The following is a 288,358-nucleotide window of genomic DNA, read 5'->3' on the forward strand; positions in this document are numbered from 1 at the left end:
TAACCTATGTCGGATGAAAACCAGCTGATAACATAGTAGGCGTTACATGCTTGGAATACAATGGTACCAACCTACACCGAGTAAAACAAAAAGATCTGCACTATTCTGTAATACGATTTAATGTAGAAAGTTGAACACCCTTCGAACATGATTAGCGATAAATTAAATATATGTAAATTGTTTACTACATGCGGTAATTTTGTAAATAAATATCTGATCAGTGTTTCCATTGAAAAATGTCTTTTGTTAACTACGTGGTTTTTGTCATATCGCATAGAAACGGGAACGAGGGACCAAAAAATATATAGGCCAATATGATGTAATATACATTACGTCATGCTGCACCTCTTAACAGTTATTTGACCAACAAAAATACCAAAACTTTCGTACATTATCAGTTTATTTTATTTGTGAATCATTAGCCCCAAAAATAATTTCTACTTTGTATTTTGTTTAGCTATTAAATACAAACATATGTTCCTTTTACTAGGCGCATTAGATATCACTCCGCCAACACAAATAGTCAGATTACTTATTTCTATATTCGAATTAGCCCAAATGTAGGCCTATATGATGGGGTATATATTTTAGTTATATAAACAATACGACCGGATAGTTAAAGATAATAACGACTAGATGATATTTTTATTAGTTGGTATTATTTTCTTTGGCAAAATTAGCGGAGAAGCTTGTAGCAAATTAATGGTGTCCCCGACTCCAGCTGCATTATATTTTTCACTAAAATTAGTAACTTTGATGCTGCAATGAATGTATTGAAAACATCTCTTTTCACTGTAGTATAACAACAAACCGTATCATTCCAAATTTTACTTGCGTTTATCGTTGGATTAAAGTTTATAATTTACTCCAAATAAACAACAGGCAATGGTTTAGCGATATTAACGTTCCTAGTTTTATTGTTAAATACTTAATTATTTATGCAACAACCTCTTGTTAACATCTGCAAACAATATGAAAGCAATAGCTTATACCATACATTTAAAACTTAGAGACAAACTCATTTAATGGAAGTTGTCCTAAAGTGGTCACCCTAGTATGGCGAGTACATAGTTCACCTCACAATTTAACTGTGTTTTACGATCCTCGCTGGATAATTTAATTGTTTATCAAGAAGGCCTATTCTTCTTCCACAAACATCATTGTTAGGATATTAGATTTTTCAGTTATTGTTCACCTTTAGGTTTAGGTTTTTTAGGTTTTGTTCACCTTTAGATTCCTCACAACTCCAAAACCACGTTGTTCAACCAAGTTCTACACAATTAGCAAGTTTTATCGACTAAATCGCAATTCGATGTAAGTTTGGCTCTAGCATTCTATTGTTGGCAACCCTGATTTTATTTTTACTGCTGCATGTTGGCAGAACTGCTTGTATTTTTAATGCAGCCACTATTAATTGTCAGACAATGGATTCATTAGTGCGCGAATCATTTGAAGATACAAACGACTTTAAAAACAATTGTGTATTTTCCTTGAGTATATAATCTTTGTAAATTATGTATTAATGCAATGGTGAAACAGCCCATTATGTAGATACATAACTTAACCGATTATAAGGAGTAATATATTGTACCATATCAAATACAATTTATTTTATGGCAAATAATGAATATGAATAATGAAGATTCGTGGAGAACCACGAAAGAGTTAGTTCTATTTACTTGAGAAAGAGTTCTACTAATTGAGCGGAGCGAGCGAAGCGAGCGAAGCTCTTATACGTCGACTTTTATGCATTTCGTAATACGCAAACTCCTCCTAGACGGGTGAATCAATCGTTTTCAAATTTCGCATGGTGATAAAGACCATACCGGTGAGTGCCAACATCTATATGGCGTTAAAAAAGTCTCTCGGGAATCCGCCCCACTGGGTCTCAAAGTTTCAATGTAATCCTTATGGAAGCAGTATTTGACACATAAACAAAGAAATATGATCAGCTGATGACTTTTGAATGCAGTAGATAAATAAATAGCTGATGGCATTATTCCACAGATATTAGAACATAAACGGTGGTATGGATCAAAAATATAATCAAATGACGACACTAGCTTGAGGTCCGTGACGTAGGAAGTGGTAAAGGAAGTAGTAAAGGTGAGCAGTCTGGAGTGTGGAAACTGTTTAAGACGATTAGATTTAGGTAGGTATCTGCATTCCTAAAATTCTATGAAAAGGGAGGAAAACGGGTCCGTGACGTAGGAAGTGGTGAAGGAAGTAGTCAAGGCGAGCTGTCCGGAGTGTGGGAACTGTTTATGACAATAAGATTAAGGTATCTGCAATCCTAAAATGCTATTGGAAGGGAAGGAAACAGGTCAGCGACGTACTGTTTATGACGATTAGATAAAGGTATCTGCATTCCTTAAATTCTATAGGAAGGGAGGAAAATGGGTCCGCGACATAGGAAGTGGTGAAGGAAGTAGTCAAGGTGAGCTGTCCGGAGTGTGGAAACTGTTTATGACGATTAGATTTAGGTATCTGCATTCCTAAAATTCTATGGGAAGGGAGGAAAACGGGTCCGAGACGTAGGAAGTGGTGAAGGAAGTAGTCAAGGCAAGCTGTCCGTAGTGTGGGAACTGTTTATGACAATTAGGTTAAGGTATATGCAATCCTAAAATGCTATTTGAAGGGAAGGAAACGGATCCGCGACGTAGGAAGTGATGAAGGAAGTAGTAAAGGCGAGGTTCGGGGTATGGGATCTGTTTATGACCATTAGATTAAGGTATTTGCAATCCTAAAATGCTATGGGAAGGGAGGAAAACAGGTCCGCGACGTAGGAAGTGGTGAAGGAAGTAGTCAAGGCGAGTTGTCCGGAGTGTGGGAACTGTTTATGACAATTAGATTAAGGTATCTGCAATCCTAAAATGCTATTGGAAGGGAAGGAAACAGGTCTACGACGTGCTGTTTATGACGATTAGATTAAGGTATCTGCATTCCTTAAATTCTATGGGAAGGGAGGAAAACGGGTCCGCGACGTAGGAAGTGGTGAAGGAAGTAGTCAAGGTGAGCTCTCCGGAGTGTGGAAACTTTTTATGACGATTAGATTTAGGTATCTGCATTCCTAAAATTCTATGGGAAGGGAGGAAAACGGGTCCGCGACGTAGGAAGTGGTGAAGGAAGTAGTCAAGGCGAGCTGTCCGTAGTGTGGGAACTATTTATGACAATTAGATTAAGGTATCTGCAATCCTAAAATGCTATTGGAAGGGAAGGAAACGGGTCCGCGACGTAGGTAGTGGTGAAGGAAGTAGTAAAGGTGAGATGTTTGGGATATGGGATCTGTTTATGACCATTAGATTAAGGTATTTGCAATCCTAAAATGCTATGGGAAGGGAGGAAAACAGGTCCGCGACGTAGGAAGTGGTGAAGGAAATAGTCAAGGTGAGCTGTCCGGAGTGTGGAAACTGTTTATGACTATTAGATTAAGGTATCTACAATCCTAAAATGCTATGGAAAGGGAGGAAAACAGGTCCGCGATGTACGAAGTGGCGAAGGACGTAGTAAACGCGTTATGTTCGGGAAATGGGATCTGTTTATGACCATTAGATTAAGGTATTTGCAATCCTAAAATGCTATGGGAAGGGAGGTAAACAGGTCCGTGACGTAGGAAGTGATGAAGGAATCAGTAAAGGCGAGTTTTTCGGAGTGTGGGAACTGTTTATGACGATTAGATTAAGGTATCTGCAATCCTAAAATGCTATGGAAAGGGAGGGAAACAGGTCCGTGACGTAGGCAGTGGTGAAGGAATCAGTAAAGGCGAGTTTTTCGGAGTGTGGGAACTGTTTATGACGATTAGATTAAGGTATCTGCAACCCTAAAATGCTATGGAAAGGGAGGGAAACAGGTCCGCACTGCTAACCTTTACTACTTCTTTCACCATTTTCTATTTTGTGGGCATGCTTCCATCCCTTCTCATAGCAATTCAGCATTGCAGATACATTAATCTAACTGCTACAAACGGTTTCCAGTTCCCAAACTCCACACTGCTCACCTTACTACTTCCTTCACCTCTTCTTACGTCGCAGACCTGTTTTCCACTCTTCCCATACAATTTTAAGATTGTAGATACCTTAATCTAATCGTCATAAACAGTTCCCACACTCCGAAAAACTCGCCTTTACTTTCCTTCATCTCTTCCTACGTCACGGACCTGTTTACCTGTGAAGGAAGTAGTAAAGGTGGGCAGTGTTGAGTGTGGGGATGGATTAATGTATCTGCAATGCTAAAATGCTATGGTAATAGACTGGTTAAAATGATTATGAAGCACGAATCGTTACATATTTCGATACGTATTCAATCGTTTAAAATATAAATTTACAACTGAGTTGACAACAGCTGAGTTTTACTCCATAGAGGGTAACAACTAATTTTATTTCCTAAAGAGTAAAAATGCTACTTTAGACCCGGAACGCATGCATCAATGACGACTGTTTTTACTGCAGTATGACAACAATAATATAATATGAACCCTTGATGACTCCGCTCAATTTTGTGGATGCATCTGCGAACGCCACCTAGTTAAATTAACCTATGTACCACCAAATAACGATAAAATAAAAGTTGGAAATTTTTGGTGATTCGTGGGGTTTGTACACGCAACTTCAAGACTGAACTCCCGCGCAATAACCACTATAGACTGAACCCCACCAAGAATAGCATAGCTAGTGCAAACCGTTACTATCTTGTAAACCTAATGTTGTATAGCTCATCAAGAGTGTAATTATTGTAATAGATAGTGGTAAAGTTTAGTATCACAGTCAGAATGCATTAGTTAATGTTGACGTTGGAGATATTTGACATATATTTTATACTAGCAGAGTACCCGTCCTATGTACGGGGTTGGCGTTTAAGAATAAAATGCTTATTGCAGTTATACTCGTGCAATGGGAGAGGACACGTTTAAGGAAATATGGTTCTTTTAATTTACGGAGCACATCTACCATAGCCATAATGTTCTACCACTGCACTTAAACAATAAAAAAGTGAAATTCTAATTTTCACAGCTTTTTGTTGCTAGTTGGTTCAAATTAGATGTTGTCAAATGCAAAAGAAAATATAATAGTGCTGCACCCTGTCGGCAAACCTTATAACTTTTTCATACTATTTAATATCACAGATATAACTCAGATCATAAGGTTAACATTGGAAACTCCAGAGTCACTGGGGCGGAGCCCGAAAGGATTTTTGAGATAAGAATGCGTCTATAGGTTAATCGGGAATGTGAGCTATCATCATACAAAATTTCAGCCCAACCAGTATTTTTCGCGTTTACTTGTCACAAACATCCATCCATACATCCACACTTTCTTACTTATAATATTCGTAGGATAATTAAAGGGTTATTATTGGCAATTAATTTATCACAAGTGTTCTCAAAATGTAGGATGAAAATGTAGTTAGTGCAATATGAAATTAAACAGTTTGCAACTGGCCTAATTGTTTGAAGTAATACTTTTAGTGTGATGAATGGAATTTTATATGAACTAAATTTAAAAACAATTAAATTTATCCTAATGTGAAACCATATCTTCAAATAGTTTATAAAAGGTTTTACTTTAGATTAAATTAAACTCGGCTCTTTCTGTATTATGGTTTTATTCTTTGTCCATAATATTAGAATTTAAATATTAATGTATTTTAATGGTATGGTAAAACAACATATCGCCGTAAATAAGAAAATAAGCTATGGTATATGTTTACAATAGTACTTTATATAAATTCAACAATTTTCTGGAATTACATTAATCAATTACAAAGATTCATTTGGCTTTAACATTCAAACAACACGTGTGTATTAACAATCTGATTGTGTCATGTCATTATTCTTCAATCAGCTGTTTTATGTTCGCCTGTAACAATGCAGCTGCAACTCGCCGTACAAAATGTGTCTCTATATTGCATTCAGCTAAATGTAGGCGAAGTCTGAACTTGAACTGCAGAATTCTTAACAGGAAATTCATTAAAAGTGGCCAAATGTGTTAACAATCTTTTTAAGCAATCATACATCATTTTTTACCTTTAAATTGAAATAAGATTTTAATTTTTAAGAGTAGAATAAACATATTCTTTTTAAGGCAGACAATTCTGTGGACCAACTAAAGACAACCTTAAAGTAATTTCTTCAGATTTAAGCACAGTAAGTTTTTATGTATATTTATTTCTTCCTAAAAAAACGTGTATACCTAACTACTAATCTTCGTTAGAGTATTAAATCAATTCTCCTAGCCAAACCTAAAAACATTAGGCACTTCAATTTTCAAAGAACTCATAAAGTTGTGTCCCGGCCTTTCGAATTCTTAGAAAATTTCCTATACATAATTTTCAGAAGTTGCCAAATACGTAAACCAACGCCCACGTAAACCATTTCGTACTACAAAACTCGTCCAAAAATTTGATTGTATGTGTCCTTCCCGTTGTCTAGGGTTAGGGTGAGTTCAGTCATGGTTCGGTGGTGTATATTAGTAACAAAAATAGTGTTATAAGAAAATAAAATAGTTACGAAAATACAGTGTTTAATGCAAGGTTTAAAATTCAACCACAGAAAATAACTTGTGTATTAAGAGCGCAATGACTAATTGTGCTTGATTTTCTTATCGACACGCAATTTTCTTACCACCATAATTAACTTGAAATAACACACAGATAACTTTTGTGGATAAAATGTCATTTAGGCTATTTTTTAAGCTTATGTTATTTGCTTAACAGTTGTTAAACCCTTTCGTGCCCAATGATAACTTTTTTATTCGTGACATTTGTACTGGAGTCTGGGAAATTTGTCATGGAGTTGGGAATTTCAACTTCCTTCACTATACCCTGTGATGTTTTCAAATGGTATTGGCAGCACTGGAATTCCTGATCAACTGTCTGGTTTAACTAAAAGTCTGTTTGTTTTGTGCCATACTCTGTTCTTCCTGCTTTCTTCAGAAGCTCAACTTTGGATATATTTTTAGGTAAGTTCCTTAATTTTTACTGAAATAAAAAAATATGTTTTATGTTAAATATTTCATAGATACGGTATTAGTTTAATGTAATTTACCACGAGTTATAAATTTTTATAAAAATGTTATGATGTAAAAATCCCATGAGTAAAATTTTACTCATAGGGCAGTTGATGCTCAGGTCTAATGCAGATGTCTTATATTTTGATATTTTCACTTCCAGCAATATAAAAAATATAATATTGTATTAAAACCTATATTTTTATAACGTGCTAAATTTAGTGTATTATATTTATGTTTTAGATCGTAAATATGGATAAACAATACCATACACACTCTGAAATAGAAGAATTGCTGCAAGGGGATTTGTCTGATATCGAGGAATTAGAAGATTTGGAGGGTTAAGAATTTTACAAATAATATTCTTTTGATTAGATTAGTAAACAATCTGGACAGTGTACAGTTGTATTTTTACATACTTTTACTTGAACATGTGAAGTAAATATTATAAAGTGTATTTAAAAAAATCCCCTTGTGGACAAAAAATGTTCTTTTGCAATTTAAAATGTGTGTATTAACATTAGCAAGCATTTGTATTATTATTTGCTATATAATTTTTGGTATGAATATCGCTCTCTATATTTTAATATAACAAATACAATTTTAATAAAAAACGCAATTCTTGTCGATTTAATTTGCTTATTTTAAGACCTTTACTGCTGTTTAATGAGTATTATTTTCCTCATGATTATTTTTTTAAACTAAACCTCAAAACTGTTAAAACTTATATTTTTCTAATATGTTAGCCTCTGTGTAGTTATTAACAATAAAAATTTTTCTTATCTACATCTATGTTTGGGCATCAAAGGGAAGATGATCTGTGGCTGTGGTTGGTGTAGAAACAACTGTGAAATCAGGTGATTATTGACACTAAATATTATACGAGATGCTATAGGCCTACCCGTGCTTTGCAAAGGGAAGAGGAAGCGGAAGAAAATAATGTGTTTTATATATTTGCTTAATCAATTAAAACAAATTTTTTGTGCGAAGGAGCGCGAATATACTAGAGAGTTCCTGCAAGGGGTGAATAGGCAAAATGGATGCAGTACTCATTTTGCCTACCCAGCGCCGTGCAGTGCAGAACATATACTACTCGGTACCGGTCGTTTAAAATATTATACGAGCTGCTACACCCGTGCTTCGTAACGGGAAGAGTGCATGGAAGAAAATAATGGATGTTTTCTTAGTTCTCTTGTATTTATTTATTTTGTTCTTGTTGGATATATTTAAATCATCGATAATGTTCATTTGAAAGATATTTGTTTGTACATTATGTACTGTTATTTATTCGAATATTGTTATTTATTGCTACTTATACACTATGCATGTCAAATAACTTTTTATAGCGTATCAATGCTACCTTGTAATTGGGTGTAAACATGTTTTGTTGTATTGTAATAAAATAAATATACAAATCAAAAACTTACCCGATTTCGAGATAGTCTAGGATTGCTCATAATAAATTTAACAAAATGTATAAATACATTTAAGTTTAATTATTATTGTTTATTTACTGATCAAATAAACTTTGTTTATAAACTTGGTTTATGCTGCGATTAACGTACATTATGATTATTGTGATTTATTATCAAATAGCCTAGTATATCATGTTTTAAACTGCTTAATTCATGTATGCTTTTTGTCACATGTTTTTTAGAAGATTACCCTTGATTCGAGTACCTTTAGAAAAGAATTAGCATTACAAGGAACATAACAAGGAAAAATATTTCTAGTTATTAGTATGTGTCAAGGTATGCGTAGGCAATAGATTAGATCATTGGTGTAGTTTAAAAATAGGAACGAATGTAAATTAGTTTAAATTTTATTTTTAGCTTTTAAGTGAGTTTAAGCTTTTATGTTTGTCATTTTTATACGAGTGCAGTATTGATTGTAATTATGTAGTGGAAGTGGACTTTACCAACCAGACAGATGGTCAAATCACTATTGTCTTTTGTGCATAAAAAATAGAATTTGTACATTTGTAAACCATTCAACAAAATAAAGCACTGTTATCTATCCATCTATCTATCAAAGTACATTAAATCAGCTCTAAGTGTACCAGCAGGCTTGCTGCAACAAGGGTATTTCAAACAACGATGAACATGTGAAGACATTGTGGGTCGCAGCTCCCACTCGAGTCTTGAAAAGATCTTTTGTTTCACCGAGACAATGCCGCGCTAAATACCGCCGCCATCTTGGATATTAGGCATGTTTAACTGTCAATGATCATTGAAAATTGTCAAAAATATTCCCTCCACAGAGGGTAGTGGTGTGTAAAAACTGTGTGTTTGTTTTATTGCGTTTAGCCGGTTTGTAAGGTTGATAAATAATATATTTTGAAATTTCTTATTTCTGAGTTTATGCAATTAATAGTTCCACATACGAATTGCATAGATTTAACATATGCCGTACCCATTTAGATGTATCATCCATATGGAACAGCTGAGCATGGCCATGGTGATACGAGGCCGCGGCGAGACAAAAGTGGCAACGTCGCAGTAACGTCCTGTAGAAACAGCTGTTGCACAAATTCACAATAGAGAGCGTCTATGCAATGTTTATGTATAAACTTTGCTTTTACCGGCAATAGGCCGGTGCGACGTTGCCACATCAACCTTGTGGCTTTGTTTTAGAGGAGGCTATGGATGAAGGAATTTCAATGCTAGTTCTGTCCAGTTCATACAAAGTCTATGTTTTGGTTCACAATTTATTTCTTCTTATCTCATTTATTTATTATAAAATAAAATGGATCTAATTAAATTCAACAACTCGTTCTCCGGCAATTTAACCAATTAATGAAGTACAAATAATGATATTAACACTAAATAAGAGAAAAAAGATCGTAAAAAATCCCATCTGTTTAACGTCACTAACATTGAACACATAAAAACTAAATTCAGATTTTACAAAATTGTGAGAAGTCTTCTACATGTCCTGTTCAGTTCAACATCGTAAAGTAGCATATCCCTAAGGAATTTTAAGATAGAGAATACGACAACAATCTTCTCAGGTATATTTAGAACGATTTCCAAAGGTTTGAGGTGTTTAACTAAAATTACTTAATTAAAAACCTATCTATATTATAATCAGGAAGGCAATCTAATTGGTTTAAACATTATCTTATTATAAGATTGATAATTGCATTTATAAGCAACTAATTGAAGAAGTAACTTTTACTTCTGAAATAACACTCACCATTGAAAGGCTGGAGTTTAGTTACCAAGGCCGAAACCTTTGCAAATATTGGCTTTACTCTGAATTTTTGCTCACTTTTATTAAGGTAGATCTATTTATTATACGCACCGTTTAAAACACTTAATTTGCTGTGTTTTGTTGTTAAAATCTCAAAAATAATCTTTAACAAGATTTTTATAAACTTTTTAGAAAATTAAACCAAACCCGTATATAGACTGCGACCTTTATGATGAACACGTTGTTTTATTCTCTGAGAATATTGTAACAATAATTATTGTCATATCTCGATTTATTCTATGAGTCATGCCAAAATTAACCTTGAAATACATCATCGAATTTAAATTTGTTTTTATGATAAAATTATCGAAAAGCAGTTTAAATTTAAAAAAAAAACTATAATGGTAGTTACTTTGAAATTAGACCTGTAAGATTTTTAACTTTTATTTAATTTTATGATGTCCGGTACAGTGGAAAGTCCCACCTAAAGACGCCTAATGAAAATCTCCCGGTGTTAATGAATAGTTAACTAAGTCTATTTTAATCTTATATCAATTGATTTTATTATTTTATCGATCCATTAATTTGTGAAAAACTAAAATGGCCAATATGCCTACTACTATAGTTTACCGACTTGAACTGTGGATAGACATCAAAACGTATTATTCACTATCAAAGAAAAGCTCTTTTATCAATTACCCATCTATATTTCCAATCGGCTTTCAAATATTTGGTAAGCGGCTGGTATAAGCGTTACACGTATTTGGGCAAACTGGGCCAACCCAGAATTACGAGGGCTTACGAGCAATACGCTAGAAGCCGCATACTGTACATTGCCGCAAGGACGGAGCCCTTATAAATACATGTTACAACGCGCCTACACCACCTTACACACCTACAACACATGTAAAAACTTACATGAACGAAACAACTTTCCCTAGCCTTGCTATTATTTTGGTAATAGGCCATAATTTCAAAAAATCATCTTATATATTACACAAATTTGGTTTTTCTTTTCCAAGTTCGTTTGGCTGTTACCCGACCGATTTTCATGATTGAAGTCTCAAAATTGAAGGTATGCACGCACATATTTCACATCAAGCATCGACATATATATTTAACTACTGTATTACTCGACCAAAACACATAAATTTGATTTATTTTTGAGTTCGTACTTCAATTAAGGATGTATTTCACCCGTTATAATCATATAATCTTATATATTTTGGTCTAATAACCTTTATTTAATACCGGCTTTCATTTAACCTGTTATTCAAATCGGACGAGTTACAAGCAAACGCAGGGTGAACAACCGACCTAAAAATTATTTTTTGTAAGGGTTTTCTATTATAAACCAATAGCTTATATGGTTTATGTTTTTTATATGTTTTAGACTCAAAATAATCAGTAAATTATAGGCTTTAATTTGATCTATTGATCGTTTGAATCTGTTAAGTTCAATGTACTGTATTACTCAATCAAAAATCATAATTTTGATTATTTCTGGGATATTATATTTATTTGAACGCTGCGGAACAGCATGGGTCCTCTAGTTAAACATTAATAATAAACAATATCAGTAAGCTGACTCATACTTTCTCCCCTTAGCTTGTCAAAAACTTGTATAGGCTAATGGGTAGGGGGTGGGAGAAATGATGATATTTTATGGGGATGGATCACAAAAGAATGCAATAACTTTCTATTTGTAATGTTTACTGGAAGGTTGTGCCATTTTGTTTAACGTTAAAAAGACCACAACATACTAAATTTTAACCTAAATCGTTTACCCATTTTGTGAAGATTTGATTTGTTATTTTATGAGTTTTTATGGGGAAATCACAATTTGAAATCAAAATTTCTCCTCGCCTAAAAAGTATTTTTACTTGAACGAAGAACCAAAAGTTAAAACGGATTCCGAACCATATTGATACGGATAAATCACAATGGTGATTGGCTTGATTTGAACCCTGGGACTCCAAAACTTAAGTCCTGCGCACTGATTTAATTGATCCTAATCATAAACAGGAGTCAAATTTGTAATTTATTCATCCTTTTCATAACCAAAAATTGAAATTTACCTTCAGTTACAAGGAATACCATAGAGTTTTCAAATTTTACACTGTATGAAATACACGATGTACAGAAGGGTGGTGATATATATTTAGCTTGAGTTTGGCTAAGACAAAGGACAAGTCAAGTGCAAGGTAAGGACTCCCGAGGTTGTTAGCGTTGAGATACAACATCTGCAAGGTACAACACCTTTGTGTCAACCCAATAAGCTATGCTCGGAGTGAAGATATTATTTAATCAATGAGGTTGTTGTAATTGTTATGTATATCTTGTTTCAAAAGTAATAATATTATATGAAATGCCATGGAGGTTAATTAATATATTCTTTCAAATGCTTAACCTCAAATCCTTGAATGTACAATTAATACAAACAGTACAATAAAAATTCCCTCGTAAAAAAAAACTGTTATAATTTGCTTGTTTATGGATAGAAGTTTATCAAAATAATTTAGCAAATTAAAAAAAACTCCCTTTCTCTTCCCCGTAGCAGCAAACATACTTGTTAAATGTAATGTTAGTTAAATGGTGAATAAATATGAATTGTTTACGGAAACACTTGAAATCCAATCAGAATATAATACGTAGATTTGAAAATCCTCTTTTCAGGACTCTGGGAAACAAAACTAGAAACATATAATGGCTATAGGGAAAATAAACAGAAAATAAACCTATTAGTCTAAACAGCTAAATGTCATATTTATAGATTTGAAAATCTATAAAGGTAAAATTGATGAATACTACATTATTGTATCATTACTACTTAAGGTTAACGTTTTGAACTTGATTTTAGGTTTACTGTAAAAAACTAATTAGTAGTACACTTTTTAGTAAAAACTAACCTTGTTCAAAATACCCTTACTAATAGTTCATAGTAACAAAATCTACAGTATACTATAATAAATTAAAAAACAACAAAGAAAAATCTGTTTAGAATGCAAACTCAATTGCAAAACCACAAGCTAGCGAGAAAACAATAACGTCTGATAACTCCAGTAAACTAATATTATCATAGAATTAATCGATCAACGCCCACTTGTGTAACAAAGAGTTTAATTTAACTTTCCTGGAGCCTTTGGCAAACATTTGCGGCTGTGGCAAAACTCCCGTCGCTTCAAAACCCGGTAAAGTTCCCGCCAATTGTGGAAGCGAATTAAATAAAAGTTTAAACTATGTTGGTCAACTTTTATAACTAAAGATAGTGGAATTTGTGGCAAGAATACATTTTTGGGGCCAAAATTGAGGTTAGGATAGGTAAGTGGTTTTATTAAACACGCTCCATCTCTGTTTAGTTGATCATATTCAGAGAGTAATTTGGGCTGAATGCCACTTTTATTTGACACAGATCTCACTCTTTTATTGATGACATTAAATCGTAAAATTATATATACATTACCAAATATAGACTGTCAAAGAAAGGTGCCACGATGTGCCGCTAGAGCGTGCTCGGTGTTCTATTCGCTGCCGTCGTCGGCTATATACCAGCAGACGCTTGCACCGGTGTGCGCCGTAACTACACGGCACTCCTAGCGGTGGACGCCAGAACATATGCTAGACGCAGCACTGCTACCTGTCAGTCTATATTTAATTATTTTTGACTATGATATTACGGTATTTATTTTTTCTTCATATCCATTATTTGCGGGGGGCTGGTTCCCCCTGTTATATTCACTCCTGAGTAGAATAAGTTTATATAAATTTGGGTTATTTTATACAACTGTGCATCTTAATTTTTACCTTGCAGGAGAACTAAGTTGGTAAAACTTTGACAAAATTCATATTTTCAACGATATATTAGTAAAGGTAGTGGAAGTAGATACGGGTACTTTTAAGGAAAAAATGATTATTTTGATACGTCTGTTTTTCGTATGTTTGACCATGCAGAAGGACTAGAGTAAAAAAATCACAAATTAACGATATAAGAACAGGTCTAATAGGTTTAAAACGGTTAGAAAAGTTGTTCAGTATACTCTTAGCCCTTATAGCTTACTTCGAAAAAGGTAAGGAATCATTTTCAAACTCGGACCTGCCAAAAACGTTAAAGAAGATGGTTCATTTTTACGTGATTGAAAGGAAACCCGTCAGATACCTAATATTCAAAAACATAAATTTTATGCCAATAAAACTGATGTTTATATTCTAATTGCATGTTTACGCCCAACTTGGAGAAATATAGTCTCCGCTTGAGACACGCAATATTTTCTCAAGTCCAAGCTCGACTTTAATTACATCAGACAGATTCAATTAGTTTAGCTTAGTTAAGAATATTGGTCCGTAAAGAACTAATTACGTGTTGCTTTGACTTCAATTAAAATCAATCGTGCTTTGATTAATTTTTAATTATTGATTTATTTCGTAAACTAGTTGACGAACTAGTTGACTAGTTGATCCGCAGGGGGCTCACGCTTGCGTGGGTACGTGGCCTAGCGACCACGCGGACCCTAGCTCTTGGGGCTCTTGCCACAGAGGGGAGGTAATTGCCCGGTGTTTGAACTGGGCAAGCCAGCCTCTTTGGGTTTCCCCAAAGTGAGAGTCCCCAGTGACATTCCCCCATCCAGGTTGTGGGGGGTGTTCAGCTCTGCAAGAGGTGGAAGTGCGCCACCAATATATCACCTGACTGTAGCTATGATCCTTTGGGCTTTGGCTTGCTTGTTGATGTGCGACTGGCATTCAGTGTGGCAAATCCTCGACTTTGGAAGTAGCCTTCCTGGAGGTGAAATCGGGCGAGTACCCGTTAGCTCACGGGGACAATCTAGGGGAACGTAATTTTCCGCAGTGTGAGGGCAACGGCTGGGCGCACTCCATCAGCCAATCCCTGTTTCTGAGACCGGAAGGTATGGGGGTGTCGCCACCTTCGGTGGATAGGTTCATCCGGGTGGGACCCACTTCTATTCCTGCCTCCTTTTGGGAAACCCTGATGGCCTGGCAGTGATGTTGGGCTTGACGGGCAAACGAAGTAGCGGGTGCTGGGTTCAAGCCCGCTGGAGGTGTTCAGGGATCTATCGCCTTGGACACCTCTGGTTTCCCAGCAACTGGGTAAGGCCTCGATCGGGTAGTGGTGTAAATAGGTGGTTGGGGTTCCCCCATCAGCTTGCTGGTGGTCCCCTTCTTCCTGGCTTTGATGGCGGGTTCTGCCTGTTAGGGATTGGATAGGTCCCGAGTGTTGCTTGCACTAAATGCGTCAGGGCATTCCACTATAATGGTCCTTCTCGGTTTCGTACCTGGGGGAACCCAGGTGGAGTGACGCTTAAACAAGTAGCCGGTATCCCTGGTTAGGATTGAGGGGCAACCCTCTCTCCGAAGGGTTGCTTCGGCAGCCGGTGAGCCTGATGACCTTTAAGTCATCCACCCATGGTGTGCCAATGGTCGGTGCGTATGCTTCGGCCTACATCATGGGGCCCGGGTATGTTTAATTATAGGTACCGGGTTTGCAGTCAGGGAGCTTCTGGCTCTTATGACAAAACGAAATGGAAAATGGAATATGCTTTATTCATCTTAGTGAATTAAGTCCACTACAGGAGTTTTAATAATAAATTGAAAAATATAACAATATAACGTCTATACTGGCAATGATTATATTTCTAGCTTGCAGGCTTTTACAATATTTTAAATTATTATTTAGCTTTCTAGCTATATTAAAAGGTGGAAGGGGTTTTTCGCACATTCTGAATCAACCACTTGATGGAGTTCGTGATATTTCTGTTGGAAGAAAGATAATTTTGAGAGGAAAGGGAATGCCAAAGCTTTTAGGGCTCATTTGTAGGACTTCGCCTTGGAAAGCTTACGAGATTCGGGAACTTCTTTAAAAGATTCTAAAGGAGGTATTTTTGAATCACCAATCGAAACACTTGTTAATCGGTTACTACATATCCCTTTACAAATTGGGTTTTTAAGGAGATTTCAGCCAAATCTTTGATCGTCTTGTAAGCATCATTAAACATAAATACCGGTGTACAAATAAGGAGAAATAAATAGGTTTCAAAACTTTCATCTATAAAAAATGGTTGCAAAGTAAAACTTTTATAATTGTGATTTTTTTTTCATTTGATCCTCACTCAGCCTTATAAACTCTGTAGGACCTCCCCCCCCCCCCCCCACTTTCAAAGAACAATCTTATACTGAGCCATTTAATACATTGTTACATTATATCCATTGAAATAACAACAAAACTATAACAACTTTCAGTTCCGTCAAATCATAATCGATAAATAGTTTAAGCTCAATTTACCCCTGAAAACCGGAACACAATCATATGATTGTCCAGGTCAGTAAACATACAACAAAGGAAATCCTGGCTCAGCTGTATACATCGACCTTAAACTTGGACACCAAAGGTCAAAGGTGACGCGGAGTCCAATCGATAACTAGTGCCACCCCCGCGTGGCCTGGCCAAACCGTGCATATACCTCGCTATAGTCTGTGTGATAAAACCTGTATCCTGACCCTGTGTCTACCAAGGACTGACCTGGGCCTTCATTGGCCAGACTTAAGGTAGACGAATAACAGGTACACAGTTCCGTCTCCTACCCTACATACTAGGATTGGGAGACAGGTTCCATCATACAGACTATAATAGACCTTATATAATAGTGTAGACAACGGACATACAGACTATAGAGAGTTTTGCTATATATGATGGGGAGGTATTCAGTGTCGGTATCGAAACCTTCTAAAACCCGAGGAAACCCAATTATAAACACTTTTCCCTCTTATTTGAACAACTTTGTGGAAGTAGACTTTACATACAAGTTGCCAATGGGAACAAATTGGAATTTGATGGAAACCAAAAAAAGAACCCAAGAAACACATTGAAGCACTAGAAGGGCGTAGCCCCCGGTCGATGACATTCTGATTGTTAATCTTAGTTTCGAGGATCTATCTTCAAATGAGAAGAACATCCTGATAAAATCTTAGGATTATAGTCTGTATGCTAGAATCTGTATCCCGACCCTGCGTCTACCTGAAACTGTCCCGGACCTTAAACTATTGACCAGTCTTCAGGTAGACAGAGGGTCAAGGGACAGTTTCCATTATACAGACTATAGAGGTCTCAAAACAGCACAGGAACAGTAAATCAAAAGGAAATATAGAAAACAAAGATTTCAAAACCGTTCGGATTTATAATTACTACCAAGCATCTAAGGACCCTATTCAAAACTACTTCTAGATACTATTCAAAAGATGAATTTCTTTATGTCCCACCTTCACATCGTAGGACTCGAGTTCTAGCCCGAAACAGTTTTACACATAACTCCAGGCTAGTCCTAAAGGGTCGCGGCATTACCACATGGATAAAATACATAGGTGATTGGCGGGATTTAACCCAGGACCTGAGGCTCTGAAGTCCCGAGCGACCCGAGCTATCCCACTAGACCAGATCATCCCCTTTTAAAGTGCTTCAAAAGATGCATTAGTCGATATCCATACGAAAATATCCTGTAACTAAAAATATGAGATTTAATATAGAGAAACAAAAGTGTGAATTCTCGCCGTTAAACAAGTGAGTTGAATCAATGACTCTTGATTGTACGAATCCCACGCACCTCCTCTGCACCTCTCACCCTCTAACCCTCTCTACCCCCCCTTCCCCTCCCACATACACCCACTCTGCAACATAAACTCCCCCCCCCCAGCCTCATTCATGTCAATAACGCTTCTGACTACGAGCATGTTAAACATTTACTACAGGCCTGGAAGTAACGGCACCCTCGGTTGTACCCAATGTTTATGGGGATGTGTAAATATCCGGTCAGTCTGATCAGCGAAATGAAACGTTTATGTGATAGATAAATGTGTAAAGAAATTGCTACAGCTTATTGGGTAGATAAATACTAATATTTTCGAAACCATAACATCAGGTTATGACAGAAAAGATTCTGTCACGAATTATCCCAGCTTTGTGAAAGATTTTTGCATGTTATAAACTATGGACCTTTCTGAGGCCATGGAAATATTTCTCGATGCAAAACAGCTACCTCAGGTTTTATTGATCTTCCCCTGATACGAAGGGCCTAGTTATGGGATTACCAGCTCTTCCCTAAACTGAGTACCTAACTGAGTATTTAACGACCCCTCCCTACAACTGAGTACCGTACCTAGTTGTATGTGTAAACTATTCTTCCCTAAGGGGCTAAGTCCCCGTCGTTTAACTCCCGCCCTGTGGCTGATCACATGGTTGTAGTTAAGCTACAACTATGTGATCAGTTGTGGTTTTAACGATTCTTCCCTGTCATTGAGCACATAGATGTGGCTTTAAAGTTCCTTCCCTGTGCTTGAGCACCAAGTTGAAGCTTTAACGATTCTTCCCTGTAGTTGAGCACCTAGTTGTAGCTTTAACGATTCTTCCCTGTAGTTGAGCACCTAGTTGTAGCTTTAACGATTCTTCCCTGTGGCTGAACACCTGGATGTGGCTTTAACGATTCTTCCCTGTGGCTGAGCACCTAGTTGTAGCTTTAACTATTCTACCCTGTGGCTGAGCACCTAGTTGTGGCTTTAACTATTCTACCCTGTGGCTGAGCACCTAGTTGTAGCTTTAACTATTCTACCCTGTGGCTGAGCACCTAGTTGTGGCTTTAACTATTCTACCCTGTGGCTGAGCACCTAGTTGCAGCTTTAACGATTCTTCCCTGTGGCTGAGCACCTAGATGTATCTTTAATAATTCTTCCCTGTGCTTGAGCACCTGTAGCTTTAACGATTCTTCCCTGTGGCTGAGCACCTGGATGTAGCTTTAACGATTCTTCCCTGTGGCTGAGCACCTAGTTGTAGCTTTAACTATTCTACCCTGTGGCTGAGCACCTAGTTGTAGCTTTAACTATTCTACCCTGTGGCTGAGCACCTAGTTGTGGCTTTAACTATTCTTCCCTGTGGCTGAGCACCTAGTTGAGCACCTAGTTGTAGCTTTAACGATTATTCCCTGTGGTTGAGCACCTAGTTGTAGCTTTAACGATTCTTCCCTGTGGTTGAGCACCTAGTGGTGGCTTTAACTATTCTTCCCTGTGGCTGAGCACCTAGTTGAGCACCTAGTTGTAGCTTTAACGATTATTCCCTGTGGTTGAGCACCTAGTTGTAGCTTTAACGATTCTTCCCTGTGGTTGAGCACCTAGTGGTGGCTTTAACTATTCTTCCCTGTGGCTGAGCACCTAGTTGAGCACCTAGTTGTAGCTTTAACGATTCTACCCTGTGGCTGAGCACCTAGTTGTGGCTTTAACTATTCTTCCCTGTGGCTGAGCACCTAGTTGAGCACCTAGTTGTAGCTTTAACGATTATTCCCTGTGGTTGAGCACCTAGTTGTAGCTTTAACGATTCTTCCCTGTGGTTGAGCACCTAGTGGTGGCTTAACCATTCTTTCCTGTGGTTGAGCACCTAGTTGAGCACCTAGTTGTAGCTTTAACGATTCTTCCCTGTGGCTGAGCACCTAGATGTATCTTTAATAATTCTTCCCTGTGCTTGAGCACCTGTAGCTTTAACGATTCTTCCCTGTGGCTGAGCACCTGGATGTAGCTTTAACGATTCTTCCCTGTGGCTGAGCACCTAGTTGTAGCTTTAACTATTCTACCCTGTGGCTGAGCACCTAGTTGTAGCTTTAACTATTCTACCCTGTGGCTGAGCACCTAGTTGTGGCTTTAACTATTCTTCCCTGTGGCTGAGCACCTAGTTGTGGCTTTAACGATTTATCTTTATGGCTGAGCACCTAGTTGTGGCTTTAACTATTCTTCCCTGTGGCTGAGCACCTAGTTGTGGCTTTAACGATTTATCTTTATGGCTGAGCACCTAGTTGTGGCTTTAATGATCCTTCCCTGAGGTTGAGTACCGAGAGATGTTTTTAATTATCCATTATGTTGTAATTACAGGTGCATAGCTGTGTTTTTTACGATTTTTCCTTGTACCTAAAAGTTATTCGTGGTTGTAGAGATCTTTTCTCATAATAAATGTATTTATTCTCGTAGAAGAATATCGATCGTAGATCATAAAAAACTGTATCACTGTCGCTTGATGGCTTTGTTTAAGGTGAAACACATAACCTATACCCAGGCAGAACAAATGTCACTAGACATCAATAATGTAATTACTCATTGCATTGCTTTCCAACAACGCAATTTCTATTAAAGTAAAGTAATTAATAGTAATGGCTATTTATACAAATGGATCTCTAGTTATTACTATTTGTCAAATTGATTTGTACCATCTCTCTATTATTCGATTATCCTACAAATAAACATTTTGATACAAAAGTTATCTGTCCATTATTGAACTATTCCGTTAGAATATCTCCCTAACATTCTTCCTGATGTAAGCTTCATTAATGTTTGCATTTTGGAAAAAATGCACTATTAAAATACGTTATATGGTTAAATACTCGTCATAAGCAAGAATATCAAAGTGTGTAACATGTTGTATAATGTTGTTAATGTTTTTTTTTTATTAATTGGCACATTTCAAAACTTTAAATCCCTTTTACATATAGATAATTGTCTTGCAATTTGAGTGGTTATAATGCTCGCCTTCGAATCTGAAGGTAGTTGTAGTTTTGATTCTAAGCAAAATCAACAGTTTTTTTGGGGCTATAAATTAATAATGGTGTTAAACACAAGGTCGACGTTAGATAATAAACACATTATTGCCCAGGGTTGGACCGTTCCCTTGCAAACTAAAGTGTTGATGACATAGAAAAACGCAAATAAAGATAAATTTAAGAAAATGTCCATTTTGGCACTACTATAGATTAGGCCTACTCGTCTTCGTCTAACCAGCTGATGTGTTGAGGCGGGTATATTATCTAGTTGAGGCTAGTATATTTCTAGTTGAGTCTGGTATATTTCTAGTTGAAGCTGGTATATTTCTAGTTGATGTACGTATATTTCTAGTTGAGGCAGGTATATTTCTAGTTGAGGCTGGTATATTTCTAGTTGATGTACGTATATTTCTAGTTGAGGCAGGTGTATTTCTATTTGAGGCAAGTACATTTCTAGTTGAGCCAGTTATATTTTTAGTTGAGGCAGGTAAATTTATATTTATTGCAGGTATATTTCTAGTTAATGCAGATATATTTTCTAGTTGAGGCATGTATATTTCTAGTTTAAGCGAGTATAATTTTAGTTGAGGTGTGTATATTTCTAAGAAGGGCTACACTGTTACTTTCAAGACGTAACTTGACGTCACACGAAACTGAGCCACTTCTTCCCCTACACTTATCGGTCCCCTTACCGAGTCCTCATTAAAACGTAGTACTACCTACGCCTCGCGCCCTTACGCATTTCAAAGGATTCAGAATTTACAACTTTCGTTCTCATTGATGATACAACTGATTCCAGACATGGCATTCATGCATCATAATCTGTTCACTAAACATTAGAAACTGTTACAGAAACTTCTTATTTTTATTTTGCGCAACTGCTTTCATTGAGAGATTTTAATGATTTAGGATACATGTTTGTATGACACAACCAATTACATAAATGTTTCTATGAATCTAACTCTAAAAAAAATTTTGGGTTGGTAAAAAATATACAACTAATCAATGTTCCCATTGAAAAAAAAAATTAAACAAAATGTAAGAGCAATCGAAACGCATAAAACCCAATAAAAAATTCCTACACAAATATCCGTATACGACATTGCTTGTGATTTTAGTAATTTGCAAAACTATTTAATAGGTACTGATGTTTATCTGTATGGGTAAAGTCTACTTATAAATTCTTATTTTCCAACCATTACTACAAACCTTATTCATTATCCGGAAGGTAGGTCCTATCCCAGACCACCTTCGTTATTTGAACAAACTATAGTATACAAAGTCAATGTCTAAACGTATTGTTGGCAACAATACATACTCATACCTTTTCTAAAAAAAAAACGTTAAAATAAACAACTCAGTCCTGTAATATTTTTACAACGTCTACCTACATAAATTTCTAAGAAATTAGGTCACGCAATTCTTATCCCCACCTAGGGGTGGTTCCTACCCTAGCAGGTCAGGCACGGGTATATAGGGGTAGGCCGGGCGGGCCTCAAGGCCGAATATATTGACGTCACAACAAGTGGCTACCCACCCACTCCTAGTAGGAGAGGGGGTAGTAACCCCCACGCCCACACTCTGCAGCCCTGGATGTTTACCTCTATAGTAAGCTGGAAAATTACGGGTTTTATAATATGATGGAACCTGTCTATTGACCGGGTCTACACCCAATGGTTTAGGGCCCGAGCTAGTTACAGGTAGACGAAGGGCTAGGAGACATGTTCAATCATACAGACTATATGTGCGAATATATAGACAATAGACAAAGATAATTTAATTCGCTACCACATTGTTGATAGCTGAACTTTAAACTATTATGAATATTGAAAAATGCAACTGTAATTGATTTCTTGTTGGAGATGTACGAAAATACGTCGAGGAAGCCTAATTTATGTCAGTTGTTAAAATCGACGATGTAGGTGTTTAATACTTGTACGTTTAACACTATTTGTTTCAGAAAATGTTAATGTATTTTCCTTTTACATTTTTGGTGAAATACAATAAGGTTATTCAAAATACGATTTTGATCATCCTTATTACATAGCCATTATACTGTATAAATTATCTGGGTAGTAGTGTGGTTGTGGTGGTCGCCTTAAAATCTGAAGGTTTCTTGTTTAGTGGTTTGATCCAAACTTAAATCCAAACGATATCGTGTTTGAACTCAGATGTCTAGCATTCATTGGGCTATGAATTGAAGATTCGATCTAACAATTAGATTACATGGCTGTGGACCGTGGACCAGGGTTTGGACCGTTTCCATACAAGAATACGTAAAAATTGTAAATTGCGTAGGCCTACTAAAACCGGAAAATAATCAGTCATTTTTAAGTCAGATTTCATGCAAATTGATATATATAGAAAATAATTTAAAAAGGGAGTAGGAGAATTTTCACAAATAAATTTCATACACATACGAGGAAAGTTACAAAGATGTGCATTTCCAACAATTTTCAAAAGCCTATACCTATAGAACATCACGCTTTGCAATCATTATTGCAGAACTTGATGTGTATTAAATAATCTTTTTTAGACAAACAATGCATTTAATATATTCGCAAAACTATATTTATATTTCGTAAAAATGCAGTATGCATTTGACATACAAGTTATGATGTCCAATTCATAAATATTTGGAAGTAGCCAAATAAGAGTTTTATAATAATCTATTTAGAAAATATATCCTCTAGATGTTAACATGAACGATTCCGCAGTAAAAAACATATTCAGGTATAAAACATATGTGTACCTATTCAATATTAAAAAAGTAAAAAATGTAACAATTACCCTGACTTGTATACTACCAGTTTACAGATGGCAATATACAGGTCTGTATCGGAGCTATGGCAGATTGCCAGGATGTAGGGATCATTGCAACTTTAACTATTGTAGGGGTGAGTGACGTCATTTAGATACCCTCCCCCCTCCTACCTCCCCCCCATCACACCTACACATAACTAAAACTCACACATACGACTGCTGCTATTTGCGTTCAAGTTTCAAAACAACTCATATTTCTGCTGTCTCTTTGGGTTTTAATAAAAATGTGATACAATATAATTTGATGACGGTATTGTGTTGTGAGTGGGTCATTGTTGGTTTTGTTTTGAAATTGATTACAATATTATTACATTTTTTTTTGTTAAAACTGTTCTTATTTAAGTTTTTTGGTTATTGTCACGAACAAAAATAGTTCATCATTATGAATCTGATTTAGATTCATTATTTCAATTTATTGAAATTTGTTGCCTTTAATATATTTTGGAAAAATCGTAATTAATCCGGAAACCAATTATACCGACCCGACTTTGATTTTAAAAGGCTAGGTTAGGTATATGCATTAACCTAAGCTAACCCAACCTTAGTGAGGTCATTATGAAGAAAAGTGTCATAATTTGAATCCACAACTCATTTTTTACAAATTCAATCGAATATTGTAATCACCTGTGTTAATTTTATTAATTTTCAAAACTATTTAATATAACAAGAGTCAAATAAACTTGTTACTTCATGGAAACACAGGTAAGCTGTGGGAGTAACTATGATGTTTTATGGGCAAAATCACTACAAATATCGTATATTTTTACAGCAATGGTGGTTGTAACGTTTTGTTTGGAGTTAAAAAGGGCCATAAGAGTAAATTTTAGTAAAAGTTGCTCAAGTGGTATGTAATAAATCCAATTTACCGTTATTTTATGGTTTTTTGGGGAAAAGACAATTAAAAATAATTTAAAATGAAAAACCCCCTGGAGATACTACAAATTATAGTACCCAACACAAGTACCAAGTTTCTCTGTACACATTCACACACACCCACATCACTTTGAAACAGGCTCAGGGGAACCCAAAACGGATATTTTCACCCAATACTCGAACCCGGAAATTTTGACAAAAACTATACTTTGACCTCATATAATTGGGGGAAAAGTTAAAACAAATATGGGTTTTCAGAAATCACCAAAATCAAAATGACAGCCCAAAGTAGGGCATGCACAGCATTATTGATTTGACCCATAGCACCCACGTGCTAGTAGAGGGGGGGGGGGTAAGTACTAAGTGACCTAGGCCTAGTGGGCCTAACTGAGCTCACCCCAACTACTCCCCCTACTGGGGTTATCAGCTGATCATTGTAGAACTTGGGATCTGCAAAAACTATCATCATCCACTCCACTTATTGAATCGTTGGTTTATAACAGTTTAAGATTATTTTGTAATGGTTTTACTTCATTTATACAGATTGAAAAGTTAATTTGGTCCATAACTGTCATTTAAAATTATGCCAGGGGTTTACGTTTGAAATGTCATTTTTTAAGAAGACAGTATTAATTCTAAAAATGTGTGTTAAAATTATTGTAGTAAATTGATAATGATAAAAAAGTTTAATCTTCAATATCAAAATAAGTCAATATGACAATAATGAGGCATCTTAAGTTCTAATACCAAAGTTTAAAAACAACTTCCAATGTTCAAAATTAGTCTTAAATTTAGAACTTACATGTAGGTTTAGAAGTTTAGAATAACTGATAGCTTATTGTCACCAAATTTTACAAACCTCCATAAATATGTTAGTTTATGTCTACATTGAACTAAACTAGGTAATAATAACTTGAGTAATTTTTGTCCGATTTTGATGAAATTTTGTTTAAAGGTGTAAGGCGGCATAAACTTGAATGAGTTCGCGAACCAGCATGATTGGACCATGGGAACGGGGTTTTATGGGGTAAAAATGGTTTTTCTCATTGTTGACCCTCAAAAAACAAAAAAAATCTTAATTTCCCTCTAGACCATTTTAAAGAGCTTAAAAAATGATTATTTAGTTTATAAACGTTTTATTGTATAGTTATTAGTAACGGAGAAAATTAAAAAAAAATTATATATTACTTTGTTATTCTTATGGAGAATATTGTAAAATGTTGTAGTTTGCTTGTTTATGGATATATTTTTATCAAACTTGGCAAATTTATTTGTTATATACTAAGCTATTAATATTTTACTAAAAAATACACTTTATTAGTTTCCTTGTTGCAGCAAAGGTATTAGGGGGTACTCATTTACCCTAATGTTATTTAAATAGATTTAATTGAAAATCAATTCAGACAAATGGAAATTTGCTTTAGTCGCTGGTTTGCTGTGGTGGGGGTATTATACAATATATTTAACTTGTGAGTTTACATTATAAGTGTAAATATATGTTTTAAGTGTTATTAGACGTATCTTTTATTTACTTTTCAGTGAAATTGAATAAGCTAATGCATTGAATTTAGAAATGAGAAATAATCATGCAAAAAACCACCACTGAGGGATGAGCCATTACAGTATAAACAGATGGTAATGCAGTGTCTATGACAATGTCAATGTGACAGTAATGCCAAGTGCCAACCTAGATATGTCAGTGTTCAGTACTACCAACCACTGAACATTAACCCCCAACATTCATCTACAGTACAAAAGCGCACATTATCATAAATACAATACATCAGTTGGTGCAACTGCCTGTTCTAATAACTGCCTTGCTTAAACATTCTATCTTTTATATAACAATAGATAAAATTAGGTTTTAGCCTCTTAAATTTGTTTGGTTGTTAAATTACTAGGGGCCAACAACATTTCTCAGTTACATCCCTTTTTCAGTAACTTTAATTCACCGATTTTTCCGATTGTGGTATCATTTTAAAGCTTATGATACAGCAGAGTGACAGATGGTAACTAGAAAATAAAATGTAAGACATAAGAATCAATTTATGCACTGTAATTTTGTAGTTAATTCACCTAATAACTATCTCCATGAAAACATAGTATTTGAAAGGCAAAGTCTATTGCATTGGATTAGATTTGTCTTGGAAATAAGTATTGAACCCTATTAAATAGCGCAGTTTGCACATGGGTGACATCTTATTACTTATACTCACACTCTAAACACAAACATACCTGTGTATTTCAAATTGCCTGCCTCAGGTAACTTGACTTGAAATACACTGAGGCAAGTAACCTATCTGAATACCTCACGTAAACGGAAACTCGGCTTTAGGTCTTAGTTAGTCCTATAAAACTTAGTGGTATTTTAGAACGCAACGTAGTTGTACATTTTCTAATGAAGGAACTCATTTAGGTCGAAAAAACATTAGAATATACGAGGTCATTTAGAAAAATAACAATATTTTTTTAATTTGCAGAATAGGAGAGTCTGATGGTCAAACTTATTTATTATGTTGCTGTACATCCCTCAAATGTGAAAAAACTTTCGGCTGTTTTTATTCAATTCAATTATTTGGATCAATCAACAATTCAATTCAATTGTTTTCATTATTGTTGAATAATTTGTCTGTAACCGCCACTAAGGTTAGACGTGTTTTTATGAGCTCGCCTATTTTTGGTCGTTAAAGGAGGGGTTTGCATAAAAAAGGAATTAAGTGAAAAAAAATGTATATGTGAAATTTTAACAAAGGTCTATGGTAAGTTTGCTATGAGTAAAGAGTATACGAGTGGTAAAAGCGTATCCAGGATAGCCCTGGAGACGTTTAAGAAGATGAACGCCCCAGCACATCAAGAAACGAAACCTTAGAAAAAACTACAAGCAATGGTTATGAAACAAATCACAATTAGAGAGGTTGCTGATGATGTTGGCATAGCGATATTATCATGTCATGACATTTTGTCCAATGCTTGGGTTTTGAATCACAGCAAATGCAAAAAACAAACAGCGGCGAATGGTAGTTGCTTAGGAGTAACTAAAATAAGTCAATGACGAGGAACGCAGAATTACTTAAACATTATAACAGGTGACAAAACATGGGTTTACGGATGTGACATCAAAACTAAGGCTCAATCATCAGTGGGTTGTAGTTTTACAGCCGCAGAAGACAATCAAAAGCGCATAGCTGAAAGCACTTTTGTCTATCTCAAAGATTAAGTTAAGAGTTTAGGAATTGGAAGAAGCACTGGTACATGTGCATAATCTCTAACGGAGACGAATTTGAAGGAAACATCAATGTAGAGAAATAAATGATTTTTTTTTTAAAGAAAAGGAAAATTCTCGTTATATCTTTTAAACATACATTGTATAAAAACTCCTATTTTTAAAAATCACAGAGGAAATTCTCCTGTAGACCTTACTATTGTTCCAATGGTGGTAAATTAACACATAATACAATTACATAACAATTAATACATACAAAATGCATACAAACAAAAGTATACATTATTACATCAAGCCACAAAACACAACACAAAACACAACTTAGCAATTAATGACTTTTTGTGACTTTAAAAACATTTAAAAATAGGGAAAATATGTCTAATGTTTTAGTTTGAATAAATATTTTGGGGTTATTCAAAATTCTTCACCAATGGTGATGAATATTTTTTAATCATCACTATATCAGAATTTGAGACAGATATTTAAAAGTACTTCCCAACACGGCATTACAAAAAATACTCAAATTGATTGCACTGCTAATCGAGCACAGTTCATTTTCCCAATAATTAAGCCCAAGTCACTAAGTTTACATCACAGCTTTCCGTTCCGATGAAAAGTAAGAACTGCAAAATAAACTATACGTGAGGTGTCATGTCATGTCAGTGATTTAATGGCTTCATGGTAACGTAATAGAAAAAAACTAGGCTGCATAGCAAATTAAAGACATTGCTGATCACTATATCAAACAGGCAGATAATGAAAACTCAGCGAAACTGTCAAGGATGTACATAATCATGCAGATTTTAAAATCTCGCAGGAAGAAAAAAAACATAGAAAACTGTAGTACAGAGACACAATTATCTGTTCTCTGCCAAAGCCCAGAAGTGGTACAAAACAATACAAAACGGAAATTCCCAAAAGACCCCGGAAAATAACTCTACCTAACAGCAACCCTCAGCTAAAAAAATGACAACATTTTCAAGGAAATTAACAATTATATGAGAGTAGATAAGAAAACTTCCAAAAACCAATTGTTACGTTTATGCTGTTTATTTTTGGAATCATTCATCCGAGGCCATATCCCGTTTTCTGGGTTAGGTAAGCCTGAACCGGTCCCCGGTGAAAACGATAGGTACAGTACCTTCTTTCCCTTTCCTCAAATCCCAGGAACTTTTGATGTCTTATAATTGTGGAAAAAACTGACATATTGTGTGTTTTAAATCTAACAAAACTTAAATTTTACCCGAACGATGATCTCTTGAAATTTATAAACAACAAATCTAACAACTGACATACTGGAAGCAAGCACATTTTGTGTACTTCGAAACTACAGTACATGGATTATTAAAAGCCTACCCATCGGCTTAGAAAAAGAGTAAAAAACATAGTCAGCTGATCAGCTCAGCACAGCAGTCAGCTGCAGCAACAGCTCCATCTGTTTCTGTTTGTTTATCGAGAAGATGTTTATGTTTTAAGCCAGTTCACTTATTTTCTTTTACTTAATCAGCTTACTTAAATTCTGAGTGTGACTTTTATTGTTTTTAAAAGTGCAAATAGTAAAAAGAAATCAGTATAAAGTTGTATCGTGATGTGTGTTAAGAACTTTCCCGTTTTGTAGCAAGTAGAACTGACCTAAACTTTGGCTGGATATTCTCTATACACAACATTCACTGATGAAATTGTATGCTCCTGCCTCTGATTAACTCCTATTGTGCTTATTAGCTATTAATAGAATGGATTACAAAATAAGAAAAGAAGTAATTCATGCTGGAAAAGAATTCAAGCCAATTGGTAATGGCTCAAAGGTAGGTAGGCCTAGGCCTAGGCCTAATCTAACTTATTTAATAAATAATTGCATTATTATTTTGTGTTTAAAATGTGGCTGAGAAACCTTTTCTAGGGTTGCCATATCACTGTCTAAAGAGGAGATTTTAGGTGGCGGCCCCCACTAACTTAGTGAATAATATGTAACTTACAAATTAACGGAGAAGCCAAATTGGGATATATAGCCTAGGCCCTATATAACTTAGCCTAACTTTGCAAGAAGGGTAGACTTTCATAAGTTATATGTTGTCAAAAACAACCGAATTAAAATAACTTATCGATCGATATTTTTTATACGATTGCTTATTTCAATCGATATATTGTTTGGTTAAGTTATGTTAGCCTAACCTAACTAACCAAACGATATATCAAATGAAATAATCGATATACTATCAATCGATATTTTCATTCTGTTGTTTTTGACAACAGATATGAAAGTCTACCCCTCAAGAATATTAGAACAAAAACAGTATATAAGTTAGATCATTAACATAAACAAAATAATTATGTTAGGCTACTGGCCCAAAAGTAAACATGTTTTTAAACAATATTCGGGCCAGTTACCTACGTAATTTGTTTACGTTTATAATCAATAAAGGTAGGTACCGTTTCTGTTTAAATAATATTCGTGCTACATACCCTAGTCAATAACTTAGGCCCTAAGTTATTCAAATATCGTACGCAAAAACATACTGTATGTTGCATCTTGCAACTCAAAAACAAGAGCCTAATACAAATAACCAACGTAAACAAAACGTTCTCTGTCTGCTTGACTCGGTTCATAGTGATCACCTATGATAAGCTTCATACTAACTTAGTGACCACTCCAATACCTTCGGGCTGGCCTGCAGACGTGCAATTGAAGAACTGAGAACAATGGTGGAAAAACTCAGGATGTTGCTAGCCAAAGTGAAACCAAGGAATAAGTCAGTAGAAAAAGCAAGTGTTGAGTTATTTCATGATGGGTTAGCCTCTGGATCAAGGTAATGCAAATATAAAAGGTTTAATTTACCTGTTGCGTCAATTGATCCTTAAGTTATGAAATAACTACGGCCGTTTCGTACTGCTAAACGAGTACATCTTCAGGTCATGAACGTTAAAATACGGCCTTCTCATCCATGGGTGGAGTCGTCTGAGGAGTCAGTCATGACTCATCATCTAACGCTACCGGTTACGCAACTCTCGTGTTCGGACTACTTGGCCAAGTTTTTTAATTGTAAATATTTTAATGTTTCGTATGTGTTCGTGTTATGTGTCCTAAATGTGCTGACGACTCCACCCATGGATGAGAAGGCCGTATTTTAACGTTCATGACCTGAAGATGTACTCGTTTAGCAGTACGAAACGGCCGTAGTTATTTCATAACTTAAGGATCAATTGACGCAACAGGTAAATTAAACCTTTTATATTTGAGTTATTTCAGTCATTAACTTAAATAATAATATTTGCAAACGTAAACATTTAAGTTACTGTTACTTTAATTGTAAAAGTGCCTTTACGTAGGCTAATGTATTCTAGTGAATAATAATAAAAGATGAGCTAAATTTATAAACTTAAAACCTAGTAATCTCTGGTGAAATCCAGTAAAATGGCAACCCTAACCTTTTCCAACTCAATTTAATTCATTTAAAAAAAACTTAATGGATTTATCGAGATAGGTAATCTTGGACAATTAACCAACCTGAGAGCTCTGAAATTACCTGCCGGTATTTCTTAATATATTTTGATGACTTAACAGAGTTTTGACATAGCCTAAACATATGTGGGATCGTTTCAACATTGATAAGTTAGTCTAGCTGCCACTTTCTTAGCCAGTACCGGGCGTCTTTCCCACTGATCAGCACAGCAGCCATCATCACAATTTTATGGTTTATTATGGTCTCAAATAATTCAATGCTAATTGCAACTTCTTTCATTTCTAGGTTTACTTTCATTTTCAAACCAAACTATGTGATCAAGATGAAACCCTGATAGATGACAGTCACAAGTTGGGAAAACCAATGGAGTTGGTTTTAGGTAAAAAATTCAAATTGGAGGTTTGGGAAACGATTGTTCAAGCCATGGCAGTTGGAGAAATAGCAAAGTTCTCCGTTGACAAGAGTGTAAGTTACTGTAGGCCTAAATATTTCTGTAGTAGGTAGATTAAAAAAAAAAAAATGGACTGATGTGGCAGTCAGCCGTAGCCTACTGACTTTAAAACAATCTTAATTTCCAAGAGTGTGTCAAAAGCTGTAACTTACAGAGCTTTGAGGAGTAGTGGAGACGAAAAATAACATTTTAAACCATGAATGTTGTCGGTTTGACTACTGAGGCTTGACCCTTGACTAAACCCTTGAGGTAAAGAAATCGGGGGTAGTATTTCAAAGTGGAGAGGCAAGCGTGTTGGTGCGGGTGTACTCTGTTCCACTATGCTTTTATGCACCTATGTACTAGATGTCGATGTCGAGGCCGATGCCGAAGCATCGAACGCGCCAACTGACTGTCTACGTCCACGGAATGAACCCAAACTGGAGCCGGAGCGGGTTAACGCACTGGACCGAGGACAACCTGAAGTTGATAGATTCGAACCGAATGAAGCTGGATCTGGAATAGTGTCTGGAATGGGAATGGTGGTAGTACGAACTGAAAATGAAATTGACGTGGATGCTATTATTGGTGTCAACGACAACACTGCTCGTCCCCCTGCAGAAGCAGAAGACAAAATTCTAACCTCAGAAGACTTAACCCCAAACAAAAAACCAACATATGCAAAAGCGTTGGGGAGTAAAAAACCTAAAGGAAAAGTGGTGGAAAGTGCTAAGTCAAGCGTGTTCAACAGACCGGAAGTCATTATAGGGACTTGTGGGGAGCAAACGAGTCTTAAACCTGCCGGAAATCAAGCCTTGTTCTTTGTATCAAGATTGTCACCTAATACGACTAAAGATGGACTAGCCCAATTTCTGGGTGATAAGGGTGTAACTGACTGTGAGTGCTTTGAACTTGGATCAAGGTTCAAAACATATAAATCCTTCAAGATAGCACTGCCTGAAAACCTAGCTGACGTGATTCTCAACCCCAAGTTCTGGCCTAAGGGAATTCTGGTAAGAAACTTCATTCCCAAAAAACGTAGTTCTACACCATCCCATTCTTTTTTAGGGAGGACAGTTTACAGGTCAGTGGTAAAATAGCAAACCTTGTGTTACCAATCCTTCCTAGGCTAGAGACTGATTGCTGTCGTCCCCTCGATTCAGACCCACAGACTTGTAATAGCAATAGGCCTAGTGAAAACAACATTGTGTTGAATACAGATTCTAACAGTAGCCTAGTGACAGATCTCAATAAATTAGATAAATTGTCCCATTCTACTAATTTTAAAGTAGCTGCGTTAAATGTTCAGTGTCTAAGGAACAAAAGTGAAACACTGTCAATATTTTTACAGGAAGTTAAGTCTGACTTTCTTTGTTTAACTGAGCATTGGTTAACTTGCGATGAGAGTGACTTTTATACAAATCTGCTTGACTTGAAACTTGTGAACATTTACTGTCGCAAAATTCATAGAAATGGAGGTACTGCTATATTTGCCAAGTCAAATTATGAATGCAGGGAAATCAACCTGGATACCTTTTGTCTAGAACTTGACTTTGAAGTAGCTGCTATTTTAATTGACAATATTGGTACCATATTGTTGTCTGTCTACAGATCCCCTAACGGGAATTTCAATAGCTTTATCGACCAGCTGGACCAATGTCTGACTCATGTCTCGGGCCTCAATCCTAGGAACCTGATATTGTGTGGTGATTTTAATATTCATCTTGAGCGTCCGTCTACTGAAGAGTCTATCTTTGTTAACCTACTCAGATCCTATGGACTGTATGTGGCATCCCGGCAACCAACAAGAGGGACTGCATGTCTCGATTCTGTGGCGTCAAACTTCGACTCTTGGAGGGTGAAAGCTGAGGTCGTTCCTTCACTTGTAGCCGACCATGATGGTGCTGTGATCCTGAGTGTGAATTGCTCTGAGGTAAGCCGTAATTCTAACCCTTCTTGGCTTAAGGACTACTCTATCATTAAGCGACCCATCTGTATGGAAAATTTGCCTTTGTTTAGGTATGAGATCTCAAATATAGATTGGAATATACTGAACACAGTGACTGAACCAAAACTTGCTTTCGATCTTTTCTCAGGGTTGTTCTTTGATAAATTTGATAATGTTTTTCCAGCAAAATTATGTAACCCCAAGCGTAATGTCTGTCCTGACGGCCCTGGTTCAAGGCCTAACGAATCAGCAAATTGTTGGTACACAACTGAACTGAGGAGGATCAGAAATTACATGTCTTTTGTTTATGACCTGTATAAGGGTTCTAATGATATGTGTAGGAAAGGGCAGCTCTATTCTCTTTATTTGCAGATCAAGAGGAATTATAGGGTTAGAGTAAATGTGGCCAAGAAATTGTTCAATGCTGAATTCATCCTTAGTGCCCCTAACCCATGTAAAGCTGCGTGGGACATAATCAATAAGGAAAGAGCCCCAGGTCCAGGGCCTAAAATCCAAGCATCCCCTGATGAGTTTAATGAGTATATTTTACGAGTGTGGCTGGAAGCATCATCTCTGATCTACCTGTGTTGCAGACGAACCCTCTGGATTCTATGCCGGACTTCTCCTCCGTCCATTCATTTACCTGCTGGAATACTGTGAGTGTAAGAGAGATCTCTCAAACTATTAAGAATTTTAAAGACTCTAAGAGCCAAGATGTCTATGGCCTTTCTGCACATGTTCTCAGGGCTGTTGCAGATCTTGTGGCCGTTCCTCTCACGCACCTGGTAAACTTGTGCCTGGCTCATGGATCTTTTCCGGACTCTTTAAAAAAGGCCCGGACTGTGCCCATCTTCAAGAAAGGGGACCCTGCACTCATGGAAAATTTCCGCCCCATCTCTATCCTCCCTATCTTTTCTAAGGTGATGGAGACGGTGATGAAGAAGCAACTCCTCTCATATTTTGAAAAGAATGGCCTACTGGTGGACTCACAACATGGTTTTCGTAGCGGTCGATCTACCACCTCTGCACTCCTAAGCCTGGTCGACACCATATCCCAGGCCTTCGAGGAAAATTAATCGGTCCACCTCAGCCTTTGTGACCTCAGCAAGGCTTTTGACGTTGTGTCACATGACATCCTTCTGGCCAAGCTGAGAAAATACGGAATTGGCGGTGCAGTTTTCAGCTCTCTTGTGGACTACCTTGGCAACCGCAAACAAATAGTGACAATCATGGGAGCTTCATCTACTATGGGCTCTCTTCCCCATGGAGTTCCGCAGGGATCGGTTCTGGGCCCTCTCCTTTTCACAATCATGATCAATGACCTTGCTACTACCAGTCATGCCCTCCTGTTTGCAGATGATACCACCTTAGTCACAAAGGGTAAGAACATCAACCCGCTGCTGGAGGAGGCAAACAACTCCCTGAGGTTGGCCAAGGACTGGTTTATAGCCAACAAACTCAAGATCAACGAGGAGAAGACTCAGACCCTTATGTGTTCCTTAAAGATCGGACTTGAGGACAACAGCGTGAAGCTGCTTGGGTTCTGGTTGGATTCTAGGCTAAGTTGGCACCACCATATAGAAAAGGTATGTGTAAAGCTCTCAAGAGTTCTTCACCTTTTAAGGAAGCTTAGGACCACCATTACCAGACCATATTTGCTAGCGGTGTATCACACACTGTTCCACAGTCATCTCACGTATGGCCTGGTTCTGTGGGGTCATTCTCCATCGACACAGGAAGTACTAGTGGAATCATTTTATGAGAAAATTTGACCTAACCCCAACAAAATTGCAACACAAGCAATTTTTTTTTTTAATGATAGCTATGAGTGTCTTTAATAACCCCTCAAAAATCGCCATCAATCGTACCTTGGCAACAAGCCCAAAAATTCAAAATGGCCGCCAAGAGGGCTGCCAAAATATATATTTTGGCATATATCTCGAGAACGGTTAGTTTTATCAAAAACGTTATTTTAGCAAATATGTAGCTCTTTTAATGCCGATCAGTTTTTATATATGCATTTTGTCTGTCAGACGTATGGTATGGCCGCAATTTGAAGAGCCGTACTTCATTAAAATCTGAATTTTTTCACAAAAATTCAAAATTTTCATTTTTTGATGACTTAATGTTAGAAAACACAAATTGTACGTGAAAACATTATAATTAAAAGTTGTTTGCCGTGTGGTTTCCTACTTATTTTCAGTTTTACTTGGGATTTTATGATCATGAAAGTTTGTTGCATGATTAAAATAATTTCCCATTTTAAAAGATAAGTAAGAAGCCAGAATATGGATATGTAATAAAAAATATATGCTATTTAAATCATACAATTTTATTCAATACTACAAAATAAAAAGATCCCTATATACAATATGTACAACATGAACATATACACGTAGTTTTACCACAGTGTTAACATAATTTGGCCAAATGATTTAAAAGTTTAGTCAACATTTTCAAAAATACTATTCTCATCGTCTTTTTCTTTGTCCAATGAAAACTGGAGACTGTTTTCACAATTGTTTTCTAAACAATGACCACAGGAAATAGTGAAGTTGAATCCATTTTTTTTACACACACATCTCATTGAATTACAAGGAGTCTTGCAATTGCATCTAATCATTTTTAACAATGTCTCTGGTGCTGCTGCCAAATCCATCGTTTGGGGCACATACATGTTGTCCTGCAAAGTCCATCCCCAGTCTGTAGTTATCATACTATCTTCTGCCCTTTTCCATATTTGAATTTGTAAATAGGCATGCAGACTATGAAACTTTACTGCTGACTCTGTTGGAGGAAGTTGCTGAGGCTTTACAAAGCTTTTAGCATTTTTTAATTTTGACAAAATACGTTTGTATCTACATGTGTTCATTGATTCGTTCTTATTCCAATTGAACAGACTAACCATTAGTTTCAGTCCGATTTCTTCAACTTGATCTGGACTCAGATTTGGTGAGCTGAAAGATGACAGCAGACCCTGAAAATACTCGTCTTCTAATGTTCTGTTGAATACAGATAGTTTTACGATGTGAAAAATCCTCGAAGTTGTGCACCCTGTATATGCGTGCAGAGCTAATAGAGATTTAGCTAAGTCTTCTCCAAGTGAGGATCTAATTTTTTTAATGTTATAAACATGATCTGAAAGTCGTTTGTCACTTCTGAATAGCAAGTTGTAATTTGTTGTACACCAATAGATAAGTAAAATAAGAAGATCTGTGTAACTAAAGGAAAGAAAGCGACTGTGTAAAAAAAAAAATAAGTAGAAAACCACATGGCAAACAACTTTTAAATTATTTTGACGTACAATTTGTATTTTCTAACATTAAGTCATCAAAAAATTAAAATTTTGAATTTTTGTGAAAAAGACATATTATAATGAAGTACGGATCTTCAAATTGCAGCCATACCATACGTCTGACAGACAAAATGCATGTATAAAAACTGATCGGCATTAAAAGAGCTACATATTTGCTAAAATAACGTTTTTGATAAAACTAACCGTTCTCGAGATATATGCCAAAATATATATTTTGGCAGCCATCTTGGCGGCCATTTTGAATTTTAGGGCATGTTGCCAAGGTACGATTCATGGCGATTTTTGAGGGCTTATTAAGGGCACTCTTAGCTATCATTAAGAAAAAAAATGCTCGTGTTGCAATTTTGTTGGGGTTTAACACTATAATGATTCCACTATACTCCTACTACAAAAGAGGGCGATGAGAATAATAACATCTTCTGGCTACAAAGCACACTGTCGGCCTATCTTCCTGGAGTTGGGTGTGTTGACTGTCTACAGCCAGTATGTCCTTAACATCTTGACCCTGCTGAAGATGAATATTCACCATTTTGTAGTCAGAGACAATGTACATAGCCATCATACCCGCCAAGCTTGCGATGTTGATTTGCCGAGATGCCGTTTAGCCCGCTCACTGAAGAGTTATCCTCGGTCGGCGATAAGGCTGTTTAATTCCTTGCCGGTTCATGTGCGCAATCTGGACTTTGATGATTTTAAGACGGCCCTGCGTGACAAGCTGGTTAATAGGCCTCTTTACAGCCTCGAAGAGCTAGGCAACGAGCCACTTTTTAGCCATTGCCACAGTGTAAATAGTATTGTGTAAATAGTATTTTAGTATTTAAGTAATATGACGCAGTCATGCCGATTTCATCGGTCAACGACTTAGACTCCAAGTAAGTACTAGTTTACCCGCTCAACTACCGGTCCTCTCCGCTATGCTCTAGCTTCGTTTTTCCACTATGTTTTCACTCTTAACACTTGTGTTCAAGATTTTAATTTCTTTTTGTCGTCTATAAAATGTCTGTGATTATACTGTTAATTATTTGGATCGAGTCTTAGTGATAGGTACTACTTAGCTACTATTATTGATTTACATTAACACTTTTGATTTTGTACAGTTAGTGGGATCGTACCCGTTTGTATCAAAGACCTTGAGAGATGCGGGCAAACCCAACTCTCAAAGAGTCCACTGCTGTGGGACGACTCTTCAGAATCAGGGCATCGGACATGAAGATCTCAATCAGCTGATCAAAGAGCCACAAGATCTTCAGTTTGTTATTGGTGAGCAAGTCTGAGTGTTTAGCTACAGTAGGCTTTCTCCTATTGATATACTTTGGGTCATACTAGTTATAAATGAGAACAAATCATTATAAGTTAGCACTAAATGGATATCCTTATATATAATACGTGAAGGCAATTTCTACGAAACACTACCCCTCCGTTAATAATGGACGGATTTTTACAAACCATGTGTCAAAATTAAGCATTTTTTTTTGTAGACGCCCCCTTTCACCAATTCCTGTAATAAAAGTCCTCGGGCTTTGCCCCACAGGCTATCAAAATCCCAATGTATTTTTTATGGAGAAAATATTTTGTTTACTAAACATACGAACAATTTGTATTAATTACAGCTGTTCATAATAAACACATGATACATACAAGAAGGTTCGTTTTCAGAATGAGTTCGTTATCAATTTCGATATCCTAACTGGAGTGGTGTGATTGATTACATTATCTTTGAGTTGACTCTTTTAAGTCATCGGAAATTTTTACTGTTATTTGTTTTGAAATAACGCCTGTAATACTTTGCAATTGCTCAAATTCGAGCAACAGGTGCACTAGTGTTTAATATTGTCTGACTGAGCTGCTAGGTGATGTATCAAGGTAACTGGTAAAACCTGGTAGTCTTTAACACATCGATCGGCAGGCGTTTCCGCAACTTGAATCACTGTCTTGGTTGAGTCTTATAGGCTACGGCCTCCTGTGAACTACCTTAGCACTATTGCACATCTTTTGTACATCTAAACAAACATTATAATTTACATATTCAGCTACTATGACGATACTAGTCGTAATGGGTGGAAACTAGCTAGAATTTTATAGCATGAAGTAAAGAACAAAACACTAGTGTCAGTTTTAAACTAACTTACTCAATCACAAATGAGGTTGATGAATAACTTAATTTACTCTTGTAACAATAACATCAGTACCTACGTACCAAATAGCACAAATAGAGACAATTATTGTGTGTAGGTGAAAACGTGAGTCTTTCTCATATGATTAACAGAACCATTCAAAGTCATTCTTGAGCTCTGTTGCATTGTCTATAGCAATGTAATGTTGATAAATGACACTAAATAGCTTCTAATATTTCCTCGTTTTCTAACACACCAAAGAACTCACATGTCCAACAGAAAAATTAATCCTTAAATTTAGAAAGATTTAGGCTCTAAAACTTATTATGATTACCTTGCTTTTTAGAACTTCTGAAAGTGGAAAACGCAGGAGAATATGAGAGGGAAAGTTGGCAATTGTCGGAGGATGAGAAGTTGGCAGCAGTGCCACGACTACGAGAACAGGGTAACCTACTGTACCAACAGAAACAATATCAAGCTGCCGCTGACAAGTACGCTGAGGCCATCGGCTACATAGAACAACTGTTGCTAAAGTAAGTAAAGTTCTCTACTCTACATTGAAGAAAAACAGAGGACAGATCGGTGTGCATTTTACTTCATTATCGAACACTATTAAGTTTCTTAACTTATATCTTCTTATTATGTTTCTTGATGTGTATTTATTGGTTTGGTAAACTTACATATTGTTCTCTTGCTAGAGAGAAACCTCGAGATGTGGAGTGGAATGATTTAAATGCCAAGAAGCTGCCTCTCCTGCTAAACTACGCACAGTGCAAGCTCCTACTGAAGGACTATTATCCAGTGATCGAACACTGTTCGACTGTTCTAGAGTTTGAACCAGGTTAGAGAATAATCGTACTAACTTAGGAACTAAGGCTTCCTCAGTTAACGCTACAAACTTGGTCTTCAAAGTCCAATAAAGGTCATCTTGCGCTACTGTTAGCGCTAGTAGTTAGTCCCGCGGTTTGCATGGGCTCGAGAGACAATTCCGCCCGTCTCCCCTCTTGCATGCGGGGGAATTTTTCTCTTCCTTGTGCCCCCAAACCTCTTAAAAATTCTTGGGCCCCTGGGACCATTTACTAAACCAGCCAGATATTGCTGTACAATTAAATTGCTCTAATTGTTTAATTAGGTAAGCAATTCTCAAATAGTGTTCTTTTTAACAAAACTATTCTTAGTAACTATGCTCTAGAGGTTTGAAAGAGAGGGGAAAATACGTTGTACTCTGGAAAAATAAATTAAATTAAAAGTAAAACATACATTTTGTCCTAAATACGTAACGGAGGTTTTTGGATAAAGTTCTATACGTTGAAAATGGCTTCAGAAAGTCACCAAACGGCTTTAAAAATAACCAACAGAGGATCCCCAGACCTCCTCATTTTTGGGGTGTGTCCCATACCCCTAATTTCCCCCTCCCCCTTGCCGAGTTCCTAGAACTGCCACTTCACATCAGGCCGTCCAAACCAAACTGGTCCGAACAAAGGGAATGTCTCATATTTCACCATGTTTGTCTTAAATATGCTAACTATCTTTCTTCGTACTAGAAAACGTCAAGGCTCTGTTCAGACGAGGCAAGGCTCACGGAGCTGTGTGGAATATGAAGGAAGCAAAAGAAGATCTTGAACGAGCTGCAGAACTGGATCCATCCCTTGGCTCGACTGTTCGCGCGACGCTGTCTTCAATAAGCACCACGGTGAAACAGCGAGATGCCGCGGTCAAGGAACAGCTGGCTGGAAAAATGTTCTAGCGTAGCCGTTGCGATATATTTTACTGTCTGAGGGATCAATTTCTAACCGACTGATCTTAAAATTTATTTATACTAAACCTTAACTTTTTATGAGACTGCGACGTCCTTAAACTAGCTTTTTATAATAAGTATTTTGATGTATATTGTGTGTTTACAAACTGGTAATGTACTGGCTGTCAGTGCTCAAAATATATGTTAGACTAGTAGTAGAAAGTTTAAATAATTTGCCCAGTTTGTTAAAACAATCTTGTAAAAGATTTATTATTCCTGAAATTAGTGTGTTCAATGTTTTACTACTCATATAACTTAATGTGTTATTACTAAAGTTATCTCACTTCCAATTAGTTTTACAGTCTAACCTTGATATAACGAACCTTGATATAACAAATTCCTTGATATAACGAATTTTTTTTAATCCCCTAGAACTCTCCATAAGACACAATGTATATTTTACCTCTACATAACGAACAAACCATAACAACCACCTTGATTTAACGAATTTTTCGTGATTTCGGCTAAAATAAGACACCTCAATATAACGAATTTATCATTGTCAGAACCTCTACATAGCGAATTTAACCTCTGCATAACGAATTGCCTACATCTTTCCCTCGATATAACAAATCCCCCACCCAATTATTGTTTTGGGAAAAACTGTTTCTTTATCAAATGAAATGGAAAGGTCACGTCATCGCTTGCGCTAACATTCGTCTGCTCCACACATCTCTGTCTACTGTCGCTGCGCGCGCTATGTTGCAACTTGCAACTGAGAACTGATTTCATTCACTGAGGTGAGGACTGATGACGAGGACGACGTAATGTTCAGTAAGCTGTGATTGGGCGATAAGTAACTATGGGGAATTGTACAATTTTTGGATAAAGAGAAACCTAAGAAAGAATATAAAAACAAAACCAAAGAGAAAGAATAGCAACATCATTATTTTAACATTCCTTTTACGAGCGTTTTTATTATCCTTAAGTTGGCTATGATTATACACTTTTATAATGACTTATCTAATAATTAAATTGTTTTCAATACGATTTGTTTCAACTAGCAACACCAATGCTGATTATTATTGACATTCCTCTGTTGTGATTAATCAGTACTGTACTGTAAGTAGCCTACCGGCCTATCGCGAGCAGTAGCTTACAAAACTTTCTGCTGTTTTGTTTTGTTCTTTGTTCTTTACATGGTTTATGACTACACAATACAGTGTTTGGATAGGTTTTAGGAGGGTTAGAACAAGCTGTGATTTTAAACTTACAGTTTTTAACCTGTACCAAGGTCAAGCCAAAAAAAAAAAACAACTCAAACAATACTTGATTAAACGACCATATTATAAATTAACTAGCTGACCCGGCGAACTTCGTATCGCCTAAGTTATAGGTTTCCCCTAAGACAGACCGATGGAAAGAAAGTACCGTTACGTTTAATTTTCAAGATGATCTCGTTCGCATCGCTCAATCACGTCCTGGTTGAAGTTCGTTCGCTACGCTCACTCACCTTTGGGTTGGAGCTCGTTCGCTACGCTCACTCACCTTTAGGTTGGAGCTCGTTCGCTGCGCTCACTTGCCTTCAGGTTAGCTCGTTCGCTACGCTCACTCGCCTCCAGGTTGAAGTTCGTTCGCTACGCTCACTCACCTTTTGGTTGCAAATTAGCTGTTGTCGTAAATGTAAAAGAAATAATAGTGCTGCACCCTGTTGGTAATCCTTGTAACTTTAATGCTATTGAACATCATAGAACAGAACCAACTTGTTTAATTGAAACAGCTGTTAAGATTCATTAATTCCATTTCTCATAAGGTTAACATGGGAAACTCCAGAGCCACTGGGGCGGAGCCCTTTTAAGAATTTCGAAACGGGAAATAGTTTACGTCCGATTCGCATACCTACAGAATTTACACACCAAATTTCATAACGATCGGTGAAGTCGTTCCGGAGGAGTTTGCAGACAAACACTGTGACACGAGAATTTTATATATTAGAAGATTGACTTTATAAATTAACACAAATATCACCTAAACAACAAATAGGAGAGCAATGCTCAAACTCACACACACGCATACACATAAACAAGAAATTGACGATTCCCCTGTCTACGAGGACGGCGGAGAAGACATCGATGGTAAATGGTAAATTGTCATGATTGCGCAATATTCAAGATCCATCCCCTTTATTATGCCGGATAATTTAGGTTCTACAGTACAATGTAAACACTGTACTGTAAAGTATTGTAGCCTATGCTACTTTAATTGTACTGTATTTTAATGAGGTCAAATCCCGACCTATATTGACCGACGCTGGTTCTGAACCTCGACTTAGCGAAATTCCTGCAAACCTAACCTCTATATAACGAACCTCGTTTTAACGAAATCCTTGATATAACGAATATTCAGTTCGGTCCCTTCAGATTCGTTATACTGAGGTTGGACTGTATTTTACCAATGAAACAAGTGGTGTTTTTATCATTCTTGCATCCATCTGATGTTTTTGAATTACTAATGGAGTATTTTAACTTTAAATGTGAATAGAAGCAAATCAACTTTAATATTTTTTGTTATATTAATTATGTTATCAACAGTTTATGTTGTTTATTTAAAATTTATTTATAAGTATTTGTTTATACTCAGATAATTATATCGTTGTTTTAAAAAAAATTATGCTTTTTATTCACTCCCCATATTTTTATAAAGTTGGTTGTGTAAACAATTAACTGAGCCTTAGAGCAGTTAGAATTCTTAATTTCTTTTATATCATAAATCTATGCACTTCTTATCCAATTTGATCCAGCCCAAATTCGTATCATCTCTATAAGGCTTAAGCAAGCGCAGTTAGTGTTCTAGTTTCTAGCGGTAGAAACTTTCTATTTAATATTCTAATACCTAAACCAGGGACGTCAGTTATTTTTGCTGGCATTGTGTTTTTGTGTTGTGTTGTGTTGTTTGTTGTGTTATCTAAATTGTGTCATATAGGGTTTTTATACCCCGTCCTCCAAAGAACGAATAACTCTCCATAAGTTAGCTACTTTTCAAGAGGTTACTTCATAATTTTCATTTTTTTATTTCCCATCACAAAAATTAAATTCCCCTCTTCAATAAATAAAAAATAAGGGGAGCCGAAAGGTGACCAATTCTGGTAGGCGTCTGAAATTACTTATTAAGGCCTAAAGCAAACAATTTTTCCCAAAATGACAAAACCATTGTAGTCCAAAAATATGTAAATGAAAAATATGAGACAAAACTTATTACTGTACAGCATTACCAATCACTAACCGCCTATATTGTTTTAAAATGTTTACACACAACTTCAAATAAACAAATAATACAAACAATACAACAAATAAATACAATTGGTTAATAAAGCAACAACCAATTAACTGTAGGTATATAAAATTATATACCTGTATTATATAAAATCCATTAAAAATTTCAATGCTCTTGATAGCTCGACAACCCCCAAACTCGACAACCTTTGGGTCTGTTTTCTGCTTTTATGGTAACCAGCATGGTCTTTTTTCAAAGAGCTATATAGGCTTAATACAAACCAATGTATGCAAGAATACCCTTCACTTAAATTGAATTTTTTGCTTCGGGTTTGCAGGGGCCTTATCACCGCCACTGTTTTAAGTCCACTATCGTTTTATGGATTTTCTGTTTAAACTGGTTTCTAGATAAATTGAGAATAGCACATACAATAAAAATTCCATGTGCGATTTGTGAACATTGATTAGCTATCAAAGAAATCTTTGCCTTCCTTGCCATTGAATATTTCTAAAAAGAATATAGATCAGTATGTTGGAATTTGTAATACCTTATTGTTCTTTCAGATTAATTTTTAACAGACAATCAAGAATATTGTTAAACATTTGTGCAAAAGAAAGATATTTTTATTTTTTAAATTACAAAAGGTTGGTAAGGTAATGTAAAACCTTTGACTATTAATACAACAACGTTAAATGTTGCATCAATATTTAATTAACTTTTTTTTTAGTTATGCAAACAAAATTAGCATCTCTACGCCCAGATACTACTGATACTGATTGTTGGAATTTTACCTACTTCTGCCAATACCTCAACAACTGTTCTTGGTGCTGCTCCCATGAACTTGAAAGTTATTGCCAAGGATGTGCAGTTCATGTCTTCCAAAAACAGTAAATATGTAGCCAAAGATGAGGCAATGAGCAAAAGTGGGTCTGCCAAACTGCCTTACAAACAGCTGTATTACCTACTTTATTTATACTTTAGCTGTACCTACCAAAACTGCTCTGGTCCTGTGTAGTACAGTGACAGTGTACTATACTCCAACATGGCGGTAAGACACTTAGGAGTAAAATTATTTCTGAACAGAACTGTCAAGGTTTTTGATATAAGTATTAATATATGTTTAATGCTATTTTTAAATCATTACACTACTGAATTTTAATTAAATCGAGCGGAAACCATAAAATTAGTACTGTAGAATTATTATGAACATGTGCAATTGTGCAATCAATTGTAGTGTAATTACACATGTTTTGTATACTATTTTATAATGAGTATTTTTGTCATACATATATGAAAATTGCATCGTATGGAAAGTAAATACTTTGTATTTAGCGCTAGGTAAAATACCACATCTCAAAATAAAATTTAATCAACAATTTATTTGCTGAAGAAAGAAAACGCAAAATAATCCTATAAAAACATTGAGCTTAAACTTTTTAACGGAAATTGAATATTTTATGATGAATGAACTTGAATACATTTTTAGATGGGCTTACAAGCATTAAGAATCGTTAATTTTTTATTTTTTGTATAATAAATGCTCTTATTTACCTAAAAATAGAATCCAGACCTGTTTTCAAACTCTGCTCATGAACTATTATGTACACATCCCCTCTGATTTATAATAACGTGATTTTCCATTGTTTGTTCTGTATTTTATTGCTATAAAAAGTAAAATTTTCACAATATATTAAACAATACATAATTTCTTTCTATAGGACTAGCCATAGTGAATGCTTTCCTAGAACTAAGGAATCTTGTGTTTATTTATTTGGTCTAATCATAAAAACAAAGTGAATTATTTACCGAAAAACAAACTATTATAGGTATACCAATAATCAAAATTAAAACACAAACATTTTAGGTTTTATTATAAATATTGGAAAAATGTGATTCATACAAAAAATTCTAAAATTTATATGTAAATTTCAAAGTTATGTCTTTGAAAAATTATAGTTTATTTAATAGTATTTGTTTTATTATTAAATCAATAAAAAAAAAAAAAAACATAATATAAATTTCAATATAAAACAATTATTGATTTTTTATTAAAAGCTATGATGTTGATAACACTCATCCTAGAACCACATTTTGAGGAATGTTTGTTTTTTAATAAGTCAAAGTTGAAAATCCTTTATTCTTTCAGGATGAAGATGAAATTTTAACTGAAGAGCAAATTGCAAGTGAGTAATCATAATAGCTTTTGTACCGAAACTTTGTATATAACCTGTTCAAAACAATGATAGGGTCAGATTATCAGATTATAATTAGAAAAATCTTTGCTGCATGTGGTTATTCTAGGATATAGTAATTACTGTATATATATAATCCTTATTTTAAGTATTGCTTTTATTAATTTTTAAGAATCAGTTGTAGTTATTTTATTTAATTTTTTTCCACGATTTCTAGGAGTGATGTGTGTAACGTATGTTGTATATATTATCCTAAGAGCTGAAAACTCAACTGTGGGATGTATTTTTAGATATTAATAATATGTATAATTTAGGTTAGGTCTGACTCTATTCTTTGTAAACAATTTACATGTGACAGAATAAAGAAGTTTTGAATTGAATTGAATTATATAATAATTATCACAGGAGTAATCTATGTTATTAAAATAATTTGTTGGATTTTTGTGTGCAGAAATCGACCCCTAAATATTTATTTTTATAGGCATATTGGGTATCAATTTAAAGCTCTTATCCTCTAGATGTGCCTTTTGCGGGTTTGGATGATATCCCGTGAAAACACTTCGTCCTACAGGCTTTTGAAAATTTCATAGTTTGTGCTGAATTCTGTTGTCAATCATCTGAACTTTTTCAAGTTTACATTTGTTTACATCAAAACAGATGGACATGATAGAAAATTGTTTACATTCATTAAAAAATGGGGTTATTTGTAGTTTGGTGAGTTTTCTGTGAATTCAAACATAGATAAAAAGAATTAAATATAGACTGTCAGTCGTGCTGTGGTTACCATAGGTTCCGGCGCACGCTGCTGGGAGCACCGTGTAATTACATAGCGTGTATGCCGTAACTACATGGCGCTCCCAGGGGTGTGCGCCAGAATCTATGGTAACCACAGCACAGCTGACGGTCTATATTTAATTTTTTTTGTCTATGATTCAACTAAAATGTTGTAATGTTATTTGTATAAAATGTAGAGAAGAAAATTACTTACGTTCGATTTTGTGTTGTGATAGGATTTTGTGTTTTCATAGCATGTTTTATTGATTTTTTGGATAATTCAAGTAAAATAATGTAATGTTATTTGTTTAAAATGTACAGAAGAAAATGACTTACGTTAGACTTTGTGTTTTCAGTGTACATTTCATTAGTATTTGTAATTCTAAGATACCTCGAAGAGATCACGCACACAATGAAAATAATATAGGGCTCGCAATGCAAATAATAGGAATGTGATGAGAAATAATCGTTTTTGAACTTATCAACTATATATAAAATATATCACAGATTTTAAAGTGACGAAGTGATGCAGGTAATAATTATTAAAAATCGTTGTCTTAGAAGAATATATATAAGTTTAGCACTTTCTACACATGTTGATTTTTTTTAGGATACAAAGCCTTCCAAATCCAACCATGTTTTCCTTCAAGAGTCTTCTGAATTCAAAAGGATGTCTTTGAATAATATATCTTCTTATTTAAACTCGTCTTTGAATGATGACGGGACCTTTTAAATTCATGCTTGGCTTGTCTTATTAGTAACTTTTGATTTTCAGTATTGAAGAGTGCCTTCAATGCCTTTGATCAGGAAGGCACGGGGAGCATCAGCATGGAGATGGTGGGGACCATCTTGGAGCTGATGGGATGGTCCATGACTCCAGCGGAACTTAAAGAAGTCGTGGACGAGGTGGATGCCGACGGTAAATATTTGAAATTGTAAATTAGAAAAAGAATCATATGTGAAAGCATTGACTATTGGATACTGAAGAAGACTTCCCATCTATATGGACCAGCTGTAGCCATTTTTTTTATTAAAAAAGAATGTAGTTGTGTGAGCCAGTCACAGAATACGCTAACCTCTAAAATTCTATTTTATACCTTATTTTTTGTTGCTGACCAGGTTGATGATGGGTCATAAAATTCGCTATAACTCATCATAAGGCATTCCCTAAGTTTGACTTGGTTAAAAAGATTGTGTATTCTGCAGAATTTAGTAATTTAGATCAGCGCAATTTGTAGGTGGCTCACATCAACTACGACGATTTTGACAAAAAAGCTGGCTACAAATTTAACATGGGGATGGAATGTCTATAGTCAAAGGTGAAAGTTTGGGAATTGGTTATCACAGAGATGTTATTGTCATACAGTTATGGTTCCCAGTTTGCAGCACTAAAGTAGTAAGTAGAGGTGGTTGAGACGGGTTTTTGTCTTTGCCGGAGTATGGCCGTGTTTTTTGGCAATAACTCTTCACAAAACAAAAGAGTCAGGTACACCCACACAGAGAAGATAAGTACAGATGGTGTCTAGCACTAGCTGCCAGAATAATACAGACACTAAAACACTCTCACAACATTCACAATTCTGTAGCTGTACTTAACTTAAATATAGCAATGACACGGAAATGAGTGATTATTTTATCAGATTGTACACATATTTAGTACAAGGTGCATGGAAAGGATTAGGTATTACTAGCTGTACCCGCGGGCTTTGCCCCGTTTAACTTCATAAGTATTCGCATGGCTCATTCACGTCCTGGTTGAAGTTCGTTCGCTACGCTCACTCACCTTTAGGTTGGAGCTCGTTCGCTACGCTCACTCACCTTTTGGTTGGAAATTAGCTGTTGTCATAAATTAAAAAACAAATAATAGTTCTGCACCCTGTTGGTAATCCTTGTAACTTTGATGCTATTGAACATCATAGAACAGAACCAACTTGTTTAATTGAAACAGCTGTTAAGATTCATTAATTCCTTTTAAATATGAATACTCATAAGGTTAACATGGGGAACTACAGAGCCACTGGAATGGAGCCCGAAAGGATTTTTGAGATAAGAATATGCTTTAATGTTAATCGGGAATGTGAGCTATCATCATGCCAAATTTCAGCCCAATCCGTCCAGTAGTTTATGTGTGATTGAGCAACACACACACACAAAAACACACACACAAACTTACAAACTTTCAGATTTATAATATTAGTAAGATAGACAGGTTTTAGAGAGTTTTCCAAGTTTAAAGAACTACGATGATCTGGACTCGTGCCCAAATTGCATATTTTTATAGTGTTTGATTCCGAGGCAAAACAAATAATGTAATACCCTTTTACTTTTCAAAGATTATATTTTTTGAGACAGATGTTAGGTGAATACGACTACTAATTTAAAAAAATTAAATTTGCCGCTTTTAGATCTTAAACATGAGTGAATTACTGACCTCTATCAGGTTACAGTTATAAGAATATTTCAAATCCATTTTCATAAACTGTGTTCATTGTTTACAATCTGACTGTGGTTAAAACTTCAACTGAATGATCATCTGTTCACGTTCAAACCGTTATAAAGAAAGTTGGTCAGCATTACTGAAACTTTGAAAGCAAACTCTAAAAAATTCAAACTCTGGGAGGAGGCAAAGCCCTAAAGAAAATTACCTTTGCCATCCATCACTCTGCTAGATCATAAGCTTTACAATAATACCTCAATCGTAAAAATCGGTTGAGTAGAACGGGTGAAAAAGGGATGTAACAGGGCAAACCCTAATTGTACCTATTACTTATTACCTAAAGGCAAATACCACTCACTCACTGATCACTATATCTCAAAAACTACAATCAATAATAAGAACCATATTACAACATAAAACATAACCATCAACCAATAAGAATTGGGTTGGAGGCTCCAATTAAGCTCTAGGTGTGCAATAAAAAGCGTTTTCAAAAAACACCATCAGGGATCTGTCCCAGTGGCGTTTAAAGATCCCATGATATCCTTATAGAGGAAAGATTTGTTAACATTTGAACAGATGAATAATATTGAATTTTGGACTATTAACTAGGGAAACTGCTGGTTGTATTTATTTGGTTGAAATTTAAATATTTGCATTGAAAATATTGGTGTAATTGTTAAGTATAAAGATGGATGAAAAAGTATTTCTGAAATAAGATAAAAGAAAGCAAAAGCCAAATTCGTAAATTCACAACGCTGTTAGTTACTGTGGCATTGCTAAGATGCCAAGTTGGATTGACCTTTCCACAAAAACCTCTCCTCAATAATGGATTGCTACTATTTCAATTGAACACAATTTGGCATTGCTTGGATTAGGTTTTTAATCCCAAAAAGATGTTGGGCATTGGCAGCAATTAATGGAATATTTCTGTTTAGAGAAGAAAAATTGAAAATGGCTCATTACTAACTGTCCTCATCACACCAAATCCCGAGTTTAAATATAGGTAGCTAAATATATTAAGTTGACTACTTTCAATTCAATTAAATTAGTTTGTATCATAAACATAAACCATATAGTTCACAATCATAGTTTACAATTGCAACTTAAATTATCAAGAGTATTTTTGAAACTGACAGGTTCATTACAAAACAGAACAAAAACATTGCAATTATAAGGTTCATCACTTAGAAATACACGAATACAAAAATGCAATAGTCAAAAATACAAAAATATAAATATTAGTCTCTAGTCAGAGCTCAAAGGGGTGGTTCTCCACCATCCTTCCCATTTCCTTCTTCTCCCATGGGGAATTATTGTATTGGTATTATTAACACAAAAAGTATCTAGTAATAGTAGTTTTCGCAACCATTTTGTGTAAAGATAGTGTTAATGTCACAAATAGAAAATTCGATGGTTGTTGTTAACACTATTTACGCGAGTTGCGTACACTAACTTACTTTACCTACGACAGTGTTTAATCTCTCATTGCCACTCACAGTGATTTAAAGAAACATTTTACCAAACACTAATTGCACCACTCGACAATTAAATTGGCCCGAACAGCTGATTAGTTTAAGTTTGAATCTTTACAATTTTACTTCTTCAATCCTTGAACCTCATTGGTCCGTTACCCGTGTTGTTATGTAAAACTATGCTGTTATGAAACTATGCAATGCTGTTATGAGAAACGTTTAATTTCTAAGAACTGAACTGAAATGGCTACTTTAAAAAACGGTTGTAGGTAAAATAATAAACGCTAGAGCAGTGTCATCAGGTATTTTAGAGGTCCTAGACCGATGTGCCACTTTTTCCTTATCTTTATTAGTGTTCCTCAACAGGATCTGGTTGGCTGGAGTTCGAGGAGTTTTGTCAACTGGCCTCCAAGTTCGTGATGGAAGACGAGGACGGTGGCAATATAGAAGAGGAGTTGAGAGAAGCGTTCAGAATGTACGACAAGGAAGGTGAGGCTATTATTATTTATGTTTTTATTATTAAATTCAAGTAGATTTTATTACATGGTCACCCGGAGTGTATATTGTAAGAGGAACTTCCTCCTGAACAAAAAGTAGTTTTTAAATTTTAAGTGATGTCTGTGTGTGCGTGTGAATGTGTACAGAGCTACAGAATACACAATCCGATTTTGTATGTGGGTACTAACATAGACTAACCAACACAAGTAGACTTATCATCCCATTGTAAACTTTGAAGCACGTTTTTCATGTTTAGTTCATGTCTAGTGACACTGGGCACTAGTGTTAACAAAATGTTGTTTCTATAATTTTAGGATTAGTTTCTTGATTTGTGCTTTAATGTTTGGTTATATTGTTATAGGTGACGAGTTATTGTTCATGATGAGATCGTATTATTTGGTAAACAAGGTTTTAAATTATAACTGAAATAACAAGAAACAAATTGTAAACGAAACACAACCTCTGCAGTACACCGTACACAACTAACATTTAAATTGTCTTCAGCTGTTCGATAAGGATGAGAAATCTACTAAGGGAGTATGTTTTATCTATGGTACTATCTACTAATCCATGGTATCTGCAGGCGTTTTTTATTATTTTTCAGATTTTTTAAATGGTGATTTTCCAATAAATCCCATGAAATAACGGAAAGATATGGTTTTAAAAAAGAATTACGGTACTTAAATGATTTTGATTACAATTTAGAATTTTATAGTGCTTTTATCTTGGAATTAAGTCCCCTAATGTTGTTAAAATTATAGTTCAAAAGTTATTACCATTATTGTGATTTCCCCCACAAAATCCCATAGTTAGTTAATCCCTGTGGTTAGCCATTATATAATTGTTAGGACTTTTGTTTAAGTAGTAGGATGTTCAATGTTATTGGGGAAATATTCAATATTATGTAATGGGGGAAAGTGTGTGTGTTAGTTTGCTGATACCATATATTTATCGTGATACTTTAGTTAGGTACCAACATATACAAAATACAATTAAATATTGACCGTCAGCAGTGCTGCGGTTATCATTAGTTCTGACATCCACCGTTGGGAGCGCCGTAGGAGATACGTAACTACACGGCGCTCGCAGTGGTGGACGCCAGAACTTAAGCTATCCGCAGCACTGATGGCGGTCTATATTTGATTCTATTTCTATTCTATGCAAACGCAATGGTGTTTGAAAAGTACTGTATCTGTTCATTTGTTTACTAAATTCTGTTGGCTTAGAAGTTTCTTAGTTCAGACTAGGGTCTCAACTGAAGTTTCTGAACGAGATGAGTAAACCAGAGTAAAATCTGCACTTTCAATAGCAGAAATACTTTATTGTGTTGTGAAATTTTATTTCCACTTATGATTTTACTAAAAATGCTATTTAATTACCAGGTGAAGGCTACATTACGACAGACGTGTTGAAAGAAATCTTCCGAGAATTGGACAGAACTATCACTGAGGAAGACTTGAACAGCATGATTGAGGAGATTGACTCTGACGGCTCCGGTACTGTGGATTATGAGGGTAGGCCAGTAGGCAGCACAGCAACAGCACCCCAACAACAACAACAACAGCACACAACAACAGCAACAAGCAACAGCAGAGCAGTACAGTAGTACTGCTCTTCCAAAATATGAAATCTCACCTATAATACTCCGGCTGCAGCAAAACTGCAGACTAATTGAATTTCAATTATTCTGAATGGATTTTTACTGAAATATTTACTTCAATTTGTCACATTTAAGATTTATTCCCTATTTAAATAGCAATAGATTTCATGAGTACATAGGTTTGCTGCTACAGGGAAGGAAAAAAAGTGTTTTTGGTAACATGTTAACCCTTTCGATGCTAGAATTTTGTTGCAAGTTTCTGAAAAATGCTACTATAGAGTTATTTACTAATTTCGTCCGAAAAGTGCTAGGCTTGCAACGTGGATGAAGTCTAGTGTGCGAGAAAATCTAAAATTTTTCATCTCAAAGGTGTTAAGGAACGATGTATCGAGCCTCGATCGTATGACGAATTGCAAGAAACCATCGCTGTTTCGAAACATTAACTGAGTAACCGATATGCCCATTTCAACTCACACGATTGAAAATCGCGCCGGCCTGATTTATCGTCGCTTAGCACTATTCGAATGAAACGCGAACAATAATATCGTTCCATAGCACTTTTCGGGAAAAAGATACACAACAATATATATTCACATAGCACTGAAAGGGTTAAGCTTATACTATGAAATAAATAAATTTGCCAAGTTTGATCATGAAATGTCCATTAACACGCAAATTATAATAGTTAACTTTTCCTCCCAAAGAATAACACGGCAATTTTAAATGCAGTTTTTTTTTTCTCTCTCTGACTTTTAATCCTTCAACAACGCTTTAATGTACACAATTATTTTATTTTAAGCTCCACGATGGATTCAATGAAAGTTGGGCATTTTTACGTTTTAATGGTCAATAATTTTAAAATCCCACAACACCTTATTCCCATGACTCTATCTACAGAGACTTAGACGGCAAGAAGGATCCATACAATCAGATTCTTGCGTGAGATCTTTGACGGAAAGTAAATAAAAGAAACGTCTTATAACACTATTATATACACTTATATTCACGCTTATACTGTTACTCACAAGACGGTAAATATATAAAAAAGATGGTAAGTGGTGATCGATTTCGATTGGACACTCCAATCATCATCAGACCCAATAGGCGAATGTCTCTTGACATTCAAAGAATGAGATGCGAGATATAAGTAGGGAAGTCTTTATTTTACTTTTAGTTTGACTCTACGAGTACTATGCACAGACCACTGACTATTTCCTATAGTATTTCAAGTATACACACAGACCACTGAAGTCTATGTATACTAAGTTCCGTTAGATTAATTAGTACTAGCCAAAGCAATATATTTCAATTAGTATTCAACATTCTAATTTTTAAATTACTTATCTACATTTAATTTAACCTTCTAGACTACTATCATTATATTTTTTATTGTTTGTTTATATACTTAATGTGGAAATAAATCTGATTTTGTTTGACTTAATCAAATCCCTTTAATGTTTCAGAGTTCATGGAAGTCATGACGGGAGAGTAAATAAAAAGAAAAATGAAACAACAGTGACCACAAATTACATGCTATACTGCACATGAACTATAAATGCTATTAGATTTGTTAAATGTTACTAGACGTAAGCAACATACGAGGCTAGTCCAGAAAGTAAGTTCCGTTTTGGAAAAAACATACGGATAATTTTATTTAAAAAAATAAAAATATTTCTACAAGAAAGAAAATATCTCAAACTATTTTTCTACATAGTTTCCACCATTGTTTAGACATTTGTCGTTGCGAGGAACCAACTTTTCTATATGTACCCACTTCATAGAAAGATGCCGTCATTGAAGAGAGCCATTGCCGAACACCGACTTGAGCGTCGTCATCGCTGTCAAAGCCGCGCTGTCCGAAATCCCGCTTTAATTGCAAAAACAAGTGGAAATCAGGTGTCAGATCCGGGCTGTATGGCGGATGGTCAAACTGCTCCCAACCAAATCAAGGTTTTGAGTGGCATCAGCAGAATGGGGTCTCACAAAAGATGGCTGCGAGCATCGTCATAAACATTGGTTCTCCCATCATTGAATTGCCGAATCCATTCTTACCATTCCATCACTGATAACTTTTTCTCCATAAACTTCTGTAAGTCGGCGATGAATTTCAGCAGACTTCATGTTCCTTGTGTTTAAAAAACGTATTACAGTCCGCGGGATGAAAAACTGTTTCAAACATTTTGAGTGTACACTAATTAATGTAACACAACACAATTTTGCCTTAATTGCGTCAGCTGTTCAACAATGAACCAAGGAGACTAGTGTGCATGCCCATAACATCGTTGTTAGCGCTGTGCCAGCAGTAGAACGAAACGGTACTTACTTTCTGGACAAGCCTTGTAGTAATTGTCTATTCAGTCAATGTTATAAATCAAGAACTGTCTTTTCTTTTACATTTTTGTTAAGTTAATTACTCTTAAGATCCAAATACAGACCATTTTGAGAATATTGCAAATTTATTAATAACCTCTTCAGAATGAACCACATATAAAGTGATTACAAGTTTAATTTTGATAAACGTGTTTGCTTTGTTGACCTGACCCCATAAGGTAGAAACCAAAATCAAATTATACTGTACCATAACTATGACAGTAGCACTGTAATGTTAAGAATTTCAGGCACTGACGAAGGAATCTGAAGACTTATATCACTTGGTCGAATCTGGTCTATTCATAAGGAGGTCATCTGTCTGCGGCAGAGGTTGACAAAACAGCTAAATAAATATTGGACGGCTCGGCTGAAAGATGAGGGAATGGGTGGATTTTTGTAAATTACACCTCCAATTAGGCATTCTACTACCTACACCTCTTATATACATACTACTGTGTGTATCTGTCCACCAAATCTTGTTTTATAAGAATTGGGATTTTATGTCCATAAGAGAGAAGTACAATAAAAGGACATATTGGAAAGAAATGAATAAATTACTTGCTTTGACTATTAGTCAATGATTACTCGTTTACAAAAGGTCGAACTTTGAAGTATTGTTACATATTATATGGTTGTATACGAACAGGCAGATAAGGCATTAGCACTCATGGCAAGTTGGACGAGTCTGGGCGGTGCTTATCTTTGGTAATGGTAGAAGGGGGAGGGCTTTATCGGGAAAGTACGCGTATTTCTCGGAAGTACTTATACCGGCCTCGTGTTTCGGATGCAGTGATTCCAACGTTTGAAAACCGAATTTCCCCGTTTGCTTACATTGTCTGCGATTCATCATGAATAATCTAGTTTGTAGAAGTGGGAAAGTAAATATAGTTATTGTTAGAATTTGTAATTTATACAACTAATCAAGGAGGTAGCTGTGTACATATAAATTTCTGTGTAATCGTGTGTCTTAATATTTACTAAACTTGTAAAAAGAATTATTTTATAATTAACTTATGCCGTTGTAAATCAGTGTATTTACACTGTTTGACTTTTGGTCTTATGTGACCGTTGGCAGTAAATGACAGTTTATTAATAAACTAATTGTCAATGTAGTGCTTGTATAGAGATGTCATTATACAACCGTATGTATTCCTGTCCTTCTTCGCGTCATTGTTCATTAGTCTAGTGGTCTAGCCGAATAAAGATCCAGCGAAAGTTTGCTTCCTCGTGATTTATTGCCGGGCGTCTATCGCTCCTAAACCTGGCCCCTGTACTATATATCACTTCCTGTATAGCTTGTCCACATAATGAAGATTCTTGCCTATAACTCGTCCCATAAAAGATGGATTTTTGTGTTTGTAAAGAAAATGCAGTTGTTTTGAACTTATGCAAATGTATACTCTTAAAAATATACCTAAATAATTTGAACTTTGGATTTACTCTTGGTATTAAACAATTTTCCTTTGGGAAAAGTGCAGTTAATGTGTTACAAATCTTGTGATTCTAATATATCTTTTAACATTCTTACTGGTTTGTTTGGTGACTTTATGACTGAGGTTTTCTGGGTTATTACTACTAATTGTGCTAGGGGCACAGAAAGAATCAAGGTTGTATTAAGGATTATATAATATGATATAAAATATAAAGAAATAGTGCGAGAAATTAACATTTTTTAAATGTTTAAAACTTACCGTTACATCCGTGATTTGAAACGGGGTCAGGGTGCGGAGGAAACCGGTTTTGTTCGTTGAAAACGCCGTAAAAATGGTTTTACATCTACCTTTTAATTTAGAAAAGAAATTTAACCGTTACATTTAACCTCACATGATTGATTATAACTGAAAGAGATAAGAACAAAATATTTAGAACAATATTAAGGCTACAGTAACAGAAATTAAACCTTGGTTTTACACTAGGGACAGCTCAAGTGGCATTAATTTGGGGCTATAATCATTCAACTAGGCGGAACTACTAATCGTTTTACATTACACATACGTTCTTCGAACAGTGAAAATAATTTGGCATACTGGCAACACTGAATTAAGATTTTTTATGCCACTTATTTTAACATCATGCGATATAATTATATCCAATACAATTATTTTTATACTATAAACACGACGGTGAAGTATGAAACTGTTGACGTTGATGGTTTCATTTAAAAATATAATGGGAATATTGATACAACGAGTTATTCGAGAAAACAACCAATTTGTAAAATTTCATACTTTACACTCAATAATATTTTACTTAATTATGTCTGTAAGCCTAATTCTTAAAAAATACTATTTTGTTATGTCAAAATCATAGCGACACATAATTGATTATTACGTTTCACAATTACAATTAATCACAGTTAATTTTATAACGTGGGATATTTCGCGACGGTCCAGTAAGTGGCACAACTGCTTCCGTGGGATGTAACAATGTCACGTGATGGGGGGCTTTACGGGGAATAACATTCATGCCCTTATCTGATTGGTCTGCAGCTGCCATTGGCTGTCGTAAAAACTCATGCAACCGAGCATTCCGCCGCATATCTTTACGTAAAGCTGGTGGGCCCCCATATTATATATGTAAGCAATCCTGTGGTGGTAGAAAACACTAAGCTTGATATATATATATATTTTAAGTTCTTTAGTGCCACCTTTATTTTTATTCATGGATGTAGCTTTACAAATTTATATTTTTACTACTCTATAATCAGAGATATTTTAAAAAGAATAATAAAAATTACTGAAGTCAATTATTATTTAGTTGAGGTTAAGACTAGGTTTTAGATCTAATGCATTCTTCTCAAAATAAGCAAGCAATTTATGAAGTTCAGAGGTAATTCAATAAACTCGTTCTATAGACAAAAGCTCATTAAATAATCAGATACTACAATTTTTAGAATAATATTAGTAAACCTGTGATACAAATAAATTTCAATCTATCCTAACTGCTTTGTGTATTTATTACTTGAGGGAAAACATGATAGAAATTGGAATAACCCCTAGGATTAAAGTGTTAAACTCAGTTAGAAATTGTTATGTTACCCCTAAGTGAAACACAAACAGGTTTTGAAACTAGTAGCAGCTCACAGTTTTCTAGTTTGTTGGTACATGTTAAAACCAATTCAACAAATGCTATTTAATCACAAAGAAACACATTCTTTTATCGAGCCAATTCCTTGGAAGGTCAGAGCAAAAGAAAACACTACATATTATATAAATGCAACCGTACTCTTTTTAATATCGAATATAAATTCTTAATATTATAAAATTACAAGACAACTTCCATTCTGGAATGTTCTAACTACAAGTCTACATCAACAAATTAAAAATAACAACTATAAAGCCAAATAAATAAAATAATACAAGTAGTAAGCCGTTGGGCACTAATATCGGATCTCGACCCGGACTACCTAGGCGATCTTCATAGACGCTTATAAAAATAACAATTAATTAACACTAGGTATAAAACGATTTTAACACGTCACTCCTCGCAGTCACACAATAAATACGTCACTCGTCCTCTCGTCCGAGGCTCCATCAGTTCAGTTATGTTTACTAGTAAAAAGCGTAAGTATGGAAAGCCGATTCCACATAGACAATGCCTTTTGAAAGACGATAACAAGAAACCAGAGAGGCTCTACGAGTGTCAGTGCTGGCTTTCTTGCGTCGATGGGTTGGGTTTCCTCGGCTTGTCGGTGGCGGGATTGTCCCAAGGCTGCCGCACACCCGAGGCAAAGATGAGGTAGACGGAACTGCAGAGGAAGTAGACACCCGCGGAGATAAAGAACACTTCCCGCCATGCTTCTTGCGTCGGCTGCAACATACAAGATTGTTAGACCTTTATAATGTCAACTACATCTATATCACTAAACTAAAGTTTATTATTATTTTGAACTTCAAGTCAACTTCAATTTCAACTTTGTGAGATGACAATAGACAATAGACAAACCAGATGTTGGTCGCCTTAGTACTAGGGGATAAAATACAGTACATTGTACTACTTAATACATTTGAACTTGAGGATTGTGGGTTTGGCTTTATATAATACATAACGCCGTGAGCCAATGAGCTGTTTCCCCTAGTTGGTTGTAATGTAACAAAATTACAACTTCTCAATATTCTAGCAGGGTTTCCATGTAAGTGCTACCTCTAGTTGTATTTCTAGCTCAGTGCCTCTCACTAGTACTAACATTTTCAGTTGCCTCACGTAACAACAATGTATAAACAATGTTATACAATTGTATAAACAATGTTACGTAAATATAGCCTAACATTTACTGATATCAACAAGAAACTTATGTTGTGTGTGTTGCTACTCTAGTGGTTGTCTCATGAGTTCAACCCTCTTCTAAATTAACTTAATCACAGAGAAGTAAGGTATAGAGGAAACATGCTTATGGGACAATCATGCGCTTTCAGCTCTGGTAATGTTGGAGTGGAAATGAATGGCGAACACTGTGGGGAAATTTCTATTACACAGGCTCACGGTCATCCTCCCCCATAGAAGTACATGAGGACGAGGGGGGCGTAAGGAACTTTGTGGTAGGCACCAGCACTAGTGCCAGACGTCACCTAAGTGTACTATGAAGTGTATCCAAATGAAATAAAAGATAAAAAAAAGGATAAAAAAAGTTTAGACAAAAACTTAAAGAATTTTTGATAGAAAAACCCATCTACTCAATAGATGAACTTTTTATGAATGTATACAGCTATAGATAGTTTTATTTTCTGTATTTTTTGTTTAGGTTAAGTATTTGTACATAGTAATTATAAGCTTGACACTATTTATTGTACGTTTTGTACATACTATAAATAAAGATAATTTGAATTTGAATATCCTTTGTTCCCTACTCCTTTGTGGCTCAACTTAAATTACCACTTTTGAAACTAAACTTACTCTTCCTTGGATGATGTAGCCAGCGATTATCGGCGCCAGTAGACCAGCTAGGTTGGCCATACAGTTGGTGAAGGACATGAGGATCCCGGCAAACCTCGGACTGATGTCCAGATGGTTGACCTTGAACCCAGAGTAGATCCCTCCGTTGAGTCCGACGCCCAACGTCAGAATGGCTACGGTCAGGTACGGGTTACATCCGGTGTAGGAGGCGGCGACTAGAGCGATACCCGGACCATACTGACCTGGAGACATTGAACTGATTAAAACATGTTCAACAAGTCCATAAGCTAAGAGTAAAATCTTTGAATTTGCATTAATTTTAGACATCACTTTCCTGGGGCTGGAATAGTGGTAGTTTATTACACATTATTCTTTTAAGACCATGTTTGATGGACTAGGCAAGAAAAAATCATATGATGTTTTATGAAACAGTCATTTGCTTGTGCACTTACCCTACTATACCTTTATCAACATATATCTTACATGAATTTATCAATTGTTTAATCAATTGATCAAACATTGAGGTAGAGACACCCTATGTGGCGTATTTTAACCCAAATATGAGTAAAGGATGTGTATACAAGTGTGAGATAATCTGTCTAGCTTTGTAACTGACTAAGATCAGCTGTTTCATTAGCTATGACCATTTATTTAAAGTCAAATGATCAGGAATAGCTGGGTCCAGTTTCGAACTAACAAAAAGCTACTTACTTTTCTCAGGATCGAACCGGCGACCTTTTGATTGTTAGGCGAGCATTATTGTTAGGTGTTACACTGGTCTCGTGAAACGTAGTAGGTAATGTTTTAAGGTAGCCACATACTTAAATATATTTAATGTGAAAATATTCTAAAAGGTTTAATTGCGTATAAAAGTTGCTCTGGTAAAAATATGTAACAGCGTTTAACCTGTTTTTAAAAGCAAATAATTACAACAAATTACCATTCTAAATTACCTTTTTGTTAACTGGTCACAAAAAATCTCATAAAAAATGTATTCCAATCAATTTTAACTATGAACAGAATTACTATGGACATAGTAACATTACTACTGTATAGTATTATGTAATTTATAATAGATTTTATTTTTTATTTTGCAATAAATATGGTACTGTTGGTGTAAAATATTTACCATACTATTCTCAATTAGCTATACAGAAGTGAACAATGAACTTGCTTAATTTTGTTTGCTGCAGTTGATCAAACAATCAACAATCCTAGCCTGTGGTTGGAGATGTCACGATGAAATTTGAGTTTTAAAAATATTTTTTACTAGTACTACAAAGTTGTCGTATGAAACATGTTAAAAGGTACTAAAATTTATGACCTCGATAATAATAAGTTCATAGAAATTATAAGTTTCAGTGAATACTGTGCTATTTTATTTAAGAATAGTTATAATATGTGCAGCATTTTATCAACTTACCGATGCCGTTGGCGATTTTCCGCACGACGGTGTGGGAGAACCAACCTTTCTGGATCATTGAATCCGCACAAAAACTTATCAAAATTGACAACATCCACATTGCAAGGTACGGCAACGACGACATGATTCCATTCTGGAAAATTATAAAAGTTTCTGATTATTGTTTTTGTAACAACCAGCAATGATCATAGGAAAAGTAATAATTTAAATTTATATAACATAGAGTAAATGAGCCTTAATTATAAAATCTTTCATGAGAATGATTTCCCAGATGGGAAAGAGCTTTCTCTGGCACAAGAAGAAATACAAAACTTTGGTTTTACAAAACGTTTAAGTTGGAGGGAGGGATGTCTTCATGTCCAATGATGGGCAAGACAATTGAATTAAATATACCTCTCTCCAACGCAAATCTTCTTTCGGAGCAACAAAAGACAATGAGGTTTGGATGGATTAGACATACTTGGCACAAGCAGTAGTGTGAATCTCAGGGGAGTAAGAAAAGAAGAAGGTCATGGGAGACTTGGAAGAGGACAGTGAAGAGAGATAATGGAAGCAGAATATACCCCGCAGGGGGCCCACACTTGCGTGGGTACGTGGCCTAGCGACCACGCGGACCCTAGCTCTCCCAGAGGGGAGGTAATTGCCCGGTGTTTGAACCGGCACTTCAGGTAGGCCACAGTTATGGACGACTGGTAAGCGCCAGCCCCTTAGGGGGAGCCTCCAGTGACACTCCCTTCATTCAGGGTGGTGGGGTGTTTAGCTCTCAGTGATGCCGCTTTTGCCGCCTCTCCTCAACTACCTGTAACTGTGGTTGTGACTGGAGTTCTTCAGGCTCGTCCTACCTGTTGTGTTCGACTGACATTTTGCGAGGCATATCCTCGGCTCTGGAAGTAGCCTCGTCCTGGGAGGTGAAAAACCTAGCCCCCAAAGGGGAGGTAACTGCTCAGTGTTGGTATCGGCTTCTCAAGTAGGCCATAGTCATTATGCCGTAGTAGGCCGTAGTCAGTTATGGACGTCTGGTAAGCGCCAGCCCCTTAGGGGGAGCCTCCAGTGACATTCCTCCATCCAGGTTGGTCGGGTGTTTAGCTCTCGGAGAGGTGGAAGTGCGCCATCAATCTCCCATCTACCTGTGACTATGGTTCTTTGGGCTTCGGCCTGCTTGCTCTGTGCGACCAGCATTCTGTGTGGCATATCCTCGACTTTGGAAGTAGCCTTTCCTGGAGGTGAAATCAGGCAAGTACCCGTCAGCTCACGGGGACACTCTAGGGGAGCGTAACTTTCCACAGTGTGAGGGCAACGGCTGGTCGCACTCCATCAGCCAATCCCTGTCTCTGAGACCGGAAGGTATGGTTATCTAGAGTGTGGGGAGTTCTCCCTGGAACTTCAATGGAGCAAAGGGTGTCGCCACCTGTGGTGGATAGGTTCATCCGGGTGGGACCCACTTCTATTCCTGGCTCCTTTTGGGAAACCCTGTTGGCCTGGCAGTGATGTTGGGCTTGACGGGCAAACGAAGTAGATCAGGTGCTGGGTTCAAAGCCCGCTGGGGGTGTTCAGGGATCTATCGCCTTGGTTACCTCTGGTTTCCCAGCAACTGGGTAAGGCCTCAATCGGGTAGTAGTGTAAATAGGCCCATCAGCTTGCTGGTGGTCCCCTTCTTCCTGGCTTTGATGGCGGGTTCTGCCTGTCAGGGATTGGATAGGTCCCGAGTGTTGCTTGCACTAAATGCGTCAGAGCATTCCACTATGGTCCTTCTGGGTTTCGTACCTGGGGGAACCCAGGTAGAGTGACGCTTAAACAAGTAGCCGGTATCCCTGGTTAGGATAGGATTGAGGGGAAACCCTCTCTCCGAAGGGTTGCTTCGGCAGCCGGTGAGCCTGATGACCTTAAGTCATCCTCCCATGATGTGCCAAAGGTTGGTGCATTAGCTTCGGCCTACATCATGGGGCCCGGGTATGTTTAATTGTAGGTACCGGGTTTGCAGTCAGGGAGCTTCTTGCTCTTATGACAAAACAAAATGGAAATGGAAAAAAAAATGGAAGCAGAATATGACACAGGACAATCCCTCTCATGATATTAAAGGAAAAAGTCAAGCACGTTGATTCACTTGGATGGTTTTTAGTATGCAAAAGAATCTAAATCTATCTTCATAAAGTAAATTGCAACACAACATACCTCTTTGATGTTGAAGTGCAGTATTTGGTTCATGAAGGTTGGCAGCTCCGTCATTAATGTCTCGTAGCCGTAGTTCTGTCCCATGTGAGAGATCAAGATGGCCCAGAATGGAAGAGACTTGACAATGGACATCCACGGCACTGGAGGCGACTGTATGACAAAATTCAACATTGGTTAGAACTACAATGTAGGCGTATTTAAAAATTTTGTTCATAACAAAACTGTAGATAACAACTAAATCGCCTGATAACTGAGAGAGGAATATTGTGATGCTCAAAAATATTTGTTTCAGGTAAATAAAGCTCTACGAACAACTCAATCTAATAGTCAACGGGGTACCGGTCCCTCTTTTTCGGAAAGATAAAAATATTGGCATAAATAGGTACAAATCACATTAAATAGAGGTTACAGCCCTGGCACCCAATTATTTACTAATCGAGCACTGTATTTCAATACTACTGTGTACTGTGTACTCACTGTGTTGTATACTTCAGTATACAGTACAACCCACTACTCCATCACCAGGACCTTGGTCTAATGGTCTGAACAGTGAAAACGTTGGATAATCTGAAGAGCAACATGTTCAGGATTTTGCTGCAATCGTGGGAGAAGATTATGAAGTTTCCGTTACCGGAGGTGACATTAAAGATTTTCTGTGATAACAGGAGACAACAATAATGTTCTTGAGAGTACAGGAGATGTTTAATATTTAGCCGCGATCACCAAAGACGATGATGATTTTGTCCATGACCACGGATTCGTCTAGGATTTAACCGCAAAAAAGAAAGATGCTGTTTCTGTGCTGCAGGAGGTGTTCAATATTTTTCCACGATTAGGCAAGACTATGATAATGTTTTTGTTACCACAGATGATTCCCTAGATTGGCCGTGATCGCGGGGGTGACGCTGATGTTTCCAGGATCACAGAAGACGCTGATGATATTTTTGTAACAGCGAGGGATAAACAAGATTTTTTCCTATGATTGCAGGAGACAGTAACGATCTCTACAATATTGCCGGTAAAATAGAAACGATATTACGGCACATTGTTGCCGATTGGCAATGGCACGGTCTGATTAAGCTAGGAGTCTGACTAGCCAAGGTTGGATTAGTGGGGTTCTACTGTGGTTTGATAAGATTATTACATAAGATTATACATCTAGGTAGTCAGAGGTCCTCAAATTTCTTTTTAAAATGTAAAGATTGTGACTTGGGTTCTATTGACATCAATAACTACAACAATAATTTACAAAATTTATGTTAAAATCCATAAAAGCCTGGGCAAACATAATTAGTAAGCCTCTATGATACTTCCATAGGATTTAAGGGATAAAGGGAACTCCTCTGAAATAAATAAACACCGTTAACAGGATATGTGGGGGAAAAACTAACTACTGTATGATGTATCTACTCCGCTAGCACGTACCGATATCCCTGCAGAGCCCCAAACACTGCTAATTATATACTTCCTCTCGTCTTCCTTGATCTTAGTGCTAGTCTCGGGGTCTTCATCCACCATGAAGAGGAACGCAAGAGACCAGATGGCTCCAACCAGGCCGAAGCAGTAGAAGATGGAGGGCCAGCCTCCGTCAAACCCGTGCTCCGCCAAGTAACCACTCACCGGCATCGAGATCACAGTGCCGAACTGAGCTCCTACGAAATACACAGAGAGTTGAAGTTGACCGCCAAAAACAAGTCTAATACAGTTGAATAGTGAAGTCTCATAAACTTGAAACTTGGGACTTCTTGGTACAAATCAGCTGCTTTGTAATCTAACGCAAATGAACAATAGTATATTACATCACTCAGGCGTAAAGTGACTCTTTTCGACCCGAGCTCAAGTTTAATGACTGAGGCAAAGCAAGGGTCGGAAAACGAGCTAGGGTTGAAACTAGACTTTTTGCCCTTGTGATGAACTATATTTTTTGTCATATTGCAATATTATTAAATAAACTAAGCTAGAATACAAAACTACTTTTCATAAAAAAACATAACAACGTTTAACTGTTTTTAAATTTTGCTAATTTTGCAAATAAGCAGATAGTAAGTAAAGTGATTCAATCATTTTGACTATTGCAATTATGTTAGTATACATTATACTTTCGATATGTCAAACTAGTAACAAGAAGGCAACATAAGCTACGACTGAATGAAACAATTGATACATATTTTTGATACATGTGATTACTTGAGAACCGAGTTAAGAGTTTACAACAGCTGATTTTTATTCCCTAGGGAGAAAAAGAGCTAGGTACTTTAAACCTGCAACACATGTATTAAAAACATCTGTTTTCTGCAGTATGAAAAAAAAAAAAAATTAAACTAGGGCACACAATAAGATGCTGAGAAATCACCTGTTTAGAAAAACAGTACACGGTAACAGCTGTTTAGCTTCCACTTTTTAGGCAACAATGGAAAAATTATATTACCTGCATAAACAAAAGCTCCCATCCTGCTCCTTTCATTCGGAGGGACCCACTTGGCCAGCATAGCATGTGTGCAAGGTACGATCGGTCCCTGAGACATGAACAAAATGTGTTACAGCATTGATTTAGTTATAGCTTGGTTATTGTTTATTTCAAAATAAGTCATTAACAAAAACAAAAAATACCATAGACAAAGACAGCCTCGTAGAGTTATTGTATGTTCATATTATTGCATAGGTTGATATCAAAAAAGGTTTTAGTATTTTTGAAAGTTTGAATTTGTAATCTGTTAGCAAAGACTTTTGGTTTTGGTTAGAGGATCTTGGCTATGGAATCAGCCAGTCAAAGCTTAATTATGACCCGTATCAAGCCTGTGTTTTGATGATACTTGGTTGTGAGCATACTTAAGCTTCATTACTGGTTGAATCAAAAAATTTGAGGTTAAATAAGTGTTTCAGTTGGTAATATCAGTTTTGTTTTTTATTCACAGACACTGGATCTAAAATATATAAAATAGTAAGTCCCAAAAGACAATTTCAATTAATAATTATACTGAACCAAATACAAAATCCAGATTTCAACGTACTGTATAATGTAAAATCTCTATTTCAACAGAAATTATTTTACAACCATCTAGATTGCTGCAAATTGTTTAAATTCACCCACATGGATAATTGATCTACAATCAATAGTGCGTTATTATATGTGATGTAAGACTGTTTTATACTGAAGATTTTGAAACCCACATTATTCTCTTCTGCGTCTTCACCTCATTGTGAAGCACGGGTAGTTAAAAAAAGTTAAAACTTATAAAACTCTCACCTCGCCCAATCCTTGGATGAACCGTACGAGGATGAGCCATTTATAGTCGTGCCTCGCTGCGACAGGGACGAGAAACCCGAACACAGAGTTCACTAACATGCCGACACCGAGAAACATCCGGGCGCCGTACTTCTTGGACAAGATTCCGAACGGGATCTGCGTAAGAACGTAGCCATAGAAGAAGGAGCTGAGGATGTATCCTTGTAGCGTGGTGTCCCAAACAAATTCTCCATCTTGCATAGTCTAGAAAATTTAGTAATTTTATCATTTCTTGAAGACAGAAACAACAATGAATTGAATGACTTTCTGTGTAATGATACACATGAGGACGAGATCAGGGGTTGGAAAATTCCCGTGTGAATGTAAAAAAATGTTAAATAGAAAAATAAGGAGGAACTTTTGGTTGAAAAGCTTAAATGTCAAGAGTAAAGTGAAATATAAATAGAATACACAAAATGTTATGTGGCTGAAATTAGGATGCAAAGAAAATTGTAATGCTGTATTTTTCAAATTGGATGAACTACAAAAAAAAGTTTAGTTAGTAAGTTTAGTTTGGCAGATTATGTTCCAGTGCTTACCGCATGATGTGTGCCATTGTTCAACGTTGGGCCAGACCCGCACTCATCCACCACTACTGCCGGATGCTTGGGCAGCGCTGTGTGGTTCACCATAGCCACAATGGCCACGCTCATGTTGGTCCTCATAACATAGGCGTTGGCCATCCCTAGGAACAGCATAGCCGTCACCACGTGCCTCAAACCTACGCATCCTGCAACAAAGGGCCATCATTGTAACAACAGACAACACTGAAGAATAGGTTGATAGCCGAGCAGATTGTCCTATCGCAAACAGACTTGGTCCTAAAGAAGTTAAAGAGATGAATGTTGGATGAGGTTATGAATCAAGACTAGACGATTCTTTAGCAGGATGATTTATTGAAATCTTTATTGAAGACAGCTGGGCCAGTGATCAAGTTGACCTTCTAAACTTGCTAAAAAATAAATTAAAAAATTCATTACATAAGCTTTGAGACTTCTGTGCAATCACAATGATGACATATAAGTGAACAATAACTCTGTAGGTAATCTATTGAGTCTTCCGTTTCTTGTATCCAGTCCATCTAAGGCCTCCTCTGAAATTCCTAGATGAAATTATTGTGATATAAATTGTAAGATTTCATCAGTTTGCATTCCTTGCAGGTTCTTTTCATGTCCAGCTGAACAATCCTATTTTGCAGAATCAAAGGCAAAAGATTTTTGATCCGAAAGAGTTGTAGTACTTGTGATTTATTAACAGGTGTCCGTCCGATTCCTACTGATAACTAAAGCCCTGTAAAAAGTGAAGGTCTAAAGCTAAATAGGATATTTAAACATCCATCAGGACATAATTTGCCTGAGGGTAGAATATGTGATTCAGTACTAAAAATCATAGTTTTCATCGGTTATAATACTTTTTGGACAACCTTTGTTAAAAACTTGTTCTGTAAAAGAACGACAAGTTAAAAATAGATCCCTCAACGTTCTAAAAACCAACTGACTAAATCTCACATTATGACAATTTCTCTCCTAAATAACTCAGCCACGCAATGAAATCCCCTAGAACAAGAGAATTTAATCCTCATTAGACATCAAGGAAACATAGAATGACTGAATAATATGGCGCAAAGAACGCTGTATAATAATCGGAATTGCATCTTGATCCTATGAAAAGTTTGAAGCGCTTTTGGAAGGTTCAAAACTGGACCCAGCTGTCCTTGTGCATTTGGCTTTTGATAGAAGACCTTGAATGAAGAATCAGCTAATATTTTACCAATCCAATCCAACACTCCTGTTTATTCTTACAGGTCTAAATTTGCAAAACCTGTATCACCATTTCAAGTAGCGTAAAAGAACCAAAATACTGTTAGAGCCCATTTTTATTATCGACCTCCCATATGGAGGATGAAATAAAATAAAAATAATTATCATCTGCTATTAAATCGAATATTTGTTCGTCTGGGTTTTTTGGAATACCACTTAAACATACATTCTTAAAATCAGGTTAAATTGCCAATTTTGATCTCAAGACAAATCTCTGCACAGTTTTTTACAAGAGCTTCTCAAAATTTAAGATGCCTGAAATTCTGGATTTTTGGTTGCTCCTAAACAAAGGAAAGCTACTGTGATAGGGTAATATATTTTTACTTTTCATACAGATCAAATTCAATGCTGTGAAATCACAATTTCCTAAAAGTACTCACTAATTTTAAAGTCTTTCTGAAATAAAGTGTTAAAAAATCAAGCAATAATTGTATTTACCTAAACAGAGAATAATAAGATCCTACGTGATTACCGAACCAACTTTTAAAGTTAATGCCTCAATAAGGAAAAATAAATTAAGTGCTGCTAAGGTGTTGTAAGATCTCTTTATTCTCTTAAAAAAAAACAACCCCCCTTCCATTCCTTTTGTACAAAATATTTACTTATGTTTTAAATTGCTTTTAGGTATATTGTATTTTTTTAATGGTGTAATATTTACATGTTCCTTAAATGTGTTGCTTCTGGAGGATGAGCTTTTGTAAATGTTTAATAAAATTTATTGTTGGCATTTAATATGATGGAATATTAATTAACATTTGTAGTTTTAGTATTATCCGTGTATGAAATGCACTTTTATCATGAACTACTGTTAGTTGTTGGGTAATTTAAGATATTATTAAATAAGTAATAGATTATTTAAAATATGCTCGTCTCTTATATTTCATATGGAGGGATTTTTTTATTAATTTTTGAGAGAAAACCTATACTAATTTGCTTATTATTATCTCACTGGTACTTCACTATATAGCCTACTCGTTAAAGACTTATAAAAATACCCATGCCACAGCAAACCTGCACACTTATTCGATTTACATTTATCTGATAGGATTTAGACTAAAATATTCTCTTTAACCTGCCAGATTTATTCCCTATTATCATTGGATGTAATGAGTACCTAGGTTCGTTGCCACAGGAAAGGAACCCGTGTTTTGTTGTCAAATGTTAAAATTATCCTGTGGTATGAAATAATTAAAATTTCCAGATTTTATCTAAACAATAATCCATAAACAAGCAAACTACGACAGTTTATTTATATTCCATAAAAATAACAAAATTTACAGTTTTTTTTTATTTTCTCCATAATAAATAGAGGTACAACAACGCTTCAATATACTAAATTATTTGCTTTAAAGATCTACAAAATTATCTAGAAAAAAATTCCAAAATAGCTGCTGCTTGGCAATCAAAAAATTGACTGTAATGCTTGGAAAAGAAAATAAAAATAACTATTGCCTGCATTCAAATTAAACCAATGTAATAGGCTCTACAAAATTAATACAAATTATTTCAGGTTCCAAAGAAGGATAATGAAAGAAGCTTTTTACTTGATAAAAATTCATTACACTTTGAATTTTGGCTAAACTAAAATCTAAATGCAATTATGAGATAGTTTAACATGCGATTTCAAACAAGATGGCGGTGAAGCTGGTCCGAAGTACTTACACGATCAAACTATCTCCTTTGCGTAATGTTGTCCACAAGAACGGCCCTAGGAAAATAAAAAGGAATTCATGAGATACAAATGAATAGCTAACGATTTCAAAATTGTGAAAAGTATAGCTAAGTATTGTCGTAAAACAATGGGCAAAGGTTTGTTCCTCATAGATAGTAATATTTAGGAACTTTCTAATTTGTTTATATTATCATAGGTAATAGCAACTTGTTATTATTTTCAATGGTTTGAATAAATAGTTAAATTGATTTTTATTGTGCTCCATTTGTAAAATCTGTTGAAAATTAATTTCTAATCCAAAATATTACCGTAACTTAGTAAAACTAGTTTACAATGTACAAAGTGGTTGGAACCGGAAAAACATGTGGTTCTACCATTTGTAAGAACTGCCTGTATTTGCTGTGGAAGTACACAACAAAACTCATTTGAAATTACTTTATCAATTTAAAAATAATGTGAGCAAACATTTATTTCCACTTTTGTATGAATCGAAGTTGCTTGGCTAGAAATGAAATCTGAATACTTCCAGAATTATGATTTCTTACCCTATGATGTTTAGAAGTTTGAATTGAATGTGTGTTTGCATTTCCTGTGATGAATTTTCTCAAACAAATTAGCTAGCCTAAATTCTAAAGCTCAATTCAAAATGTATCAAGTCCTAAACTATACATTACACAGGGCCTACAAATGAAAGATTCCAAAGCACCTGTAAATAAATAAATGAAAATTTCAATGCTGAAACCAATCAAGAAATGGTAATCCATATTTTGCCATAATTAACCATTTAATTGCTTCTCAAACTCTTTAAACCTTTGTCTCACATACCTAATTAGTTCATATATTTAGACACATACACAATCTAGGCCTAAACAGATTTAGATAACAGAATCAAATTAGTTGAAGGTTATAAACCTCTTAAATCCATTTTAGATAAAGGTACTACAGTACAGTACTTGAATATGGAATATGTGGGCAAACCAAAATAAGGGTTTCACTTTTAAAACTTAAAAAGTTTTTTGTTTTAATTAGATGTGCAAAAATTAGGGATTTTATATACAATGTAAAAAGTATTTAAACTTCCACAAAGCATCATTATTTGTTTTAATATTTGTATAAAAAAAAATTAAAAAACATACAGTATTTATTACAAGTCCCAATTTTTTTCTTGATATTAAAGCAGAAAAGGGACATTTTTAAATTACCTGGTTTGTGCAAATATTAAAATTACATCATAAAAGTAGGATAGATTAAATTTTTAACTGTTAATCAATACAAAAAAAAATCTGTATTCTAACAGTTATAATTCAAAAATTAATTCAGATTGGAAAAATAATTTATTCTACCTACTTTATTATTGCAACATCATCATATTTTACTATTTTCTAACATTGAAAAAGCGAAAACAGCAAAATCACATCCGAATAAGCATTGATTTACATTGTGAGCACAAATGTCAACATTTGGCCAATCTAACCTCAAAAACAGCACAATCACATCGGAAAAAGCATTGATTAACATTATGAAAACGCTAATGTTTTCACAAACCTAACTTTGAAAACAGCAAAATCATGTTCTAAAATGAATTACGGTAGTTTATTTGTTATAATGAACTGAGCAACAGTCTCGTGTTTTCGCAATTCTAACCTCGAAAACAGCAAATTCGCACTCGCGCCGCTTGTCAAGTATGAAGAGCGACCGCCGGAAGTGCGAATCTACCGCAGAGCGACTTCCGGCTCCACTACACAGAGTAATGTCGGAAAATTGGTCAATTAATCACCTGATTTACATATCCACCATCTCTAATGTCAGTTAAAAAACATCCATTAAACCAAATGGAGGTTGGTAGTAGTTGATCTACCTACAATTTATTAGCAATATGTCTGTAGGCCTATCAGTTTACAAGTTTTAAGAACAAATATAAGCCTACCTAAAACAAAAGATTATCATGACTACTTCGTCCAACAACAAACCAACACTTGCAATTGTTTTGAAAGTATAACGATTTTGTTTGTCACATTTAAAAGATTTGTCATTGATTTAAGTTTTTTGTTTGTTTTCGCTAACCTATTGGTTTTGCAGTGAATGCTTGTTATTGATTTTGTTTTGTAAATAAAACACTTTTTATCAATGTTATTCAGGAAGTAATCAAACAGTCTTGACAACTCTATGAGATTTAGAAACAAAGAATCCTTTATAAAACATGTTGGACCTCAAAACCGCCTCTTACGGTTATCAACAGTTATCTCAAATGCTCACATTAACCATTTACCGATATCGGGGAACACTCGAAAAGTTCCACTCGAATTCGTCCACGTATATCACAGCTGATTTGGAAAAAAAGTTCTTTGGCGTTCGATAAATTATACGGTGACGTACTTTGGCAGATCTGTTCAACAAATCGATAAGAACACACAAACCACAGTAAATCTGCAGACTAAGCGAATTTAAATTTGTCTAATTGTGTTTTTAACCACTGGGGACATCGAAATTAACAAGTAAATCGGTCTCGCTATGACGCTTACGGTAATAGCTTCTGGGAAAACCGATACAAAGTATCAATCAAGTATCTCCTTACAGTAAATATATCCCTTGACTCTCATGGATAACCGCCATGGTTAAGTGTGCAGACTGAAAACGATTTTAGTTGAGTCAAGTCCAAATGAAGAATTATAGGGACCAAGATTTATCACTTTAATTTTTAGTTATCATTTGTTATAGTTTAAATAAGTGCTATACAAACTTTTTGTTTGATTTAGCTTATATTCAGTACACAAGAGGTTAACTGCAAAGTACTACTGTATGTGGTCCTAATGTTCGCCTCAATAAACAAACTATTTTCATTTCATTTCTTCCAAGTGAGGTCCAGTTCAAATAATTTTTCGAGTTCGGTTGGATATCAAATTTTAATGAATGTTTCGACTTTCACATTGCTACGTACGTATGAAGTTTATACGTATACGTATGTGCGTTGCACTTGCAGAAGTTCCAAACATCAGACGATGCAACCTAGGTGTACTGTTTCAAGGAACCCTGTTAATAGTGTGAAAGTTGACTAGTGTATTAACACTGTTTTGGAGTTATCTCTATGAAGATAACACTGAACTGCATTTTCATGGAAGTGTAGTGAGACTAACGAGTATAATTACAAGTGACTTCGGGTTTAGTCTAGACTGTGAAACCCGATTATGTACAAATATTTTACATAATATTTTTTCAGATGTACAGGTTATAGTATATTTCCTCACTAAGACCTAAAATAACTTTTTTGACCCGAGCTCAAGTTTTAAAAATAAGCTCGAGCTTCAAGTCTAGAGTGTAAAAACCCTACAGTCCCACAACGCATGCATTACAAACGGCTGTTTTTGGCTGCAGTATGACGAAAAATATAAAACGAAATAAAATGTTTTGTAAATTAAATAGTGTATTTATCTTCTGATACTGTTTATCATTGAAACGAGGCCGTCATCTATAATCAATGTTGAGATGATACTATGACGATGCTTTTTAAATGCTTGACAAGTATAATAATTTATCTAGTTTGTATAGCTGCGTAAAACATGCTAGAGTGTTTGGAAGAATGTTGTTGTTATTGTTTACAATGTCGTTTTACATTATTCAGTGAGTGTTTTCCAACAAAAGGAAGATAAAGTAATTCAGATAAGAGTTAACAATGTCTTTCTATGTAACATGTGTAATAGATTAAACTACAAATAAATATAAACAATGTTCTCAATATTTAAAATGCGTAGGATGGACTTGTTTTTTGAGTGTAAAAATTCATGTTCATTAAGAAATGAGATAACCTAAGAGATATTTATTTTGTAGCCATTATTTGGTGTTAACATTTTCAGTTAAGAATTGAATCATTATACCTACCTACAAAATACAAAATTGAACTGACTTAACTATACTTTATATAGCAAACTACTAGACAAATAAATTCACTTATATGTGTAAACTTATTTATTGGACTATAAATAAATTATTTGAGCTGCAAAAATATATAATCGACTACTTTTCACTCAACATATGCTTATGAAATGTTTTGTGTGAAAACTCGATATCGTAGTTGAAAAGTGTAATTATTGAGAAAATTTTAACTGCATCAAATCCACCCCTCGACCTTCAAGGTAGCTGATAAAGAGATGATAAGGAATTTTCACTTCATTGAATCTGTCAGCTTGTGTTAAGGCATCAATCAAGCTTATCATTCTTCACTTTCTTCAATTCACAATCTTGGTAAATAAACTTGCTTGTGCCAAATAACAATTGAATAGATGAAAATGAAAATTGAAGCGAGGATCACTAGACTCGAATTTCAGTTTTAATCTAAATAAATATGTCTATTGGCACTACAATAAAAATGTATTGTTTCAAATTGAAAATTCCAAGCCATAAAAAATCGTGTTTTCCTTCCATACCCACAACAATTCGGAGCGTTCGAATTTATAGTCAGCACATAGTATTTTCCGACCTAAATATTTTATCCTCCTGTTCCCTCCCTGTCCCTGTTGTAGGGACTATCATTATAATTTCATTCTAACTAATTTGTAACCGAATTAGTAAATATATACTTGTTTAATTAATACCATACAAAGTCAATATTTACACTTAGTTCCAGGTATGCCGTAATCTTTACCACTCAAGTAATGATAAAAATAAAATTAAAATAAAACGTCTCAATTTAGATATATTTCCCAGCTTTCATTCGTATACCTTATTCAATCTGAACACTATTGTCTACTATAGTAAAGAAATTACACCCGTTACAGACCCCCTCTTTACCAAAATACCTAGTCAAGAACAATCAAAAAGGTTCAAGCCTGTCAAATAGGCTTTCGCCGGGCGAATCGTACGTATTTGGCAATTGCCGCAAGAACAATCGATTTTCTTCGTAAGCACATCATTACTTCATTTAAAGTTACGACATGTAAATGAACAGGTGGACAATTCTGACACTGACACAGCGGAATCGAACCACGTGCTTGACTGGGCCACGGAACATCGGACTTGAACTGCTCACAGTGGGGAAACAACAATCGTTCTCATTTCTGATTTCCTAACCTCAATTTTTGACACGTGCCAAAGAATATTGTCGGAAAACGTATTGTTAATTGAAAAGTATCCCAGTAAGCCTATTTCTTTAAAAATGTTCTATAACATAACCTCAAATAGCCTACCTAGGAGTTGTTATAAAATGTAGTTGGTGAAATAAACAAAACGTTCAATTCATTGTAAACAGTACACAAGGAAACCTAAATATTCGTAAAATGACAAAAAATCTATTTAAATACATAATAATTTAGAATGAAACTGGAAAAAATACGTCTTGAGGAATTGTGAAACTCATATTTTTACCCATAAACCCCTGTTCCTATAGTCCGATCATGATGGTTCGAATTAACTTAGGTTTGCACCTTTGTACAAAATTTAATTAAAAATCGTCCGACTTTTAACTAAAGGACACATATAGATGAATTTGAACGGATAGTGTTACGATGCTTTTTGGCCTCTATCCCAAACTTAACTCTTCTTTTCGATACTTTTTAGCATCGAAGCGAAGAAGTAAAGCGGTCTCGAGTCTAAGTCTTACCATGATACTTACGGTAACAGCGTATTTTCTATAAGGGGAATTCGCTATAACAGGTCTCTTCAACAGTACTCCCTTCTACAGCAGGTACCTACGTAAGGGGGGATAACGGATAACAACATCAAAAGTAAATGACAAAACTCTTCCATCTTTAAAGATTTCGGTTAAGGGACCTTCTACATCTACCTTCTTCATTCAAACAACTTCCCTATTTACCAGCGACCTTACTTTTTTTCACGTCACTGCGAGGTTGAAAGTAGATACGAAACTACATTAGTTAGATAAGACTGCGGAAGTAAATACTTACAAGTTTATCTTATCATCTGATCCACCCATAGATGACGAGAGGTGTAAAAATGAACTTGCGTAAAAACAAGCTACTCTATTTTAAACCCCTTTTAACCTTTCACAACTTTCACTCTGGTAGTACGAAACCCAAAAGAGACAATTTAATTTTAATCGTAATACAATGTATAAAAGGCCTATTCAGCTATTTTATCTCCGTGCAAACAACTGACTGAATCGGTTGCAAATAGACAAGATGGCTTTATCAGTATCCAAAGTCAATGTACAACTTCAGTCCGTAAATCATATTAGAGTTTTCGCACTTAAAAGAGCTATTTTCGTATAAATTACAAAATTAATAGAATTTGCAAGTCTTCTACAGGACTAGGTCAAATTTAGTCAGCAAAAATTTAGAATTAACATAAAAACAAAAATATTTATTTTCAAAATCAAACGATCAATGGAGAAATTATCTTTAAATAATACCCCTTAACACACCTGCGATTACACAATGGCCTAAATTTTAAGCAATTATTTCAAACTCTATAACGTATGCCAAGTTTTAATTGGCTAACGAGCTATTAGAGGGAGGGCAATTAAACGCCACAATGTTGGCAATACTGCTTGGCTACTGATGGTAACATTGCAAGTCAGCTGTTCAAGTTGTGCAATAATTGTGTACTTTGTGACTCGCAAGTTAGCAATCACTACACAATACACATGTTGGGAGCTGATACACTGTGAATGGACATGTTGGCAATACTGCTTGGCTACTGATGGTAACATTGCAAGTCAGCTGTTCAAGTTGTGCAATAATTGTGTACTTAGTGACTCGCAAGTTAGCAATCACTACACAATACACATGTTGGGAGCTAATACACTACTGTGAATGGACAAAAGTGCCATAAAAATGGAAACACTGCTTGGCTTCATAGTTAGGTTGGGAACATCACAAATCAGCTGTTTAAGTTGTGCAATAATTATGTACTCTGTGACTCGCAAGTTAACAATCGCACTGTGAATGGGCATAAGCAACAAAATGTTGGCAACACTGCTTGGCTTAGTTAGGTTTGTAAAATAAAAATCGGCTTTTAAAGTTGTGAAATCCTTATATATAATACGTGAAGGTGATTTCTACAAAACACTACTCCTCCGTTAATAATGGACGGATTTTTACAAACGACGTGTCAAAATAAAGTATTTTTTGTGTAGACGCCCCCTTTCACCAATTCATGTAGTAGAAATCCTCGGGCTTTGCCCCACAGGCCATCAAAGTTGGAGTTTCTCCCATAATATTAACATGGGGGAATCTAAATATTTGATTGGAAACTTTGTCCCTACTAATTTGAGAGAACGGTTGGGCGTAGAAACTTGGTAGAGATGTCCAAAGAAAGGTCTTGTAATTGTATATTGTGTGACTCGCAAGTTAGCAATCACTACACAATACACATGTTGTAGTTGTGAGATACACTGTGAATGGACATGTTGGCAACACTGCTTGGCTTAGTTAAGTTAGTAACATCACAAGTCAGCTGTTAATGTTGTGCAATAATTGTGAACTCTATGGTACCCTATGTACTCTCGCAATGAGCATTTTGTCTAAGTAAAAGGGACACTAATTGGTCACTTTGTTTTGAATAACGCATAATTTTGTGTTTAAGGAACCTCAAGTATTTACAATTTTACAACTAAGTAGGTAAATAAACCACGTGTAGGCTATTATCTAAAGATTTCAATCAAAGTGTCTTAGGCACCTTGATATGTTTTACCATTAACAAATGATGAAGTGTTACTGATTATCCAAAAAGATTTGTATATTCCACTTGTATCAAAGAGTCTTAGGAACCTTGATGTATTACTAATTATGAAATGCATAAAATCTACTAAATATCCAAAACGATTGTTATATTCTACAGTAACTAGGCACAGCAAAAAAATATTTATCGAAAATATAAAAACCTTCAACATTTTCCGGCATAAACCTTTGCGACATTTTAAATTCTGAGTACCAAAACTGAATTCACGTTTCGGATAGTAGTTAACTTCTGGATTGGCACGTCAGTGGGTGTTCCATGTACAGGTGGTACATAACTAGACTAATACAGGTGCGCCCACACACACTTCCCTTGAACTACAATGCTCACTGGACCAATGCCATTGCTATAGGTTTTGTACGTACAAGGGAAAACAAGGCAAAAACTACATCAATGCGGTAACTGCCTTGGAAATTGATTGACTGTCGATTCGCCAGCCTTAGAATTAGCGAGGATCGAGGAATTATGTAAACTTTTTTAATAAGGAGGAGGGCGGTGTTTGAGTTTTGCAAGTAAGGAAAATGCTTCACAGAATCATTAGTACGAGAGGTCGTCCAGTGGTCGAAACTCGACCAAAAATATGTAATGTACTAACTTATCTATTTTCACCCCACACTGTAAATAAAACATGTGATTGGAGTTTCTTCCATTTGTTTTGATTTTCTGTTTATATTTCGTTGTTATTTCGTAACCAGCATAGCAACGCATAAGATCCATGTTAATTTTTTCAAATTTTTAAACTCATTTTTTGTGCTTATCTTTGAGTCTATTTAAATTTATAAAGGGGTTCTGCACACCTACAGGAAAATAGCTTTCCAACGGTATGCGTAGATTTTCCCTACGATGCACACGAGCTGAGAAAAAAGGTTTTAAAGAAACATGCTTGCCTATTAATATATAGATAGATTGAAATATTACTCGTTATTCAACAAAGCAAAGACATTTATTTATGTAATGTGTGTAATGTGCTGTAATGTTACTTATGCAGTTAATTGTGATAGTGAAAATAGGCGCATTTGTTTTCCTTCTTTCAAAAGTTATACAACAAATCAAAAATGCTAAAACAACCTCAACGAACTCATTGTTCCTAACTCTTATACCTATGGGGGAGCGAGCTGGTTTAGTGGTTGAGCACGGCAAGGGGCTTCGGTGCTCCGAGGTCCCGGGTTTAAATCCCGCCAATCACAAATGTATTTTATCGATGTGATATTGCCGCAACCTATTATTACCAGCCTCAATAGTAAAAAACAGTTTCGGGCTAGAACTAGCATCCTAGGATGTGAAGGTGAACAAAAAACACTGACCTATGATAAATTAATCAACTGCTATATCTAATCTTGAGGTGACAACAGTTTTTTAAATTAAATAATGGGGTATTCTGCCGTCAGAAAACCCCCTCATAACAGAATAATTCAAGATCTTAAAAAACCAAAATTTAAAACGTAATTAAAAGAACTAAACAGCGATCGCATGGAACTAACTAATCTATTTTACCTATCGAGACACAATTTGAAGCCTATGTCGATGCCATTAGATACCATTAGATTATGGCATACCATTAGTTGTTGCTGGGCTATCATATAATGATGCTACAAAAATCTAATTTAGATAGTAACAAGGCCAGGATTTGGACCGTTCCCTTATAAAAAGACCGTAAAACATTCCAAAGCCGTAGAATAAGACTCTACATCCGAAAGGAACAACAAGAACAAACAGAAAGGCTCTAAAACAGATAGACCCAGAATCTAAAACACAACTAGATGAATTACAAACATAATTTTTTTAAGACACTAACGAACCTGGGATTTTTTAACATTACTTCAGGCTGGACCTAGGGGGGGGGCAGCAATATCACTTGACTTAGACAATCCATTGGTGAATTGGTGGGACTGAACCCGAGACCTCAGGGACTGATGTCCCGCGCTCTAACCACTAGACACTAGACCCACTCCCCAATCACACATATAAACATAAGAGGAGTATTTATACCGGAAATGTCAATGGTAGTACAACTAAACACCGACGTTTCGTCGTGTCGCCGGCTCACGGCGGCGACATGCCGGTTCAAAAGGACCGCCATTCTTATCATTGACCTCTGTGATAAGACGATGGCTCTGTTAACAGACGATCGATTGATCAGCAACACCGCGGCTGTGATAAGCCTAAATAATACTTCGGTTATGAGCGAGATACAAAACATTTTTGTGACAAATCTACGCAAAGTGTTTGTGTATTTTGATTACATTGTTGTAAGTTTTTAGAAATATTTGAACACTTCATTAATGTTTCAGTAAGGCAAGGCCGATGTTGAAAAAGTGTTCAAGCTAACAAAGTTTAGACAAATCTACACCTAGTGAGTACGTTTCTTTATTTGAGTGTTTTTTCATGTAACCTACATTTAATTTACTTTTTCATACGTATTTTTAAAACCAAATATTAAAACATTTGATTTGTGTTTCAGTAAATTAGGATAACTTTTTAAAAAGTTTTCAAAGTAATGACGTTTAGAAATATAATTGAGCTTTCGGTTCTGTGACAACAAATTAGGAGAGTTAATTTGCAGTACTGTGTTGTGAATTGTACAAAGAAGTAAAAACAACTATTCAAGTTAGAAAAAAAAGAAATAAAGGCACTTTTGTTTGAATTTATGCTAATATTGGTTTTAAATGTTGTTAAATATTAAATATAATATTACGGAGTGTAAAATTCACGAGTAAAATCAGATTAGAACAAAATAGCAACCAAGATTTGCTAAGATGCAATATTTATTTATTAATACTGTATTTGTGTGATGAAACGAAATGTAAATGCTTCTTTATTGAGGCGAACTTAGGACCTCATGGTCCTTTCTTACAACTTAACCTCTAACAATACGTGTGACGAACACGTTAATAAAAGCCGGACTTATACAGTTAATTTTTTCAATGATATTAATGAATCCAAAAATAATCTCTATTATAAAACTATGTGTGTATAGTAAACTTATCATACGAACAAAAATAATTAATTACAATGAAAATACTGTACTTTTTTCTAAAAGCCCTCGAATTAGAAAATAATTGAGAAGAATATATTGATAAGATGGTGGGTCGTTTACCCAGTCACTGAATCATCCGATAATTAAAATAACTTGGATTAGTATCAACATAGTTCAAGATAGCTTTATCATCTTAGTTTTAAGCCTCCGTTTGTATAAGTTTTATAACAAACGCATCTGTACACCGTACTCTATGTAACTATGTAATAACCCTACAAGTAACGATATCTTGTCCGAAAAATCGTTGTGAAAAATACCTACCTATGACTAGGATTCCAATATACTATATTAAACGGTGGTCCGACAAAAATTTCACCATTTGAAAAACTAAGCTCTGTACAATGGACTTTAGCCCAGTGTTTTATATATATAAAAAAAAAACAATGTGAATAATAGAACATTTTCGGTAAAGTAATTTGAATGCGATTATAAAAGATTAATCAAGTTTGTTTATTTAGTCAAAATAAATCAAGAAGTAAAAAAATCTGCTTGTTATTTTCCTATAAATAACACTTTACCATTGTTAAAACATGTAAAATCGATGCGATTACTTTTTTAAGTACTTAAATAAACTTTTAGGTTTTATTTGTAGTTGGGTATTCGATTGGTAAAATTAAACTGGTCTTTGATAGGTTGGTTTGATAGGTACAGTACCATGTTTTAGTTTAAGCGGGTGAAGAGATTTAGAGTTATACATAATTTTCACACTGTTTGAGAAGGCGAAGCAAATCAATTGATAAGCACGTGGTATAGTTCAAGTTCAAACCATTTCTATCGTCGAATTCTTCATTCATATTTTAGTCTACGATACTTCTATGGTCTATGACAGGACCGCAACTGAAATTTCGTGGACGATGAAACTGCCCCGATATTTTAAGCAGAACTGCCAAATGCCTATTTAATTTAATTTTACACAACTGTGGTAGGTTTGTTTTTTCTAAAACTATGTCGTTGGTATTTGGAATTACAAAATGATATTCTATAACTGTTGCTGTATCAACCCAGAGGTAATTATAACTATCTAGATATGTTATTATGTTAAAGGGACACTCGTTCTTCGAGGCTGTATCACTTTTGTTCCGCGGTTGAAGGCTTATTTCTTCAAATCACTTATGCTCCGGGGGTCAGCAGGTAGATTTCGGGACCGGCCGAAACATCACTTTTGTTCCGCGAGAGGGGGCTGTATTCTCCCTCCCAAAAATCCTCTTTTTCACCCTCCTCCTAATTCTTTCTTTCATGCTGGATCAAACTCGTCAAATTATAAGTTTTTCCTTAACAAAAATATAAATAATTTAACCTAACCTAAACTTTGAAATAAAAATTAGGAGGAGAGCGAAAGAGAGGATTTGGGAGAGTGAAAGTGCAGCCTCTCTCGTGGAACAAGAGAGATGTCCGCGGAACAAAAGCGACGTTTCGGCCGGCCCCAAAATCTACCTACTGACCCTTGGAACAAAAGTAATGTAAAGAAATAGCCCTTCAACCACGGAACAAAAGCGACACACTAGTCGAAACTGAATTTTCTTCGTTGAGGAGCACGGGTACAGCAGCCAGTGTTTTATAAAAGCCACGAACACTGCAATACTGCAATTGTAGTTGCACAGCAACAAAGTAACACGAGCAACTTGCTGATCTGCTGAGTCTACGCTGCTCGACTGGCGAGTGCTGAGCCGTGGATCATGGTACAAAGGTCAAACTACCGCACTGATCCAACGAGTCTACGAATCAAACAATCACATAATGTTGGCTGATAAAAAATTACGAAGATGCTGATCATCGTACGAAGGGTAGAGTTCGCGACTTGTGAATCAGTTCAATGAATCAACGACTACGAATCAACGAATCGTTGACAAGGAAATACACATTGTTGTTCTGATGTACAAGTAAATCGCTGATCCATTTGCAGGTTCAAAGAACGAGAGTTAAATTACACAGATTACTACTTGTTGAGTGTTCAAGTAATGTATTGACAAAATTTACTTTTCTTAAGACCTAATTGGCGTTTAATATCTGTCTGTCTATAGTCAATCTACAAAATATAAATTGTCAAAACACCACAGTTTTACCCCTGAATCTAACACCAACACGAATATAAATTGAATTACATTCTGTACCGTGAGTAAAACAAGAACAGAACAGCATGAGAATTTAATTCTCGATTAAATAGTGTAGTTAAAAACATCCTATCTGTTGCGTTTGTAATCAAGATATTATTTTTTCCTCAAAGCATTTCTTGGCTTCAAACTTAATAGGCTAACAAAAAACACCATATTTAGCATCTAACAATGTGTATATGTTTATATAATGTTTAGGAAAGTTTTGCATAGCCTTCAAAATAAATAGCCTTATAAAATAAACAAAAAAAAGCATTAAAAATTTTATAGAATCAGGTGACAACACGGTGCACAACAACGTTATCGCAAGGCATAACACAACCTCTGAAACCGAAAGTAAAACTAGTTTTGCGTTTGGGGCAGGAAGAAACGAAAGAGGCTCATGCTGGCTGATCTCAGAAAAGAATTAAAAGATTTAAAGCAACAAGAAGACTTCTAGGAAGTAGAGAAACCGGTCTAAAGGGGTTTGTTTTTGTGACTCTTTGTTGGACAGGGCGAGGGGGGGAGGAGCGATTTTGAATGGAACATTTGGCGGGAGATGACTGCGGTGTGTAAAACGGCGCGAACACGTGGCCCCCGCGTGTATACTGAGAAGACATACAATTCTACGGCAAACTGAAGTGTTGTGAACAAAGGTGCAGCGGTGATAAGATACCGAACACGATGCGTCGAGGAGTGCTTAACCATTGTGAAATATAATAGCTTGTGCATTTAACAAAACTCAAAATATTCTGTCTGTGATTATTTACTACAAATTCTCACTATCGTGACGTAATTCATATCCAAAACAAATTAACTTATTTAAACTATGTGAATCCTGTTCATTTGTGTTATATTTTCACATAGAGTAATAGGTGATGATTTATAGTAACAACAACGGAAAGATAATGTAATATATGACCCAAAAACACATCAGTACGTTTAACAGATTATCAAGTATAAAGGGATTTGCAAATAAAATAATTAACAAGTGCTAACAATAAGTGAATACAAGAAAAGTATTTACAGTACTCGTATATTTTAGTTTCCCACTGATTACCAGTATTGTTGTGAAATGTGAAACACATTTATTTACAGAGCGAAATGTGACTCCAATTAGCGTGCGTCGTCTGAAGCTGGTGATAACTCATTATCACTGTGTTTGTGTTATCACCTGAACATTGAACTGAAGTTTGAACATCGTTGAACACAACCTAAATCATTGAACACAATACCTTTCAGGTGTTTAAACGAAGACTACGATTGCTTAGTGAAGATTGAATTAGTGAAGAGAAGTTTCTAAAAACTTACCTTCCGGCTCGGGAACCGAGTTGGCTTTTTTGTCCTCCGGGTCCAAATCTATCTGGTTCCACACCAACACGTGTTTGCCGCCCGTGTCACCGTTTGCACGCACGTTCCCCGGCATCCTAACACCAACTAACTAACTACCCTAACCTAAACCTAAACCACTCGAGTACTCTTGTTAACGCCATGTTCGGCCTTCGCTGACGGAATTGGCGGCGCTTGTGTTAGTTCGAAAAACCGCCGCTACGGAGGCTGAGCGCCACTTGCCGGCGCCGACGCAGAAGGTATTCAAATACTTGGAATTGGTTCGCGAGTACATTTTGAATTTTTGTTCAGGTGTATATCGAACTATTCTATTCTCTATTATGCATAAATTTAATTCGTAAATGTTATCTTCAATCCAAAAATTATATAATATGTAAATCAATCAATCAAACAATATTAATAGGCAAGCATGTTTCTTGAAAACGTTTTTTCTCAGCACGTGTGCATCGCAGGGAACAAAAATATTTTTCTGTAGATGTGCAGAAGAATACATTTATAAATAAAAAAAACGAACAAATAAACACAAAAAATGATGTTTTTTTAAAACTAACAAGGGCCTTAAGGGTTGCAATGCTTGTGGCGAAATAACAACGAAATATAAACAGAAAATCAAAACAAATGGAAGAAATTCCAATCACAACCGCATCTTTTATTTACAGCGTGGGTGAAAAATTGTATATACACGTTGGAAATGTGTGTGTTATCGTTATCTATAAACGAGTTTGTTGTTTCATTAATGAAACCGAAAGGTAATTAATCTACTATTTCATACAACACATCTAAAGAGCCGCATGATGTTCTACGAAGCACGGGTAGTTACAACTACTAACTTATAACAAACAATATGAAATAAGGAACACATCCTTTCTTCAATAGTTGTCAGTATATAACGAGGAAGTTAAAGTGATAGTAGTAGCTGATAAGATAGATTTTAACTTTAACTCTTCCATGTTTCTTCGTAGGCTAATACTATATTCCACGTATACTGTATTATAAGAAATGTACAGGGTGTCCCAGAACTCTCTACCAAAATTTTAGAGCATTGTTCCTGAGTTAGAAACATATGTAAATACCATATTTAAATTTTCCAGAAGTCCATACTTACTTACAGAGCCGCCATTTTGTTTTTTTCACTTATTAATTTTTTTCCAAAGAATGGTTTAACATGTGAAATTGAAACTTTGCACAAACATTTATGACAACCAAACAAACCTAGAAAAAAATTATTAAGATTTTCCAAATTCATAAAACAAACTGGTGGCCATTTAACATTTTGTTTCTTAAATAATTCAAAAACCGTTGATTTTACAAAAATTTTAAATGGCCGCCATTTTGTTTTATGAATTTGGAAAATTTTCATAATTTTTTTCTAACTTTTGCTTAGTTGTCATAAATGTTTGTGCAAAGTTTCAATTTCGTATGTTAAACCGTTCTTTAGAAAAAAAAAAATAAGTGAAAAAAAACAAAATGGCGGCTTTGTAAGTAAATAAGGACTTCCGGACAATTTAAATATGGTATTTACATATGTTTCTAACTCAGGAACAATGCTCTAAAATTTTGGTAGAGAGTTCCGGGACACCCTGTATACATCTAAAGCCAACTTGAGAAAGCAACTAAAGTCGTTTATTCTTTCGCACTATACTTAACAGTATTCGAAAACTTGTTTTTTTTGTTTGATAAACATTTTAGAAAATGAAAGCTCCAATTATAGACGATCGATTCTCGCATACCAAAAGCTGGGAAAAAGTTTTTGGTCAATAATAAACCATTGGTTTTCAATCCGAGAACATAAGTGTCATAAGCCCTTCGTTATGACTGAACTTAATGAAACCGGGTTTATAATTAATTCATAGCGATCTGGTTAAGTTAACATTCCACAATATTTAAATAGATAGATTAGGCTAAAGACCGTGCGTGGGAATCCACGAGCTGAATAATTGAAAAGTTGCATCTTTTATTTTATTCTTGAACAATAATACGAACTTTACTGGATAGATAAGCTACTCCCTATACAGAAGAGGCAGCTTTAACTTTGATTGTAGAGATGGGTTAGGCTTGACGCCAGAACCGACTAGAATTTCGCATTAGTATTATTGATACAGATTTTAGAGACAATTGACATAAAGGCCACACATGTTTGAAATTACGTGTAACTACTTTCTACGAAATGGTAATTTACGTCATACAAATGCGTAGTTGGTAATTACATTTGTAATAGTACAGTGTGGAGACAAATTATTTGATTCTACGTGGGTGTTCAATAAAATGTAATAATTTTAAGTTTTACGCAGAAATACGAATTTAGTGTGGAATGATTGATTTTGTATGAGCGGTTTTAATCTTTTTGGCATACTTTCTACCAGTTTTTGGAAATAATATTTTATTTCATGGTATTGGTGTCAAAAATGTTAAGTCTCTTTCAAATTTAATTGCATTTCATTTCATTTACAGAATAAAAACACACAAAAATGCAGAATTACGTAAAATTGTCTGATACTCGTACACTGTTGTTAAAATATTACTAGACAACCAACAACACATCGACGTATACTTCGACAAATTGTTTTTTTTTTTTTTTTTAAGTTATAATTCTTTTGGATTATAGTAGATATACACTTACTTTTATTGTGTGTATTACACAGACTTTGAGAAAATTTGTGAAGAATGTTTACTGTACAACAGTAAACAATATTTTCAACAAAATTAAACCTGTTTTTTAGGTTAAAGTACTATTGAATTGATGTTACAATTAATTAGCTAAACAATTCAATTGAATCCAACAATTTATCACCTCTATGTAATTTGCATACTAATATAGTGATTTTATTACAGTACAATAATTCGTAAACGTTGCATACAGAAATTATAATCAAAAAACTTTGGAAAGATCCTCAAGTTATTGTTGTTTATGACTGACGGTGAATTTCAAACGATCAGCTGTTTATATTGTTGGTTTGTTGTAATTATTCAAAATGATACAACCATGATTATCCATCATCCATTCGATATTCAGTCAAATGTTTAAAGAAGGGGAACGTATAGAATAAAAGATGGAAACAGAAAAAAAAACTTATATAAAATAGGAATAGAAGAGTAAGAAAACAAGAATAATAAATTGAAGAAAAGATACCGTCCACAACTAAAAGTTAAATTTAGACTAATTTCATAATTACATAAAAATGTCATAAATATGATTACAGTTTAAGTGTAAAAGAAAATAGAAAATACCCCCGCCGCAGCAAACCTGCCGACTAAGCGAATTTCCATTTGTCTGAATTGATTTTCAGTTAAATATATTTTAATAACATTAGGTTTAACGAGTACCTAGGTTTGCTGCTACAAGGAAACTAATAAAGTGTGTTTTTTAGTAAAATATTGATAGCTTAGTACAAAATAAATAAATTTGCCAAGTTTGATCAAAATATATTCATAAACAAGCAAACTACAACATTTGACAATATTCTCCATAAGAATAACATGGGAATTTTAAATTTACAATTTCTTTAATTTTCTCCGTTACTAATAATCGAACAAAAATACTTTTATATACTAAATTATTTGTTTTTTTAAGCTCTTTAAAAAGGTCTAAAGAGAAATTGGGAAATTTTGTGTTTTGAGGGTAAAAAGTGAGAAAAACCAATTTTTACCCCATAAAACCCCCCGTAAAGCCCCGTTCCCATGGTCCGATCGTGCTGGTTCGCGAACTCATTCAAGTTTATCCCGCGTTACACCTTTAAACCAAATTTCATCAAAATCGGACAAAAATTACTCAAGTTATCGCGTTCACGGACGTATATATATATATATATATATATATAAGTCTATATATATATATATATATACATATATAAAAATTTGAACGAATAGTGTTTTTGGCCTCTGGGGACATCAAAATGAAAAAGTAAATCGGTCCCGGGTCTAGGTCTTACCGTGCCACCTACGGTAATAGCTACTTCCCTATAGGGAAATTCGCTAAAATGCGAATTTAAAACAGTAATAGAAACGTAAGAAAACAAGAATAATAAATTGAAGAAAACAGAATACACCTTCCACAACTAAAAGATGCATTCAAACCAATGTCATAATTACACATAACCGTGTAAAATAGTAGTTTACGCAACGATTGCGTAAAGACTATTAACGCGAGTTGCGTACACTACTTTACCTACGACCGTTTTTTAATTACTATCAATCTGGATTTAATTCCTAACAATCACTAATGATAACTTTTTAGAGAGGTTATGTTTTCGTGTATTGTCATTGCCACTGAAAGTGATGCAACGACTTGTTGTATAATCAGCTGATTTCCTGTAATTACGTGTTTGTTAAACTTCGTTAAATATTACATTGCTAGCAGCATTCTTACCATAAATAATATTGTATCAGGTACAATTCGGCAAATATTTCATTTATTTTTGGACTACCACCAACTTAATTAAGAATACGCGAGTAACAACATGAACAAGTCGGATCAACAATTAAATTGGTCAACTGATCAGCTGATCAGCTGATTAGTTGACGTTCGAAGTATTACAATTTTAATTCTTTTCTCTCAATACTTGAACCTCATTGGTCCGTTACCTGTGTGGATATGAGAAAACTATGCGGATATGAAATGAAACTATGCGGATATGAAAGTAAACAGCTGTAAAGTGAAACTTTTCAATTCTAAGAACTGGACTGAAATGGCTACTTTAAAAAACGGTCGTAGGTAAACAGTATTAAGTACAGTATTGTTCAGTAAATAGTAACAACACACGAAATTTCAATCAAGAAACTATTGTTATGTAATCTATCCACAATATGTGTTTCAAAAATTAAAATTGTTCAAATTTGGATTTTAAAACCAACAACACTGAAAGAGCGCAGTACATTTACCTGCGCCGTTGACTATCTTTGACGCAATTTAAACACAACAATGTAGTGAAATTGCATAGTCTAGAGGTACGGCGTTGTATAATATTGACAAGCGCATTGTTAGTGATGCCATAGAATAGATAAACAGCTGTTTATTCATCATATGGTGAGAGCATTGAATATTACACGCTAAATATAACTATTCTGATGAATAATAAATTACTCATCCTTACAGACAGACTAGCTGAAAAAGGTTTTAAGGTATTTTTCTGTTTGATAGGATTAGAACGTGTTTATAAAAGTATAATTTATTTATGGGGTTTTCACCAATTTAAGGACTACTATTGTAATAATTTTAACACTCTATTTACCATTGGATGTCCTTGAATACCAAAACTTAAATATAAACGGTAAACAGTTAAAATTGTAAAAATTAAGTAAAAGTAAGAATATAGTAAAAGGTAACCAAATATAAAACAAACAAAAATACTTATAAATATGTTTCTAATTAAATATGATAAGTCTAAAGGCAGTATTTGAGGCTAATGATATGTTTTATATTTCATTTTAAGATCAAAAACATTTAATTTTAGTACAGTATATACAAGTCAGATGCATCATATTCAAACAAATTGATGAAGATAGTTGTGGGATTACATTTACATTTAAAATATTGTAAATCATAAATTAAAATACAGTATATAACTGAAAAAAACAAATGAAACTTTTACTCGACTTAACACAACAAAATAGTTTAGTTATAATGTTTTTGTTTAGTGCAGATTAAGTAAAATGTATTATGTAAAGTTAAATACTTTAAATAATATTGGTTTACTCCAAGCAATCAATGACAATATTTTATATAGGAATTTAAATTATTTATGTTAAACCGTTATTAAGTTACTAAACCGTTATTAGGTTATTAAACCGTTATTAAGTTATTAAAACGTTATTAAGTTATTAAACCGTTATTAAGTTACTAAACCGTTATTAAACTATTAAACCGTTATTAAGTCTGTGATACAATGGTAAAATATTTCACTCACATAATCATTTAATGTCCTCTCAATACCTGCAACAAAAGAACATTGTTAATGTATATAACTGAAACAAACAAAATAAGTATATGTTACCTTATAGTATTTGAAATTGGTCATTCACATCTAGACTTAATTCTATTAACTATTTGACAGTTCAAATACAGGAACACTTATTTAACTAATTAAAACTATCGCATTAGATAGTTTGCTTATTTGAAAATATTTTCAACCATGCAAACGGTTTCCATTGCCAAGTTATAAATAATAGAAATTACTTTTAAAATATTAAGATTTTATATATATGTATATATCAATGGGCTAACTACAAGTTATAGGGATGGTACATTTAATGTAACCAAATTAATTTAATTATTTAATCCCAATTTCTTATTGGATTAGAGCCAATGAATAAAATATTCTTAAATAATCTCTGTAAGTAGGAATGTAACTTATCGATTTCTTTCATTCCTTATTGTTATGCAACGTGATGGCCACGTGAAAATAAAAGTTTTAAAATTTTGTTTAACAGAATATTACGAACATTTTCCATAAACAGTTTATAAAACACACACACATTTTAAACCTACCATAACAATGAAAGCATGTTAAAACGAATTAAAATACAAATCTATAGGCACTCAATTAACTGTGCTTCATAATCTACTTAGAGAATCGTCCTGCATTACTTTCTCCTCTTACAAAAGATTCTTTTTGGATATTGACCTAGATTCTAGAGTTTAACTTTTACCCCCCTCAGGGTTCGGTTGTTCGGAATCTACTTTAGTGACGAGTCACTTAGTAACTTAACTTTTCTAAGACTTTTTAAATATTATTTGATAAATACGTATCTAACAAGATTTAGTCGGAAATATATGATATTTTAAAAATAAAAGCCGGGGTTATGGGGCGTCAACTGGAAAAACAATAATGAAAGGAACACATTTAAAATAACATATTTCCAAAACACATAAAACACGGTTTGTTTACAAAATATTTTTGCATTGAATTATTATAAGCTCGTATTGCCATGCAGCTATACACCAAAATCTTTCAAATACTACCATTGATTAAACATACTTCCCTAAGGGATAATCTATGATACTACTAAGAACATCATTAAAATAGGTTAGGCTTTGTTACATCTTTTGTAGGAGAGCGTTATAAAAACCCAAAACAGATTTCCAAAACAGTGTAGTCTACAAACAGTACCTACATCTGTGCATCAAAGCCTGATTGAAAACTGACAAATACATCTTTAGGAAATATTCGTTTTTATCGTTATTATTTTATACTTACCATAAGTAAAATGTTTGAAAACAAAACAGAAGAAATTTAACACATTATTTTGATAAATACGCACATTTGCAAAACCCATTGTTTTACATTTTTATTATATTTTTATTTTCATAAATCGTCCTGTTATTTGATTTATCCATCTACGTAGTAATTTTACTGCAAAGTTGTATGTGTTTAAAGAGATAAGTATAGTAGTAAGCTAGTAAAATGATCATGTACCCTTGGAGTAAAGAATCAAGTTTTAAAAGCGTACACCACTTAAGGTGATGTATTATGTTGCAAAATGTAAGTACAAAAGTTTACGATGAAAGTGAATTATTGCAAAGTTAGTTCTCGTTAAACCACAGAGCCAACCTGCATAATTAACATGCAGAGCAACGCACCTTCACGTTGCACGCAATACCAACCCCACTGATACCTTGTATTGTATGTAGACTAGTATTGTATTGCATTGTATTTTATGGTGTTGTATACATACGTATTACTACAAATACAACATGTGATTGAAATTTCTCCTATTTGTTTTGATTTTCTGTTATATTGGTTGTTATTTCGTCACCAGCATGGCAAACTACAAGGCCCATGTTAATTTGTTTTATTTTTAAATTAAGTTGTGTGCTTATTTTACAGCCTGCTTTAATTTATAAAGGGGTTCTGCTCATCTACAGGAAAATATCTTTCTAACAGTATGCGTAGATTTCTTCTGCGATGCACACGAGTTGAAAAAAAGGTTCCTCCGTTCACTGGCAATACTAAAAACAGAATAATTTTTACAACTTTCCCCAGTTGAATACTGTATGTGTGAAACCAGTAGGTACAACTACTGGCAATAAAAGTGGGTACAGGCATAGACAAAGTAATAAAATAAAATGTCCCTATAAAATTTCAATGTTACACCAATACCATGTCTCCCGGATGGGAGAAAGTGTTTGTCATATTGCTGATACCGTTTATTATACTTTAGTCAATCCTAAAAGTTATGGTTTTGGTGGCTAAGTTTTGGGAAGGGGGCAATAAGGCCGGGGGAATTTGCGCTTCAAACCTTCTGGTGGGGGGGGGGGCTAAGCGTTTTCTTTCATTTAAGTGTAAATTTACAATTTAACCTTTTTAGACTAAAATACCTTGAAAAGTTATTTTTCATATTATATAATTGACCCGACAGCCCTAACCTATTAGAGAGGTATTTCTGGATCTAAAACAAGAAACGTGGTGTTTCATATCTAACTTGCACATCGCACAGCATTGTTGAGCGTTTGGAAACACCGGTCGTACGCAGCTGATTTGGCCACTCGCCATAGAGTAACGCCAACACCAACTCAACCACAGAGTAATAAAACACGTCAAGTGTTCTGTTTTCGCTCCGAAAGACGATTGCTTTCCTTGTTTCGCACAACAGGTCTAGGCTATAATTTTACGATAACTTCACGATTTTAAAAGAAGTTTTAACGAAGCAGAGTGGTACTATTACTTCTTATCATCTATTATTATTACTAACGAGAGGCTATTAGTGTGTGCAAAGTTAAATTCACCCTAAAGTTAGAAAACCCCCATAATTCATTACCGGAAATAAAAAAAGCTTCAAAACAGGTTCTATGTTTTAGAATATGATTAGACATCTATTTTTTATAGGTGTATAAAGTGATTGGTCCTGCTAATTAAGAAAGAGGACATTTAATGCCTTTATTCTTTAAAACTTTAATCTGAAATAGCGACCATACGAAGGTAGGTATCTAAGTAATGGAGATGAGTGTAGGATGAGTGGTGCGATCTTGTAGTCTTTTTACTAATCAATGCCGATATGTTCTTTGACAGGATTGTAATTTAGCCCACAGCCTAAGGGACCTACAGTTTATAGTGGAATCTGTACCACATTTTTGCCTTCCTTGTAATTTAAGAATTGGTCTGATTATCATGATTGTGGAGTGTGGATAGTCGTAGTACTCACTAATGTGGACGTTAATCCACACCAGGGAGTATCGCATCCACAAATCAAGCCTATAAATATCCACAATTCATGACCTCCAAGTAGCTGGACGAAGCCGGTCCCAGTCTATATTAGTTTAAACCAATATTGTATCTTGTATCCTTTAAATGGTTTATCAACAGTTTTTTTACACATCATAATGACTCCAAGTCTATTTAGTTTGTCTACTAAACACTGCATCATTTTTTCTAACTGATGAAATATTCACAGAATGCAATAGTTTTTCATAGTTTTGCATAGCTTACATTACATCGCCATATTGTTTCACGGTATGATCAGCTGACGAGAATGCACCTGTTAGGCAAGAGACCACGTGGTTGTAATTTTGGCGCGAATACGGACCGCCATCTTGGATTCATCCCGGGTTATTTTTGATCCCGCCACCGCGACGAGGGTATTCTTGTCCGCTATTCTTTACGTCGTCTTGACAATGTCTGACGTCCACGTCTTCATAGCGACCAATATAAAACTTCAACATTAAAATTAATTGAAAATTCTTTCCTTACAGTTACCTGGCAAAGTGGGCTTTCTTCTTGCACTGATTATAGTACGCAAAGTAGATAATTCCTGCTTTTACTTTGCCACACTCCATTATTTCAAACAAAAAAACACAAAATATTGTGCTTGTATTAGGCACGTAATACGTGTATGCTTGAAACAAGTTGGCGAAACTTATACATACTACATCTACGATCAGCTAGTGCAGTTTTTCCAAACTTTTGACTAATGATACTATGTATGACATACCGTATTTAACCTATAAACCTGTTATTGCGTGTTAACATTCTACTATCGTTCAACGATTGGTTTCATCATAACCTAAAACGTGTTGTTTAGTGTTTGAAATACTAATTATTTATATGCTTTATAATATATAGTAACTGTTGGAAAGATATAATACTTTATTAATTTTTGAAATGGCGACCATACAAAGTAGGTATTTTAAGCCAAGTATGAATGGAGATGAGTGTAGGATAAGTGGCGCGATCTTGTAGTCTTGTTATGACTAAGGCCAACATATTCCCTAGACACAGCTGTTAATTAATAGCACATACAGCACAGCTAATGGAAACTAAGGGATCTACAGTTTTTTAGTGGAATCCGAACCACATTTTTGCCTTGGTATTAACGAATTAGTCTAATTTTGAGGATAGTATTGCGGATAGTCGTAGTGTGGACGTTAATCCACACCAGGGAGTATCGCATCCACAGTACATGCCTATAAATATACACCATTCGTGATCACCTAGTAGCTGGATTACAGGACGACGCCACCGGCCAAGTCACTTTGCGCACTAGTTACACAAAATAACAATACTGTAGTTATATATTTTTTTTTGTGATTCTCGTATAGTCTATCAAACTATCGATACGGGAAGAAACCAACGTTTGTTTAAGACAAGGTATTGTTTTCCTTATTGCGGCGATGTATTGCTCAGAAGCTGTTCAATAGTAGTTGAAGGTCGAAGGTTTAAGATTCTTTCGTGCTTCCCTTCTCGTAAAGATTGTCGTCTAGGAAGATAACCAACACGATACGGAAATCCATTGGACATTTTTGATCTTGTACGCCTTTAGTTTGAAAAATAATATTTTTCTAATGCAAAAGCTGACTATCTTGAAAATTGGAACAATTCAACAATTATTAAAACCATACTGTGACGTGTGAGCAATTAAATAAAATCATGGATTGGTATAAGTGTTAACAAACTCAAACAAATGTACCAGGCACAATTAATAAAACAGGAAACAATTCAAGTCTTCCATGAGGAGCCTTTATTTTAAATAAGAATCCAATGTTATTTTTTAGTAGAAGATTTTTTTTTCATTGAATCTGTTGACTTTTTGGCGAAATATTTATGGTTTCATGCTTATAACCTGAGCATTATAATCTATATTTAAATTGTATTGTTTATTTTGAGTCACTAAAACTTGAGGCCTGAGAAAAAAACGATTATTTCACACTAGAAAAGTTTTATACCCTTGTACCTTTGATGAAACCTTCATATTTTCCTGTAATTTACGCTAGAACGGAAATATATAGACAAACATACAATTAGGTGTACGCACTTGCTTTGTTTTAGTGTGAAAATAACCAGTTTAGACGTCCTCTGCTTATTATCTTAATTAAATCAAAATACGTATGGGAAAGTCACAATTTCTAAGAACAATTGACCAGTCACTTTTTAACTACTGCAATTGACTTAAACGATTTTAAATGCAGCCATCCTATAGAGCTTAAAAAAACAAAACTTGGTTTGTTGAAGCCTTGCTGTACAAAGGTTACGGAGAAAATTAAAAAAACTTTTCATTTAAAATATCTATGTAATTCTTATGGAGAAAAGGAATTGTTATACTTTGCTTGTTTAAGGATATATTTTTATGTAATTTGGCATATTTAGTAATTTTATCCCATGCTATTCACATTAAAAACACTTTCTCCTTCCCCATAGCAGCAGCCCAAGCACTCGCCAAATCTAATATCATTTAAATAGGGAATAAATATGTTTATGGAAATATTTTTGAAAAAGTCCAATCAGACAAATTCATTTAGTCTGCAGGTTTGCTGCGGCGGAAGTTTTTTTTATAGTGGAATGTGATCGAACATTATCACATATTAAAGATACTCTTTTCCTTTTCAATATTTTCTGTTATCACGTGGCTAAAAGCATCTGATACTTGCATAGTCAATGCTAAGAGCCAAGAAGACTAAAGTTGGAGTTTGAACCTCAAAAAAATCCGCCCTAACCTCTCAGAAGCACACCTCTGTTTTTATTACACAATTTTTAACAAATTAAAAAAAGACATTGCAAAATTTCCAAAAAAATATATTAGGCCTAAAGGAACTAGGTACAAAACATGCGTGAGATAGTGTGCGTAAGGAGTTCATACTACAAGACCACGTATGGCGCGGCGTTCACCAAAGAAGTAGGGGAAGCATTGATAACAGCTGACGTCATTGATAACAGAGGGTATGATAACGTCGGCCACCGAGGCAGAGGTCAAACAGCTGATAACAAGACACGTCACATCCTACATAAGAAACCGCGCGACAAATGCATCTACAGAGGGCTTTTTTAACGCAACCCAAATACGATAAATTACAAGTACAAAGAGTCATTGTTTGACAAAACAAGCTCCTAAGTTGGCCGTCCTGCTTCCTTTACTTGTTTACCGATCAGCTGATATGCATTGTTGTATAAACAGGTGTTTTGGGTATTTATTGTGAATATCGGCAATGAAGTTAAATGGCTGCAACTTATGATCTTTTTTGTCCCTAATCAGTGACTTCTAAATTTGTAATTGGGTTGTATAAAAACATCCAGTTTTTAGATATATTAATGTATTCCTTTACAGATTTGTTGTCTTTATGGAAAACTGAATATAATTAATTATTGGTCATGTTATCATTTGATATATCTAGAGAGAAGGTAAAATTCACAACTAGTTTCAGGCATCGTCAGTTCCTGTAAAGAATTCCTCGTCCATTAATAGAGCCAATTACATTCAAATAATCAAGAATATGGCTTAAAAACGCACGAAAAACATTTAAAAATATTATTAAGTAGGGCTACCATTAACCGGGCGCGGTACGGAGGCAGGTACTTAAAGGTAAGTACCTTATAATAGTCTAACTAAACAGTTCAGGGAAGCTACTTACTGGAATGAATTTTAATATACAGAGGATTTTGATATTTAACTGTGGTTTTACTTACTTACAAACCATGTTATTTGTAAACAATTTCTTGACCTCTTGCCTCTTGGATCATAGGTACCCAAAGAGTAAAGCATACACTAAAATACCATTCAAAATAAATTCTACACTTCTAGTCGACGTAATCGCCCCCAAATACACCGAACACGAAACAACCATTCAGATTCTTATAAGCTACATGTTTTTTTATCTATTTATCGTAGTCGATTATGTTTTATTTGTATTATTGTCTAATTCGTATAACTTAATTGTTAAAGATCTTGATCTTGAAAATCGCCAAGAAAATGTAATCCAAAATAAACGTTCTAAACCTATTTTGATTCCAAATCGGAAACGTAAATTCTGTTGATAGTTTTCCAAAACGGTTCCATATGTTAACACCTACACGCTGTTATTAATTTTGAGAAAACTTCGTAGATTTGGGACAAGCGGACAGGTACCTTGTAACAAAGGGCTTAACTAATGACATCTCTAGAAACCTGCAGCTGGTCCAAGAAGTGAACAATTATCTTACACAGAAAAGTAGAGCATTTGGCACGTCCCAACAGAACATTTGCTGGTTTGTTATTGCCTACGTCTGGTTAACTATTGCCAACAGAAAACAAACTGATTGCTTCCAGTCTGTCAAACCCAAAACAGAAAAAATGTCAAGGTCATAATGCAAATAGAGACTGGTTTAAGTTTTAAAACTGTTTAACTCTTAACCGTACAACTCTGTCCAAAGAAAAACTAGGGTGATTTTTCGCTAAGAAGTCTACTAGAGCCTTTCAATGTCTATAAAATTATAATTATTGTTCCATTATAAGTTCACAACATATTTAATAAGTTAAATATCCAAACCTGTGTATTTCTAACGTAATATCTTGTGCACTGTATGATAATTTAATTGGAACAGCTGATTTGTTTAACAATATCAACTCATTTAAAAAAAAAACAGCTGTTCCAATTAAAAAAATAATCATACAGTACAAAACACATTACAACATACATTCATTTAATAGTTTCTTCTTTGAGGTTTACAAAAGCCAATAAATTAAAGACTGATACGTCCAATCAATCACGTAAAGACCGCTATTTAACATACAAATTACTTCAAACTGCCACGTTCCTATGTTGTTTACTTTAGTTCAAGGTCAGCTGATAATTAACAAAGTTACACTGATGTTGTTCGACGGCGCACCCTTGCGGAGAGAGTAATTAGGGATGAACGGGGGGGGGGGTGGAAAAATCTGTTAGTAAAATAGGGGCGATGTAAAATAGATTGTAATTTGGTTCAGATTAAGTGAAACTAGAGGAAAAACTATACTCCATGGATTTTTCATTCTTCACCTGAAGATCATCTGAAGACAGTGTTATGTCCCAGATGATCACATCGTTTGACATCCTAAGACGATAGGGTGGACCATTTTTCACATTAAGTTACTTCAGGATAAGCCTGAGAGGGTCGCAGCATTACTACATAGATAAAATCCAATGGCGATTGGCAGTATTTGAGCCCAGGACCTCGGACCCGGACCCTCGCGTTGTAGCACTGGGCTATTTCGCTCTTCCAAGTCAATCAAGTTTATGAAGATACGTTTGTTGTTTACTATTTGTTTGTTGATGTTTAACCTGATTATAAATCTATTTCCAAAATACAACAATCCGTTCGTAAAACTATTGCTTGAGAGAAAATCATTTTGACATCAATAACTGTTTTTTACACAAATAATGTTTTCAAGAACAATATAAACTTGAAAGTTATATAAAAACCTTTTGAATCTACCTACAAATTCATCTAGGCTACATTAATTCAAATTCAAATATGTATGGTTCGAACCTCGAACATGGACCCAGCTGTCTTTAATCATCGGGCTAATAAATGATCCTGGCTAATTAAACAGCTGATCTTAGTCAGTAACAAAGCTACACAGATAATTCCCACCCCATTCTACACTCTTTCTTCATTCATATTTAGGTTAAAATACCCAGTTGGCGTCCCCATCTCAATTAACAATAATAATAACAAATACTGCCCTACAACCCTACAATCCCGAGATAAGATAGGATACATAATTCAGTCCAACAATGTGCGACGTTTCGCTAGCGGTCCGCAGCGCCGGCCGTCCTCAAGGCGGTCACGTGACCTAGGTTGAGGCCCATCATTGTACAGCCGCCAGTTCAAGGTTATCCTGTACTCGCCGAGATTAGCAATTCGCCACGTCCCACAGCTTCCTTGCCCTTTTGTTGAGTCTGTGTTTTTTCAAGGATTTTATTCCCTAATGGGATATTTATGGGTCCTGTGGGATGATTTGGTATGACAGTATATATAATAGACCATTTATAATGGGGTATCTTACAAAATATCCCTTCTGTTAGTAATAATTGTATAAATCTACAATGGAAATTAAATTTTCCTCAATTACTTAACTAACTTTATTCGTTTAGATCTCGTAATTTGGGTTTGGTTTGGTTTGTTGTAAAAAAAAATAGGCTACGTGTAGTCTATTTTCACTAACTTTGTTAGTTGTTGTCTCAAAATTCAGAACATGTTTGAGAAATCCATTGCAAACACCTCGAAACGGATCCGACTTGTTTCTCGGAAACTTACACAATTTCATATCAGAAGAGAGTGCAATTGCAACAAATAGGTACAATCTTTTAATCTACAACCTCAGACCATAACTCCAAGTAACATTATAGGCAATTGCGAGAGAAAATGTTATGTAAAAACAAGATTTAGATGCTCAAACAGTATCCTGAAAGAATTCAAAATTGTAAAATACATTTTCGGATACTGTGTTAGCAAAGTTGCAAAATCCTCGTGTACATTTCCATTGAATGTTTTACCATGGCACGTTTGACAAAAACGTAAATATAAGTGTGGCTCTTTATAGTTCTTTTCTCTTGAAGTTAATGTTCACTTTCTTAGAGTTTAGTGTGAGAACCTAATTTTTAGTCTGTTAAAATTAATAGTGTGGGCTTCGCCGCATTTAGACAACAACTTATTCAAGCATCTTTGCAAGTATGAAGGTTTTCTTGTGAAACTTAAAATTTCTTATCCGAGTAATAAAATGCTAATGAAAACCCTAGCTTGGTATCATCAACCGTAATTATCTTTATCTCGTTCCAAGCTAAAGGTCTTAGAAAACATCCATTATGAATGCCAAGGACGAACTGTGATAATTCAGGATTATATCTAATGTTGTAGATCTTTCTGTACAAAAAGGTTAATTATAAACTGAGTTTGTTAAAAATTTAATTTATCCACGTGGTATTCTGCTGCTTTATTGGGAAATAGTTGTAAATGCCGGGAAGACAAAACGAGTTTCTTGAGACCTTAATAGACATTGAGATTGATAAAAGGGTTTCAACCCGGATTGTATATGAAATCAAAAGATTCGAAGGACTATATATTTGCACGAAAACTTAGAAATAATCTGAATGAATTCGTAACTTGGGTCTTCTGTAGACGTTATTCTTTAATAATTGTGGCACAATAAAATTAATAAATGCATAGTAATAATAATAAAAAGCAATAATATTAAAAAGTATCATATTGTCAATAATTTGTGTGGCAATATTGAAAATTTCCGTGAAAACGATTCTAACCAAAATATATGTAAACATTGTTATTTCCTTTCTGTTTCCATGTTTCTATGTCCATGGTTAATATAAGGTTAATAAATTTGAAAGCCCAGGTGGAGGAGCCCAAAGAGATTTGTACATATCGATGGTCGAGCCTGAGAGCAACCCAATTTTCTTTCGCTCCCACATGATAAGTAATGCAACAATGAATCAGCTGTGCTTATAACCTCACTTAACCATGCCATTTTAGTAAATAAGGTGATAGGGGATTATTAAAATATTATTTTGCTGTGTAATCATATTTTAGAATATTGCTACTTTTATTTAGCAAACACTCAGATATTCCATCGTTGGTCGTTAGGGCGCTGTTCCAGATCGGAAAACGATAGTGGGTAAAAGTATTTAGATACTAGAAATCCAAAGAGGTTTGCCAACTAGCCTTCAATGTTTTCCATCAATTTAAACTGGCATAAGATACGCTGTGTTTTGATGTGCTGTTCTCAATGATAGGGTAAATTGTACCTATTCAATGCCTCACCCTGTATATCAAGAAGAAGAAAAACAGGCACCTTCCAAATCACATAAGAAATTTTGAACTTTCAAGACGAACGGATGGAAGGTTTATGCATCCAACAAACATGCATTGCATTTATATCACTTACAGCAGTTTCAGGTTGGCTGGTTCTCATAATAGGCACTTGACCTAGTGATTCAGCAACATAAGAGCTATTCAACCAATGATTTGGCAGCCTTTGACAACGCAATCATTCCATTTGTTCCAGTGTCTACATCCGTCGGTTGATCAAGGCTTCCTGCCCCCCCTGACATAACTTTGTCAATCATTTAGCACCTTGCTCTCAAGTACAAGATAAATGGTCCATAAATCTCTTAAAATAAACAGCCTCCATCCAGGTTGTTTAGACTGGCTGAGCTGAGTTGTAAGTGCTCTTGCTCGCCTATCAATCAAAAGATCGCCAGTTTGGTTCTGAGAAAAGTCAGTAGCTTTTTGATGGTTCGAAACTGGACCCAGCTGTTCCTGATCATTGGGCTTTAAATATATGATCCTGATTGTTGAAACAGCTGATCTAACAGTAACAAAGTTACACAGATCTCAAAGATTCTTCACTCATCCTTCACTCATATTTGGGGTTAAAATACGCACCTAGGTGGCGTTCCCACCTCCCCACTTCTCATCTCAAATTATTGACCTAATTATTGACTCCGTAGTATAATTTCCTCCTGTTTGCTGACGGGTCTCCACTTTCTCAAGTCCTTGACATGCGATTCGCTACGTTGAGGAATCAGACCGCACCACCGAGGTAAAATAATTACAGAGGCCTTGGTGGTCATTTGTACATTACTGTACACCAGAAGTCATTTGGTCGTTACGTGTAATGATAAGATAAGAACGCATTTAGTCGATAGATACAATGGAACTCCTGTACTAGTTTGAGGCCGCGCTTTACTCGAATACAATTTCGACCATATTTGTTGGGGTCCAACAAAATCACGGCCGTTTTACTGCGCTCCGAACAATGTAAGTTCTGATTGATTTCGTCGTTGACGCAGATCTTGTCCTTCAAATACCAAATGCGCAGTGGTTAGATCTGCCAATCTACCATTAGACAGGCCTGCATTGTGCTCCATAAAGCAATTTCATACCTCCTAAGGCGCAGTAACACAACGCTTGAACATAAAAGACCAGCTGTTTCAGTTTACTTGACGGTACTCTAATTGAAATATGTCTGAACAGTGTGTTTTGAATACTATAAAGGTAGAGCTCTAAACTTAATATTCTATGCCGTTAATGATTAAAGTTTGGAATTTTAAAGTGTGCTCGTAGAAAAATGTCTTACCACAAGTACTTCTTCTATCTCTCCGTTATACCTGAAACACATATATGGATTATTGTAACAGATTATAGAAATTGAAACTCTCCAAATGATATTGACAATGAAAATCAATTCTAAGCTGTGTTCTAAAAATGTACACAACAAAAAAATGCTATATGAATAAATACACGATCCGATTTTATAGAGACAGTAGGGAGATGGATGTGTAAAATCGAGTTAACAGTTTTTTTCCTACAGTCATCCGATAAAGTTAGCTTCCTTGCACTAATTAGTACAGAAAGTCTTACTTTGAGGTTTTTGGACAGAGTTCAAGAAATGTCTTATGAGAAATGCCTCTAAAAAATCACCAAACGGCTTTTAAAATAGCAAAATTTCCTAAGGAACCCACCTCCTGGTGAGAAGCACCCCTGTTATCTCCCCTTGACAAGTTCCTATATTGCAATCTAAAGTTGAAAACAACTCTTTTACTTTTACACACCAGCGGTCAGCGGTGGCTTAGCAAAGGCATGCGAGTGTGGGTTGGCGCGCTTGTTGCAAATGATCTATTCCGACCATAACCAACATGGCGGCCACATCAAAGGTGCGGTCAGCTGTTTGTAAATCAGCTGATTGTTTGGCAACAATTAACGGTTCACCTGACAGATATTAATGGTTTAGACGTGATAGTTGCCAGAACTTGTTCGTTTCGGCCTAGTAAGTGTAGTTGCTGAAAATAATTTTACTATAGACTAATTACGAATATTATTACATGTGACTATATTCACACTTTTGGTACTGTATAACATTTTAACAGGTTTTTGAATTTTAAAATTGAAACCTTTATAATTAATTATTTGCAAATCTACACGAATTAATCTTTCCAACGACTCATTTAGTATAACTGTTGATTTAGTTGTTGTACAAAGTTTAACGAAAATATCTCTAACTCAGTATTTTCTCATCACTCTAAATTCTGAGGCTGCTTAGCTTTTTTTGAAATTAACTTTTAAATGGTGAGGAAATCGACCTAAGTGGAAGGTGATATCCTGAAAGAAAATAGCATTTCCTACAAATTACTATTATGCATTTCTCGAAAATACAATACTCAATAAAGGCAGCCAAAAGTTGTCTCCAAAAATGTGAAAACCCTCATTTTCAATGTATTCCTTATGGAAAACACTTTTACTTTTTCATCATAAATTATTTGCAAATCTTCAGGAAGTGAGCTTTCAAACGAACCATTAATTAATAAAATCGGTCCAGCAGAACTGTAGATTTAGTTGTACAAAAACAGAGCTAAGAGTAAATAGTCAACAATTAGTTTTTGTTTTTTTTATCCATTACAAATAAATATTCCTATAAAAAACATAAATACCTGCATACAAATAATTACATAAATAATAAATCTTTTTTATGTATACACTAACTTATCGAGCGAAACTAATAGAGCAAATTATTGTTAACGATAGAATATTTGATTTCCCAATCGACTGTTATCGTATGAAAATCTAAAAAAATTGCATTAGTGGCACTATTGGCGATAACTTCAATCATGTTCTCTTGAGTAATAAATGTCTAAGGTCCATGTACATGGGATATATACTTTATTACATAACTTTTTACTTCTAGCAATTGTAAGATACATAGGTTTTAAGGCAAATTAAATCATTTAAAGTATTGAAAAAAATGTATGGTTTTATTTGTTTAATTTACTCAAAATTATTAGGGTGGCCTTGAAAGATATATGTACAAAACTTTAACTTAATAATAAATCTAATGTGAATACTGGTTTAAGATTTTTTTAGTGAAGACGGTATAAATTTGTCAACACGATAGTTCGCCAAGATAGTTTTGGTTTTGAACGGAGACGGTGGCATTCCGTTGGGTCAACAAGAAAAATAACGGGATTATCTGCAATTTATTCCACATGTTTTAATTCTTGGCCAAAATCCCAGCACAGAAAGAGTTATGGGTCGCTTTTCTTATGATGTCTGTAATTTGAACTACAGTACTTCCTTACCTGGCAATTTTAGTCTTAATTATTCAGTAGAAATTGGTAAAATTTCTCGTTTCACGCAATTTTTATTGTTAATTGTAACATGGTTTAAATATTATACATACATGTGCTTCAATAGTAGAAGATTCGAGGTAATGAAAAAACAAAGCAAAATATATGTGGTGTCTGTTTAAAAAAAAAAAAAAATGAGAAATAGTTATTTGTGTAACTAGTGTGCGAAGTGGCACTTCGCTGCACTTATGCAGCAAATGCACTTTGCACTCGCGTTACACATTATATTTTTCCTACAGTTACTATAAAGGATATAAATAACAAGTCTTTCAAACACTATACAACACGTTTTTAGGTTAGGTTATATCCATACACGCTGCATCAGCTGATCGTAGTTGTAGTATTTTTAAGTGTTGCCAGCTTATTTTCAAGCGTACACGTATTACGTGCCTAATAAAAGCACACTCTTTTGTGCTGTTTGGTTGGAATACTAGAGTGCGGCAAAAATTGAGTGTGGCAAAAAAATGAGTGCGGCAAAAAATGAGCGTGACAAAAGTAAGTAAATGCAGCAGTTAGCTACTTTGCGTGCTATAATCAGTGCAAGGAAGCCCACTTTGTCAGGTGACTATTTGAAACATACGGACTATCGTAGGGAAAAACTTGAGGTATAATATAGTATGTTCATAATATTCACCTTTTTACATTAATTTGTACATTAATATGCCTTTAAAAAACTTAAACCATAGACTAATGGGAGTATGTTTAATCTATGCTTTAACTATATTTACTTGACATCAAGTGATGTTATTTGCTAAAACTATATGTCAGATGTTTTCTATTGACTATTTCGTCAATGATTTGTTTTACCTAATTTCGCACCTCTCTTACTTATTATCGTGTCTTTTGTTATTGAGTTATATATTTATAGTAATGTGCATAATGTTCACCTACTTACATTCATTTGTACATTAATGTGCCTGTAAATAACTTAAACCATAGACTAACGGGAGTATGTTTAATCAAGGCCACACTAAAAAAACATTTATGCTTTAACTATATTTACTTTATATCAGCTGATTTTATTTGCTAATACTATAATGTCAGATGTTTTCTATTGACTATTTCGTCACTGATTTGTTTTACCTAATTTCGCACCTCTCTTACTTATTATCGTGTCTTTTGTTATTGAGTTTAAACTATATTGACGAGTATGGACATGAATAACGCTAAACACAATTTTCACATCCTTCAGAAAGTTCCATTTCTCTTTGCGACGCAGTTGGGCTAAGGATTGATAGAGAAAGTATAGGAATCTTCCACAGAGAGTGACGCACAAGGAAATAGCTTCCAGTCGATAAAACAAATACTGTACTACGGTCCATAACTTTTCAACTCTTCCCTATCTATCCTTTTTCGTATAACCACAGGTATAACCTACTTTTTCTTAGATACCTCTGCAACAATACTCCGAAACGTGTTTCAACTTGTATGGCATTTTCATTGAATCCATCAAGATCTAAAAATATTGTTTGATTTTACAATTTAATATGATCCTTAAATCCATAAAATATTTTGAAAGCATAAAAATTATACGAAACAATACGACAAGAGTACTGTATGTGCTTAAAAAGAAGCAACAAAATCTGCATACACCAAGAGCAAAAATACTGTATGTTAAATATACAGTAATTGTAAATGACTTTGTTTTATATAAAACTAGCTGTAACCCGCGGGCTTTGCCCCGTTTAACTTCTTAATTTTCAAGATTATCTCGTTCGCATGGCTCAATCACGTCCTGGTTGAAGTTTGTTCGCTACGCTCACTCACCTTTAGGTTGGAGCTCGTTCGCTGCGCTCACTTGCCTTCAGGTTAGCTCGTTCGCTACGCTAACTCGCCTCCAGGTTGAAGTTCGTTCGCTACGCTCACTCACCTTTTGGTTGCAAATTAGCTGTTGTCATAAATGTAAAAGAAATAATAGTGCTGCACCCTGTTGGTAATCCTTGTAACTTTAATGCTATTGAACATCATAGAACAGAACCAACTTGTTTAATTGAAACAGTTGTTAAGATTCAATAATTCCATTTCTCATAAGGTTAACATGGGAAACTCCAGAGCCACTGGGGCGGAGCCCGAAAGGATTTTTGAATTAAGAATATGCCTATATGTTAATCGGGAATGTGAGCTATCATCATGCCAAATTTCAGCCCAATCCGACCAGTATTTTTCGCGTTCACTTGTCACAAACATACATCCATACATCCATACATCCGAACTTTCTTATTTATAATATTAGTAGGATATATGTTTCTGTTATGGATTTATTGTCTTTGCCATACACTTTGCATATTACTTTACATATAGCTTTGATTGTTTTTATTTTCTCTATGAGGCATTAACTGAAAGCAAACTAATTTAATATTTAAAGCTGAAAGTTAATAAAGCACAGACTGTATGCGAAAATTGGTATGTGTAAATCAAATGATAAAAGAAATTGGTTAATATGGTTATAGCTGAACACAATGAGGCAATCGAGAAAATAATGGTTGCAAGTTACATAATCATATTTGTATTTCAGAAAGGATGTTTATTACAAGGTGAAGGAGACGAAGTGACGTAGACATCCTATTGATACTTCCTGGAGGATGCCAGGAGGTCTAGGACATACCTTGGTCTACTGAAGACGAGGATGAGCCAAGGTGAAGAGGGATCACCTATTGATAACTGATAAACAATTGTAATAAGAATTGAGGGTTAAATGGACATGCAATACAATACAACTCCATAAATGGCTACTCTCTATTCTGTAATTATATTTTTACAGTGGAAAAGTAAAGTTGTCAACCAGGATGACGCAATAAATAAATTCATTATGTAAATAGGATAAAGGATGTAAATAAATAATGATTTACAGTGAACACCTATAATTATGGTTTATTAAACAAATGTTTCTTTAAACCAGCCTCAAACAATTAATAGTGTGGATTTAAGAGTATATATCTGTTCAAATGTGCACAATTTTTCTCTAAAAGGATAAAAAAAAACTTTAAAACCTACTGACTGACTGACCGGGGCAAAGCCTTGTGGTACAGTATTTCGTGAAAACGCTGCTTAGCCTATTACACTTCTAGAGCATACAAGTGAGAGTTCATAGTTTCTTATATTTAGTGATCAATGATCTACCCCTGACATTGCCTTATATAAATAATATGTACTATACAAAACATGGATTTAAATTGTTTAAAATTCTACACTCTGATTTTCTAACCCAAAGACTTTTAAGAAACACAACAACATTATGTATTTGTTATTAACAATCATATTTACGAGACCTTTTCAATAAGATTAATTGATAATATTGATTGCAAGGTAACATTTAAGGAATTTACCTTTACAAAACACATAAAAAAGTTGCCACGAATTGACGTAACGTAAATTTGTCTTCTTACCCAAGAGCACAAAATTTTCGTAGATAAATATTACTTTGTTTGTAAATATGTATCATAAACAAACTAACATTTCTAAAATTTAAAACGAACTAATAAAAAATAATTAAAAAATGTTTAACAAACTAAAATATTATCAAAAACGAACAAAAATAAACTAAACTGAACTAACCTAACCTTCCTAACCGCCATAGTATCATATAACACAAAGACCCCATTGACGATTTACGTTTTGGTCAATTAGTAAACAAATTATGATAATCAATGGTAATATTATGTCAACCATACACTGCTACAAACGCTTGTCGCCATGATGACAGTGTCAGTGATGAATACAGTAGCTGTATCGGTTGTTATAATTAGTTTATACAATGTTTACATGATCGGCCGGTTACACAACCGTTCGGTGGTCTGTGATGCCAGACAGGTCAAGGTCTGGCGAGTCCGGTGGTCTTTGGTCAGTGATGGTCATAGACCGCCAAAACCGTAGCCAATGAATCTGCGGAGTAAACATTGTGTAATTGTTGCAGTTTTTATAGCACTTTGTTGACATTGATTTTAGAAATTAATTGAATGATGCTGCATAATATAATGACTTCGGGCGGTTTTAGTGTTCGCCTCCCAATCTGAAGGTTACCGGTTCAATCCCTTCGTTTCGAAAAAAAATTGTATTTTACCAACAAAAATCATTAATTAGATGTGCATATTAATATATGCTTACATTTAAGATTTTCTTCTGACTCCTAGTGGGCCGTTCCCCCTGTATAAAGAACAGTATCATCATGATAGTGTTATCTAAATGTTTGTATGCGTAATGCGTACCGTTCTTATATTCCTGTTGTGTTTGTCTTCGTTTTAATTGAGTTTTTGACTAGTTGCAACCTTAGAAAATGTTGTCCAAGGAACGATACATGTAAGCTACTAAGCAATCTTAATCATTGGACTATTTGACGGAGGTACGTAAAACCAGGTCTTAACAAAATAATAGTCCAGGGGCGAAAATGAATTTTGACATCCTTTTGGTCATCTTCATACATTCTTTGAGTTGTTGTAATCTTTGATAATGTCTTCGCAAAGAAATAATAAGCTACTGAACAATCTGAAATTGTTGGACTATTTGGAAGAGGTATGTAAAACCAGGTCTTAATAAATTGGTCCAGGGGCACGATACCGATACATGAATTTTGACATCCTTATGATCATCTTCATAAATTCTTTGACGAGTTTCAATCTTTGCTAATTTCACAAAGAAACATGTAAGCCACTGAGCATTCTAAAATTGCTCTACTATTCAACGGGGACGGAATTATGTAAAACCTGTTAGTCTTAAAAAATGGTCCAGGGGGGAAACATGAATTTTGACATCCTAATGGTCATCTCCATAAATTCCTGTCAGACATTTCACAAGGATTGTCCGCGGAGTTTACCGAACGTGATGAAAGGAAGGTCAACACAGGTTTACTTGGAAAGACAAAGGTGCAATTAAGCGGTTTAAGCGAATAGGTGTTATGCATAATTCATACTTGGCACTTGGCACTTGGCACTGTTGTGGCTGTTGCTGTAATTCCCAACAACCCGGTCGTGGCGAGATGACGCAACCGGGGAACTCCTGCATATATACTGCGGAGGATAGTGATCTGAATTAATTGTGGAGGGGTTTTTTTTAATTTCAGAGTGGAATATGACTTAAGGCTGTAGCATTCACTTTATACAGTGCAAATAGACTCATCATCCTACTGTATCTCCTAATTGTAGATGCTTGTCAAGTTACAACTAAACAACAACAAAAGTCTCTGAATACCTTAAATACTTTTTCACGGTATTATTTGTTTACATTCAAGCAAACAATCCATAAAAATAATATTTAAAACCCCTGGAATAGTCCGCTATGTTCTAGAACATTCTACGACATTCTAGTGTGTCCTGGAATGTTCCAAGATGATCTGGGATGTCGCCGAACATTCCAAAAACCTTCTAGAACATTCATTCTGTCATCCTCTCGACTAGCCTTGAATGTTCTGGACTGTTATAGAATTTGCTAGAGGGAGAATCTTTACCCATGTTCAATAGCACATCCTTGAGGTCAAAACAGCATCCTTCTTTATAAAAAAGATAACCTTACCATAAAACAACCATAATATAACCCTTGATTCTATAAAAAAATATTTCTGAATTTTCATGCCATACATATTGTAAACTATCCTTTACAAAATTGATCGATAATTTGGAATACTGTAATAACGTTAATTTTTTAATTCAGGGGTCCTTAAACATTTTAATTATTACGGGTAAAGTACATATTTTAAACTTTACTTCTTCGTGTAATAATAGTTTTCCCAAAGCCATTTCCTAACATTAAAAATTAAAACGTCAACGCGTTTCTTTATAACTCTTACCGATTTCGTCACTGTTTATCACACATTTGTATTACTAAATTTTGTACATTTAAAAACCTAAAATTAAACTCATATTTTTCTTATATTTTTTACAGAATAAACAGGATGTAATAACATTCTACTCTATCAGTTGCGTCAGGGCTTTTTTCAACCACTAGATTTTTCCTGTAGTATTTCCCTGCAATAATGCATGAAAAGCACTGCATTAATGACGAGCTGAAGCTCGTCGTATGATAAGTGAACAAATCATAAACCGGTTGTTTCGTGAAACAATTACATGCGATTGTTAAAGTAGTAAATAGATACAACCACAGCATAATCACAGATAATTTTATATTATACATTGAGTAGCATACGCAGAAGTGGCAACGTCAGTAGTGGAGAACTACCGGTTTAACAGCACTTGGGGCGTTTTTTCCCATAAGAATAACATGGGGATCATTTTTTGGCCACCAAAACCAAAAATCCTGATCTTTGCCTAAATATCCCTATATAATTGTCAAACCTTATTTCTTACTTATTCCCTATAAATATATTCGATATTAAGCTAAAAAAGCTATTTCTTACATTTATTTACCCTTACAAGTGTACATTTAGAGTAGATACAATAGGACAATATGACACCACTTTAGGCACGTTTTCCCCATAAGAATAACATGGTGAGCTTTTTTGACCACTTTTTTAAAAATCCAGCTCTCGGCCTATACAAGCCTATATAAATGTTCAATACCATTGTACAACACTATTAAAATTTCAAATCCATATCCATTCACATGTATATTCTCAAAATCATCAACTTGACAGTGCGAGGTTTGTACGCGAACTCGGGCGCGCTCCCGGCTCACGGCGCGGGCATGCTCCGGGCTCTCGCTCCTGACCCATGGTTGGTCTTCTCGTCTCTAGTGGTAGCTCTTGATTAAGTCCTGGGTGGGTGACCTCCTGTTGAAGTAATTTCTAGTTAAATTGTTAAAAATCTTTAATTTCTAGTTAAAAATTTTGAAAATTTCAAAAATTTTGAAATTTTCGAAAAGTCTATAAATAGAAGTGACATCCGAGTGATATTTCATTCTGGACCATGAGGCCCACCTGTCAACACTGCTCCGTGTCGCTCTCCACCAAAAGTAACCTGATTCGCCACTACAAGGTAATTCATCAAATGAAGGTGAAACTGTGCAAAGTTTGCAATTTAATCTGTGATAATAACGTGGCTTTAAAATCTCATATATTACAAAGACACAAAAGTTGTAATTTTTGTAAAAGAAATGTTGTTGGACATTTTAAAAGACATGTCAATTCTTGTAACAATTGTCCATACACAATGATAAAATTTGTTGGTGAATCGATTAGAGTTGACCTTGAAAGTACTCTGAAGTCTTATCCTCTGCCAATAAAATGGACTTTAGTTAGGAGAATCAAATTTATAAAATATTCAATGGATCAAAATGGAAAATTAGTTAATGAAAAAGAATGTATTGCAGATTTTAGAAGCCTTACTACCTTAACTATTGAGAAGAGAGATTTAAAGCCTCAAATTGAAAATGCACTTTTAAAGATTGATGCGTCGATTCATAAATATCAAGCCCAAGGCAGTGGATGGATATATGACCATACTAAATATTGGCAGTTGCATGTTTATAAGTATAAGCCTTTAACTCCAAAGTCATATATCCCCACACCAAAAAGTATTCAATCAAAACATGCAGTTTTAAATATAAAAAATTCTGATAATAAATGCTTCCTTTGGTCAATTTTAGCAGCTTTATATCCAAGGAACTCTAATGAAAGTGCTAATAGAGTCTCTAATTATGTACCCTATGAAAGTCAGTTGAATATGACAAACATAAAGTATCCTGTGAAAATATCTGATATAGATAAATTTGAAATACAAAATAACATAAGTGTTAATGTATTTGGGGTTGAATATGATAAATTTATATATCCATTAAGAACAACTAAACTAAATAGTAATATTCATATAGATTTATTATTATTACAAGAAGGTCGTAAATTACATTACTGTTTAATTCGTGATTTTGATAAGTTAATGTTCCACTCTACAAAAGATGACCATAAGAAGCATTTTTGCAAGTTATGTTTGCAACATTTTTACACTAATGATATATTAGAACGTCATATAACATATTGTAAAAACTTTGATGCCCAACGAGTGGAAATGTCTAAACAAGATACATTACAATTTAAAAATTATAAATATCAACTTAAAGCTCCATTTGTAATTTATGCAGATTTTGAATGCTTTATAAACTCAAACAACCATACTCCATCTGGATTTGCATTTGTTGTAGTGAGAGATTCTAAGATTATTTATGAAGAGTTATATAGTGGTTCAAATGTTATGGATGTGTTTTTCAAAAGATTGTTTGAGACTTATGACTTCATTAAAAGCCAAATGGTGATATATATTCCTCTTGTAATGACTCCAGAGCAAGAGGCATCTTTCCAAAACTCAACACACTGTCACATTTGTGAAAAGCCCCTATATTTTGATAGGGTACGTGATCACTGTCATTCATCTGGCCAATACCGTGGAGCTGCCCATAATGATTGTAATTTAAACTATAAAGTAACAAAGAAAATCCCAGTATTCTTCCATAACTTAAAAAATTATGATGGTCATTTAATAATGCAACACTTGGGAAATTGTAATCGTAAATTAAATTGCATAGCTAAAGATATGGAAAAATATATATCATTCTCTGTTGATGATTTAGTATTTTTAGATTCCTACAACTTTCTGTCACTTCCATTATACAAATTAGCTTCCAATTTAAATACATTTAGATTCATTGACAATCCACTACTACAACGCAAAGGTGTATTTCCCTATGAATATATGACAGGACCAGATAAGTTTGCAGAGTCTCTACCCCCAATTGAAGCCTTCTATAGTACTCTAACTAAAGAACATATCTCTTCCAACGAATATGAACATGCTAAAAATGTCTGGACCCATTTTAATATAAATAATTTACAAGAATATCATGATTTATATCTTAAAACAGATGTATTGCTACTGGCTGATGTGTTTGAGACATTTAGAGACCTGTGTTTAAAAGATTATAAACTGGACCCCGTACATATGTATTCACTTCCTGGATTAACATGGGAGGCCTGTCTTAGAATGACTGGTATAAAATTACAATTATTTCAAGATATTGACATGCATTTGTTCATAGAAAGTGCGATTAGAGGAGGAGTCAGTATGATTTCCACACGTTATGCTAAAGCAAATAATAGATATATGGGTGAACATTATGATCCCAATCAAGAAAGTGTCTATTTAATATATTTAGACTGTAATTCACTATACTCTACAGCAATGTGCGAGCCACTACCCGTGGATGGATTTCATTGGACTAATGAGATAGACTACAAAATATACAAAAACAATCAAAATGATGAGTTTGGATACATTTTAGAAGTTGATTTAAAATATGATAAAAGCTTACATGATTTACATAATGATTATCCATTAGCACCTGAGAAAATGAATGGCAAATTAATACCTAATTTAAATGACAAAACTAAATATATTTTACATTATAAAACATTACAAAAATATGAGGAATTGGGTTTGGTTGCTACAAAATACCATAGAATTTTAAAATTTAGACAGTCCAAATGGCTTGCACCCTATATTAATTTTAATATTGAAAAACGCAAATGTGCTAAAAATGATTTTGAAAAAGACTTTTACAAATTGTTAAATAATAGTCTCTTTGGTCGAACAATTATGAACCAACGCAAGTTTTGTGATATATATCTCAAGGATGAATCACTATTAACAAAATATGTCAATAATCCAAGATTTGACTGTAGCAAAAAGTTCGATAACAATTTACATGCTATACATTTAAATAAATTAGTTGTAAAGTTTAATAAACCTATATATTTGGGAATGACCATTTTGGATATTAGTAAAGTAATAATGTATGATTTCCACTATAATTATATGTCAAAATTTAAGAATAAAAGATTTCTAATGACAGATACAGATTCTTTAATGTATTCTATAGTTACAGAGGACTTTTACAAGGAAATAGAAAGTGACTTGCACTATTTTGATACCTCTGGATATAGTAAAGACCATTTCTTATACTCTGATAAAAATAAAAAAGTCACTGGCAAGTTTAAAGACGAATTAGATGGTCATATTATGTATGAATATTGTGGTTTAAGACCAAAGTTATATTCTTATATTCCTCTAAAATGGTTATATGAAGAAGACAAGCAAGCTTTAGAGGTCAAAAAAGCTAAAGGAGCTGATGGTGCTACAGTTAAACATCTCCTCAGACATCAACATTATTTAAACTGTCTTGCAACTGGGCAAGATTATTATGAGAATGTGACAAGAATTAAATCTACAAATCATCATCTTCAAACCTTAACTATGAATAAGAAAGTACTATCGTTTGACGATGACAAGAGGTTTATTCTGGAAGATGGCATCAATACGCTTGCGCTTGGTCACTATAAAATTGATCAAACATAAATCTATATTTGCCATTATTCTTTGACCTTTCTTTGTCTATTACAAAAAAGCCATATTTAGTTTTATCCCAGCATTGGTGGCAGAGATTTCTAAATTGGTTAAATGAAAAGTCATTACCAACATGATTGTTATATACATGTTTTAAATTTAAATCATCTTGTTTAAATAATATTAGGAAATTTACATTATCACGTAAATGTTTGTGTACTTTGCTGTAAGATTGACACAAGTAAAAACAGTTAATATTTTTATGTCGACCCATTGAAAAAAATTGTGTAATATTTTGACTATTTATGTCATCAAATACAACAACTGACTGTGATTTTACATCATTTGGTGTGATTTCACAGTCAGTACACGTGTGTAATTTCACTTCGTCACACAAACTAAATATTTCAATTATTTTTTTATATTTTTCTTGTTCTAAAGATTTAGATATTAAATATAAGTTTGTAAATTTTAATCCTTCCTTTCTTACAATTAAATTGTAAATTACAACCGTCTTCCCACTTCCACTTGGACCACAAATAACACATCGAATATTGGTAGGAAATAGACCCAACTTCTTTGGTATATTTTCCTTAGTATGTACTATTTTAAATTTAGGTTTTTGTTGAATAAAAGACATTTTTTATATAATAAAAATGGTGAAAAATAATAAGAAAACATGTAAAAAAGGCAAAGGTTTATTCTTAAAGCCTTACAGGGGTCGAGGGCTATTGAATACTCTTATAAATAATCTTCCATTTCCACTTCACATACCATCATATCGGTACTGTGGACCTGGAACGAATATACGTCAAAATTTAGCCAAAAATGTACCTCCAAAAAATAAGCTAGACTCTTATTGTAAAGAGCATGACATATTCTACATGAATAATCCCGATACCACTGCTCGGAACAAAGCAGACATGAGATTAGCAGACTTAGCTTGGACTAGAGTAACGGCGAATGACGCAAATCTTGCTGAAAGAGCTGCAGCTTATGCGGTGACAAATTTGATGAAGGCAAAAGCAAAAATGGGAATGGGATTAAAATTTAATAAAAAAGATGGACAACTACCAGCTGTTAGAGGCCGCAAAAGACGTGCCTCACTTCCGGGGGGTGTACCTAAAAAACGAGCTAAAAAATCTAACACCAAAAGTAAAAGAGTGCGGAATAGTTAATTTAGATAGCTCATCTGGCACACATTGGACAGCATATCGTAAAAATAAAGATATTGTAATTTATTTTGACCCATTTGGAATCCAACCTCCAAAAGAAGTAATTAAATATTTTGAGGGACATAAAATCTACTATACAACCGATCAAATACAAGATTTAAATAGTTCTATTTGTGGAATTTTATGTTTATCATTCATAAAAAATTTTTGTTTATAAAAATGGATTCATTTACTATAACATTTTCGGGTACAGAGCCAGAGCTAAAGTCAGTGTTCTTTCCTCCCATAGAATTAAATGATGATTATGTAATTGGATTAGTAGATTTTCAAAGTTATAATTCTATATTTAATGTAAAAAAACCACTTAATACTTTAACATATTACAAAGTAGAGAAAAAAACATTACCAAAGGGAGAGATCTTAGTTGATGATTTAAACCAGTTATTAGATGGTAAACTTAAAGTTATAATACATAAGAATGGAGAAGCATTAATTAATACTAAAGTCAAACTTTTATTCAAAGGGCTTATTCCAAAATTAAATCAAGTTAAAGGCAACAAATTAACCATTGAAGAAGGTGATGATGTTTTCTATTATGACCACAAAGCTCCAGTTACAATAGAAATTTCTGAAGGAACATATGAGGTGGTTGAGCTTGCAAAGGAAATTCAAAAGCAAATCCCAGACTTTTTCCTTACAGCTAATAATAAAACTATGAAAGCAACATTACTTTCTAGCCACGTGTTTGATTTTACAAAACCATGTTTAGGGTCTGTTTTATTGGGATTTAAAGGTGTTTCTACTCCTGGTGTTCAGTTTGAATCTACAAATAAAATAAACATTAATAATGTAAATGTGATTAGAGTAAAATGTAATATTGCAAACGGGTCCTATTTAAACGGAAACAAATCACACACCATACATAGCTTTTATCCAGAAGCTCCTCCTGGCTACAAAATTATTGAAGTTCCAAGAAATATTATATATTTTCCTGTAAATAAGAGAAGTTTAGATGTTGTCAGTATTACATTTGCCGATCAGCATGACAAGGCAATTGACTTTAATGGAGAAGAAACTACAATTACTTGTCATATAAAAAAGATATGAGAATTTATAAGAATTTATCTATAAGTGTACAAAATGCTAGGTTCCTACGATCAATAGGACTAAAGTTAAAATTTTCTATTAATAAAAATGGAAGATTTTCTAGACGTTACAGGGAAATCCCAATTCGACGATAGTGTGGTTAAAATTACAAATCACTCCTATGTTCCCCACAACACTTTAGCAATAAATAATTCCGATGAAATTCGAATATGTATTAATAATCAAGATTTGCTAACTCTCCCGTGTAGGAGTTATCTGTATATTAAGGGAGAAATTGAAAATCATGATAAAGGTCATTTTATAAATAATGCATTTGCATTCTTATTTGATGAAATTAGATATGAAGTCGCAGGTAAAGAAATAGACATTGTAAGAAACCCAGGAATTTCTAGTCTTATGAAAATATTGAGCTCTTACAATAAAACTACTAAATTGTCAAATGTGGCATTTGATTCTGACACGAATTTAAAAGAGTTCCATAAAAGTGGCAAGTTTAGTACTTGTTTGCCATTAGAACTGTTAATGGGTGTATTTGAGGATTTTAATAAGGTATTAGTAAATGTCAAACAAGAATTGGTGTTAAAAAGATCCGAAAATGATTTGAATTGTATATTAACAACCACTAGTGCTCCAGCCAGTGGTACTGCTGATATGATTCCTAAAATTACACTTAACTCAATTCAATGGGTGATGCCACATGTAATACCATCAGATGGGGAGAAGTTACAATTACAAAAGATGTTACTGCAAAATAAAAATTTGCAAATTGCATTTAGAAGCTTAGAGTTGCATGAACTTCCATCATATCCCAATACTACAAGACATACATGGTCAGTAAAGACATCTTCAAGTTTGGAGAAGCCTAGGTATATTATATTTGGTTTCCAAACAGCTAGGGATAATAGTGCACGAAAAAGAACTGATGAATTTGATCACTGTAAGTTAAAAAATCTCAAAGTATTTCTAAACTCTGAATATTATCCTTATAGTGATTTAAATCTCGACTTTGAAAATGGAGATGTCTCTAAAGCTTATGAGATGTTTATGAGGTTTAGAGAGACTTACTATAATACTATCCCAGATCCTATGATTAGTAGGGCCGAGTTTATGAAGAAATATCCACTAATTGTAATAGACTGTTCTAGACAGAACGAAACAGTGAAGGAAGGAATTGTTGATATTAAATTAGAGATTGAAACTGCAGAAAATGTGCCAGCAAATACATCTGCATATTGTTTGATAATACATGATAAAGTGTTTGAGTACAATCCTTTGTCAAATGAGATAAATAAAATGTAAATAAAAGATGAAAAACATTCAACAAGAATTGGTTGACTCTGCAAATCAAATACGAGAGAAATATAGAGCTTTAAAACGTGGCAAGTTTCTAGAGGCTGAAGAGAGGTTCCAAACATTCCAACCTTTAATAGAGCCATTACAAGAATTAAAAAAAATCGCCAAAACAGAGAGGCCTCGAATGGAGATTCTCCCAATGACTCCATCTAGAATACCAATAATACCAAGATTACAACCATTACAACAATCTACTCCACAGAAATTAGATTTTGGTCTTTTAGCATCAGACTATTTAGGAAATTACCTCAGTAAAAGTAGTATGACAGACACTACATATGGTATTAGACGAGAAGCAAATAAATTTTTTATTGGAAATAAGGAAGTTGATATTGCCAATGATGATGTTACAATTGCAAATAAAACCTACAAGGGGACAAAAGGTTTGTGGCAATTGTTAACTTTAAAAGAACCTGAGGATTATACTCCGGCTGATTTGCAAAATTATAAAGAAATTTTGGAAGCTACAAATGGACATTTAAAGAGTTACAAAGATGGTGCACCAATTTCAAGTAATAGACATACTAAATATCTTAATATAATTAAACCTCTTTTTAAATCTGTTGGTGAAGGTTTGAGACAAGTGACTGGTAAGAAAATAGACTATATTTATTGGGATGATCCTAATGAGCTTGTAGATAGGTTAAGACTTCTTTGGCTAAGTCGCCAAGCCGGTAACTCAGGAGTGGATAATGAAATAGATTCCATTATTGAGGAATTGAGAGAAAGTGGAATTATTTATTAAATAAAAATATGTTTATAGATAAATTTTATCGTTTATATAATCCATATAATAAGCCTGCAGAACCCAGGGCTAGTAGTGAACCTACTTTAAATTTACAAGACGATAGTTGGAATGGTTTAAACCGTAAAATTGGTAATGTTAAAGATGGGGAGTTTGTAGATGATGTATCAACTTTGGGACAGACATTAACTAGAAAAGGTGATGTCTTCTTACAAGGTAAAACTAAATATGAGTTTTTAGAATCTAAGAATACAAATTGGAATGCTAAAAAACAGAAAATTACTAATGTGGAAAAGGGTGAAAGTTTAGATGATGTGCCCACTTTACAACAGACTTTAATACGAACAGATGGTAAATTTGTACAAGACAATAATAATTATGAATTTTTAGAATCAGAGAATGGTGTTTGGAATGCTAAGAAACAGAAAATTACTAATGTAGAAAAGGGTGAAAGTTTAAATGATGTGCCCACTTTACAACAGACTTTAATACGAAAAGAAGATGGTAAATTTGTACAAGATGATAATAATTATGAATTTTTAGAATCAGAGAATGGTGTTTGGAATGCTAAGAAACAGAAACTTAGCAATTTGATAGAAGGTACAGATAGTAAAGATGCTGTGAATGTTTCACAAGTTCCAAAAATGGAAGCAGGCTATTGGAGTTTTTATAATAAAAGGTTAGTACGTGTTAAACCTGCCATTGATGACACTGACTGTGTTATAAAAGAACAGACTATAACTTTTGATAAAAAAGAAAAATGTTGGGATGCCAAAAAACAATTCATAAGAAATCTACCAGAGGGGGAACATTTGGATGATATTTGTCTAATGTCACAATCTATGCATTATGATGGATCAAAATTTGTATATGGAGAAAAAAAATTTAATTTGATGGAATATAATCCTGATTTATTAGTTGCTGACCCCACATCTTTGAGTGGATTTAAGTATATAGATAATAGACCATATATACCAGAAAACTATGTATTTAAAAGAATGGAAGATAATCTATTGATTGGGGCTAATGGTGATGTATTTAGAGTTACAGGAAAGGATGATGTTATAAAAAATGAATGAAATTGCATACGAACTTCATAAGCCTGCAAGAAAGAATTTCATTAGAAGGTCTTTCAAAGTATTAGGTATAAACGAAACCGTACAAATAGATTTAATTGATATGCAAAACTATGCTAGAGAAAATTCTGGCAATAAATATATTTTAACTTTAATAGATACATTTTCTAAAAAAGCTTATGCTGCTCCACTAAAGAATAAGACAGGGTTAGTGGTTACAGAAGCCATTAAAAACATTCTACCAAAGGGGGTTAAAAACATTCAATCTGACAATGGAAAAGAATTTTTTAATCAATATTTTAGCAAACTAATGAAAAAATTAAATATTAATCACTATCACACATTTTCTACAACTAAGGCTGCAATTGTAGAGAGGTTTCAGAGAACTTTAAAGAATTGGTTATATAGGGAATTTAGTGCTCAGGGGAGTTATAAATGGTTGGATTTACTTCCAAAGTTAATTCGAAAATATAATAATAAAGTGCATAGATCTATAGGAATGAAGCCTAACCAAGTAAATGTTAAGAATAGTAAATATGTACATGAGAGGTTGACTTCTAAAGTAGAGCAAGTTAAAAAGCCAAGATATAAGGTAGGTGATAGCGTAAGGATTTCCAAGTATAAACATGTTTTTAGTAAAGGTTATACTCCAAATTGGACAGGGGAACTATTTACAATAGCAGAAGTTAAGAATACAAAGCCTGTGACTTATATCTTGAAAGATGAAAATGGCAATATAATCAGGGGAGGCTTCTATACAGAGGAGTTGTTAAAGACCAAGTATAAGGACATGTATTTGGTAGAGAAGATAATTAGGAAAAAAGGTGATTTATTATATGTCAAATGGCTTGGGTTCCCAAGTAGCCAGAACTCATGGATTTCCACTAAGGATGTCCAAGGGAGCACGCCATGAGCCGGGAGCGCGCACGAGTTCGCGTACAAACCTCGCACTGTCAAGTTGATGATTTTGAGAATATACATGTGAATGGATATGGATTTGAAATTTTAATAGTGTTGTACAATGGTATTGAACATTTATATAGGCTTGTATAGGCCGAGAGCTGGATTTTTAAAAAAGTGGTCAAAAAAGCTCACCATGTTATTCTTATGGGGAAAACGTGCCTAAAGTGGTGTCATATTGTCCTATTGTATCTACTCTAAATGTACACTTGTAAGGGTAAATAAATGTAAGAAATAGCTTTTTTAGCTTAATATCGAATATATTTATAGGGAATAAGTAAGAAATAAGGTTTGACAATTATATAGGGATATTTAGGCAAAGATCAGGATTTTTGGTTTTGGTGGCCAAAAAATGATCCCCATGTTATTCTTATGGGAAAAAACGCCCCAAGTGCTGTTAAACCGGTAGTTCTCCACTACTAACGTCGCAGCCCCGGCCTACCGAAACAGCTGTTCATGATGGAGCTTCTGCGCAATGTTTGTACATACACGCTTGTTATGACTGTTATGGGAATAGGCCGGTGCGACGTTGCCACATCGATGTCACGGCCTTGGATAGAGGAGGCTATGGAATTAACATAGACTTTTTATACCATAGTTTATTAAACAACAATGTTTTATGTTATATGAATTTATACACTGTACTTTTTATAGGTACATTAATACGACAAACTCAAATATTATGAAGATTACTTTTCCTTTTTTGCCATTGCATCAAACCACTTATCTCTTGAACTGAAGCAAGACGGGGAGACGGGGAATCCCCACACAAGTTTTCTCTTGTGATCTCAATTCATTAAATTGAAAGTTTTAACGTTTACTATAGAAAATGGTTTCTATCATTTACTGGCTTTAGAGTCTACACAAAAGATAGGAGGACATACTCCAAAAACCGCCACAGTTGGGTCCTCAGCCCATGGGAACATCATGACGACATAAATGAAACTAAGACGTTGCATTTATATTATTTCAAGTTGGTATAATCCAGAATTGTCCTACTTCAAATTTGGGTCCAAAATTTGTGACAATTTTTCACACGGTCGACAAAAATCAATAATTTTTTCAATGTCAAATAATTTAAGTCCGTTTTTCGAATATCGGAATCACAAACATCTTTTTTGATGAACCAGAAATATTGACAATATATCCGAAATAGTCTACAGCTATTTTAGACTACCTGATTTAATAGCTTTGATTTTAATTGCACTATATGTAGACATTATATTTACGACCAATCTGGTACTTATGCTTATACAAAATAAAATGAATAATTCACGTAAAGCTTCGTTTTCGTCATTTTATTCCTTCCTCGAACTCATAACCATATCACGAATGTACAAGATATCCAATCCACACCGCATGGCTACATGTACATGTACATGGCATGATAAAACAAATAAACACAACTGGTCAGAATGCTAATGAGTTTATGGACGTTAGCTTCCTTAAGCTATCACCTACAAGTTAAGCAATCGTGTTTACAAATTAGTATTGCGACAAAGCTGCTAAATAAAAATAAAATTAAATTGAATTCCACAAAATCGCACATTGTAAATGGTAGTCTTCGTGGTATTGGGTTATTATTTGCCGTGATAATGGATGTTGTAAGGCTGTACAGTGAAAGTTGACTCCAGGTCGGTGACCGAACTTGTAAATAGAACAGTCACTTTGAACGTTAGTCTTCCCTGTCCTCACTTTACATATTAATCCTCTGTGTCCTAACTCTACTTGATATACTCTGTGTGGTCATTACCCATCTTCTAATGTCATCACTCTAGTGTCACTCTGTGCTCACATTACATTTTTGTTTTATATGTCCTGACTTAGCACGTTAGTCTTCTGTATCCTTAATTTACATGTTAGTCTATCTTGTCATCACTTTACACATACCGTATATGTCCTCACCTTACACGTTAGTCAATTCCCTGTCATAACTTTACAAGAGAGTCTTCTGTGTCCTCACTTTACACGTTACTTCCCTTTCCTTCCTTTACACGTTAAGTCTTCTGTATTAGTCTTCTCTGTCTTTACTTTATACTTTCGTCTTCCCTGTCCTCACTTTAAACGTTAGTCTTCCCTTTTTCTCATTTTACACGTTAGTCTCCCCTATCTTCACTTTACACTCACTTTGTCTCTGTCTTCACTTTACAATTACATCCTCACTGTCAATACTTTACAATTACGTCCCACTGCCCTCACTTTACATATTAGTCTTCCCTGTCCTCATTTTACAAGTTAGTCTCCCATATCTTCATCGTCTTTACTTTACACTCACCTCTTCTCTGTCTTCACTTATCTTCCCTTTCACTCTGTGTGAGGTTGAAGACGAACTTCGCTCTACAGCGTTGGGAGCTATTGGCTTCTCCTTGATTGGCATTTGATTAAATTTAGATCTGCATCACAACTCAAACTGACAACCGAACTACCTGGTGAAACAAAATGTTTTATTTTTAAACAATGTGTAAACTTAAATCGATAATTGGAAGAAACCTGATTATGATGGTGGTTATTGTTTTATCGCTTTAAAATAATGAGGATTGAGAAATATTCCACGATTACGTTTACAATAATAACCTAAAAAGGGAAAGAGTTTAATTAATGGGAAGAGGCAAATTTTGGGTACATTGGTATTATATCGACCACAACGATAAATCGACTTCCGATTAAGATTTTAATTAGTTTTAATAACAAAATCTTCATAACCTGACCTAAAAAATAGTCCCCCCTTGGGTTAGGTTAGGTTAATTAGGTGTGGTCTGTATAATAACAAAGTAGGCTACCAAATTTTGTGATTTTTCGGAAAGTGTTTTAAAGCAAACTGAACTAAAACAACTCATTAATTTGATAAATTATCTTATTTTGCTTGTCAATACTACAAATTTAGACACACAATTAGCAGTATACCACGCTTATTTTTCTTCCATTATGAATTACGGTTTAACGGTATGGGGTTCTTCTAGTCATGCCGAACAAATTTTTATCCTCCAAAAAAGAGCAGTTATAGAAGTCTTAGCGAAAGTGTCTCAATTTACTCACAGTAAAGAGTTTTTAATTCAGTTTAAAATTCATACTTTTGTATAGTTCTTATATCTTTAAACTGGCTTTAATGGTTAAAAGTGATTTTCACACATTCATGGAAGATCAACACGCGCATCCTCATAACACTAGATTTAAAAACAATATAAAACCAGTTCAACACAGACTTAAAGTATTCCATTAAAGCATCTCCTCAGTACATGGGCCCAAAAATACTTAACAAATTACCTTCTTCAATTAGGGACATTGATTCATTCCCTAAATTCAAAAAGAAGTTAAAAAACTTCCTTTTGGAGAAGGCCTTCTTCTCATTGGAGGAATATATGGAAGCTGTGTAGATGTTAAGGCTCAGCATATGAAATTTATTTTTGTAATAATTTTAGTATAATAGAGACTATAAAATGTTGTAACAATGACGAATCACCTGTCAGAATATGATGTTATGTGATTATTGGAAAATAAATAAATAAATAAATAAATATGGATATCAATTGTGTATTCAGCGGTGTTCCAAGCAATCGACTGCAGTTGAGTTTTAAGAAAGTTTGATAGGGCCGTTTCCAATATAAGGTTGTATGGCTATAGTATTATGGTTATAGAACGAAAATTATCGTATTGTAATTCTATTGGGACACTCTGTAGTAAAAATCGCAGATTTTATAAATTGTAACACAATCAAACAGCAAATCATGATACAATGATAGATATTTAGCTTTTAAACTCGTAAATTGCGTTTTTATCCCAAATATATCTTTGACCAGAACGCAAGGTTATCACTATGTATCCTTGAACCGTGCTAAAGATACAATCTTACACGCGTTTGTAAGAACAATATAGAAATTAACGTAATACTCTGGTAATTAAAGTAGAATTAAATTATTATTATCTTCCATTAAAGTTTTGAATATGAATAAACAGCAAATGTACTTTTGAATATTCTACATGTGGTTTATACATAATGGAAGAACATATTCAGAGCCAAGCTTTTGTATTTCAGTTAGAAAAACTATGCTTTAGAAAATTATCAATCGCAAAGCCAATTATAATCACTTTATCGCATAAACTGAAGATACTGTCCAATTACAACAATGAAATAAATGTAAACAGCTGATTTAATACGATTAAGTCTATGGCATGGATAAAGGGACCAATATTCAAATAGAAAAGAAAACTCTTAGTTTAAATGTATTTATCTGCTCTTTTGTATCAACAGTACCACAGTACAAACAATATTCTACTTGAAATATGATAGTAAATTTTCCCTGTGTATATCTTAATAATATTTCTTTGATAAGTTTAGATATGTTTAAGTCTACAAAATGGGTTTTAATAGATTTGGTGCACCTAATAATGTCTCCGTTACAATAATTTCCAGGCTGTTTAACATTTTGAAGACTTGTGGATCTTTAAATAACCTTGTGACCGACACCTTGGAAAAAACAAAAATAAACCAAGACCACTTCCCTGACGGACCCCACACCATCGTTTGAGTCACGCCTCTTGGCATATATTTTCTAACAAATTCCATAGCTCAATTTCACTTATTCACAAATAATATTACTTGTAATTCTATTCCAAGTAATACAGCTGTTCCTCAAAATAATTTATAAAAAACACATGGTGACGTGCAAGACTACTTTAGCTTCTATTTGGACCGCGTCGCGACACACATAGGCTATCCAAGTCCTTGACTCCAACAATGTAAAAATAACCAGAGACACCTGCTTTGCAATTGGGTCATAGCTTCGTGCAAACTGCATGTCCGCTGATATAAGCGATGCACCAGGTTTAAAGAATAGACCATTTGTTTCGAATCACTTTAAGTGCAGTGATATATGTCAATTTTATATTGATTTTATGTGACTATTCCAAAGAAAAGAGACAGACAAGGAAAGGAGGAGGCAAATAAGAAGACTGGTATTTTCCTTCATTAGGTGGAAGTGGTGGAAGTTATTTTTTGGATATTTTAATCTGTGACTGCATTAGTTCAAAATTAGCTTCTAAACGGTAAAACAATATTTTCGCAATTTATATTCATGGTGGAACAGCTCGGAGGTCCATAAAGCAGTTTAGGTCTAAATGCTGATTCCTTTAGGATAATTTATCAGCTCTTTTGGAAATCCTCAGTATATATTTTAGCGTTAGGTAAGGTACTAAGGTTAGGATACTAACTCACTTGTCTCACCCTCTTAACCTGACTCAAGGAATTTTCTAGAACCTGCTCGGGGAATAGTTTCCTCCTTTCTATAGCTTTGAAATAAGATTGCTGTCTACTTCATGCCCAGTCAAAAAACGATAAAACGAAGAATAATTATCATTTGCGTATGAAGCCAAGCTATTGTCAACGTATTTGGTATTCGGTATTCGGCATTCGGTATTTTGGTATTCAGTATTCGGTTTCTTCAACGACTGACAGGGTCAATGTCAAATTACCCAGCATGTATCTAGGCCACACTGTAAACAAACTCAATGAACCCTAATAACCTGACAGTTTAAAAGGTTAAATTGTTTTAGTGGATAATCCTGATTAAATTGGGGTTTGTGTTTACCATGAAATTTAGGTGTAAATCTGTTTAGGTGGATAATTTCAATGTGTAACGTCAAGTAATTGTAATTATCGTACGGTTTTAATTGTGGGTGTTCTAGATTACCGAAAACCCTTTTTTTTAGCTGTGAGCACTATCCGTTTTGATGTCTAGAAAGGTGGATTACGAACCACTATGGGCCTAACAAAGCTTATTCGTGTTTGGTTAGACTTGAACCTAAAATACTGGTAGTGAATAAATAAAGGTAGTGAATACACTGAGAAGTCCCATTTTAGTGTCCCAGAAAATATAGATCCCAACAATCAAAAGATACTGAGTTGTCAAATTTCAAAACTTAAATCTTAATTCGCCATCGCAACTTTGAGAAGTAGCTGCATGTAACCTTCAATAATCAATCAGCTGACAGAGTGACATCATCGCTATAATCAGCTGACAATTGCAGCTGGCATCTGCCAATCATGATGGTGACAATGTCACACCCACATGGCAAATTCAACCATGCGAGATGGATGAACGTTGACCTCGCCAATTTATACTACATTTTCGACAACTATTGTTGCTGATAGCACATAAAGTCTAAACAACTTTCTTTTAAGCTATTTTGGAAAGTAAGTTAGTAGTGAACTGGTCTCTCTCACACATGGGGTACGAATTCGACCATACCTAGCGTTGCTACTACTCCAGCACATATTTCAGACGATTCCTAGACAAATTTCGACTTTATTGATAATCCCGGGGTATATTTCAGTGTTATAGTCCGTATGATGGGACCTGTCTCCTGATCCTTCGTGTCTGGGACTGGTCCGGACCATAAACTTTTTGCCAGTCTTCAGGTAGGTCTCGGGCCAGGAGACAGGTCCCATCGTATAGACTATAGAGTATGTGCTAGATTAGGACTATTGGGTTGGGAGGCTAACTCGTTTGACTCCTTTCTGCATTCCATTTCTACATGGCTGAAAAGGTTGTACAATACGTAGGGAGTTGATCTATTTCCAACTCAAATCAGTCCGGTATTTGTTTAGAACTCTCAAACCACCGCACGATTCGATAGACAATGTCCTCTAACTGGGAAACTACCCATAGCCTAAATAACAATACCTATTTTTGTAAATGACATTCCTTCAACCTATTAAAAATGAAATATCTTAACTGTTTTGTTTGCAAGAAGATTTACACATGGCTATGATTATATAACATCACAAGACTTTCAATCCGTAGAATCAGTGCTAGGATAATTTATTTAGTTTTGGTGTGGGTACATGATAATTGTCTCAACCGAGTGGTTTTTTGTTCGCCTTCAAATCTGAAGGCTGATAGTTCGGTTCTTAGAGAAGACGACTCTGGGCCTAGTTGCGATTAATGATGGGCTATTAATGTGCCCACACCTATCTTTAACATCAGGATCAACGTCTGTCTTGGAACGCTTGATTATTTGAGGAACTGAATTGAACCCCTCCAATAAACCCGTCAAATACCATTGTGCTCTGGTTTTAAGCCTATATCGATATGAAAGGATTGAAAGTTCCTAAGTTCAGATAAAATGATGTAGTGGTGACGTGACTAGGTCATCGATGCCGTCTCTGTTCAGCTGATCAGTTCCGGAAACACAGTCAGGTCACCGGAAATTTGTCGACATGTCCACAATGTCACGCCTTTTCCGCTATTTTTCCGTCCAATCAAGCCAAATTAGTTGAGACGCATCTATTAACTACTCGCAAAAACTAAAACGTAATTTTAATTGCTCTAGCTTCCCGTGAAATATACAAACGTTAAAGTTATTTATTAGCAACCACCAAATCTGATGATCACTACAACAGTAGTAGCAATCACTAATCTAGATGGGGACGCAAAGGTGTCTATTTGAACTCGATTATGTGTAAAGGATTAAGAAGGGAGTGAGATGCCTTGTGTAGCTTTTTCCTGAGTATGATCAGACTAATAAGAACAGCTGTGTCCAGTTCAAAACCATAAAAGAATGTCCAGGTTTTTCTAAGGATCGAACCAGAGACCTTCTGGTAGTTGATGAGCTTTAGATAACCTAGATAGATTGTTCGAGACTGCAGGAAAGACATGTTTATACTTCAAACTGAGGAAATAAATGCAGTGTTAACTAAGCTATATAACCATTTATAAGATTAAAGTATGACTTACACAGGGAAAAAAGAAAGGTGAAGAAAGAAAACGATAACGTTAGTTACTATAAGCTGTTCACAATTTCCCTAATTGGACATAGTTGAAAGTAAATATCATCTTCGACATAATCGTTTTCTAGGTAAACTAGTTGTTACCTCAATTCTAGTATTTCTCAGAACGAAAAACAGGTAAATATTTGAATACCTCTATCGAATATGTATCTTTCTGTCTATAACAGAGATGAACATACTCCCTGGAATATTTATCATCCTTTAAGGATCAGATGAAGACAGTTTATAGGTATGTTTCCATCCGGTATACGCAGAGTGCATTTTGATTATTACAGTTTACTTTTTGACATTTCACAAACTTTCAAACTATCCATTTAAAAACTTGTGCTTTTCTTCTGGTTTTCCAAGACCTTCTTTGGTCCTTATGACCTTTTGGAGGAAACGAGCACTATAATATTTTACAGATAAAACAATCAATTTGGTCAACGTTACCCAAATGTCCCACCTACCATCTAAACGTCCATTTTCAATGTCCCTCGAATCTATTTGACATTGTATTTATTTGAAACTATTCCTGAACACCGAAACATTTGTTATAGTTTAAGAAGATACCTTGTTCATGACGAATTTTACAGTGTAAATATTTGTCAGGTCGTCTTCATTCGGAAATCTTATTCTTAACTAACTAAACACAAAACACATACAACCGTTTTTACAATATAATAGGTCTACTTACAGTGTCCAAGGTCAATGTTTAATCTAAGACCTTACAATTTATCGGAGTTATTATAGTACTTAGACTTCTTATAAATTACCATTCATTCGTCCCCATGTATTGTATTAGAAAAAGCTACCATACAACGATTTTGGGTTTAAGCTTTGGCTACATTACCTTGTAGTAAACACCACTCCCATGATAAATCCAGCTTTTAATAATATGGAGGCCTTAATGGTTGCATCAGAGTGTTCTGCTGAAAAAATACGGTCCCATTCATACGTTAACTTTTTAATCACTTCAGCCTAAAAGTTCAACTCATTGTATCTACAGACTCTCTCAGGATAGTCCCCCATCAAAATATGGTCAAAATATCAAAATATGGTTGGTATGAACAACCAGAGAAAATAGGAATTAAAACAGTTGCACATTCTATAATGAGGTCATTCAACTGCATTCTATTTGGGTACATACGGGCTACTAGCCCAATGAGATGTCTACTTCAGTATACGGAGTGAATTTGTCATTGAATTTACAGAAGTGAATGCAATGCTTAAGATAATCACGAGGCACATGTATCAAATGTATTTTTGAGAATGAATGGAATTAAGTTCTTAGCTACCACGTACACGTAGTTAAAAACATAGAATTTGACAATTTTGGCATGTGTGCCTTTATTCTTTTTTATTGTGTCTTTCTTTTGTGAGCATAATTTGATATCTTCCCAAGAATGGGATCGTAGTTGTGTTTGCTTACTTTAGGTACACAGCGTTGAGCGACGATGACAATCTGTTTGCAAACATGCAAACTATGTACAAATGCTTTAGAGCCTTTAACTTGGTACAAAAACTATGACAGAAAACTGTAATGGAAACAAGTAGTTTTCCCCTGCTTTAAGTATGAATATAGAATATAAATACTAATAAAATAATCAGGAACACCAATCAGAGTTTGGCTGTAATTCAATTAACAGAAACCTGATTTTTTTTAATCAGCTGTCCGATTGTTGTGAATTAGAGTATTATTACTGTGGCCTGTGTTAACAATTAAGTTAAATATGCGTTTATGGGGAAAGAATGTTATTTTTGGCAACCCAACGAAAATTTGTGTTTTGAAGATAATATTATAATATCGGATACCAGAATAAAGATTAGCTCAAAAGGAATATGATATTTGAATCAGGGTATAGATATCTGCAATTACAAGAAAGATACAGATTATTCCATAAAAATCAAACTTTTTCATAAAGTGGCGACAATTTTGAAACGGCTAAAGATAATTTAGTTTTGTTTTCACCTAAATGTTTTTTTTTTTTTTTTTAACAGGGCTTTAAAATTATTTATAATATGATATATTATGTTTGTGTTTGACATTAATTTCAGAAATTTGAACGAGCGACCCTCTGGTTTATGAACACCGGGTATTCAAAAAGCATTAAAAATATTTTTACATTATTCCTTGGTTGATGGTTAATTTAGTAGGAAATAATTTCATTTCATCAGTGTAGGACTAACGGGTTGTCTGAAATCAATTTGAGATACTGTAACCTTTCGCGAACCATCCTGTATTAGACTTTGCATATATTTAGACTGGAAGATTTACCCATCCATGCTACATAACCTTTTGCGATTCGATAACGAGATGACTACGACTACGACAATACTTTACTGACAAGCCCAAATATTTCAACAAGGGGTTTTGCGTAACAAAGGTTAACGTACGTTTGTAATTGTAATACGTGTGTGGGTGAATTATCATGTTAATTCAATGAACTAATGAGATGTTTAGAGAGGTAGGACCAAGGCCACCTATATAGGTGATGCGTAGGTGTGTGTCAATGCCATGAAGATCTCCTCGACACCTGATATGAACCTGACATGTAACACCTGGCCTGAACAATGAACAAGCCTTTCTTGACCTAAATGTCCACTAAATGTTATTTATAAAAGCAGTACAAAACCAAAGTACCAGTTAAAAATAACCGTATTAACTTTTCCTATCAAGTTAGATGACCAACTTTGAATTGAAGGAATAAGGTGTTTTAAAAAAGAGTGCCACCACTAGGAAAAACTGCCTAATGCTAAAAATAGATAATGTAAAAGAGATTAAGTTAGCTTAGTTTTTTATGTCCCACCTTCACATCCTAGACGCTAGGTTTTAGTCCGGAACTGTTTTACACATTACTTCAGGCTAGTCATAGAGGGTTGAGGCATTATCACATGGATAAAATCCATTGGTGATTGGTGGAATTTGAACCCGGGTCTCGGGCACCGAAGCCCCGCGCTCTACCACTAAATCAGCTCAATCCCCCAGGTTAGTTTGGGTAAGATTCTGTTATGTAAGGTTATAGGTTCTATCAAATTAGGTTATGAAGATTATGACTCTGGGTCCAGACACGTCAACCACAGCTTATTGCACTGTACATTATGGAAAGGGGCTTAAGTTAGGTTATGTTATGTTGTGTTAGATAAGGTTATGTTTTAGTTTGATAAATTAGGTAATGTTTTGTTAGGTAAGGTTTTGTTAGGTTGTTTTAAGAAGGAGCGTACTCTAGGTCCATACATGACAACTATAGGTTACTGTACATGATTCATTAAAAGGGACACAGGTTAGGTTAGGGACAGGTTCTGTTATGTTAGGTTTATGTTTGGTTAGGTTAGGTTATTGTATACTGCAGGTCCAAATATGCACCACCACAGCTTTATTGTACATATCTGATGAGAAGTGGTACATTTTAGGTTAGTTTATGTTATGCTAGGTAAGGTTATGTTTGCCTAGGTAAAATTCTGTCAGGTTTTTTTAGGAAGAGGATCCTCTTGAAAAGACCCTATTCTTCCATTATCAAGTCGTTAAGCCAGAGGCTATGAGGAAAAGTCAAAAGGTTATTTTTAACTGGCACTTTGGTTTCGTATTGCTTTTAAATCACATTTAGTGGGCACGCCCAACTGAAAGCCACTGGACTCCATTTAATGACGTCGTTAGTTTTGTCCAGGAGATTTGTACGTGGGTAAACAAAAGTGAATCTTTACGACTTGACGCTAATTTTAACTTTCAATTTGCAAAATCGCGTTCCATTTAGCGTGTGGTCGTAAAAACTGTCAAAATAATTAATGTTTCCTACAGTACTGGACACGCAGTCTGACGTCATCTGGGCGTTGAAAATGAAGCGTTGCAATTGGCTGCACTTAATGGTGCGAGTTTTGTTAAAAGATTGTAAATAATCAGCTGTTGAGCATTTGATTGTTGAGGTATTATGCAAGTTCGGTTTATGTAAATACTGTAGTATTTACATCAAAAACGCTGATCAAAAACATTAAAACAAGATCCGATTTTACAAAAGGATGAAATAGTAGGCTATATTTCATAACTAAATTATAAAGTGATTCATTACATATTTGAGATCATATGTTAGTGCGAGATTTAACCACTTTCATTTGTGTTTTGAACGTTACTTTTAGCTACAGTACAAAAACTAATTATTTTCTCAATTAAAAAAGACATTGGATTTCTTTATTACCGGTAGAGTAACGTTACAAAACTCAAACATGTTTGAGGTTAAGCTATCAATTTAAGTCATAAGTCACAAGTCATTTATTTGGCCATATTTATATTAATGCATTGGCTAAGTCAATTAAACTTTAAATTTACATTGATTGTAGGCCTACAGTTTTAATTGTTGCAAATTGCAACAATCCATCAAACAATAACAAATCTTTATTCGTTTACGTCGGAAAACCTCATAACAGATAGTAAACATTACTTTTCCAAAGTAAACATTCTTTTCCGTAGTAAACAATGTAATAATGAGTTTTCTCAAGACATAAACAAATAACGAAAACAGGTCATTTCACAGTACTGTAGTGAAATTCACTCAAAGATAAATCTATGATTTTGTCTAGAAGTAGACTTCTCAATCCAATTTCATCGTAAAATGGCTGTTTCATTTTGGTATTAGCATAAGTGGAATTTATTTTGGAGCAGATTTTATCATTTGTGCTTCAATGGCAAACAATAAACGTGTGTATATATTCAGGACGTAACACAAAATTTAATTTTAAAATATAAACATAGCCACATTCAAGGTGAATAAAATGCTAAAATATCAAGATAGTAGTTAATGTCTACAGCAGCTTCAATGACAATGTCCCAGGTCTAATACTTTTACGACCACAATTGTGATAGTAAATTAATTATCATGATAAAGTACAGCATGATTGTGATAAGGTTCATAATGTAGTGTGCTGCATGTGAGAGTAAAGCAGTAAAGCTAATAGAAACTATTGTTATATTAGGTATTTAAGTACTTGGGGACCAAGCTTTGCTCGGGGAAGTAATTAGTATACTCTGAGAAAAGTATATGCTCAAAACTCTTGATCAAAATCTTCTTTTACCTACTTTTAATCTGTCATGATAGGTAGTATACTGTAGTGGAATTTGTTTATGTATGCAGAAATGTTAATTCTTTTTTATTGTATAGGCCTACATTACGTTCTTATTTTTGTAACGGTCATAACATTAATTTGAATACTTGAAAAGTATTTAATAACATTGATTTTTTGCACTATAACTAAGCCATAAGACCCTTTTCGATGTAATTCTTTAAGCAAAAGACAGGTTCCTTCTCAAAGAGTATAATGGTGTGTTGGCGTTTGTTTTTTTGAACTGTTTTATTTAGGCTACCTTGTTGCAAATAGCATTGGCAAATATTATTTTCTTTGCATTAGAAATGCCCTTCAAATGATTAATAGTTTTTTGTTTGAATATTTTAATACAAATTACAGTGTTTGGTTTCTTTTATACTAACAATAGGCCTACTTCAGTTTTCATGGTAGTGTTTTAAAGCTACTTAAATAGTATTAAAAGTTGAAATAAATAAGCTATAGTAAAAGGGTGCTACATAATTTAAATTATTAAGAAACCCAGAATCCTAAATTGAAGTCAATAATATGCGACTAGCTTTTTACTAAGGAATCTTAAGAGTATTGAATACCGATTATTATTAAAACTATTTAATATTAATCGGATTTAAGTTACTGTATCTTACGATAAAAGTTAGAAAATATTTCTAGCGAAATAAACTATCAATATTCAACAAACCAAATTTTGAAACTAATTACAACTGTCAAATGTAGAAGATGGATATCAAACATTTTACGCTAAGTGGTATGGTTGCAGATGGAGATCATTCGAATTTACCGATACCTGGTAATGTAGTTTTGAATATAAAACCAATTCTCAACACAAAATCAAATTTTAAAATCAGGTGATCATGTGACAGAATTAAGAACATGGTCTTATTCAATTATTCGATATTTTCAAAGCTCAACAGAGTCAAGACCCTAAAGAGCGAAAAACTTATTAAATAATGACAATAAATATTTCACTAGGCCTATACAGAAATGCTGTACTTCAAAACACTACAGTTATAAAACACAATTAAACAAATAGCATTGTTGTGAATATTTTTCGCTTTTGGTTGCTATGCAACGGCAACAATGTAGTTTGTGAAGTTACCAATAATCTGCTTTTAACAATGCAAACGATGAATTAATTATTCTACGAAAATAAATTAGGTAATGATTAATTCATAGAACTGATAGTTGAGATTTTTGACTTTGTAAGTTCAAAAATTATGCAAATAGGCATAATTGTGTTAATTTATCATTAAGGCCTGAAATAAATAGCCTATTTTTGACACGAGCTCAAATTTAAGTGTGGATTGGGGATACTCTCGCCTCTTGTGAAAGTAACAAACTTTTTCTCATCAAAATACACTATTCTTTACAATAATTAATTCACAAAATAAAAATGTTGTATCTCCTTCTTGTTCTAGTGTTCTTAAACGGCTTTGATTTTTTTAATAACTAGCTGTAACTTAGACATCCAACTTTGGTCTATTATTCGTATCTTAATTCATGTTCTGTTATGATCACGGTCATTGCCGTGTAATAGGAGGCTATGGTGTAATTCATCTTGTCAGATTCAGTGTAAACAAATTACAATTTCGTCGACAACAATGCAACAATGAACTACAATCGATAACTACTCCCGATACAATCGAAGTTTACAAGTGATACAAATTTACAGCTGATACCATTGACGCCAGCTGATTCTTTTTTTGTGCAAAAAGATAGCCTATAAACAATTACGATAGCCGCTCAATGCATGACACGGTTTTTGTGGAATTTAATTGTAATCAAACAGTGAATTTAAATGTCATAAGATATGACACTATAATTATTTTTACTATATTGATATGAAAGTAATTAATGAATTGAGAATAAATGAGTAATTAATTAAGATGAGTAATCTAGAAGAAATTTATTAGCTGAACGATTAAAACTTTCTACAATGACTAGGTACATTCTTAGAGGTGTAGACCTTTTACACATATTTTATATTTTTCTAATTTTTTTGCAATCTCTCGCCATGTACACTGTATTATTGTATTTTTATATTTCATTGAACCTCAGATTATGTCTTATATTTTTTAGGTATTCATTGAATATGTGACGCATGCAATTGTATGAAAACAACTTGACTTGTCCATGCATGTAAAAATGACAAATAAACGTCTTATGTTTTACGTCTTATGTCTTATATTTTCCCTCAATATTTCAATGATGTTACACTCAAAATATTAAATTCATAATATTGCTGTTATAAGTATAACACTTTGTTTTAAAAAGTAAACTTTTACGTAGGTAAGTAAGTTAAAGTTTTCGTCAGTGAAGTACCTACTCGTCTTTTAACTTTGGAAAAAAACATCAACAAAAGCGACGTCGGAACTAATGTTTTTAAAACTGAATTGACAAAAACAATTTAACAATCATTTTAGAATATATTATCTTATTTTCAAATCGCCACGTTAATTTTTATTTTAAACTGCTTCCAGCTTTAATTGGGAATAAAAATGTCTAGTTCTTTTTAAGGTCAAAGAAAAAACTTACCCCTGATGAGATTTATCAACTCTTAAGACGGACTGAATGCAATCTGTGCGGTTTTGGTTTATAAAGGAAGAGATTTGTTTAGTATTTTTATATAGACATTTTATCAACTTCGAAACTATTAAGATCGAATATTACAATTTAATTGTAATCTATTGATTCTTCCTTGTATTCTATAAAATAATAAAGCGCGCACTGTACAATTTACTATAAAACAATAGAAACACTTAGTTATCAGCGCGCAAACAACCTTACACTGCACACGTATCAAAATATGCTTAAAATTCTGTAAAAAAGAAAGAATCTCACTTAAAAGTATCCAAAATCCATGGTAAAACATATTAAATATCTAAAAATCGCACGTAAATGGAGATATTATGCGATTTTACATTTGTAAACAAAACATGACACTACAAAACAAGGTTAAGTTTTACCTTCAGGTTTCTCCACGCTCGCTTGTTTTCCGTTTTCCACGTCGGCAGTCCGAGCTTTTCCATTTTCCTTGTCTTGTTTGGCGTCTCCGTTTGTCGATGTAGCTGCCATGTTGGTCAGGTTACACACCACACTTGGACGCGACCGCTACGATCGCCGCGACAACACTGACTCAAAAGACTCGCGGACAGAACACTGGGGCACTTGTTAACCCCACTTTCCCCTCTTCGGCTCACATTGTTGCGATTCCCCTCGTTTCCCCTTCTCGTTCGAATCATGCTTATCAACTTTGTCTACTACTTCCGTAAGGTGGTTAGGTGTAAGTGTACCTAGCTGATAACATTGTTTCCTATTTTTAGGTTAGGATACAAATTAGTGTTTATAAACAATTTTATGGGTTCAAATTATAACAGCTGATTATGTAAGGCCTTATTATGTTAAGGCCTTTGGACTACACTATAATAAATGTTATACAGTTGATATATAATAAAAATTGGTTAAAAGTTAAATATGGGAACCCCTGTGATTAATTGTAGATACACCAAATGGAGGAATTGTAGATTTTTTAAAGAGTAAAATTCCAAAAACAATACAATTAATTGGAAAAATTACATAAGTAATTAAAAGAAAATAACTTGTTTTCCGAGTTCTTGAACGAGTTATTTTGGGATCCTTTCGCAGCAAGTGCGTCATATTATACACAAGGCGAACCTATATCCTTCCCAAAGGTTCTATTGTAAACAATCTCATATTATTGGATTGCTTTGTCGCAGAGAATCTAGATCCTTCTCAAAGGTTCTACTGTAAATAATCACATAGGCCTATTATTGCTTTGTTATGATATGAACCAGGATTCTTCTCAACTATTCTATTGTTGAAATCGTATATATTATTGATTTGTTACAAGGAAAATCTAGATTCTTCTCAACGGTTCCAATGTAAAAGATAACAATATTGTATTACTTTATTACAAGAAGCACATGGACCCTTCTCAATCATTCTATTGTAACACCCCTGGCATTATTGCTTGTTACAAGGGGAATCTAGATCCCTTTCAAATATTCTATTGTGAACAATCTAAAATCATTGCTTTGTTACGAAGAAAATCTAGATCCTTCTCAAAGGTTCTATTAAAAAAACTTATATTATTTAAAAAATTACCTATTTATCTATCAACGCAAAACTCCATTTTACATATGCATACAAAGATGGCAAAACGTCACATTTCAGGCATATACATTTCATAAATGAAGATAGAACGGACTGAAAAATGACTAAATACATACGGTAAAAATGTATCAAATCTAACTACAATCAACAACAATATATAACAATTTAAAAATCATCATGGGGAACAACAAGTTCTGTAATTAGATAACAATGATAAAGAATCAAAAACAAGTAGTAACAATAAATTAGATGGGGACTCCTCTAACAGTAAAATTGCTTGGTTACAAGGAGAATCCTTCTCAAATGTTCTATTGTAAACTAATTAGATAACAATGATAAAGAATCAAAAACAAGTAACAATCAATATTAGATGGGGACTCCTCTAACAGTAAAATTGCTTGGTTACAAGGAGAATCCTTCTCAAATGTTCTATTGTAAACTAATTAGATAACAATGATAAAGAATCAAAAACAAGTAACAATCAATATTAGATGGGGACTCCTCTAACAGTAAAATTGCTTGGTTACAAGGAGAATCCTTCTCATAAATGTTCTATTGTAAACTATCTCACATAGGCTAATTGTTTTGTTGCAAGGAGAAAAAATGTAGCCAATTCTCAAACTTTCTATTAGTACAAAAATTATCCAACCCGAGCCCACAAGCTATAAATCAAAACACTTTCAATTACAAGATGAATCAAAACTATTCTTCTCATTTGTACTACCATATACTCTACATACTGTACTCAGGAATAATGTAATTCCACACACAAAATATTTAGAACGCTCCATCATAATAAGCTTGTAGAATTTTCACCTTTCACAAAACTTCTATCAGAAATAATAAATTAGTTACGCACACATTTTTCTTATACTGACGTTGGAGGTAATTAGGACACCAAACATTATCTAAAATTACTGCTTGGTAGAGTCAGTACTACAGTATAGTTGTTCTTTAAAAACATAATGAATAAATGCAATATATTCTAATATAAATGCATGTATTCCAATATTTTAGATATAACCCTAAGGTCAAAACTGAAGAAATATAAATAAATTAGTGCATTCAGTCAAATGTGGAATGACTGGGTATTAAATTTGTGACAAACATAAGACAAAGCATCATTTTACCACCTGCAAATCAACCTTAACCCGGTGAACCAAAATAAATCCCAGTTTCTTTAACGGGCTTGACATTACAGGGGCGACATCATCCATGGTTTATGAAGAAATGTTACCCATATTTATCAATCTCAAGATTATCTCAAGATTCAAGATCTTTATTCGTCATTAAGTAATACAAGTATTACAATAGACATCGCCAAATTTTGTTTGAGTATTTATTATATACTGTAAATTCTCTGTAAAAGCCAGTATCCCTGATTATATAAAAAATTAATTCAACCTATTTTTATCCTATACAGTATATAGAACATAAAATGTAATTTCTTTTGTATGCTGGCAGCACTGAAAACCCAAATACCTGTAAGATAAAAACTCAAGTAAAAGTCAAAGGCATTTAATAATTAAATTGTTATTGTCTGTCGTCTCGTCTCGTCAGTCTGTCGTCCGTCAGTCACTGAAGTTTACGTTTTGCTATTACTGTATTATAATTAAATAAAAAGTATCCTACGGTAAAATCTGCATAAAATACGAAGAGAATTAACCAGTTTAAATGATGGTTCCATACCAATTTCGTTAAAACATTTGCAATAGGCTATGCATTTTATTTCAATTCAATGTTTTGATGCTCACGTAGCGTTTATGATTCACTGAACCTAGATGGATAGTGCTTATTTCTCATCTTATTTTTCACACGTGAGACTTAAAGTTTAACGTTATAAAATTAGTAACAAATCGGAAATCATCCACAATTATCATGGAGAACAAACTTGAGGAAATCAACCTAATGGATACTCAAATAGTTACACTCCCAAGTGACATGTTCAATACCAATCGGCTGATGTTCACCACATACGACGGCAATACAATATTAGGCACAGGTGAGAATATTCAATCTTGATAACTTACATCAAGGCTCACTCGAAAAATTAAAATCTCTCGACTATGAAGTAAACTAACAGCATAAAATAGGCTACATTCTAATTCTAGGCCTACAGGTTAGGATTTCATAGGCTATCTAAATAGGCTAACTTAGGCTATGTGTAAGACCTTATTCAGTTCACACAAATGAAAACACAATTGGCCTAGAATAGGTTTTTATTTGGCACTAACTTAGCCAAATAATGTCTGACCTAAAATTAAGTAGGCCTAGGGTCTACCTAATTTAACTTAATACTTAAGTTACTGAGCATACATTTAGTAAGCAAAGACATCCACAGAATATTTAGGTTACGAATATATTAAAATAGTTATAGTAGGAACACAAACTTTAATTACAGTACTGAAGGCCTCGTTTTTCAAAAGCCACATAGGTGGTATACTGTACTTACATTATGTTGGGGTACTTTGGTATTATCCCGAGGCTACCCTTATACAGCATGCTGCAGCGGTTCTGTTGGGTTGGGTTATCATAAATGGAAAAACATAGGTACATAGGCCTTAACTTACTGTCCAAATTTGACATGATTACAATTAACAGCCTTTGAGTTTCTGTACCCCAGAAGGCAGCGATGTTGGTAAGGATTGAGATGTATGCATTGCCGCCTCATGCTGCCATAGGCGGTGACAGGTGATGTGCACGCTCCGGTCAACGACCTCACCTTGGCTTACTTGGAGGGGATTTGGCGAGCGAAAGAATGACTCATCTGGTATGGTTTGATTCATAATGAAACAAGAAAAGTCCTACAAACATATTTATGATAACCCAACCTAACTTAACCGCCGCAGCGCGCTGTATAAGGGTAGCCTCCAGATAACACCAAAGTACCTACCTACCTATTTTGACAACATTGGTAGGTCTTTTAAGTAAGAAATATTTTGCACTTTTCTGGTAATAATAACACTTAACTTGATAAGATCTATGTAATATTTCAGATCCTCTTACATTGGAAAACATGGGCTTGAACTATGTCACCATCCCCGTCCAGATTATTCAGGAGCCTCCAATACAACAGCAGATCATTACTGAAGTCGCCCCAGAAGCCACAACGATATATATACCGGTAGATCAAAACCAGGTATGAGAAGGCGATTTGAAATTACCTTTTACTTGAACATGTAGTTAGGTATACATATAGGATTTAGGCCTATATAGGCTAACATTGACACACATAAACTAAAAAGGCAGATCAAATTGTTGAATGGATCTAATGATAACTGTGTTACTGACTAATACCAGCTGATTCTATAGCCAGGGACCAATATTTACTACAAGTCCAGTTATGGAGGACAGCTGTAGCGTATCCAGTTAAGCACAGGTCACAATAGGCTGGCATCAGCGGCAAATTGAAAGAAGTTGCTACTGTCAGCTTAATGTAACCACAAAATTCGCAGTTGACACCGCCACATGTGTTTTGTTTGTGTGGTGAGCATTTGTCAGCAGCTGGCGAAGTCGGACATGTTCAACTTTAGGTAGCGAGGCAGTGGGGACCAGAGATCACGTGATCACTCGCACTCGCTGACGCCAGCCACCAGCGTAGTCTGACCACCTCTAGAAACATGCCAGCGGCGACCAAAGATTATTTTCTACACAAAAGCACCTGTCTCAATTTTTTAAATTAGAAGTTTAACTAGGCTAATTCTAGCAATTCCTGGTATGTAGGCTATGTGGTGACATTCGTAAACAATTTTTTAATGTTTCTTAGTTTTTGCAACCGGCTTGAAGAAACTCTTACATAACTGATCCTTTTTTGTATCTAAGGCCTGGTCCACTAACACCTCTTCTTGTTGTTAAGCATCTTTAAAAAGTAGTAATTTGCAGCGTAGAAATGACTGAGCTTAAGTGGTCGGGGAAGGAGGCTATTGATTTCTAATATTTTCCAAAACTATGAGTGTTTGTAGAACGTTTCTTCAAAGAATTAGGAATGTCAAGCAGTTTACAGTGAGTCGATGCAAAACCTCACAGCTGTTCTTTCTCACACATCCTCAATAATCACTTAAAAGTACAGTGGAACCTTGATAAGAAGACCCTCGATAACTAGTCGCCCTTGATAACAAGTGTCATTTTCAAATCCTCTTAAAATTATTTTACCCCTAATCACATGTTATTACAAACCTCGATAAGAAGTCAACCTTGATAACAAATCTTATTTTACAATCCCCATGAGAGTCTTGTTAAATCAAGGTTCTACTGTCTTCGTTACAAGGGCCCACGGACGCTGATCACCAGCAGCTGACAAGCAGCCTAGTGTGACCCGTGCTTTACAAATCATCCAAAAGCTTCTGACTTATTTCTGCATTACACAGAACAAGTTTACAAAATACTAGCTGGCTTTTTAAAATGCAGCTAAACTCATAATTTAGATGGCACTGACACTAACATGTATCAAAGTCTGTGACACTAACATTAACTGCAATAAGTGTACGTACCTACCATACCTAACGATTTCCTGCAGTATGTGCATTTATACATTTAGAACATTTAGCATCATGTTTGACTTAAATTAAAGGGTTTTTTAAAATTAAGCTTTGCGTTTTTTGTCTGTTTCAGTTGACATACTTCAGCAATGGCCAGGTTATGATAACAGACGAAGGTCTTCTGACAGCTATGGGAGGTCAGCAGATTGTAGACAAAGACAGTCTGTTTATAACTCCAACGGCTATGGGGGACTCAATACTCAAACCTGTGTAAGTTGTGGGAAATATTCAATCAGTATTTTAAAGTCTAGGCTAGTGTAAAATTACATTAATCTATTCAAAGTCTACTATTAATTTAGGCTACTAAAATAATTGGTAGAAAGCTCCGTCACTTCCAAACAGTAGTTTTTAACATCTTTGTTTCTGATTCTGTCTCGTCTCTTTTGAATTGATATTCTCAGAAATTTAATTTCTGAATCCTTTATTGGACTATTTTATTTAATGTGTATATTTCTAGGCAATATGACAAATTGGTAAAAATTATGTGTTAAAAACATAATATTAAAGTTTTTTTAGTTTCTAAAAGGTGTTGTCAATCAAATATAGGCTTATAAAATAAAATGTTGTTTTAACGAAAACATGACAGAAAATGGAATTTAATGACAGATTCGTTGACGGTTTTGTTAATGTTGTTGTATTGGTGTTCCAGTGGCAAAGAAAATCTAACTCTGACTACCAACGGGTTGAACACTCTGGATTTGTCTTGTCTGACTACCACTGAAGATCTTCTACTGGAGCCTCAAGTACAGATGGAAGCAGAGCCTACAGAACATATCTGGATCCAGCAAGAACAACAAGATCAACAACTGGATCAGCAACAACTGCTGATACAGCAGAATCAGCAACAATCACTATTGCTGCAGCATCAACAATTGCAGCAACAACAGTTGCAGCAACAAATAATACAAATTAGGCAACAACAACAACAACAAGAAGAAGAACAACAACAACAACCATCAACGTCTGCCACTGTCACACAGAAGGCTAAGGATAGCGCCGTCCAGAATAAGGAATCTAACAAAGATATTCCTCCTCCTTTGAGAAAGGTGAGTAACACATAATGTTTTTGTTATATTTGGAAATAGTTTCAAAAGGGTAATGAGAAAAGGATTTATTTGTTATGTTAGCATCCGGATTATTGTAAGTTGTATATGTGAATTGGTGTTAACAGTTTTGATGTAATCCAAAATGTTTCTAATGCTGCAACTTAGTTTTGACTTTGAATGTTGTCTTCAGACGTTCAAGGATGTCATGATAACTTGACACACAAACATCCTTTAACTTTAGTTGAATTTGCAGCATTAGTTGCAGTAGGCTACTAGAAACATTTTGGATTACATCAAAGCAGGTATTCACACCAAATCATAAAAGGATACAAGCTAAAATGGTTTAAATTACCTTTCTCCGTCAACTATTCCTTTGTTCGTAGTACACTTATAGTCTAGAACCACTGCACTAGTGTTGAATCAAGTGTGAAGAAAACATCTCAATCCATCTAAATTGGGTCAACCATTTAGTAAAACACAACACAAACTCAGAACGAAAATACATTGAACTAGGGCTAATGTTTCATTACATTAGCTCTAAGACCAAAGTCGGAGAAGAAGAAATATCAAATGTCTATGCACTTTATTAATCATTTATTTTTGTTGGGTGTGTTCACTTATTAATTCACCCATAAATTATCATGCAATGTACTATTTACAGGGCCCTTTCAAATGTGAAATCTGCTTCAAGGAGTTTCCGCAGTATTCAAAATACAGGAAACACTCGCAACTTCATCTGGACGACAAACCACACAAATGTTCCGACTGTCCTGCGTCTTTCAACATTTCCGTGAGCTACTTAAGTTTTCGATTACTCGTAGATAGTTTGATCATTTCTCAAACTTATTTGAATCCTATACAAATATTTTATAAAGATTCTATTTCCTACTTTCTGCTAATCAACCTTTTGACTGATACAACATTTAAATGTTTTTTTAGTGTGTTTGTAATGATTAACTTTCTATCTTACGTTTCAATTGTATGATTAGAAATAATTTGTTTATTGTTTTAGTTCTTTACATGATATTAATTATTTGTTTTCAGACGAACCTCATTTTACATAAAGCGATTCACAATCTTGACCGACTAGAGTGTCCAGAGTGCCTTAAAAGGTTAGTTTATTTGTAGTGGTCACGATCACAAAACCTCTCTTACCTGAATAATAAAGCCTGTATTTTACAACATTAACTTAAAAATATATTGATCAAATTGTTTATCATAGGCCAATATGTAATTTTTATGTGCTTATGTTCAATGGTGAGCATCCGAAAGACTGACTTGGGTAAAATTTTGTGATATTCCATAATGTCTAAAAGTCTTCTATGTCTACTTGACATTATGTCTGCATAATATCTGTTAGAATCAGTATTACGAACGTCCACTATCAGTTTGGCAACCTGTTGCACAGTCTCACAATGATTTGCAAGCTAAATTTCTTCAGATTTTGTCATTCTCTTAATCTGATGGACCCATGGAGTCAATATCGTGCACTTTTGTACATCTTTCTGCAAACAAACACCCTTTACTTATGAACCTTCTTCATTCTTTTAGCGTTTTTTTAGGGATGGACGAGATTGGATTTATAGTTCGAGACGAGACGAGACGAGACGAGACTTTTTATTTCTCATAAAATTTCGAGACGAGATCGAGACGGGATTTCCCTTCTCATACACAACGGGAAATGCACGTTCAAAATTTTTACCTGATTTTGTAACATTGTTAGATGACTGTTTAAATACAAAAATAATGATAATAGGCAAGAATATTTACAATCTTTTATTAAAAAACATCAGCATAACATTTTTTTATTAATCACGCCTAACTTATTAAAAATGCCTACGATTAGGAAATATAGTGATATCAGTTAGGATAGAGTTCAACTTATCCTAAAATAAAATAAATCATAAAATAAAAGCAATATTAATTTTTATAAAATAGTTACTTGTTTTTACTTTCTATAGTAATAAAACATTCCTCACACTGCTTACACTTAACAAAACTTCTCAAATGTTATTAAAGTAATATTATTAAAATAATTAAAGTAATATTTACATTTAAAGAATTAATTAAATGAGAATGCCTTCGCAAAGGAAACGCAACTACAACACGCTCCTGTATTGCGGGTATTGCATTGACTTTCTGCAGGCGTTTTTAATTTTTTTTTTATTTTTTTATTCTCGTCTCGATAAAAATCTCGGCCAAAAAGAAATCTCGTCTCGTGTAACGAGATTTAAAATTTCCCGAAAATTTCCCGAAATTTCGAGACTTGACCACCCCTAGTTTTTTCTATACACATCTCCTGATTTGCGATAACTTCAGAATTCTAATCACACAAGACTATTCATACTTGATTTTCCTTTCTATTGTTGATAGATGACTTATGACAAAATCGATATAAAGGTAAAAAACTCCCCCATTTTGTCTGTTTTAAATTACCTTACTTTGACATTGAGAAATCAGGGAATAAGCCGTTCTAGTCGAGTGTGCAGACTTCGGTCCCCGAGGTATCGGGTTCAATTCCCACCAATCTCCAATGAATTTTATCTAAGTGATAATGTCACCACCCTTTCTAGACCTAGCTTAAAATTGTGGAAAACAATTCCGGTCTAGAATCTAAAGGAATTAATGCAGAGATCTCAAATTAAGGAAAACTTTTGTAAGAAAACCATTAGCATTATTCATTTAATTGTTGTAATACAGATAGTGATTTTTGTTGTAATTTATAATTTTATTTTTCTAGAAAACAACTATTTAAGCCTGATAAATTCCAATAATAAGTTAATATGATGGACTAAAAATTTAAAATCTTCAAAATTTGATTGTTTAATTGTTTCTTTGATTTACGTACAACCTTACCTGCTTGGTTCATAATTACATAGTTAACATGTGTTGTTTAATACACTAGATTCAGCCGAGTGGCCAGTTTGAAAGCTCACATCTTCCACCACGAGAAAGAAGAGAGTATGTTTTGTACTGAGTGTGGAGATGAGTTTGGAAACCAGGTAAATCTACCCTAAATGTAAATTTGGTAAACACCTGCTTGTAAATTATGTTAGTTAAATATGTTGTCTAATAAAATGAAATTCAAATTGGTTAAAATTAAAACATAGTGACCATCTTTTTATCCATACAATATGTTCCACAGTAAAAAAGAGGTATTCAACCAGCCTCTAAAAGCCTTAGTCAACTGTAAGTTACCTTTTGAGAAGTCAGAGGCATTTAACTAAACACCCTCGCACAATATACTAGATGATTGATCAGATTTGGTTGTCAATGTGCAATATTTGGATATAGATTTGGTTGGATGTAGCAATATTAAATTATCTTCTAGTGTTGTGTGCATCTATATTCTGAGGACCGAAATACATTTTCTCATAACCTAAATAAAACCTACTTATTCTTAAGATTTTCACATCATTAATGCTGAGGAAATATGTTGGTTGTATACAGCCTAATTTCATAGATAAGAGTTTGTTTCCTAGACTATGTCTACAGTCTTGAAATTTGGCTGTTCTCATTTTCAGCTAGCTTACCTGAAAATATTTAAATATTAGAGTCTAGGGGCTAATAGATACATAATAGAGAAGATAGATAGATAATAGATATTCCGTCTAATCGGTCAAAGAGGAAAGTTAAGGTTGGAAGAGAAAACAAATTTCCCTTCAACATACTCTCTGAAGAAGTCCTACTCCAGTCTATACCTTTTCAAATAATGAGCTTTGTCACTTATTAGATTTTTTTACCAATAAAATGAAGGTTTGACTACCTCCTCTAATGTGATCATACGAAGGTCACAGATAATTTTGTGAGGTAATCTGATCCTTGTGTACCTGAGCCTGATACAATATGAGTTGTGCTGCAGATTCAGCTAGATAAACACATGAAAAGCCATGATGACGAGTGGGTGAAGCCTCCGGCCAGAGTCTATCAGTGTCCGAACTGTGACAAGAAATACTCCAAGGCCTCGGTGCTACGACAACACATCAAGGACCACTTCAAGGTAAATATTCTCCCGACGACACATAATGCTCCCGCAGTAAACAATTTTCCCGCAGCAAATATTGTTCCCACCGCAAATGTAGGTACACCTTTGTTTATTGAAAAGTCTTCCACTTCATAACTAGCCTATTAATATAACTTCAGTAAACCTCTCCTAACCTAAATAATGGGGGAAAGATTTTTTTCAGATAGGGCTCTGCAGGTCTTTTACATTATTAAGTCAGACCGAGCCGACCGTTGGCCAAAAGCTCAGTTCGAACCAGAAATAATTTAAAGAAGCTCGGGTTGGTTAACTCATGTTAGAGATTCAGTATGTAAGCTGATGGATTTATGACAGTAGAAAGCTTCCGTGAAGATTGTGTGATTGAAAATTTACTGTTTCATTGCGTTTGCAAGGGATTTTCAGCAGACGATGATGATGTCCCCACGACCGTTGAAGATGTCCATTTCTCCACGATCGCAATGACACTCATGATTTTGTCACAGCCAAGGGTGATATTCTAGATTTTTCTACAACCACAGGAGACGTTCACTGTGGACTTTTAAGCTAATGCCTTTGTTTTTGCCTAAAGCAAAGACAGGAAAACATGTTCATTTGATAATAAAAATAATAATATATTTTATCTGTTAAAATAAGTAAACATTACAGAATTTATGGTACAATAGAGGTAAATATTATTTATGAACCAGGTAAAGGCTGCACTAAGTGCCAATAGCTACAACCGAGCGCTGCGCAGAGGACGGTTGCTGCACTCATGTGTCGAGTGTGGCAAAAGTTTCCAGAAACCCAGTCAGCTGATTCGACACAACAGGATCCATACTGGAGAAAAACCTTTCAAGGTATAGCATGCTAAGTTTGATCTAGTTTATTTATTTATTTTTTGTTTAGAAGACCTTTTAGGTATAGCTGCTACAATTAAGGTATGATTCCTTCCTCAAAGAAGACCAAAACACTCCTCACAGTCACAGTATCACTTTAATTATTGTGGTAACACCCTTCCTGGCATTAAATCAAGAAAAAAATTTAATAATCTTGAAAGAGGTGTGTCCTCAGATTTAGTGTGATTATATTCATAATATATTTCACGTCTGGGACCTAAAGTGACTCTCTTTGACATGAGCTTAAGTTAAACAACACTTCCGAACACACTCAGCACTTACCAAGCAACTACACTAAAATATTTTGAAATAAATTTGGTTTTAAAAATTCTAGAGTTAACTGTAAACACACTGCAATTGGTCAACAAACAATCAAACGTGCAAAACTACAACTATCAGTCTCTTAGCCTAAGAAGGAATTAAATAAATAGCCTTGAAGGAAACACTCAAGTATCATTTAATTAATTTAAATTGATATATTATTTAAAATGAATTTACTTGTTTAAAAAGTATTGGATTGTTTTCTGCTTTATAGAGCGAAAGGATTGGGTTCATGTTGATGCTGGCCATTTTTGATTCCGTCGATGAAACTTCCAGAGGTATATTGGAGGAATACATTGTGTCGTTTATCCAGGATCATGTGTGCTGAACTGTAAAAAGGTAGATAGAATTACTGGTACTGCCTTGGGTTTCCTTTGTTCCTCAAATGGACTTTCTCCTTTTTGAGACTCGGTACTGTAATGTACTTACTCACTAGCTTATGTACAGAAGCATACAAATTTTTGTCCCCTTAATGTTTGTGGTTTTTGTAAACTTTGACGTGAAAATTTCAACAAGTTTTGTGCGACCTGATAATGCGTAATCCTTTCAAGGAATAGAGGAATCACAAGGAGCTACCGGGTATTCTCTACCTTTTTACAGCATAGGACTACAATAGTATATTACGTTACTAGTCCTGAAAGTAAGTGTTTACCGGACGAGTGTGGTCGTTCCCGTGCGAGACGAAGTCGAGTACGGGATTACCATATGAGTCCGGTAAACACATTTTGGACGAGTTACGTACGATCGTTTACGCCATACTACTTAAGCCGTACAAATCCTTATATATTTCCACCAACTAAAGGACTAAAAATCACTAGTCATAAAGAGGTTATGTTTTTGTTTATAACAAATCATTGCCACGCAAATACAGTATAATCAGCTGATTGGTGTCCGGTAAAACTCATTGCAGAACAGTATCATGCAATGAAACCCCATTTGTATAAGCTGGCGGCAAACAGCTGTTTTCTGGACTAAATCCTTGCGTGGGAAGTTCGTCAAAATAATGTAGTGTGGCGTAAAGATTAAATCGTGTTGATTATGGAGGGGAAACTTAATAATCTTTTTGCAATCTACTTTTTTATTCTAAGCAGGTTAAAATTTTAGTAAATCATTAATTGTTTTTGTTTTGTCTTGCAGTGTGATGTGTGCCCAAGATCCTTCAACCAGAAGGGGTCTCTTCTGATACACATGATGTCCAAACACAAAGGAATGAGACCCTACCAATGTCAGTTTTGTAGTGCGGCTTTCAGCCAGAAAGGTAAGCTGTCATTTTGACTCTTTCCCATTCAGGTAAGTTTGCTATCTTCACAAAAATTGAACCATACTATCTTTACTCTGAAATCTGTAATAGTATACATTTCAATCAAAGGCTTCTTTAAAAAATATTTATTCAAATTTGTAGTCACTAGGTTTATAAAACAGAACATGTATGATTGCAGGTAACTTACGAGCGCATGTGGTCAGGCTGCACTCGATTCCCAATACGCAAGAGACGGTGTACCAGTGCTCTGAGTGTTCTTGTGTGTTCCGTAAACTCGGCAGTCTAAACGCTCATGTTAACAGAATGCACACTCCCTCCGTACCTCTGGTACGTTAAAACTCTCGTCCATGTTACCACTGTATATTTGTGTTTACAAACGTTGGTTAATAGTTCTCTTAACCTGAATGGGAAAGAGTCAAAATTGGCACAATAGACATAAAACATTATCTACACAAACATTAGAATATTTCACAAGCAGTTTCAACTAAGAAAGAGAGTTTTTTAGGCCTAGTTATTGTGATTTTCAAGGCCTAAAAACACCCTCTTTAGTTGAAAACGCTAGTGAAATATTCTAATTTTGTGTGTATATAATGTAAAGTTTTGTGAATTTTGCCAGTTTGGACTCTTTCCCATTCAGGTAAGTCTGCTATCCTCACTAAAAATCTTATTATAAGATTAGAGAAAGTTCTACTGCGATATTTATTTTCATTAGAAGAAGATGAAATACACTTCATTTGATGGATAAGTTGTCCACAATGAGTAGCTTAAAGCTTACCAGCCATTTTAAAAACAAAGACGTTACACACAAGACAAGTAACACTTAAAAACTGCAGGGGTTTAGATAAACCTTTTAATCTTTGTAGCACTTGAAATTACTATAAGAGAAAGTGCTCAGAGCGCATTAGGGTCTTGGGTAACAATAAAACTTCTATGGTGCTAAATAGAGTCCACAGTGAATGTCGCACAACTGCTTTATCAAAAATAATTATTACCGTACCTAATGGATCATAGAATGTACAGTAGAACTCCAACAACAGAAAAGTAAGATGTAGAGGAAACATTCAATGGTACAACACTGAAGTAGTGTCTAGCGCTAGAGCTGGTGTCTAGGGCAGTGACCATCTCTGCCCCCTTTGCACTCATGTACTACAACGCTCATGTTAGAGGAACACCCTGTGCCCTTTGCGATAGGGATTTCCGCACAGTAACCGCCATTCAGGCTCTTCCTTGCTCATCTCAAGTATATTTCCGCCCCAGCATTCCAGAGCTGAAAGCGCACGGACGTCCCATAAGTTGTATCCTCTGTACCTTACTTCTCTTTGCTCCAACTAACTGGATCGATTGAAACCGGACTCCGTCTGGAAAATCATTAATCTGGATAACTAAATTTTTTAAGAAAAATATTTATTTAAAGTACACAAAAATTAGTTTTGTTTGAACCAAATTTGATCATTCACATTAGGAAAAGAAATTTCAATAAAAAAAAAACATAATTTTAACAAAACCGCAAACATTATTTTTTTCTGACTTCTGAAAAAAAATCTTCTGTAGGTTAATCATATGCACTCAAATTATCAAATCTTACCAGAGGTAAGCTACTAGGTTTATTAATGCTTTTAAAGTTTTGTGTCAAATTTTCAGGCTGAAAAGAGATTACTTGATCTCCCTCAGTCCAAATCCAGCACGGATCAGGCAACACATGGCACCAAAGACACTTCAGATAAGGGTGAGATTTTTAGTGATAATTTTAGTGTGGCCTGTGCAAATAATATTTTCTATTATTTCAAATAAATTGTTACATTTAAAAATAAATGTTAATAAGTCATGTTTATTTCAAATGTAACATTCTAGGTTAACTAGGCGATCCTCTAAACTAGGTTAGGTTTGGAGTTTGATTAGGTTGTGATTATCATTTAGCAATCAACACGCTAATTATTTAGCATGTAGATACTGTGGAACCTCGATAACAAGACCCTTGATAGCAAGGGTAATTTTCAAATACCTTTGCATTTACATTAGCCTCTGCTTTTGCAAACCTCTTAAACAAGTCAACCTCAATTACAACTCGTAAGTCTTATTCTATGATTCCCATCGACTTGATAAAGAGATTCTACTGTAACTTTATTAGATGTATATATAATTTATAACTGATACTAGGTAAACTTTGTTTGACAATAGTAGAAGTTATCAAAACTAATGTGTTGTCAATAGATTAAGCGTTGATTTGTTTTTTAAGAACGTCTTCCAAATAGAAAAACTCTTTTGTGAAATTTTCTGGTTTTCATCCACCTTTGTTATTGTCCGGTGATATCCAGGACTCGTTTATACAGTTAGACACACACACTTGCAATTGCCCAAGATATTAAGTCCGACGTTTTTCGGGTTCCTAACAATATTGTTTCAAAATGTTTCATTACATCAATAAAATTAATTTTTATTTCGTTTTACAGAGAACGATGCTCAAGAGGAGAAGGATGGAATTAGTCATCAAGTGATCACCATCTATAATAAACTGGATGATGGGAGAGTCGAGTATGTAATTATAGTAATATTTTCATTGTTAAGTTTCATCATTAACACATAACTGTTATTTCAAGTTAATTAGTATTTTGTGTTGGATTTGAATAGGTTTACAAAATTGTGAGAAAAAAAAGATTCTTCGGGTCTCTTGGAATTTTCAAGTTTGATGGCCAACAGTTGGCTCAAGCACAGAAAAGTAAAATACAGAGTATAAAAGCTTATGGGACAACGTTGCGCTTTTAGTTCTGGAATGGTGAGGTGGAAATATACTTGTTCCGAGCAAGGAAGAGCCTGAATGGTGATTGTTTACAACAGCAGTTGTAGCTCACAGGGTCTTCCTACAGCATGAGCGCTGTAGCACGTGATGGCGAGGGTGGAAAGGAGAGCAGAGGAGGACAATGAATCAAATTTAATTTGCTCCAGACACCAGCGATTGGTGCACACCACTTAAGTGTACCATTGAGTGTTTCCTCTGAATCTTATTTGTCTGTGGCTCGAGATAGCGATTTAAGATATCCTACACTACTGTGTTATCAGGATGTTTGGTTTCCTATTATGACAGTAAGGAATCTCTCAATTACAGAGTGTTTTGCCAACAAAACTTTAAACTACTGCTTGTTGCCAAATTGGCCTGCCCTCTGCTTGGACTCTAAAATACCAAGTGTACCAAAATGCATTGTAAAACTTCAAAATATTAAGAGATTCTCTAAGGACTGAGCTTTTATGTTGAATTATCGAAAGTTTCAATATATTAGGTGTTTGAAGTACCGAGAGTAGACTGTATTTTCTTAATCAAAAAACCATCTGTACAGATTGCGCATTGCGAGAGATGTTTATAATTTCACCGTGACTGCTCACAATTGATATGCCGTCACTAATAATTATGTTGGTTTTTCAAATTTAATAAAGTTAACTCTTTGGTTTGTTATTATTTCAGGCACACAACAATCAAACAGAGAAAGGTCGGGTCCATTAAGTGGCATCAGTGTACTTTCTGCGGTAAAGAGTTCAAGAAACCCTCGGATCTGGTTAGACACACTCGTATACACACTCAGGAGAAACCATTCAAGGTGAGTTTTAGTGAAATATAACCCAGAGTGAGGCGAAACCAGCCGATTGCACTAATAGGCGTATTTCTTTAGTCTATTGTGTTAGTTATGGGGTGTACAGGTGGCTGGTAGCATGGTCAGTAAGTCATATTTATAGCTCTACTATCTTTCTGCAGTTTTTTAAATTGTAAAAAATACACAAATAAGTTTTTTTTCTTTTTAAAGTCCCACCTTCACATTCTAGGACGCTAGGTTCTAGCTCAGAACTGTTTTACACATTACTTCAGGTTAGTCCTAAAGTTGGTGAGTGACTCAGTCGGTAGCGTCACGGACTTCGGGCCTAAGGCAGCAATGGCCACTGCCGCAGCTTGTTATTATTACAGATCACCTTTGTACTGTACATGCTCCCCTTGCTTTGCTGGATACGTCCCACACACAGGCCCATAGCCTATGTGGATGGGCAAATGCAAGGTTAAAAGAAGCCGCCAACCTCTAACGAAAAAGGTTGCACATTATCACATGTATGATATCGATTGGTGGTATTTGTAGAGGCGTTAGTGTAATAGCCTAGTAAATACAACTATTATTATAATTAGAATAGGCAAACTTTTAAAAATCACAAAAGTGATAAGAAAAATATAATATAGGTACTCCTTTCATTTGATTAGTCATCTTAATCAAGTGAACTTATAAGAACAGTGAAGTAACTTATAACATTATTTACACACTTTTAGCCTCACCACGTTCCCACTATTACGACCCTGAGTAAAGTTATCCTTAAAGACTCTGTTCCCATTTATTTACTTCTGAGTGTTGTTTGGGTTGTAGGCCTAAGTAGCCTATCCTATACTTACATCAAAATAATAAAAAAAAACTTTAACTAACCAAAGTGATTGCTATATTTTTATATTCCTACCAATAATATTTTCTAAGCAAAGGCAACATGTAAAATATGAATCTAAAACTATTACTATTGCTCAACTATTACCAATATTGTTTCAGTGTAAGATCTGCAACCGAGGGTTCACAGTTCGATCCACACTAGTCAACCACTTGAGGATACATCACGACGGGAAAGAACATAGGTGTGACTCCTGCGATCAGGCGTTCACTACTCCTAGCGACCTCAAAGCACATAAAAAGTAAGCAGCTAGTAAACATTGACTTATGGATTGAAGTAGACATCCGTATGGACCAGCTGTAGCATATTTTTATTGAAAAAAAACTATGTCTAAAGTAAAAAAAATGTTAAGGAAAAATGTATATAGCCTGAGAGATATAGTATGACCGGTCGCATTAAAAAATAAGTTTGACTGACGGAGGGTTGAAAAAAGTACCAATTTGCCCAATTGCACAAATAACTACTTTTCTTATTTAATTGAAAACTGCATAGGTTTTACTAATTGATATTGATTCATTTGTTTCTTTTGTGGTAAATAAAAAATATGCTTATATCTGGTGTCATAATTGTCAATCAAATCTCTCTCTAAAGGATGTTTATTTTTAATCCAATAAGTTTGAATTGGCAAGGCAATATCACAATTTCCCTTTTTCAAAAGTAATCCCTACAGCTTTGAGATCCATTACTTATTTTTTAGGGCAGAACATGGCAAGAGTGCGGACGACGCTCAAGAAGCACAAGCAGTGCGGGTGGTAGAGGCTAGTGCAGACGACACGCCACAGCAAGAGCCAGCTGATACAGCAGTCAGCGTAGAGCAGTCTGAAACTATGATCCCAGCTGTATATCAGAGACCACTGGTCATCACTGATCAAGGTGGGTGCAAGATCTCCAATACAGAGACAAGTGTCCCTGAAACATTTCATGGTATATTCTTTGCTTAATAGCTGAACTTAACCCTTTGCTGTTAAGTTGGGATTTAAAACACTATAGACGACTCGTCTTTTTAGGGCAACATAGTAAATATGAGGTATTTCTATAAATCTAGGTCTCCGTTAAGATCCCGTTGCAGCAAAGAAAGCTAGTTTAAACCTGAAACCAAAATCATTACCTTCACTTTATTTACTACTATTTTAACCGGTTCCCAAAGGGATGATTATACCGGTTGTAGAATTGGACAGTTAGTCTTGTCATAGTTTTAAAAAACGTTGGGAAAGAAATCTGACGTTTATGTCAAAATGAATTACACCGTTAACGTAAATATTAAATAATAACAGAAACAAAACACGAGAGATGACACCTGGAACTGAACTCTAGGCTCAAGAGGAGAATCTTGATGACGGCGTCCGTGCTACGGGACTTATAGTTTGACGATGTAAAAAGGTAGTGGGGGAGGATTTTGGAGGGTTAAATGAGGTTAAGTTGGTTTATGTGATAGACACAAGTTAGGTACAATAACTTCTGTGACTGTCGACTGGCGAAAACACATAATTCTTTTAAAATACCAGCGTGATCACGGGTGACGGTGATGATGTCTTTACGATTACAGGTGGTGTTCAAGATTATGCCACGATCGCAGGAGATGATGATGTCTTAACATTTGCGGGAGATCTATTGATTGCATTATTTTTTACTGTTACATAAAAATATTTTTGAACGTCTAGGTCTGATGCAGATAGTATCATTAAGAGAATTTCGGTCGTCATCCTCTGGAGACAGGCCGCACCAGTGTATGATCTGTGGTCAGAGCTACCGCAAGAGTAACCATCTCAAGGTGCATTTGCGGACACATTCTGGCGAACGTCCTTACGTCTGCAACCTCTGTAACAGGTAGTCTATACGCTTAGATTCTATCTGAAAACGGTGATATCCATAGTTGTTAACTGTGGCCACCAAAGAAAAAGAGGGAAAACATAATGTGTATTTAAACTAAAACATAACTTATATTTCTACTCATTCTTCACCACCAAAGCAAGTTCATTCCTAAAGACTATTTCAACAGTTCCCTATTATAACTTTTGACTTATGATAATTTTGACCACAGTATACTCCCGATTAACCAAAGTTATTGGGACTGAGACTATCTCGGTTACTGAGAATCTCAGATAACATGGAGGTCTCTTAGATTTTGAGGTTAGGGGCTTTGGGAAGTCAAAGACTTGTAACGTATAACAATGCATAGTTAATACTAAATGGTAAATAATTGGTAATTTCATGGAAATTGTGTTTAAATAAAGCTAGCTGAGCTCTATTGATTTTCCTTAAATTCCTAACCAGCCACTTTCCAAATATATGTATTTCAATCAAATAATGGTTGACAGATCGTTCACGTCTGCGGGTGTGCTGAAGGGTCACATGCGGACGCACACGATGCTCAAGACACACCGTTGTGGGACGTGTGGCAAGTACTTGAGTACTAAGGGCTCTCTTCAACGACACTTAGAGACGCACACACTCGGACACCCGTACATGTGTCCTTACTGCAATAGAACGTACAAGACACACAGCGCCTGTAGGAAACACATCAAGACTCACAAACTCGTATTGACTGTGAGTAAACCCTTGAAATAACCCTTAAAATATTAGACTCTTTAAACTAGGTGTACAATGCAGTTGTCTGCTTGTAATATTGAACAGAGCTAGCATATTAAAATACTTTTCCAAAGTCAATGCTTCATCTGGTTCATATAAATGAGAAATCTACTTGCAGTTTCCAATAGTGCATTAGCCTAATTCCGGTGACCCTTGGTTATTCATTTTGTAGTAAATTATGCTCAACGATATTAATCCGATTGTTCTTCCCTTTCGTTCTGTAGGCCTATTTGTAATATAGTTTAGATTATTCATTGACTAACATATGTTATGACTCTTTTGTTTACCTTATTATTGTAACTTGCAAATAATGTCATAGCAACCAATAAACCCATAAAGCCCATGTTAAATTTCAAAAAATTTTAATTCACGTAAAGAAAATCCCTTTTGTCCCTTTTCTACCATTTCAGACTTTTACTTTCCTATAGTTTGTTACTATCTCCATTCATACTTGGCTTAAAATACATACTTTCGTATGTTCGCTATTTCATAAGAAAGTAAAGTATTAAAGTATTTAGTGTGATAAATTTCATGCGTATAGGCTTCAGCGGTTCAGCAGGAGTAATTGTAAAACAAAAGCAGGAGTGCAGTATGAGAGCTTCGCTCACTCCGCTCAATAAATATCTTTGTCTGCAGTTCCTGTTGATTTTGATGTACATGTTTTGGCTGCTATGCCGTTATCCAACACCTTCAACGTTAATAATCCGCTATTGCTTCGTCAAGGAAACAAATTCACAAACATTTAATCAAACACAGTTATGGTTAGGTTAGAGTACATTCAATCTAAAATAAGCCTATCTGTCACAGAACAAAAAATAAAAAAAACTCACAGAGGATTCTTTTTGTTTGGACACGTTGGGGGAGGAGCCATTGTGACTGTAAAAAGAACTTGGAAATACTGTTAAGGGATTATTTATGCTTAGCTGCATCTGTTGGATGAGAAAGCTACGTTCAGTTATGACGGCTCCAGTTTGAGCAAACTTTGACTTACAAAACGCACTGTGTTGCCTTGTAGCCATTATATAAACAAGTCTAGCTCAGTTAAATAAGTAGGCAAGACAAAACATAACATATCAACACAATTTTATAAACTTGTCCTTTCCATTGTTTGAATTTTCAACTCTTTCCATTGTTGACATTAATGGCTATTTAAATATAGACAGGAAAACAACAGCTGTTTGTTATTGCACCATTATTTTTTAATCAGCTGTTTGGTTTCTTCTCTCTCAACAGGAGGTGACGGAGGACGAGGGACAGGAGGGGGAAAGTGAGGCAGTGGTGGATGTGGAGGAGGTAGAACCGGAGACGGGAACAGCATCGCAGGCAGACTTGATAGCAACAGCAATGCCTAACATAGAGGCTCTCGTTGTCAATGATGGCAATATCAGCTCGTCAATCATCATATCTCGAGGTACAATTTAGTAGTTCTTTAAATTTGTGAATAAATAAAACTGTTTTGATAATATTTCTACTCACAACACAACTTTATATTTTATCTGTTGCCAAATTTTTTGTTGTATACTTTGTACTTCGTCTGAGAGCATTGAATTAGATTAGTTACACGGGGAGGCACATAAGTAAAGTTTCAAACTCCATGAAGAGGTGTTATGGGATGGGCCGCTTCAGTATGGGACCCAAAGCGCAAGAGGTTTTAGGTTGATTTGGGTTAAAAAAAATTATTGCCAATGGTCGGGGGCACAAATATCTCTCAGGCCGTTAGCGTGTTACATGAAAATGCAGGCTTGTTTGTGGGACAAAATATAAAAAAAAAATCAGAAATAATTTATTTTCTCAAAAATGCTTTTTTTACCAGATATTTTTCATTTTGTTTTTTATACACAAAAACTTAAATCTTTGTATACATTTAACTGATCTTTGTAAAAACTTCTTTTAGGGATCTATATTATACACAGCATCAAATTTAAAGCACTTTAAAATGACACTTTTATTGTAAAATCTTTTGATAAATAAACTGGTTTGGTTATTTTAGTTTCCTGTGGCCATAGAAAACCTAGACGGTCTTTGGCCTCGTCAACCATGTGCCTCCAGGATCCTCTGTCTTCTCTAGGTCCTTCGCAACCTTGTCAACCCATCGCATTCTTGGTCTTCTCAATGGTCTTCTGCACCCCAAGTACCTCAAAATTAGCTCTTGCTTTACCATCTATTTCTCACCTCAGTGTTGAATGGCAGCCATCTCAACCTTATACTCTTTACAGCTTGTGACATCTAAGCTGGCACTTGGCCGATCGGTACTAGTACCTATTTCAAAAACATTATGTCCCGTCATGCGGGTAGCATCAACTGTCCTCGCGACCCATATGAAGGCGCTCAAGTACATAATACAAGGGTAGTCAACGCCGTGAGGCAGGGGAAATGTTTGCAGTCTGGTCTTTTCCCTACCTCCACCCTCCCGCCTACACTGCCCGCGCTAGGCCAAGTGCCAGCTTAGGTGTCACGAGCTGTACCACTTCCACAATATCTGGTTCCCTGTACAATTCTCTCAACTTTCTAATTTCCCACGAATCTTTGTCTTTTATTGGTCCTAAAATCCTTCTCAATACTTTATTTTCAAAAGTTATAAGTCTTTTTGGTACCTTTTGGTGGAAGATAAAGTCTCTGAACCGTATAGCACTACAGGTTACACAATAGTTTTATACGTTCTTATTTTTGTAATTTCGGAAAGAAGTTAACTTTTGAATAATTTTATTAGGTTCCAATATGATCTTTCTGCTGCCGTGAGTCTTGTTTTGAATTTCAACATCTTCTCAGTTATTGTGATTGTTACTCCCAGATATTTAAATATGTTTTTTCTGAAACCTGTAGTTACTTCTACTGACTACTTCAGTATAAATTTCAAAATGTCTGCCTGCCATACATTAATGACTGTTGTGTTTTTGCAGTGGATGGAGTCGGTGAAGGCATTAGTCAGACCCTGCATGCTGATGCTAATGGAACAGTGACTCTTCCCAATCTTTCTGGTCAAGACACACTCACACAGGTAAGTCACTACAATACAATACTAACATTATAGCATTTAATTTTCAATTTTTTCTTCTTATCCCTTCCCAGAGGACCTATTGTATGTATAGATGTATGTAAAATTATTTTACCGTACTTAAATATAAACTAAAAAATATTTTTTTGTATCTATAATTTGTAGAATGTTGTAAATTGTTGACCTATATAGCACTTATGTCCAAAATATTTTTTTAACTTTTTAGTAATTTTTTCTTATGTAGGCTACTTTTTTTATAACATTTTTTAAAATTAAATTTCTTATTCTAAAAAAAAAAACATTCCTAGTACATAAACTACGTTAAACATATAATTTAAGGACGTTTTTACGAAGATTAATGATGTTATAGACAATCAACTGTAACAATAGCTGTCGTAATCATCGGCTGATATATTTCCTTACTGTCTGCGAAGCCCAAAAAGATAAGCGGATATTCCCCTACCGTCCGCTATGCACAAAATGCTAGCGGATATATCCACCTAGTCCTGGAAGGGGTTAACGTGTTGTGTGCTTTTTGTAAATATTGACGAACTCAACAATGTTTCAAATTTCTTCAAGTTGTAACCTGATGATGGTGTATTTACATAAAAATGCGTTGTCGAGTATAGGGGCAGAAAAACTACTAGGGAGTAACGAACAGGTATTCTAACCTTTTTACAATACTATAAATTGGTGTAAAATACCTGCATTTATGCGATCAAAGTGTTGTGATATGGCTAACGGTTTCGACTCGTGTGGCAGTCATCCTCAGGCTAGTCAAAATGTCTAGTTGTTTCATGTGAAAGTCGTTAAATGATAGTAAATATTAATAAATAGGACAGCACATTCACACATTTTTAGACATTTATGACAGTAAAACAAAGATATGTACAAGCGATTGTATATCGGATCTTACTATAATTCTCGCCACCCTAACTTGAGGCAGCCCAAGGCCGCACTAGATACGGCGTGCGGCCTTGGGCTGCCTCAAGTTAGGGTGGCGAGGACTATAAAAGATTTTTCCATAAATTGAATTATTGACTGGTTAAGAAGCCTTACAAAATATTTACATGTTATTTGTCACCAGGAGAGTATCAGAGAGATAGAAGAACGGCTGAACCAACAGCTGTACGGCACAGCTGACCTGAGCACACTAGATAAGGAAGTGGTTCTGTTTGACCAAGGCTTCGAGTTCCCCGGCATTACACTGCAGGTGGGTCACTTCAAATATTTTGTTAAATTGTTTGAGAAGTAATGAAAGAAGTCTCCAAACTGAGGTCTACAGTAGAAAAGGCAGGTGACAGAAGAGAATGGGAGGTCAGAAATCTCTTAAGGTTTCACTGGCCACGGAGGTAAGATAAGGTATAGTAAGTGTAAGTGATAGTATGCAATGGAAGGTGATATGTAGCTACTGTACGTATAACCAGTGTGCGAATCGGCCGCCAATCTCACTTCAAGGCTATTCACTTATAAAAATTGCTTTTTTATTGTAATAATATATTATATTTAAAATGTATATCGTATAGGTCTATAATCATATGAAACATGGGTGGTAGGTGTTATTTGTTTACAAGTTGATTTTTCATACTAAAACTGTGAGAATTTGTCTTTGTGCGTGTAAACTAGCTGTTCTGAATTATATACATTTACTGACTACTCAATTCCCGTACGTAGGACGGGCCTACAGCTTGTTATTCCTTAAAACAAAAAAGTTAACTAAATTTGTAACATTTTACTGTGTTCATTTACATTTTTACTCATTTTAGGCTTCATTACTGATACCATCACCCTCTTCCAACTTTTGTTGAACTCAGCGGTTTCCGTGACCATTTATAATATTTAATTATTTCTATATTATGGAAATGCATTTTTTGTGTTTGCAAATCCGTATTATTAGCATATAATAATCTAAATGTTTAAACCATGGTTGAGAAAACTTATATCAATAGTAGGAATAGGTAGAGTGTATTTCTTCATTACCGGTAGTCTTACGGTCCACTGGCGACGCATTTTGTACCTGTAACCGAGGGTAGACTCTCCCTGCCTAGGTCTGTGCCCAGTGCCGGTATTTAAGTTACTGCGTGATCAGTCCTGATGAGCTTAAAGAATTTACAGTTAACAATTTAGAATTTGCTAATATGGTTTTGTTTGTTTACAGGGTGAACAGTTAGAACTGGGCTTAGCATCTGGTAACCTTTACAACGCCAGCATAATCCAGACTACTCATAAAGACGCTAAGAGTTTCAGGTAAATATCTGCTTATACTACATTCGGCTTACTATAGGCAATAAGTTTTTGCTGTCAATAATGTCCTGAAAACATTAATCTTGCATCAATGTGCCACAAAAAAAATTCACAGAAGTTCAAGAAAGATAAAATCAGAAAGGAAGGATCCTTCTTGTCCTAATTGTATAAGTTGGACGAGGAAGTTTCAATGAACACTCACAATAGCTTCAGTTTGTGCAAACTCCAAATCACAAAACAATATTTATTGCTATTTAGTAGCCACTTAACAAACAAGTGTTTTGCAATTAATCAAGTAGCGAAGGCAAAACATAGCCATATCAAAATAAACTTGTAAACATACTCTTTATATTGTTGACATTAATTGTTAAATGTGATGAAGTATGTTAAATGAGTTATTTTGTTGCAAAAGTTGGTTTGAGTCACAGTGTGGTCAAATCGTCGACTGAATTGGATTGCTCTATAAACGTAACCAACATCACCACTTAGCAGACCAATATGACTGAATTTTTTTAACAAACAGAATCAAGAAAGTTTTATCAATGAGGCCAACAAAATACAACATTTAGATTATTTGACTTTTTCATCTTATCATCTTATCTGACAGGGGCAGGCCAAGACCATAAAGCACTTAATCCGAAAAGTAGAATTATTGTGCACCCCAGACAGTTGTTTCCTTGATAGACTTTACAAATTCAGGCATCCGGTGAAAGCCTGTAGTCTTCCAATTAGTTCCTTTCGGGAAGATATCTTCCTCTCACCACATTGCCAAGAGTTGTCCTTCTAGCATCAGAGAGCTCGTCACAATCAAAGAGCAGGTTATTGGCTGTCTCCTCTGACCTATCACAATGCCTACAGATCGGTTCGCCATCAAATAAGCCCATCCGTTGTAAATGTTTCCAAGGGCTCCGTTGTAGTTTTGAAGTGCATTTCTTACGGTAACGTCGTCTGAACTGATGGTAAGAAAGAAATAAAGCTGATCATGTCTTCCTCCTATCAGCGATCCGGCTTAAACGTATTTGTCAAGGAAGTAATAAAATAATAGTGTTATTTCACCAACGGAAAAGCTAAGGTACATTCCTGTCTATTGCAAAAGTAACAGTGTTTCCTATCCATTCTTCAGTTGTGACGAGTGTGGAGCGCAGGTGAAGAGTAAACAAGATCTCGAGGCTCACCGTTTGTCTCATTTGTCCAACATTCAAACAGAGCCTAACAACATCGCCTTGAGGGTATGTATCACTGATTGTATCAGTTTCGTTCTCCTAAATTTGTTGGGTAACCAATCAATTATGCTGGGGAGGATATTGTATTATGTTAAAGCATGCCGAATATTAACTTAAAAATTTGAAGTGCTGGAATTCTAAAAATCAGGGTAGAACGGAACAAAATACTTGCCCTACCTAATTTCGTGACCAAGGTAGTCTGGAAAGGAAATGACAGGATGGAAGGGTTTTGCCGTAATCACAGGACATGAACACGATCAGTCTACTCGTATTATCTCTCTCTATAACCAAGCATGTATCATAAAAAATGTGTTGGCTATATTTTAGTAAACCTTTAACCTTTACATCTTTTGTGTAGCCTACACCATTGTTAACGATGGGCCTACTTTTAAATCAATAAACATGATTTAGCCCCTGAGATAATTGATGACTATAGTATAATAATACAATTACCTCGTCACAGCTCTGAAGTTTCTGTAAATTACGGCAGTTTCGGCATCAAAATGCCATCCTATGATATGTCTATCCACCAGAATTGGCGTCCTCAAACTTTACAGTTTACACACACACAAAAGACGATAAAAAAACATTTAAAACATATAAAACAAGAGACAGGCCCGTCTAATTTTAAAGACACTTGTACAAAAGTTGATATGTTTTTAAATTATATTTTTTTCATCCAATTACAGTAGACTCACGATTATCCAGAAGTGGATTGACAATGCTTGCATGAAAAAAAATTGGAATAAAAATATACTAAGCAAGTTAAATGTACATTGGGCCTATACAACGATGGCTATGATGTGCTTTAGGAGTCTCATCATCTCACGGCTGTCTATAGAGTTGACGTTGTTTACTTAACTTTATTTCAACCAATGAGTTGGTTGCTGTATTTAGTATGTTTAAACTTTTGTTATCACTAGGTCTATACATAGGTTCTCCAATATTATTTGTTTTGTAAATAGAACAAAATGTCTGCAAAACAAAGTGAAAAGGTTATACTGCGTTTCAAATGTTTTTACCCAAACCTGTTTTAACTATACATTCAAGGTCAATGTTAGCTATTTCCTGGGCATTTTAGGTTAGGTGTCATTACCCACAATCACCCAGCCACTTATAATCGTGGATAATAAGGATAAGCTGTACTGTCTTTATTATTCATCGAGTAGATTTGTCAACTTTTTTGTGTTTTCGTGTTTTATATCTCACTTTACATTTTATAACACTAGGTTCTAGCTCAGAACCATTTTACACATTACTTCAGGCTAGTCCTGAAGGGTTTCGACGTCATCACATCGATAAGAGCTATTGGCGATTGGCATTAATTTAATTAAGGACTGTTTTGTAACAAAACCACCTGCTTAGTGCTTTGTACTTGTATTCACGTTTTTTTTTAATAAATACAGTCTAAAATTATTGTACCATTAGACTTATTTGTACCGTCCCGAAAATGAAGAGCCAAAATCATTTTCTGTCCCGAAGTCAAAATTGCTGTTCACCAGATAAAAAACACATGATTTAGAAAATATCATTTGTAATGTATTAAAATGTTGACAGGATACAATAACAATCGAGCTAGACGACGATGTACCTCAAACAGATCTGGCAAGCATAGAACAGTCAACAGAGGAACAAGAGGTAGAGTTTCGGTAAGTGTTGACTCTGAAATATATCAGTGCTTTTTGTAACAAAGCCATTTAATAATTTATATATTTTATTTCACCTATCAAACCATTCTAATATAGGTTACAAAGATAAAATATGTTACATATCTTGACACTTTCAATCTACTCTTTATCGCAAATCACGAGTTAGAAGCTTTAAAGCTCAAATTTCCAAATTAATTGTGATAACTGTAACATAACACATATTGTCATTGCAAATTGAGATAATTTTATCAAGGTCAATCATGAGTTAGCATAAGAGACACAGCGCCAAAGACTGTTTTTTTAATTTTCTGCAACGGACTTGGAAATATCCCCAAAAAATTTGTGGGCTTACTCGGTTGAAGTTGCCTTCAAATCATAGTCAAAGACTACGTTTGTGGTAGTCTTAATGAATATTTGGAAACAAATTAGCTTAAAAACGCTTGTATCCGTTTGAATACACCTACTGTTATTACATTTAATCGCTTTAGTAATAAGGTTATTCTATGCGTTCTTACTTACGATCAATGCACCGAATATTGACGTCGCAGCTTTCATTTACGTTATGCATGACATTGTATAGCGTTACTGTTTGTAGAACCTCCAATTTTTCTGCAGGAAATAAAGTTGTAAACTTTCTATAGAAATATTTTCTGAAAAAAATGTTATTAACTTGTTATGTAGCATTTTATGCAGAAACTTATACAGGTTAAGTGCAAGACAGGTCCATGTGGCCCTAAATTTGCCTGTAAAAAAAATTATTTTTCATAAAACTGTTATTGTTATCTGGCAGGCTGGGCTTTCTGCAGCCCTTGCAGTTTTTCTGTGACACTTTCGCCGGTAGTTCTGGTTTGGGGCGATACAATAAACATACAATAAACAATAACTTTGGGCGATGTCTATTGATCGCCCCAAAGCAGAACTACCGGTGACCGTGACTGCTAGGGCTGCAGAAAGCCCAGCCTGCCAGATAGCAATAACAGTTTTATGAACAATACTTATTTTTACAGGCAAATTTAGGGCCACATGGTCCTGTCTTACACTTAACCTGTATAAGTTTCTGCAAAAAATGCTACATAACAAGTTAATAACATTTTTTTCAGAAAATATTTCTATAGAAAGTCTACAACTTTATTTTCTACAGAAAAATTGGAGGCTCTACATAAAAACGGAGGTTCTGCAATCAGTACCTAACGCTGTTCGGCAGAATATCATACTTTGATAAATTACAGTATGACTTATCAGTGTTGGGGAAGCTACTTTTAAAATGTAGCTAGCTACAGCTACTGCTACATTTCCAAAAAAGTAGCTAAGCTACAGCTACAGCTACAGTTCCGAAAAAGTAGCTAGCTACAACTACAGCTACAATGAAATGTAGCTACAGCTACAATTTTAGCTACTTTTCCAAAGACGTTACTTTTTATTCCACGCACATTAGGTGAATGTAAAATTAATTGCAACTACATTTTTTATTGAACAAACATTTAAACAAAAAATGTCAGTATTGTATCAAACATTACTTGGAAAACAAACTATTCTTAGATTGTATTTAATTTGTTGGCATTATAAACCTAACATTACAACAACAGAACCAAATAGTTGGGTGTCCCATATCATATTTAGTACTTATTTTTAAATATTGCATTATTTTTAAGCATCTTATATGTAAATTTCATTAAGTTCAAAGGACATACAACCAAACAATATTTTAAAAGCTCATTTTATTATTTCTTTAATACAGATTCATTTATAGATGTCTTATATCAACAATTAAGACCAATAAAGTGTAAAACGATTATTTAAAAATACTTTTTTGTGTTACAGAGCCTAACTGAAATTGGAGTTTATTGCCTTTCTTTACTTTTAATGTGAAAACGACATTGCTATAACTTTTAACCATAGTGATAAGTTACTTGTTCTATGAATAACACTTTTCAATGTCAAGTCAAGAAATCGTCCTTTATTGTCATTGTGCATAGGGCAAATAATTGTGCTTCAACCTAGTTGGTACAGAAAACAGCATTCAGCAACTTATCCTGAAATCGGCTTTTAATTTAAACATGTTGAAATTTGTAAAGTAAAAATAACATGCCTTGGCTATGTAACAAGTTGGCTATAGTAGGCTTATTCTTGCAAGGGCTAAACAGATATATTCCTAATAAATAATTGAACTTGGAACTTGGTATTCGTCTTAAACCATAGTATAGCCTAGGAATAGTCCTATACAAGAGCTGTTTTTTCAATGTAAGTTTCATGTTATATCGAGATTTTTTTGTTACAATTATCATGTAGTCTAGGCATATCTTAAATCTCATCAGGTAATTTCCTCTTTATTAATCTAGTAAACCTTTGAAAAATCTTCGTAATCTAACCAAGGAAGGGCTTGTGATGATGAACCACAATCAACAGCTGAAGCAAAGGTTGATAGACCAGCTTTACATTATTTTAAGGTTTAGAGTTGGTTTCCATTAAAACCCAAGTTGAAACACTAACGATATAATAAAGAAACTAAATTTTTTTACTAATTTCCCTGTCTATCACTTGCAAGCATTCAATAGCTTCTCTTGTCACCGGTAACGTTTAAACGTCGTCTGCATCTAGCGATTTTATTTATCTGACAGTAATCATAGAGTAGTAAATTAAGGAAATGAGAGCCAAAAATGTGTATAACACTCATTTAATGGCCTCCATGTCCACACAACGTTGTAATAGGGAATAAAACGGCTGCAACCAGCTGTGTGAAGCCAAGAAAGTAGGCCTAATTTTTTTTTTAATCTCAGTTTGAGAAAGAGGTTGTTTCACGTAAGGTTGAGGTTATGATAAAAATCACTATCTCAAACAATGTTAATGTAGCGAGAAAAGTAGCTAAAATTCCACTACAACTACTTTAAAAATGTAGCTAGCTACAGCTAAAGCTACAAAATCTTAAAAGTAGCGTAGCTACAGCTAACGCTACAAAAAAAGTAGCGCGCTACTGTAGCGTCGCTACTTGTAGCGCGCTACTTCCCAACACTGTGACTTATGTATGAAGTTGTGCTTATGTTTAGTGTAAACCCAGTTTTGATATTGTCTGATGATGTTGACAGGTGTGACGTTTGCAACATGGTTGTGAGTGACGGAGAACAGCTGGCGAGTCACAGGGAGACTCACAGCTCTTGTGAGATCTGTGAGAAAACCTTCGCCACCCCAGCTCAATACAGGGTGAGCTCAAACGTACAATAGCTACAGGTGTCAGCAGTTGTAGTGAAAATCATAAATATTATACTGTACGAGGGGACCCGTGCAAGAATTGTGTATTTTAATAGATTTTGATTTTGAGGCAACAGGCAAAATGAATAATGCCCTTTTTCTTTTCAAAGGTTATGTTTGTTTGATACAAATGTAATATTATGTGAATAAAACCGCTAATTTACCTTTACAATAAATTTAATTTGTTTCTTTTAGATCTAGGCTAGAAAATGAAGTGAGATTTATCTACCTTACTCAGGTTTCAGTAAAAAAAGTAGCCTATTTAAAATACAGTTTCGTAGACTCTTTCATTCTCTTTCACAACCTTACAGTTAGTTGTTGAAGTATGTTTTTCCACTAAAAAACACACAGCTGTTAACATTTGAAATAAAATTTAATTTGTTATAAAAAGTTGTTCTGTATTACCTAATCTTTGAGAGCAAACTCTTCACAAAATCAATCTCAAAGTTTTACCTTTTTTCAGCACTCTGTAATCGAAAATAGCCAATTTCCTTACAGCTGAGATCATCAAATATCTTAAATTACAATACACCAAAAACAAATAGTGATCAGGTGAATTTTCCTAACATAAACATAACTTTTGCTACATAAACCTTAACGTGAATTTTACACTAAAATTTATTGTACAGCCGTATTGTGTTTAGATTAGAAAAATTAATAAGCTAACGAAATATCAGATAATTTTTCATGATTTATGAAGTAGTTTTTTCATCGTAATAAAAAGTATCGTTCAATATCGTCACGAAAGTCCCATTTCGGGGCTCGAAATATACTATTGGTTACCATTTGTCACCCCGCTAGATCATAAGATTTGATTTTCAATCACAACTCAATAGTATAAATCGGTTAAGTAGGACGGGTAAAAAAGGGATGTAAAACAGAAAACCCCTATTGTATTTTTTTAAAGTTTTTAGATATGTTAAGATTGGCAGCTGAGTGAGCTAGTTAAAATCTCAGACAAACAAAATATACAATTCAAGGTGGGAGCATAGATATTGTTTGTAACAGGCATTTAAAAGTCTGCTGCCTCTCCATTAACCCAGATCTTTTGCCATCCCTGTATGGACAAAATTAAATTGAAATATATTTTAGCCTGTACAAACAAATAGTATGAAAAATGTTGACTACATTTGTAATTTTTCTTTCAGGCACATATCAAAAGCCATGGCCGGGAAAAAGAGTTTGCCTGTGGCCAGTGTGGTGCCACCTTCACCCAACTGTCTTCTCTGACTAGGCATATGTCGTTACACAACTCTGAAGATAGGTAAAGTAGACAATGGCTACACATCAGTGTGATACTACTCCCACAAAAGTATCTTAGTTTGTATCATAGACTAACCAACAGAAGTCATCCCATTGTAAATTCTGAAGCTTGTTTTTTGTTTCTAGTTCATGTATGTCGACAATGTATTGGGACCCTTGTTGTTTTTAATCTATATTAACGACCTGCCTTTTAACATAAACTCAAAGCTTGTTCTATACGCAGATGACACAACAGCTATATTAAAATCAAACAGCCCTAAAAATTTACAAAATTTGATAAACCAAACTTTTGAAGATTTAAACAAATGGTTCAGAGCAAATGGTCTGAGTCTAAATTGTTCTAAAACTCAAATTGTCAGGTTCAAAACTACTCATGACAGAGAAACCATCAAATTAAATATTAATTTTCAGGGGGAAATTATTAATGAAACGTCATCTACAAAATTTTTAGGTATTCAGGTACAAAACACTTTAAATTGGGATAAATACACATCAGTTTTAGCTAATAAACTAAATACAGTCTGTTTCCAGATGTCTGTCCTGCAGCATGTTACTGACCTCAGAACAAGGATGATTGTTTATTATGCTTTGTTTGTGTCAAACATGTTGTATGGAATAGAGTTCTGGGGCAGCTGCTCAAATGCCGAAACCATTTTCAAAATTCAAAAAAAGATCCTTAGTATTATGACATTTTCAAAGCCTAGGCAATCCTGTAAATTATTATTTAGAGAATTGAAAATATTAACACTTCCGTCTGTTTATATCCTGCAAACATTATTATTTATTAAAAAAAATCTTGAATATTTTATGAATGAAAACCATAACCATAATTATTTAACACGACATCAAAATGATTTACAACTGCCCATTCATAGACTTACCTCACTAGAAACCCTTCCACAATACCTAGGGAAAAAACTGTATAATAAACTGCCTGATAATATTAAATCATTAGAATCTTTTGAAAAATACAAAAAAGAAGTTACCAAATTGCTGCTTAATAAAGGGTATTACAAAGTTGATGATTTTTTAAATGATGTATATATTTGATTTCTTAGCATATTGTAATAGTTATTATAGTTTTATGTATTTTAATTGTCCATGACCATTTCACCTGTTTCCCAGCTATGCTGGATCTGTAAAACGTTATGTGAAAATAAATGATTGACTTGACTTGACTTGACAATGATCGTTAGTGTAGACGAAATTTTGTTTCTGTTATTTTAGGTTAATTTTCATGATTTTTGCTTTACATTTACGTTATTTTTTATGATTAGATCGTTTAATTTTGTATAGAGAGGTTTTAAATGACTGAAATAACAAGAAACAAATTGTTAACCAAACACGACCCCTACAGTGTAACGTACAGAACGAACAATAAAATTGGCTTTTGCTGTTCCATGAGGATGAGAAATCCTGAACACCTCCCGCATTGCATTGACATCATCATCGTCTCCCCCGATCATGGAAACATCTTTACATCTTGGAGTTCTTTCTTGTAGTTCAGTCCAGTGGTCTTGATCTACATGTGATTTATCTCTAGTTTCTTATCTATTACTACTCACACTGGACTGAACTACAGGTACTATGGTAGATGTATCCCCCCCCCCCCTATATTATACAGGGCTCTCGATTAGCTCCTTTAGGGGTAGTTTCTAGAGGGTTTCTTTTTATCTTGAGGGTTATTTCTTATCTAGAGAGTAATTTTGGAGTCCTTGATATGAAATAGGGGACTTATTAGAGTGAATTTGAGAATTTAAGAGGTAAGTGGGTGTTACCTGGGTTGGTATCTACTCTGACTGCCCTTAGTTTGGTTGTATTACCCCTATAATAGTGTAGAAAGAACTCAAAAAGAATAATAGATGATCAAGTGGTATAGACTCAACTCACATGGTTTCGTAATCATAGCAAAACATCAAACAATATTTAATAAACAAGTAATGAAAATTACATAGAAATTTGTTTTGTTCCTACAGGCCCCTATTCATCTGCGCCGTCTGTGGCATAGTGTGTCGGAGTGAGTTGCACTTGAAGAGACACAGCACGTTGGTGCACAATATGGCGGAAGGTGTGCCGGCGCGACCACGGCGACGGCGCGGCGATGTCCGTCAACTCACGGAGGAGGAGGCCAGTAAACTGGTGGAATCCACCATCACAGAGGCCAGCTCCATGAGTGAACGTGTGCTGCTTTCCTCACTGAAAGAACGGGAGAGAATCAGTGACGTTAAGGTACCGTGTTGATAATGTTTTAGACATTTTAGAGGGGATTTGTTTGAAAAATAGGGAATAGAGGGCTAGTGGTGCGTTTAACAGGGTGTGGGGACATAATTTACGTAGTGATTCCTTGGGTCAAAATAAAGAGAAAATCAAGAATAACATTATTTCCAAAAGTACTTTGTTAACCAGATATCCGCCATTTTCTATTTTTTACATAAACATTTAGCTTCCGGTTTTTTCAACCGATCTTAATGAAACTTGACATGTATGTTAAGGTAGAAAAGACCCATTTTAGAAAATAACTTCATCTTGATTCCTCTTAAGATTTCAAAATGGCGGCCATATTAATATTTTAAGCTTAAATTACTCAAAAACGGCTAATTTTATGAAAAAGTGTCAAGTACACTTTTATTTAGAATTTTTAATTCCCTATCAAATGATACCAAGTGCAAAAAGATTCTAAATAAAAGTGTACTTGACACTTTTTCATAAAATTAGCCGTTTTTGAGAAATTTTATTTTGAAAAAATAAAATGGCGGCATTTTGAAAATATATATTGAATCAAGATGATTTTTTTTTCTAACATGGGTCTCATCTACCTTAACATACATACCAAGCTTCATAAAGATCGGTTTAAAAAATCCAAAGATAAAAATGTTAATGTTAAAAATACAAAATGGCAGATATTTGGATAACGAAGCGATTTTGGAAAAAATGTTATTCTATTTCTAGATTTTTTTCTCTATTTTGACCCAAGGAATCACTACGTAAATTATGTACCCACATTTTTTAACACTCTGTTTAGGCCCTATACTATTTGATCTTTTGCTGGTTCATTTAGAAAAATATCATTTTGACCTTTTGTGTTATACGACTGCAACTGTAGTGTAGAATTTGGAAACCTTTACAGTCCAGGTGATATTTTAGTTTAGAGAGAATACTTGTGCATATTTTAGAATTTATTCCTCCACTGTAAGTTTGAAAGTTAAAAAATATTTTTTGTTTTTGTGTTTTTAAAATGTTACCAAAGTTCACATTCAATTTAATTAAATCTACATAACATATTACGTCCATATGACCTTACAACTTGAAGTTTTGAATTTAACAGGACCCGGAGTTGTATAAGAACGAACCGGTCCACCCGAACCAGTGCAAGTACTGTCCGAAGAGTTTCCGCAAACCGAGTGACCTGGTGAGACATCTACGGATACACACGGGAGAACGGCCTTACCAGTGCGACTACTGCTCTAAGTGTTTCACCGTCAAGTCCACGCTTGACTCCCACCTCAAGACTCACAATGTGCCGAAGAGATGTGTTTGTCACATGTGCGGGTACTTCTTCGCCACCAAGGGCTCATTGAAGGTCCACATGAGGTTACATACAGGTATTTGGCAAAAAAACATTGCATTGCAAACATTGAATGTATAGATTTTTGTGATATCAATTAATGTCATTTAAACATTCCTTCATAGCTCTTCTTTAATGCTTTTTTCTTTATAGCTACTTTACTGTTTCTTTATACATAAGCGTGGAATTTTGTTTGAGATTCTTAGAACATAGATTGCTGGCACTCATGAAATTGTGGATAGAGTACAGAAAATTGGACATTTGACCTTACTTGGGATCAAACCATCAACGATGATATTGTTGATTACCGACGTAAACATAATTTTATAGGTTAGTCTTTTCTCAGAAGCCAGCCTAGCCGGTCATCGCCTTACTCACGTCGGCTGGGAATAGAATTTTGAAATTTATGCTCATTCTACTGCTCAACTCTGTTTACCAACTCGACCGAGTGTAATGTGAATTGTGAACAGAGTGTTTGCCTAGCTGAGTACTGTGAATTTAGGTTTAATTCCCTTTCTTACTCAGTATCTTAAAACTGTTTTGGTTGGATAGGTTCTCGTCCGTTCCGGTGTCCGGTGTGTAACCAGAGGTTCCGCACGTCTGGTCACCGCAAGGCACATCTGATGCTGCACATCAGGGAGGCACAGCCCCAGCTGGTAAACATTACAACGGACAACCCACCTGCACAAGATACCAACGTGGTGAGTCTCAACAGCTGTTGGTAGAGCAATCCCGCAACCCTCTAGGCCTGAGATAGTGTGTAAACCGGTTCTGATGTAAGGGGTCCTAGAATATTAAAGAAGAAAAGTTAAGAAAGAAAACAGTATCAGCAATCCAACACATACTTCTTTACGATTAGCTTGTCAACAACCTTTCTTATTGGTTAACGGTGGGAGTAATTATGATATTTTATGGGGAAAATCACAAAGGTTACAATAACTTTTGAACCCTAATTTTTACAGAAATAGGGTTTGTATTGCTATCTACTATGCTAAGAGTTTAAAGGTTAGTAACATACTAAATATTGATAACACTAGTTCAAGCAGTTTTTTAATCAAATTTTATTGCCATTTTAAGCATAAATCAAAATCCCCGAAAATGGGCTAGCATTGTGAGGACATTTCTATTTCACAGGGTCTACCTCCACGGTTGTTGTAGTACATGATAGCGAGGCATGGTGTTGGACTTTGCCCTAGACACAATGCAAGTGTACCATGGCACGTATCCTCTGTTCCTTACATCCCTGTGTGGTTACCATGGAAATTAATGTAGGTGTTGTGTTTCAGATGCAAATACAGCTGATGCAGTACCAGTGTTCCGTGTGTGATAAATGGTTCAGTAAACAAACAAACCTGGTGAGACACATGCGAGTGCATACGGGAGAGAAGCCTTTCAACTGCAAGGTGAGTTACCAGAAACGAGTAGCTTTTACCATTGACACTTGGATTAAAGTAGACATCCCATTTAAATGGGCAAGCTGTCGCTGATTTCTTTAGTAAAAAAAAACATAGTTCTGTAAGTCAGTCACAGAATGCGTGTTTAAAATTTTATTTTCTACCTTAATGTTTGTTGCTGACATAGATGATGTAACGGTTGCTATAGCTCACTTGTAAAAAACTCTTTTAATTTAATGACTATAGCTTGCCCCGTGGTCGAAAACTCAACCAAAAGTATGTATTGTTCTAACTTCTCTATATTCACCCCACTCTGTAAATAAAACATGTGATTGGAATTTGTTCCATTTGTTTTGATTTTCTGTTTATATTTTGTTATTTCGTCACCAACATGGCAACCCATAAGGTCTATGTTAATTTTCTTAATTTTAAATACATTTTTTGTGCTTATTTTTGAGCATATTTTAATTTATAAAGTGATTCTGCACATATACAGGCAAATATCTTTAACACGGTATGCGTAAATTTTTCCTGCGGTGCACAGGTCTGATAAAAAAGGTTTTGAATAAACATGCTTGTCTATTAATATATAGAGCCCCATGTTAAATCTCCATAAGAAAAGTTGAATTTCAATTTTTGACCCAATTAACATAAATATTCTGAAAATACAAAAAATACCTGCACATATAGGACCGATAACCTTTCTTTTTGTAAAATCCAATAGAAATAATTGTTTTTATTCATTTTTTGTACTTATGTTTTAGCCTATTTTAATTTATAAAGGGATTCGCACATCTACAGTAAAATATCTTTCATTTGGTACCAACCGCATGTAATTTGGTCCAGTAGTATGGTCAGGCTGGCTGTCATAAGTTTTGCAAAGATTTTTTAATATATAAGATTTAAAGTATTAATCTTGCAACAAGTTACAATATTGTAGTATTGGCTCGGTCAGTTAATTGTTATTTTAAATTGACCACTCTAGATTTTGGGTGCACTTATTAAATAAAAAAAACTTATTAGTAGGTTCGTAATCGGGAATTACTTTTTAAAAATTTCTTCAACGGCCACGTTATTTTTAAACTGCAAGTTAAGTCCATTTTTTTCAACCTCAAAATTTGACAAGTCTAACTACCTGATCGCACTACATTGACAAAGATAGTGATCCTCGTATAGTCAATGAAATCCAACTGTAATTGATAGCTTTGTTTTTCTATTTATTCGTACAGGAGTGCAGCCGCAGTTTCTCCCAAAAGAACTCGCTGGACAAGCACACTACCACCGTTCACTCCGGTGAGAAGCAATGGTCGTGTAGCGAGTGTCCTAAAAAGTTCTCTCAGAAGGGCAACCTAGAGACTCACATCAAAAGGTACCATGCCCCCGCTACCACCTCCGTTAACGCCACCACCAACACCACCTCAAATTTTATAGACCTCAGCGAAGAGAGGTTCCCCGTGGACCTGGAGAAGGTGGTTAACGACCTGTTTCATACCACCGAGTTATAGTATTAGATATCGGAAACATTCTGAAGTGAATGTAACTAATTAAAAATTGTGGTATATATTGAGTTTTGATATAAATTTGTACAGTCTCTTATTAATCGGACACTTTGTAGTCCAAGGTACTCGGTTGTCAGATTTAATCCGGCAATATTGGAAAAGACGAGCCTGCCTTGACATACAATCAAATACAAATCAAATCAAATGGATGGTCCCACACAAGCGAAGCCAACGAGTTAACGAGTTAACAAGTCCATGGTCTTTGAACCTAATTAACACCATTATAGGGATCTACATACAAATATATTTACAAGGGTGAAAACAATAACACTAGGAAGCCTGATCTGAAGGATCTGATAACTTAAACCTTATAAGAATAACTAATTAAAAAATTAAGAAAATAAAATTAAGAAAGAATTTGACAATAATGTCAAAAATACAGCCCTCCAACTTGACTTTTTCTTCTTACTTGGTTATTATTGTTCTTATTTTGGTTCTTTGTTTTTACAAACCAAAATGATTAGTATCATACCATACTAGTTATCATTGAATATTTTTAATTGTGTTTTTACTCCATTAGCATGTTTAAACCATTTTTGCGTGGGAGTACAAACCCTGGTCTTGTTACTAAGTCAAATTTTCTCAGAGAGCATCATCAAATGATCAAGACAAATGGGTATCAAACACATTACAAAATAATAATCATATTTAATAATGATCAAACACATTAAGAATATCCGATGTTGATTATTTGCAGGGCTGTGCGAATCCAGAAATTTTGGTTCGAATCCGAATCCGAATCATAGCTGTACAGATTTTATCGAATCCGGATCGAATCCGAATGTTTTAATTAATCCCGAGTCGAATCCGAATCTCAAATTTACAGCCATTATCGAACCTGGATCGAATCCGAATCTGAAATTTAAAGCTGTTATCGAATCCGAATATTTAAACATGTTCAGAGTCGAATCCAAATCCGAGGAAAGTCAGCAGTACCAATTTTCACATTTTTAGACCACATTTTCTGGGGCTGAAATAACTTAGGGAATTGCTTAAAAAAATTCTTGAAATGGGCCAAATAAAAAAGTTATAAAATTTAGGCCTACCTATTTGAAGTTTTGAAACTAAAAAATTGGGCATAAGTTAGGCATACCACCTAGGCCTAAGTTACTCGCTAAAAGTGATGGACTACCAATTTGTGTAGTCTAAAACATAGGCCCAGCCTATTATACACCTCGGTGTTAATCCTCCACACAAGCCTATGTCTGCATTACTATTACAAGTAACAACTAACACTGTGAGGTTAAGTTTACTGATAGCCAAGATAGGGTTCAAATGCGACCTACACTAATGTGCCTAAAGCCTAACACCAAGTTGGTCAGGTTCCTAACATGAACCAGTCAACAGCAAATCGGAGTGCACAAGTAGTTTTTTAGTGTCTAAAAAATTATATTGAAAATTATATTCAATCAGAATCTAGTAAATTTGAATATCGAATCCCAACTCGGATCTATTTCCAAGAAATTCGAATATCGAATCCGAACCCGGATCTCTTACCAGTAAATTCGAATATCGATTCCGAATCCGAATCCAGTTAGAAACAGTAGATTCGTTCTCGAATCCGAATCGAATCTCTAAAAAGATTCGGATTCGATTCGTTTTTCGAACTATTCGCACAGCCCTGATTATTTGTAATTTTCGGTAATCCAATGGGACTGGAAAATATTAATCTATTTAATATTGATCAATTACATGAAGAAAATCCAATCTTTTTAAATCAGGAATTTTCAATAACAACAGCCTCGATCAGATTATGAGGGACAAACGTTTGATATTTATATTTTATGTAAAAAAACATGTTTTTATGTAAGGCTTGGTACAATTTTTTAAGCACGTGTTGTGTAAAAATTGTGTTGTTTTTACAATCACTTTAAATCATTATCCTAATTTAGTTTTGTTTACTTTGTATGATCAGCTACTTAATTTTTTGATACATTGTGTGATGGTTAAGTTTAAGTTAATATGTTGTTAGGATTTGTTGATTTTTTATTGATTTCTAATTATTTTAGTTTTTAGGAATTACTCTCTGTGTCAGGAAAAATAAGTTGATTATTTAATAAAGTTCAATTAAATTTATGTATTTAATCAATTAAACTTATATTTATTTAATCAATTTCAATCAATTTTATTTATTTCATAAATTTCAATCAATTTTATTTATTAAATTGATTTAAATCAATTTGAGATCAAATCAATCTTTATTGTTACAAGTAATAAAACAGCATTACAATTTATAAATAGAAAAATTGTCCTAAAAATGGGATTCTGTTTTACCTGTGCGTAAAAGAATTTAAAAAAATTGTTATGCTTATTTTTAGAAACAATAGTTAAACACATACCTTACATAATTTATTCTTTCCTACAAGATTGTTCAATATTATGCACAAATAAAGCTTGACAAAATATTATTATTTTATCACCACTAGAATTTATAATCATTTCTAAACGATGTTATTACTATATATATTATTGGTTTTGAAGTGTTTTCAGTTCTTATAGCAATCAAGCTTAGAAATACAACCTTAGTTTATATTATTCAGGCAATTAAATTTAATTTAACTAGAGGTACTTACTAATTAAATGGGAGGTATGGTATTAAAATAGGGTAAAGTATGTTTTTAAAGCCAAATATTCATTATTCATTACTACTTAAATGATTTGTTTAATCCAAAAACTTATTCTGACAAATAATATTTTAAAGTGCATAGTTGATTTTTTTTCTTTAAGTTTTGATATTTAGGAAAATTAAACTAAATTTAACAAATTCTAGCCTTTACGGTGATTCCATTATTTTAAATATTGCAAATAAATCTAAAAATTTACCTACCTAGTTTTCATTCACTTCAGAAAATATATTGTCTGAGATATTGATAAGACATTGTATATTTTATTTAATTTGTAAATAATAAATTAGTAACAGTTGCTTCCTTTGTAAACTGTAGTAAATTTTGTCTATTTTTATAAATAGTTTCTAGTCAAGAATTTGGTTTCCTGCATATTATATACAATATAATGTATAATGTAAATAAATTAAGTGATATTTTCTATGGTATTTACTTGTGTATATTTCAAAACCATCTAACTTTTGGTTACTTTCCTATTTATTTGAATATTCATAATGAATAATTGCAAATAAATACTTGTTTCATACCGTCGGTGAAGAAACAATACCGCCTAGGCCTATCTGACATTTTTTTCGAAATCAAGGTTTTGGTATCGTAGCAACCGCTGCATCATTGTCCAACGAATGGTGGACGTAGTTCGCCAAAAATCCAACAGATGGTGTTGTTATAGCGTTTGTTCTGATGCCGCCCAACTGATTCCAGTTAAAAATACCGCCTAACTGCTTTAGTAGCCTATACAACTGCATGGGAATTTGTCACGCCGAGGTAAGCACTAGTATTATACTTCACTTAATTCCTTTTACATTTTATTGATCATAATGGGTTTATTAGAATATTATTAAATACATTAATTAGAATCACATTTTCAATAAGTTAAACAGTATTCAATTATAAAACATATTAATAGCAGCTGTTTGAAATAATGCTGCAGATAGGCGGTATTAGCTCTGAAAATATCAGTCAAATAAATGGTAGATAAGCGGTATTACAATTAACTAAAATACATTCACATTGATTTCATATTCGTTTTATTCGTCTTTTTTTACAATAATAGTAATAGAAATGGACTAATAAGTCCATATATTATTTTGTGGAAACGTAATATTTATGAATGTTTTTATTTACTTTTAATATAACAATTTCTTTCCAGGCACAATGGATTCTGAAATTGACGAAGACCTTGAATTCAGCCAAACAATCTCTGAAGAGGGAAATGGACTTTTATTTACAGAGGATGAAATTTTTAAGGAACTAGAGAAATCTAGAATAGACTTAGAGATAGGAGTCTCAGCCAAACGTAGTTCAAAAATTCCAAATGTCTCTACTTTTACTGATGGTAATTTGAATGAATTTTTACATCACTAAAATAGCTAAAATGATAGCAATACTTAGTAGTAACAAAAAGTTATGAATAAATAATTTATCAAATTAATTCATTGAAAATACTTAGCGATGTTTTTATAATTTTAATTTGTAACTTTTAAATTTCAGGTAGTGTTAAGTCTACAAAAAACAACGAGCTAATCCAAGAAATGAATGTAGAAATACCAGATCAAATAGATCACAGCTCTGTTCCAATTACAGTTCAAACCCATTTAAGCAATATAAACGAATCACATGAAGTACAAGAGGACAACAATATTATGTTTCCTGTAATACCAATAGACAATGATGCCAACATTCAGATTCCTGTATCAGGTAAATATTATTTTCACTTTACTTACGATTCACGAAATAGCCGGTAAATACTCATAATATCCTCATTATTAAATTTTGCGCAATTTTAACTACAGTATACGGGTTCTTGTTTCGTTTACCAGTTATGAAAGTTTAGCTATTGAATGCTTTAATTGAGGAAATTAATATTGTCACCAGCATACAATTCCACTTTCAGGCAGATTTTATCTTCATCACACTGTGGTCGGTGGTTAACTTTTTTGTTGGAAATAGGCTTATGGGATCTTAATAGTTTTTATTTATTTTAGGTGAACCACTCATTGAAGAGGCTGCTGTTGATGAAATCGATATTATGAACCTCCCTTTTGATATCATTGAAAACGAAAGTAATACTGTGACAACAATTGAATACATATTTGAAGGCACAAATCTAACCGAGGAAAGAATGGATGATCCGGATTTCATGATTGAAATGGTGTCTAATGAGACATCTAACACTCAAGAACAGATAAATTCCGATTCAGAAGAAAACATAGTGTTGCCTGAAAAGAAAAGGAAGAAGAATAACTCATGTTCCTGGCAGAAAAACGTCAGTAAAAAAAATGAGAATGGAGGGTAAGAAGTATTTAGGTTATAGGAGAGATAAAAATGGAAGAGTGTTCCATGATACCCCTAAAGAAGGAAGGACGATGGGAGTCACTTGTTCATCTAATTTATGCAAAAAATCAAAAGTTAGATTCTGCCAGAGCATTGACAAAGAGCAAAGACTCAAGATATTTGATAATTTTTGAATCAGCATGAACTGGGACCAGAGAAAGGTGTATCTATCAAATATGGTAGAAAAATCTACTGTAAAAAGGAGAACTAAAGTAAATAAAGAAGAAGAAGAACACACAAATGAAGACGAAGAAAATGAGAATGATGGTCGTTCTATGGTCGGATGGTTGCGGCTATCAAAATAGAAATGCTATCTATTCTAACGCGCTTCTTCATTTAGCCAGTGAAATGAATGTGGAAATTGAGCAAAAGTTTCTCATCAAAGGACATACTCAAATGGAGTGTGACTTCGTGCATAGCAATATTGAATACTGTCTCAAAAATAAGGAAATACATCTACCAAGTCAGTATCATGCAGCAACGAAAGAAGCGCGATTGAAGCCAACTCCATATGAATCACATTACCTGAACTACTCTTTTTTTCAAAAACTTTTCAGTAAAAAGTTCAATGGCATATGAATCGATTCGACCAGGGAATAAGGTGGGAGAACCAACAGTTCATGATATCCGAGCAATACTGTACAAACCGAACGGGAAAATTGGAGTAAAGCTCGACTTTAATCAAGCATACGAAGATCTACCAAGACGACCAAAGAAGATTGATTCTGGAAGAGAGTTCCAGCGTTTGTACCAACCTACCTATTTCCCTATATACCTATTTCAAAACGGAAATGGAAAGATCTGCAAGACCTTAAACACGTGTTACCTCAAGATTGCCATCCCTTTTATGACAATATTTCTTTTAAGAATGATTAATTCCATCATTACTATTACTCTGTCGCTAGTTGTCGACTTTTATTAATTAGGAAACTACTAATTTCTCCTAAAAGAGGGAAGTGTGTAGAAAACTGACTACATGGACACAGAAGTAACTTAATTGGATTTTAAACCCTCAGATGTATAGGGACATTTATTTTAGACTGAGGTCATGAAAGACTTAGACACGTTAAAGACTGGCATTGAAGACTGAAAAAGAACATTCTTGTTACTATTATTCTAATTGAACTTTTAAATTATTTTATACTTTTTATTGTGTAGAACTGCCGTATTCTAAGACATTTTTCATTATAACATTTTTGTAAATATGTGTTGTTTTACTCACCACTACTATCACTTAAATATTAAAAGAAAATTAATTTACTATTAAGTTTCTCTTAAAATGCATTGGTCACTTTACCGCCCAACAGACCATTTAAACAAAATACATGAATGCAATACCGCCTAACTGAAAATAGGAATACAGCCTATCTACAAAACCGAAATCTCAACCCATTAATACCGCCTAAGTACTACAGTAAATATATATAGTTAAAGTAATTTAGTATTTAGACGAAGTTTGATCTAGACATTAGTTTTGAAACATTAATATGTAGTTTTGTATATTATATTCTATGGATATTTTTCAAAACAGTTTTTCTCCTGTTCTGTAAAGTTGAGGATTTGTCATCTGTAAGGCGGTATTGTTTCTTCACACTTAATATTGGTTTTTATTTTGCAAACCTACTTTTAGTTAGTAATTTTTCATGTAGACCCAATATTTTTAATTGTTTTACTGAATCCAAAGTGTCAATAAATTCTGTGTAAAGCTATGTTTCTTTAGCAATCAGAAGGTTGATCCTGAAAAAAATCAGTAGCCTTTTTTATGGTCCATAACTGGACTCAGGATGTTCCTTGACCATTGGGGTTTTAGATAAAGAATCCTGGTTTTAGAAACAGCTGATCTGATCTGAGTTAGTAACAAAGCTTTACAAGGCATCTTGCCCCATTCCACACTCACCCTTTATTCTTGTTTTTTTCTTCTTTTCTAGTTTGTTTAAAAAAAACTGGCTTGGTTTAATTACCATGTAGCAACACTATTACACCTTATCATGCATGTTCTATCCCTTCATTCTTATTTGGGTTAAAATATGCCTTTTATTGCTTAGTGCTTCCCCATCATAAGCCATTGTCACAGGCATTTTTTAATGGTTTTTATGTAATTTTAAGTGTTATTCCGTTTAGCCTCTATGGCATATGCATTTTAATACAATACCGGCAACCGGTATGTCAATATTTAACCAAAAAAAGGCAAACAAGAAATTCTATGTGCTTCTTCTCTATATTAGTAGCAGTGACGTAGCCAGGATTTCAAAATAGGGTGGGTCGACCGACCGGGGGTCAACGTAAAAGGGGAGGACCAGGAAAATTTTTAAAAATATAGGCCCTAAAACGGTATTTTTTAGCTCTCTTAGCATTGAAAATAATCAACCCCAACGTCAATACAGTGTGATTATGTAATTTTAAATTTAACAAAAAAATATTATATTTAAGACCGGAAGGGGGGGTCAGGACCCCCCCCCTGGCTACGTCACTAATGGGGGAGCTTATCCGGGTGAACAGTATGACTACCTTGCCGTAAAATGTTATAAAAAGCTACACTCAAAACTTGCAGTCAATGAGTTTAAACAATGATTATCATTTAAACAAGTCCTCACCCTTGTAACAGTACACATCTTTCTATTGCAACCCTGTTGACATATAAAGGGAGATTTACATAGGATACATAATGTTCTAATGGATAAAACCCCGTTTTAAGTGTATGTTTTTCATCATTTCATAAAATGTAAAACTAAGGTGTATCATGTTTATTTTAAACGAAATATTTATACTTGTATGACAAGAATTTTATCACAAAAATTAGGTAATTCTTTTATTAATTTCTTGATAAAAAGATTTACTGCATAACATGAATTGATAATGTTATGGAAATTAATGAGTATCGGAGGTTATTTTGTCATTAATATTTTTCAGGTAGGTAGGCCTACAGTAAAAGTAAAGTACTGAATAGGTACTGTACCATAATAGCTAGGCTAGTACATTTAGTCTGCTGCTTCTGCCAAGAGTGCAGATAGTTTGTATTGTTGCTACTAGATGCCAGGAGCTGCCTCTGGCAGTCTACCATCAGGGTGGCCAACTCAAGAACGTTTCTAGCACGTCAGATGATACGAGGCGCGGCAGCTGGATTCTCGTTTTGTAGTGGTGGTATTAGTGCCAGTGTTCAGCAACAGGTAGTGGGTGATGGTTGTAGTGTTGTTTGAAACTTTGTGAACTTAAAACTTGTCGGGTACGCAGTAGTATTTATCGGTCTTAAGTATTTTGTGCTATTCGAAGAAAATAGGTGCCGTTAACTGTGAGTCAAAATAGTCCATTCTAATTTATTTGAAGTCATCGGGATTCAAATTTAACCTCTCCACCACAGGTCGGGGTTTTAGTTCTGTCGCTGGTGACTTGGAAGTTAGTATAAAGTTATTTAGTTCACATATTTGTACTCTGAAGGTACACAATTATTATGTTTACTACATTTTTTGCTCTCGACGACAAATTGTTTCACTGGAGATAGTTTGGTTCAGTCCGAGTTTGTTATCTTATTTACCAAAGTCTAACGTTCGGGAATCAAAACAACTTAAACTTAAGTTAAACTTGATGCTTTCCTAGATCATTTCACTGAGTAAATTGTTTATTCAAGTAATTATTTCGCGAAACCTACTACTGATAGGCGTATTTGCTCTTTTGTAGGTTTATAATTTACAGGCCTTACCCAAGTCAAGTGTAATTAAGTTGGCTCGGTTTCTTTTTTTAGCCGTAAGTAGTCCTTTGTTGATCTTTTTTCGTCCTCACTTTCCTTGTAACTGGACAAAACTGTGTTCCAACAAAACTTACAGCTTGCTTTTGAAATTTCAGCAGCCTTGAATAAATTTCCACAACAACATGAGCTATACAGACGACGAGACAAGTCAGTGTTTGTGACGTAACAAAATCTAAAAATAACTCACAGCATTTGACCTCAGCGGTTTGACTCTTTACACATTAGTGTCATAGTGGCCCATCTGTGGTTTTAAAAGTTTAGACCTGTCAATATTTTGTTATTTTATTATTTTACAAAGTGTGATGCGGAGCAACTTTAACGGATAAGTCGAAGTGCGGGGTTTGTTTGGCGATAATCCTGGATTCCTGTGTAAATTGATAAAGAAAAAATAAATTTACAATCTTCTCAAGGTCTGATTGGAGTCTTCAAACATCTAATGGTGAGTAAACTTGCAAAGTCTCAAACTTATCAAACTAACATTTGTGTTTAATAGGCCTAGATTATTATTTGCACATACATCTTTTTAAGCCCAGCAATGCTGTGTACTGTATTTTTGTTTAACTTAATCGTAGGTTAGTTAATGAGAGGTGACTATAGTAACTTACTATAGAGTGTTCGAGATGAGATAATCTGCAACATTCTTTATTCCTGGCTAAGATTAGTTATGTTGACTCTTAAACTATGGCCATTTTAATTATGTAGACCTACCGGTACTTAAATCACAAGAACATAATTGCAGTCTTGGATTTGTCTAAAGGAAAATCGGGCCGATACTTAAATCTGGCCGATCGCTAAGTTAAGTTTATACTAAGTAGGCCTGCAAACTTAAAACTACCGGTATTAATTTTAAAAATTTACTGTGTTAGTAGTTTCTTTAAAACTTAAACGGATCATTGGGAATTATCAAGAAAATTAGTTAGCCTACCTACTGCTGGACGATTTCACAGGTTTCTGCTACAAATACAACACTTGTTTGTTTGTAAACCGCACATAAGGAGGCCTATCAATTAGAAGGATTTAACTTGATTGGGGTATGTGTACACCCTAATGTAAAGGCTTGTAGTCATTCATTTGTTGACTATATTTGATATTAGGTATGTATAGGCTACTAAAACTTATTGATTATTAATAGCCTATAGGCTACTAAAACTTATTGATTATTAATAGCCTATTTTTTTACTAAATATCACATTGACTTTTGCTGCTTTTAATAATGTACCCGGTACTCATTGGTACATTTTATTTTGAGCCAAATTAACCGGTACCTACTCAAAATAATGATAATTTTGTTTTACAACTAAGCTGCTTTCATATCGGAGCTAAACAACTAAATTTTTTAAACTTTTGCTGAATAGTAATGGTAAACTTAATTAAATTGTTGCCAACAAACTGTTCTCCATTGTATTGGTTCCGAGGTCTTGTGGGAAAAATGTTTGCTGCTAACACTGATTTGGTGTTCTTTTGATTTGATTTAAAAACATTAGGCTACAAGCAAAAACCACGTACTTAACCAAACTAAAAACGGAGAAAACAATTGCAGCGGATGCCTTGACTGATACAATAGTCAATGCTGATACATTCAGTAGGTAGAGACTATGTTTAAGTTAATTAAAATTACTCCTTAAAATGTCCTTAGGAATGGTGAAGAAATCATCGGTTGTCAGTATAGAAGAGTGGATTTCACAATAAAAGATTCCGGAGATCGTTTTTAATTTCGTACCTACACAAGAATGGGGGGCTGCACAAACAGTTTGATATACCTATAAATATTTAACTCATTTGGTCTGAGTACGGGTGGCGTCGTCCTGTAATCCAGCTACTGGGAGGTCACGAATTGTGGATATTTATAGGATGCACTGTGGATGCGATGCTCCCTGGTGTGGATTAACGTCCGCACTAGTGAGTACTACGGTTATCCGCAGTATTATCCTGATAATTAGACCAATTCGTAAATTACAAGGAAAAATGTGGTTCGGATTCCACTATAAACTGTAGGTCCCTTAGTTGCCATTAGCTGTATGGGCTATTAATTAACGGCTGTGTCTAAGGAACATGTCGGCCTTAGTCACTAACAAGACTACAAGATCGCGCCACTCATCCTACACTCATCCTTCACTCATATTTGGGTTAAAATACGCACATAGTGGCGTCCCCATCTTAAATAATTGAATTGAATTGACATTGTGCCTTCTCTAACCTCAAAAACTTAATACTATCGATATTGTCTCTGTACTTGTAGGCTACCTTGTGTTGTGAAAAAATTTATTGTACGTCTTTGTAAGGGTTCCAGATCTTTCTTGACATTTAAAACAGAATCAAATACAAAATAACTATCAAGTCATAATACTTTTCACTCAGTTTTAAATTTTTTCATGAGGGAGCCTTGATTTCTTATCTCCAAAACTTTTGCGTTTTTGTTGTTGTGCAGCTTTTGGCATAGTAGACCTAATGTTCCACCTTCAAGTCTCTTATAATAATGTAAAATATGCACGAGGCAAGCCGTCACCGTCTCTTAAATAACTTGAGGATTTTAGACTTTCTATTATTAAAACATGGACATGGTTTTTAAGTTAAATAAATAACATAAGCTTTAAACTGCTAAAATGTTTCTTTGACGTTTTATAACAAGTTATTTTGGCTACTAATTCAGACAAATACAGAATTCAAGTTGCTGATAACTTAGGCTATGTTTGGCTGTGATTGAAATTTAATGTGTACCTATAAAATAAATACAATTAACTGGTTAAAATTACTTACATCCCAGAAACAAATGTTTTTATTTAAAGGACGTTGAAACCTTGACCACAATAAAACTCCCCCTGCTCAACAAGATAATTCTCAAGGGATATTTAACTTAATCTTCTCTTTTCTCTTCAAATTTGTCATGCTTCGAGTGAAAGCATTCATAAAATGTTCAGGGACTCCAGATTTTCTTGGAGACATTATTTAGGCATACCTAAAAAAGTTTGTTTTATTTGACGACCTTTTACATACAACCGGTTGATTGTCGCCATACAGGATTCGGATCGGATTAGTGGACTGTACTAAACGGAAGGACGGGGAGCTAAAAATATCCTCTGTGCCACGCCTGCGACCTCCACCTCTGTGCTAGGTGTCCTGGACCTGGCTATCCTGGTCATAAAGATATCCTGGACTGGCAGTGCAGTTACATGTGTTGTGTTCAGGGGGTGTGTGCACTCCATTCGATTGTCGATCAGACCGACTGTTCTGATCGACTATCAAGTGGAGTTCAAGGAAATAAAGTTGCATTGTAGATGGGTGTCTAGGTGTAGCCTATTGCAGCAATAACCTTTTGACCAATGGTAAAAGACCTCACAAAAGTATTATTACCGGTATGCACCAAGCTACAAGGCGTACAAAATTAATATTTAAAGTGCACCCACAGTTGTTATGATAATCGACAAATACTTAATCTCTCCTGCTTTACAAACTTTTGCGATATTGGCACTTTTTAGCTGGTTACCATTATCCTTTCACGCGAGTTTCCATTTAAAGCATTCTACAGTAGAACCTTGATAAGACACTAAAAAACAAGTGGCCCTTGATAGCAAGTGTCATTTTCAAACACCCATGATTTGATATTGCCCTAAAATGCATGTAACTGCAACCTCTATAAGGAGTCAACCTTGATAACAAGTCATATTTGATCATCTCCATAAAAGTCTTCCTATCAAGGTTCTACTGTATATGGTTTGACTTATTTTGATCGGTAATGTGGAAAACAGAGACACGGACAAGTTGATTTATTTATTAAACCACTTGTAGCGGGGTGTATAAGTTAAGGGCGAGGGGCGGGGTCAATTGAAATTTGATTACCCTCTGCCGCGCGCCACTCTGACCCGATCAATTGTTGACAATCAGCTGTTTGTTGGTGTCAAAGACCACCGAATGGTGGCTACCTTGTTACAGACTTGCACGCAGATTGTGACTATCGTCTGCTATGGCAGACTCGGTAAACGTTCCGGACTTTAAAAAAATTAAATTAAAACGATAAAAAATTATTTTTACAAATGAATTTTGTCACTACGTGAATATAAAATACAAAAAAGGAACACTACTTAAAAATCAAACACAGTTTCATAAATATTTGCGAAATTTACCCAGATGTTATTTGTCATTGGGCTATGAGTTAATGATGCTATCTAACAATAAATTCGTCGTTGGTTTGGACCGTTCCCTTAAAAAAATTAATAAATGTCACTGGTGAAGTAACAATAAAAAATGCCCATAATGGTTCTTTTAACTCTCATAATTAATATTAATTGATAAGGAATTTCGGGATTTAGCCTAAAACGAGTCCATAAAGAATATAATATCTGTGAACACATTCTGGAAGGCAGCTAATTCGATGTTTATTGTTTTGGAAAACTTGATTTGTAATTCGGAGTCATTAAACAATTAATAATAGTGTTTAATTGTTCAACTATGTTGGGCCTGAATAGTTAAAAAATAACATACAGTTAATGGTTTTTCTCTAAAAATATTTAGGTACCTAATACAATAACTTATCCAGATTAGAGCCTTTGAGAGCAGATAGTGGGTTTTAACTAGTGATGTGGGTAAATACCCAGTGGGTGGGGTATTTAAATAAACTGGTGTGAATCCAAAGCCAAAAGTCTGGATATTTATAAAAAGTATAAACAGTTGCAATGTTTTGCATAGGTAGTTATTAAATTTGTCACTGGCCAAACGAGTGGAAAATTGTAGTAATTTGTTTGATAGAGAGTATAGGCCCTAGTTTATGATATATTTTATTATTAATTAAAAATTCTAGAAACTCGTGAAAATACCTACATGCTGTAAAAGTTGGTACCGGTACCTCTATTTGGGCACGTTTATTTTTACAGTTTTCTTGAAAACCATAGTAAAAAAATATGATGTACTCTTATAGTTTTAACGATATATTATAGAAACACTTGTTACGTTTTTTGTCCTAATTTAGGGATCGCTTATAAAAAATTATATGCTACGCTAGCTTTTCTTTGGGCCGTCAATGGCTCAAATATCGTTTTGGTCTTCGTCTTCCTTGTGAGAGTGATGACTGCCTCGATTCCCGGCACACCCAAGTAAATATAAGGATTTAGACCGTTCCCAAGACATTAGAGTTCACTAAAACAAAATAAATGCCATACTACAATACTAGGTAACAAAACAACGATACATACAAGCAGGCCTGACACCGCGTCTTTGATGGGCGTGGTACTTTCACCTTTATGACAAGTTGCACATTCTAATTTGGCCGATGGCTTGAAACAATGTGAGAAATTTAGGTTACACACTCCACGCAACTCGGCAATGCAACGTGTGCAAAGATAACCATTACTGCCGTCGTATCCGTTAGTATAGGCTACCAAGTTACCAGTCCACAATTGATGAGATTTTAAATTAAATACTTATAGTATATTTCCTCCCTAGGGCGTAAGGGGACTCTTTTCGACCAGAGCTTCAAGCTTACGATAAAGGTGAATTCGAATTGGCAAAATGAGTGAGGGTTGAAAAGACACATTTTTTCTCTTGTGGTAAACAATACATTTTTAGTTAGAAAACGAAAATACGTTTCGTCTAGATAGCCTACCCTCTCAAAACGACTTTGTTTTCAATTTTGCTTGATTCAATCCAATCATATCGTCTATTACGATTGTGTTTTTAGTGTACCTACATTATAATATCGATATGTCTAACTATTGACAGTAATGCAAGAATAAGCTACAACCGATATAATCAATCGATACCTAATTTCGATGCGATTGCTTACTATCGAAGTTTACAACTGAGTTTACAGCAGCTGATTTTTACTCCTTAGGGAGTAAAATAGCTACTTTATACCGGCAACGCATGCATTAAAAACGGCTGTTTTTAGTATGACGAAAAGTCCTTTTTTAGCAAAACAAGCCAATTTACAATTTAACTCTTGTCTTTATCTTCTAAGACATAATAAATACTACATCGCGTTTAAAACCAAAATCAAACCAATTCTATTAAAAGTGTACACGGAATAAAAACATATAGATTTTGTTTTTTAAATGCTGAACATGATTGAATAGTGTAGTGTCATAGTGTATTGCAAAGTAACCCAACGAATCGAAAATATTTTAATAAACTAAGGATACCCCATGGGGAACGTTTCTTTTGATAGAGCGCGGGACTTCGGTCCCTGAGGTCCCGGGTTCAAATCCCGCCAAATCACCAATGGATGATTCCGCAACCCATAGGTTTAGCCTAACGTAGGAAACAAAGTATACCCCACAATAAGCCTCAACAATACTTTCCATCATAGCCAATTCGCAGAAAAGCCTAAGGCAACATGCTGCAACCCATAATCCCTCGATACGAAGCTAATAATCATCTGATCGAGGAGTTCTGGCGGGAAATTATACAGTTGCAGCGGAATGCAACCAGACTGAGCGACTGCATTCATGCATCTGAGGATCATTATGATGGGTTTGAAATCATATCCGTGGATTATTACTGTCAGTAGGCATAACTTTGTACATAACGGCTGTATCTTGTGAGTTGCTGATGTTAATAGACAGTACTGTATGTTCTTGAGATTAATTGTGTGTGGCAACGTCGCACCGGCCAGTTGCCATGGTAATAACAAACGTGTATACATAAACATTGCACATAACCTATAATATGAGCTAGTGACAGCTGTTTCGGTAGGCCGAGACGGCGGTGTTGCCAACTCGCCGCTGCCTTTAAAGAGGGGTCCGTAGATTAATGCATCAAGATTTTGTCTCTGTATGAATAAGAGTTGCTACGAGTTAATAATTGTCGCGTTTAGGATTATTGCTGGAATTTTACATCACTGATTGCAGATACACGTGTTTAACGACGTTTTTGTGATTTAGAAGCTGAATCGTTTCTTTAGGTGAAAAGGAACATAACAAGACAAGATCGTTGAATAAATCAGACAAAGCTAACAAAAAAAGATGAAAACAAGAAATGATTAAAGTAGAGTTTATATTGTAATCTCAACAATAGAATTAATTACTCAATGCGAGTCCGGGTGATTTTTCTTGACGTTTTGAGATCCTTAGTTCTTATGGAAAGGAACATAGAAACGTACATAATAATAGTTGGTATCATAGTTTTATATTTGGACACAGGATGTGTCGCTGCTATCATCTTTGCAGCAAGATTCCTCCTTATCAGTAAACTATCATCAGTTCTACCGATAATAATTGTTAACAAAATAGAAAACAGTAGAATTTTTATTTCTATAAATCTTTTATCATAACCAAATTTATAATATACTGTAGATAACATTGAAAGTTTGATTACATAAACGCTTCAAGAAATGTAATATGGATAAGTTGTGTAACCAGTTTAATAACAAAAATACAATATTTCCCATTTTAATTTTTTTCGTTTTGATAGTTAAAGCTTAAACAAAGATAGGTTATGTAGTTGACAATCAGTTGCCATTTATAATTTGTCATGAGTTTTGGTCATGGTCTCATCATATACAAGGCCGCGATGAAACTTTGGTTTGGCGAACGAATTTTTACACTAGAACATGTCGGTGAATGTATTTCCATGTTTATCAAAACAATTTTTTACCATATCGTTAAATGGAAATTGAATTATTACTTGACGCATCCACGGTAGTATAGTAAAATGATGCGAGAAAATGCTACCAAAGCCCACTTATAACTTCTTTATAAATGTCAATATAATCAAATGAATAATATTAAGATCAAGTATATAAATATACAAGCCATCAAATGAACAGATGTTCTGCGCTTGAAGGCATCTTGGGAGAGAAAGGTGAAGCAAAATAAACAGTGAGGTACTGTATAGGGAAACGGTTGACAAAGAGTTTCACTTTATCGGTTGACTAAGGCGACGTTAATCAACCATGTGACACCATTGTCCAACTCCAAAGTTCACTGTGACGCTTTGGTCATGTTTAATTTTACTGAAATTTTTCATTACTGTATATACTAGGTCTAAATAACCTTTGAAAACCAATGGAACCTCGATAACAAGTGACCCTTGATAGTGTCATTTTCAACACCTCTTGATTTTATTTCACCCCTACATGTTACTGCGAACCTCGATTACAAGACTCTCGTTAACAAGTCACCCTCTATAACAAGTGTTATTTTCAAATCCCCTTGAATTTGTTTTAGGCTTATTTACATGTTTTTACTACTATTACTATTTATACTACTATTTTTATACTATTTTTATTACTATTTTATTGTCTTTTTTTACATTATTTTTTGTACCTTTTTAAAGCTGTGTTTACCATAGGCCTATCGTTAAAGGTCTTTGTAACTTTTTTATTTCTGAGAGAGAAAAACATGTCCACGAGTACCTAGTGAGATACATTCAACGGTACAAATATGAACATCTGGAGGATTTAACGACGTTGTGAAGCAATCCATAGCGTATTGAATAATTTAACCTATTATAGATATACAGTATTTCCTCTCAGTACCACTAGACCTTGAAGTGTAAACTTAGTGAAATTTGCGTGAAACTTCCATTAGTCAGGCGTTTATAATAAACAACACATGCATATTACCGAGCCTGTATCTCTTTATAGGGGCTTGTGCAACTAATTCGTTATTAATCGACTCTACTAAATTACCTACCTTGCAAAGTTTGCGGTTAGTTTTATGAGAATAAAGAATACTTTCATGGATTAAGAATAAATAATGGATATAGGCTTATAAAACTTATGGTGTGAAGTTTTGCATTTGCGGGTTCTGCATTTCAAAGTAACAAACCAAAGTTGTTAGACGGAATTAAATATTTATTTTTAATTATAAGTAGATTGTATTTAAAACGATGTCGCATACAAAAGAACCTTTACGCACCTGGTGTAATATTTTTATGTTGTAAGCTTGATTTGTTCCTGTATGGATTTCGTCATGGTGCGGTCGACTATATTTGACAATTCGTACCTAGTCTAAAATATTTTATACTTATTAATCGACTCTACTAAATTACATTGCAAAGTTTGCGGTTAGTTTTATGAGAAGACCGAATACTTTCATGGATTAAGAATAAAGGATATTTTTGCATTTGCGGATTCTGCATTACAAAGTAACAAACCAAAGTTGTTAGACGGAATTAAATATTTATTTTTAATTATAAGTAGATTGTATTTAAAACGATGTCGCATACAAAAGAACCTTTACGCACCTGGTGTAACATTTTTATGTCGTAAGCTTAATTTGTTCCTGTATGGATTTCGTCATAGTGTCGACTATATTTGACAATTCGTACCTAGTCTAAAATATTTTATACTTATAGGCCTATTGTAAAAAAATATTTTATAACTTATAGTGTTAAAGATTGTGGTTTCTCTAAATTTCTCTTTCTGAATACATAGATTAATCTGTTTTTCCTTTGCGTTGGGATATTCATGGGAAACTAAAAAAAGTTGTATCACCTAATGATTTGTTGTTGTACGTCTGAAACTAGATCCTGAACAATCGGACGCCGAAACAACCTATACAGTAACAATTTTTCGAATAGAAATATCTCGCCCAACTTAATATTTCACTGATACGTTGTAATTTGTAATATATGTTTCAAAACATCATTACAGAACATCATCAGATTTTTTTTTATTTTCGGGAGGAATTATTTAAGAACCAGTGTTTCATAATATCTGTGAACATTTCATTGTATTCTCATTGAACCGAACTGGAAATAAGCTGCCCAATTTTGTTTCCCCCATTAGCAGAATAAAATGGAGTTAATTCGTAGGAAGACGAATTACCTCTGAGCTGATGTTATTAAGCCATTCCCTCCCTAAAAGCCATATACTTTTCTACGAACAAATAATTTGCGATTACATAAATTAATAAAATGTAAGTTTTCTGAAGGTTTGTGTTCAATCTTTTAGTTTAAGATAAGTTTTCTATGCTTAGGCTGTTTGTCTGACTGCCCGAGTCAGATAGTAAATAAATGTGACCCATCAAGACCAAGAAGCTTCTGTCTGGACGCAGAATGGACAATCGAGGTCTTTGTTTTCAAGCCTGGCCATTTTGGCTGACCCAAATTCATAGGGGAAATTTTGAAAACAAACGGAGATTAATGGACTGTTTACGATATGCATCTGTTTTGAAAGACCGTAATCGGGACGATGGAAATAGTTGTATTTTGGTTGAGAAAATGGCTAAGTTATTGAGTACCCTAATGATATTTGGATAGGACCGTCCAAATGAGACACGAATAGTAGCCAAACGTGTAAACCCGATCATATGGGGACCGAGATTCAGTCTTGATCTCAGACAGACCATCCAAATAAGACACTAACAGTAGCTACACGTATAAACCCATCATATGAAGGGACCTTATGTCAATCTTCATCTCAGAATGATCATCCAAACAAGACACGAGCAGTAGCTACACGTGTAAACCCGATCATGTGGAGACCTAGAGTCAGTCTTGATCTCAGAGAGACCATCCAAACAAGTCACAAACAGTAGCTACACGTATTTTAAACCCGATCATGCGTTGATCATGTGGAGACCTGTAGTGTCGGTCTTGATCTCAGAGAGACCATCCAAACAATTCACAAACAGTAGCTACACGTATTTTAAACCCGATCATGCGATGATCATGTGGAGACCTGTAGTGTCGGTCTTGATCTCAGAGAGACCATCCAAACAATTCACAAACAGTAGCTACACGTATTTTAAACCCGATCATGCGATGATCATGTGGAGACCTGTAGTGTCGGTCTTGATCTCAGAGAGACCATCCAAACAATTCACAAACAGTAGCTACACATATTTTAAACCCGATCATGCGATGATCATGTGGAGACCTGTAGTGTCGGTCTTGATCTCAGAGAGACCATCCAAACAATTCATAAACAGTAGCTACACATATTTTAAACCCGATCATGCGATGATCATGTGGAGACCTGTAGTGTCAGTCTTGATCTCAGAGGGACCATCCAAACAAGACACAAACAGTAGCCACACGTATTTTAAACCCGATCATGCGATGATCATGTGGAGACCTAGTGTCAGTCTTGATCTCAGAGAGACCATCCAAACAAGACAAACAATAGCTACACGTATTTTAAACCTGATCATGTGGAGACCTAGTGTCAGTATTAATCTCAGAGAGACCATCCAAACAAGACACCAACAGTAGCTACATGTATAAACCCGATCATGCGTTGATCATAATGGACCTAGAGTCAGAGTCTTGATCGCAGAGAGACTATCCAAACAAGACACCAACAGTAGCTACATGTATAAACCCGATCATGCGTTGATCATAATGGACCTAGAGTCAGAGTCTTGATCGCAGAGAGACTATCCAAACAAGACACCAACAGTAGCTACACGTGTAAAACCGATCATATGTGGAGTCCTAGAGTGGAACATCAGTTAACGGATTATATTTAGTCCTCACCACTTTCCACTGAGTGGATACATTTTAGACACGCCAAGCTATTAATATCTCCCCTTCAATGTGTGTGAGTGTGCATGTGTAGGTGTCATTATGGAAATGAAGTTCAATGAAAATCGTCCATGTTATGGTCAGTAGATTTCCACCGTAGCTGTCGCGAGTGGCTCTTGCTAGCAATCAAAGTTTGATTTTGAGGTTAAGTTGTGGTTTGAATGGGTAATTATTGACTTTGATGTTGTAAATGATTCAGAATATCGCACCATACTTGTAACTGTATAGTAAAAACATAAAAAGTACCATAGCTTAATATTGCTCATATTCAAGTGCTTTCTTTCTTATAGAATTGAATCAAGCTTTCATCGTTGTTTGATAAATAATTTCTAAAATCTCTTAGTTATGAATATTTTGAATTTCAATATTTGGTTCTAACCTTTCAAAATTTTTATTTTATTAATTTTATGTCAATAGAACGCTTTACCATAGTCGCAAACAATGTGCTTTTGATGATTGAATACGAATTTATATTGATTTTGTTTAGTTAAACAAAGAGATCGCAAAAACCGTGAAATTTTCATATTTAGAGTACAGTTAAAACCACATTGTACGCAGCTAATCCATGTGCTAATGTTACGCCTACGATAGATGTTGTTTGCATATTTAGAAAAACATTAGATAACTCCCCAAGAAAACCCAGCCAACAGTAAATTTTTTTTATCGATTTCAACATTGTTTAAGAAAATATAACAACTGAGTCATAAAATAATTTTTATTCATTTTGACACTCCCTCACAACAACTATTGTTTCCCTCGTAAATTTCTGGCGATATTTGATCATGTACTGGTGTGTGTGATTTAGTAAGCAACGCTCTAGTGGTCGTAGGAGAACGTCTGAGTCGCAGCGACATGACATCTGGCTGGGAGAAGCCATTTATTAATTAGGCGAACAGATCACAGAACACTGATCACTACAGTAATGGCCTCTTTATTGGTCTTACACGCCGTTACAATGTGAGGCCCTGCTTCAATCTTGTAGAACACTGTAATGTTGTAGTACATCATGTTGGCTTTATGTAAGGTATTGCTTTTGATGGAAAAGATCGTACGGAAGACTCGAAAACGAGACAGCTACATATTTGACAGTTGTAACTACTTCTTAGGGACTCAAAATGATAAGTTTTTTCTGCCATAACACTGCGTCGAATATTTGTAAAGCACGTGAAAACACATACAGTATTGTGATATTGACTGACTCTAAATCAGTGAAAAGTTTTCTCTTAGCAGTGACAATGTTTTCTGATATAGAATGCATTCGACAAAGTGTAAGTAGCATACTTCTACTGTGTGCATTTTGAACCATGCAAGATTAGAAGATCATAGCAGTTCGTAAAATGGCAAACATCTCTTGGAAACGTGCTACTTTCGACTTATATTTTAGATTCGTTGTTCCAAAGGTATAAAAAAGCTCTCAACACTTCTTCTCAACTTCACAACCACGATTCCACATTCCAAGCCGAAACGTTGATTTTTCTTGGCGCCGTCTAATCCCTGTTAGATCTCTTAACCTGGGACCAACGCAACGCATCGCACACGTGCCAGCCACGTGATGCTGAGTAACTGTTCCGCGTTGACAACCGTTGAGCTTGTAACCGCTCCTATGTAGTACCTAGTACCTACAGTACAATTTTCACCAAGTTATCTACTCATGACACATGCCTTACGTGTTACACTAAAGGTTGGTGAATAACAACAGCTTTTTGTGAGGAACGGTTTCGTACAACGACTCCTTCGTGGCATCTAGTACGATGTTCGGATCACGATTGCTTACATACACAAGCGTTTATTAATGAACAACACGTTTATGAGTTGCGAAAAGCGAGTTTGCGTAAAGAACAGTTTTATGTGTAACGGCTCTATTGTGGTACCTAGTACAACGGTATTACTTTAAGAGCAACGACTGGGGATTACAAGTTAATTAATAGTTTTTTAACGAGTAGCAGTTCCAGTAATAGATTTTTTCACTTCAGCCATTTTAGTTGAGTATTAGTTGAGTAGACGAAATTTGAATTTCCAGGAACTTCTTCCGTCTACTAAGTCAACAACGCGCACCTAGGTGCTTATCATGACTTATTTTGAGTGAAATCTAATGCAAGTCAAGTTGATAAGGAAGTGTATTGACTTTTTCTTGGTGTCTAGCAAACAAAGACCAGCCTTAACTATTTATACAAAGTCCGATGATGAAATTTGTAACAGTAATACCACTTGAAATCTTCCAAAGCATATTCCTACTACCATTTACCATCACGATCTCCAAACACTCTACGGGGGTGGGAAGAAACGTCACGTGGAAAACACGTTGAGTCACTGGTAATTGCTCCGCGTGTGGAACGGTTCCGTGTGTAACCGCTCCTCCGTAGTAACTAATACAACTGTCGCCTCACGACGTCGTCGGGACACCCCGGCGTCCACGACAATCCGTGCGAGGGTGATTATGATGCTAGTTACAAGTAATCTGTTAAATGTTTCGGGTTTCTACGCTTAATTGTGGTCGTAGAGTACAAAGTAATTTAACGAGGAAACTGCGGTTACGCAATCGTGCTAGGTAAGAATTTGTGTGTTCGCTTCTTCATTTTTGGGAGTCCTTGGAGGCTGGTGCCCATCTTGGATTAATTAACAGCTGCTCAGGAGTTATTTACCATCCCATAATATTTTTTTCCAAAAAAGGTATCGTGATTGAAATGTTTATTGCGCTGTGGGATCAGATATTGTCTCTGTGGTTTTATAATTGTTTTCCAAAAAAGTCCTTGGAAGCTGACTCCCATCTTGGATTTGCTCGGCCCGCCATAAGAGCGATGTTGATTTCAAACAGTTGCTAAGGGATTACCACCTCAAAATACTTTTTAAAATTCCAAAGGGATTATAATTGAAATATTTAAGGCACTATGAGATTGTACATTTTCTTTTTACTTTAGTAATTAATTGTTAGTTGCCAAGATGCTGTGTCTTACAATTAAATACATAACACTATGTTATATGTTGTGGGACTGTTATATATTCAATGGTCTTGCGAACATTACAGTCTCTTCGCAGGAAATACTTTAGTAAAGGCAACAGTAATACAGTATTATTTGCAAACACACCTTCTTAAGAGGATTACAAGTGCACAGTTTAAGCTCCTTACGTCCGTTTCAACAAGCTAATAGAAAGTGAAATTAAAGTTCTATAACCGAACCAAAGGATTAACGGTGTAATCGAAAGTCATACTAAATAAGCCTATAATAGACATGCTGTGCCATTTATAGTGTGTGGGCCTAAAAGCGGATCACCATCTGATCGAGTTCTCTGTGAATATACTCAGTTGTTGGTCTCAAATTGTAGAAATATACACGTTTAAAATTGCGTAAGAACGTTGATAAAGTGATGATTGAGTTCTAAAACTTATTTCGTAATAGCATTGACTATTGGATACTGAGGCTACAGATTACTGTTGAATACGCAAACACTTTTAGCTCGAACTGAAAACTGAAAAGTACGCAATTTGATCTATAATCACTCAGTTACCAAGAAACTACCCAGTCAATTGCTATAACTGTTTGGCCAATTGAAATATGGAAGTCTGCAGGTGCGCATTCGGGACCGTTCTTGTTCATATTGCCCAACCGGGGGCTGGTTATGGTGAATTATGGGCGCCGAATTTCAACATTTTCCACCAGCTGTGCCCATGGGGGGCGTCCCAGATGCAATCAATTTGGGCACTAACCACCCGTAACCTTTCGGTTTCGCCCCCCCCCCCCCTCGCCTGACACGACCTTCGTGCTGTCAAAACGATTAAAGGACATCAACCTCAGGCAAATCGGTGTAAAGCTATAGCCAAGAACGTGGGCGTCCCCATTGTTGTGATTAGCAATACGTACGGTTATAATATGGAAAATAGCACTGATTGATATTCTGATTGATTGGAGACGCCGACACACAGGGAATATATTTTGAGAATTAGTCGTGGGTGTAGAATGTTGTATGCAATATTGTTTTGTCATTGTAGAATTCTCACCCCATTGTAACATTTGAAGCATGTTTTTGTTGGTTCATGTTGGTGACACTGGGTGATAGAGTCGACGAAATTGTGTTGTGTTTTATAGTGTTAATTTAATGTGTGATTTTCTTTTTGGTTATATAACCAGGGGGCGAGCTATTTTTTTATGATTTCGTGTTATTTAGATGAATGAGGTTTTAAAATCAAGGAACGAAAAATGTTAAACAAAAACACATCCTAGCGGAACCGTCACTAACATTAAAGTTGTCTTCAGCTTATCCATAAGGATGGGGAATCTACTAGGGAGTATGTTTAATCAATGGTATCGGTTAAAATTTTTGCTCCAAGCATTGCGTTCCAAATCGGTTATAGCTCTGTGGACACAGCTCTGTTATATATATATAAATTGTTATATATATATATATATATATATTGTTCAATGGTTAATGATTACAGGATAAACCTTTCTCTAGTCTTATAGTATAAACTGTGTATTCCATGGTCTTACTAACTAACTAGCCTTAATATTTAAGTAGCAAACTTTGATTTTTAGTTAACCCCTATTGAAAGTTAGTTATTGTCTTTAGTTGGCTGCATGGTGAGATGCAAGTTCGCGAATCAGTCAATCAAAATTTCGAAATTCAACCGAGGGAAGTTGCTGTTTCATTTTGGATGGGGTTGTCAAATTTAGTCATATTTTATTCAGGACTTTCAATATTATTTTTTAACAACTTTATTTCACAGTATGTTGCCTCTATTGTTTAATTTTGGGTTAGTAAATAGACTTCCTATAAAAGTCTTGTCTAGTCTTGCCTATAATTATACCTTTTTGAATTGTGATAAATTACTTTAATTCATTATATAGGCTTTTAAGATGATTTATACGAATTACACTACAATATCCTTCAGATTTCCTGCAACAATGGTATTCAAAAATGAACTCTTGATTTGTACCATGTGTGATATGATAAAAATAACCTAAAACAAAAATAATACAGTTTTGAGTAAAAATGAAGTCTAAAAAGGAAACAAGTAGACTGAGAGAGTGCTTACGGCTTGGAGTGTACCGTAATAATGTTTTGGTTCAGAATCATAGATAATTAAACAACAAAAAGAACCAAAAACATTGCAATTATAAATAAAAAGTGAAAAACTTGAGTACATTTAATTCATCACTGATCTTCTATTCTAGAACTACTTGACTAAATTACTTTAAAAACCAGCTTCAAAAGTAATCGAGTAGTTGATTTATAATCGGTAATTTACTGATAGGTAACTACGCCAGGTTTCGCTGAACCAGCTATATCCAGGCTTGAGTTTGATAAGATAAAGCTAATATTTTTGTAATCCGTGTAAAATCCCAGTTTATCTTATCAGAACCTTGTTTACCCAAATACCTGGTTGAATAAGCTTGGCAATAGTGAAATAAGCGCAAAATCGCTGTGTTTATAAATAGCAAATTCGTCATGAACGTATTTGTTGACATAGCAGAATTCACCTTGTAAGCAATTTATATTTGGCCAATACCAGGGAAATAGAACTTTACAAACTAATGTAAGGAAAAAAATAGTGTTTTATATTTGAGAATAATTTTGTATTACTACTGCACATCATTAGCTTACTGAATTAGTTAAATCTCCTATTAAATTACATTGATTGTAAGACATTTTCTTTTAACCTGGTGTTGACATTTAGATTATTTTAAAACCCCATATAATCTCAATAATTGAATTCGACGTGCAAAAAACTGTGAAATGAGTACATGACGACCCCCACAATTTTATTTATCAAATTTGTGTGAGAATCTCAGTCATAGGAGCTCAAAAACTTATTATTTTAATTTTTTTGTTTTCAACAAACTTAAGCCTTATAATTATTAATTCACCATACAGTAATAAGAAAATATGTAAAAGTTGAAATGATAACTTGCGTTGTAATGTTATTTAAGTGGATCGTAAAAAGTTGGTTCTCGCAGGAAAGTGTGCGCATCGCTGTCACATACAGGGTGAATTTTAAATGAGTTCCCCCCCTACTTTTTTCTACATTTCAACTTCGGACCACGTCAGATCATTGTAGTGTAGTAAGTACTTCATTTTGACTGAATAAACATTTTTGGCCGCCATCTTGGATCCGCCGTATTGGATACAAAATTGTTTTTTCAAATGTAAAGGTAGGGTTGTGACCCATTGTTTCAAACTAAAATTTTACGCTGATTACAATGCCGCAATTAGTTTAAAAAAAATCTTGATCCGTTCTAAAGTTATGAGGACTTTTTATAACTTTATTTTTAGCCCATTTTAACATTGTGCATTTACAAACTAAGACCATAATCTCAAAATAGTGCTAGATAAAGATAAGTATACACCACCATTCATTGTCAACCTATTATCACTTGGTTATGACGGATTAATTTTTTTCGGCCGCCATCTTGGATCTGCCATTTTGAGATGTGATAAATTAATTTAAATATGAAGGTGGTGTTGTGACCCATCATTTTGAACTACTTTTTTATGCTGAACTCAATGCCGCAATCCGTTTTTGTTTCTCAGGCTTTCTTGATGAAATATTAAAATTATCTTACTTAAATTTCCAATATTTCAAAAAACAAATATGCAAATGCAAAACGGATTGCGGCATTAAATTCAGCATAAAAAAGTAGTCTGAAATGATAGGTCACTACACCACCTTCATATTTAAATTAATTTATCACATCTCAAAATGGCATATCCAAGATGGCGGCCGAAAAAAATTAATCCGTCATAATCAAGTGATAATAGGTCGACAATGAATGGTGGTGTATACTTATCTTTATCTAGCACTATTTTGAGATTATGGTCTTAGTTTGTAAATGTACAATGTTAAAATGGGCTAAAAATAAAGTTATAAAAAGTCCTCATAACTTTAGAACGGATCAAGATTTTTTAAAACTAATTGCGGCATTGTAATCAGCGTAAAATTCTAGTTTGAAAAAATGGGTCAAAACCCTACCTTTACATTTGAAAAAACAATTTTGTATCCAATATGGCGGATCCAAGATGGCGGCTAAAAATGTTTATTCAGTCAAAAAGAAGTACTTACTACACTACAATGATCTGACGTGGTCCGAAGTTGATATCTTAAGAAATGTAGAAAAAAGTAGGGGGGGAACTCATTTAAAATTCACCCTGTATATACGGTCAGCGTCTCTTCCTAAATAGAGGAGGACCGGTGACGCTAGGTGTCGAACGAGGCCAAAGTTCTCGACCTCAATAAGAGCCTGCATTCGGCTTCAGGGAGTCAAACTCTACTGATCCGAAACACCTACATCTCAGTGTCGACATTTGTTCTCCTTTTGCCAAAAAAATTATATTCAGGCAAATATAATGATATATTTTGTAATTTTCTATATTGGGCCAGATTGTGAGCAAAAACAGTTCATGTGTGAGTTTAAACTCGACCTACCATTTATTTGGACAAATTTAGTAGTTGGTTAGCTCATTTGATAGATTATTGAAACTCAATAGTAGTTATGTTTTTCTATTTATTAAAAAATAAATAACTAGCCAACCTATTTAGTTTATAAATATTTTTTTCCCTTCAAACTTTATAAAATCTATATACAAATTTGACGTGTAAATAAAGCTGAACTCCATATATTTGTGAATAAAAGATCCATTGTTGATTCGCCTATTTGGCCTTTAATGCTCCCATATTGATGCAATGAAGGAGGTGTCATTAATTTACATTAAATATCTTATAGTTTATTAAATATAATTTTTTATTTCAATTGAACTGTCAACTAACATACTGTACGTTCAAATAACTATTTTAAATAAAGTAAAACAATATAGAACCAGTTTAAGTTTGTCAATTAAGTTTATTTCAATGCTTAAATTTAACTTAAATTACACAATGGTATAATTGAGCTACTGTCAATAAGCCATAAACTAAACTTTGGTTTACTAAATTAGTGGTTGTTAAAAGTCCTTTGGCCACTTTTCTTGCTGGTGCGCCATCATATAAGGCGTTATTACTAAAACTTGTTGATACTACAGGTTGATAATACAACTTTTTGCTTATCTATTTTATTACCGTATTATATAAATTCAAAAGCCTGATACACGTGACATTCTAATAATATTTGTTATATTAGAATAAATACAATAACATGTAATACTATGTACTACCTAAGCGTATAAAGATGTTTTGAATTGTACCTATTGTATTTTGAAAAGGACAATAAAGAATTTTTATATTCAATTCAAATAAACTAAGAAACGAAATAGTTTCCCTATTTTGCCAAACAATTGTTGTATAGACAAAGTTTAGCATTTAATCTCTGGAATGCCATTATAGTTGCTGTTATTGCAAGCTGGGAATTTCTCTGTTTTTAGAACATTGTCGTTATGTCTTATCTCAGTAGTTAACGTATTGTTAGTTGAAAACATTTCGTAAAAATAATGTAAATATTTTCCTCGAACAAAAAACCCAGGGACCAACATTTGGCGATTATATAAAATAAACTAAAACTTCCAGTTTTTCTTAAACCACTTTAGAAACAAAAACTTACTGTGCCACTCAGCATAGTATAGGTACTAGATATTTAGGCCTACACTAAAAGAAAAGTTACAATTGAAAGAGCAACATTTGAAGAACTTTTTAAGGTAACGTTTTGATTACAGAATAACTAACTGAAATAGTATATAACTTCTCTAGGGAGTAAACATGCTACTTTAACCCGCAACGCATACATTAAAAGCGACTGTTTTCGCTTCAGCATGACGAAAAATTAATTTATTTCCATTCAAATACATAACAGCTTTAAACAGCCTCTCGTTTATTCAAAATTCGAAACGATCCCTCAAGCCTAAACTACGTATTTTAGTTCCTAATGTACTTGACAAACATTACGCAAGACAAGTGGCTTAGGCTGGTTTAGACCTTATCTAATCTGAATGCAAACTTCATATGCTCTTGTAATTAATTCATTCACAGGGTTGGATGAAATCGTTACAGTTGGTTGTACAAAACGCCTATGTTTTATTTTATCCAGCTTTGTGTTCTTGTAAATTGATTCAGTAGAATTTGAGAAACCTATAGAAATGAAGTCTCATCATAATTCGTGTATGCTATGGTGTAAACAAATATCCACCTTCGAAACTTCCACCTCGAATGTTAAAAGGCAATGAGTGCAAGAATCGGTCCCAGAGGTCCCGGGTTCAAATATTACCAATCGCTAATGTATTTTATCCATGTGAAAATTACGCGATCCTTTAGGTATAGCCTGCAGTAATGTACGTAAGACAGGTCCAAGGAAAATTTCTTTGAATAAAGATCTATGTCACAATACAATAGCTTATGTACTTTTACCGCTCTTTTGGGATATTTCAGCATAATTAGCTCTATGTTCTTTGCGAAATTTAGTATTTTTAGACAGTTCCCAGTTGTTATATGGTTACTAAATAATATAGTTAACATTTTTCTTCAACAACAGAAAATATTTTCTCGTCATATATCATCGTGGGAACGAGACTAAAGTTGTTTGATCTGGACATATGGAACGAGCAAACAGGCTGGCATTGATAACAAAGAGAGCTCGGACTTGATATGGATTGGTAAAAAATCCTTCACTGTGTGGCAACAATGATTTTACGTAGTGATGCGTATGTCGTCAGCTTTAGTACCGTGAAATCATACCCATTAATATTAGTTCTTATTGTTTACAAACTCAAAACTAACTACTGTACGTTCATTTGTGACGGGGATTCCATTGGTCATAGAAACTACATGTTCTATAATAACTAGTGGCATTTATTCTTTTATTCTGAATGATCTTCAACAACTAAATGTTCCAATTGCGTTCATATAGCTTTGCAAATTACACATATAACTTACCATCTCATCACTAGACATTTAAACTAAAAATTAGCTTATGCAAGACACTAACCCAGATTGTGAGTTTAAAGTGCAGAAAATATCACTTTTCACCCTAGGGCGTAAAGTGACTCTTTTCAACTCGAGCTCAATTTTAATTTAATATGAACGAGGGTTTCAAATACACTTTATGCCCGCGTGATGAATAATCTTTTTCGTAAAATCGCAACATTATTTAACAAACCAAGTTGGAAAACGAAAATACTTTTCAAAGATAACCTCTCAAAGCGACTTCCAACTTTTCAATTTTGCGAATGCAAACAAGCAGCTGTTTAGTTTGTATTGTGTTGTACTTATACTATCGATATGTTTCACTATTGACAAGATTGCAACAGTAACACCCGATTAAATACATCGATACACACCTCCAATACTTTCGGAAGTGCTTACAATCGATGTTTACAATAGCTGACTTTTACTCCTTAGAGACTAAAAAAGCCTTTCAGCTACTTTAGACCCACAATACATGTATTTAAAAAGGCTGTTTTGCTGCAGTATTACGACAACATTTCGGGTATTGTTAGACTCATAAGCACCTGGACGACTGACGACACACCTCGTTGCCAAATTACGTTTACCTGGTTGCAAAATGGCGCATTTGCAAGTTAAATGTCCGGCGGGTGAGTTAAAAGGACAGCGGTGACCTTTGGCCATCCTCCAATATGACGTCACCATCACACTGAAGAATTGAGGAGTCAGGTCAAGATAGAAATGTTAAAAAAATATACCTTGTGTTTCTAGAGGAGCATAGTAGTGGGTGTTTTTAACCTTTATGGTTCAAAGGTTGCTGAAGGGTATTCATGAAGTTGTATGAACGATCGTGTTAGTTCAGATGGTTAACGTGCCAAAAGAAACATTAGAGTAGTTCTATATCTAAATAAGGATATCGGAGAAATAGTATAGTCCGACAGTCAAACTAATACAAATGAAACATATAATCTAAGGAAATGAAAATAGTTTTGCAAAGAGGAAATGAGGTTGTCAGTTTACTAAAGAATGTCATTAAAGAACAAAAATGGCATGTGTTTAGTATAAAATAAGTTTGGTGTCGGTCTACTAAAAAACGTATGACAGGAAAAAACTGGGAACTGTGTTAGATAGCAAAGAGCATAGTTAATGGTGCGGTTAGTCTACTAAAGAATCTTATTATAGAAACACTTGACAAATTTTTTGTACCTATATAATATGTTTTTAGTCAGTCTACTAAAGAATCTTTTCACCGAAAAAAATTGAAACTGTGTAAGATAGAATATAGTTTCGAAAGCCAACATATAAAAATGGAAATTAATTTCAATAGAAGATGGATACAATAGGCTGTATACTGAACTATACTGAACAATCTTAAAGAAAGAAGAAATGAGACCGATTTATACAGAGAAAAATGTCATCTATAGAATTAAATTGGAATAAATGAAAGCCGTTCGTATTTTTAGAAGAACATTGTTTGACCTGTTTCCACAAAGAATCATTTCCACAATTCCAATCAGGTAAATGGAAATTTGCTATCCTGCAGGTTTGCTGCGGCTGGGGTATTAATTAATAGCACATCTTTATTAATTTGTCTATGCAATCATAATCCATGTTGAACCTCCTAATTCTTCTGTTTCTGCTAATTATAGCCTCTCCGATTGCCTAATGTCAGCTTTGGTTTAATGGATTATTTTTAGAAATGTAAACACGATAAGGATAAGAACTTTGTTTATTGTTCCGCCCAGCCTTATTAGATAAAACCTGTGACTATTCAAATTTTCACAGAAACTGGTGTAATGTTTACCAAAAATGTCCTCCTTTTGTAACAAATGTGTTAAAGGTTAAATAATTTACGGTGTTATATTTTTGAATGGGTTTAACAGTAATATTGTAAATTAACGCACAATAATGTATTTACCATTTCGTTGTTTAGGTCTCCTGATTATTGTTTTTGATTATTAATTGGCGATTTTCTTGTTACAGGTCAGTATGCTGGATTATTTACAAACGTAAGTTAAACTTACGTCTATGTACTATATACATGTTTGTATCTTAAAATACAGTATCATGATTTGAGCGGGGATCATCAGGCCTATAAATATTACTAGGTTTGCCAGTTCATTTTCAAATCTATTCTGTGAATTCTAAGATATGGATTAACAAACCTAACTTGGTATGAAGGGAAATGTGTTAGACTTAACATTTATTTGTTCTTTAATGTTGCAATAGTTATTGTATAATATTTTTAATCGTTTTAATAGTTTGTTAATCCTGCTCAAAATAATCTAAATATGTAATTAAACGAGAATAAAATAAAACAAATTTCGTCAATTAGAGTATACCTATATTATTTGTTTGTAAATGTACATAGAATACATATTTCAGACAGTAAGAAACAGTTAAAATGCAATTAGAATTGATAAAATATAGAGTATAGTATAATTATTTTTTTTTAATATACAACGCATACAATTTATAATTTAGCATGACTCCTTTAGTAAAATGATGACATGGCACCTTTATCCCTATTAGTTAGGTATGCAAGTCATTTTATAGTTATATAACTGGCTAGTCTTTCCCTATGTTAAGCTGTATTTAGATCATTATCTTTTGAACCGGACCGCAAAGGTAATGGTTAGATCACAGGACTTCGTTAGAACCCGGCAGATCAAAAATCACCTATGAGCTCTCGACAATAAGTTTCTTTCATTAGGCTCTAGCCCTGTATTGTTTTTTATTACTTAATGGTAGTCATAGAGATTGCGTCATTATATTAAAATATATTCGTGATTGGCGGGATATGAACCAGGGACCTCGGCGACCGAAGTCCCACGGTATACCACTATACCAACTCGATGTGATTGACAGAAACTGTTAGTTCGAAGCCAGGTTCCTTCAGCTTAAAGATAACTTTCTCCGTGTTTTAAAACTCCCTTTACTAAAATTACCTCCAGCCTTAACATTCCAGATATTAATAACATCAAAGTCTTGAATCGCCTATAAACTACTGTTGGTTGAAAGTTATGTTGGCATAAACTGCTGTAAATTACAAGTTATGTTGTCATTTACGGCTTTCACTCCAGTAAATTCGCCTCTTTGATCTTTGGATCGTAACAAATAAGAAAAGGAAGTCTTTGCTCAAAAGCACAAAAAGTAATAACAAGTCCACTCGTGCAGGTGTTTTCTTTTGTGTTTTCATTTTAAAAAGTCTTAAAAAACTTGCTAAAGCTGTGTGCCAATTAAATTAACAGGTTAATTGATTTGAGTTGCACTCTGAATCGACAGCTGTGTGGTTCAATCTTGAAGGTTCGGAACAAATCAATCAATCAATCAAATTTCAGCTCTTCGATAATTTTCACTGGAGAAGTGAGACTTCATATCTGCTTTAACTAATTTTTGCCAGTCGTGCCTGCTGATCAACAGGTTCGTAGTGACATACAATATGGGTTAAAAACATAAGCATCCGCAAAGATTAAGTATACACTTGCACTGACGAGATACATAAATAATAAAATAAGAGGAAATTGGTTGTTCCAAATTTGAACCGTAAGCCTTTTCCCGGTTGCTCTAGTGCCTTTATCACGAAAAAAAATGGATTCAATCGCTATAAGTGCTCGATTACACCTTATGTCCCCAATTTAATGTTCAAGATCTATTTCTGTCGAAGTGACAAGAAAGGTGCATTAGAAGAAGCTGGGTAGCCAACTTACGTACTTTTGGGCATATTGTTGTGTCCAGGGGTTTAGACGTAGATTAGTGGTAGAGTGAACGGCTTAGGTTTCCGAGGTCCTGGGTTCAAATCCTTCCGATTACTGATCATTTACCATGTGTTGCGATACCTAGTAATGTGTTAAACCATATACTCATCTAATATAAGGCAGTGACGTTGGTGTTTGGAAACGTCGCACCGACCTATTGCCATCGTAAAAACAGTCGGCATAGAGTATTATAAATAGACATAAACATTGCGCAGAAACTCCATTATACAGTATAGTGCAACAGCTGTCTCGGAAGGCCGGAGCTGCGACGTTGCCACGTCACATTAATAATTGCAACTGTTTCGGAAGGCCGACGCAGCGACGTTGCCACTTTTGTCACGCCGTGGCTTCGCATAGAGCCATGGTAAAAATGTTCCAAGCTTGAACCCAGCCTGGAATGTGGTGAACAAACAAACTAAACTGTCATGTCCAATGTAAAGTACGTTTTACATGTTGCCTTTATTTATACAATACTATAATATTCAATGGTGTTGCTGTTGGTTGTTCCGCTCCACGGTGACTGCGTTACCAAAACACCTCGGCGAGGGCGCGGCGGCTCAGTTGACAAGACTCGGGGAACCAGTTGCACAATAAATAATCACCCGCGGCTTATCTAATTATGAGCGGGAAAGCGGACGAACCAGTTGTCCGGCACCGGGCAGTCTGCGAAGTAGCGACTGTAGACTATAGACTATAGACCGCAGCGACGTAACCGGCGGCGGACAATTTGTATCCAAATGTTGGAATGTTTGTTGTTTGGGCTGTGAATCGTTTACGTTTTTGTAAATTAAGTTGTTTGTATGTGTATCTTTATTGGACTGTAGACCATTAAGTATGAATATATTTTTCTAATGCATGGAAATGATCACACAGTAATACCTGTACACAGTGTGCAAAATAGATCATTACCGCTCTAGAGCGAGAATAAAATTTTCCGCTCGCTAAATCAGCTGATTTCATAGGTCGTTTCTACACCAACCACAGCCGCGGTTCCAATACGTCAGTTAACAACCGGTAAGGAAATAACCTTAAAAAGCGAACATAACCTAAATGACATTTTATATAGATTTAAAAAGTTAATCTGTGTGTTCATTTTAGTTAATTATGGTGGTAGGAAAAATCTTATGTACTTTGCGCTCTTACACAAATAGCTATTTATTCCTCTACGTTATAGCCCGGAATTGTTTTACAAACCACTTTAGGCAGTTCTAGAGGGGTTCGCAGTATTCATAACATCCATAGGTGATTGTCGGTATTTGAACCTGTAACTTCGGGAACCAGTTCCTTTTAGACTTGGGAAAAATTACTTGATTTAGTTTTCTTAGGTTATAAAACGAAATCCATAACGACGATTCTACCATAGACAAAAATAATTAAATATAAACTGTGAACCGTGCTGCGGTTACCACTGGTTAGCATAGGCGCACACCGCTGGGAGCGACGGGAAGTTATGTAGTGCGTACGCCGTAACTACATCGCTCCCAGCGGTGTGCGCCAGAACCTATGGCAACCGCAGCACGGCTGACGGTCTATATTTAATTCTTTTTGTCTTTGTTTCTACGCAACTTTCGGGCCAAACCGTACTAAATTTGTTTCCCTTGCTTTGACAACTCCAGTTGCCGGCTCCATGCGGTCTGCAAGACTGACCACAAAACCGCAACTGGACCCGTGACGGCGTAATCGACTGGAAAATTGAATCGGAATTTGGCGAAAATTGATACGTCTTTTGGGGTATATTAAGTGGTTAAGTTATGTGGTTAGAATCAAGATTCCGACCTTGAAAAGTGGGTAACTGGGCATGTTTAGGAAAGACAAGGGTTAACATGACCTTGAGGTACATTGATATTTTATATTTGATGAAATGGAAAGTAGAATTAAAAATAACTTTGTTTAGTTCCTTTCATTATTGTAGTAGGGTATCCTTTAAATAAGTTCCTAAACCCTTTTAGGTTTTAATATTTTCACTAAGTTTACACAATGCAGTAATTAGTTAATCTGTAATCTTCCCAATTGTCTTAATGGGAAAGATTTAATTTTTTCCCAGAATAATATAACCTTTGCAGTTAATTTATCTAATAAAAGATATTACTTTGGTCGTGACGCTAAAGGGAAAATGTTTAAAACAATAATTCATAATGGTTTAAAATGATTTTTTTCCTTTGTCTTATCCATGTTACGCTTAATCTAGTCTAGATTCATACCTTTGTTTACTCGAGTAATATTGCCTCGTTTGAACTTTGTTAATTTTTTAGCTTTCGTTAAGTAATTGATCCAGCATAAGGTTGATACTTTACTCTAGACAAGCATTCTATCTATTTTACAATTGTGAGATTTACAATCTATAAGTGTGTTGTTTTAACATTAACAACCACTTAATTTATTTGGCAAACAATTTATTTGAGACATCAATTGTCGATAAAACAGCCAAGAGAAAGTTATTGCGGTTGTAAAAGTTTGTGGACTGTGTTGGTCCAAACAGGCGAAACCGTTATCCTAACAAACAAAGAATACAAGACATTCGGCTACTGATATTTGTAAGTTTTTTAACCAGCATACATTACCCAAATTGTAATTCAACTAACAACGATCAGCTGTTCCGAGTAAACGATCCCAGTTAACATAAACTCAATCGCATTGACTCCGTTCCAATGTGAATCCTAATTCAATTTTCTGCTATTATACAACGGCTTCTGTTATTTCGTTGGATGTAGCTTTATTGTTGTCCAATTATTCTAATGTTTTTCCGATTTATTTCAGTTTTCAGAATTGACATCGCATTGTAGCTTTGATACCGTAAAGAGATACATATTCAGTTTGTTTTAAACTACCCCAAATACAGATATAGGTAATAATGTAGACTATATTTTTTCTGTGCCCCCACGAACACTAGAACAGAAACGGTATAGACTATAAACACAAACAAATTATGTCACTGGCCCGAAAGTAAACATTGCTTAAATAGAAATGTCTTAAACCATTATGATAATTTTATCAGTATAGTATTCGGGCCAGGTACGTAATTTGTTTATGTTTATGATCCATACCACTTACTGTCCTAATATTCGTGTGTGCCACAACGTACTGTACTAAAGGAAGGTGCAGGCAAACTGCACTACTAGCTTCCAGAAAACGGTAAGATATTACATGAACTAAATGTACCAGCTGACCGTAGTCAGTAACAAAGCACTCGTCTTATTAACGTACACCTAACACAACCCCTAGAGAGAAAAAACAATTGCAAATTACAAAATGTATAGAAACAAAAACCTGAACGACGAAAGTAAAAAAGTGTGTGTTAAACCTACACCCTTACACAAAAATGTTCCAAAATCGCGAAGAACTCGCTACAGAATGAATCAGTGAGGATGTAATCTGGTGCGGACAAAGGTTGAAGGCCTATCTAGACATCCGCGTACGTGAGCGGTGTGTCTAGTGTCGGCCATGCTGCTGGGGACCGAGCTTTGCACCGGTAACGTCATTGAGTAATCATTGCCATTAGCTGTATGGGCTATTAATTAACAGCTGTGTCTAAGGAACATGTCGGCCTTAGTCACTAACAAGACTACAAGATCGCGCCACTCATCCTACACTCATCCTTCACTCATATTTGGGTTAAAATACGCACATAGTGGCGTCCCCATCTTAAATAATTGAATTGAATTGCTCTGTCCATTGTGGTACATTTACACAGGAGTGAATAAGTATAGAAATGTCATCGAAGCTGAAGAAGGGTGCAAGAATATTCTAACTTGTTCATTGATGCGGGTACACTTTGTGGACCGAGCTGTGCTCTGGGAATAATATTAAAGTTGGCCAAAGTGCAAAATATCTTCAGATAAACTTGCTGGGCCGAGCTTTGCAACGCGAATGTCATGGAAGCCGATAAATGTACAGTAAGCCTACACTCTTCAAATCCCATATACACACTGTACCGAGCTATATGATGGACCGAGCTTTGCACTGTTAGTGTTAATCAGGAGTGCTAATGTGAATGTTATTGTAGCATATTACAGGGCATTCAACTCATCCCTACTCTTTATTCAGATACACTTGAAATTTTGTCTTCGTTAAGTTCTGGTCCGTAATTGTTTTCCACACTATTTCAGGCTATTGTGAACCGAGCTTTACATATAAAAAACATAACACGTGGCGGACCGAGCTTTGCACTATGAGTGTCATTCAACCTGTAAGCAAGCGAAACACACACACCAATCCATTAACACGGATAGAAGACAAAATAGAACTTCCCTTTGCCTCTCTATTGATACATTTTAGTCTTTTTGAATTGAGCTGTAAAAGCCAGAGAATGTTTACTTTTGCACACCATGTGTATACTAACAGACGAGCTTTTAGTGTGGATTGGAACGTCATAATCTGCTTTTGATCGGCAGTATCATTGATTTTCCGTTTTCCTGTACCATTATATCACTGTAAACATGATGTAAACATTTCAGTGACATCCTTTTCCTTGTTACTTCATTGGAAGTTAATTATTTGAACAGAAAATCTCTAAGGGTAAAATATTGATGAATAGTGAATAATTATAGAAATCCAACCTTTCCGAACATAAATGTCGCTAAACTTCTTCATTTACAAATTCTCTGCACTAAAAAAATCGTGAAACGTTCTAAGCGATTCGTACTTGAGATTCTACCGACCTTGACACTACGACGACAGTTCCAAAAATAGAACAGGCACGACCCACGACCGGTACACGGTAAATTATCGTACCGTGGGATTGAGTCGTCCTTTGGCCGGCACGATAATTTGTAAGATTAGCGCAGACTGTCCCGAACTATCTGTTATGATTGAATGGACCAAACCTGTTCTACTGGTTTGTACCACCCAGACTGCGGGGCCCCGAGATACACTTTTTGCACACCTGTTAATTCGTTTTTTGCCCCGTGGGGGGGGGGGGGGTTGCTAATTTGTATCGTCGGATTTAAATTGGAGATTGGCGAAGTTCGTCTGGACCAGCTTATGCAGAGCGTGTGAATTTGTGATTTTTTCTGTTTTGCGTTGGTGTTGCAAATCACTAAAAAGGTACATATTTGTTGATTGTAGTTTTGAGGTGTTTGTGTGATAGAAAGGAGAGATTGGATTAGAATTTTGTCTAGTGGACGTGATTATGTCAAGTGCTTTGGAAACTTGTGATTTTTCTGAAACGTGTTGCTGGGATGGTGGGTTGACATGTACGCATTTGTCTCAATTGATTTCAATAAATAGTTGTTGTATGTTAATTTATAAAGTACACTCATAACCGATAGCGGGTTTTTAAAATATTGCATGGTGAATGCGCTGGGAGTCTTTGAGTAAATGTCACACAAAATACATTTTTTTAAATTCTTTGCAATTAGTTAAAAGGAAAACTTGGTCATGACCTTTCATTGACTAAGTCTAATATTTACATTAAGTTCATTGAAAAGTACCATACTTGTCACATTGTGAGGTACTTATTTTTTCTCAAGTATACAGGGCGTACCAAATATGTTTGGAGATAATAAACGTAACAACTACAACTTGAGAGGCCGAGGCGGATGATTCGCCGAAACAACCGTCACAAAGCAATACAATACAATTTAAATACAACGGTCATCTTGATTAATTATTTCACCCTACTTCTTTGCTGGACCAGTTTTCATCAAATACTTTTAGTAAACCATATTATGCAACTTTCTTGAGGTGTTGTATGTTGTCCTACGAGTTTTACTAAGACTATATGCTGATTGAACTACAAGGAGTAGACACTATGTCCTACTATTGTCCAATTGGGTCGCTATTGTCTACTGAATCTGTGGTCTAAACTACGATACATTTTAGTTTTATCTAATTTGTTTGTAGTCACTTTTATCGTGCTAAACCTCTCACGTTAAGTTGCGATTTTCGACCATAGAAGGAGTTCATACATTGAGACTTGCGACCATGGAAGTAGTTCATACATAGAGGTTTGCGACCATGGAAGTAGTCCATGCATAGATACTTGCGACCATGGAAGTAGTACATATACATAGATGCTTGCGACCATAGAAGTAGTCCATATACATAAAGGCTTGTGACCATACAAGTAGTCCACCCAGAGGCTTGCGACTACCTCGCTGTCAGCTGTATTTCTGACGTTGGCAGACGACTGGAATACCTTCGCGGATGGGAACCACAGGTTATGCCAACTTTGTAGCCCGTCATGGCGGGAAATTGGCGCACATTCCGTTAAATGCAGATTTACTTGTTGTTCTTGGGTGTGCTCCAAATCTTAATATTTGCCCAAACCATGTAAAGTGACTTGATGTCGAGATGCTTCAATGTAATCGTTTGTTTTAAGTCTGTTTCAGTATATTTGAGTGTGATTTAATAAACCCTTTATTTATGTACGTGTAGACGATGTTAGTATCGATCCTCTATCATAAGTAACATTTGTTTTCATGCTATCTATTTTTCCGCAAGCTACAGATGAAGACTTTGTTCTGTAGCCAGAAAAAATGCTTGGTATTTTGGATTAAGTAAGATAGCAAGAAGGTTATTTTGTAACTGCCACGTAAATTTAGTGTGCCCTTCCATTAAAAAATAATAAGGTCTCAGGTGTTCTTCCCGAAAATACATCGTGAGCCTGTCAGATATTTTATGTAAATTCCGGCTCAGCTACAATAATACTTATATGGGGTGTTTTCGAGACGTTTATACCTTTTTAGAATATTTCTGAAGACTATTCTGAGATTATTCGATGTCGAGTACAGAATTATGTCACAATTCACAAGTTTGAGATCAATGCAATAGTGTTTCTTGTAAGCTCGTTAACTCACTGAAAACTTTGACTGATACATTTCAATTTTTCTAGCTTTCTCAATGTTGACAAGTTGTAACCTCTTACTTCCTCGTAGTGAAGATTTGGGTATTTTCTACCTTGAAAACAAGATTTTCAAACGTTATGTTCTGGGTTTCCGATAACGGCTACAGAATATGTCATAATTCACAATTTTCTCTTGAACCTCTTGGTCACTTATAACTCACTGAAGATTTTGACATGATACATATCAATTTCATGCGTAATCTCTATGACCGGATTGTAACCTCCAAGTTACCTTGTGGTGTGGATGGTTGTCATTCTTCGCCACTCTTGTCGTTGTTGCTGCATTGTCTGCAGATGTCGAAGGCTGATAAGTTGACAGGTGGGATTCTGCAGCAGTCGATATGTCAGAGCCGCACCTTCGCAACTTCAGGGAATCTTACCGTCCTTGCAGACTAGCCTCGTGCGATGTTAAAGTCTTGGTGGTGAATGGGTTGATAATTATCTATGTTATTTACCCTTTTGCACGTTGAACGGATAATAGTTTCTGTCAATCCCTTAGTTGTTTGCGATGTATAGTCATGAATTTCAAATGAAATTCCGAGAGTGGAGGGTTTGCAACTGGATCAGATGATTTAGAGGGTTGAAAAGAATGTTCCCTTTTAGGTTAGGTATATGTAAGGTTAGGTTAGTTTCCGAAACTACATTTCGCTTACAGAGGCTATCGCGAACCATCCAACAAATGCAACAATCCTTTAAAAAAAGAGTCATGTCACTACTCTAAAGGGAAGATTTTCATACATTTTCTTTCTTGAAATCATGAACCAGCTGTTCTGGATCATTGGGCTTACAATAAATGGTCGTGACCAGCGAGCACATAATAATGTGACTAATGGAATAGCTGATCTTAAGCCAGTAACAATGCTACACATGGCATCACACTCCATTTACTCAACCTTTACTCATATTTGGGTTAAAATACACACCTGGGTGGTGCTTATATCTCAAATGATGATGATAATTATTTTGTTCTTAGCTTTCAGTTATACTAAGAAGCTCAACCGATTTGATTGGAATTAGTTGTACCATAGTTGACCACCTTAATTGTTGGTTATCTTACAAACCTTAAATTTAAAGGTAAAACTGCTATTGAATAGTATTATTACTCTCGCGAAATGAAGTTATTGTTCTCCAAGTGTAATATAGTACAGCATGACGTGTCTCCATGCGGTAATCACTAGTTTTATCTCGTATTAGTCATATTATATCAGCTGTTTAGTGGAAACTTCAAACGGGACTTTCTGATAGAAGTTTGGAATTTGAGTGGTTGATAAACATTGTCCAGACACAAACTATTGTACGATTCTAAGAATGTGGGTGTGGCAGTTGGGGTTAGTACGCGTGAATTTGGTGTTGGAGATATAAGTGTAGATGTGATAAAGCTGAGAATCCAGTGGCTCGGAACCAGCGTTTACCTGAAACCCCATGTTGTACAAAATAACAAGGAACACTACTACCTTCGAAGATCCCTGGTTATGAAGCATAGAATTTTTAGATAGTGTAGACATCTCGTCGATATGAACCAGTAGTCGCCTATTTTTGATTAAAAAGAACATAGTTTTGTGAACCACTCACAAATTGTGCAGTATCTTAAATTCTACTTTCTACCTTATTTGTATTTTAGATAGTTGACATGACATGAAATATGCTATAGCTTACAGTAAGTCGTCATAGTTTTTATTGTTTAACTTAACAGTATGTATATTCGACAGAATAATTAATTTACATCAGCGCAATCTGTCGGTGGCTTAAACTACGTCCGTTTTGATTTAAAAACTGGTGACAACTCAACCATAGGGAAGATAGTGGCTAGTTTCTGTATGATTTCTCCCAATCGAGAGTTTTCTATCATACAGAATTTAAAAGTGTGTACGCAGTGTGTAATTTTAAAATCCCATTTATCATATATTTTAAAATAGTCCTGTCAGTTCCTACAATTTTTTCTAGACTGCAAATTGCTATAGGCCTACTTAACACAAATTGCATCCCTGATGATTGTTCAACTAACGTCGATCAGCTGATTAACGATCCCAGTTAACTTCAAACCAATCGTATTGACTCCGTTCCAATGTGAATCCTAATTAAATTTTCTGCTATTGTACAAAAGGTTTCTGTTTGTTGGCTGTAGCTTTATTGTCCATTTATTGAAACGGGTATTTTCCCGATCGATTGCTTTATATCAGTTTCTAGAATCGACAGCGCAAAGTAGTATCTAATCCTTAAATACAAGTTTTGTTTTTGAACTTTAAACCCCTGTGCTCTAACGTACAAAATAAGTCTGGTGTAGTGTTGTGCTTTGAAAATGGGTTTTTTTTATGAATACTTTTTAGTTCACTGATTATTTTCAATTTCCAGTGCATGACACTGCGTTGTAACATCTGGTCCAAAAAGAGATACACACGTTTAAGCATAGACTCTTCCATACAAGGTTGCGGTGTTGATGTATGGCAACGTCGCACCGGCCGAACATTGCGCTTGGAGCCATTGAATTATTGCAACAGCTGGTAGGCCGGGGCTGCGGTGTTGCCACTTCTATCTCGCCACTGCCTTGTAGTGGAGGACATGGTTTAAGTTATACCTTAAGTTATTGTGCTATAAACACTTCCACATTTTAATTTCATCCCAAACATCCCAAATTTGAGAAATAAACGTCTCTAGTAAAAACATATACTGTGCCGTGTACTTGTCTAAAAGAGTACTGTACAATACTGTGTAGTACTGCAATAGTACTATATAGTACTGTATAGTACTGTATAGTACAACAACGCCAGTCGCAACCAAACTGGACCAATTAACGCCTCAACTCCAATTCCGCCAATCCAGTGTATGACAAACGGTTGTTGCTGTTGGCCCACTTGTGCTGATGGTCAACAAATCTTAAACTGTTCCCACGTCCAATTAGACATCGTCTCTGTCTCATAGACATACAAAATCATCCACACAGTTACACACGTTCATGGGATTACAGATTCTTGCCCGATTCTTACCAGAACATCGTACGGAGTCCCAATATGATGTCGCGTATCAGGGATATGATGTATGTATATTGAGACAGTTCTTAGTACGATTGGCCTTAAATTTTCCGGGGTGTAAAGTAAACCAATTTAAAAGTGTCGTGAGACACTTAACGATAAAAGAAGCGCGAGTTGGTATCCTTGTTTTCTTTACTTAATTGCCGATCAGCTGATATGCATTGTTGCATAGCTATATTAGTTTTAGTCTTTGGGAGTGCGACTCAAAATTGGGTTTTCGTAAGCTAAATGAGAATAAAAAAAAATCATTGGTCTTATACCAAGATAGGGTTTAAATTCAGTTTCAATGTGTGCTTCCAGTACCTAAAAAAAAAACAACTATCCGTAGCATTGTACAAATTTAAGGAAATCGGATCTGTAGAAAAGAACCTAGACCTACAATACGTACTCTATTTGAGCTTGCGAAAACACCACGTTGAGTCTTATTTTCAATACATTCGCAATAACACTAAACCTCATAAATATGTATTAAACAATGCATATCAGCTGATCGGCAATGGAAGTGGAGGAAACAGGATTACCAACATACAAGCTAGTATTGACGGTAGTATATAAGTGTCGTAGAAATTTGGGATTCGTAAAACACATGTTTCATTGAATTTAAATTGTATAGATATATTTCTCATCGTATTCTTAAGTTCCTGAAGTATAAAATCTAGAAACATCTGAATAAATTGCCAATAAAATGCACTTTAACAGAAACTTCAATGTTGATATATTCATTTAACGTTTTATACAAATTTACTCCGTCTAATTAATATTTCCTAATGTACCAGTTCTTGGCAACTACAACTTTGTGGTAAGTTCTAAACATCGTTGAATATAGACGACTGCAATTATCATATGTTTATGCTAACTATAGTGCTCAGCAGTACAAAATAGTTTCCTTGTAGAGATTTAAACTCTAGCCAATTAATTACTCTTGTTTATTTATAAGCGAGTACATGATGTGCTTGTAGCAATTTGTAGCGCTCTACGATCTTCACAGTATATTTATACGACAGTTTGATCTAATTATTCTTTGGGTTTACTAGTGTGTTATCTTTGAGTGGACAAATGTGAATAACCCGTCAACTACCATTATTTTAGTATTAAAATCACCTTTTCCTACAGTTACCCGACAAAGTGGACTTCCTTGCATTGATTATAGTACAGAAAACTGCTAATTGCTGCATTTACCTTCTTTGCCGCACACTTTTTATATGTCGCACACTTTTTACTTTGTCGCACACCAGTATTCCAACCAAACTATAAAAAAAAAAAAAAAACACCGTCCTTTCATTATGCACGTAATCCGTGTACGCTTGGAAATAGGTTGGCAACACTTAAAGATACTACGACTACGATCAGCTGTTGCAGTGTTTCCCATTTGTTTGTATTTAACCTAACCTAAAAACGTGTTGTATAGTGTTTGAAAGACTAATTATTTATATGATTTGTAATAACTGTAGGAATGATGTATAACGCGAGTGCAAATTTCCTTTACCAAATATTTACACAAATAACAATATATGGTAATTTTATTCCATGAGGTACGAGTGTTATTTGACGTATTTTTGAACTTTCTGTTAATTTAACATAAATATATTTTTAAATACATTTAACACTTCTAATAAAACACATACAACAAACTTTATAACAAAATTGTATGTTTTATGTGTCAAAGTAGCCTCCTTAGCCGTTGATTAAAAAACATAGCATACTGTGAAACTTAATGGGAGTTTGTTCATCAATATTTCCTCCATCAATAATGAAAACCCTTTTCTAAAGGACATTTCCAGGAACTACTAACGCAGGATTAATTAACTTCTACAGTCGTGTCATTCAACGGGGAGAATAGCCTTTATAGTTTTAATTAATTGAAGCTCTGTTTAAATATAAAAGTTTTAAGGTCAACTTTGATTAACGACCTGGCTTGCACTGATATTTCGCTCCATAAATGTCTTGGTGACAAAATTAACCTCGTCATCATAATGATATGTCTTTATTGACACTTCTAACATATAATTTCCGACTACAAGAACTATGTCGAGCCTTGTTGTTATGATAAATAATGACCTGAGCGTCAGGTTTTATCAGCTGATTGTTTAAACAAACTTTTCTAAGCTTTGTTCAACTAGTTTTTAAAATCATTAGTTTCTTTAAACCTCTATTTTCTAGGCAGCCTAGTTGCTTCGAATCTGAAGCTGTACAATTTGTGTGACCTCAGTTGCCATTATTTGTCATTTGGATATCAAATAGTGGTATTTTATAAGAAAAAAGCCTGTAGTTAGATAGTAACAGGACTTCGACTCCAATGGCGTAAAAACAGAAATAAAAAAAGGGCTAATAGGACCCTTTTTGAATTATCTCGAAATTCCTAATGAATTACAAGTTTGTGTTAACTTCAAGGATGTTGACCCCTATTGCTAATCAATGTTTTATTCAAGAAAGGGACTCTACAGAAAACTTAAGCTTCGCGTTCCATAACCTCTTTGTGCCAAGGGTTGTTAGCAGAAACAATTGAAGGTTTTGCTCGTTCTTATGTATCGTCTTGATATCGAACCTCTAAACTTATAAATATTAAACTTATTCAGCTTGAACAAATTTTCAATGCAGTAAAACCTCACTAACTCGATACTTGGCAATGGCAAAGGCAGATAGGGTAACACAAAAAATATATTTTTCGGAACTGTGAGTTTCAATTGTTGAATATTCTGCATAAATGTGATTGTTAATACTAATGAAATGGCGACCATACATAGTAGGTATTTTAAGCCAAGTATGAATGGAGATGAGTGGCGCGATCTTGTAGTCTTGTTAGTGACTAAGGTCGACATTCCTTAGACACAGCTGTATTAATAGACCATACAGCTAATATTGTTTACTCAATATGTACAAATAGTTACTTATATGTAGAAGTTTGTCTGCTATATATTCCTTTATGAACCGATTCCAAATGTCAATGTTCTGGGTAGACAACCCCAAACTCGACAATCTCTAGGTCCACAAATTGCCAAGTTAGTGAAGGTTTACTATGTCTATTAACATGTTATTTGGGCTTAACCCGACATCATTTTTGCGAAATCCTATCCAGTAGCAATGTCTGAACCGAGCATCGCTTGGCAGCCGATTTACGCACAGACCACATACACAGTCGCGGCTTCTATTTCCGTACGTTTATCACCCCATAAACCACGGTGCATTGTTTAGTCTATAAATAGCCTTTACGACACTCACGTGACCTGAGATAACAATAGTTGTACCAGTCAACCTCCGATTCCCATATACAAGCTGTTTAGCCCATTCAGCTATAGGTTGTGTCTCGTGCGAATCTTCATACTGTGGTATTATATCAACTATGTTGCCTAGATGGAGTAGTATCAATGGTGGTTTAAATTTGCACGTTGCCGGGGTCAATCCCGTGCAGTGCCTATCTTTAGACCCAGATGGCATTTTTTATTGGACTATCGATTAATGATATTATTCAAAAAATTCAACGTTATATAGTTTCTAAACCGTATTTTGGAAAGTCATATTTATATATTTTAATTCCAATCGTGTAAAAACACAGTGTGAATAAAATCTGACTTTTCATTCTTAAACTTGTGACCCGTTATCTTTAGATGTTGGAAGTTTTTAGATGTATTTTTTACGAATCCATCTATTGTACTAAGCTCTATTTTTATGTCGAATCAAATGTCCAGTAATTAAAATAAATAATTGATACCACAATTCCGTTTTCGAAAGTTGTTCATTGAACAGGTACGGATTTCGATTTGAGTGCTTATTTTTTACCTTGGCTTGGTAGAAAAGTGCACCCTGTTGGTGGCTCGGTTTATCAATTAATTCATTATTTGAATACTGACACTATGCTTATCATGGAAATAGAATGGCTAGTTATATCCATATGGTTAACGAAAAATTTACAAAGCCTATAATTGTGTACCTTAGGGATGGGATTGTGAGATACTGAACAAACTGCGCCAATGCAAATGCCCTAGTTGAATTTTCGCAAAGGTTGTCTAGTTTTTGGCTCAAAGATAAGTGCGAGGACACGGCATCAAAAGACGCTCGGATTTATCTTATCTGTTTGCTCGGGATTTTATTTATGAGCGGCACAAGGCTACTTTTTGAGAGAGGAAAGTTTTCTGCATCTGCCTTTACAAGGATTTCGTTGTGCAAAGACTATTGTATGTTCTACCATGGCCTCATCTGCAAGGCCGCGACGCGACAAACGTGGCAACGTCGCAGTACCGGCCTACCGAAACAGCTGTTGTACTAGGAGCGACTGCGCTATGTTTTGTTGTGACTGTTATTACAATGACAATAAGGCCGCCCTTTCAACGTTGCCACATACACCAACGCCGGTTTTTTTTATTTGAGCAATTTGGTGAACCAGGCCGATTGGACTATGAAAACTGGGGTAAACATTGCGTTTTTCCATTTTGACCCCTAAAACATGAATATTTTCTTTAACTATTCTGTAGAGCTAAAAAAACTATAATTTAGTATATTGGAGTGTTGTATGCCTGGTTGCGGAGGAAATTCAAAAGATATCTGTTAATTTAATTCTTTAGTGTTGTAATGGAGAGTAATGAAGTTTGTATGTTTAGAATATTTTTTATCAAATTTTTACTTTAATACCCCCCCCCCCTGTATACCTTCCCTGTGGCAGCAACCCAAATATTTACATAATTCATTTAATTTATATAGAAACAAATCTGACAATTTTAAAGGGAATGTTTGAATGAAAACGCAACCAGGTCAACTAGAATTCGCTATAGGGCAGGATTGCTGCGTCGGTGCCGGTGGAATTTCATAAACTGAAAGTTAAAGTCACGCCATTTAATCTTTGGCAGCAGACATAACACATGTTACATGTGTACAGTAAATAATTAGCTGAGTTCTTTATCAGTTTCGTACTCCAAGGTCACTGTATTCTTAGAACAGTGATAACCTATTATCAGGGCTCACCAGACGTGCCATCAGCTTTGGGCGCAGTTGAGCTAAGCACAACTGGTTTTACTGCAATTTATACGTAGTTTTAAAACGATTGAATTATGTCTAGCAAAAATGTCAAAGGGGTTATAATTTGCGGGTAGACTTCCATATCTGTTGGCACAAACAATCGAATGAAAATATCGATTATTCAATTGTTCCGTTCGGTATATCGTTTGGTTAGCTAGGTTAGGTTTACCTCACCTAACTAACCAAACGATATATTGAATAATCGATATATTGATCGATATTTTCATTCGGTTGTTTTTACTAACAGATATGGAAGTCTTGCATTTAATCGATAATTGAGAAAGCTGAAAACTTTACTTGAAAATAGTATTAAAGATTGTATTTGGTTTGCAAATTTTGGATAAATCTGTTGTATTTCCGTTGGTTATATTTGCTGAACTTAGATGGAAAGTGTAGTACAATTCAAAATTGAAAGGCAATTATTTCCAATTCCATTAACTGTAGAGAAAGTAGAAGAAAAGGAGGTGTTTGATAGAGTTGCGCAGTTAGTTTTGCGATGACAGCGCAACTAGGAAACATGGCGACGAGGAACACAAACAGCACACCACGCATATCCGCCGCGCATATCTATAAATAGACGTGTGTTGTGTTATCTGCAAATCTTGCAACGGGAACCACATAACTGTTAGCGTTGTGTGTATATTGTACAAGAGGAGTCGTATACCTCTTGGGCTGTGCAAACGTGTCCACTAGTTTCTGCTAAGATCTTCCTTTAAGAAGTACAGAATTAGGAGGAGGTATCACAAATTATACTCTTTGGTCTTACAACTATGGATTCTGTCATCCAGCAGATGTATTGTATCCCACTATAATCGTACTGAAAATAACCATTTGTAATATTTTTTTCATTTTTAAAAATAATTTGTATATTCTCTGCTTGCAAAAACTATTCGTTCATACCATCGTGGTGAGAACGGAAAAAGGAACGGAAGTTACACACGTTTGGACCAAACTTCATCAAAATCGGATAATTTTTAATCGAGTTATCGACGGACACTAATGTTTATAAATGCATGTTGAACTTATGGTATTTTAGGTCTCTGGAGACATAAATCGAAAAAGTAAATTGACCTACTGTAACAGCTTTTTCCCCATTTGGGAAATTCCGTAAAATAAACGTTTCCTCTTCCCTGTCTTAACAATCCTAAATATGGCAAAAAGAAATTTGCTTAGTCTGCGGGTTAGCTATGCCATGAGTATTTGTTTCCATCAAATCCAACCATTAAAGTAATTCTCCCAAAACATAACAACTCTGTAAGCCTACAGATACAGAAATCTAGTCAATTATAAGATGGGGATAGAAAAAATCGTTTTCAGCACGTAAAGAGCAATTTTCCCAAACTTTCACGGTAGTAATAGATACAATGTATAGAGGACATATTAAAATACTTTATTGTATTAACATGTGAATATGAAAACTATTTTATCTCAACGTTCGTATTAATTCAATTAATATATTTTAGGTTGGGAAGTACAAGTTTCATTTTGTTGTATTAGTATTAGTAGTATTAGTAGTATTGTATTAGTAGATGCACACTTCTGTAATGTTTAGAGGACATATTAAAAAATGTTTTATTTTGTATGTGAATATGAAAAACATTTTATCTCAATGTTTCTGCCTCAACGATTTAACTAATTCGTTTGATGTATTTCAGGTAAGATTCACTCAGCCATGCTATAATGCTCTAGACCACAAATTGGTGAGTTGATTACAAATTAGGGATGATTGCCTTCCCCCTCCACCAGCTGATAAAGAACCCTCCAATAAATACCTATTAGCCCCACGTGGCGCGGGTCTTTACACGTGTTATGTGGTTTTGATATGGTTTTGCAAAACAATTCATTTTTAATGAGTGATATATACAAATTGTTTTATAATTTTATCACTTCTCATTTAGTAATTTGCCTTTTCTATAGTTTTATTTGAATAATAGCCTGTCAAATATTTTTTGTGAGTAAACCCTTTTGGCCACGTAGTCCGTAAAAATAAAGTAATAGAATTGGATTGATGAATTAGGATACAATGTGAAATAATCAATTAACACCAAAATTTCAATCACTTCAAGTAAAAATCATTGATGAACTTGAGTGAGTAAAGAATTTAGTAATCCATCTCTTAGAAATTTCAGAATAACTATAAATATCTGGGTTTCTTTAAAATTTTGAAGTGTAATATTTAAATCTGCTCTTGGCTGTACAGTATTTATATTTCACTGTTGTTTTTTTTTACCGTATATTGTTTATGATAACAAGTTAAACCACCGTTTTAGATTATTTTGTTTAATTTTTTCTTAGATGCTGGACCCTGGACAGTGGACAGTTATAATTTTGTTAAAATTTAACAAATGAATTCAAAAACATGACAAACCCAATATAAATTGTAAATATTATTAATTTAAAAAGTAAATAAATGAGTAAAACTATTGAAAATATGAAGACTGTTTGGATGATTTTGTTTCTTTATGTGGTTTTACTTTGCACGCGTTCACAGTACATCCGAGGATTATTGTAAGCTGATTACTCTCAAGATGAAAAGATTTTCTGTCAGCTTGCTGTAATGGTCTTACGGTTCCATGGTCTCCGAGATATGTTTGCAATACAACACGTAAATTCATTGGCCTACAAAATCGGTTCAACTGAATACGTAAGTCTTCTTAAACAATCATTTTCTAATTTATAACTCCTGCTATTCAGTTGAAATAAGTTCTTATTCTTAAACTTTTCCCAACATTAATATAGAAATTTAACGCCCATCCCGTGTTAGATTATCACTTGCATATCATGTAAATAAACTATTTTTCGATGCGGTGAGAGAAAAGTGGCAACGCCGCAGATCCGGCTAACTGAAACAGCTGTTCATAGTGTGGCCTCCGCTCAATGTTTATGTTTACGCGCTTGTTGTTATTACTATAAGCCGGCCGGTGCGACGTTGCCACACCAACACAACATTATGTGAAAGGAGGCATATATATAATATATAACAATGTGACATATATTAGAGGGTATTCGGATGAGATAAAAAGGAATTCAAAATAATTGACCACTAATTATTCAAGTTCAACCTAAGATCTCAGGTTTGTCATGTCGGCCGTGATCAGAGGCTCGGTATTCAGAAAATGAACGGGAATTATCACACAACAAGCGTGTCCTTGCCCTAACTATGAAGTGGATACAACTTTCCGCGTACTTCATACGTGGACAGAGTGCTAGAGTGAAGTGTATAATGTTTAAATAAAATACTTCATTCACCAGCATTCTTTTCTACTCTTTTTATCTCAGAGTAACAGAATGAAATTCTACTGAGAAGGAATGCCATGTAAAAAAATGTGTTTTTGAAATATTTTCAACTATTGCTCATAGAAAATACAAACTTTAACATTGGTTTAATTTTATTATAGATATTGCTAAAATGTTTAATTTTCTTTAAAATGTTTACATAGAAATACACTGTAATCACGTACCTACATGTGTTTAACAATAGATCATAAACAGAATCATTTAAGCTTAGCAGATAGGAAAGTACTTATAACATGACCTCCTCTAATAAAAGGCCGTGACGAGACAAAAGTGGCAACGCCGCAGTTCCGGCCTACCGAAACAGCTGTTGCGTTAATTCTTAATTGAGAGTCTGCACACATATTGTTTGTGCTTACAGCGGCCGGTGCGACGTTGCCACACCACACCGCGGCCTGTATTAGATGAGGCTATTCTTATAATGAAGTTAATTACATTAATTAGCCGTGTAGGTTGTATACGTGGTTACTATGTTGTAGTAGTATAATTCTTGCTCCACAACGGGTATTTATAATCATTAGTACAAAATGGTACGAAATCGACCAAACACACTCGCAAATGAGAAGAAACGCAAGAAACTAAGCGAGAATAAGAGCAAATCTTACTCACATTAGGTACTCATACGAGTTAATTTGCCTGAGTACGTTAGGAACATAATTAACACAACCACCTTACACGTTGTTGAATGTGTTACAATGGTGTTACAAATGTCGTACAGTCTGGTTCACAGCAAATTGTGCTGGTACAGTCAGATCTGGTGAATATGACGCGCAACCATGTCGATAAACGGTTTTGATTGTCGAATTGACATTGCAGTTATGTTATTACTGTACTTATGAATTAATTATTTTCTTTATTTAGCAAGGTAATTTTTTCGTAATTTCCTAATCAAGAATAACTCTTAATTTACGCAATCTGGCACGCCATTGCGCTAGTTAACGTCACAAATACGCTATGAACATGATAAATCACTTGGCGATGAAGCAGGCAGTGACAGTAAAATATAATTAATCGTTAATCGACGCGGGGAGGAATCGCAGCGATTTTAATTACGAAGTACGTGATTGAATCCCAATCAAGCAACTATAATTTACTCGGCAGCTGTGTTGATGACGTCACAACAGCACGGCCTCCTAGATTACGTCATTGTTTATTAATAGATGGAATGATTTTTTTTGCATTTTCATTCGATGTAGGACATGTTTAATGTTGGTGCTTTTATTGCTCTGGACTGGTTCGTCCGAAATGTGGTTATAAAACTTGTTCTACTGCCTAAATGGTTCCTTTGAGGTTAACTTTGCAAAAAAGTTCGTTATCTTTAAGGGCTAATAAAACATATTACGTATAAGGTATTTGGTCAATTTGATTTTCCGTGCTGGATAAGTATACTACTAGTTTATATATATTTAAACTAGGCTTCAGCCCAGGAAGATTTTGTGACGATACATCAGACTAGGAATATGGGTTGCGGCACTATCACAGACAAAATCCCCTCGTGATTGGCAGTATTTGAACCCGGGACATTGGGGACCGAAGTCTTGCGCTCTACCACCAGACCAGCTCGCTCCCCATTTACATAACACAACGTTTCATTTTAGTGCTCTGTAATAATACTTTGATCTGTGCTTTGACTATTGATACAACTAGACAATCAATCCCCATGTTACGAAATAGTAGTCGCCAGTTATATCAAAATCGTCGTAGGTGATGTGAGCCACCGACAGATTGGGCCGATCTAAATTACTAATTTCTGTTGAATACAAGAACGTTCTTACCCAGTTAAACTGATGGCACGGCTCATTGTGAGCTATAGTAACTGTTATGACCGTAAAATATATCAGAAGTACAAAATATAATTTTAGACAATAGCGCATTCTTTGACTGGCTCACACAACTATTTCCTTTTTCAATACTTAATTTGCGACAGCTGGTCCATATTGATGGGATGTATAATACTAAATACTGCAGTATTTAATAGTCAATAATTATATGATAGTACAATTTACGATTCCTCAATCAACCACAGACATTATTATTTGCCATGGCAAACTAGCATTACTGTGTGAAGTGGTATTTAGATAAAGAACAAAATAAACAATATGTGTTTATCATCATTTGAGGGTTCATTGTTGATCCCACACTTCATTGAGCTCAACTCGATTTTGTGCGTCAGCCCATAATAACTACATACTACATGCTACATGCTTTTACGCCATTGTAAATATTGCTGCTGGAAGAGTAGGTCGATTTATTTATCGTTACATCCATTTACTGAGGTCCAGTATGGTTGTTATTGTTTACGTTCGCTACAGCTAATTTTTAAATAAATGCGACTTATAAAACGAAATTTCATTAAATTAGGGGCTAGTGTGTGTCATGATAGGAAGGAATTTGTTCAGACGTAAAAATTATATCTTGAGAAATAGTGTTATAAAATATTATAGTGTATAAAGCGTAAATTTTCACTATATAGGCTGTTATCTCATATAATGCGTTTTGGGAGTAGGCCTACTGAATTGTATTTTTTAGATCAGATTCCATATATTGAAATTTTGTGAAAAATTTATTAGGCCTACCGTACTATTTGCCATAAAACAATTCTAGAATATTTATCAATTTAAATTCACCAACTCAAACAAATGTTTCGTCCTTTAAACAAAGAAAAGTGTATCTTTTAACTTCTCGTCTACGTTTCATTACATTTTATATCAGTACTCAAAACATGTAATGTGTTTTAGATTTGCGAACAAGTGGCATTGTATGATTTTAAAATTCTGTGACTAGTCCTATCTCATAAAATGTTAAAATCTAGATTTGTGATTGATTTTGATGGCGGTAAATCATTTAATGCTGAGTGTGTGGTTTTCAATTTCTGCACATTAAATTTTCCCTCCATTTCCACCCGTCTGTTACAGCTTGTTTCGACATTTCGCGCCATATTTCGGCACTAACCACCGATTAATGTGGCCAGATACTCGAGATGCCGCCAAAGAGCGGTTTATCACGTGATTATAGCGACTTAGAACAGCCGCTTGTGTGTTTAGTTTACCCGCCATAATGACAGAGCGGACGCCGACAGCGCGGGAATATATTATACAAGGGGAAATTGGTTTTACAAGGTCACTCCGCGTTATTCTATACTGATTATTAATTCATCAGGACGGATGGTTTGGACTGGATTGTTTAAAATTCAATTCTGAGTTACATAACGTCTAAAACACCTGTAATCAGTGTTTATCATCGTATATTTAGAGATATTTTTATTTGGAGGCAATGCCTTATAAATTTACGTTGTGGTTTGTGAAGGGGAACACATGTACATAAATAATAAGAAAATTCATTATTTTATCCTAATTGTGTCGACCAATAAAATTAATAACAAACTCTATGGATAAATACACCTGAAGTTAAGCCAACGCGAAAATTGAAAATTTCTGTGGATCAGCACACAATAAAGAGATTCGTATTCTGTGGTATTACGTAAAGAATTACCCCTAAGGGCAAAATTTTCATAACTGATCATAATTATTGTAGCCCTTCATATCCAAACAAGTTGCCGCTAACCGATTTCAAACATCTCAAATAGTTAAAAAGTTAAAGGGGATGCAAGTTAATTTTCAGCCACCCTCATGGTTATTTGGATTTGGAACTTTTTAGGGGGCCATTTTGTTATTAGTGGGCCGATTTTGGATTTCTTTATGTCAATTTTTATGTTTCGTCAAGACCAGTAAAATGATACCAAACTCGATTATACTTGTCATTTGAAAATTTTGAGCTACCCCCTACCGCCACTACCCCTAAGGGCAAAATTTTCAAAATTGACCATAATTATTGTAGCCCCTCATATCTAAGAAGGTTGCCGCAAACAGATGTCAAATATCTCAAATGGTTGAAAAGTTAAGGAGGGGGGGGGGTGTGTGCAAGTTACTTTTCAGCCACCCTGTATAACCAAAAAGTAAAGCACAAATCATCCTAAAATCAGAAACAAAATGGCGACACTAGAGATCAGTGTCACCGAACATGAACTGAACACGAAAAACTAGCTTCTACAATGGGATGAGAAGTCTACTTTTGTTGCTTAGTATATAGCAACAGTTTGTATAAGTATAGCACCTTATAAAGGCAACGACAATAATATTGTGACAGAAACCCAATGCACTTGAAACTAAAGTCTATTTTAATATACCTCAGTGAAGCTAATATGCACGGACAAGCCTCGGTTAAAAACATTGTTTGTTGCGCGCTATTGCTCCCAGCACCAGCTGATCACGGTGTTGCAACAGCTGTTGATCAGCTGATAAGACGCATGAACAGCTGATCAGCTGTCGCTGTCGTCGCTCCGTCTGCCACTCACTTGCCGGTCCGATCAGCGTCAAGAAGATGCATAAACAAACAATCTTATATCGAGAAATTTTTCTCTTAGATTTTAAATATATATTGTATCATTGGGCCCAAAGTGCCACTTTTCGACACGAGTACTATTTTAACCAATGGGGAGTCTAGGTAGGAAAATAAATTAAAGCACTTTTGGTTGGGCTGTGAACTTTTTTCGCTGTGAACCTTGTTTTGAGGAAAACTAGTTACTTTAATCCTCCTACAGGGAATTCTGCATACTGTTTGTCTTTATAAATTAGCTCAAATGCATCTGGTTTGGTTATTAGAACGCTTTTACCACTTGCATGAGTTTATACACAATGCACGATATGTATTACTTTGCCAACGCGAGGAGAAATTTAAGTGCCAGAAAGTGTTTACATTTTCGTATATATTAAATGGGCATTTACTTATATAGTAACGTGTACGATTAAACTAGTTGGTAAAATTACGATATTATATTCTTTAGTCGACACTTTTTTCGATAAAGATCAGCGGACAAGTTTACTAATGCAAAATATTTTGTAGATGACCTCGACTCGAGCTGGTTTTTTTAGCCGAAGGATAAAAGAGCCGTGCAATGCATTCATTGAAAATAACGGGTTATTATCAATTATCAATCAAAAATGCCTATTAGAGGAACTTTTGACTCGCATGTACGTAGCCTATTATTGTATCGGCAGAGTTGTATGCATAAATTCAGTACAATTTACAAACTTATCTGAACTAGTATCTTCCCCAAATAATATATGCAGTAGGAAAAAGGAGAAAATGGAGACAAAAAAATTACAAGCATATCCTCATACAAGATCATTTGGCCTGAGTAACAAAACCGAACACCTTACACGATGTTGAATGTGTTACATGTGTTGTACAGTCTGGTACACAGCAAATTGTGCGGGTACAGTCGGATCTGGTGAATATGACGCGCAATAAAGTCGCTAAACGGTTTTGATTATTGTCGAATTGACGGTGCAGTTATGTTTTACAATACGTTTGATTGTGTTTTGGATTATGTACTACATTTGATTAGTTGACGGGTTAAAGTACATCGGCCTCCTTATATCCAATTATTTTACTTTAACGTTGTCAGATAAGGAATATCACGTTAAATATACCTAATTGTTGTCAATTAACCTGATCCGGTTTCCCTTACAAATCCATATTTTAGAACTAAGTACTATGTCATCTTACTACAAATAAAATATAAAATAAATATCGATTCTTGTTCTTGAAAATGTAATTTTTGTTGAGTCTACTACAATTTATATAATTTATTGCATAGTTTTAAGTGAAATCTTTAGCGAAATTGTACTAAATAATAATAAAACACTATTATATTTACGAGTATTTACATTTTTTCGAAAACAAATTAGGTTGACTGTTGACTGAGTTAATTATGTTGACCATCGGATTATATTAATGAACAATTGAAATATATTTATATTTAATTCATTTTACAGGTCTACCCTGTTATATTATATATGGATGCGGCATTACTAATGGATTATCACTTGGACACATTGGTGATTTGTACGATTTGAACCCTGGGCCCTAAGGACCGAAGTCCTGAGCTCTACTACTAGAACAGGTCGTCCCCGTATTAGGCTAAATATGCCACACTTGTAGCTACTAAAGATAAATATGATTATTCATCATCAGCTGCTGCTGGAGTCGAAAATAAATTTAATGACTAAAAAATCGGTCTTGAAATGTGTCTGGAGTTTTGCCAGCTTGTTATGCGGGTTCGTGGTCCAAGTCGGGGAAACCTTGTTAAATGACGACCCTGATCTCAAACCAGATAAATAAATAGTATGGTCGAATGCATCACTAGACTGGATTAGACTTAACTAGACAAATCAAAAGTATACAAATTTTGTTGGGTTTTTAAATTGTCGTTTTTATCCTAGAATTTAAGCCCCCCGTCAATTTAAATTTATGAGTTCAAAAATTTAAAATTTGTGTCCTACGCCACGAAATTTCATGTCGTAGTTTTAATTTCAATTGTTTTCAATATTTGATAAACGGTTAATGTTTGTCTTCATCCAAGGCATAGACATTTGTTTTAATGTAGAAAAACCAACCCTGTATCGAATTTCAGGTGATAAAAATGTCTATGGTCTTTATTCACTCGGGGTGACAAATTACACATTCCTATCTCATGTTTTTGTATTTAGCATTTTTTTCAACTTTACTATATGATTATAATATGACGTAAAAAAATAAATTCAGACAAGACTATTAAACTGAATAATCTACAACATAATTAAATTCGGCGTATAATAAATAATCAGTTTAATTAGAACATATCATTATTCTGTTAATTATACCCAATTGGATACCTTTTTGCTGATTAATAGGTGTACAAATAAAACAGTATTTAAATAAATCTGGCTACAATATTACCTTTCTATTATCTTAACTAAGATTTCATTTCTAAATTATTTATAATATTAATAATTATACATATCAAAATCTTGTTATTAACTAAAAGTAATAAATAGCTAAAAAAATAGTTAAAAGCTAAGTAAATGTGTGAAATAAGGTTGAAGGCCCGAAAGCTTGGGCTCGGTGCGCCCGATCTACAGATCATCTCACTCCATTCTGCACTCATCCTTCACTCAAACTTGGGTTAAAATGCGCACTTAGGTGGCGTCCCCATCTAAACAATTGATGGATCCTTTATTTTTAAAAAAATCTTGGAATTCAGACTAACTAAACAATATTAGCAATCTGACACATACTTTCTCACTTAAGCTTGTCAACAACCCTCATCATGGGTAAGCAGTGGCAGTAACTATGTTTTTTTTGGGGAGGGAAATCACAAAAGTTGCAATAAGTTAGGAACCATAACTTGTACAACAATGGGGGTTGTATACTTCTGATTAGTGTTAAAGTAACTATAACATACCAACTCGACAATACCAATTCATTTTCAGTGACGAGTTTTATAAACTTTCATTCGATGTTATAAAATAATAGAAATGACAAGGGGTCGCTTGTTGTTCCCAAATAGGAATGCGAACTCTGTTAGTGTTATCACTTATCCCTGTTATCAGTGACCAATGCGGCCCTCGCCACTGATAAGGCTCGTATCTATATGTAGCCCCGCCCGCGACGAGTGCGAAAAACGTGAAAGTTTTGTGCATAAACAATTCTTGTGTCTGCTTTTTAATTGTTTTTGTAACTAGAGATTTTTTTTGTGTCTGTTGAACAAATTTAATTCGTGTACACTTACATGTATCTTCTTAGTAATAATTTTTAAGTGAGTGTCCCTGAACAAGTATTTTAAATAGTCTAATAGTGCTCATAAAACGTATATTTCTTTCGTGTGTAGTTGAGTTGTTTATTATTGTTTTCATTTTCATACCATAGAATTCTATAGTGTCCAAAGAAGTTTACACCTCCATCCTATACTCGGTTGTAAGTTGTACAATCCTTTTTTCTTAAATGCACTTTCATGCCATGAGAGTAGGGTACGCTGTACTTCAGGCCACCAATCAGAGAGCAGCATTTCATCCCCACCCCTCCCCCTAGGCCACGCCCCCTTTTATCCCACGTGGTCTAACCTCTGTGGTCCCACGTGGTCTAACCTCACTTTTATTTTCGCGCCAACTTCACCTTCCCGCCAAGTAACATAACCTCACTTTCGCGCCAAACAACATAACCTTACTTTCCCGCCAAACGAAAAAAAACACTCACCTTCCCGCAAGTAACATAACCTAACTTTTGCGCTAAACGAAAAAAATCACCTTCCCGCCAAGTGACATAACCTCACTTTCGCGCCAATTTCCGTTAAGTAACATAACCTTACTTTCGCGCCAAACAAAAAAACCTCACCTTCTCGCCAAACGAAAAAACTTCCCTCCATGTCCCTAGCAAATAGTATATAGAAAACTTGTTGTGCACCCTTTAGGACAGGGTTTGGGACTGTCCGAGTGTCTGAAGGACACCCCCAGGTTCAGGTATTATATCGTATCGTACTTGTATCCAGAGGAACTGGCTTAGTATTATACTATATAATACCCCCCTCCCTTATTTTGAGGGTGCACATGGAATTGAAAACGCAGTTAAAATGTTACAAATATTTATTCTACAAGCAAGACACATTACTAATTTATAAAGAATTGAGTGAAGTGTTAAAACTACTGACCACTACTACTACTGAACTACATGCTAAAAACTAATGTTTATAAATAAGCACATTTGGGGAATTCCCCACCATCCCCGTACATTTAACACTATACAATTTAGAGTTTGTGAAAAATTCTAGATCCTCGTCTGTGAGGAGGTTGGTGAACCTCGAGGGTAAAAATGTCACCCTCTCCTCGCCGGCAGATGTGGTGATGTGTAGTACGATCACCATAGTTCCGAATCTCGTGTTGATTCGTCTAGCAGACTGAATTTTCGCCGGCTCGGTCAGATCTTTGATGGGGACCTTCAAAGGGGAAGAGAGCACCTCGCAAGACGACAGCTTTGTAGAAAGATCCATCTAAAACCAAATAATATTGTCCTAATAATATTTGTCTGGATAGTCGAGTGGTTATAGTGTTTGCCTTCAAATCTGGAGGTTGCTGGTTCGATCCCCAGTCGATCCCTAAAAACTATGGGAACTATGTAAATATGATAGCAAAGAGGACCCATGCTGTTATTTTTATACTACAAGCTACATTAGTAAACTACAGCAGCGATATTTACCTTGTTGTAGGGGATGTGGAGAGTGTCTACCCCTCGGCAGATGCCTCTGGTTTTATACCGGGGTAGTGGGGAGCGCAAGGGCGGGGCTTAGAAAAATAATTCTTTCCTGCCGAGGACGGCCTTTCTACAGAATGGACACCTAACAATACGATTAGCACAATTTTTACAAAGAGTGTGCCAGCAGGTCATTAATACTATAGTCGGTAGATTTTCAAAACAAATACGACAACTGATTGTTCCTGCAGAGGGCAATTCTTCATTAGAACTGGTATCGCTATCGATATCTCTGGTTCTGTTTATTCGCTCTCCAGTAGAAACTAGTATTGCTTCCAACGAGTCTCGGATGTCTTCCCAAATTGCGGGTGCTGTACGGATCATTTCTGGGACATTTGTATCCTCCATAAAGTGGTTAGTTAGCCATAGTGTGTCCTGCAATTCCACTCTGACAGTCTGAACTACTGTCAAGATATCAATTAGATCGTAACCTTCCGGTCGGCTACCACTCCATCTTTGTAAAAAGTCGGCCAGCCTAAACTCTCGAATTTGTTGACGATCGGCTTCAACTTGGCACGATACACACCGAGCAGCAGACCGTCGCATCTGGAAACATAGGTAAGTGTTTATTGTATGCCTAAATGTATACTTATATGTATTTCCCCCAATCCCGATCTCCTTACCCTAGTTCTTCCTGTTGAGGTTGATGGTTCAGGGTGAGCTCGCATCCATTGTGGAAGGACTCTTGGCACCCCTAAAGATGTTGATGGTTGGGGTTCTTGAGATCTTTGTACAGGGGTCAACGTAGTGTAGACTGGTGGAGGCTGATCCAAGCTCACGCGTGAATTATTAGCTGCATCCTCGGCTTCCACAAGAGCTCTGTCAATCGGAGATGTACGGTCTTCAGCCATCTAAATAAAAACATGGACATGTTGTAAATGCAGCTTAAATGGTGGATACAAGTTTAACAAAAATCATACAAATAAACCCACCGCTTGGATAACGGATGTAGCTCGCTCGTCACTTAAAAATGTTGTACTTGTTAAAATATAATTTCTGTCTCTTGTCCTAGGAGGGGTTTCTTCCTGAAAAGAAACTCAAATCAGTTTACATTTTAATTTGTGTTTTGTTTAGTACTTTATGTTACTAGTACTTACTCTTGGACGTTTTTCTGGAGCAGCGTCAGAAGTGGACACTAGCATCAGTAGGAAAACACACACGTTGAGACGAGCCATGGCTTTGAGAAGCTCGCATGTGTTTTGTGCTTAAATAGGCACCCTTGTTCTAAATATAAAATCACAAGGGGAGATCCCCCATTAGGTACTTTTGACAGGAGGGAGAGAACCCTCCAGGTACTTCCGCCGCGTGGACTATGGAGTACGGACAGTGTTTAGTGAAATTCTGGTACTATCCGATATTCAATAGATTCATTTGCTGTAGAGTGTGTAATTCTTTTTTGATTGATGGTGCTGATGAAGAATGTGGTTGGTTTGTTACAAATATCTGTGATTTGGACTTTGACAAACTCAAATGTTTTGTTTGTGGAGAGATTCTACCCGTTCTTTGGAGTTTAGACAAGTGACCCAGTTTCCACACCACGGTAAGCTGTTAGGCTAGGCCGTAGGGTCCCAGCGCGTTCTTTTTGTTAACCCAGAGCTTCACCAAGAGTCCTAACCTCTGGGGTAGGCTGCCCCAACCATCGCAGCCTACGGTGATGGCCACTCCATAACTGATTTGCCACCTCCCAATTTTTGGTCCTTTGACAAATGTAAAGGGTTATTTACTCGGTGAAGCCTTTCAATTAACCCTTTTTGCCACTGACAAAGGATGTTTTACTTTTATATGTTTTTTTTTTGTCTCTGTCAACCCGTTCATTTTAAAAGTCATCAGGCCATTTACTAGGCGTACCGTTCATTTTAGCCTACGACATTTCATTTACTAAGAATGACAGAGATTTTAAAGTTTTTGTTTTTTTTTTTGTCAGATTATAGTCCGAGGTGAGAGGGAAATTAGGTGACATGGAGGATAACGCAATGTTTTACGATTTTTAGGCCAACCTCCGTACCAGCCCCTGGACTTATGGGTTTTAAGCCTGCCTGTTGGGCGAGTACACATACTCACACACACACACACACACACTCACACATAGGGAGGATAACGCAATGTTTTACGATTTTTAGGCCAACCTCCGTACCAGCCCCTGGACTTATGGATTTTAAGCCTGCCTGTTGGGCGAGTACACATACTCACATACACACAAGGAAACACCTCGAACTATAATCCGTTTTTTAATAAGGAACATCTCTATCTATGTACATTAAATGATTATCTACAAAATTACTACTTACATCTTGATATAAAACTACATTGTCCCAATCTACTTTATTTGCAAAGTCGTGGATAAAAGATTCCGACAACTTTTGATATTTACATACAATACTCCAGCACCCGTCAAAGTTTACAGCCATTTCCCGAAGAAAGTATTCGGGGAATTTCTGGCGTTTTAAAATTGGAGCCCAGTTCACTCTGTGAAAGTATATTCTGAGCATTTCAATGGAAAAATCATAATGGGACGATAAAATTTCCCAATCTAAAAATCTACTAAATTTCATGACAAATTTGTCTGTTAGATCGTGGGGCTCTTTGCTCTCCTGAGACAACAGTGACCAGGCGTTCTCCATCTCCAAGCTCATACTGACCGGTTTCATGGAGTGAAAGGTTTAAATAGTACTGTAGAGTGTAGGCTGCGCTGAATGCACACCTTTTATGGTCACCGGTGACACAGCTTATTCCCGGTAGGCAGAAATTGTAAATGGATGGGCCAGAGATTTCCCGTACGTTAGGATGAAACCCTCGCAAAAACTCTGCCTTTTCCCTGCCTTTTGTGTAAATAATTTTAAAAGGAATGCAAAGTGCTGTAATTAAACCTTCATTGTATGGTACAGACCCTTCATTCCAACGGATACCATGATGCCGAGTTAACCAGCGAGCGGTTCTTTGCATTTTTTCATTTAAATTTGTAATACTATAAGGTGGTTTGAAAATAATTTGGCAGTTCAAAGAGCCACCGACAACGGCCAACTCTTTAATTATAAATTTGTTATCATTATCTGTGAAGGCTTGAAACTCAACTACTGCAAACGCCATTTGGCCACCTTTTGTACAGTGATATCTCGTTAAACAAACGTTCGGCTATTAAAGTAGGCAACTGATCTGTACACTCGTTCACACCGGAAAGGACTTGATTGATACACTCTTTGATTAAATCGTCCCGGTAAAAAAGCTCCCTAAGTGAAATGTAAATTAGAGGGAGGTTATTAATAAACATGCACCATTCATTCTGGTTGAGAGTTATAGAGTGCTCGCCGTCAGAGACGTAAGCATACTGATGCCCAAAGACCATGTTTACCCTAATATCCTCCCCCGTATCTACTTTGAACGAGTATTGGTTCTTACCCTCGAGTGCTAGGGTGACGTCATTAAAGTGAGTTGCAAGCTGACAAAATGCATCGTATGACCAATAAACGCAACCTTTTCTACCTTTAAATAATATTCCGAGCCCTCTATTTAGAAAAATCCCCGTCACGACACATTTTGTTAGGTCATTATCCAAATGATAGTCTGATTTTAAGAAAACCCCGGTTAGTAAATTTATAGGTTCCTTGCTCTTGGGAATGAGCATCGGCTCTATACTTACATCCGCTCCCTGCGACGTCATCGCTCATACTAAATTTTCTTTAAACGGTTACTTTATTAACAGTACCTGTCAGTAATGAATATGTCATGTGAGTATCATGTAAAAGTAAACAGTACGCGGACGTATTTGCTGTAAAGGCTGTACCCGACTCAAACTCTACGCGCACATCAATAGGGCCTGATTTTATGGAATCATTTTGCTTTGAACAGTCAATAACGTACAGGGGTGCTTTGTCTTTGTATTTTTCTTTGTCCACTGCTGGATAGCTTTGTTTCCCGTAGTACGAAGAATGGAAACGGAAAAACATTTCATAGAAGATAGACCAATCACCGTGAATGTTATCATATGGATAGTACTGCGAATTTAAATAAACTTTAATATTTTTTAGATCGCAAGTATCAAAACATGACATGTCCTTTTTTATGTCATTTTTGCGACTAGTCTGAAATCCTACTATTACGTAACGGGGTTTTTCAAGCTGACTGGAGGTCTTTACAGTCCACGATTGTAAAGTGGTCTGTGGTACTGATGGATACTCGTGCAGTTCCCACGATCTAAACGGTAAATGTACCTTTGTATCTTTTTCAATCATCTTTAGTAGTTTCAAACGGTAAGGATCAGATACGGTAACGTGTGGCACCCTCCAGTATACTCCTGTAATTTCCAAAACTACTTCAGCAGCATTTGTACTGTGTACTGCGTTTAAATCGGTCGATGACCGCAAAAGAATCAATTCTTGTCTGACATTAGCAATTACACGCTTATAGTCCTCGGCAAACCCCAGCAACATGTGCAAAGGAACACTGAATGAAAACTCTGTAATTTTCTCCGTTTTCCCAGAACCTAACCAACAAGCGTTTTTTAAACTTTCCAGTTCACTCTGTTGTACCGATAACAGGTTTTTAATGGTGGTTGTTATACCTACATTTTTTATTCGATCGACCTCGACACCCCCGATTTCATATCTAATATCATCAAAAAGAAACGCCACAGCATTATTGATAAAATGAACTTCTGCAGCGGTTCCATCCTGTTTCTTTCCGCTAACTCTGCCCACGATATGGAGAGTACTGTCAAACGGTGCAGTTATTATGTCCTGTTGACTGATTGGTATACGTATTTCATCGTTATTCTTAAAGGTCGATGAAGCGTACGGTTTATGAGTGTGAAACTCAATACCTGTGATTACATCACTGTACTCTGCTTTATTTTCTATGTCCAGCATTTTGAACTTTAAATCCTAATGAACGCAAAAACTTTGTGTTGGTTGATGTTAACCGTACAGTGTCTTGACGCTTACTGATGGGTAAAGATTTTGTGACCTCCCTAAATACCAAACCCATTTTTCCTCCTTATATGCAGCCTGATGGATATATTTTCGTTTCTCAAGTTGATTCTCTCACCGTTTTGATCTTTGAGAGTGATTGTAACGTTGTTTATCCTCTTGACGTTCACAGGCAAATAAATGATTGTGTTGGGTACCTCCACTATTTTATAGCCCGGACCCACGTTTGGGTAGAACTCGTGTATGACATGGCCCTCAGCTCCATTGTCATACGAACCTCGAACTATATTACACTCTACGCGTATTACGTTTACATTAATGATGCTTACTGTTCGGTCGGAAGCGTGTTTTTCACCTGCTTTCAAAATTTTACTATCAAAACCTAGTAGAGGAGCAAGCGTGTTACTTTGTGTAAAATCAATAGCTTGGCTACACTTTATTTCCGATTTTAGCGTATTGTTATTTGCTTTCAATTCCAATTCCACATCCTTCCCTACTTTTTCTTTTAGAGCAGTTTCTAAATCTTCAATCTCATATGCCCCTTCAGCTATTTCAATCATTTTACCATCGCCGTAATAAAATTTGTTATTTTTACCCGCTTCAATATTTGGGATCGAGTGAAACGTCATCAAGTCTATAAGGCCAATCTCCCATTCTCCTTCACTAACGTCAACAGGTGGGAAGTAATCTTTTGAAACATAGGAACCCCTTCCACTCAAGCTAAACATTGTCGAGAAACTGTAAGCACAAGTGTCCGCATACAACTGAATTGAAATTTTGCTTCCGCTCGTAGTTATAGTAAATGTCGCAGCTACCAAAATACTGTAAAAGTTCACGTGGTGGCTTGAGATTACCAAAACTATCGAAATAGTACACGATATCTTTTACCTTTTTATAACACACCCAGTGAGTACCGTTGCCGAAACTAGAATCCAAGTTTACAATAGCCGATTCATTTTCTTTTGGTGCGCTAGGTAGAGTGTCTCTCATATAAACTCCTCTAAAGTGTGGTATACGTAGTTCTTTTGCATAGTGTAATAAATCATAATTTGTCAAAGGCCTTATCGGGATCGAGCTTTTTTTTTACCAACTCTTTTCTTTGTCTTTTTCTTACCGGCCCCTTGTTTTGGGTAAGGTCTTAGGTACAAACCTTTACCCTTTGGGTACGGTCTAAGGTACAACCCGTTTCCCTTGGTGGGAGATTTACGCTTAACTGGGCTTTTCTTATTCTTTTTACCACCCCCTAACTTTGTTTTAGTCTTCATAGCTGTAGTAACAGCCCAAGCAGCTGCTTTTTCAGCCAAAGATGCGTCTGAGGATTTAAATCGTCGCCACGCGCGCTCGGCCAATTCAGCGTCGGCCTGCCGTCTGTTCTCGGAATCTTTGTATTGCGAGTACGCAATGTCGTGCTGTTTGCAAGCTTCGTCTAATCCGTTGATTCCCTTGTCACCTCTAGCTAATCTTTTGGCTAATTTTGTACCTGGCCCACAGTAATTATAACCAGGTAAGTGAGCTTCAAATGGTAACAAATCTACAGCCTTGTTTACAACGGAGGATATAATACCTCTTCCTGTGACTGCTCGTCTGCGTCTAACCGATGTTTTCCTCTTCCCTGCCATTTTATAACTGATGACTGATACGTACTACAATGTTTTAAATAGGTCATCCCATGTAGACTGCTCCCGGACAACCTGTGTATTCCAATCTTCAAAACTAGGGTAACTAGCCCTCCCCCTGTTTATCTGTTTGTACAGTGTATAGGCCAGATCTGCCACCACTTCCTTGACGTATTCTTTATTTACAGCATCGTTTAACCATCGTGGTTTACCTACGTTTGTCAGCCGTTTACTTTTAACGTCCCAATGTTTATCTTTATCGGGTAAAATTGAATTATTTTGTAGATATTGCAAGGTAACTGCATCGTGAATGTGGGAAGGATCGGAGACCTGTCCTAACCGTTTATTCTTGAAATTCCATGCTAGTCCGCCTTGTAAAGGTGTGTGATTGTCCAAGTATTGTTTATTTACGGCATCTCCCCCTTTACTGGGGGGTGCTACATTCTGAATAACTGTATTTTTAACATCAAAAGCTCCATTTTTATTTTTTTGCAACGTGTTTTTATTGAAATACTCGAGATTTACAGCGTCTTTGTTGCCAACTGGGGAGGCAACATTCTGTATGACCAACTGTTTTGCATCAAAAGACCCCACACCTCGTGTTATAGTGTTTTCCTTGAGAAATGATAGGTTAACGGCATCTCCATCCGCCTTTGGTGGAGCAACATCTTGCAGCCGGTAATGGTGTATCGAGTATGCGGTGGCGTCAGAGAACTTAAGCGGGGTATGAAGATCCATATATTGTTTTGTTACCGCATCTTTAACATCAACTGGATCAGCTATATTACATACACGTGTGTTTTGAGCATCAAAATGACCACTTTGCAGTGTCATACAGTTTAAAAGTGAATTCGCATGCGATCTAAAATTCATCGCATCAAGATTGTCTTTTGGATCGTCGACATTGCACAGACGTTTACCTTGCATATCGTAGCTACCATCTTGTGACAATGCAAAGCCTACGCCTTTGGGTCCAACAAGACCCTTCTCCTTCTTAGTATAACGTCCAAACTTGTCTATGCCCATCGTGAGACTGACTTGTATCGACTGTTTCCGCTACCTTTTATGTATCCTGCTTCGTGCAGTTCCTCTACAATGTTTACAATCTCGTTACTATGTGAAGTATTTCCCGTTTCAGCTGATGCTACCAACAGTTTTAGTCTATCGACCAACTCGTTGGGATTATCCCAATGCACTATATCGCGAGACTTTGTACTTTTCCACGACATTCCTCTACCCTGTCTGACGGGAAACAGATCTTTGATAACGTGTCTGTATTTCAAACTACTATCACGTCTGATTTGATTGTCAAAATTATAACCCTTTTTGTGAGCATTTGACGCAATCAATATACTTTTGTAAGCATTTAGATCGTCCTCTGCATACACATCGCTGTTTGGTAGTCTTTTAAATATAAGCTCATAGAGCCCCTCGGAAGGTGGGTATCTCGTGTTGTTAACAATAATGGTACCGTCAGTGTCAAATTCCATCACCTTGTTTCCAATCATTAAAGTTTTTCCTCTTTCATCAAACCTTGGACCATAGTCGTGGTCAATAGTTCTATGTTTTCCACCGGCGTCTCGTATAAACTGGGTCATGTATTTTCTAGTTAACGGGTTCTCAAACTGCTCTTCAATGTACTTAGATGCTGTTTGAAAGCCTAATGGAGACGAAACAACCTCTTCCAATTGACTAGTTTCAGCTCTAGGTGTTGATATGGCTTCTGGTTTAAACGGTTGACCAATGTAATCATCGTCATCACTCTCATAGTCCATTGGCTCTTCTTTAGAAAGCTGTTCAATTTTAACATCTGTTTTTGGTTCGCCTTTTTTCAGTTCTCTAATTAACGGTTTGTATTGCTGCTCCAGCAGTTTTTCACTCTCCACACTACCATCTTTAAACTGTCTAAATTTACGCCTAACTGCTTCTTTCAACTCTGCTATTTGCAGAGTGAGATGTTTATTCTTCCGCGTCATCTTTGATAATGAGCCTGAAACACCACAGCTAGCCTCTTAAGGCAATTCAATCTGCCGAAAAAATAGTGCACGTTTCTTATGTTTACGTAGGTAGTGCACCACTTCTTTCAAAGATATGCCCGAGGTAATATCTATATCTCGGTAGTATCTCTTTGTCACCAGATCAAATTGCGGAATAGTGTACCTTTTTGACCAATTCCGAAAAACAAACGTTCTTTTCCAATTATCTCTCCATTGTGGTATTTCCGCTATGGTATACCGCTCACTAACGTCACTTTTTTCCATATACCTCTGCAAAAAAGACATTGGACGCTTCATCTCATTGTGGTGTAACAGAAACGAGTTCAATAACCAAAATTCACTTGGATTCGCTCCAGTGAACTCACGCCACTGGTCAAACAGTTGACGATCAGTTATCGTATACACACCATTATTGAAACTTATTCCAAAACGTTCGCTATATTGTTGTAAAGTTGGCAACGCAGCCTTTAGAAATTCTGTTGTAAACAGACCTTGGCACAAGTTGTTTACCCCGGCATAAGGTTTACCACGAGATCTCGGTAATCCCGGAGGTACCGGACCATATGCTACATTATAACTCACATCGATATGGCATTTCGACGCCATCGCAGTTTTATAAATCGTCAGAGGTGATCTTATTGGTAGAGTCCGTTCAGTCAATACTATACATCTTGCTGCGTGGGGAATATTGCAACCGTATTCGAGCATTCGGAGGTAAATCTGAGTAAAGTTTATGCTACCATGAAGGTTGCGCAATGGTAAAACCTTACCAAAAATATCCGGAAACGGTCTAAATCTCGAAATAATATTATGGGACTCTCTAACTGTGCAGTTGTTCATATCTTCGTGATAGACCACCAGTTCAAGTGGAACTTTCTTTTCTTCACATTTTTCCAAAAATCTAATCCAAATTTCACGGTTGTATGTACGTTCACTCGCAGATATCATTAACAAGATAACCGGGGGTAGTACAGCGCTCTGTTTTGGCACTTTATGTCTCCAACACCGCCTATTGTACTTGTGACCATGACGTCCTTTTCTGCTACAGTAGTTTCCACAAAACTTTTTCTTATCGGAATAGTAATATGTGCAAAGATTAGATTTAACATTATGAAGTTTGGTATCGTAACCTCTAAGGTCGTTGTAGGTGTAGATGTTAACCATTATAACTCCTCAATGAAACTGTCAAATCCTATACGGTATCTTCCTTTATTAGTGTCTCGAGTCTTGTCGATAACTAAGAACCCATGATTGTCTTTCCACGCCAGTGAACACAACTGTTTGAATTTATCAAATGGCATGTCGGTAGTGACATGGTCGCTATATACATGTCGTAAATTCGTATCATCCTGTTTGAATAGTATTAAAAGGTTTGCGTTGTCTCTGATAAGCTGCTTTGGTATAGCACTATACGTCTGACCCAAATAAAAGGTGTCAATATTGTTATGCCTACCCATAGTGAAATAGTTTGTAATGTTGTTGTGTTTCTCACAGGATATATCGTCAAATATCATTATTGAATGTTGTTTAGCCTTATTTGGATGAACTACCAAGTTGTTGTCACCATATGCAAAATAACCAATTTCCTTAGGTAGAGCCAATGGTAAAAACTGGTATTTGGGCTGATTCAGGGATTTACAGAAAATGTAGATATTTTCAAAAACAAGACCATTTGGATCGAATAATAAATTAAACACAACATTTGTTTTACCCGAGTTGCTGGGGCCTGAAAGGATGCCGCGAATTGAGTCTGGTAGCAGATGGCCATGTTTATTTTTAGATGCCAGACCCTCGCCGAGATACTCGTCATAGTTTTTTACCGTCAAAGGGGGACTCTGCTGTGCCACACGCATCGTGTTCAACTGATGTAGCACACTCACCCTATCGTTTATAAATACTCCCGGATGCAACTGCTTGATCTACACGTAACCGTCACCGGATGCTCTAAATAAGAATGTCGCTTTTACTAAGCCACGTGTCGCTTCTCTTGTCAAAGCCAAGCCATCTGACTTTTATTTTATCTCCTTTCCGCTGTAACACTCTTTCAACTAAATATACATCTCCGGTCTTTGATTTATTTAGCTCCTGTTCATAAAACCCTCCCTTTAGTATTTCACCGTTATGGTCTTTGAGTACATATGTAGGTGGTTTTGTCGGTTTGATGGCATAAATGGTGAAAACCTCGTTTGTCCAGTTTGGCAGATAGCCTTTAGTAAAAACTCTTTTATACTTGCTAATCCTAACACTATCCCCCAGTTTAAATTTCGGTGCCACCCTTTTACCCTTCTTGTTTATCCTTTTTAATATTTCCTTCACATTCTTTTGTTTCACATCTTTTGGTTTCATACCAATTGTTTTATGTACCGAGTTATTATATCGTTTGAGAATATCAGGAAGTAATGACAACCATTCATATGTACCCTTTGCGGTAAACTCTTTCCACATCCACTGTTTCAAAGTTCTGTTATATCTTTCCACGATACTAGCTTTTAAATCAGAAAACGTAGAATAATGGTTAATTTTATACTTTTTCATGAGGGCACCAATATGTTTATTAAACCATTCGGTTCCTTGATCGGTTTGAAAGTGTTTCATCTTATGTTTTATCAAAATAGGTTCAAGTGCCTTGGCAACTGCCGGACCTGTCTTATCTTTTAATGGGACTGCAAACCCAAGTTTTGAAAAACAATTGATCATAGTCATGATGTACCGATTACCTTTATTTAGCTTTGCATAAGGCTGCATCTCTACGAGATCGGCCTGGTACAAATCATTCAACCCTTTAAGAGTCACTTTCCGTCTAGTGTAATTTTTTCTAGCAGGTTTGTGTAGCTCTTCAGCTATAGCACGTCTGACATCCATTGTTAAAATGATACAACTTGACAGTGTATTGATAATTTATTAAGTTTTTATAAATGCTGCGGCCCCTCCACCGCCGCAGCTCGTGATGGCCTCCAAAAACAAACTAGTTGCCACCTCCGTTTATTTTTTTTGTTTTACAAACATTTAGTTTTTACAATATTTACAAGTGACTTTATGAAAGATAAATAACGGATTCATACAAATGCGGCATGTTTCTTTGGGGACTTTAAACTTTGGATACATGTAGTTACCTCTTCGCTTTAAGCGAGAAGGAAGATCAACCATTCTTCCACAGTCAATACATAACCTACTAGAGCCTCTAAAAGACTCGTAGTAATTTAGGGTTACATAACCACAGTTTTCTCTATGACAGTTCAAAATGTCCTGCCTTAGCGTTGATGGAAGATCAACACTTTCTTTTACATAAGGGAAAAGGATAACGTTTGTGCAAATTTCCCTAATTGAAAGCTCAGACAAGGACAACATGATGGCAAGAAGGTTCCAAATAGAATAGTCTTTTTATTTGCCCCCCAGAAAAGCTGCGGCCCCTCCACCGCCGCAGCTCGTGACGGCCTCCAAAAACAAACTAGTTGCCGTCTCCGTTCCCCAAAATTTCTCTTACCACCTTCTCAAGGATGGGATCAAAGATTGTAGACAGGAACATCTTCTCAATCTGGTCCAATTGTATAGACGTGCTGCACAGATGGTGCATCTATCTCTTGGAGTCTTAAATTTTGGTACACATACAATTGTTCCAAACCGTCGAAAAGAAATATTCGCTGCCTCTCCACAATCCTTACAAAACTCTTCATTGTCGAGAAAACAAATATGGTAGTAGACATAGCCACAGTTTTCATGGTGGTAATTGAATATGTAATCTTTAATCACAGGTGGGATTGCTGCTTGCTTTACAGCATTTAAAAGAATCATGTTATCAGTAATTGTTCTAGCTGAGAGCTCAAGTAGGGACAACATGGTGGCGAGAAGGTTCCAAGTGGAATGACACTCACCCCTCCACACATGGTTTACGGGCCTTTCGGCCGCGCCAGTGACCTTCATACATGGTTTAGAGGCTTTTTAGTCAGCCGTGCCAGTGACCTTCACACATGGTTTACGGGCTTTTTAGTCAGCCGCGCCAGTGACCATCATTCACACATGTACAAGGAGTAGCTCAAGTCCCTCCAGATTTGAGCGCCTCAATGTACAAACACATTCAAAAATAGCCCCACTCCAGTTGGATCCCAGCCACCATGTGTTTCGCATCGTGTTTTGGCTGGATATTCTCCATCAAGCGCGACGAGCCGTCGCCATTTATCGTCAAGACAAGGGTGGTATTTCTTAGACCGGTGGAGCCAATCTACGAAGAACTTCGACCCTTGGATCTCAGGCCACCACCGTTACCACCAAGAAACATAGAATATGCCACCATAAAGGTATGTAGTGATAGTGGAGAGGGGAGCGCAACACATGTGCAGCATGTGCAACATGTGTTCAGTGTCCAACATGATCTCTCTGATGCTGGTCGTTAGTGATTTTGTTCAACATTATTTATATCGCAGAGTTTGTGAATTTTTGAATTTGATTGAAGAAGACAACGATTCAGACACAGATTCGGAATTTGGGGTCAATTGGGGACCGGGAGGGTGGAACGGGTGGAACGAGGTGGATATTGGGGACTGGGAGGAGCTGAGTGACAGTGATAGTAGTGATTCAGGAGTTGAGATCTTGGTGAGTTTTTTGAATTTTAAACCCATATGGAAGTGTATCATAATTGCCACCATGTTTCCTTTTTGGCCCCGTAATTTTAAACTGTTTGACCTCACTGATTGTAACTATATTTCTATCCTTTGTTCGTCTGATTCTATTTTCCTCAATGTCCATTGTTTGTGCAGCATCACCAAGGACCATCTCTTTCAAACTGTCAAATCCAATCTTTTTAGAAGTTTTCATATTTAATGTAAGCCCTTTTACTTTACAAACGGGAATCAATTTTTGTTTGTTTGTTGACCACACGAGGTATGCATAGGTTTTTGGCCCTCCAGATACAAACTCTGTTATGTATGAACCTGGTCCATACTCGGCCAACTCATCGGTCATTTCCCCTAGATAATCTCCCGTGGGAACTCTGTACAAACCACCCTTGTATACATACAATACAGAATCAGTATCATAATACAACACTTGACCACCCAAAGCATCTAGATGCTCATAGAGCTTCAATCTCGCTTGGGCAGTAGTGTAAGCAGCCACCACGACATTAACATTTTGCAATGGCTCCCCAACCTCCTCAATGTACTCCCAGCTGACAACAAGAACCTCATCATTGACAATCTGTACTCTATTTACATCTATTTCGGGGCTAGTTAACATTTTGAAAAGTGTTTTTGGGTCCCTGACAATCGTAGCTTTGGTCTGATTTTCACGCTGTCCAAATTTTCCCCAAAACGAGTTCAACATCAGTTTAGCCAACGACCTTAATCCACCATTTTTTACAATTTTGTCTTTTTCTAGTTGGACACCCTCTTTCTTAAAATAATCCTCAATGTACTTGTTTTTGTCCTCCTCTGTTTCACACCAGCCTGGAAACCCGGATGCTTCCTGTTTCATTTTTAAAAATTTATTTATAAAGTCAGTGAACAATCCCCCATTTTCATATGTGGCTACCTTATACTCCCAAAGTTCATACATGTCGAGTACAACATAACCCTTTTCTACAGCTTTACGAACTTCGTCCATGGTCCAGGTCCCAATAAGTGCTCTGTCACCACTTTCGTGGTCGCAATCACTTTGAATCTGACCATCTCCACAAGTCGCACACAAAACAAACATTAACTTGTCATTCATTTTGGCTGGGAGCACAGGATGGTAAAGATCGCGTGGTGGGAGTACTTTACACTTTAATAGGCCTTCGACATTAAGACCACTCTGTCTACACTCTCTGTCTCCTACATAGATTGTCGGATGGCCTACAGGGTACTTGCCGTATTTACATACCCAGGGATAGAGAGAGCATACATCCACGTATTCAATAGTTTCCCCTTCAGCACATTTGTGATACGTTTTGGCATTACCGGTTCGACCCCCAAAAAAAGCTTGCCTCGGATTCAGAGGTAAATTGTTGAGGATCGGCAACTTGTCTAAATGTTTCATGTTTTCTGTCTTTTTTAACTTTCTAAACTCACATTCCCACATTTGTACGACGTTATCGCCCAACTTTGCTATTTTCGATTTGGTCCGTTCATATCGCAAGTGAAGTGAGTCAGAGGGATCCTCTTTCAAAGCAAGTTCACGGTCGTAGGGAAAGCATTTAGGGCATCCGTGCCAGTAGCAGCCTTGAAATTCATAAATATTTTGACCGTCAAACCCGTCAACTTTCATTCCATTGATTTTAACCTCTTTTCCACGTCCAGCGTGTTCTATTCTAACTCCACGTTTCTCCTCTTCCCATGATAGCCACTGTAAAGCAATAGCCGATTGAGCGTCTGTAAGCCTATAGCCGTTTTTAGGAACGATGCCGATAGTATTTTTCTTCAAAAAGTTCCTGCGAAAAGCTAAATTGCATGCGCTGGCAATGGTTACAGCCTCGAGAAACGGATCAACATTACACTCTTGCAGGAAAATTGAACGGAACTTTAAACATGCTTGAGCCAAGATATCAACATCCGAGATACAATACTCGAGGATTTCTTTCTTAAAGTCAAATGTAACGCGGTTTGCAACCTGATCATTATACCAGTTTTCAAAATCTTTGTGTGATTTTTCAAACATAGATTCCGGACAGTAAAACTCTTTTGCTGGCATAGGGCCCACATAATTTTGATTCTTAAGGGTGTTGAAGAGGTGGGGGAAATAGCCTTTCTTCTTTTCTGGAGGCAAGTCAAAGGCCTTGGGCAGAGCAGCAAGAGGCATAGGGAAATAACTAAGTGAATCAACAAACCTCACATTGTCAATTTCCATCAAAATTACCTTAGTTCCCCGCATTACAAGTTTCGGAGTGAACTTTGTATCCTCCAGCACATACTTGAGCAAAAACTGAAAATCAAAGCCCTGCCCATTGTGAGCAATAACACAGACATCTTTGAAATTTTTACGGACTTGCATCACATAGTCCATGAACTGAGTGACTGGTTCAGATTTAAAGACTCTTGTTCGATTTTTACAAGCCATACAAAATTTAGCCTCAATACACTGATAGCAAAACTGTTGTGACACACACAAGTTTACTTGATGCAATTTAGACTCGGGATCTGAGGGCAGGGACTCATCTTGGCGGGTTTCCAAGTCAAAGAAAATAAACAGAAAATCTTTTGACTTGGGCTTTCTCGTGTCAGGTTTCATATAACATTTGTGGTTAGGGTCTTCAAAAGAACCACACGGTTTACAGTATACTTCACCACATTTGTGAGGTTTGGACCGTTCTCTAATCCAAATCAGTTTCCCGCAATCGAGACATTTCTTTACATTTTTACACCTATCAGCTTCATGCGCGATAAAACATCCCTGATTTTTGTAGGTCATGTTACATTTAGGGCACAGAATACCGCCATTTTCCTCTACACAAGGGGGTGAGATGGTCTGACACTGTGAGCAGATGTTTGAGCAGCGGTGGGCTCCTTTGTGATCATAGGGTACATGGCATGCTTCACAAAAATATGTACAAACAAAAGCAGCAGTCAAACTGTTAATCACATTGTAGTGACCATCGTGAAACAGTAAATTTAGTGTGAATTTTACATTTTCTACATTTCCCTCAAAGTAGACATCACGACCTTTGCTGTCATAGTTGTACACGACAATTTTGTAATCCCTTAAAAACCCTTGAAATTTTTCAAGCTCCGGGATGCCAGCTCCACCCTCTGGCATTTCAACTCTAGCTCGACGCACAAGTTCCTGGGCCCTGATTGTTTGCCTATTTGCCCTATCCTTTCTAACTGCATTATAGTCAGGATCTTTACTTACATTGGCCATAGCCACTACAATTGCACGGGGAAGACACAATTTATCTTTATTATTTATAACAACAATTCCCCGTCTTGCCTTGCATTCCTCATCAAACGTATTGTAAAACCCCGGCCTTACCCTTCCAGAGCCTACAGGAAGGTTAATTCTAGTGCATTCCACTTTAAAGGTGTCGGTAGATTTGATAGATTCAGAGTTTGATTGCACAATACCACCAAAGATTTGCCACAATACGTTTTCATCAATTTCAGTAGCCGGACGAAAATTTACATAGCCGGGTGCTTTTGATTTCAAGTTGAGACTCTCCAAGGTAAACCCAAGTTGATCATTTTCAAAAGCTTGTTCTTTCATACTATTTACAATTTGTGCAAACCCTTGTCTCAACCAATCAATCTCATTAGTTTCTGGAGGCGGATTGGTGAATTTAAATACAGTTTTACTCCCATACAATCTAAATTTATTTACATAAGTTTGATCAGTACTAATCAAAGTAACAGGCTCAACTACTTTTACGGGTTCAACTACTTCATCAGATACGTTATCGGCCATACTAACATCCATCGTCGTCAAACGCCTAGAGCAAAGTAAAAGGGACGCAGAGACACAAGATCTAGTGGGGGACACGACCTGCGCGCGCACACAGCTAAATATAGCACACCGATTGCACAACACTGAGACACAAGATGTGGTGGGGACACAGCTGCGCGCACACAAAGCTGAATATAGCACACCGATTGCGCAATACGTTACACTAAAGAAACAAAGATCACTTACCGCTGATGTACCGTAAATAATCAAGCTAACATATAACACTAGAAATAACTTGCAAACATAACCTCAAAACATCAAACACAAGAGCACACATCCAACACGTTCAATTGCCAAGAGCAAAGTGAAAGAAAATAAGTACTGAAAAGTTTAAATAGCAAAAATTGGCCAATCACACAAAAGATCACCTATTTATAACCAATCAGGTACAAGCTTATTACAACCAATCAGCAACCAGGATACACACCTTTAACACTTCCTTGTTTTGTTACAGAACCGTGACGATGAAGAAGAAGAAGAAGAAGATTTATAGTATTTGTAAATATTTTTAAACGTATGTAAATATAAATCGTAGATATAGTGGCATTAAAACATATTTTAAATCATACAATCTGTGTAATTATTAAGGACACATAACTCAGTGGAGGCTATTTCATTTGGCAAGAGTTAATCATTACTGAGGTTATATCAGTTGGCGGGAACCTACGCAATACGTAAAGTGAGGCTTGGCGGGAAGGTTACGTTGTTTGGCGCGGAAATAAAAATAAGGTTATGTCACTTGGCGGGAAGGTGAGGTTTTTTTCATTTGACGCAAAATTCACTTAGCGGGAAGGTGATTTTTTTTTCATTTGGCGCGAAAGTGAGGTTATGTTACTTGGCGGGAAGGTGATTTTTTTCGTTTGGCGCGAAAGTGAGGTTATGTTACTTGGCGGGAAGGTGATTTTTTCGTTTGGCGCGAAAGTCACTTGGCGGGAAGGTGATTTTTTACGTTTGGCGCGAAAGTGAGGTTATGTTACTTGGAGGGAAGGTGAAGTTTTTTTTCGTTTGGCGAGAATCGGTGAAGAAGAAGTAAGGTTTTTTTCGTTTGGCGCAAAAATAAAAGTGAGGTTATGTTACTTGGCGGGAAGGTGTTTTTTTTAGTTTGGCGGGAATTGGTGGAGAAGAAGTAAGGTTTTTTTTGTTTAGCGCGAAAATAAAAGTTAGGTTATGTTACTTGGCGGGAAGGTGAGTGTTTTTTTTCGTTTGGCGGTAAAGTAAGGTTATGTTGTTTGGCGCGAAAGTGAGGTTATGTTACTTGGCGGGAAGGTGAAGTTGGCGCGAAAATAAAAGTGAGGTTAGACCACGTGGGACACCAGAGGGCGACCACGTGGGATAAAAGGGGGCGTGGCCTAGGGGGAGGGGTGGGGATGAAATGCTGCTCTCTGATTGGTGGCCTGAAGTACAGCGTACCCTACTCATGAGGTTTCAGAGGTGTTTTTTATTTCATTGCACTTCCATGACATATTATAATCTAATAGGCGGAGGTTTGTATTTGCTTGAAATTCCATCCTCTGTAGTATACTTATGAGCGTTACATTTATTTTACTTTACGTTTCTATTATGTGCCCAAGAATGTTTTTTATATGCTGATACTTTCATCCTGATTTGCAAACAAATTTTGAAATTGTCTGTATTAGTTTAGATCAACGTTTAGTTAGCTTTGTGTTAGTCGTAAACTGTATTAGTATTTAGTATACACAATAAACACTTTTATGACCTTGTTGATAAAAAAAATTGTAATAAATTACTCCAAAATAATTATCTGTAGCCGAGTTACAGTGCTCGCCTTCAAACCTGAAAGTCGCTGGTTCTAATCCAATCCAGTCGACTCTAGACACAAATGTCATTTGTCATTTGTGTTGCCAATCAATTATATTAAACAAAAGGTCGTCGTTAGATGACAAAGTAACGAAACTAGGGTTTAAAACCGTTCCCTTAAGGCAAAAATGTCAACAACGTAGAAAAACATAAACTTTAGACAGACACCAATTTACGACACAAAATTTAATTTCGAAAATCCCCAGTGTTAAGCGTTGATATCCGTGTTACGTAAGTATGTAAGAGAGGTGGACTGAAGGTCGCCGCGGCGTCCAGCTGTCTGCTGCGGCAATATTGGCGGGAGCTTTGGCGGCAATTACGACCGCCTACACAGCTGACGGAATATACTTGAGTGTTCGTAGAGTTTGGAACTTGTAGTTTTGGATATTTTTGTGTGAACAGCTATCGGATTATGGTCCCTTTCAGGTAAGACAGTTTGTGAACCAAAATTACAAATTAGAGGAAAACTGCAAAAATAACGTCGCCTGACATTTCAAATATACTTGGAAGCTTTGGTTGTTCACTACCACTATATAATTTGTATGTTACGATGCATTATTAAAGTTTTAATGGGGTGTCCACATTCTGGAAAGTCATGGGAAAAAATTCTGGTCATTGTAAGTCATGGAAATAAGCAAAAAGTCATGGAAAATCCCCAATGATGGATGAATTTGATGGGACTTTTCAATGCTCTAGTCGGCCGTAGCCCCCGACTACTGGAGCATTTTTCAGATTTTTTCACAAATGTACGACAGTCTAATTTATTACAGTTGTGTTATGAATTTTGAGTTTGTATTAGTTCATTGCTGTACCTATTGTACTCCATTGTCATCTGTTAATACATATTTCAGATTTTTTTTTAAATAACTTGCCTAGGCAGTATTATTCTTGTGTGTATGTTATATTATAATTTTCGAGTAAAGTTCGTGAGTCATAGAAACAAATAGAAGAAACAAATAGAAGAATGTTTAATGGTCACGGAAAATCATGGAAATTAATGACATATTTTCTGTGGACACCCTGTTTAAGTTATAGCTTGAGCCAACCTAACCTAACTAATATAATTTTACTAGTGTTTTAGAGTTCAACCAATTGTTCACAATATTTTTTCAGTGTCTTATAGTAATGGAAAAACGCATACCCAAAAACACATATGTGAGGATTAAGTAGTATTTTAAAGTTTTTATTACGATTTTGAAAAAAAATCACGTCGATAAAAAAAAGGTATTGTAGATGTTCTAGGGAAGTGACCGACCTCTCTGTACCCGGGGTTGAAGATTAATTCGGCGTTTGTGTAATTAGGGTGTCAAGTTTCATGAAGGGTGGCTTGGGGGGAGGGTAATTGAGGGAAAGTGTGGACGGAAAATCACCAACAATCACCCCACCACCCCTCAACCACCTCGCACTGAACTGATACAGTTGGACAGGATTAAACATGACAATCAAGTCACTGGCCGGTATAAAATGTTTTAACCGCAATTGATCTTGTTAACTTTAACTGAAAATATGTAAAATATTTTGACATGCGGAATTTTTACTCAATTATTTGGTCAGGTAATAATAAACTAATAGTTAAAAAGTACAAAAAAACATTTGTCGTTTAGGCTGTTCCATGTTTATTTTTAATAAAAATTTTCGGGTGTAATTACAATTTGTAAAAAATATAGGTTAGATTCGTTGGAAAACGTTACTTCTTGGTTACTGCACACTACTCAACTATAGACTAGCTTAAGTTAATTCTAAACTGTGCTGTTGAACAATATTGAACGCACGTGGGAAGTACTGTGCCTACGGATTATAGCATATCAGTTATTATAACATTGAGTATGTACTCTAAAATTTGCCCTCACAGTTAAGTCGAAATTAACACACTTAACTAACCAACACAAAACACATACATTCATCGGATAAATTATACTGAGTATTCTTTCTCTAATTTTGTATTCGTTACTGTAACCTTTAAATTCTATAAACATAATAAAGTAGTTGTTAACGCATAGCCTTAATATTTCTTACTTTCGTCTTTACATTAGGACCAACAGTTTCTTTCAGTAACTCAAGAAAGTAGTCATATGTTTTGATGTATAGTAAACTTAATCCTAGATCATTAACGGTTAGGGGTCCTGGTAATGGGTTGTGGTTATATACAATTGTTAATGTAGATTTTACTATAATTGTTAAACGGTTAGAATATCTGTCTGTGGTTATTGGGTATAACGTTTAACGTAAACCCAATTTGGACACAATTAATTATTAACGGATAGCCGACCATACAAATTCCATAGGGAACTTGAAGAGCAAAGTCGAGTTATGTTTTTATGTACGGAATACATTTGTGTGGAGCTATTGCATATAATAGCACAGTAATTGCAGCTAGAACCATAGCACAATTATGCAATGCGTGTAATAGCTGTTTTATGCAATCAAGTCATGCGAGTAAATCGACAGCGTTTCCTCCGGCAAATGGGTGATTTGATTTGACCTAAATTGTGAAAATGAATATGCAACTGCATAAGTTGTTGTGATCTATAATGTTGGCGATGTAACACTCAAATCTATCTGCAATGTAAAATGTTTCTGTATATATCTACGTTTTAAAGTGGATTCACGAGGATCAAGTTTCAATTTCGCCTATTTCTTTATTTAAGTCGAAGACTATAGCACACCAGAAAGAATAGCTATAGTAGCCTATAGTAGCTATAGTAGCCTATAGTAGCTATATTAGACTATAGTAGTCTAAAGAATCCATAATGTATCACACAGTCTTGAGGCACACAAGGATGAATAATTCCCTGGTCTGCGATTGAGGTGTGTTTTTAAGGAAATCGTTGTTGTTATTCTTTTGTCGTTCTGTTTGTGACGATTGAAACCCGTTTAATCGTAGCAAAAGATCCAACATTTTTATATAACATAGAGATTTCTGGCCCTCGGGATTTGCCTTTAGACCTATGTTATTTCAAGAACGGGAGAACAAAGATGACGGTGAATTTTCGTCACAAGAAAGAAAAAGGTTTGGTATGGTAATCTCATAGGCTATTTTCCGTTCACTTTTTAAGGACTCAAAAGGAGAAAATAAAAAAAAATATTTAAATACAAAGTTCTCATTTTATTCTTACGGTGAATATATTATTATATAAACTGTTGTAGTTTGCTTGTTTATGGATTCATTTCAATCAAATTTGTCAATTTTGTTGGAGGGAATTAAAAAATATATATATCACAAAAAATTCCCATTTTATTCTTATTGTGAACATAGTATGTTTATAAACTGTATATATTATAAACTGATATTATAAAGATATTATAAACTGTTGGAATTTGCTTGTTTACGGATTCTTTTCAATAGAATTTGCCAACTTTGTTTATTTCATACTATGCTATCAACTTTTCAATAAACACACCTAAATACCTTCCCTGTAGCAGTAAACCTAAGTACTCTTTAAAATGTATAATATTATAAGTAGAAAATAAAACTGACAATTTAAAAGGGAATATTTTAGTAGAAATCCAACCAGCTAAATGGAAGTTTTCTTATTCTGTACGTTTGCTGAGATGGGTATTATTTATTTCGTTACCTTAATATAATTATTTATCAGTGAAATTGTAAACGGTAATTTATTTTATCCTGCTGACAAGAACACAAGATACGCCAGTGTGTTGTACCGGGTCCATAGTTGTAGGTGAGATGTTATGTTACAACAGTGTAGTCAGTCACGTGACCACAGCACGCCTCAACACGCCAATCTCGCGTGCCAGTCTGTTACTTTAATGTTACCTACCGCATTGAGATTCTAATGTATCAAACAGTCGAGATTACATAAAACATCTATTGTAGCATTGACTTTAAACAGTATAAATCCCATCCATTTGGACAAGTTGTAGATAGTTTTTTAAGTACATCAATTTTGGATATAAATTTACTTCTACCCCGTTTACATAATATAATATGGAAGAATTTTTTTTGTCAAGGTTTTCCAGTTTGAGTTTTTGGTGCAAATATCAGTTGTAAGTTTCCCTGAAACCAATAGAGTAGGACTTTGACAATATTTTGGAATGCACCACTGTCCATAGTATCTCCATGCCCTTTATTCATCTTTGTACTTTCAGTACTTTCTCGTTTTTCATGTGTTAACATATTTTATTTTTAATGCGGATTTCCTATAAAAATATAAAATAAAAGGCAAATAGACACACAACTGCTCTTACACTATTATTTAATCCAATAATATACCGCAGGTTCTCTGCAGAAATAATGTGCTGCGATAGCTGATAACAACATAAAGGCTATGTATGAAGATACCTAAATTGTCGACCTTCCAATGCTAATTTAATGTCCTGTGTGTATTTAATACATCTTTTATGCATTCGTAAATCCTGTTGAAGATTTGCAACACAAAACAACCAATAAAACTTACTCAATCGCTATTTCATGACTGTTTACGGGATTGCGAGCTATAACATATGTCTTCTAGGATCTTAGTTGAGACATTAATTCCTCTATCCGCTTTTAAATAACAGTTTATGTAAACTAGCTGTATTCATACAAGGTGATTGATTGTGTACCTTGAGTTTAAAGTTAGCAAACTATTTTAGGTATTTTTCATAAATTTTTCAGCCGTAATGCAATTTTTTATAAAAACGTATTTTCTTGGATTTATTGCAGACATATGCTTACAGTTAGCAATTTAGGTACCAACCTTACTGCTGAGAACAACGTAAATTCGCAGATTAAATAAAAATAAACACGATGGTAATTAACGTTCATGTTATTTATTTCCAATACTAACTTAAAATACTAAGATATTTGGAAATTTAATAAAGAAAGTTCTGTTTTGGGATAGAATTAAAATATATGTTTTTTTTTAATTTTCACCCTTACTTAAGGGCGTTGAATCGCCGATACTAAATTAATTAACACGTTGGCGAACACGTTTTTCTTGTACGTATCGTTTCAAAATAAAGAGTGGACAAAATGTAGTACAATTTAAGAATATTTTTGCGTGATTCTATGTATATAAGACTTAAATACACCGATTCCAATTAATTCTATTAGATTTGCTATAAATTTGAATTTTGTTACAAGTTAATTTACCAAGTTTATTTTGATTGGTATTTTTTTACTTTTTCTTCCTGTTGGTTGTGTCATTTAAATTTAGAATTATATTTATGTATATAAATTTTGTGAACTTTTTAAACATTTGTAAATATTCGTACACTTTGATTTAGTATAGCAACGCAATGCATTATATTATTTTTCTCAATTTCATTTAGTTTTTGAAGCAAAATCATCTCTAAAACCTTGTTACTGCTAAATGTAATTTTATTAAATATTACCTGGTTCTTGTTTGTGAGTTTGGTTTACGAATATTTTATTCCTAAATTTAAATACTTATTTAATTAATATTTAAATATAACAATAATATTTTAATGTAATATTTTATATTTATTTTTTTTATTCGTATTTTATTTATTTATTTACACATTGATATTTTGAGCTGAGCAAACTCTTAGATAGTTCTGTAAGACAAGCATCAATTTTCTCTTACTCATAGGTCGTTGTACTGACAGCTTTAATCTGCAAATTTCAACTCTTCCTGAAAGGGTCAATAAATTCGGTTTGGTTCTAAGATACAGTAATTAGAACCATCCAATCAGTGTAAGTGAACCGTGAGAAATACTCTCGCCAAATTCTCGTCGACCTTTGCAAAATCAAGAAAAAATATTGATTTTTCAATTTTTTTTTTCGTAACGGTTAAAAAGTCTAAATTGCAGTAAAAATGAATTAATCTATTAATATCAATTAATATCAGTTAATATCAATTAATTGTCAAAAGATACGTCGGAATACTCTTGAAGTGCTAATATTTTAATTAATAACTAAGAGGATGCCCTACGTAGAGTGAGCATTTAAAATAGGCTCCATAAGTCTCCAAATAATAAAGAATAATGCAATACTTTTTTACTTGTTAAAGATTACTTCTAGGCTGAAAAAAAAATATTAAAATAAAACGTAACGATATGAAAATAAAATTGTGGCTATCAGTTATCATAATAAATGAATTTTTCATTTTCATAAAGCGTTCCGTCACTTATTCACATTCTGATACTAATAGCATTGACTATTGGATGCTAAGTTAGAAAATTAAACTGAAGGTCAGATTTTAAATTACAACTAAAATTTTAAACAATATATTTAAGTCAAGCTGGTCAGCAACACAGGGCCTTTGAAAGTACACATTAAAAATGAAAATTCTAGATTGTGAAGCCCTCAGGGGAAATTACATTTTCATTTACCATTCATCCCTGCGCTAGATCATAGGCTTTTAATGACAGAATTCGTAGAGATCAGTTGAATAGGGTGAAAATGTAATGGGATGTTACAGAAAACCTCCTTATTTAATTAGGATATGTAAGGAAGATGGTCATGTGATACAACTTATTTTACATTAGCAATAACATTATTTGTGTACAATAACATTCTGGTCTTAGGTTGAAACATCTAGTTCCGCTATACATTATTTTGTTGAGCATTTGCCTGCGATGACAACACCCTTGTTATATACTGGTAATTAGAAAGTGGCAGACAGTTGTAACTCCCGCCAAAATTAGCGTTATCAGCTGAGCTGTTATCACTCCGCCTTGCCACGCCCAGCTGTGCACGGGGGCCGCGAAAAAACGTTCTGAATTGTTGGTCAGAACTAGTTCTTACGTAGATTAAATCTGAAACCGTGGTACAGTAAAATGCAGTTCAGTAATGATATCCATTGAGTGGTTAGTGCTCGGTTACCAATCGAAAGGTTGCCGATTCGATCCTGAGAAAAGTGCTAGGTTAAGGTTCTTAACTGGACCCAGCTGTTCCTAATTATTGGGTTAAATAAATAATCCTGGCTAATAAAACAGCTGATCTTCGCTAAAAAATTCACTAGGATCATCACACTTCATCCTACATTAATCCCTCACTCAAATACGCACATTATACGGCGTCCCCATCTCAATTGGTAGCCCAATATTAACCGCTCTTAGAAATCATGTGTAATTAAGGCAATTAATTGGTATGGAATGTGATACTGTAGTTGAGGTATACAATGGTATAAGTATTTAAAGATATTACCGAAAGGTGTTTTTTTTTTTTTTTTTTTTGTGGTGGATGCTTTTTTCGAAACCACAGAGAAGTAAAATACTTGTGTAGAGACCAAGGGATATTTGTAATCAATTTCTTTCAGTTTTTCTGGTATGAAAAATAATAAGGCACTGTGAGTGTATCCTATCTTTTATCGAGCTGTTGGATTTCTGTTAATTACTTCCAGGATTACTAGAGATATATTTTTGCCAAAATAAAGTTAAGTAGCCTATGTATTACAGTTCAGATTTTCGATTGTTTATGAACAACTACAACAATGAATGAACAACAATGAACAACTAGATAAATCTGCACAGCTCGACGGTAGGTCGTTGATCGCAATAACGAGTGTCAGGTGGTGAAGTCATTTGATCAGCTGATTTTGCATTAGCCAATCGAACAGCTGTATACTTGATCATCTGGGAATGGTAGCAGCAAAGAACACCTAACAATATTTTTACAAACCTGCTTTGTTTGTTTGTAATCAGTTTATCGAGGTGGACTAAGTAAACAGTAGGCTATCAGATATCTGAAGCTTACTTTCTCCCATTAACTTGTCAACAACCCTTATCATGGCCAAGCAGTGGGAGTAACTGTAGTATTTTATAGGTAAAATCACAAAAGCTGCAATAATTTTTAAGATTTCGGTCCGTGGTACGAACGCTATTTTTCACCCTATTACCACTATTCACCACAATAATAATTTACAATGATAGTCAACACAACTACAACTTTAAGGTTATGTGAAGAAATAATTTGAGGAATCAGAAAAAAATAATAATAAATAGTTGCTAGGCATCGGTGACAATTAAACAATTCTATTGCAATGCTATGGATACTGATTGTGTATTTAATATGCATTCATGTTTTAAGAAAGTAAGCGAGCAGATGATTTTGTGGGCCTAGGGATGTATAAACCTGCTCGGTCCCCAAATGACGATGACAGCTAAAACGTAACTTTCAGCCACATATTTATCGTATGTAAAACAGCTAAAACATCATAGTGTGGTGAAAAATACTGTTTCTTGTACTATTCTCATAATTGGCGTTGTAAATTATGTTTGTAGCAAATATCCACAGATTTCAAAGATTTTCACGTACTTATATTCAGAAATCCAACATGTCATCTAGCATCATTGTTAATTGTTTCTTTGGGGTGTTCAGCACCGCTTGGACGAATCGGCTTCAAAGAACTCCGACGGAAGGAGGTACGTGCCCCATCAAAAGAAGCGTCATTGCTAGTGGTTTTACTTCATCATTTTTCCAAGAACGTGTCATATCTCCATTTTACAAAGATTTGTTTGTTTGTATTAGAGTACGAACTGAACAACTTACAACGTAGATACTTTTTGACGTCGTACACTCTACTTCTTCACACACATCCCTACCTCATGAACTTGTTATAATAAGTTGCATTTACTTCAAAGGAAGTGTTTTATTAGAGTTTATTTGTCAAATAAAACTCATCGATCATAAGTTTCAGTATCATTAATAGTCTCTTGGACAATTTTATGATAGGTAACAATTCGTGACGTTTTGGTCAATGATGCATTATTAAGTAATTTGCCTTGTAATTACCTTTCTACTCCACATGTCAAACTAGTTTTCCCCTAAAATTATGGAATAATGTGTTAGTGGTGTTTTTAAATGTAGAGTAAAGATGCCTTTTTTAGCGATTGCTTCATCAAACGGCAACCACGGAATTCCTATTGAGCGTCACTAAAACTTAGTGACAATAATGTTTATTTGTCCAAAGAATATTTAATAATCTTTGCCTCAACATGGTTGAAAAATTAACCTACATTTATCAAATGTTCAAATTATTAATCCACTACTTGTGGTTAAAGGTTAGGGTTTTCTAAGACTGATGGTGACGAATTGGCATAACAGAACCCAGTACTCTTTTATGTCACAACGCCCTGACTACTTTGTACTAGCCTAGGCCAGGACGCCTGAGTGAAAGCAGAGTATCAGCTGTTCTATTAATAGACCCACTATCAGTGACGGCCTTGGCGGCACATTCCTGTCTTATCCTGCCCCCTCTCTCCCTCTCACCCCACTGTTGGAGGTGGAGAAGGTGTGTTAATATATGGATCATTGGTGCAAAGTGAATACTATCAATAAAAGTACTCACTATGAACATTTCATGGATATATTTAAGAAATTTTGACTTTTGAGCGAGGTGGAAAACATGTAAAGTAGCAATTCCTGAGGACGCTGGAATAATAAACCAGACAATAGGAACTCTCAGAAATAAGGGGAAATAATCTAAATTAGACACTCTTGAGGAAGTGGAAAATAGTCTGGAGAGTAGATTCTCTCGTGAAGGTGGAAAAGAGATAATCTAAATTAGTTACTCTAGATGAATAAGTAAAAATAATCTAGATACTAGTTACTCTCGAGGAAGGAGTAAAAACAATCCAGATACTAGTTACTCTCGAGGAAGGAGTAAAAACAATCCAGATACTAGTTACTCTCGAGGAAGAAGTAAAAACAATCCAGATACTATTTACTCTCGAGGAAGGAGTAAAAACAATCCAGATACTAGTTACTCTCGAGGAAGGAGTAAAAACAATCCAGATACTAGTTACTCTCGAGGAAGGAGTAAAAGTAATAAAGGTACTAGTTACTCTCGAGGGAGGAGTAAAAATAATCCAGATACTAGTTACTCTCGAGGAAGGAGTAAAAGAAAAGTAATGAAGATACTAGTTACTCTCGAGGGAGGAGTAAAAATAATCTAGATACTAGTTTCTCTCGAGGAACGAGTAAAAATAATCTAGATACTAGTTACTCTCGAAGGAGTGATAATATGGTAGCATTGACTATATATATATATATATAGTCAATGATGGTAGTTACTATTGAGGAAGGTGAAAAACAATCGAGATACTAGTTAAGTACTCTTAAGGAAGGAGTAAAAATAATCTAGATACTAGTTACTCTCGAGGAAGGAGTAAAAATAATCTAGATACTAGATACTCTCGATGAAGGAGTAAAAATAATCTAGATACTAGATACTCTCGATGAAGGAGTAAAAATAATCTAGATACTAGTTACTCTCGAGGAAGGAGTAAAAATAATCTAGATACTAGATACTCTCGATGAAGGAGTAAAAATAATCAAGATACTAGTTACTCTTAAGGAAGGAGTAATAATACGGTGGTTACGATTGAGGAAGGTGAAAAAATAATCTATCAATAAAATCTGTTACCATCTCATTCTACACTAACTTTAATAAATAATATAATTGATTGCCCACCATGTCTTAATTCACTGTGAAATATTCTACATTACACTATTACTATGCTGATTGATGGCTTAGTTAGGTGATGAGATTGTTATCTTCAGACATTTGTCATCATGAATCACTTTGTGTCAGATATAGATTTGCAAGGTTATGTACTACACTAAGCAACATAGTGACTAAGCCCTGTTGTTTACAATATATTTAACAATAACAACAATGGTAGCGTAGGATTTGAAATTTGTTAACGTGTAAGTTATCTTTGTGGTCTGGTGTTATATTTTCAGTCATATTTCAATTTTTAACAATGCAAAAAATATAAAAAAAGCTATCATAAGGTTTAAATTTGGTAAGAATGTAATAAATTGCTCATTGCTCAAGTATTACCTACTCTGCCCAGGTGGCTTGGAAATTGGTAAATATTACATTAAATAAATGTCATGAATCGTGGTTGAACTTGGTGAAAACCTTATGAATAGTTTTTTTCTTTACTTTTTATTTTAGATTAGAAAAAGTTCTTTAATTGTGTTGATTTTAACATTGTTGTTCACTAAATTAAAGTTTTTATGTACACTCTATTTTGATTAGAATATTTCAAAGCTTATAGACTTCTTATGAAAAGCAACTTAAGCTTATCACAGAGACTATGCTATAGTAGTTTACGTGTAGATTTAGTTTTAACGACACGAGTAGAAAATTTAAGGTACGAGCCTTGGCGAGTGTCTTAAAATTTCTACGAGTGTCGTTAACACTATTTACGCAAGTAGTGTACACTACTTTACCTACAACAGTGTTTTAAACTACTAAAAATCACTACTCATAACTTCTAAGAGAGGTTATGTTTTCGTTTATAACCTTTCATTGTCAATGACATTAATTTAAGCAACGGAACCTTGTACGTTGTTGTTGTATTAATAGTCAAAGCTTGTACCAAACACTAATTAACCACTCAACAATTAAATTGGCCTGAACAGCTGATTAGTTGAAGTTTATATCATTACAATTTTAATTCTTCTCCCTCAACCCTTGATTCTCATTGGTCCGTTACTCGTGTTTTTATGAGTAAAACGTAAAACTATGCTGTTATGAAAGTAAACAATGCTGTTATGGAACACTTTTCAATTCTAAGAATTGAACTGAAACGGCTACCTTAAAAAACGGTCGTAGATAAAAATACAGTACTAACAAAATTGTGAATTCTTAATGTCTTTGTTTTATAGTGTTATTTTCAATAATCTGTAACAAAAATTATGCCAACAGAAAATAAGAACCTCACTAATAATATTAACTTTGGACGATTTTATTCAAGATGTAATGCAACAATTATTTTTTGAACATGTGGACTCTTGAGATTAGTTCTTATATTTTTCTTGATAGTTCTCTCTAAAACCAACAAACACCTAAGTTGAAAGAGATTTAGGCCTATACATTTTTCTATAATTTTAGTGTGAGACTTTAAGCTGAATCTTGGAGTATAAAATAATTCAGTTTGAGATTTATTTCATGGTCCTTCCTTGAGTGTACCAAAGTTCGCAAATTACCAAGTTGTGGAAACAAATTTTGGCGATTTATTTCGCTCGTTTATCTGTTTTGTCAATTGCTGTTCCGCCATTACTCTCTGTATTTAGCACACAAAGGTGTTTCTCAGTCAGTCTGCATCTATGAATATTAACCAGCTGATATTTTCAGACCATGATTCATGCTGAATTTTCTCTCATTGTTTTGCTGTTGCAAAATTAGCACTTCCCCTTCCTATCAAATCAGTTTACTTAATTTCTCGGCCTTGTGAAAACTACCTGGTCTATTTGTTCTCGATTGAGTTGGTTACAGTTGTATTTAGTATACAAGGTATTTTTAGAGGTGGATAAAAGTATACTTACACTAGAGATGATTGTCTACAATAGTCTGGCTTAATGCTAGTTTTATATTTAAAATGTAACCGTTTTTCAAATATATTATATTGTTATGTTCGTATATACACCTCAAAGACCTTTAATATGTCAAAACATTATTGAATTATAATTATGAGTTCCCAGAGAGAGTTAACCATTGAGAACCTATTCTTTTACCTGATATATAACAAAATATGTCTCCTAAGATTTTTGTTGTTGAACCTCCCCAAAACATGCTGCTAAACATAACTTGATAAAACAAAGTTTGATAACAAAATGTTTAAAATGTTATAATTACTAAACACTCTTGCCTTAGCGAACCTGCAGGCTAAGCATATATTTTCCTATATTCAGATAGGATTGTTACTTAGAATCAGAATCAGAATCAGAATCCTTTATTCTTGAACATAGAGTACAGAATAGGCGTCAAACATTACAGAGATTTAATTATAAAACAGTATAAAGTTGTTGGGCTTTGAGGCGCTGTCGGTAATAAATGATTATTATTATGAGGGTTGTTTAGATCTCACTGGAACATCGGTAATTTGTCAGTTTCATTCCCTGTTTAAAAGATTAGGTTAAACGAGTACTTAGGTTTGCTGCTACAGGGAAGGTAATTAGTTGTATTTTTGTGTGAAATTATAATAGTGTAGAAAGAAGTAAGTAGATAACAGTTTATTTGTGTTAATAAGCCAAACAGGAATTTTAAATTTACAGATTTTTAAATTTGTCCATAACCATTTATTGTACAAGAACTTACTAAGTTATTTGTTTGTTGAGTCTGCAATTTTATGAGGGTGAACATTTAGAAAACAACTTTTTACCCAATAAAACCCTGTTCCCACAGATCATGCCGGTTAGCCATTTTGTTTAAATGAATGGTAAAATACTACAATATTTGTTATTATAAAGTTGTTGTTTGTTTCAGATAGCTGCTTGCTGTGAGAGCCACGGTGGACCCGCTATGGCATTTAACCCCCTCGTCCACAGGTTCGTTACCAACTGAAGACATGTTTAAGCTCCTAAGTTTCCAAATTTTTTCTTTGTTAGAATTTTTGTAAGCCTACACAAACTTATTTGGTTGTAACGGGTCCTTCATAGTTCTTCCTTACGAATTTTCCTTTGTCATCGTTAAATGTTTACGAGCAGATCCTCTTAAAAATAGTTTGTCAAATATATTTTTATTTCATTTATTGACATTTTGTAGAACTTGAATATTTAACTCCTATAAGCTCTTGACATTTTGGGGTTTTTTTTAATTCAGCTTTTTAACGTTACGATTTGTACTTCCCATATTGTAAATAATTTTACAACAGGATCATCGTCTTAAGTCTAAGTGGCTACACTGTGACATGTGGTGATGATCAGTAGTGGTTCTAGGGGGGGGGGGCAACAGGAGCTAAAGGACTCCCCCCATTTGACCCTGGAAAATAAATTTAAACATATTTTGTCCTAAAACATTACGGAGGTTTTTGAATACAGTTCTAGATGTTAAAAATAATAGCTTTAAAAACAGCAAACTGCTTACAAACACAATTTTTTTTTGGGGGGGGAGACCCCCTCCTTTTGTTCTAAACCTCTACTGTTGAAAATGTAGATATACATAGCTCAAAAACATAAATATCATTCACAAAAATATCTTCGGCCCCTCAGGCAAAAAGAGCTGTTTTTTTTAGAACTCCTTCTGTTAAAAGCCTAAAAATTTGCACCATAATTTTGTAACCTTTGGATTTGAAATATTTTGTTAATACACAAAACCAAACGATTGGTGTACTGGCAAGACTTACAACAATATTTCCCATGTGAAGTAATGTGCGTTGGAATGTAAACCACTGATGCTATTGGAAGCGACAGGGTGGGGGAAATGTTTACAGCGAAGCTGTCAGTGTTTATTATCTCAAATTTTCTGCGGGCTGTCATTAGTCTGCAGATTTTGTCGGTAATCAAGAACGATTTGAGCCAAATGTGGGCTTGCTTTGGGCGGTAATAGTTAGCCGTGTTTGGTGACAACTAAATCACCTCGTAAACAATAAACAATCAAAACACTGCTGGGCTATTTGTTTACAAGTCCACTAATCTCATAACTGCGAACACTTGTTGAAAATAAGTTGTGTAATCAGTAATGCTGTCAGAAGAATTGTGAAAATAAACATGAATAGTAAGTGTTTATTTTATCTTTGTACATTTTTTTATAATTAATTTCAAATTTTTGTTGGCGAAAGTCTATATGTAGTGTGCTTGATTAGCAACTTTAACTTTGAAATGAACATACCCTAACACAAAACTTTACAATACAGTATACAGGTATCTAAAGCACATGGCTGCAATTTTCAACACAATACAATCAGTGTATGTTGGCAAATTTAAGGTCGCTGCTTTGATTCAAACCAGATCGATTCTGGACACAGATGCCATTTTATATACCAGCATAACCAGGATTTGGACCATCTTAAAAACAAAATTTCAAATACCCCACGGCAGCAAATCTGTAGACTAAGTGAATTTCCATTTGCATGATTGGATTTGCACAACAAAAATTCCTTAACCTTGTCTGATTTATTCCCTACTAGCTGGCCCGACAGGATGTTGTTCTGTCCTAATGTGGTTTTATGTCAAATGCTCATTCATTTTCAAGATAAGCTCGTTTGCATGGCTCAATCACGTCCTGGTTGAAGTTCGTTCGCTACGCTCACTCACCTTTAGGTTGCAACTCATTCGCTACGCTAACTCGCCTCCAGGTTGAAGTTCGTTTGCTACGCTCACTCACCTTTTGGTTGCAAATTAGCTGTTGTCGAATAAATTGAAAAAAAATAATAGTGCTGCACCCTGTTGGTAAACCTATTAACTTTTTAATGCTATTGAACATCACAGAATCAAACTGTTTAGTTGAATGGTTGAACCAGCTATTAAGATTCTTTAATTCCGTTAAAATATGAATACTCATAAGGTTAACATGGGAAACTCCAGAGCCACTGGGGCGGAGCCCTTTTGACGGATCTGCACCAAACTTTACAAAAACCATCATTGAATAATGCTTAATAATGCATGAAAGTTTCATTACAATCTGTCAAGCGGTTTCGGAGTCCATAAAGGACAAACAAACATGCAAACAAACAAACCAACATACAAACAAACATACATTGGATTTTATATATATAGATTTAAATAACATTAAGTTAAATGAGTACTTAGGTTCGATGCGTTAGGGAAGATAATGAGGTGTGTTTTTTTTAGAGAAATGTTAATAGCTTAGGATGAAGTAAGTAAGTTTGTCAAATTTGATTAAAGGTTATCCATGGACAAGCAAACTTCAACAGTCTACTGTACTTATCATTAAAATAAAATGGGAATTTTTAATTTACAGTTTTATGAAGTTTTCGGTAAGTATTAGGTGAAATGAACGCTTTATTTACAAAACTATTTTGTTTTCTTAGATTTTCAAAATGGTTTAAAGAGAAGTTGGAAAATATTAAAAAGAAGTGTCAAATATGGAAAAAATCATTTTTACCCCATAAAACCGAATTCCCATAGTATGATCACCATGGTTCGCAAAATCGGTTGAATAATTGTTGAGTTTCGCATTTGTACCAAATTTCATTAAAATCTGATTATTTTTTCTCAAATTACAGTACTATGCTAACGGACACGATATAAAAAATGTATGAATTTGATCGAATAATGATTTTGGCCTCTGGGGACATCAAAACGAATAAGTGAATCGGTCCTGGATTCAGGTCATTTTGTTGGTCACACTATTTGTGTTATGTTGACTACAACACTACATGTGTTTTTTCGACGCACTGTTGTGTGTTGGTGACACTGTTTTGTTTGCTGTTATGTTGGCCACACTGTGACTGAGGTCCTTCTAATTGTAGCACTAGTTGGTCTAATTGCTGTAACGTTCTTAATTGCAATCGGTACTGTGTCACCACAGCTATTTCCAGCTTCTTCCAGAATCTTGGCCTTTTTGACCATTCATATTGTCCCAACATAAAATCTTATAGTGATTTTTATCTAAACTTTCTGGATGGTTTTGTTTCTCTTGATACCCCCATGATGCTTAAGAATTTAAATAGTTTGTATACCAATTTTTGTGTAAAACTTGTTGGCTATTGGCAGGGATACAAAAAAGTTAAATATTTTATTAATGATACGCTCCCAGTAAGCTAGCGATGACTAAACATTTGTAGAGTACATTAGGTTTTACGGTGATATTTAAAGTTTTTCAATTAGGGAAACAAAATAACTATTCCATCACTTTTATAACATATTAACCTGCGGGGATATTTGCCACAAAACCCCTAACTGCTGGAGCATAAGTAACCATACAATTTATTTTGAAGGTGTTTTTATATGCCTCGCACAAGTTTTTAAGGCCTAACGATGATTTTATGTATCAGTGGTTGATAATAATTCAATATAGTTCATTAAAACGAGGCCTTATCTAATTCCAGAGGTGGTATACAAAAATATTTTGATTTTAATGGTAATCAAAGCAAAACAGTTATTTTTTTTAATTAGTTATTAAATTCACTGTATTGCCATTCCACTTGTTTAATTTGCTTCCAGATCGCATGAAAATAGAGTCTCACATTCAAAAATTTTGTCGTGGTTAAATAATTTACCTTGTTGACTAACAATATAATTGAAATTGTGTGAATACCTGCGTGGTAGTTGGTAATCTTTTACATGGAATTTAACAATTAATCCCTCAAGCTGTATGAATATCCCTATAGTCACACTCCGCCAAAGACTGTCACTTAAGAAAAAAGTACATCGTTGAACACACAAATAAAATGGCAGGGAAAGACAACATGTAAACATTTAAACATTTATGCAACACAATCCCAATAGAATGTGAGTCTAGAGTGCAGAAAATTACACTTAGTAGTCACCAAGTGACTATCAATCTTACATTACTAATGAATTCTGATTTCAACTCAGTATTTATAATAGCCTGTTGAAAAGTTGAGGTTATTAATCCCAACTAACAGCAGACAAGTGACATGGCTGGATCTACGGAAATAGCAACAAAACGTATCTTCCTGGTGGCGTGTGGCCAAGCCGTGTGCCAGAACCAAAGGCATAAAACTATCTGTGCAACATCCACTGTATTGAGAACAACTTGGCCATGGTCCACGGAGCGTGTACTTTCACTCTCAGTACGGTATATCAAAATTTGTAGTAAATATGATTTTAAAGTATTGTTTTCTAATTAATGTTGTTTGGTGATTCAGTGGATAAGTCGGTAGCGCAATAGACTTCGGGCCCAAGGTAGCGATGTGGTGGGTTCGAATTCTAGTACAGTAGACTCCCTCTTATCCGGACTCCTCGGGACCGAGGCCAGTCTGGATAATGGTTTTTTCGGTTAAAACGACGTCCCCAAAAACTCGTTAAAACGGACCGTTTACTGTGATATTCGACTTAAATTTAGGAGAGCATTGTATTTAGACACGTGATCACTGGTCTCAAATCTTTCCTACGAGAACAGTCGTTTCAGTACCGTTCACTTCCTGCCGATTTAGTCCGGTTAAACCAATGTGCTGATACAAATTGTCTGGTTAAAGAGATGTCATTTCCGCTGAGTTTAGTCCGGTTAAACTGATGTCCGGTTTAAAGGTGTCCGGATAAGAGGGAGTATACTGTACCCGTAACTACTTTGTATCAGTACAGGTTACCCTTGTCGTGTACCAGCTCACCCCTTGCTTTGCTGGACTTGTCCCACGCACAGATCGGTTGTGTATGTGGGTGAGTAAATGAAAGGTTAAAAGAGGCAGCCAATCTCTTAAAAAAGAATAGTTTTGGATATAACTAACCCAGTTTCGAAAATAGAAAAGTATGGTCAGTTTAGAATATTTGACTAAAGATTATTGTGAAGTTGAAATTCCATTAAGTTGTATAAATTGTAGCCAGATTTAGATAAAATAGCCTATTCAATGGAGACACCTACAGAAGGTTCTGCCGTAAAGTAGCCTTCTCATTGTTGTATTTGTATTTTTTCACCAACCAAATTGAAAGGGCAACTACTAATTGTGAACTATAGGCTCTTGTATGCCCCCATCTGTTGAGCTGTTTATTCGGTGTTGTGTGTCCTCCCGGGAAGGTGTTAACTATACTTGCATGTAATCCCAAAACCGTCAGCTTAAAAACCTTCTTCCCAGTTTTATAGCTGAGTAAGTCAGTAGCTTTTTGATTGTTCGAAACTGAGCCCAACTGTCCTTGATCGTTAGGCAAATAAATGATCCTGACTAATGAAACAGCTGATCTTAGTCAGTTACAAAGCAACTCAGGCCATCTCACTCCATTCTACCTTGCATTTATATTCAGCTTAAAATTCACACCCATGTGTGAGTCGCTGTCTCAAGCATTGATTGTTGATTTTTATTAAAATTAGTTTTCTTTGAGAGGTTGGCAGCCTCTTTTACTTTGCATTTAAGTCTATATGAGCCACAGAACCCTGTGCAAGAACGTATCCAGTAAAGTGAGCTGGTATAGTACAAGCTTGAACTTAACTTATAAAAGCTTGTGGCAGGTACCAAAGATTCTATCTCAAGACATCACTGTCTTGAGCCCGAAGTCCGTGATGCCACTGACTGACTCACCAACTACTGTAATATTGTAATTGTAGTTCCGCAAAGTTTCTAACAAACGTTTCTTTGCTTGTTCAGGTGAGGTGGAGGGGACGGCCGGCTGGCCATGCAGGCCGGGCCTCTAACACTCTTCGTCCACTTGCTGTTGTTGACCTCCGCGTGTGTGGCGTCGCACACGACAGTCACACTCGCAGTCGCACCCTCTACCACCGCCGCATCGACCACAGTCGCGCCACCGACGCCCCCGCCACACATCAACAAGAACCTAACCATTGGCTACCTGACGGCGATCAGAGGTGACTTGCGCGACCGACAGGGCCTCCTAGTCTCCGGCGCCATACAGATGGCTGTGGACAAGGTGAGGATATCAGTGTAGCTGAGTGTGAAGTAGCAGTTGAAAATACAACATGTAGACATAGCCTCCTATAATACAAGGCTGTTGTCCCAGCAAACCAAAACAGCTGTTGCACTAATTTATAACGGAGCGTACGCACAATGTTTATGTTTATCTTTTTTATTACATATTACCATGGCAATGGGCATACCGGTGCGACGTTACCACACACTAATACCACGGCCTTGTATTAGAGGAGACTATGATGTAGCACTTCAAGTGAAACTATTGGAAAGAAACCTATCTGGAGTGGATTAACATTTAAAAATATTCCATGTAACAAATTGGGGTGGATGGACAAAAATTAATCATTGGATTTTGGTGAGAAGAAAAATAAAACAGTTGATTGCAGAAAGCACTAGAGAGTAATCGATTGGACATTCAGTTTGTCCGTTTTCTTACATGAAAAATTAGTTGTGATGGATTAAAAGCTTCTAGATAAAACAAAATAGCTTAACTTATTTTTTTTCTATTATTTTTCTGGTGGGTAAATGACTGTGTATTAATAGACAATTTTCTTCGCCAAAGGAAAAAGAATTTCAGAAATCTTCAAAAAATCCTTGAAGTTAGTGGTCCCTAACATTTTGTTATAAGTGAACATCTTATCATCAAACTTACAGCAGTTTCTTTGGTCATGCGTACTTGTATTAGATTAGGATGTCAATAGAAACTCTTATAAACAAGAATAATAATTTAATCTGTTCTTGAATTTATTTCAAAGGGACAAGCGGGGAGGTTGTTGTATCTTTGGAAACTGATTGGTCTTCATACTGTATCTTTAAAGTATATAGGCCTAAAAGAAATTTAGTATTAAAAAACTGATGTAGTGAATAGATTTTTTTTGTACGTTTTTGACAAAAAGGTTAATTGATTATTACGATAGATAAAACATACTCCCTTAGTAGATTTCTCATCCTTATGGAACAGCTGAAGTCAATTTTATTGTTAGTTCTGTACAGTGTACTGCAGAGGTTGTGTTTTGTTTAAATTTGATTTTTTTTATTTATTGTTATTCATTTAAAACCTTGTTTAACCAAATAATAGGATCTAATCATAAACACTAGCTCGTCCCCTAGTTATATAACCAAAAAGTCAAGCACAGGTCATGAAATTGACCCTCAAATAATATAAACAAAATTTTGTTCACACTAGCGCCCAGTGTGGACATGAACTAGACACAAAAAAAAAGCTTCAAAATTTACAATGAGATGAGAAGTCTACTAACTTGTGTTGCTTAGTCTATGTTATTACAATCAAATAGGTTAGAATACTTATAATATTTGGGATACGGGACTATGTAAAATAAATTTTTAATTGTGTTTAGAATGAAAAATGTTTTTTTTCCACTATTTGCCGTATCTCATAAGGCCAGAAGAAGGCCCACTTTCCCCCATATCTGAGTCTGACCTGAACATTAAATTTGACTTTGATCTTGATCATTGAAAACTGTATCAAATTATTGCCCCTTTATGGCCTATTAAAATCAATTTTGAAAGTCGGTATCAAAGTCGGAAGTATCTTCCAATTGGTTGTGGACACATTAAACAGAAGCCCACATAGTCGCCACGCTTGTTCAAGACCATCTAGACTATGGTTTATCATTTATCTTCAGGTCAAAAGGTTATCTGACCTTGAAAGATGCCAGTTTCACTGCTTGATGTTTTGGCACCAACGCTATTGGAAGTCCATCATTATCTTGTCTGATGAAATGTTAAATGCTCGGTTGGGGTGTGATATGTTCTTAAATTTTCAAGTCGAGAGGTTAATTGTAGGTATTGGGTTCCACATATTTTTTTAACAAATGGGGAGGTTGCCAGTTCCATCTTTGGGAAAAATTATTCAGGACCTAGTGTTGTCAATTGTCAGGAGGCCACAAAGTTATTGATGATTTTCAAAAAGGGTCAACCTTAAATTATAACAAAATCACAGTTCAAACTGTCTTACAAAAAGATGTCAAAATTCCATGTAGGTGTTAAGCTACATTATATGACATATTACACCTTAATTATTTTTTCTTCCACTAGATAAATTTTAAATCAAATAAGATTCACAATCCCCTAATTTCAGAAACTGAAAAATGTTGGGATAATTTGACCTAAAAGTATTCATGTGAATATTTGTCAATCATTGTTATGTATCTTTTGCTTTATCAAGGAACTAAAAAGACCACAAACTAACTTTTTATCCTGAATATATTTTTTGTTAAGAAGTTTTAGTTTTAGAACTAAATGTAAAATTATCTGGGAAGTTACTATTAGTTAACCAAATCGACTATGGAGTCTCCCAGATTCTGTTCTTGGCCCTCCTCTCTTTGCTATGTTGATAGGTGTGTTATTAATGATTAATTGAATTAAGTATTTAAATTAAACTATTACATTTATAAACAAAAAACATCATTTTAGCGAATTTCCCTATAGGGAAGTAGCTATTACCGTAGGTCTCATGGTAAGACCTATTATAAATGAGAAAGTTTGGATGTATGGATATATGGATGTATGGATGTATGTTTGTGACAAGTGAACGCGAAAAATACTGGTCGGATTGGGCTGAAATTTGGCATGATGATAGCTGACATTCCCGATTAACATATAGGCATATTCTTATTTCAAAAATCCTTTCGGGCTCCGCCCCAGTGGCTCTGGAGTTTCCCATGTTAACCTAATGAGAAATGGAATTATTGAATCTTAACAGCTGTTTCAATTAAACAAGTTGGTTCTGTTCTATGATGTTCAATAGCATTAAAGTTACAAGGATTACCAACAGGGTGCAGCACTATTATTTCTTTTACATTTATGACAACAGCTAATTTGCAACCAAAAGGTGAGTGAGCGTAGCGAACGAACTTCAACCTGGAGGCGAGTTAGCGAAGCGAACGAGTTAAACTGAAGGCAAGTGAGCGCAGCGAACGAGCTCCAACCTAAAGGTGAGTGAGCGTAGCGAACGAGCTCCAACCTAAAGGTGAGTGAGCGTAGCGAACAAACTTCAACAAGGACGTGATTGAGCCATGCGAACGAGATAATCTTGAAAATTAAGAAGTTAAACGGGGCAAAGCCCGTGGGTTACAGCTAGTATATATATATATATATATATATATGTGTGTCCATCCGCACGATAACTTGAGTAATTTTTGTCCGATTTTGATAAAATTTGGTTTGAAGGTGTAAGGCGGGATAAACTTGAATGAGTTCGCGAACCAGCATGATCGGACTATGGGAACGGGGGTTTATGGGGGGTTTTATGGGGTAAAAATAGGTTTTTCCCATTTTTGACCCTAAAAACACAAAATTTCACAATTTCTTTTTAAACCATTTTGTAGAGCTTAAAAAAACAAATAATTTAGTATATTGAAGCATTATTATGCGCCTAATTGTTACGGAGAAAATTCAAAAAAATTTTAATTTTAAAATTCCCATGTTATTCTTATGGACAATAAGTCAACTGTTGTAGTTTGCTTGTTTATGAACATATTTTGATAATAGTTGGAAAATACATTAATTTCTTACTAAACCACAGTACCTTTTAATATTATACATAAAAAAAACTTTTTTACCCTCCCTGTTGCAGCAAACCTAAGTACTCATTAAACTAATTCTGTTTAAATAGGGAATAAATGTGATATTTTTAAGGAGACATTTTAGTTTAAATCCAATCAGGCAAATGGAAATTCGCTAAGTCTGCAGGTTTGCTGCGGCAGGGGTATTAACTGATCATGTAAGACTGTAGGTACTAAAACTGAATGGTTAAAAAAATTGGTAATATAATTTGTCTTTTTAATATCATCTGTTTGCTGTTAACTAACTAACACTTGACTATGTTTTCTTATCTTCAACAACAATCATCGTAAACAATTCTGTAATTTTCTCTTACTTGTAAAATTGAAAGCAAACAAAGGAAACTGATAGGGAATATTCTATCACTTTCCATAAATGCACAGTTTTTCGTGTCAGAGTTCAGGGATCAAGAGCAAAGACTGATTAAAATTTAACCTAAAATAGAAGTTTGGTAATGTCTATTCTAATTTGTTATGTCATGTACAGGGTGTCTGGTAACAAGTGTTTCATTTTTATTGTTTATTATATTTTTTTTTACATCCCACCTTTACATCCTTAGACATTCTAGCCCAGAACTTTTTTACACATAACTTCAAGCTAGTCCTAAAAGGTCGCGGTATTATTACATGTATGAAATCCATTTCTGCTTGGTGAGATTTGAACCTGGGACCTTGGTCTCTGAAGCCCCGAGCTCTACCACCAGCTCCTGCAAGTGTAGACAGTAGTCTTCATGATGTTGTCTGTTAACAGGTGAACTCCGACCCGTCGCTGCTGCCCAACGTGACTCTGGTACTCAAATGGCAAGACATGCGCGGTGACACGGTGATCAGCACACGCCTCATCACCGAGATGATCTGCGAGGGTATCTACGCGTTTTTCGGCCCCGAGGGCTCGTGCTACGTCGAAGCCATCGTCTCCCAATCTCGCAACATTCCCATGCTCAGCTATGTAAGTGAATTTTCATTTATTTTAAGTTCATATTGTACGCATGCCAATAAGAAGTATGTCTGGGAAACCAAGTGGTTTTAGTGTTCACCTTAAAATATGAGGGTTGCTGGTTTGGTTCGGAGTGGATGGATTATTGACCTAGATGATATTTGTCATTGGGGTATCAATTAACTACGCATTGTAATATAAGCTTTGACTATTGCTAAAACTATGCAATCAAACCCCATGTTAAAGTTGTTGCCAGTTTTAAATCAAAATGGACGTAGTTGAAGCGACCCACCAACAGATTGCGCTGGTTTCTGCTGTTTTCTACTGATTTCTGTCGAATATGCGGAATTTTTTAACAAAGTCAAACTCATAGGACAACATATTGTAATCTATCTTTTATGCCCTTTTCACCATCTCAGTAACCAAAAATAGGGCATAAAATCTAATTAAGTTTATATTTTCTTAGTTAAAAATAAGGTAATATTTTGCAAACGTTTCAGGCAATCATTAGTGTCATAAAATATGATAAAAGGGTGATAAATAAAATAAAACAATTCTTTAACCAATTGAAATTTGTTTGTTTGCATTCTTGGTAAACAACAATATAAATTTTCATGTCTGTTTGAAAAATGTCACACCTCATAAATAACTTGATGAATGAAAACGTAGAGTCGTACTTTGGAGCAATCAGCATATTGCACATTGTCCTGCCACTCGGCTTGAAGTTCCAGCATAAATTAGCTGAAACTTGTCACTGTTGTATTGCTGTCAAGTTGAGAAATTGATTGGCATAATTTTAAATGTATAATTTATTTGTATTAAATGTGTAATCTCATTGTAGAAAATGATAGGAATAAATTGGTGTGACAAATGATTTTACAATGCAAAATGTGAACGTAGATAATATTATGTTTTAAAAATTTGCTGCTATCAGCAATGTCTTGGGTTTGGTTTATTTGGTTTGTTTGACCATGTGTGAATTATATGTCAATAGCTATTTGTAAAGCTTCATGTGACCATACATTCGAGAGCAGTAATGACCGTTTGTGCTCGTCACACAAGATTTTCCTACCACCATAATTGACATAACAACACACAGATTAACTTAGATGTATATAAAATGTTATTTGGATTATGTTTGCTTTTTTAAGGTTATGTTATTGCTTATCGGTTGTTAACGTACCGAATCCGCGGCTGTGGTTGGTTTAGAAACGACAACTTTGAAATCAGCTGATTTAGCGAGTGGGAATAATTCATTCCTGCTCTAGAGTGGCAATGAACTATTTTGCGTACTGTTTACAGCCAGGGAAATGCAGTTTCCTTGTAGTGGTAGGAAAAAAATAATGATTGTAACTATAATGTTTTATGTGTGATCCCTGTCTGATTTACTACATAAACTAATAATACTTTTATTAATGTAATGTAATGTTTTATGTAATTAATGTAATGTAATGTTTTTGTAATGTTTAGAAAATTTTAATTTGTATTACAAATGATTCCCTAAGGCAATATGTCGCTTATTGTTATTATAAAATAATCACTTCTGGTAAATATCTTTTAAAAACAAATTACTCTATTTTCAGTGAAAACTTAACAATACGCAGTTTATCCACGGTGTTGGTATTCTATTGCCAGCTATCCATTCATGTATGTCCAGAGGCTGTCTCCATCTGACTTTATAATTTGACAAGTCTTTGTACAGGACGTCTGTTTGTATTTCTGCTACCTAGTTGTCTACCTTTCTACTACGTGTTGAAACTGTTTATGGAGCTGTTTACTAGGATTTCTCCAATAATACATTCATTTGTTGTAGCTACAAGGTGTGTTCTGTAAATTTTTACTTTGAAACCAAAGCAAGTGAGTTAGTTGCTTTTATGTAGTGTTAATATAAAAAAAATATATTTTCATAACTCCTTACAAAAACTTTTCATCACTCCTTATAGTGGGGAGGCAAATGTAGTAAAATATGTCAAATGACAAAGTTGGCTCACCCCGAAAGGTAACCGGTGAACACTATGCTAGATGATATTGTATAGTAGTAGAGATGATATTTTGACCGGTGTTCACTCTGTATGAGTGGGACTCTCTTTTCTGGACGCCATTTTCCAAAATGGCGGATGTCAACGTTTGATCTTTGAATAACTCGAGCAAAAATGATCCGATTTTGATGAAATTTGGTATAAACGTTTAAACTTACATTTATTTGAATGAGTTCGAGAACCAGCATGATCGGACCATGGGAGCGGGGGTTTATGGGGGTTTTATGGGGTAAAATTGGGATTTTCTTATTTTTTGCCCCCAAAGCACAACATTTTCCAATTTCTCTCTAAACCATTTTAAAGAACTTAAAAAAAGAAATAATTTAGTATATTAACGTTTTTTGTACCCTTATTGGTTACGGAGAAAATAAAAAAAAGTGTTATTTAAAATTCCCATTTTATTCTTATGGAGGATATTGTCAACTCTTGTAGTTTGCTTGTTTATGGATATATTTTGATCAAACTTGGTAAACTTATTTATTTATACTAAACTATTAATATTAATATTCTACCAACATTCACACTTTATTAGCCTCCATGTAGCAGCAAACCTAGGTACTCGTTAAACCTAATTTTATTTAAATTGAATTAATTTAAATACCAATCAGGCAAATGGAAATTTACTTAGTCTGCAGGTTCGCTGTGACGGGGGTATTTTATTCTTGACATTTCTTCCTAACACTAGGGGTTCAGGAGATATAAGCAGTTAAAGTTGGGGTTTCCTCCATGATAAATACATTGATCCGTTTTAACTGTCACCCTAATGTATTTTCTGTGCTATTCCGTTGCATTTCTTAAGAAGTGCAAACACTTTTGAATCGGCATATAATAACAAAGCTAGATTATCAGGCACATCTCAGATTCGCACGATGCGTTAAAATATTAAAAGTATCGCTTTATTTTAGTTTTTTTCTCCATGAATTGTATTTTGGCGGACATTTTGTGGGATCAAATCAAATTTTAAGTTGCAGATTCAGTTTCCCCACCCTTTTAAACATTAAAAACGATATACTACACACTATATCTAGCAAACATGTTTTTAACTATTTTTCTCTGGGAGCGATTATTATTTTAATTTAAATACCATAATATCAGGAATACGTAGGAGGACATAGAAATACTAGAGCTAAAAGATCCGAAATGGCATAAAACAAGTTGCTATGCCAGTTTTTGCATTAAGAGCAATATTGATAAACATAAACTACGGCATGAAAAGTCTGTGAAGTGATAATAGTCCGGTAATTAAAGAGAAATATATAGTGGAGGTTCAAAAAAATTGTTTCTAAAGGTTTGTCGACGGATTTCATTACTTTTATACCTCCACACAACAACAAAAAAAGTCTACCAAAATCCGACTAGGTAAAGTACCTGATATTATGGTATTTAAATTAAAATAATAATCGCTCCCAGAGAAAAGTAGTTAAAAAAATTTTTGCTAGATATAGTGTGTAGTATATCGTTTTTAATGTTTAAGGGTGGGGAAACTAAATCTGCAACTTAAAATTTGATTTGATCCCACAAAATGGCCGCCAAAATACAATTCATGGAGAAAAAAACTAAAATAAAACGATACTTTTAATATTTTAACGCATCGTGCGAATCTGAGATGTGCCTGATAATCTAGCTTTGTTATTATATGCCGATTCAAAAGTTTTTGCACTTCTTAAGAAATGCAACGGAATAGCACAGAAAATACATAAGAGTGACAGTTAAAACGGATCAATGTATTTATCATGGATGAAACCCCAACTTTAAATGCCTATATCTCCTGACCCACTAGGGTTAGGAAAAAATGTCAAGAATAAAATACCCCCGTCACAGCGAACCTGCAGACTAAGCAAATTTCCATTTGCCTGATTTGTATTTAAATTAATTCAATTTAAATAAAATTAGGTTTAACGAGTACCTAGGTTTGCTGCTACATGGAGGCTAATAAAGTGTGAATGTTGGTAGAATATTAATATTAATAGTTTAGTATAAATAAATAAGTTTACCAAGTTTGATCAAAATATATCCATAAACAAGCAAACTACAAGAGTTGACAATATCCTCCATAAGAATAACATGGGAATTTTAAATAACACTTTTTTTATTTTCTCCGTAGCCAATAAGGGTACAAAAAACGTTAATATACTAAATTATTTCTTTTTTTAAGTTCTTTAAAATGGTTTAGAGAGAAATTGGAAAATGTTGTGCTTTGGGGGCAAAAAATAAGAAAATCCCATTTTTACCCCATAAAACCCCCCATAAACCCCCTCTCCCATTGTCCGATCACGCTGGTTTTCGATCTCATTAGAATAAATGTAAGTTTAAACGTTTATACCGAATTTCATCAAAATCGGATCATTTTTGCTCGAGTTATTCAAAGATCAATCGTTGACATCCGCCATTTTGGAAAATGGCGTCCAGATAAGAGAGTCCCACTCATACAGAGTGAACACCGGTCAAAATATCATCTCTACTACTATACAATATCATCTAGCATAGTGTTCACCGGTTACCTTTCGGGGTGAGCCAACTTTGGAATTTTGGCCATTCGCCTCCCCACTATTACAAAACTGTCTGTGTTCGGTAACAACTGATATCAAATAAATTAATTCTTTCAGCTGATTTCCCCTTGTTCTAAATTTACTTTTACTCGCTCTCAATAAATTTTTCCATTTCCACTCCAAGGCCCACTAATACTTGTTTACAATTTATTTCTATTTTTGAAATCAGCTGTTTTTACTGTTTATATAAAATACAAACAGAAATATGCATAAGCTGGTTTTGTTGTGTTTTTAGCTTCTAGTACATGTTTACTGCCCAATGAACATAACCTCGAACTTGAACTTCTATTTTTTACATTGTTATATATGTTTGGCATAACCTTTTTGCTTTTATTTTTCTATTAAAACAATTTTCCTTAAGAAATGTAATAGTTTTAGTTTTACTGAGGTCTGTTATTATATATGCGATTATTTTTACGTTGTGATGAAAAGTATCATTCATAACTTTTACCCAACATGATTTTCTGGCTTTTGCTAGACAATAGACAATAGACAATTTCGTTTATTTGTAATTTCATCATGAAATACATTGGCGTCACAAAAATCTAGAATGTTTAACATTAGATTGCTTAACAGTTTACATTTTTTGTTGTGTTGAAAGTTCATAATTGGTCAAAAAATCCCTGAAGGGAGTGCACCGGTCGGTTCACAAGCCGGTCCTAGAGTTGCTGTTTGAGTCAGTTTCCTGTTGCGTTCTTGAGGTTGTTTGGAAGAGAGTTGATTTTGCAGCCAATACGAGAGGGTTTTCTGCTGTATTGTGTGGTGTGGTGGATCTCTGCACAATACAGCAGAAAACTCTCTTATATTGGACGCAAAATCATCAACTCTCTTCCAAACAAGTTCAAGAACGCAACAGGAAACCAACTCAAACAGCAACTCTGGGACTGGCTTGTGGACCGACCGGTGCACTCCCTTAAGGATTTTTTTTTTTTTTTTTGCTACAATTATTCCCAAAATAACTCTCACTGAAATTTTGTGTTCCTGGGTTTCCTTATCCCACTAAGTCCAAAAGGTCTGGAGAAATATTGATAAATTTTGTGTTTTAAGGGTAAAAAATTAGAAAAAAACCCATTTTTGCCCCATAAAACCCCATGTTAAGCCCCGTTCCCATAGTCCGATCATGCTGGTTCGCGAACTTATACAAGTTTATCCCGCCTTACACATTCAAACCAAATTTTATCAAAATCGGACAAAAATGACTTAAGTTATAGTCCGGACGGACATATATATATAAAAATTTGAACGAATGGTGTTTTTGGCCTCTGGGAACATCAAAATGAAAAAGTAAATCGGTCCCGGGCCTAGGTATTACCATGAGACCTACGGTAATGGTAATAGCTACTTCCCTATAGGGATATTCGCTAAAACGAGATGAAACTTTATATAACAAGTACATCATGTATATAAATTTGCAATCTGTATCAGATCATTACACAGATGATTGTACACAACCCAGTGAGAAATATCGAGCATCAAATGAAATGCTCAGCTGAGCGAGCAACAAGAGCGAACAAAGAGTGGTTTGCAGATGGAAATAATTGAACAGTCACAGTTGGCAGGCCGCCACGTTCCCTTAGCCAAGTTGTCTTCTCACTTACCAGTAAACAACGCTCCGTTTAAGATAGGTAGATTGATGAATCGGGTAATTTCAATATCTATTGATTCATTAAAAATCACTTACATGTACCCATTCTAAACATTAGAAGGTTTTTTAAAAAGTTTTTATTAGCTCGCTTTCTTGTCCGGTACAAATTTTTCAATAAATTTTATACTAACTTCCCGATGAGCTAGAGACTTGAAACTTGAAACATGCAATATTATATCATTTGATTTTCATATTTCCCTTGGGCTACGCCCCATGGGCTTGTTTTTATTAACTCACTTTCTTGCAAATTTTGATACTTCCCGATGAGCTAGAGACTTGAAACTTGAAACTTAGCTCACAAATGGATGACAATGCAATCATTTGATTTTCATATTTCCCTTGGGCTACGCCCCACGGGCTTGTTTTTATTAGCTCGCTTTCCTACTAATTTTGATATCAATTTCAAACGAAGTTCCTGGTGAGCTAGAGACTTGAAATTTGAAACATAGCTCACAAATGGATGACAATGCAATATTATATCATTCAATTTTCATCTTTCCCTTGGGCTACGCCCCACGGGCTTCCAAATTTTTCATGTTTACATTTTGAAAGAATGTAAATATATCAATTAATTTAAGTCAGCTGTAAATACTTACATTTGACAGTTCGAAGACCAGAGGTTAAGAGGTATAGGTTATGCTCCCAAGAGATTCTTTATACAAACAAACATTTTAAAATAAAGATAAACAATCTGATTACATATATAATGGTGTTTGTTAATAATGTCAAATGTTATTTATTTAGTATTCCATAACGTAAACAATAAATTAAATAGATTGATATATTTATAGTTGGTAGGCCATACATTCAATGTAATACATAATTATATGAAAAGAAACTCAAATAAGCCTTAGATTTCCTACATGCATCTGTGTTAATCTGATATAGATGCTTGAAATAGATTTAACACCCACACAAATTAAAAACTAAAAAGTATAAAATAATTTATAAATAAAAAACTTTTTAAAACAAAACGTTTTTAAACGCATTAAAAAGAAGAAAATAATTTATAAATATGTGGAGAGTATAAATACTTTTAAGATTTAAAACGAAAAAAGTGGGGTGCATGCAACTGATAATAATACATTAGTTCAATAGGTGAAGGTAATTGTAAATTATCTATTTGCATGCTCCCCACGTTTTTCGTTTGAAATCTTAAAAGTATTTATAGCCTACTCTCCACATATTTATAAATTATTTTCATCTTTTTAGTGCGTTTGAAAACGTTTTGTTTTAAAGTTTTTTATTTACAAATTATTTCTCTAGAACTCAATCTTTGATCCACGTTTCCATAGCGAAGCTGTCTGCTCACTTTCCGGTAAACAACGGCCCATTGAAGATTAATGAATGGAGTAATATCAATATTTATCGATTCATTAAAAATCCCTTCCTTGTACTCGTTCTAAACGCATTCAATTAAAGGCTACAGAGAAAAATCCAATTATAATTGTTTGCAATTTTTCAGCATTTGTCTAATTAGATATATTTACTAAAAATTGAACAAAAAATAGCTT

General features: G+C 35.1%; 6 protein-coding genes across 15 annotated transcripts in view; 4 read left to right on the forward strand and 2 right to left on the reverse strand.

The window, feature by feature from the left end:
• Nucleotides 1-29,154: 29,154 nt before the first annotated feature.
• LOC128983490 (AH receptor-interacting protein-like) lies at nucleotides 29,155-42,242 on the forward strand. Its single transcript, XM_054402789.1, has 6 exons — nucleotides 29,155-29,500; nucleotides 31,442-31,621; nucleotides 37,948-38,110; nucleotides 39,311-39,497; nucleotides 39,663-39,805; nucleotides 40,509-42,242. Exons 1-6 carry the CDS (start codon nucleotides 29,429-29,431, stop codon nucleotides 40,709-40,711), a joined length of 948 nt encoding a protein of 315 aa, XP_054258764.1. The 5' UTR covers nucleotides 29,155-29,428; the 3' UTR covers nucleotides 40,712-42,242.
• Nucleotides 42,243-44,949: 2,707 nt separating this feature from the next.
• Nucleotides 44,950-55,397, forward strand: LOC128994015 (troponin C, isoallergen Bla g 6.0201-like). The gene is made up of 6 exons (XM_054418216.1): nucleotides 44,950-45,023; nucleotides 46,122-46,158; nucleotides 47,717-47,860; nucleotides 51,220-51,342; nucleotides 52,734-52,865; nucleotides 54,415-55,397. The coding sequence occupies exons 1-6, from the start codon at nucleotides 45,018-45,020 to the stop codon at nucleotides 54,441-54,443; spliced, it is 471 nt and encodes a 156-aa protein (XP_054274191.1). The 5' UTR covers nucleotides 44,950-45,017; the 3' UTR covers nucleotides 54,444-55,397.
• A 3,129-nt stretch (nucleotides 55,398-58,526) lies between these two features.
• Nucleotides 58,527-137,808, reverse strand: LOC128994022 (putative inorganic phosphate cotransporter). 3 transcript variants are annotated; one of them, XM_054418234.1, is made up of 9 exons: nucleotides 137,628-137,808; nucleotides 67,635-67,825; nucleotides 67,057-67,299; nucleotides 66,238-66,325; nucleotides 65,235-65,461; nucleotides 63,810-63,959; nucleotides 61,638-61,770; nucleotides 60,215-60,456; nucleotides 58,527-59,131 (listed from the first exon to the last, which is right to left on the reverse strand). In XM_054418234.1, the coding sequence occupies exons 1-9, from the start codon at nucleotides 137,734-137,736 to the stop codon at nucleotides 58,964-58,966; spliced, it is 1,551 nt and encodes a 516-aa protein (XP_054274209.1). In that variant the 5' UTR covers nucleotides 137,737-137,808; the 3' UTR covers nucleotides 58,527-58,963. The 3 variants fall into 3 exon arrangements, with proteins under 3 accessions (XP_054274209.1, XP_054274203.1, XP_054274217.1); XM_054418228.1 differs by lacking the exon at nucleotides 137,628-137,808 and adding an exon at nucleotides 84,715-84,911; XM_054418242.1 differs by lacking the exon at nucleotides 137,628-137,808 and adding an exon at nucleotides 70,578-70,623.
• Nucleotides 137,809-140,375: 2,567 nt separating this feature from the next.
• Nucleotides 140,376-177,827, forward strand: LOC128994042 (zinc finger protein 236-like). Its single transcript, XM_054418255.1, has 31 exons — nucleotides 140,376-140,797; nucleotides 141,792-141,934; nucleotides 143,407-143,543; nucleotides 143,983-144,379; nucleotides 145,041-145,169; nucleotides 145,424-145,491; nucleotides 147,285-147,381; nucleotides 148,242-148,379; nucleotides 149,069-149,218; nucleotides 150,716-150,836; nucleotides 151,018-151,166; nucleotides 152,481-152,565; nucleotides 153,290-153,371; nucleotides 154,297-154,429; nucleotides 155,411-155,550; nucleotides 156,007-156,182; nucleotides 156,971-157,136; nucleotides 157,628-157,856; nucleotides 159,132-159,309; nucleotides 160,799-160,896; nucleotides 161,981-162,106; nucleotides 163,052-163,140; nucleotides 164,261-164,366; nucleotides 165,918-166,009; nucleotides 169,093-169,207; nucleotides 170,404-170,519; nucleotides 172,495-172,747; nucleotides 173,844-174,120; nucleotides 174,636-174,784; nucleotides 175,370-175,486; nucleotides 176,707-177,827. The coding sequence occupies exons 1-31, from the start codon at nucleotides 140,674-140,676 to the stop codon at nucleotides 176,980-176,982; spliced, it is 4,656 nt and encodes a 1,551-aa protein (XP_054274230.1). The 5' UTR covers nucleotides 140,376-140,673; the 3' UTR covers nucleotides 176,983-177,827.
• A 7,333-nt stretch (nucleotides 177,828-185,160) lies between these two features.
• The window catches only part of LOC128994051 (receptor-type guanylate cyclase Gyc76C-like), a 149,619-nt gene continuing 46,421 nt past the window's right edge, over nucleotides 185,161-288,358 (forward strand). For 4 of the 8 annotated variants that reach the window (XM_054418318.1, XM_054418268.1, XM_054418309.1 and 1 more), the window contains exons 1-5: nucleotides 185,161-185,387; nucleotides 185,835-186,178; nucleotides 270,069-270,130; nucleotides 275,809-276,088; nucleotides 280,426-280,623. In XM_054418318.1, the coding sequence (XP_054274293.1) occupies nucleotides 275,837-276,088; nucleotides 280,426-280,623 (450 nt within the window). In that variant the 5' untranslated portion in view covers nucleotides 185,161-185,387; nucleotides 185,835-186,178; nucleotides 270,069-270,130; nucleotides 275,809-275,836. The remainder of the gene's footprint in view (nucleotides 185,388-185,834; nucleotides 186,179-270,068; nucleotides 270,131-275,808; nucleotides 276,089-280,425; nucleotides 280,624-288,358) is intronic. The other 4 variants (XM_054418302.1, XM_054418276.1, XM_054418286.1 and 1 more) reach the window with 4 other exon arrangements.
• Nucleotides 251,230-254,829, reverse strand: LOC129003859 (uncharacterized). Its single transcript, XM_054432189.1, has 2 exons — nucleotides 251,672-254,829; nucleotides 251,230-251,437 (listed from the first exon to the last, which is right to left on the reverse strand). Exons 1-2 carry the CDS (start codon nucleotides 254,827-254,829, stop codon nucleotides 251,230-251,232), a joined length of 3,366 nt encoding a protein of 1,121 aa, XP_054288164.1.

The sequence above is a fragment of the Macrosteles quadrilineatus genome, unplaced genomic scaffold (genome assembly GCF_028750875.1).
Source record: "Macrosteles quadrilineatus isolate MER2022 unplaced genomic scaffold, UCM_ALF_1.0 Scaffold_1__1_contigs__length_201487025, whole genome shotgun sequence".
Lineage (NCBI taxonomy): Eukaryota > Metazoa > Arthropoda > Insecta > Hemiptera > Cicadellidae > Macrosteles > Macrosteles quadrilineatus.

Coding starts and splice junctions, on each gene's coding strand:
- LOC128983490 (XM_054402789.1), top strand. CDS start 29,429: ATGGATTACAAAATAAGAAAAGAAGTAATTCATGCTGGAAAAGAATTC. Junction 38,111..39,310: donor AGATCTTCAGTTTGTTATTG/GTGAGCAAGTCT, acceptor CTTGCTTTTTAG/AACTTCTGAAAGTGGAAAAC. Junction 39,498..39,662: donor ATAGAACAACTGTTGCTAAA/GTAAGTAAAGTT, acceptor TTCTCTTGCTAG/AGAGAAACCTCGAGATGTGG.
- LOC128994042 (XM_054418255.1), top strand. CDS start 140,674: ATGGAGAACAAACTTGAGGAAATCAACCTAATGGATACTCAAATAGTT. Junction 144,380..145,040: donor TTCCTCCTCCTTTGAGAAAG/GTGAGTAACACA, acceptor TACTATTTACAG/GGCCCTTTCAAATGTGAAAT. Junction 157,137..157,627: donor GTCTGCAACCTCTGTAACAG/GTAGTCTATACG, acceptor AATGGTTGACAG/ATCGTTCACGTCTGCGGGTG.
- LOC129003859 (XM_054432189.1), bottom strand. CDS start 254,829: ATGAAAGAACAAGCTTTTGAAAATGATCAACTTGGGTTTACCTTGGAG. Junction 251,438..251,671: donor TATGATACTGATTCTGTATT/GTATGTATACAA, acceptor TGGATTTGACAG/TTTGAAAGAGATGGTCCTTG.
- LOC128994022 (XM_054418228.1), bottom strand. CDS start 84,829: ATGCCGGGGAACGTGCGTGCAAACGGTGACACGGGCGGCAAACACGTG. Junction 66,326..67,056: donor TCATCCAAGGATTGGGCGAG/GTGAGAGTTTTA, acceptor TTCATGTCTCAG/GGACCGATCGTACCTTGCAC. Junction 59,132..60,214: donor GCTACATCATCCAAGGAAGA/GTAAGTTTAGTT, acceptor TGTATGTTGCAG/CCGACGCAAGAAGCATGGCG.
- LOC128994015 (XM_054418216.1), top strand. Junction 47,861..51,219: donor GGACGAGGTGGATGCCGACG/GTAAATATTTGA, acceptor GTTCCTCAACAG/GATCTGGTTGGCTGGAGTTC. Junction 52,866..54,414: donor CGGTACTGTGGATTATGAGG/GTAGGCCAGTAG, acceptor TTAATGTTTCAG/AGTTCATGGAAGTCATGACG.